At 50.3% G+C, this 270,822-nt stretch overlaps 14 protein-coding genes, 3 long non-coding RNA genes, 19 other non-coding genes and 1 pseudogene across 63 annotated transcripts; 20 read left to right on the plus strand and 17 right to left on the minus strand.

Moving 5' to 3' along the window:
* Positions 1 to 1,062: 1,062 nt before the first annotated feature.
* Positions 1,063 to 24,361, minus strand: ARHGEF15 (Rho guanine nucleotide exchange factor 15). 6 transcript variants are annotated; one of them, XM_046675200.1, is made up of 18 exons: positions 24,232 to 24,361; positions 15,100 to 15,218; positions 13,814 to 13,941; positions 9,635 to 10,305; positions 9,015 to 9,347; positions 8,715 to 8,769; positions 7,785 to 7,843; positions 7,472 to 7,683; positions 7,197 to 7,357; positions 6,869 to 7,021; positions 6,596 to 6,725; positions 4,890 to 4,964; positions 4,694 to 4,786; positions 4,451 to 4,611; positions 4,202 to 4,354; positions 3,963 to 4,045; positions 3,492 to 3,596; positions 1,063 to 2,725 (listed from the first exon to the last, which is right to left on the minus strand). In XM_046675200.1, the coding sequence occupies exons 4-18, from the start codon at positions 10,254 to 10,256 to the stop codon at positions 2,574 to 2,576; spliced, it is 2,547 nt and encodes an 848-aa protein (XP_046531156.1). In that variant the 5' UTR covers positions 10,257 to 10,305; positions 13,814 to 13,941; positions 15,100 to 15,218; positions 24,232 to 24,361; the 3' UTR covers positions 1,063 to 2,573. The 6 variants fall into 6 exon arrangements, 5 of the variants coding, with proteins under 5 accessions (XP_046531156.1, XP_046531157.1, XP_046531158.1 ...); XM_046675201.1 differs by having other exon boundaries at positions 24,218 to 24,335; XR_006890578.1 differs by lacking the exons at positions 13,814 to 13,941; positions 15,100 to 15,218; positions 24,232 to 24,361 and adding an exon at positions 12,293 to 12,441 and having other exon boundaries at positions 1,063 to 1,247; positions 1,349 to 2,725.
* On the plus strand, positions 23,672 to 28,756 carry SLC25A35 (solute carrier family 25 member 35). Its single transcript, XM_046675205.1, has 6 exons — positions 23,672 to 23,863; positions 24,526 to 25,715; positions 26,590 to 26,655; positions 27,368 to 27,520; positions 27,864 to 27,998; positions 28,158 to 28,756. Exons 2-6 carry the CDS (start codon positions 25,341 to 25,343, stop codon positions 28,329 to 28,331), a joined length of 903 nt encoding a protein of 300 aa, XP_046531161.1. The 5' UTR covers positions 23,672 to 23,863; positions 24,526 to 25,340; the 3' UTR covers positions 28,332 to 28,756.
* RANGRF (RAN guanine nucleotide release factor) lies at positions 28,722 to 30,666 on the minus strand. Its single transcript, XM_046675206.1, has 5 exons — positions 29,955 to 30,666; positions 29,749 to 29,865; positions 29,391 to 29,547; positions 29,215 to 29,300; positions 28,722 to 28,991 (listed from the first exon to the last, which is right to left on the minus strand). Exons 1-5 carry the CDS (start codon positions 30,029 to 30,031, stop codon positions 28,868 to 28,870), a joined length of 561 nt encoding a protein of 186 aa, XP_046531162.1. The 5' UTR covers positions 30,032 to 30,666; the 3' UTR covers positions 28,722 to 28,867.
* Positions 30,667 to 54,769: 24,103 nt separating this feature from the next.
* On the minus strand, positions 54,770 to 70,985 carry PFAS (phosphoribosylformylglycinamidine synthase). Of its 2 annotated transcripts, none has more exons than XM_046677526.1 (28): positions 70,881 to 70,985; positions 68,442 to 68,622; positions 68,221 to 68,356; positions 67,660 to 67,765; positions 67,095 to 67,284; positions 66,878 to 66,983; positions 66,114 to 66,254; positions 65,883 to 66,007; positions 65,574 to 65,702; positions 64,913 to 65,044; positions 64,654 to 64,782; positions 60,895 to 60,968; positions 60,626 to 60,782; positions 60,248 to 60,309; positions 59,940 to 60,101; positions 59,564 to 59,686; positions 59,292 to 59,423; positions 58,796 to 59,026; positions 58,441 to 58,621; positions 58,275 to 58,358; positions 57,908 to 58,063; positions 57,572 to 57,691; positions 57,089 to 57,234; positions 56,776 to 56,983; positions 56,545 to 56,636; positions 56,351 to 56,465; positions 55,425 to 55,748; positions 54,770 to 55,329 (listed from the first exon to the last, which is right to left on the minus strand). In XM_046677526.1, the coding sequence occupies exons 2-28, from the start codon at positions 68,581 to 68,583 to the stop codon at positions 55,019 to 55,021; spliced, it is 4,014 nt and encodes a 1,337-aa protein (XP_046533482.1). In that variant the 5' UTR covers positions 68,584 to 68,622; positions 70,881 to 70,985; the 3' UTR covers positions 54,770 to 55,018. The 2 variants fall into 2 exon arrangements, with proteins under 2 accessions (XP_046533482.1, XP_046533480.1); XM_046677524.1 differs by lacking the exon at positions 70,881 to 70,985 and adding an exon at positions 70,353 to 70,861.
* A 4,155-nt stretch (positions 70,986 to 75,140) lies between these two features.
* CTC1 (CST telomere replication complex component 1) lies at positions 75,141 to 95,715 on the plus strand. 5 transcript variants are annotated; one of them, XM_046675771.1, is made up of 23 exons: positions 75,141 to 75,251; positions 78,378 to 78,541; positions 82,721 to 82,958; positions 83,109 to 83,320; positions 83,742 to 83,898; positions 87,449 to 87,754; positions 87,855 to 87,983; positions 88,565 to 88,797; positions 88,921 to 89,098; positions 89,197 to 89,397; positions 89,910 to 90,036; positions 90,654 to 90,768; positions 90,907 to 91,234; positions 91,323 to 91,412; positions 91,665 to 91,858; positions 92,920 to 93,008; positions 93,112 to 93,286; positions 93,592 to 93,669; positions 94,118 to 94,262; positions 94,370 to 94,416; positions 94,655 to 94,820; positions 94,926 to 95,052; positions 95,200 to 95,715. In XM_046675771.1, exons 1-23 carry the CDS (start codon positions 75,219 to 75,221, stop codon positions 95,337 to 95,339), a joined length of 3,672 nt encoding a protein of 1,223 aa, XP_046531727.1. In that variant the 5' UTR covers positions 75,141 to 75,218; the 3' UTR covers positions 95,340 to 95,715. The 5 variants fall into 5 exon arrangements, 3 of the variants coding, with proteins under 3 accessions (XP_046531727.1, XP_046531728.1, XP_046531726.1); XM_046675770.1 differs by having other exon boundaries at positions 75,142 to 75,251; positions 94,352 to 94,416; XR_006890635.1 differs by lacking the exons at positions 94,370 to 94,416; positions 95,200 to 95,715.
* A 696-nt stretch (positions 95,716 to 96,411) lies between these two features.
* Positions 96,412 to 96,485, plus strand: TRNAI-AAU (transfer RNA isoleucine (anticodon AAU)). Its single transcript has one exon. It is a non-coding gene; the product is annotated as a tRNA-Ile (tRNA).
* Positions 96,486 to 96,928: 443 nt separating this feature from the next.
* On the plus strand, positions 96,929 to 97,010 carry TRNAS-AGA (transfer RNA serine (anticodon AGA)). The gene has a single exon. It is a non-coding gene; the product is annotated as a tRNA-Ser (tRNA).
* Positions 97,011 to 97,330: 320 nt separating this feature from the next.
* TRNAT-AGU (transfer RNA threonine (anticodon AGU)) lies at positions 97,331 to 97,404 on the plus strand. The gene has a single exon. It is a non-coding gene; the product is annotated as a tRNA-Thr (tRNA).
* Positions 97,405 to 97,785: 381 nt separating this feature from the next.
* On the minus strand, positions 97,786 to 100,464 carry LOC124247361 (uncharacterized). Of its 2 annotated transcripts, XR_006890686.1 has the most exons (3): positions 99,841 to 100,464; positions 99,382 to 99,455; positions 97,786 to 98,109 (listed from the first exon to the last, which is right to left on the minus strand). It is a non-coding gene; the product is annotated as an uncharacterized LOC124247361 (long non-coding RNA). The 2 variants fall into 2 exon arrangements; XR_006890685.1 differs by lacking the exon at positions 99,382 to 99,455.
* Positions 100,465 to 100,690: 226 nt separating this feature from the next.
* Positions 100,691 to 100,762, plus strand: TRNAP-CGG (transfer RNA proline (anticodon CGG)). Its single transcript has one exon. It is a non-coding gene; the product is annotated as a tRNA-Pro (tRNA).
* Positions 100,763 to 101,375: 613 nt separating this feature from the next.
* On the plus strand, positions 101,376 to 101,447 carry TRNAD-GUC (transfer RNA aspartic acid (anticodon GUC)). Its single transcript has one exon. It is a non-coding gene; the product is annotated as a tRNA-Asp (tRNA).
* A 643-nt stretch (positions 101,448 to 102,090) lies between these two features.
* TRNAG-UCC (transfer RNA glycine (anticodon UCC)) lies at positions 102,091 to 102,162 on the minus strand. The gene has a single exon. It is a non-coding gene; the product is annotated as a tRNA-Gly (tRNA).
* Positions 102,163 to 102,791: 629 nt separating this feature from the next.
* TRNAW-CCA (transfer RNA tryptophan (anticodon CCA)) lies at positions 102,792 to 102,863 on the plus strand. Its single transcript has one exon. It is a non-coding gene; the product is annotated as a tRNA-Trp (tRNA).
* Positions 102,864 to 116,820: 13,957 nt separating this feature from the next.
* On the plus strand, positions 116,821 to 122,177 carry AURKB (aurora kinase B). Of its 2 annotated transcripts, XM_046674453.1 has the most exons (9): positions 116,821 to 116,877; positions 117,200 to 117,272; positions 118,687 to 118,789; positions 118,897 to 118,951; positions 119,177 to 119,368; positions 119,654 to 119,792; positions 119,910 to 120,058; positions 120,637 to 120,811; positions 120,982 to 122,177. In XM_046674453.1, the coding sequence occupies exons 2-9, from the start codon at positions 117,225 to 117,227 to the stop codon at positions 121,153 to 121,155; spliced, it is 1,035 nt and encodes a 344-aa protein (XP_046530409.1). In that variant the 5' UTR covers positions 116,821 to 116,877; positions 117,200 to 117,224; the 3' UTR covers positions 121,156 to 122,177. The 2 variants fall into 2 exon arrangements, with proteins under 2 accessions (XP_046530409.1, XP_046530410.1); XM_046674454.1 differs by lacking the exon at positions 116,821 to 116,877 and having other exon boundaries at positions 117,209 to 117,272; positions 118,625 to 118,789.
* A 108-nt stretch (positions 122,178 to 122,285) lies between these two features.
* On the minus strand, positions 122,286 to 126,617 carry LOC124246377 (uncharacterized). The gene is made up of 3 exons (XR_006890480.1): positions 126,525 to 126,617; positions 125,559 to 125,618; positions 122,286 to 124,038 (listed from the first exon to the last, which is right to left on the minus strand). It is a non-coding gene; the product is annotated as an uncharacterized LOC124246377 (long non-coding RNA).
* Positions 126,618 to 132,160: 5,543 nt separating this feature from the next.
* BORCS6 (BLOC-1 related complex subunit 6) lies at positions 132,161 to 134,006 on the plus strand. The gene has a single exon (XM_046676093.1). It carries the CDS (start codon positions 132,224 to 132,226, stop codon positions 133,286 to 133,288), a length of 1,065 nt encoding a protein of 354 aa, XP_046532049.1. The 5' UTR covers positions 132,161 to 132,223; the 3' UTR covers positions 133,289 to 134,006.
* A 680-nt stretch (positions 134,007 to 134,686) lies between these two features.
* TRNAI-AAU (transfer RNA isoleucine (anticodon AAU)) lies at positions 134,687 to 134,760 on the minus strand. The gene has a single exon. It is a non-coding gene; the product is annotated as a tRNA-Ile (tRNA).
* Positions 134,761 to 135,158: 398 nt separating this feature from the next.
* Positions 135,159 to 135,232, minus strand: TRNAT-AGU (transfer RNA threonine (anticodon AGU)). The gene has a single exon. It is a non-coding gene; the product is annotated as a tRNA-Thr (tRNA).
* A 238-nt stretch (positions 135,233 to 135,470) lies between these two features.
* TRNAS-GCU (transfer RNA serine (anticodon GCU)) lies at positions 135,471 to 135,552 on the minus strand. Its single transcript has one exon. It is a non-coding gene; the product is annotated as a tRNA-Ser (tRNA).
* Positions 135,553 to 135,981: 429 nt separating this feature from the next.
* Positions 135,982 to 136,053, minus strand: TRNAW-CCA (transfer RNA tryptophan (anticodon CCA)). The gene has a single exon. It is a non-coding gene; the product is annotated as a tRNA-Trp (tRNA).
* A 5,934-nt stretch (positions 136,054 to 141,987) lies between these two features.
* Positions 141,988 to 154,449, plus strand: TMEM107 (transmembrane protein 107). Of its 3 annotated transcripts, XR_006890746.1 has the most exons (8): positions 141,988 to 142,368; positions 142,539 to 142,606; positions 142,710 to 142,810; positions 143,563 to 143,659; positions 143,885 to 144,083; positions 144,180 to 144,246; positions 151,252 to 151,361; positions 154,368 to 154,449. XR_006890746.1 is itself a non-coding variant. In XM_046676745.1 (5 exons), the coding sequence occupies exons 1-5, from the start codon at positions 142,282 to 142,284 to the stop codon at positions 143,952 to 143,954; spliced, it is 423 nt and encodes a 140-aa protein (XP_046532701.1). In that variant the 5' UTR covers positions 141,988 to 142,281; the 3' UTR covers positions 143,955 to 145,103. The 3 variants fall into 3 exon arrangements, 1 of the variants encoding a protein (XP_046532701.1); XR_006890745.1 differs by lacking the exons at positions 151,252 to 151,361; positions 154,368 to 154,449 and having other exon boundaries at positions 144,180 to 145,103; XM_046676745.1 differs by lacking the exons at positions 151,252 to 151,361; positions 154,368 to 154,449 and having other exon boundaries at positions 143,885 to 145,103.
* On the plus strand, positions 144,560 to 144,695 carry LOC124248050 (U8 small nucleolar RNA). The gene has a single exon (XR_006890931.1). It is a non-coding gene; the product is annotated as a U8 small nucleolar RNA (small nucleolar RNA).
* Positions 154,450 to 156,500: 2,051 nt separating the features above from the next.
* VAMP2 (vesicle associated membrane protein 2) lies at positions 156,501 to 160,536 on the plus strand. The gene is made up of 5 exons (XM_046676746.1): positions 156,501 to 156,856; positions 157,363 to 157,483; positions 157,929 to 158,087; positions 158,182 to 158,233; positions 158,843 to 160,536. Coding segments are annotated over exons 1-5 (351 nt in total). The 5' UTR covers positions 156,501 to 156,854; the 3' UTR covers positions 158,860 to 160,536.
* A 1,673-nt stretch (positions 160,537 to 162,209) lies between these two features.
* PER1 (period circadian regulator 1) lies at positions 162,210 to 177,387 on the plus strand. Of its 8 annotated transcripts, none has more exons than XM_046676739.1 (24): positions 162,275 to 162,400; positions 167,770 to 168,186; positions 168,304 to 168,402; positions 168,492 to 168,646; positions 168,742 to 168,863; positions 168,956 to 169,157; positions 169,311 to 169,362; positions 169,499 to 169,641; positions 170,038 to 170,116; positions 170,194 to 170,300; positions 170,474 to 170,627; positions 170,716 to 170,824; positions 170,913 to 171,044; positions 171,280 to 171,385; positions 171,489 to 171,660; positions 171,749 to 171,879; positions 172,112 to 172,288; positions 172,903 to 173,142; positions 173,633 to 173,800; positions 174,042 to 174,652; positions 175,112 to 175,298; positions 175,510 to 175,699; positions 176,029 to 176,179; positions 176,569 to 177,387. In XM_046676739.1, the coding sequence occupies exons 2-24, from the start codon at positions 167,912 to 167,914 to the stop codon at positions 176,833 to 176,835; spliced, it is 4,029 nt and encodes a 1,342-aa protein (XP_046532695.1). In that variant the 5' UTR covers positions 162,275 to 162,400; positions 167,770 to 167,911; the 3' UTR covers positions 176,836 to 177,387. The 8 variants fall into 8 exon arrangements, with proteins under 8 accessions (XP_046532696.1, XP_046532695.1, XP_046532698.1 ...); XM_046676737.1 differs by lacking the exon at positions 162,275 to 162,400 and adding an exon at positions 165,770 to 166,255; XM_046676740.1 differs by lacking the exon at positions 167,770 to 168,186 and having other exon boundaries at positions 162,210 to 162,400.
* A 684-nt stretch (positions 177,388 to 178,071) lies between these two features.
* On the plus strand, positions 178,072 to 178,145 carry TRNAT-AGU (transfer RNA threonine (anticodon AGU)). Its single transcript has one exon. It is a non-coding gene; the product is annotated as a tRNA-Thr (tRNA).
* A 467-nt stretch (positions 178,146 to 178,612) lies between these two features.
* Positions 178,613 to 178,694, plus strand: TRNAS-CGA (transfer RNA serine (anticodon CGA)). Its single transcript has one exon. It is a non-coding gene; the product is annotated as a tRNA-Ser (tRNA).
* Positions 178,695 to 186,845: 8,151 nt separating this feature from the next.
* Positions 186,846 to 191,876, plus strand: HES7 (hes family bHLH transcription factor 7). Of its 2 annotated transcripts, XM_046677021.1 has the most exons (5): positions 186,846 to 187,269; positions 187,638 to 187,704; positions 189,680 to 189,775; positions 190,345 to 190,432; positions 190,755 to 191,876. In XM_046677021.1, exons 1-5 carry the CDS (start codon positions 187,208 to 187,210, stop codon positions 191,204 to 191,206), a joined length of 765 nt encoding a protein of 254 aa, XP_046532977.1. In that variant the 5' UTR covers positions 186,846 to 187,207; the 3' UTR covers positions 191,207 to 191,876. The 2 variants fall into 2 exon arrangements, with proteins under 2 accessions (XP_046532977.1, XP_046532978.1); XM_046677022.1 differs by lacking the exons at positions 186,846 to 187,269; positions 187,638 to 187,704 and adding an exon at positions 188,725 to 188,767.
* On the minus strand, positions 186,982 to 187,052 carry TRNAG-GCC (transfer RNA glycine (anticodon GCC)). Its single transcript has one exon. It is a non-coding gene; the product is annotated as a tRNA-Gly (tRNA).
* On the minus strand, positions 191,762 to 191,848 carry TRNAR-UCU (transfer RNA arginine (anticodon UCU)). Its single transcript is given in 2 exon segments — positions 191,762 to 191,797; positions 191,812 to 191,848. It is a non-coding gene; the product is annotated as a tRNA-Arg (tRNA).
* Positions 191,877 to 192,354: 478 nt separating the features above from the next.
* TRNAL-UAG (transfer RNA leucine (anticodon UAG)) lies at positions 192,355 to 192,436 on the plus strand. The gene has a single exon. It is a non-coding gene; the product is annotated as a tRNA-Leu (tRNA).
* A 458-nt stretch (positions 192,437 to 192,894) lies between these two features.
* On the minus strand, positions 192,895 to 192,966 carry TRNAQ-CUG (transfer RNA glutamine (anticodon CUG)). Its single transcript has one exon. It is a non-coding gene; the product is annotated as a tRNA-Gln (tRNA).
* A 597-nt stretch (positions 192,967 to 193,563) lies between these two features.
* Positions 193,564 to 193,636, minus strand: TRNAK-UUU (transfer RNA lysine (anticodon UUU)). The gene has a single exon. It is a non-coding gene; the product is annotated as a tRNA-Lys (tRNA).
* A 153-nt stretch (positions 193,637 to 193,789) lies between these two features.
* On the plus strand, positions 193,790 to 213,985 carry ALOXE3 (arachidonate lipoxygenase 3). Of its 3 annotated transcripts, XM_046676857.1 has the most exons (16): positions 193,790 to 194,305; positions 194,783 to 194,982; positions 195,612 to 195,816; positions 196,857 to 196,938; positions 197,744 to 197,863; positions 198,180 to 198,305; positions 199,276 to 199,379; positions 199,938 to 200,110; positions 201,315 to 201,458; positions 201,547 to 201,750; positions 201,843 to 201,929; positions 202,479 to 202,648; positions 203,222 to 203,343; positions 208,174 to 208,274; positions 208,811 to 208,981; positions 213,328 to 213,985. In XM_046676857.1, exons 2-16 carry the CDS (start codon positions 194,836 to 194,838, stop codon positions 213,505 to 213,507), a joined length of 2,136 nt encoding a protein of 711 aa, XP_046532813.1. In that variant the 5' UTR covers positions 193,790 to 194,305; positions 194,783 to 194,835; the 3' UTR covers positions 213,508 to 213,985. The 3 variants fall into 3 exon arrangements, with proteins under 3 accessions (XP_046532813.1, XP_046532814.1, XP_046532815.1); XM_046676858.1 differs by lacking the exon at positions 193,790 to 194,305 and having other exon boundaries at positions 194,382 to 194,982; positions 198,183 to 198,305; XM_046676859.1 differs by lacking the exons at positions 193,790 to 194,305; positions 194,783 to 194,982; positions 195,612 to 195,816 and adding an exon at positions 196,100 to 196,427.
* An 8,366-nt stretch (positions 213,986 to 222,351) lies between these two features.
* On the plus strand, positions 222,352 to 235,056 carry ALOX12B (arachidonate 12-lipoxygenase, 12R type). The gene is made up of 15 exons (XM_046676939.1): positions 222,352 to 222,777; positions 223,922 to 224,126; positions 227,356 to 227,437; positions 227,548 to 227,634; positions 227,749 to 227,871; positions 228,223 to 228,326; positions 228,666 to 228,838; positions 229,070 to 229,213; positions 230,404 to 230,607; positions 230,857 to 230,943; positions 231,247 to 231,416; positions 231,688 to 231,809; positions 233,685 to 233,785; positions 233,965 to 234,135; positions 234,325 to 235,056. The coding sequence occupies exons 1-15, from the start codon at positions 222,631 to 222,633 to the stop codon at positions 234,502 to 234,504; spliced, it is 2,100 nt and encodes a 699-aa protein (XP_046532895.1). The 5' UTR covers positions 222,352 to 222,630; the 3' UTR covers positions 234,505 to 235,056.
* LOC124247552 (uncharacterized) lies at positions 229,754 to 233,259 on the minus strand. Its single transcript, XR_006890757.1, has 2 exons — positions 232,744 to 233,259; positions 229,754 to 229,936 (listed from the first exon to the last, which is right to left on the minus strand). It is a non-coding gene; the product is annotated as an uncharacterized LOC124247552 (long non-coding RNA).
* On the minus strand, positions 234,589 to 242,637 carry LOC124247196 (polyunsaturated fatty acid lipoxygenase ALOX15B-like; annotated as a pseudogene).
* A 4,813-nt stretch (positions 242,638 to 247,450) lies between these two features.
* Positions 247,451 to 267,067, minus strand: LOC124246827 (polyunsaturated fatty acid lipoxygenase ALOX15B-like). Of its 4 annotated transcripts, XM_046675462.1 has the most exons (15): positions 258,770 to 258,962; positions 258,458 to 258,680; positions 258,078 to 258,159; positions 252,927 to 253,049; positions 252,534 to 252,637; positions 251,567 to 251,752; positions 251,055 to 251,227; positions 250,683 to 250,829; positions 250,376 to 250,579; positions 249,257 to 249,343; positions 248,936 to 249,105; positions 248,631 to 248,752; positions 248,433 to 248,533; positions 248,184 to 248,354; positions 247,451 to 247,795 (listed from the first exon to the last, which is right to left on the minus strand). In XM_046675462.1, the coding sequence occupies exons 1-15, from the start codon at positions 258,851 to 258,853 to the stop codon at positions 247,616 to 247,618; spliced, it is 2,157 nt and encodes a 718-aa protein (XP_046531418.1). In that variant the 5' UTR covers positions 258,854 to 258,962; the 3' UTR covers positions 247,451 to 247,615. The 4 variants fall into 4 exon arrangements, with proteins under 4 accessions (XP_046531418.1, XP_046531421.1, XP_046531419.1 ...); XM_046675465.1 differs by lacking the exons at positions 258,458 to 258,680; positions 258,770 to 258,962 and adding an exon at positions 266,904 to 267,067; XM_046675463.1 differs by lacking the exon at positions 258,458 to 258,680 and having other exon boundaries at positions 258,770 to 258,989.
* Between the last annotated feature and the right edge of the window lie 3,755 nt (positions 267,068 to 270,822).

Consider the following 270,822-nt stretch of genomic DNA (forward strand, 5'->3'; position numbering starts at 1 on the left):
TGGAACATGTGGTTGTATTTTATGTGCATTTATGTCCCCAAAACAACTCTTATCTGGTGTCCATCTCCCCATTATCCTGTTATTAACCTCTGAATTGGAGCATGGGGACTTTCTCAGCAGCAGGACTCAGGGAGGGGTGAGGAGCTGGGAGGGAATGTATATGGGGCACATGTGTAGCTCTGTGTCTGCCTCTGGATGTCTGTCTGTCTCTCTGAGTATCTGGGGGGGGGGGGCGCGGAGCAGAGTGCGGAGGGGCTCCCCCCACCAGGAACCTTGAGGGAGCTCATGCCCCAGCTCCCTCCCACGACCACTACCTTCCCTTCCTGGACTTCAGCCCTCTTGTTGCCACCCTTGGAATGCTCTTTGCCGAGATCTTCCCAGGGCTGCTTCCTTAGTCATTTGGGTCTCAGCTCAAATGTCACCTCCTCCAGGGTCTTGCCCAAAGCCACACACACACACACACACACACACACACACACACACACACAATATTCTGTATAACAGCCCTTGCTGTATTTTCTTCACAGCACTCACTGCTACCTAATTTTATCTTACTTATTAATTTGTTCACTTGGTAATTGTGCTTCCCCTGCCCCTGCAGAATGTAGGCACCTCGAGGGCAAGGCCCTTGGCTTTTGCATCTCTGCATCCCCAGATCCTAGAACAGTGCCTGGCACATAGAAGGCACTCAATAAATAGGTGTCGAATTGAATTGAACACAGAGATGCTTGGCTCCTCAGTAAAGGACCTGTATTGTTGAGCACCTGCCTTTTCTGTCCTCGCTGCACCTTCATCCCCTATTGGGGCCCCAGCCATACCTGGTCCTCCCTCTTCTTCTTCCCCAACCTGCAGGAGCCCTCTGCCCCAGCATCTGCAAACCCACCACCACCGCCACTGCCTTAGCTCCCTTGGGAGCTGAGTGGGCCAACACACTCAGGCCTTGCACCTGGTCTCCAAGCCCCAGCTCCCAGCAGAACTGACACCTGCTCTCAGAGAATCCCTTTCCCACCAGCCCCACCCCCCTTATAAAGCCACATTTGGAAACACACACTCCCCTGAAGAGCCTCAATACAGCTCCACCAACATTTATTGAGGGTTTCTCATATGCCGGGCACCGTGCTAGGAGAATCTCCGAAGTCATGGACATGCCAAACGCCAGGCCTTTCTCCCTCTGAGTCTCCCAGAGTCCCTGCACCTCCTGTGGTCAGCGTAGCAGTTTCTGTCCTGGGCAAGTTGCCATGCATGACCTGGAGGGAAGGTTTGATGGCCTAGCTCAGGGAAGGCTCTGTGCCAGGCCTGGGCCCCCACTCGCCAGCAAGTGTCTGCTCCGCTCTGTCTCATCCCTCACCTCCTTCTGGCATCGTGTGGGGGCAGTTTCTCATCTGGAAGCAGATGCTCTGGATGAAGTTGGGCAGCAACACTGGCTCTCTGTTCTCTGCCCACTGCTTGGCCCAGTGTTTCTCTGAGAGGACCAGGATGAAGGCAAGAAAGCCTGGGAGGCTCACCAGCTGGCCAGTGATCCACAGCTTCCATTTCTTCACCCAAAGCTGGGACTCAGAGTCAGTCCAAAGCCTGAGGCTGAGTCTGGACAACTGGTTATAGTTCAGGTTGGAGGATGTGTAGGCAGGAATTATGGAGGCCAAGTTTTGGGGCAAGGAGAAAGGTCTGTGGGCTTCAAGGGGCCTCGGGCCCCAGCTGCTGGCCATCTTCAGTCCCTTGGGCTCCTCTGCCAGCTGCTTGGTTGCTCCATAACATAACCCTCTGACTGTCATGGAGCCCTGGCCTCCAAGAGACCCAGAACCCGGGGCTCTCCTCCCCAGCTCTGGCCTCTGGCTGCCAAGCCACACCCAGCACATTCTCTTCTGGAGCTCAGACCTAGTGTCTTGGAGAGAATAATAGGAAAAATGGAGGATGAGGGAAGAAATGGAGCATTCAGTCATCTGGGAGAGGGCCAAGACCACACCCCACATTCAGCAGAATCACCTTCTCTGATGCATACGCACACACACGGGTTCTCTGAGAAACACACTCTGGATTCCAGAAGAGAAGTGGCTTGAGGGGGCACAGGAGGCACCCTGGGAATGGAATCTAATACTTCCCAGACTCAAAGGACAGGACAGGTCATTGCGATAAAACCAAGCAGTGTCACTACTGGTCTCTTGGGCCTGGATCACTAACTTCTTTGGCTGGATGGGTCCCTGCTCATCACTGTTGGCTATTTTAATCCTAGGAGTTTGTCTCCAGCTCGGCCCTTTTTAAATGCATTGACCTAGCTTCATCTTCCTTGTCTGTGACCATCGCAGGGATACTCATTGGCCAAGGGCATAGCCAGCTCGGCACCCATTGTCCACTCTGTCTCCACTGGCAATACCCTCAAGCCATCCTCATTCTCCATCATTGCCTGGGCTCTGCCAGCCCTGTTTTCATTGGCTGCTCTGTCCTGAAGCTCAGTCCCTGTTGGTTGCCACTAGAGGTAGCGTTTTCACTGACAGCGAATCCAGTGGATGGATGGGCTTTGTCCTCTCCATGCCATGCTGCAGCTATCCCAACCTGTGCCCCCTCCCTAGGCTGCATTAGGGTGGGGGGGCACTGGGGGTGGCTGAAGAGGGCCCAACAGCCTCAAGGAGCCTCTGGTGTTGGCGAAGGTGCTTCCTCCTTTCGTGTTCCCCTGTGACTTCACACACCAACTGGGCAGGGAAGGCCCCAGGAAGCCCCTTCAGCCAGCCTGGGGAAAGAGAGACAGGGGCCCAAGTCGGGCCAGGGCAGGGGACGGGTCAGGAGGGAAAGGTGGCACCATGAGGTCTAATGCCTGAGGGTCATGGTGAGTGTAGGAATTAGTGTATGGAAGCCTGGAGCAATGGTAGAAAGGCCACTGGAGGTGGAGGTGACAGCAGCATCAAAAAGGGTCACTGTCACTCCTCTGTCAAGCCCTGCAGTAGCTGCTCATCTCACTCAGAGCCTGAGTCCTTATAGGGACCTGCAAGGACGCGTATGAACTGGTCTCCAGTATCTCTATGACCTCATCTGCTTCTCTCCCCTTTCCTCACTCCCTCTAACCACACTGACTTCCTTACTGTTCCTGAAAAACACCGGCCACAGGACCTTTGCACTGACTCTTGCCTCTGACTAGAACAGTCTTCTCCCAGATAACATGTGCCTAGATTCCTCACCTCCATCAAGTCATTGCTCGCATGGTGCCTCTTCAATGAGGCCCACCTCAACTCCCTATTTAAACTTGTAACCCTACCCAACCCTGGGACTCCTGACCTCCTGGACTCTGCTCCACTTTTGTTTTTCCATAGCACTTATCACCTTCAGACACACTATAAAATTTACTTGTTTATTCTTTATTGTTTCTCCCCCACTAGACTGCATGCTCCAGCAGGGCAGGAATCTCTGCCTGTTCGATTCACAGTGCCTAGAACAGCAAGTGGCACCTCGTAGGTGCGTAATAAATATTTATTGAATGAATAAATAAATGAGTCTCTCACCTTCAGGGCTCTTGTGCAGGTGCTTGGGGGGAGCCCTGGACTCCAGACTCCGTCCCTCGGTCTTGGACGGTGCAGAAGGCTCTGAACAGAGTTCCTGGGAACAGTCTGGTTGGGGTGGGTGACATTACAGCAGGATCAAGACTCTTTTTTGTGTGTGTGAGGAAGATTGGCCCTGAGCTAACATCCGTTGGCAATCTTACTCTTTTGGCTTGAGGAAGATTGTCGCTGAGCTAACATCTATGCCCATCTTCCTCTATTTTATGTGGGATGCCACCACAGCATGACTTGATGAGCGGTGCTAGGCCTGCACCCGGGATCCAAACCCACGGATCCCGGGCCACTGAAGCGGAGTGCGTGAACCTAACCACTATGACACCAGCCCAGCCCAGGATCAAGACTCTTTTTAGCTTCTCCCCCATATTCCCCTTAAGACTCACTTCCCTTCCCTCCTCCTCTCTAGAAGATACTCACCACAGTCCTCATAGATGGTGTCTGAGGAGCAGGGAAGAGGGCCTGGGGTAGGGAAGGCTCCCAGCCAGCGCTGCATGTCTGATCTGGTGGGGATAGAGGGAGGGGTCACAGTTGGTCCAGCAGATCCTCCTGGGCGTTAGGCAGGGACTTCGGAGGAGAGAGACTGGGGAGGAGGGTGCTGGGCTCTGAAAGGTCAGGTGGGGGTCTCAAGGATGTTTTCTGAAGGAGACACAACTCACAGGGATGAAGCTTGGAGTAGCCGGTGGGTGGGGCGGCCCTGGTGGTTGCTGAGAAGGGAGAGGCGGAATGTAGGGGGCCCAGATGGGTCTGGAACCTGCTGGGCCTGGACCAGGGAGCGATGGGCATAGTCCAGAACCTGTAACCGCTGCCCACTGCCCAGGAAAGAGGGAGTTGAGGGGGAGAGCAGAGGTCCAGCTGGACTCCTCCTCCCCACCTCTGCCTGGGCTCCCTCCTTTCCTGGGACCCACCTCTTGGGCTGAGTGATGAGCAGCAGGTCACTAAAGAGCAGCAGGCAGAGGGGGGTAAAGCGGGGGCGTGAGGTGAAGAGCACGCCCCCCCTCCGGCACCCTAACTCCGTCAGCTCCCCCTGCAGCTCCAGGCGCCGCGACCAGGAGACCAGGGGCAGGGCCTGCGAGGAAGCAGGGAGGAGGTCTGGCTTCTTCCCAGCACTGTGGGGAAAGGGAAGGTGGGGAGTCTGGGCAGGGACTAACCTTGACTTTGTGGAAGCGCAGCCTCTGCGTCAGCCGGATCAGCTCCTCAGTCTGCTTCATGCGCCCCACCTCCGCGCTGCAGCGCTCAATGATCTGGGTAAGGGCAGCCGAGTCACCCACCCCTGCTCCCTTCCACCCCTTCCATCTCTCCCTACTGCCTCGTCACCTCCCTGGCCCTAGCATCCCCGCTGCTCACCTTGCTGACAGCACCCAGCGCCTTCTGGGCATTCTCCTGGCGGCTGGACCCCTCCTCTGTCTGCCGTAGGATATTCTGGGGACAAGGAGGAAGGGTCACTGGGCTCCTGCTCCACAGCCCTGGGATTCGGAGGGGCTACAACTCAGAGCACCCTGCCTGTCTTGGCAAAATGCTCAGTTTGGAGTTTACAGAGCTGGGGGACCAGCCCCAATAAGGCTGAGAGACTTCACCACTCACCATCTGCATAACCCTGAGCAAGTCACATTACTTCTCTGAGTCTCAGTTTCCCCATCTGCAAATTGGGGGTAATTCTCACCTAGCATACCAATAACATTGTTGTGAGGATTCGAGGTAATCGTGTACTTAGCATAGTCCTTGGGACATAGTAAATGCTACAAAGAGGGTAGCTATTATTTTAATAATTATTAACCATAACTATCAGTACAAACAATATAGCACAGTGGTGAACAGGGCTTGGATTTAAACTTTGTCTCCATCAATTATTACCTGTATGACCTAGGGCAAGTTATTTAACCTCTCTGTGCCTCAGTTCCTTCATCTATAAAGTGGGTTTGGGGCCAGCCCAGTGGTGCAGTGGTTAAATGCGCACATTCCGCCTCAGCAGCCCAGGGTTCGCCAGTTCGGATCCTGGGTGCGGACACAGCACTGCTTGGCAACACCATGGCTGTGGCGGTGTCCCACATATAAAGTGGAGGAAGATGGGCACGGATGTTAGCTCAGGGCCAGTCTTCCTCAGCAAAAAGAGGAGGATTGGCGGCAGATGTTAGCTCAGGGCTAATCTTCCTCAAAAAAAAAAAATAAAATAAAATGATTATTGTGTTTTTTTTTTAAGTGGGGTCAGTAATAGTTCCTAGCTACAGCTGTTGGCAAGTTTAACTGGGTGTTTCGCGCGGAGAGCCACGTCTAGAACAGAGCACTCGGTAGCTGTGTAGCCGTTATGATTATGATTATTATGTTATGTGGTCTACGCTCGGGATATATAAAGCTGAATAAGGAATAAAGACGTTGATAATCTAGTTAGGGACTCTTCGCATGAGATCCCCACACCGGGTGACCTGGTTTAGGGAGAAGTTTCTACCCTGCAATAGCAGAGTGTTTCTCAGCCTTTTTTTCTTTCTTTTTTTTTTCAGCATCATCCTGCTAAGGAGCCTTTTCAGGCATTTTTTCCCCCACTGCCCTCCCCACCATGAAACTTTAATACACAGATATACTGTACATCTATTTATGTACCATGGCCCTTCAGAGTACTACAACCATTGGAATATTTAAGATTTCTTTTTACCCCTCCAAAGAATGAATTTTTGCCTCGGTGGGGGTGGTATCACCCCCATTGGGAAGGCATGCAGGGAAAGATACAGCTGAGGAGAAAAGACCACTCACCACACACCCCTGAGACCCAGACAGATGAGGGACTTGCCCAAGGTCACTCGGGTGAGTGGCAGAGCTAAGTCTAAAACTCATCTTTCTAGCCAGAGGCTCTTTTCCTGTGCCCAGTCTGCTCCCTGAGACATTTGGGTAGCTCCAGGTCGTGCTTAGTGGGCCCTGGATGGAGAGGCCCAGACGAGGAGTCCTGATTTAGGGGATTCCTGTGTCCATGATGGGGTGGGAAGTGGTGGTAGCGGCAGGAGGCCCCGGGAGCGTTCTGCAGCGGGGTGGCAGGGCAGGGAAGGCGCGAGCGCCGGTACCTGCAGCAGCATGCGGAGCCGCGTGATGCGCTGAAAGGGCAGCAGCAGGAAGGACGGCAGCGGGAGGCGCTCGCACTTTGGGAGGCTCTGCAGCCGCCGCAGCTCAGCGGAGAAGCGCACATTCGTGTCCCTGCAGAGGCAGGCCCAGGCGGCTGGCGTGTGCCTCGTCTGCCTCGAGGCCCTGATCCCTCCGGCTGCCCTGGCCTGGACCCCACGCCTGCCCTCGGCTTCCTCCCACAAGGGTGACGTGGCCCCCGCCTCGGGCGCACTCACATGAGGCGGCTGTAGGTCTCCTCCTGGTACTGCTGGTTGCGCACGTAATCCACATACACCGAGAAAGGCCCCACCGCGTGGGAATGCACCACGTCACACAGGTCGCTGATGTGGGGGGAAGAGCGCACACGGGACAGTAACGTCCCTAGAAACCTGGAGGAGTGGGGGCACAAGCAATGGAGGGGGCAGAGAGCCAGGTCTCCCGGTTCTCAAGGGAAGGTCGGGGCACCCACTGGGCCTATGGAAGGGAGGCCCTGGGACAGGGAGAAAGCTAAGGAGTACCCGCAGCCCGGGGCCTGGCTTGCTGAGAGGACGGGACCCCACTGACCGCTCACTGACTCCCTGGACTCGCTGCACGTTGGAGAAGAGGGTATGATGATCTCGGGGGGTGAGTGTGTCCCGCAGGGCCTGGCTCAGCACAAAGGTGTCCGTCAGGAGCCGCAGGGAGCGCAGGTAGGAGGCCTCAGATGTCACCACCTCAAACAGGCTCTGAGGAGGAAGGACAGGGCAATGGCCAAAAGCCCAGCTCCCAGCCAGCCTAGGGCGCAGGTCACACTCCTGCCCTACACCAGCTCCGCCCGGCCAGACCCCAGGGGTGCCCACCTCCTGCATGCGCCTCTCCTGGGGGCTGAGGGTGTCCAGGAGGCCGCTGGCTCGCACAGCTGGAAGTTCCTGCCACAGTGTGTTGCGAGGGCCAGGGGGTCGTGGGAAGGTGGGAGCTTCTCCAGGATTAGTTGGAGAGGAACCCCCATCCTCACCGACCCCCCACAGCTCCTCTGACAGCACGGCTGCTCGATAGGTCTGGTACAGGGGCTCTGGAGAGTAGACACAGCACATCAGGAAAGTCCAGTGCCCCAGCACCCTTCCCCACTGCTCGACGGTCACGGCAGTGAGCCCCCCGTCCAGAGGCCCTCACCATCCTGCAGGGGCAGCTCCCAGTTCTGCCCCTTCAGCTCGTCCAGCCCCTCCTCGTCCCTGTGGAGAGAGAAAGGGATGGAGTCCTCCAGAGTCCCCGCTGTTGCACACCTCCGGGGGGTGCTATTCACGTGAGAGCATGAAGGAGTGCACAACCCACATGCAGGTTGTATGCAGGGACCCTGACGGCTCCCCAGACCAAACCCCAGATTTTTTTAATGTGCCTGTTATATCGGAGGCCCTGAACTAAGTGGGCTCCATCTGTTGCTATCATCTCAACCACTATGTACCAGAGACTTCCAAGTCTCTTTCTTCAGCCCTCTCATGTAGCAACCATTGTCTGGAATGTCCTATTTGTGCTTCAGTGAAACTCAGTATGATCAAACCCAAACTCTTACACCTCCCCACTACCTGTTCTGGTCATCAGCGCCACCACACACCCATTCACCCAAGATAAAAACCTGGGAGAATGAACACTGGTAAATGTTTGTTGGATAAATGAATGGACTCGGATTAACTCTGGTAGCAGTGGGGAATCTAAAGTGATTAACAGGCCCAGATAACACAGAAGAGATGTTCATGGTTGTCAAATGGATTTGCAGACAATAATTGCAATAGAGGCTCAAAGTCGGGGAACTGCAATGGAGCACTTACGATGGCCCCAGCTCTTTACCATCATCTTACCCCAACAACTCTAAGAAGTAGTTGGTATGCTTACCCCCATTTCACAGATGAGGATGCTGAGACCCGGAAGGGTTAAGTGACTTGTATAAGGTCACATAGCTAATAAAGGACAGAGCTGGGATTAGAAACCAGGACTTCTTATCTCCAGAGCCCCAGCCCTTCACTCCACCTTTGTGGAGGTGGGATTTAGCTGGACCTGAAGGTTAGTCCGCCCTCAGGTAGGAGTCAGGGTCGGGGTGTTAGGTACCTGCCCTCCATGGTTGCTGGAGGAGCATTCTGAGGAGCTTCATCCTGACTGTCTCCTGGAGAGAGAACCCAGAGTGAAGAGGACAAACCTCCAGGATCCCCAGCCCAGGGCTCCTGACTCTGACCCCAGCAGAGACTATTAATATAAAAACTACAACTCCCATCAGCCCCAGAGCAGTTGCTGATGGAGGAACAAAAAGCCCAGGGCCTGTTGGGGGTTGTAGTTTGTTGGTTTTTAGAACACTCCACCTCCACCCCTTCCCTTCCTAGCCCAGAGATCCCACTCCCCTAGGCCTTATACCTGTTTGGATTCCATCTTCACAGAGTGCATCAAGATCTGGCTGTGGGGCATCTCCAGAGATAGTGGCGTCCTGCCTGACCCGAGTTGGTTTGGGGGGTTTGAGGGGTGGCAGGAGTTTGTGCTCAGCAGTGGAGCGGTAGGATGTGAGGACGACTGGCGGGTGACTGATACTTGGAGGGTTAGGGCGGGAGCGGGAGGTCCGCAGTGGGGAGGCCCGGCAGGGAGCCCTGGGACCATCCTCCTTGCTCCCCACAGGGACCCATCGGAGCTCCAGGCCAGGCCGGGCTACATGGCACACACAGGGGCAGCAGGGAGGGCAGACCAGAGCAGCATCTGTAGGAGACAGGGGTGTCCTAAAGAGAAGGCCCTTGGGGCCTGGTCCCACCCTCCCCACGCCTCCATCCTCCCCTTAACCTGCCCAGCAGTGGGAGCATAGTCCAGCCCCAGGCATCTGTCTCCTCAAGCCTGACTCTCCTCAAACCCCCAGGAATATGGAAACCAGGTTTTCCAAACATGAAATTCACTTTTGCAAAGGTATCCCCTGAGTACCCAGGCTTACAGCACTGAAAACAAAAAAGATGAGCTGGATTGAGCCCACCCTTGACCTACAACATGCTTACCTGGAGCACCATTCTCGTGGGACCCACTCTTGGTGAGGGTGCCCTGGGGAGTCTCTCTCTCCCCGTTCACCTCCACTCCCCCTTGGGGACCTGGCTCCAGGGTGTCCGCAGCCTGGACCTTACTTTCAGTCCCCCATTCAAACCTGCCAGCCAGTCTCCGCACAGTGCCTGGGGCCGAGGCAGAGCCTTCCTGGGCCGGGACCTGGGCCGGGACCTGGGCCGTGGGGAGCAGGGGCAAAGGTGTGTTGGGTGACCCAGAGGGTTTGGGTGGAGGAACTGGAGAGCGGGGAGCAGGTTCTGGGGAGACAGAGCGCCGGGATGCTGGACTAGGGGTGCTGGAAGGCGAGTCTGGGGAAGTCTGGGAGTCAAGGCTGGCTTTAGAGGCTGAGGGCGGCAGAAGGGCAGGGGGCTTGAGGGATGAGGCTGGGGGCTCCCAGAAGATGGGGGTGCACATTGGGGATGGTGCATCATTGGAGGTGAGGGGAGGATCTTGTGGAGAGGAGCCATTGTGGGGAAGCCCTGGGGACTGGGCAGCCCGGGGGCGAGAGGGGGGCCGGGGGCGGATGATCCGAGGGGGCTTCTGGGTAGGGGGTGTTGCTGCAGGAAGAGACTGGGCTGACATCCTCCTCTGAGCTCTTCAAAGGAGTGGGGTACTCTGCTGGAGTCATCCCCTGAGGAGGAGAGAGGGAGAAAGAGAGACCCTTAGTGCCCCCGGGGGGGTAGACTGAGGCCAGCAGAAATCATTTGCAAGCAAATGAGCCATGCCGCTGGAGTCGGGAGGGAAGGCTGGCTCACATCCTCTCCTTCCTTCTCATTTCCACTCTCTTCTCTCTTCTCCACCTCTCACCCTTCCTTTTCCTTCTCCATCCATTCTCTGAGGCCCCTGGACAGCCCCCCCGCCCCAGGCAGCCTTTCTTGGCCCTCCCAGACTCCATTTCCATTTCTTTTTCAGTCTTTTGGCTTCTGCTGCCACAGTCAGGCCAGAAGAGACAGTGAAGCTGGGGTGGGGGCACCTAGGTGGAGACTCCGGTTGCGGGGTGGAGGGCAAGAGAACTGGATCAGTAAGGGGAATTGGGCTTGCTGGCATTGCCACGACGTGTCTGCCTGACGAATTGTGTTGTGTGTCTGTAATGTGTGTTGTGGAGGTTTGTGTGTGTGGTTTAAGTGTGTGTGGACATGGTGTGTGTGTGCTGTTCCTGGTGCTATGTGAATGGGGTGTTATGTGTGTTCCGAGAGTATACTTGTTGTGTGCTTACTGGGCAGGTGTGCAGCAAGTGAGTGGCGTATACAGTGTGTGGTGTGTGGTGGAGAGGGTTGCAAGGCTTCATGTGTGCCATGTACTGTCTGTGTGGGGCCTTTGTGCAGTGGTGTGCATCTGTGCACGTGCATTCATGCCTGAGCGATGAGGGATGCATCACTATTTCCCCGCTCCAGTGGGCCCTCCGCCCCCCATTTCCCAGTTCCTCTCTCCGGACTCTCCCTTTCCGGATTATTTTTAGTCTCCTCTTCCTGCCACGAAGATTCCTGGAGCCACTGACCCCAAGAGACCAGGCGGCCCTGGGCATGGTCTCTCCCGCCCCATCCTCTTTTCCCTGCCTGCTCTCTGTCCCTCCATCTGGTCACAGACAGAGGCCTCAGTGGAAGCCGGAGTCCTGCCAGGGTTCCTGGCGGGCGGTTGGGAGACCAGACTGAAGGTGAGGACCAGTGCGGCCAGGACGCTGGGGCCTGGCCTTCACTTCCTCCCTCAGGGAAGGAGGCTGTGATCCTGAAGAGGCTGCAGGGGTCAGGGCTGGGAGATGGGGGCACCCCCAGACTCCCTTCAGGAGTCAGCAAGAGAGTCAGACCCCTCCAGGCCTCAGATTGGGTTCTTGAGAAATGATGCGAGGTGGGGGCTGGGGGCTATAGACTGAGTCTTGCAGCTCAATGGCCTCTGTGTTCTGGCAGGAAGCCCCTTATCTAGGTGACCCAGGCAGTGGCCTCACCAGCTGCCCAGCTCCTCCCCAGTCATGCCCCCCCGAGGGATCCCACCCCCTCTCAGGTGCCTGAATTTACTTCCTTTCCCACCCCCCACTCAGGCCTCTCACAGGGACCCAGGTACTCGGCCCAAGCACTCACCCTTGAGTCCTCTCCACTCTCAGTCACCTCCCAGGGCTGAGTGAGTAGGGGCAGGAAACAGGAATTGGATTCTCCTCCCAACCGGACACCCCCCCCCCCACCAAACCACACCACACTCCACATGCGCACACTGAGGCTCTGGAAGATGTGAGGGACCCGGTACCCCGGGTCCTGGAGGTTAACAGGGTCTAGGGAAAGGCTAAACTCAGGCGTGGAGAGTGGGCTGCTCTGTATGCGTACGTTCCTTCTGCATTGCTGTGTGGATGGGGGTGGACAGGGGTGGGGTGAGGATGGGGTGGCATTGGCACAGGGCTGGGCTAGTGGCATGGCATGGACATCTAGACTCCTCTGTATCAGCTAAGGGATGGTGTAGGTGTCCCTCCAGGGCATATCTGACCATCTCTCCCACACCTCGCAAGACAGCCTGTCCCTTTAGCTTCCAAGCTGTCCCCCTGGGTGTGAGCCAGCCTGTTCTTTCACACCAAGGGACCCCCACCCCAGGTTTCTCCTCCCTAACTCTGCAGTAGCTCCCCGTAAATTTACCTTTATCTTTTTGGAAGCAGTTTCTATTTTCAGCCTGTCCTGCCTGCCCCTTGGAGCAAGGAGTATGGGGCCAGGTCTCCGAGTGTCTGTTCCTGTGTTTCTGGGGCGGGAACTGAGGGCCCAGATTGAGATCTCCGCAGAGGAAGCCAGTTCCTCAGCCCCACCCGGCCATTGTGTCAGGCTTGTGTGTGTGTGTGTGTGTGTGTGTGTGTGTGTGTGTGTGGAGAGGAGGAGCGAGGGCCGGGATGGGGGTTGGGAGATGGGGAGGTGGGGAGAGAGATCTGAGACCTGTCTCCTCCAAGTGGGTATGATGCTTGCTCGACCCCTTTCCGCTCACCCTTCTCCATTCCTGTCTCTCTCGGTCCCAGCCCCCTGCCTCTCCCTGTCCCACTCAGAGGCTTTGATGTTGATTGGCTGGGAGTCAGTACCCCTGGGTGGGGTGGGGGTAGGGGTCCCCCTCACCTTTAATTTGCTCTATGGTTGAGAAGCTGAATTCCCAGGGCTGAGGGAGTGTGTCGTAAAAACAACTGAGGGGGTGGAATGAGCCACACCCCAGCCTGGGAAGCAAGATAGTGGGAGGAAGATGCAAGGGCAGTTATGAACTCTGGGGGCCTTTACCCACGCGCAGGTGCCTGCCTTGGCCAGACCTGCACACACACACACACACACAAAAACACACACACACACCCACACACACGCGCACACCCTCCAAACAAGACACTGGGAAGAAAAGTCAGAAAGCTGGGACGAAAATATGTTTTAACCCCCTTTTCCTCAGAATAAAAGCCAAAGTCCTTACAATGACCAACAAGACCCTATATTTTCTGTCCTCCCTAACCTCTCCTCTCAGGCACATTCCTGCCTCAGGGCCTTTGCACTGGCTGTGCCTTCTGCCTGGAAACCTCCTTCTCAAGACATCTGCATGGACGATTCCTTCACCTCTTTGAAGTCATTGCTCAAAAATCACCTTCTCAATGAGGCCTCCACCACCACTCTTTCAAATTGCAACCGACAACCTCACACCACATTCCCAACCTCCCTTTTTTCCCATAGCAATCATTCCTTATAACATCCCATATAGTTTACCATTAAATTGACATATTATGCTTATACTTCATTATCTTTTCACATTAGAAAGTAAGCTTCCTGGAGGCAGGCTCTTCATCTGTTTTTTTCAGTAATGTGTCCTAAAGTGCTGGAACAGAGTCAGGCACATAATAAGAGATTAATATTTGATGAATTGAACCAAGCTGAATTGAAATCCTACACACGCACACACGTTTAGCATTATTATTAACGTTTGAAAACATAACGCAAAAGTGCTGGTTTTAGGCTGCAGACGTGAATGGCACTTGGTACCACAGGAACCACCCCAGGTCTGAGTGGGATGTGGGCAAAAGAAGAGGAACTAGGTGGGTTGGGCCGCCCCCGGGCCTTTACCTGCCCTCCCTGGCCCATCTGACCTTCTTTCCTTTTCCCCTCTCTATCCCCGCCAGACAGACCCACCTGGAGGCTTCTCACCTGTCAGTCTGTTGGGGAGACACTTCCCTCCTCCCAAAGGCAGGACAGCATGTTTTGGGGAACTGAAGGTCCCGGAGCTACACTGAGAATTTTCTGACACTCCTGACAAAGCGGTTCCATTGGGCCCACTGCTCAAAGCAACCACAAAGATGAGAACCATGACTTTTCAGATCTACACAAATCACCCTCTGCTTATTTATGTCCCATCTCATTCCAAAAAGAAACTGAGCTCTGAAAATCATGTCACGTGATATATATCAGGTCATTTTTGCACAAACACATTTTATTTATTGTACAAATGTTTTTGCAAAGGTTCTGATGGCTTTTAATGTAATGATTCATCCTCCCAGCAACCCCACAGAGCAAAAGGTTTCTATTTTTCTGTATTCCAAAGGTGCCGTCACAGTTTCAAGTCCATATTCCGCCTTTTTCTCGTAGCGTTGCTTTATAACCGTATTTCATGTTGCTACATGGTCTTTGTAACTATACCTTTTCCTGGAATATAATATTGCATCAGCTGGATTTTGCCATCTTGATACCAGCAGTAAAAGTCTTCTAGGAAATTCTTCATCCCCTACCCGACTCCATATGGTTCCAGTGGGACAGCCAACCACAAGAGCCTCCTCCTGGCCACCTGACCAGGTTTGGTCAACCACGGTATCCCATTCCTCTGGCCACAGAGACTGGCCCGGGAATGAGAAGTCACCCAAATCAGAGCAGCCTCCTTCAGAGCTGCTTCCCCCTTCCTCCAAGGCCACATAGCAGGAATAAAGAGTGGAGCAATCTGTGTCTTGGCCTCCCTTCCCCCACAGTGGAGGAAACTAGTCAATAGTGGGAGAAAATGAGCCCCATACCTGTGGGAAGTGGAGCCAAGAGATGGAGGGGGCCTGACAACATCATTTGAGCCCCTTGGACTGCCAGTTTCCTGAGCTACTGAACTCCCGATTGTGCATAAGCTAGTTTGAGCTGGGTGTCTGTCACTTACTGCCGAAAGAGTCTTGACCATTACGAGTCATTCCCTAGTGCAGGACATTTGGGGAGCTTCCAGCTTTTGCCATTATAATTAATGCTGCCATGAACATCTTTGTGCAAAATGAAACAAAACATTTTCGATGTGAAATATGATTAATGAAGTTAACTCTACAAGCTTCGATGTGGTTGGCTTTGGTTTTGCTTGAAGATTCTTTTCTGGAAGGGTGGAGGGGTCCTCAGGTCTTTCTCTCTCATCTCTTTACCTCCACATCAGGCGGCCTTGACCCTCCTTTAGTCTTCCTTACGTCACTCACCTGGAAATGGTTCATGGAGAAGAGGCGCTTAGACTGTTCCCTGAAAATCAGGTTGAGTTTGGCCAGGCCAAGAGGCAAGACTTGGGTGACCATTTGGGGAGACCAGGGAAGCACAGCCACTGAAAAGGAAGGAGAACTGTGAAGGGGAAGATTAGCTGAAATGGAAAGAGGGGCGTGAGGCTGGAGGAACAACTAGAGGCCACACTGTGGGCAACCCGACGGGGCAGAAGAGCAACAGTTGTTTTTTGTTTTTGTTTTTTTGTGAGGAAGATTGTCACTGAGCTAACGTCTGTGCCAATCTTTCTCTATTTTATGTGGGATGCCGCCAGAGTATGGCTTGACAAGCAGTGCTAGGTCCGCACCTGGGATCCAAACCTGCAAACGCCGGGCCACCAAAGTGGAGCACACGAACTTAACTGCTACGCCACTGGGCCAGCCCCAGAACAGCAATAGTTTTAACCAGTTCCACAGCTATTCCCTCCTCTTCTGGTACCAGCACCTAGTTTTCTTTTGGGGACCTGCCCCTCATCATTCTAGAGCCATATGGCCCATTCTGGGAAATGCATGGCCTGGAAGCAGCCAGTCAACACATCCTCTCTTCCCTACCTACCAAGACTGGTTCACAGGTGAGCATGTGACACAAGCAGGGCCAAAGCATAATCCATACAGGACTTCTGCTCAAATTACTAGAAAAGAAACTCTGTACTGTCTCTGGTAGATCATTTTCAAAGATGATGGCAAAAGTCCCTGCCATCCCAAATGCCCTGTTGCAATGTGACTTTGCCACTCTTCCCATTAAGAAGAAGAATTTCCCCTCCAATTCACCCTGGGCTGGCCTTGCTTTGCTCCAGAGAATGTGGAGGAAGTTATACTGCCTATTTGGAGCCTAGGCTTTAAGAGAACTGTCAGCTTCCGCTTTGTTCTCTTACAAGCCAGCCACCATGTACAGAAGTGTGGGTTAGACTGCAGAATGGTGAGAAGCCATGAGGAGAGAACAGCCACTTGGAGAACCAGGACGGCCCAGCCATCAGCCAGGACCAGGGTCTTAAAACATGTGAACAGGGCCATCTTGGATCCTCCAGCCCCAGTCAAGCACCCACCTGACACCACATGGAGCATCCCCACTGAGCCCTGCCCAATCCACAGACTTGTGAGCCATGAAATGGTTTGTGGTTTTTTTTTTGAGGAAGATTAGCCCTGAGCTAACATCTGCTGCCAATCTTCCTCTTTTTGCTGAGGAAGACTGGCCCTGAGCTAACATCCATGCCCATCTTCCTCTACTTTATATGTGGGACACCTACCACAGCATGGCTTGCCAAGTGGTGCCATCTCCGCAGCTGGGATCTGAACAGGTGAACCCCGGGCCTCTGAAGCAGAATGTGCACACTTAACTGCTGCGCCACCGGGCCAGCCCCGCTGTGTAGATTTTATGACCCCTGCTTGTGCATGTACCTCCCAGCTATAAGACAATATCTTCGTTCTTTTGAGTCCTTAGGAATGTGATGGCCCCTGAACAGAGAGTCTATGCTGATAGCCATCATCAATGAAAACTGAAAGATCTGCTCTGCTGACTCTCAGTCTGTAACACCAGAGGGTCAACGTTCCTAACCCCTCCCCTATAGCCCACTGGCCTAGATAACTGCTTCAAGATTCTGTGCCCTCCTGAAGATGGTTCTTTTGGGCATTAGTCAGCCATCTTCCCTCTTGCTAGCAAGCTGTAATAAAATGCCCTTTCTCTGCCACCATCTTGCCTCTTGATGATTGGCTTTTGTCTTGAGGTGAGCAGATTGTGCCCTTGGTGTGGTAACAAGGTGGCCTGAGAATAAAACCAACAGAGGGGAGAGGCAGAGAGACAGGTTTGAGTCCCTGATCCTGCTGGCCTGAAGTCATGTCTGCTTTTGCACTTTTATGTGAATCAATAAATTCCCTTTTTGTAAGCTAGCTTGAGTAGGGTTTCTGTCACTTACAACCAAAAAATCCCTTACAAGGGCCAGCCCCGTGGCCAACTGGTTAAGTTTGTGCGTGCCACTTCGGTGGCCCAGGGTTTGCCAGTTCGGATCATCAAGCCATGCTGTGGCGGTGTCCCACAAAGAAGAATAAGAATGACTTACAACTAGGAGGTACAACTATGTACTGGGGCTTTGGGGAGAAAAAAGAAAGAAAGAAGAAGATTGGCAACAGATATTAGCTCAGGGCCAATCTTTCTCACCAAAGAGGAAAAAATCCCTCACAAGTGGAGAGGAGCTCAAAATGAAAGAAGTGATGAGTTCAACTGGTCTCTGCTAGGGCCAGGACCTTGAAATCCAATAGAATCCTTCATGGACTACAGAACACCTGGGCCCTCTTTTCTGTCTAGAAAGCCGTCATGGGTAAGTAGCCTGCCTGTGATGTGGAATAAATCAGAAAGGGGGCAGTGAGGGAAAGCTGGTCTGCTCTGTGAATCAATAGGTTCTGATCTGGGTGAGGATAGATTCTGCCCAACTGCCACCAGGTGGAGTCTGAGTGCTTCAGGTATGAGGCCTGAGAGCCAAAATGTACCCATCGGCATCTGGGCCGCCCCAAGCAGAGGTGCAGAGGCACAGCCCTGCGCTGCATCCTCCTCCCTCCCCTCTCTGTGGTTCTACCCCTCCTCTCAGACACCTCGGGCCCATCTTTGTGCTCCCCCTCCACTCCTCTCAAATATGTCTCAGGACATTCATACTCAGGAGAAAATGACAGCTTACAGCAATCAAGACAGCACGGGGCCTGGCCCTGTGGCATAGTGGGTAAGTTCAGTGCACTCTGCGTCGGTGGCCTGTGTTTGCAGGCCGGATTCCAGGCGCAGACCTACACCACTTGTCAGTCATTCTGTGGCGATGAATCACATACAAAATAGAGGAGTGTCTAACAGAGGAGACGTTAGCTCATTGCTAATCTTCCTCAAGCAACAAAAAGGATGATTGGGACAGATGTTAGTTCAGGGTGAATCTTCCTTAGCCAAAAAAAAAAAAAAAAGACAGCTTGGTATTGGTGAAAGAATAAACACAGATCAATGGAAGAGAATACAGAGCACAGAAATAGACCTACACAAATATAGTCAACTGATTTTTGACAAAGGAGCAAAGGCAATTCAATGGAGAAAGGATAGTCTTTTCAACAAAAGTTGCTGGAACAATTGGACATCCATATGTAAAAAAAATGAATCTAGACACAGACCTTACATCATTCATATTCAAAAAAGATCATAGGCCTAAATGTAAAACATAAAACTATAAAATTTATAGAAGAAAATATAGGAGATAATCCAGGTGACCTTGAGTTTGGCAAAAAGTTTTTAGAAACAATACCAAAAGCACAATTCATGAAAGAAAAAAAACGTGATATTAAACTTTATTATAATTAAAAACTTCTGCTCTGTAAAAGACACTGATAAGAGCATGAAAAGACAAGTCATAGGGGCCAGCCCGGTGGCACAGTGGTGAAGTACACACGTTCAGCTTTGGCGGCCTGGGGTTCGCCGGTTTGGATCCCGGGTGCAGACATGGCACCGCTTGGCAAGCCATGCTGTGGTAGGCATCCCACGTATAAAGTAGAGGAAAATGGGCACGGCTGTTAGCTCAGGGCCAGTCTTCCTCAGAAAAAAAGAGGAGGATTGGCAGCAGTTAGTTCAGGGTTAATCTTCCTCAAAAAAAAAAAAAAGATAAATCATAGACTGGGAGTAAATATTTGCAAAACATGTATCTGATAATGGACTGTTATCCAAAGTAGACAAATAATTCAAACTCAACAATAAGAAAGCAAACAACTCAGTTAAAAAATGGGGAAAAGATCTGAATAGACACTCCACTAAAGAAGATATACAAGGGAATAAATTTCTAGCTATAAGATGATTAAGTTCTGGGGATCTAATGTACAGAATAGCAACTATAATTAACAATATAGTATTATATACTTGAAAGTTGTTAAGAGAGTAGATCTTAAAAGTTATCACCACACACACACAAAAGGTAATTATGTGAGGGGATGGAGGTGTTAACTATTGCGGTAATCATTTCACAATATGTACATGTGTCAAATCATTGAGTTGCACAGCTTAAACTCACATATGTTATATGTCAATAACATCTCAATAAAGCTGAAAGGGAAAATACATAGATGGCAAAAGCATATGAAAATATATTTAATATCATTTGTCATTAGGGAATTGTAAATTAAAACAACAGGAGAGGGGCCAGCCCAGTGGCATAGTGGTTAAGTTCAAGCGCTCTACTTCGGCGGCCCGGAGTTCTCAGGTTCGAATCCCAGCCACAGACCTACACACCGCTCATCAAGCCATGCTGTGGCGTGTTCCACATACAAAATAGAGGGAGATTGGCACAGCTGTTAGCTCAGGGCCAATCTTCCTCACCAAAAACAAACAAACAGGAGATAGCACCACACACCTATTAGAATGGCAAAAATTAAAAAAACTGACACTCCCAAATGCTGATAAGGGTGTGGAACAGTGACTCTCATCCACCGCTGGTGGGAATGCTAAATGGTACAGCCACTTTGGAGGACAGTTTAGCAGTTTCTTTCAAAGCTACACATGGTCTTCCCATTCAATCCAGCAATCCTAGTCCTAGGTATTAACTGATTTGAAAACTAATGTGTGCATAAAAACCTGCACAAAAATATTTACAGCAGTTTTCTTCATCATTGCCAAAAACTGGAAGCAACCAAGATGGCCTTCAATACATGAATGGATAAACAAACTGTGGTACATCCATAAAATGGTACACTATTCAGTGATAAAAAGAAATGAGCTATCTGGGCCCAGCCTGGTGGCGAAGCAGTTAAGTTCACAAGTTTCACGGTTCGCGGTTTGGATCCCGGACACAGACCTGTGCACCACTCATCAAGCCATGCTGTGGCAGGCGTCCCACATATAAAGTAGAGGAAGATGGGCACAGATGTTTGCTCAAGGCTAATCTTCCTCATAAAAAAAAAAAAAGAATGAGCTATCAAGTCACAAAAAGACATGGATGAACCTTAAATGCCTATTGCTAAGTCAAAGAAGCCAGTCTGATAAGGCTACATACCTTATGATCCCAATATATGATATTCACTATATGATATTCTGGAAAAGGTAAAAATATCTAGCAGGAAGATCAGCAGTTGCCAGGGAGGGTTGAATAGGTGAAATACAGGGGATGTTTTTAGGGTGGTGAGACTATTCTGTATAAAACTATAATGTATTTGTCAAAACTCTTAGAACTTTAGAGCACAAAGAGTAAACTTTAATGTAAGCAAGTTTTAAAAAACCATTTGGGAGGTGAGGGTATCCCAAGAAGGAATGGAGAATGCAACTAAATCTAACTGCATTACAAATGTATGAAATAACTTGACTAAAGGAGGGGGTGGGGGGCAAGGAAGGTGCTGACCTAAGAAGCTTTGGAAATGAGTGGAGTCTCTAAGACCAAAGCCAAAAGGAACTGCACAGAAGCACTGTACTCTAGTCGATAAGGTGGTTTCCTGTGGGGTTACGGGTTAGCAATTCTGATGCTCCTACACACGTATACTGGAATTGAACAATTATGCAAATGACTGGCAGACAGTAGGAGCCAGGTTTCTCACTGTTGGAGTGAGAGTTTAAGATAAGCAAAGAGAGGGGGCTAGAATGATCCACATACTAATGGATTAGCGTTGGAGACATCACTATGAATTCATGTCTAATTAAGATAGAAAAAGATGGTTATATATAGAAATATCTATAGATATGTGTACATAAATGGGCTCGTATGCATACATATATTTACTTGCTCTCCCAGCTGAGAGGGTCTAGAAGCAATGATACTCCAGTGGCAACAAGGCATGCCTAGTGCCCAGATTTTGGTTTCTAATACCATTCTTTTTTCTTTTTCTTTTTTGAGGAAGACTAGCCTTGAGCTTACTGCGGCCAATCCTCCTCTTTTTGCTGAGGAAGACTGGTCCTGAGCTAACATCCATGCGCATCTTCCTCTGCTTTACATGTGGGACGCCTACCACAACATGGCTTAGCCAAGCGGTGCCATGTCCGCACCTGGGATCCTAACCGGCGAACCCCGGGCCGCCGAAGCGGGACATGCGCACGTAACCGCTGCGCCACCGGACCGGCCCCTCTAATACCATTCTTCAAGAAAAGGAACTAGGGTTCCTTGGAGAAATGGCTGATTCTGGGACTAGGGCAGGAAGTATACAAAATGAGCCTGAGCATCTTGTATTGCCAGAAAGTAAGGCAATACTTTAAAATTGTTTTCAATTAAAAAAAAAAAATTGCGGGCCGCCCAGTGGTGCAGAGGTTAAGTTCGTACATCCTGCTTTGGCGGCCATGGGTTCGCTGGTTGGGGTCCCGGGTGCAGACATGGCACTGCTTGGCACGCCATGCTGTGGCAGGCGTCCCACATATAAAGTAGAAGAAGATGGGCACGGATGTTAGCTCAGGGCCAGTCTTCCTCAGCAAAAAGAGGAGGATTGGCGGCAGATGTTAGCTCAGGGCTAATCTTCCTCAAAAAAAAAAAAAATTGATGGGAATATGTCAAAGAAACACATGAACCAAGTAAAAGAGCTCCCAAGGGCCAAAGCTAGAACAATTTGAACAACAAAATAAAGTATATTGGATTATAATCCAAAGTATAAAATAAATATCCATGAGTCCATACTGATAAAAATAAATGGTTGAATAAATAAATGGGGGAGACAAATCTCCCAGGCAGAAACCTAAATAATTTCTGTAGATCTTCTCCATCAAGGAGGTGGAGCCTAACTACTCCTTAAATGTAGGCTGTGCATAGTGATTTCCTTCCAAAGAGTACAGCATGGAAAGGAGGAAAACAGAGTAACTTTACAATGGAGAAAGCTGACAAATACTACCTCAGCCAGGAGATCAAGGCCAACACCAACAGTGAGAAGTCATTCTGATAGTATGTATCCAGCAGCACTCTTGAAATGACGTGATGAATGGCAGCTATCTCTGTGGTCTTCCTCCCCAAAACCCACAACCTCAGTCCAATCATGAGAAAAAAAATTCCAATAGAGGAACATTCTACAAAATATCTAACTCGTACTCCTCAAAACTGTCAAGGTCATCAAAAACAAGGAAAGTCTGAGAAACTGTCCCAGCTAAGAGGAGCCTAAGGAGATATGATAATGAAATGTGGGAATGCGGGATCCTGGAACAGAAAAAGAGCTTTAAGCAAAAATGAAGAAAGTCTGAATAAAGATGGACTTTAGTTAATAATAATGTATCAATATCAGCTCATTAATGGTAACACTATATCATATTAATATAAAATGTTAATGGAAACAGGATGTGGAGTACATGAGAACTCTCATAATATCTTTACAATTTTTCTGTAAATCTAAAACTGTTCTAAAAATTAAGCTTATTATTATTTTTGTGTGTGTGAGGAAGATTGGCCCTGACCTCACATCTGTTGCCAATCTTCCTCTTTTTGCTTCAGGATCTGAAACTGCGAATCCGAGGCCACTGAAGCTGACAGCGCAAATTTAAGCCACTATGCCACCAGGCCAGCCCCAAAACTAAGTTTATTTTTTAAAAACATTTTAAAAGTTGTTTATCTCTAGAGCATCTGGATATTAAAGATAAAAGCCAGTGGTTCTAAAACTTTAGCACACATCAGAATAACCTAGAGTTTGTTAAAACAGATTGTGGGCCCCACCTCCTGAGTTTCCGGTGCAGGAGGTCTAGGGTAGGGCCAGAGAATTTGCATTTCTAGTAAATCCCTAGGGGTTGCTGCTTTTGTTCCACGGACCACACTTTGAGAACCGCTGGTGTAAACTCAAAGATTAGAACAATGATGAACTCTCATCTCATCCAGTAGGTGGAGGCATTTGGGGAACATTCTTTGGAAATTTTCCCAGGGGGACCCTTTCAGAGCCCCTTCTGAGAAGCCCCATTATCTGCTCTAGTTTATCCGCCCTCCCACCCCCACCCCGCCCCAGCCTCATCCTAAGGTTCAATGGCTTAGCAGTACACTGGTTAAATAGAAATGACTCAGACCCAGCCCCTGGGGCATCCAAGAACTCCTAGCATGGTGAAGGAGTCAGAGAGTAAAGATGGCTAACAGGAATGAGGAACATGGGCAATTGCTTGAGGTGCAAAGCAGAATGGAAGTGGCTGAATGTGGAATATTTGAAAAAGCTTCCAGGGTCAGAAGAGATGAAGCTCAAGGTGAAGAACGATTTGGAAATCACCAAAAGAAGGGGACAAGGACATTCCCGGCCATGGGAACAAGATACACAAGAGCATAGGGGTCTGACAGCTCTCGAGTTTTCTGGAAACCTGATAATTGAGCACCTCGTCCAACACTTTCACTCGCGTATGCGCGATAATTACCATTCCCTTTCTTCTTTTAAAGATTGGCACCTGAGCTAACATCTGTTGCCAGTCTTCCTTTTTTTCTTCTTTCCAAAGCCCCCCAGTATATAGCTGTATATTCTAGTTGTAGGTCCGTCTGGCTCTGCTATGTGGGATGCCGCCTACGCAAGCTCTGACGAGCTGTGCTAGGTCTGTGCCCAGGATCGGAACCCGCAGAACTGGTGGAACTGGCGAAACCCTGGGCCGCCAAAGTTAACCACAAATTTAACCATAAGGCCACGGAGCAGGCCCCTACCATCCCCATTTTACAGAGGAGCCTCTGAGACGTTAAGTAACTTGCCCAAGGCTGTCCAGCTGGTAAGCAGGAAGACCCATCTGGAGCTCAAAAAGCACCGAGTCTAAGTCTGGTGGCTGCCTCACACACAGGTGAGCCCTCTGCCTCCTCCCGCCCCAGATGACATCCTCTGTCTTCCTGCCTTCTTTCTCTAAGCCTTCTGCCTCAAGCCCTTCCCAGCTGGCTTCCCCAGTCTCTTTTCTCAGAAGTTCTTCCGTAATTAACCATTACCAGACTCATGAGCAAGGGAAGGAATCCAGAATCGCAGAATCTCTCCCCAACTTGCTGGCCCTGTGTAACCTAAGCCCAGGGATCAAAATCCCTGCCTTGGCTTGTCGGACCTTCTCCTCTGGGTTGCCGTGGGGATGAAAAGAGCTTAGGGATGTGACTACGCTCCCTCGCCATCCTTCAGGCCCCCCTCCCTCCACGCCCGCAGCCAGCCATACCCCGGCACTAGAACCTGCAAAAGCTTTACTCAGCCTCAAGAGCTCGCTCCCATCCAGCAGGTGTGTCCCATTTGCCCCTCGCGGGCGGAGCCGCAGCTTCTGAGCTCTCCCGGGCCTGAACTGAGCAGGGCGTGGGTCTACAGTTTGGCAACCCCACCCAGCAATGACCCGGGATAGAGGGCAAAGGAGGGGAGCCCTCGACCCCGAAGAGGAGCAGTCCCAAGCACCCCAGCGGGGGAACTGCTGCCTCCGCGCTCCGCCTCTGCGCCCGTCCAGTAACCCAGGCTCTAACCTCTCCTCCCCGCCAGTGATAAACCCTCGGCTCCCCGGGCACCTCTCCCAGAGCTCCGAGCGCAAGGCACCGGCCCGGACGCCGGGAGGCGGAGAGTTAATTCCAACCGCCTCTCAGCGGATTCCGAAGACCTGGTCGTCGAGAGCACCTCCCATTGGCCGTGGAGCCGGCTTAGCGCTGATTGGCCGAGGCTCTCGGCTACGGCTCTCCAAGGCTCCCCATTGGCCGCCGCGCTCCAGTGACTAGAGCGTGCCGGCCCGGCCTCCGCGGCTGCCCGGGCGAAGCTGCGGCGAGCTGCGACAGCAGCCTGAAGACGCGTGTCCCTGGAGGGAGTCCCGACTTCCTTCCCAAATCCAGATCTCGTTGCTGTCCCGGGGACGCCACTGGATCTTCGCCTGGATCCTTTTCTCCTTAACCTGATTGTTTTCTTTTTCCTTCCTCCCGGTCTCGCGTCTCCCAACTCGGCGTTTCCCTCCCCTACTCCCGCCAACCCGTAGCCCGCCATCCTCAGCATCCCACCTGCCGTCCTCCTGGCTTCTACCTCTCCTAGACCTCAAATCCCTTGACCAACAGGGTCCTGTCATAACCTTCTCGCCAGACTCTCCTAAACTTCTCTTTCTTTTCTCTTTGCTAGCTTGTGTCTTCCAAATTCCAGCTAACCCTTGACCCCTTTAAGTTTGACCCTTACACTCTTGTCTCCAGACCTCTAAATTCCTACCTCCTGCAGTTGGACTGCTGAAACTGAGGTCTTCGCCTGATTTCTTACCTCATTTCTGAAGCTCATTTTGACTTTCTTACTCCTGGGCCAGTTCCTGCTACTGCTACCCCACCATGGACTTCTTGATGAGCGGCCTGGCAGCCTGCGGGGCCTGCTTGTTCACCAACCCCCTGGAGGTGGTGAAGACCAGGATGCAGTTGCAGGGAGAACTGCAGGCCCCCGGCAGCTACCAGCGGCACTACCGAAACGTCTTCCATGCCTTCATCACCATCGGCAAGGTGGACGGCCTGGCTGCCCTGCAGAAGGGCCTGGCCCCTGCCCTCTTATACCAGTTCCTGATGAATGGCATCCGGCTGGGCACCTACGGGCTGATTGAGGCTGGGGGCTACCTGCGCACGGCTGAAGGTGGCCTCAGCCCTGCCCGCAGCGCAGCAGCTGGGGCCCTGGCTGGGGTCATGGGAGCCTACTTGGGGAGCCCCATCTACATGGTGAGAAGAAGGGTCTTTCCTGGGGCCTTCAGGGCAGACCCTTGGTGTAGGGTGGGGGCCTGGGCCTTCACAACCTGACGCTGAGGTTGGAAGTGGATTCGTGTAGAGAAGGATGAGGAATTTGAGTAATATATATCAGCAAGTGTAGGGATCGGGGGAAGGTCCTGGTCATCACAGAAGTACAGTCTTACAGCCTGCCCCTTTGAGTTACCTGATACAGGTGAAGGGTCGGTAGCCTGAGGCCCAGAGAGGGTAAGTCTCACGATTGCTTATTCCTAGGACTAGGCCCTGCATAGTGTTCCTCCTGGAAAGACACTGGGAGGCAGTGAGTTCTATGGAAGGAGAGGCAGTCTGGTCTCACTCCCAGGGTATGAGATTCAAGGACAGTGGCCTCTCCAAAGTCAACTGGACCCATGCCTCCACGAGGCTTGGGGGCCAGAGAGCAAGTCTTGCAGATGACCCCTCACAACTTGCCCCAGAGTCTGATGGGGAGCCTGGTTGTGGTGGCAGATGGAGATCTGGTCTGGGAGTGGAAGCTGGCATGAGAGGCTGGACACCCAGGTCTTGCCTAACATGAACAGTCTTAGGAAATGTTGCCATTCTCCAACTTCCCCATCCCCCACCCCTACCCCCAGGGGAAGGAGGATGCGGGGGTGGGGGCGGGTGTCTTGCACTGCTAGGAGATCCATCCCCTGGGACTGGAGCCAAGGGACACAGAGTCTCAAGAGCAATTTGTTAAGTGGGAACAACAGTAATTATCAGATTAAAAGGGTATTTGGAACACCTCAGAGGAAGTGAGAGGGGGTCAGGCATTTGGGTCTCAAGTGGGAGGATGGCCACTGGGCCATAGGCTATGATACTCTCTCATTTCCAGGTGAAGACTCACCTACAGGCACAGGCAGCCTCAGAAATCGCCGTAGGACACCAGTATAAGCATCAGGTGAGGGTTTTCCAGCTCCGCTGTAGTCCCTGCCCATTCTCTCCCATTTACCTTCAGCTTTTTTCCTTTTATTTTTTTTTTTGAGGAAGATTAGCCCTGAGCTAACATCTGCTGCCAATCCTCTTTTTGCTGAGGAAGACTGGCCCTGAGCTAACATCCATGTCCATCTTCCTCTACTCTATATGTGGGACGCCTACCACAGCATGGCGTTCCAAGCGGTGCTATGTCTGCACCCAGGATCTGAACCGGTGAACCCCAGGCCGCAGAAGCAGAACGTGCACACTTAGCTGCTGTGCCACCGGGCCGGCCCCTACCTCCAGCTTTCTGCCCACACCCAACAGCTCCAACCTAGCTACAGCTCTGCCCAGCCCACCAATTAAGTCCCACTCTGCCGCTGGAGTCCACAGGGATCCTCTTTCCCACATGTTCCCCAGTTCCTCTAGTCTTCTGCACCTGTTTCTCCTGCCCCATTCTCCTGACCTCCTAATGTCCTCGCTTCCATACTCACTGCCCCTATTCTGGGGTCGCGAAGGAGGGAACAACAGGGTGGTAGACAAGTGAGGGGCCACATTCTGGCTCTAAGCCCACATGGAACCAGTTGTCTAGACATCAGGTACCAGTTAAGGACCCATCCTTGGCAGTGTTATGAGGTGGCAGCTCTGATGCTGAGGTGACTGAATCTTGCCCCTATCTATGGTCTTCCCCCTACCAGGGCATGTTTCAAGCACTGACCGAGATCGGCCAGAAACATGGTCTGGTGGGGTTGTGGCGTGGGGCCCTGGGAAGTGTGCCCCGAGTTACCGTCGGTTCCTCCACCCAGCTGTGCACCTTCTCATCCACCAAGGACCTCATGACCAAGTGGGAGGTACTGCCCAGGAAAGGGGTGGGGTCACCCTGGGAAGATGGGCAGGGGGAGGGCAAGCTGAGGTGAGCCCTAGAGGGGACAGTGCCAACATTCAATGTGAGGGAGCCACAAGAGGGCTTGGGGTCACTGACTCTTTATACCCTTCCCATTGAAGGTGTCCTTGAGTCCTCAGGGCATCCTGCCCTTCCTCCTTTACAATGTTATCACACTGGGTTATAACTGATGGAGTAGTAGCTCCCAGAGTTACCAGCTATCTCTCCTGTATCCCCAGCACAGGACCTGTCCTTTCCTAGGGGTTGAATGATTGGCTGATTGACAAAGCTCTTCCTCCCTCCCCTCTTAGATATTTCCTCCCCAGAGCTGGAAGGTGGCTCTGGCGGCCGCCATGGTGAGTGGCATTGCAGTGGTCCTGGCCATGACACCCTTTGATGTGGCCAGCACAAGGCTCTACAACCAGCCCACAGACGCTCAGGGCAAGGTAAGGGAGTACTCTGGGGTGCCGGCAGGCAGGGAAAGCCGAGGCGGGCCGCAGACTGTGAGTGCAGGAGGGACGGACTAAAAGGCAGCCTGCAGAGGTGAGACCCCTGATGGGCTCTAACAAACCTGTGTTCTCCCTTTCTCTCCAACCTGCTCTCAGGGCCTCATGTACCGGGGGATTCTGGACGCGCTGCTGCAGACGGCTCGGACAGAGGGCATTTTTGGCATGTACAAGGGTATAGGTGCCTCCTATTTCCGTCTTGGCCCCCACACCATCCTCTCCCTCTTCTTCTGGGACCAGCTGCGCACCCTCTACTACACACACACCAAATAACAGTCATCCTTCCACATTCCACCAAATTGGCACTCCTGGGACACTTCTGCCTTCATTACTATGTCCTGGTGACTTCTGACCAGAAGACCTTTCATCCATCCGAGGGGACAGCCAAACCCACTCCCCATCTGTCTTCTCAGGGTGAATCACTCAAGGGATAGTTTCCCTCCCTTCCTTGGGTGTTGCTTTAAACGTTCCCTACCTAGCCCTCTGTACACGTCACACCCCTCTCTCAGGGCTGAACCAGTCACTCCAAAGTGTATTTCTTCTCTTTCCCCACTGCCAGCCTTGGGGCCCTTCTGAACCCATGCACAACTTTGAACTCTCTCCTCTGAGACCAAAGGGAATTGGGGTGACCCAGGTGTCATGTTAGATTCAAAGGCACAAAGATTATATTGGTTATAAAGCAAGTTTATTTCTGCAGAGAGGAGGTGTCTTATGTTTATGCACAGGGAAAGAATTAGGAGAATATATCCAACTCCTTGCAGAATGGGGTCCCTAGGTCTTCAGCAGCATCATGCAACATTTCAGCATCGTTACTGGGGACCAAAGATGTTGGGATCGTGAAGGGTCAGACTGGTCACCAGCTGTTCAAAGTCACCCAGGCTCCAGGGCGGAGGTGACAGATTTTCAGGGCCAAGAGATGACCTATTATCAGGGCTGGGGGGGTGCGGGAACAGACGGAAAGAGAACGTCATCAAGGCCTTGGATTTAGAGGTTCCCACTTCCTGTTCCCTGGAGGACCTAGGTATCTGTGACCCCAAACCTCTGGCCCAGTCCTGCTTCCTTGGAGGACCCCACCAGCCCGTCTTTCTGCAGTGCCCTTCCCAGCCAATTCTCCTGGGGACCCAAGTCATGAGCCATGCGCCCTTTCTGTCCTTACGGGGGCTGATTGAAGGTGAGCAGGAGATCGGTTTGGTACTGGGGCAGCCGCAGCAAGGCCTGGTGCAGTGTCACGACCTCTGCTACCTAAAGAGATCAGAATCAGGATGCTTACCTGGTCCCCTAGGGCCATCCCCTTCACCCTTCCAGGACACCTCACACTCACTCGGCCCTCACCTGCTGGTGTTCTTTAGCTACCTGCTGCTTGCCAGAGAGGACCCAGGCTTCTTGACAGCAGCCCCTCAGGGCCAGATTCTCCAAAAGGAGAGGCTGCACAGCCTCCACTTGCACAGCCCTAGCCTCCTGCACCCCGCCAACATCCTCAAAGTGGTACCTGGAATGAGGAGAGCAGGGTCAGGGAGGGGCATCTCTCACCGCCCCTCACAAGCATCTCTAAATCCTAAACTTCTCTCACTTCCGGCGATAAGGCGTTGCCCTTGGAGTTCTCACTGCAGGGATTAACCCTTCTGTCACAGGCCCCGCCCCCTTCGGCTCCGGCCCTCCCATTGGCCAGCCGCGGGCCCGCCTTCCTCACCGCGCAGCCGCTTCGCCGCGCACTTGGGCCTGCAGCTCCAGGAGTTCCACGATCAGGCTCTGGTCCGTAAGGCGATGGCAGAAAACTTCTTGATTGTCCGGGACCGGTCGGAGGTCGCTGGAGAGAGGCGAAGCAGTCCCTGGTTGGCCCTGCCTTCTTCCCGCAACCCACCCGGTCGGCCTCCTCCTGCGCCCGGGCCTTCTCACCTTACGTCAATGGCCCCGGGAGGGAGAGTGGCAGAGAAGGCGCCCCCGAACAGTGGATAGTCTCGTGTGGGCTCCATGGATCTGAGGCTGGGGTATGGGCATTAGAGAGATTTAAAAGAAACCGACATGGGGCCACGTGGCGTCACCTCACTGCGTTTCGCAGCGGCCACTGCCGCCTGCGGTTTTTCCTATCTCCTTGACCCTTTAAGATTTGGCCCCGCCCTGTGACCGCGCTGGCCAATCGGCGCCCGCGCCTTAGGGGCGGCACCCAGCGATGCTGCTCCGGGCCAGCAAGCTCTTAGAAGGGCGCCGGGGCGGGACCGCGGGCTTGGCTAGGAGGTAAAAACTCAGGCTGGGATTTGTGACGACCGCGTGGTCGCTAGCCCGCGTCCGCCAGGCTCTTCCTTTTAAAGGGGTCGCACTTTCTAAGAATGTCGCCTGAGACCTTCTTCAGGGGCAGTTGCTTGTCTAAGGGACCGACATCTGGGTGGGGTCTCCTGAGGCAAGGGAGAATAGTTTCAGGGTCACCCAGCTCTGTCCCCAGGGCTTCTTGATCGCGAATGAGCTGCCAATCAGACCGCTAATTCTCTGATCGGATGCTGGGGAATTAGGGGAACAATGGGGCCAGGTGTGGGGCCAGGTTAGGATTCAGGCCTCACGCCTTCGTGAAATCGAGACCCAACCTGGGGATTATACATCTAATCCCCCTCAAATCTTCGCCTTGGGAGCGCGGCCAGGGGGTGGGGAGGGGGGCCTTTCCCACACACAACACACACCTGGAAGAAAGCACAGATTAAACCCTCTGTTATTTTCTTTTATAGTTTTTTAGAGTGTTTTTAAGGTTGCGACTGAAGTATATCCTCTCATCTAATTTCTCCATTTATCTTTGATCCTCAGCACCTGGCAGAATGTTTAGAGCATAATAGACCCATTATGTATCGTTGAGTGATTGAATAGACTCAATAGTGTGAATTCTGGAACACAGGGAACCAGTCATGCCCTCAGGGGTTCTAGATGTCGTCTACTTCCCAGCCAAGAACTGAGCTGAGGAGGATCCTCATCCTGAGGCCATCCCGCCCATGGGATCCCAAGTGCTGACCATACCTGTGGACCCTAATAATTTCATGACACTGAGTCCAAGGAGAACATATTGTTTTGGTCTCTTACCTTGGCAGGCCCTGGAGATATAAAAGCTATTCGGATACAGCCCCTGCTTCGCTGAGAGTATACAAGGAACAGTGGGGTACACTTTGAGTCTTAAAGGTTGACTCAGAGAATTCACGAGGGCATCCTAGGGATATTCTAGCCAGGGAAATATCAGGAGCAAAGACTTGGAGATGAGAGAGCATGTTTTGGGGAATTCAAGTATATCAATTTGGCAAGGGTGCAGAGGGGAATGGGTGGCAGGGAGCTATGAACAATGAGACTGGAGAAGTATCCATGTGCAGGGTCTTTATAGAGCATGCTGAGGAGCTTGGACTCCTCACTTCCCTCTCAGCCTCATTTCCTCATCTCTAGAACGTTGTTACAATTACAGGTGTGGATGTAGTTGAATCTGAATCTGTTTCTGGCCAGAGAGTGGACTAAGTTTGATCCATGAGGAATTCTAGAGAGGAGGGGAGTGTTACGGGTCCCAGTGGGAGAGGAGCCTGGACGTGGGGAACCAAGGGAACTCATGCTGGCTCTCTCACATAGGGAGGGATAGACCTCTCTGGCTCTCCCTCTCCATTTCTGCTGACCTATGATCTGTCCCCCGTCCCCGCCAGGGGCAATACTGGCTCTGTCTGCTTTGTGAGCAGTCAAGCAGATAGGGAACCCTTGGAAAGGGACCTGCAAGGACATAGAAGTTAACAGAAGCCTGATACTGGGCACAAGGGGTAGGAACTTATTCATGGGCCAGTAGGAGGTCAGACTGGATTAGGAGACTGAGGAGCACCCCCGCTCCTCCCCCGCATTGTGAAACTTGCTCATTTTGGGTCTCTGGCATGTCAGGAGTCAAGCTCTGCTATGAGCCTTGAGCAGCTGGGGACTCCTGGCCCTCCACAGTTCTGGAGCTCTTGGGGCACGGTTTAGGTGGGCTCTTCCAGCTGGTAGGAAGCAGACCTCCAATGAAGTAATAAAGGTGCAGGGCTAAACCTCTGGGAGAATGGGGTGGAAGGCTACCCTCACTTGGCAAATTCCCATTCTTGACTCCATTTCCCTCTCTCTTGCCCTTCACCTCTTTGTGTCTGTCACTTCTCACCTTCCCAACAGCTGACTCGCCATGTGTTCAAATTCAAACTCCCTGAGAGACAGGATCTAATTGGGTCTCTTAGTTGCCTTTCAATCTGAAAGTATCTACTTGGCAAGCTCTCCTGCCTGGCCACTTCCCAGGCCACCAGCCAGACACGAATGAGATCCCTTGTCCAGCTGCCTGTGGCGAAGATGATGGGTATCATCTCAATAGGCCGAGATGGCCTGCAGCCACTTTTCTCAAGAGGGTGTGAGGGTATGTCCAGCTCTCAGCTCACTGGTTGAAGTAGGGTTGCTACTGATTGGTTCTGTACCCCTGGAACGTTCCCTTATCTGATGCCCTGCATGGAGAGGATATAGTTTTTTGCTTTGGGGATAGGTGTCCCAGAGCCCCTACCTCCAACTTTTGAGGGCACCAAGAGGTGGAAGTGATGGACTCGGAGCAGAGAGAGAACTCAACACCCAAAGTCAAGCATCCCTTTGGGAAGAGTTACGACAACATATATTTCTATTAAGCAGAGGTTTTTAACCTTTTTTTCTGCCATGCATCCCCTTGGCAGTTTGGTGAAGCCCATGGACTCCTACTCAGAATACTATTTTCAAATTCATAAAATAAAATATATAGGAATACAAAGGAAATGAAAATATTTAAATACAATTATCAAAATTTAACACCCAGATTTTTGATGTAGTCAAAATGTGCTTCTTTGTTATCACATTAACAAGATTTAGCAGTGGGTCTAAGGAGTATAATGTCAAACTAGCGATGTACATAAACCATAGTTTAAGAGATCTGCAACAACTCTAACATGAATGAGAATATCCGTGATTGCTATTGTGACAAAGTCACAGATACTGCTAATGCTACTGTGGGTGGTTATCTATAATCACAATTAAAGGAAATGTTAAATTTAAGTTAAGAGGTGGTTAAAAATAATCATAATTTTTTTCCATCGAGGTTGATTGACCAGAGCTTAGGACACCCAGCTATGAAGTGTTCTGTGCCCTAGCCATGCACTAGGCTCTGGGAGAGGATCCAAAAATGGGTGAAACACAGTGCTGCTTTTGGAGCCTCAGGCCTGAGCAAGGAGAGCTAGGGTGTTCGGTTCACATCCTGTAATGTGATAGACACTAGTGCCCCTGCTTTATAACTGAGGAAACTGCCTCAGAGAGATGCCCAGGGTCCTGTGGCAGTGAATGTTAGCCACAGTAGATTTCCAAACAAAGGCCTGATATGAAGACTGAGGAAGACCAGCGTGTCCTTGTATTTGGGATGATTCCATAGCTGTCAGCTGAACTTTCTGGCCCCACATCTCACCATTCTCCCCTCACACTTTGAACTTCCCTCAGCCGCTTCATTGAGTCAAGCTCTTTCATACCTCTGGCCTTTGCACGTTATGCCCTCTGCCTAGAAATTTCTTTTTCCCCTCTTCCCTGGCCAGTTCATCAGCAGGGTTCATTGCTCCTCCAGTGGGCTCCTGTGGCTCCTGGCCCTACATTCCCCACTGCAGGTACCTCACTGGATTGTAATGCTCCACAACACTCCACTGTATTGTAAGGCTCTAGACCCTGGTAGACAAAGCACCAGGAGGGCAGGGACCATATCTATCTTTCCCCTTTGCTTCCCACTGAATTGCACAGGGCCTGGCCCATATTTACTGAATGGATGTTGCTTAAGAGACAGGAGGTTATTTACCAATTAGGGCCACTTAAGAGAAGTACAATAAAGAACTTGACTGGCCTTTCTCCCTGGTTTGTGGGAGGGAAACTCTAAATCCTTGGAATTTCCCAAGTGATAGGAGTTCTTTGTTATTTATGGTGGGTGCTGATAGCTTAAGATAAGGAGCGCCTCTGGATGGGAGTAAGCCATAACAGAAAGACCAACCATATGATTAGAGGATTGGAGCTTTGAGCCACTTGATATGTACCCAATAAAGCCCCATAAAAATTCTGGACACTGAGGCTCAGGGAAGTTTGTTGCTTGCTGTACACACTGAGGTGCCAGGAGGGTGATGCACCCTGACTCCCGGGGGAAAGAGCATGGAAGCTCTGCTTCTAGGACCCTTCCAGACTTTGCCTATTATATCCTTACAATGGAGCAATAATTCTAAGTATAGCACTACCGTGAGTTCTGTGAGTTGTTCTAGTGAATTATTGAACCTATGGGGATTGCAGGAACCCCTGGATATGTAGCCAGTTGGCCAGAAATGGCAGGTGGCCTGGGGACCCATGAGATTTGTGGCTGGCATCTGAAATGAGGGCAGCCTCATGGAAAACTGAGTCCTTGACTTGTGGGATCGGATGCTAACTCTGGGTGGTCAGCACCAGAATTGTATTGTGGTACATCCAGTTGGTGTTAGACCAGTTAGGGATGAAACAGAATAAGAAGTCATTGAAGGGGCTGGCCCTGTGGCCTAAAGGTTGAGTTTGGTGTGCTCTGCTTTGGCAGCCTGGGTTCGATTCCTGGGCAAGGACCTACACCACTCCTCAGCAGCCATGTTGAGGCAGTAACCCATGTACAAAATAGAGGATGTTAGCTTGGGGTGAATCTTCCTCAGCAAAAAAAAAAAACTGGTAATATCCCAAGTATGGGGTGATGAGAGTCTGTGCTAAGCTAGTAGAGGTAGAAGAGGAAGAGATGAAGCCAGATAAGCAGTAAGTGAGGGAAGCAATAATGTGGGTGATCCACAAAGTGTAGAGGAAGGATGAAGAGCAGATTCAAAGATGGAGGCCTGGCCAAGAAGAGTGGAGACAGTGATGACAGAAATAGGGAGATGAAGGGTTTGGTTGTAGGTGGGGCAAAGAGGAGAGGGTCTCTGTCCTTGCCCTGTCCCCCGCTTCCCACTCCCAACAGAGGAGTCCAGTGTCTCCGCTTCTGTGATTCATCCATTTCCAGTGTGGGTTCTCAACAGCCAGTGGAGCAGGGGTGACTGCACCGGATGTCAGTGCTCGGTAACATTTCTTTTTTTTTTTTCCTGTCTGCTTTTTTCTCCCCAAATCCCCCCAGTACATAGTTGTATATTTTAGCTGTGGGTCCTTCTAGTAGTGGCATGTGGGATGCCACCTCAACATGGCCTAGTGAGGGGTGCCATGTCCATGCCCAGGATCCGAACCCTGGACCGCCGAAGCGCAGTGCGCAGACTTCACCACACGGCCACGGGGAAGGCCCCAACATATCTTCATAAGGACTTTGTGTCTGGAGCTAGAAAACAGCACATGTCCCCCACATGAGTTACATATTCTCCTGAACTTCCCTCGGGACAAGTTACATATTCTCCTGACTAGGTTCTGGCAACTCTTAATTTTGACTTCTCAACAGACACAAGCCCTCCCGCATCTCACAGTAGTTTCTCAGCATGCATTCCAGAAGTGGGAAGAGGAGGCAATTTGGATGCTGTCAAATGGGAGAGGTGGTATGTGATAGCAGACATCCCCTTGACTGCCTGTCCTGAGTTGGAGGGCGGGCAGGGAGTGTCCCATCACAGCTCTTCAGAATCCAGTGCATCCTCATGGGGAGGGGAGGCACATCACATCCTTGAGGGTGAGCAGCAGTCTCCTCAGGCTGCACCCAGGTCAGGACCGCTGTGTCTTTAACCCAGGGGGATGCCCTGTTTCTTCCCTTGGAACCTCCTAGAAGATGGTGTTACCGAACCTGAAGTGAGTTCGCTCACCTGTTGCACAGCAAGCCAATCTCTGACACTGGGTGTGGTGGAAGAAAGTAGGAATTTTATTTTTTGCACAGCGCTGAGCAAGGAGAGAGGGCAGCTAACGCTCAAATCCCAAACTCCCCAAAAAGCTAAAAGGAAGGGTTTTTATTTGGGGCTTTAGGTAGGGGAGGGGGAGCATATGGCCTTGCTGGTCGGAGCTTTCCCACCAGCCTGTCTTTGGCCTTGAGACACTTGCAGAGAGGAGGGAGCTCATGACCTTGCTGGTCAGAAGCTTTCCCACCAGTCTGTATCTTTTTTTGGGGAGGAGATAGTCCAGGTGCTTGTCCTTGACGGTGTCTGTCTCCATGGAGCATAGTGGATTCTAGAGCCAGGAAGCCAGAGAGTAAGCAGGGAATGAGTGTTTTGGTTTTAACCCCATATATGCTGGGTTTAATGTGGGGAAACTGATATCAGGGTCGGTATCAACTTCCCCCCTATTTTATGTCCATCCCTCAATCTTGAGGGATTTGGGGCGGTGACCGATCTAGCTACTTCCTGCTGAAATGGGGTGTAGGTCGTTTTATCTCTTTGAACCAGTCTTTTAATAAGGCAGTGATGCTGGTGGGCTCCTGAAGTTAGGCCTGTATCATGTAAGTAAGTACCCAGGTATTTAATAAGAAGTTTTTCTAGAGAAACAAAAAGAGAAAAACAAAGTTAATGGTTGGAGCAAATTATAAACCAGTTTCTGAGCCCAGGGGGCAGCCAATCAAGATTCCTGGAAGTCAGGGTCAAAGCATCTTTTGCAGTTTGAAATGTCTCTGATGGTGTCTTTGGGCACTCAGGTAGCTTTTTGAGTGGCTTACACAGCAGTAGACATGAATCTCTCTTAAGTTTATATTGGGTCTTCCAGCTTCAGTTTGTAAGGCTTTAGGAAAAAGGGCAGATTTAGTTTTCAGTGACTCCAAATGAAAATAATGGGAAAAAAGCCTAAAAATGTTAGTTTGGAAGTTTTTAGCCAGATATTTCAGGAGACAAAGAATTTAAGATCCAGTCCAGTTAACAGAAGTAAAACAAAAATTTCAAAGACAATTGAAAAACCTAAAATCTGCTATCTATAAACGTGTATTACAGTTTCTATTGAAACATAATCTTCCTCCCTAAAATCACGCTCAATTTCACTAGACATAGCCAAATTAAGACTAACTGGTTTGCAAAATAAGTCTAATTTTAATAAATTTGGCATAATTATTTACATAAGTACAGCAAGAATAGTAATTGACCATATAGACTCTTAAATTTGCTTTGCTAGAACCTTACAAGGAATCTCAGGTTGAACTTTAAAGGCCTCTCAAGGAAAGCCAAGCAAAGGACCTGTTATCACATTCTGCCTGCAGTACCTGCAGATTTGGGTGAATCCCTCTCTTTGTGAGGTTTCCCAAAATATTGAGGTTCCTTGTACCTGCCAGAGGGAGCGACATTCTTTGCTCAACCTTACCAGGTTACAGAACCCACAAGCACAGTACCAGGCCAATATTTCCAAGTGGCTTTATTCCAGAATGTCAACCTTCATTCCTCAAAAGCTGTCGTGTTATATCCAAGCCTGTATATTTTTTTTAAATATGATATTCCAGTCAAAGTCTTGGTAATATAACCAGTGTTTCCAATTGTGTCCTGTTAGAAGAAGACCAGATTCTTATTGCACTTATGCAAACAACTATATTGCCATAAGAATAAGAATACTTACTTATCAGAAGTTTTTGTGTTTTGGGAGGCTCAGATAGGGAGGAAAAGACAAATGTTTCAGTTTTGTTTATAAATTGCTGTAAGTCATAGTTCTTTAAGAGAATAGAGAAAAAGGTTTTCTTAACTCTGAAAAAAAGCAAAACATTAAAAACAGTAATATCTCAATTAAAAAGGCCTAAAAGTTATAATCATCCCTATCAGTTTATTCTGTCCTGTGTAATTGGTTCTTGATCTTAATCTTCTGTCAGCAGTTTGTGAGGTCATCAGTTTCTCTGTTGGAGTTCTGTAATTTTTACCTCGTTTAGTTTTACAATCTGAATGTTTATTAGAAACCCGTATTCTAGAATGTCAGAGTCCTTTCCATGAATTTCTCTGAAGATGAAACATATTTGCAAAAACATCAAAGTAAAATAGCCACTGTTCATAAATAACAAAACATTCAAAAATGATAACTGACAAAGGCATTTGACCATGTCTGTGATATATAACATTTTGAGATAATAACCAGGATTATAGCTGACAATCAGAACAGATCAGATAATTTTTAAAATATTTATATCAGTAACATTTATATATCATTTAAGAAAGTTTATCGTTATTTACTTGACAATGCTTCTCATGTAATTTAACATACAAAATAAGCCTTATTAGTTTAGCATTTTTTTCTTATAGGAAGAAAGCAAATCTCTCCGAGAAGTCCCAGGGACCCTCTGAAAATCCCCAGAGAAACTCTCCCTCCTCTTCCAGGTCAAAAGAAAGCTTTTATTCCAGACTTGAATATTTGTGTGTAGGGGGAAGCTTGTCAAAAATATTAAAAGCTTTAAAACATTTGTTCAGATAGGAAACAAAGCTCCCTGCAAAACCATGCTCAGGTATCTATTCGAAGTGATAACAGAAACAGTCAAGGGGAAACAGAGTTAAAATAGTCAAAAACAGCCTTTTTAGTACCTTTTTATAAAGAGCAGATTAAAAATTTAGGAAAATTATCCTTTTAAGAAAGAGGAAACCAAGTTTTAATTTTGTACCAGTTTACTTTTGACATATAGGTTTATTTACTTAATTGGATTTACTTTAATCCTGGACAACTTGACCATACATAAAACTCTTTAGGGCTTTACTTTTACAAACCTTTGGTTACTTTTTTACATTCAGAATTTGTCCCAGCACTTTAGGACAAATTTATCTTTCTCAACTCAAGAAACAAAAATATTTCCATTCTTTATATCTTTTTACTGAAAACATATATTTTATTTGCCTTGTATACAGACCCTTTAGAAATATATGTTTCCTCATAGAAAATTTCTCAGCATATATAAAACGTTTATTAATAAACCTAAGCACTTTTCAGTCTCTTTGATATAAGAAACCAAAGGCAGACAAATACATGCTTAGTAGGCAACCTTTAATATTTTGTCTTATGTGGAAATTACCTAGATACCCAATAAACTGTTATTATTTAACTTAACTTAGTAAAGTTATAAAATTTGTTTCCAAAAAGATTTTGGAAGCTGTTTTTAAGTATGCAGACTATAAAACGTAATTATTGTACCTAAAACTTTTACCCAGTTTTAACAATTACTCTTAAAAACTTCATGTGACATTATAGCAGTGAAGTATTATCCTCAGTTGTTTTAAGTACATATATCACAATATAATTATTATACATATAATTATATATATATTTATTTAGTTTATCTGTTCTTAACAATTATATTTAGATCATCTACAAAAGCCTCATGAGACATTAAACAAAATTAGCTATTATACTGAGTTATGAGTTTTGCTGATAAATTTTGTAAGAGAGATGACATGAGCTCATTTGACCAGTAAACCCAGGCTATATGTCTGCATCATAGCCAATGCTCATAACTTTGAGAACATGTTCATTTTAAATGAAACCAGCAAACTTAAACAGGCTTTCATTCATCAAAGATCATTTGATATCATGTTAAATAACTTTGTCTCTTAGAAGTTTTTGCGTATTCATTAAAGACTGCATTCCATTCTGAGAGATTTTGAATCCTCTTCTGAAACAGGTTTTCATAACGGTCATTACAATTCCAAATTATCTCAAAAGTTTGCTTATTTTTACTTGTTCAATTTTAGGTGAGGAATTTTGGCAGAGTTGAAGCGAAGCTCAGTTTGCTGGGAAGCTCAGCAAGAGAGTAGACAAAAGCAGCAGATTTGGGTTCGGCTGCTGGCATGTTTAATTATTTAATTATTTTCTCTTAAATTTAGAGGCAGTAAAGTATTTCTAATTTTATTTAGAAGCCTCAAAAGATTAAAACAGGCTCCCCATTGTTGTAGCTGGCTTTTCCAATTGCATACATCAGTTTGGGTGAACTGTAATTGGCCTGTTTAAGTATATCAATTTTTACAAAACTTTATCTTAGTTTTACTAACCCTTATACTTTTAATTATAACTTACATTAGAATTCTATTAACAAGTTTTGGTATTACAATATTGTTCAGCAGAGGCATTCCCAGTTAGACACAACATTTATTCCCAAAGAAAACATCCAGGCAAAGTTAACATAACCTCTTCATATAATATTAGCTTAAACACTTTGATTTTTATGGTCTTATTAATCTTAGTAGCCTAAATGTTGCCCCAAACAATTGTTGGTCAGGTTTCTCACTCTGATTTTTGCCTGCTGACCTTTTAAATTTTTCAAACTGGGGTAAATAGGACAGATTTGTCTGATGTCCTCTAATGTTGGGGAGCCAATAGGGGGGTCCCTTTAGCCCATCCAACCTTAGGCAGTGTTTTATTAAAAGCTTTGTTTTAACTTTATTCATGTCTGTTCCATTTATCCCATTGGGATGAGTCCTGTGACACTTCCCTTTCTGATTTCTCTTTGTTGACTTAACATTTTCATTAGCATCTGTAAGACTACGAGAAGCTGAGACCCCAAGTTTGATTAAGTTCTTAAGACTAGTCATTCTAGTTTCCTCTTAATTTGGTCTTTTCATAGGTACCAATAAAACAGTTGTTGATCATAAGAGCTCTCTAAAAAGGTTCCCAACTTGAGGATCCATCGTTTGGCCATTTTTTTCTCTCCGGAGTCTAAAGAATATTGTGGCCACGTGGTGTTACAAAAGAAAATCATCCCTCTTTAGACATTGTATTATAGCTATAGGTTGACCATCAGCCAAAGTTTTTCCCAAGGGGCTCTTAGGTGGAATAGATGCAGCACCTCCCATGTTAACACTTTTAAAAGGACAGACAAACAGACAACAACAACAAATACCAAACAAGCACGCATTCCCAAAAACCCTCGGCCACAAATGGAAGCCAAAACAAAGACCAAAACCAAAAACCAAAGTGCTTCCAGTCCCAGCTTAGTCCGTGTCCTACACTCGGGGGGCGCCCAACAAATGAAGATCCGCCATGCAGATCTTCCCAAATGAGCAAGGACAAGGGACCTCGGTTGTGCACACCCGGGGGACTTACCAAAATTTGGCCGGGTCGTCGCAGCGACGTCAAAACAAATGGAGCCCAGAGGGCTGCCAAGGTACCCATTATTTCTGGCTGGTCCTGTTGGAAAAGGTTAACACAAGGACAAAGACAAAAACTACCAGCTACTTACAAGAAACGTTTTCTAAGTCCTAGACCTAGTTTCTTCCACCACCAAAGCGAAAGTGCTGTGGGCCAACAACGTCTGGCTAGCAGCCAGTCACTTGGGGCTGTCCCTGAGACAAGGGGCTCAGGCAGCTGCAGGACAGCTCCCAAGAGAGGCCTTTAGCCAGAGGCCGGTGTGCCACAGGCGAGACGTCCACCTGGGACGTTGTCCCATCTGGGTCGCCAAATTGTTACCGAACCTGAAGTGAGTTCGCTCACCCGTTGCACAGCAAGCCAATCTCTGACACTGGGTGTGGTGGAAGAAAGTAGGAATTTTATTTTTTGCACAGCGCTGAGCAAGGAGAGAGGGCAGCTAACGCTCAAATCCCAAACTCCCCAAAAAGCTAAAAGGAAGGGTTTTTATTTGGGGCTTTAGGTAGGGGAGGGGGAGCATATGGCCTTGCTGGTCAGAAGCTTTCCCACCAGCCTGTATCTCTTTGTGGGGAGGAGATAGTCCAGGTGCTTGTCCTTGACGGTGTCTGTCTCCATGGAGCACAGTGGATTCTGGAGCCAGGAAGCCAGAGAGTAAGCAGGGAATGAGTGTTTTGGTTTTAACCCCATATATGCTGGGTTTAATGTGGGGAAACTGATATCAGGGTCGGTATCAATGGCATTGGGAGTCCACGAGGCCCCAGGCTCCAAAATGTCACAGAATTTAGCTCTTTTCATCTGCTTTATTTAGCTAAGGCCATTTCCTTGTAACCTTCCACAGGTGAGATGTTTGGGAGTGAAGAGAGCTGTCCGGAATATGTTGGGAAAGGATCTAGGAGAGAGGAGTTAGCCTCGAGTTCAAGACAGGATCAGGAGTGCTAGGTAGGACTCAGTGACGAAGAAGGAGAAGAGGTGGCTCCCTAATCCCTTCTGTTGCCCTGGATACCTTCCCGGGGTCATCCCAGGATGGTCCAGTGACTCAGGCTGTTACTGAAACCAAAGTGGTTTCCCTCCTGGCGAGTTAAATCAGACTCTCCACCAGAAGTAGTTGTCTCACAAAGTAAGGTATGTTTGCAGCAATAGAAGACATCTCCAGAGTCATGGCGTCCCCAAACAAGGGAAGCAGCGACCTTTTATTTTGGATGGGGAATGAGGGGGCTGGCCCGGTGGTGCAGTGGTTAAGTTCACACGTTCTGCTTCTCTGTGGCCCAGGGTTCGCCGGTTCGGATCCCAGGTGGGGACATGGCACCGCTTGGCAAGAGCCATGCTGTGGCAGGCCTCCCACATATAAAGTAGAGGAAGATGGGCATAGATGTTAGCTCAGGGCCAGCCTTCCTCAGGAAAAAGAGGAAGATTGGCAGTAGTTAGTTCAGGGCTAATCTTCCTCAAAAAAAAAAAAGTCCTCTTCCTTTCCAAATGGCTCTCTGAGCATGAATTACAGAGAAAGCATACTTAGAGTCTGTGTCTATTGTTATTCCCCCCCCCCCCCCACCGCCCCCAATTGCAAAGCTCAGGTTAACGTAATTATTTCTGCTTTTTGGACCAAGCTGCCTGGTTTCAGCCCCTTGGCTTCTATGATCGCATGCAGGGACACTACTGCATAACTTGCTCTTCCTTGTCCGTTACTCATGAAGCTGCTCCCATCTGCAAACCATTCTTCCTCTGCCTTAGGCAATGGTTTGCTCTGGAGATCTCTACGCCTAGAGTAAACCTGGTCAGTCACTTCTAGGCCCATTGGAATCAGAGAGCAGGGTAGCTGGGTTAGGGTATGACAGGGTTTTAAAGAAATCTGAGGGGAATCTAGCAACATAGTTTGATACTGTAGTATTCATTCTGGTATAGCCATAGATGTCCTTTAGTCTCTAGTAGGCTAGAGACTTGATGGCGGAGTCCATACCCTCATAAGTGGGCCCACAGTGAACTTTTCTGCTTTCTAGATTAAGAGGCAGATGGCAGCTACAGCTCTCAAACCTGGGGCCCATTGTTTCGCTGGGGTGTCTAGCTGCTTTGAGAAATAGGCTACCATTCCTTTTCGGGGTCCCAACATTTAGGTTAGCACTCCTATAGCTAATCCCTGTCTTTCATGAACATATAGATCAAATATTTTGCTCAGGTCTGGTAATGCCAGTACAGGCACTTCCGTTAGCAAATTTTTAAGCTTATTGAAAGCTTGGTCATGTAGCTTATCTCATTCAAAGGGGCCCATTTCTGGCCCCTGCAGTTTATCAGAGAGGCTTAGCACTTAATCCAAAGTTAGGTATCCAAATGCAGCAAGACCCAGCCGTCCCCAAGAATCCTCGTAGCTACCTAAGAGTTTTTGATGAAGCAAATTGACATCTTACCATTTTCCTCTCTAGGGAAGGCTGCATTGCTCCCTTGAAATAATGAAACCCAAATACTTTACAGTCTCTTTAGATATTTGTGCCTTCCCTTTAGACACTTTATATCCCTTACTGGCTAAGAAGTTTTTAACTCGTTTCTGCCGCTATCTACCTGGGGATTGAATCAGATTCCACAGGTTAAGGGTTCAGTCCTACAGGATTACACGTCGCCACTCATTTTAGATGTCAACTGCAAGTCCAGGTTGTCACCTGTATTTCTGACCAACCAGCCACACTCCAGAGGTTCCTACAACCCGCTTCTTGGGTTGGATTAATTTAATAGAGTGGCTCACAGAACTCAGGAAAACATTTTATCTAACAGCCAGATGGGTGTTCCCCTGTTCTAGAATCCTACTGATTATAGGAAAGCCTGTTGATTCCTCTTCATGGGTTCTGGCTTCAAGGGATATTGTGGTACCCAGGGCCAGTGATCTATCTGCTTCAATTTTACCTTTCCTGGCCTGACACCGGCTGCTCGCCCCACCTGTCCTTGTGCCCATAATTCTGCATTAGCTCAGCTTCAAACACTGGGGGGATCTCTTCCTTCTCAGGTGCTGGTGTGTCCTGTAATAGGGCCATGAGCTCACCTCTCTGACTTTTGGGGACTTGGATCTCTATTTTATCTTGTTCCCGGCTTATTGAGGCCCCTAACTTAGATACTATGTGCCTCCCCAGAAGGGGAACAGGGCATTCTGGTACATACAGAAAAGAATGCTTCATTGTTTTTTATCTTATTTCACAGCTCAAGGGCTCCAGAAATCTTTTGGTCTCTCCTTTTCCTGATACTCCTTTTGTGTCACACTTTACTTTAGAAAGATTTCCCTTTGTGGGCATTCAACATGGAGAATGTGGCTCCAGTGTTGAGCAAGAATTCAACATGCTCTCCTCCGATTTCCAAGGTCACTCAGGGCTCCTAGAGCCAAACGGGGAGCCCCACAGCCTCGTCACATCTCATCTGGTGTCCAGGGAAGTTGCCACGGCTCAGTCTTGTTCAATCCGTTCCTACTCTGGGGATGGTTCAGACAACCGTGCCGCCAATGCCCTTCCTGCATGCAGTATGCACACTGATTAGCCCCCAAATTTGTTGGTGGCTTTCTGGTCCCTCAGTAGGGGCCAGGGTCACTTACCCATGGTGTCTTCCTTCTCTTCCTCAGGTTACCTTGAGCAGACTGGATGGCCACAGCTAACAGGGCAGCTTTCCTTTTCATCTTCTTCCTGTTACTGCCCAAGAGGGGGTTGTCTGCTTACTGCAAGACATGCCAACAGTCAGGAGGCAAGGTGGGAGTGATGAGGATTTTTAGGCTGGTTAATTTTAAAACTACAGATGAGAGGCAGGCTCCGAGGACTGGAATTTTGCTTGCCCTTTTGAGAGACATTTGCGTTTGTGAAGGAAGGGGGGATGACCTTGTAGGGACCTGAAATTGGCCACCCCAGGATGTGTCTCTTTGGCATCGGGACTGTTTGGGGCTGATGGCTTTTGATAAACTGGGACAGGGAAGGAGGCTCTGGGGAATGGAACTTGCCCTTGTTGGGACACATTTACATTTGTAAGGTAAATCTCTGTCTGTAAAAGGTGCCTCCCTCTCTGTAGAAAGGAAGGAAGGAGAAGAGAGATGACTTTATCCCTAGAAACTCTTAATGGGGAAGGCAAGAACTTAAGTTGGTTGCTGTCTGGCAATCTCATGTAACTGATTTAGGGTGGTGGCTTCTGACCTTTACTTAATCCGATTTGATTCTTGTCTAAAAGTCCTGGGATCACCCAACGACCAGACCCCACCTGCACTGATACCATTTTAACTTTTTTTCATGTTCTTTCCTTTGTCTTCGTAAAGAGATGACTCACATACCTATGCCTTAAATTTAGCCCTAACCCTCAACTCAGGGCAGAGCAGGAGCTCTGACTGCCCATGGGTCCTCTCCCCACGCACCGGCTCTGCCTGCCCGTGGGTCCTGTCCCCATGCCAGCGGGGGCAGCAGCAGCGGCCCTGCCTGCCCATGGGCCCTGTCCCCATGCCAGCGGGGGCAGTGGAAGCAGAAGCTCTGACTGCCCATGGGTCCTGTCCCCATTGCTATTCTATTCTCTGAATAAAAGAGCACTACTGCCAGATCTTGAGAGTCCAAGAAATCTTTCTTTCGACTCCTCGGCTCACCGACCCCGCATCAGTAGGAGAGAAAGGGTTTCTTTATTACAGCTTGCTAGCAAGACGGAGGATAGCCAACTCATGTCCGTCAGAACCATCTCCCAGAACAAAACCTACAGGCCAGTTATATACAGGGCTGGTCTCCAGGTCTGGGAGGTGGCTGGTCTCTGGCAGGGGCCTCCATCTGATCTCCAGGTGGGGCAGACACATGGTCTTAGTTCCTGATAGTCCTTTGTTTTACTGGATGGGCATCAGAGAATGGAGTAACGCCCCACACCCTGATCTTTCGGTTGTCATTGATGATGGCTATCAGCATAGGCTCTCTGCCCAGAGGGTGGCGGTGGGAGGGAGTCGCCACATTCCTAAGGAACTCAAAAGAACAAAGTTATCATCTTAAAGCAGCTGGGAGGGGCATAAAATATACAGAGCATGTCTGGGCTAGTTAATCACAGGTCATTTAAAGTTACAATATGGTTTCTTTTCTACAATGTGGCCTCCCTTATGTCAACCTTGTGTTGAACCAGTATCATTCCTTTTCAACCTCAGCTTCATCTCGATTATTGAACACCCTAAATGCAGCCTCTACTAGTTGTGCACGATTAGTATCAGGACCTATAGCCAACTTTTGGAGTTTCATACAGATGTCTGGAGCACTTTGAGATAGAAATAGGTATTAAGAACTACTGTACTTGGGGCCGGCCGGGTGGTGCAGCGGTTAAGTTCACACGTTCCGCTTTGGCGGCCCAGAGTTCCTCAGTTCAGATCCCGGGTGTGGACATGGCATTACTTAGCAAGCCACGCTGTGGCAGGCATCCCACAGATAAAGTAGAGGAAGATGGGCACGGATGTTAGCTCAGGGCCAGTTAGCTCAGAGCCAGTCTTCCTCAGCAAAAAGGGGATTGGCAGCAGATGTTAGCTCAGGGCTAATCGTCCTCAAAAAAAAAAAAAAAAAAAGAACTACTGTACTGCCCTGGGCCTTGGGGTCCCGATTTGTATATCCCCTGAGGCAGTCCCCACAGCCTCTGGAAAAAGCGGAGGGGTTTTCCTCAGGGCCTTGTTGGACCTCTCTTAATTTAGACTAGTTAATAGGTGGCTGGCTTACTGTTTTCATGCTTTCAAAAGTAGACCCCAAAATATCCTATCTTTTTTTGAACATCAGGATCATTGGGATTCCACCCAGGGTCAGTCCCTGGCACAGCCTGTTCACTAGGCCTGTGAATGTCTGATCCTGGGTCATATTCATTATCTGCTTGTTCTCTAGCTTTTAACAGAACAGCTGACTTTTCCTCAGCCATGAGGAGTGTAGTTAACAGGCATTGAATATCTGCCCAGGTTGAATTATGAGTGCAGAAGATTCCCTTTGTCCGGTTTATGAACTCCTCTGGGTCAGCCCTCAATCCTTTAGTGCCTGCCTTCCAATTATACAAATGAGAGGTGGGAAAGGGGATGTGCACATTAATAAGTCTCTTCTCACCGTCGAGCACCCGTCTTAGGGGATACATCCCTGGTTTGTAGCTAATCTAATTGTTCCTAACCTAGTTGCACTACCTGGAGGAGAAGGGTGACGGGTCCTTGCTTGTTGGAGACTCCAAATCCTGGTAGAGGGATTGCTCAGGGGGGACAGTAAGAGCTGTGGCCCTGTTACGGCCTCTGGCTTAAGCGGGGGTCAGGTAGGGGAACAAGGTAGAGGTCTCTCAGGGCTCCCCAGCTGGTCTAACATTGGGGCCGAAGCTGCAGTCCGTGGGCAAGGTGGACTCTGAGGTGGGCCTTCTTAGTCCCATGTGTCCTGATTTGGAGGAGCAGGTCCTCCTCGTCAGAAAGATAAGTCTTAGATTCAACCTTTAACCCTTCACTTAGACGTAGTGCCATGAAGCGCTGGAGGTAAGGGATTTCTTCCCATTTCTTAGTTCTTTTGCAAAATAGATCTAATTGTAGTATGGTGTTAACATTTGGGGTCCCATTTTCAGGGCATCTTTCCCCATCTTTCAGTGAATATTGCAGTCAGGCTGTTATATGAAAAGATCATCTGCTCTTGGGTCAATGGGGAATTCCCGAAGGGAATACCTCTCTGTACCAGTTCTGGAGGATGCAGCCCAATGGGCTTTCCTCTGGGATGGAGATTGCTCACACTGTATTCTAGCATCTTTTCTTATGGTCTGTTTCCAACCTCCCAGGAGCAACCTGTAACAATTAGTGGTGATGCAGATACCACAAGGTTGTGCCCAGAGAAGGTTTAGCACCCTAATAGCCTAAAAGTAGACCCAGGCTGAGTAGCTAAATCCTGAAAGGGAAAATAAAACTGGTAGACACTGAGTTTCACCTCGGGACCACTGATAAGGAGGGCAAGGGAAAAAAGGAGACCTATGAGCCCAGAAAAGCCAAACTGTGGAAAAACAAGATTGATATTGAGTGTCCTTGACAAAAACGTTAATGTCAAGTGTCCTTGACAAAAACAAACAAATGAAAAACTCAGCAACTCCAGGGGGGGCTTGACCCCATCTAAGTGGACCCCTCCGCTGATCACAGACACAACACAAAGACAGACTCACTGACTTCAGGGAGGGCCTCAAACCCCCACCTCATCACTCCAGTGGAGAGTCAATCTCCAGATGGGACTCAAATGCCTGACTAGTCAACAGGGATTGCTCCTATTTGCCAGAACCAAGCATCACCCCCTCTGGAGTGGCCGGGTTGTACAATCCTTCCAACTAGAGGGGACTCTCTGTCCCCTGAGCCAAGCTACCTTCAGATGGGGACTCGAACCCCAAAGCCAGGCCCCAACAAGCAGACTTTGTGAGACAACTTAAAGAAATAACTCTTATAGCTGTGCCGTGGAGTTGGCACCACTCATCTCCACTGAGAGATCCTCCTAGCAAAGCGCTCAGTGTGGCCACTGGGTCTCCCGATGGGGCAGTGATGTCAAGCTGGTGGCAGAAGCACCACAAAGGGGTAAGCCCCACATCGGATGCCAATTCTGTTAGCAAAACCAAAGCTGGTTCTGATGAGGATTATTTTGGGCTGGCTACTTTTGAAAACTGCAGATGGGAACGAGGCTCTGAGGAGTAGAATTTACTTACTCTTTGTTAAGAGACATTTACCTTGTAAAGGAAATCTCCATCTGTAAAGGTGTCTCCCTCTCTGTACCAGGAAGAAGGGGGGATGACTTTATGTCTAGAAACTCTTAATCAATGCCAAAGGCAAGGACTTAAATCTGCATCTTGTTTACTGTACTTGTGTGGTAATCTCCCATGATCCACTCCCCCTCCACCCCCAACATCCTCCTTTGTCTTTAGCTAAAAAATAATATTTAAGGTGGTAGCTTCAGCCATTTACTTAATCTGGTTTGATTCTTATCTAAAAGTTGTAGGACCACTCAATAACCAGACCGCACCTGCACTGATACCATTTTAACAACTTTCTTTTACATATTCTTTCCTTTGTCTAGTAAAGAGATAACTCCCATACCTATGCCTTAAATTTAGCCCTACCCTCAACCCATGTTTGCAGCAGCAGCTCTGACTGCCCATGGGTCCTGTCCCCATGCTATTCCACACTATTCTCTAAATAAAAGAACACTACTACCAGCCCTTGAGAATCCAAGAAATCTTTCTTTCGACTCTTCAGCTCGCCGACCCCACATCAGGTTCCCTCCTGGTGAGTTAAATCAGACTCTCCGCAAGAAGTAAGTTGTCTCACAAAGTAAGGTATTTTGCAGCAAACGGGAGACCATGAGGAATCATTTCCAGAGTCATGATGTCCCCGAACAAAGAGAAGCAGGGACCTTTTATTTCAGACGGGGAATGAATATTCAAAAGGGAAGGGTGGGTATTTGCTCAGTTGGAAAACATGCTTTGGCATACGCCAGAGGTTATGGTAATAAGGCCTAAGCTCCTCCTGGAGAGATCTTAGTATTAGAAATAAGGCAAAGGGCACAGGCGTAGCTCTTGTGGTGAGGCTTGGTTGGGTTCAGGGTAGTTGGTGATGGCATCTCCTTAACATAACAAAAGGCAAAAAAAAACAATTTGGAAAAACAATTAAATGCTTCCAAACCCACGCTTGAGTTCTTGGTGGCAACTAATCAGTGACAGGGCAGTGGGAAGCCACTCAGCTGGTTAGATTGTAAGGTTAGTGGTGCCATCTCAGCCTCCTCCATTTCTGTCAACCCCTTAAATGTTGGGTTACTAGGCCCTGCACACTCCTCCTTGTTCATACGTCTACCAGTGCCCCCCAAACCTTCATCTCCATATCTCCATCCCAGATCTCTCTCTTTTTTTTTTTTTTAAGATTTTATTTTTTTCCCTTTTCTCCCCGAAGCCCCCCGGTACATAGTTGTATATTCTTTGTTGTGGGTCCTTCTAGTTGTGGCATGTGGGACGCCACCTCAGCATGGCTTGTTGAGTGGTGCCATGTCTGCACCCAGAATTTGAACCAACAAAACACTGGGCCGCCTGCAGCGGAGGGCACAAAGTTAACCCCTAGGCCACGGGGCCAGCCCCCAAGATTTCTTCTGACTGCCTCCTGGAGGCCTCCATTTGCCTGTCTGACCAACACCTCAAACTCAACATGTCCTAAGCAAAGCATATTGTCTTCCTCCAAACATACACCATCTGCCATGTCCCTGCCACAGGTCATGAAATTATCACCCATCCGGTGGTCCAAGCAAGATGTCTGGGCATTAGATCCTCTCTCTCTTTCCTTCTCCCCTCACATCCAGTTCCTGGTGATTCTACCTCCTAAAGTCTCTCAAATCCTTCCATTCTCTCCATCTCCACTGCCACCACCCTCATCCTGGCCAGCATTACTTCTGCCTGGAGACTGCAAAGCTTTCTTATTGGAGTCCCCACATGCTCTCCTGTCTTCCTCTTCTGTAGCTGAAGCGATCTCTCAAAAAATGCAAATCTGTTCGTGTCTATCCCGTATACAAAATTCTTGAAATGGTTTCCCATTGCTCTTAGTATAAAGTCCAGATTCCTTCACACACTCTATTAGGCCTTTAACTGTGCCTGTCCTGTTTTCCATTTCCATCATGTTCCAGAATCACTCACCTTTGTTCAGTTCCTTAACTCCTGTGTTCCTCGCCTCTGAGGCTTTGCAAATATTGTTCTACTTTCCTAGAGTGCCCTTCCTCTCCTTTTTTTAACAAGCTGCTATTCATCCCTCAGGTCTCAGCTAATCCCAGATATCCTTCTCTGATCCCAAAAGTCTGGGCTGCATCCCCTGCTATGGGCCCCCATGGTACTCTGAGCTTCCCCTGAAAGATACTTCGGGTGACAGATTGGAGGGGTTCTCTGTTTCATGTGGTTTGTCCTATTCTCTAGCCACAGGCTTCTCCTCTAGCCTGACCAGGCAGATGAAGCCGCAGGGACCCACTCCTCCTCAGGGGAAAATAGCCCATAGTTGAAGGCGCTCCTGGTAGGCTGCTCACAGAGGAGGGTCTGTCTTGAAGCCTGAGGCAGGACTCCTAGACCTGGGCCCCATTGCAGCAGTCCACAGGGCTCCATCATCTGGCTGTTTGCTGCTCAGGTTTCCAATGACAAGACTGAAGATTTCTTTGATTTCCACTCCAGGGTCTTGAATATAGTGAATGCTGGGGAAATATAGCTTGCTGGACCCTGGGACTCTGAAGGCTCAGTGGCCGTGGAGACACCCTCCCCGAAAAGGCTCACTACTGATGCCCACCTCCTTTCTTTCCAGTCTATCCTCCTTGTCCACGCCCTGGTTTGCGGAGGGTGTCCCAGGCGCTGTTTGGAAGGATGCCCAGAGGTGGGCTGGCCTGATGGAGAGGCTGGGAGCCTCTCTGGAGAATGTGGCCTTCTCTAGGTGGTTCCATCTGAAACCCCTTGCACACACTCCTCCCTCTCTGTGCTCAGTCCCTCCCAGTAGCACACCATTTGCTGAGGAGACTATAATGCATGCTCAATTCAGTGCTTTGTCTTTTTCTGTGAAATTGAAGGGCCATATTGGCTGCAAGGCAGGTGTTAAATTAAGGAGACAAGACTTACTGGGTCTCCCTGTCTCTCCACCCCCATCTCTACAAAACACACAGTGTCCTTCATTTAGTGTGATGACTAGAACTTGTAACTTTGAATGACTGGTGAAATGAAATAAAAAAGGGAAGTGCTTGAGAAGACCTTCAAAGTCACCCATAAACGCAACCTACTCTTCTAGTAAGGAAAGAAATGTGTCTCCAACTTTACTAAGTTAAAAGTTACTAATTTTAACATCCACATTTCTTCATTCGTTCAACACGTATTTATTGGCCACCTAGTAGGTGCCGGGCTCTGTGCTAGGGGAGGGTACAGTGAAGAGCAAACATGGGGCTTACACTCCCACGAAGTTTCCACTCGACTCAGGAGACAGATCTCTGATCAAAGAAACACATAGTTCAGTGTAAGATTGCAATGGTGAAAAATAAATTACAGCAGTGACTTGGGCTGAGAAGGGAGGTGGGTGATGCTACTGTAAGAGCATCCAGTATTTAACAAAGGATCTGACCAGAAACTGTTGACTGATTATACCCAGAGAAAGGACAGGACTTTTTTTTTTTTTTAAAGTGTAATGGCATATATATTTTAAAGATTTTATTCTTCCTTTTTCTCCCCAAAGCCCCCCAGTACATGGTTGTGTATTTTTAGTTGTGGGTCCTTCTAGTTTAGTGGCATGTGGGATGCCGCCTCAGCATGGCTTGATGAGCAGTGCCATGTCCGCGCCCAGGATCTGAACCAGAGAAACCCTGGACCGCCGAAGCAGAGTGCACGAACTTAACCACTCAGCCACGGTGCCGGCCCCAAGGGCAGGACTTGATTGTTATGTTTGGACGTTGTTGTAAATGGCTTCTGTGTTTAGACTTCAAGTGTAGAGAGCTGAGGTCATCATACCCCTTTAGTTCATGGCACATTATTATGATTGCTCTACTTGAGTGCTCACTTTTATTACCTTTGACCTCTATTTCTCATTCCCATTCCCTATTTCCCCCACAAGTGGGTAATGATAACGAGACAATCTGCCCTGTGGTCTGGCTTTCTCAGAAAAAGCTAATGGGTTGTTTGTTTTTTTGAGGAAGGTTAGCCCTGAGCTAACATCTGCTGCCAATCCTCCTTTTTTTCCCCCCACTGAGGAAGACTGGCCCTGAGCTACCATCCACGCCCATCTTCCTCTACTTTTATATGTGGGACGCCTACCACAGCATGGTGTGCCAAGCGGTGCCATGTCCACATCCGGGATCCGAACAGGCAAACCCCAGGCCACTGAGAAGCGGAACATGCACACTTAAGCAATGCGCCACAGGGCGGCCCCTGGGTTGAGATTTTTGTCAAATGAGAATGATCAAAAGATACTAGGTCAAGTTAAAGGGCATTGGAAAGGCTATTACTGGAAGCTGAATAAGTGGGGAAGAAGAAAGAAAAGAAGAGATGGATTGGAGAAAAGTAATTATTGATCTGGAGGTCCTATGACTTTGAGATCTCAGAGAACTGAAGATGAAAAAGCAAAATGGAAGGAAAGGAGGTTATGGTCAGAGGTAGGGTGCTTGAATAAGTGAGTTTGGAGGTGGAGCAGATCTGGGTGATAACAAAACCCAAGGTGTGGGGCCGGCCTGGTGGTGTAGAGATTGTGTGCTCTGCTTTGGGTGCCTGGGGTTTGCCTGTTCAGATCCCAGGTGTAGAACTACGCACTGCTCATCAAGCCATGCTGTGGTAGGTGTCCCACATATAAAGTAGAGGAAGATGGGCACAGCTGTTAGCTCAGGGCCAATCCTCCTCAGCAAAAAGAGAAGGATTGGCAGCAGATGTTAGCTCAGAGCTAATCTTCCTCAAAAAAAAAAAAAAAAAGAGAAATCACCCAAGATGAGGTAGTTGGCCAAGGTGAAAGGGATGAGGTCATTGGAGAAAAAAGTTCAGGGTGTCAAGTGGTCATGGACATGGATTCAGAACAATGGAAGGGATCGAGGTGGAGAACAAGACTAAGAACCAGGGACCAATGCCCTTGAAGAAGGAGGAAGAGTTAGGAAGAGTTGAATAGGATAAGGATTGGCTACAAATGATAGAAAACATCAAGATTAATAGGACTTAAATAAGACAAAAGTTTGTCTCCCACACTTAGAACATCCAATGATATCCTATCCGGCTCATAGGTACTCCTCAGTGTCAAGGGACCCAGCCTCCTTCTTTATCTTGTTACTCTGCTTTGTGTGGTGCCAATTCCCAAAGCTACTTCATGGTCCAATATGGTGCTGGAGTTCCAGCCATCACTTTATTCCAGACAGCAGGAAGCAAGAATGGGTGAAGAGAAGCATGCACCCTTCATTTTACATTAGTAGATTTTATTTTTTATTTTTATTTATTTATTGAGGAAGATTAGCCCTGAGCTAACATCTGCTGCCAATCCTCCTCTTTTTGCTGAGGAAGACTGGCCCTGAGCTAACATCCTTGCCTATCTTCCTCTACCTTATATGTGGGACGCCTACCACAGCATGGCTTGTCAAGCAGTGCCATGTCCGCACCAGGGATCGGAACCAGTGAACCCCAGGCCGCCAAGAAGTGCAACAGGCACACTTAACCACTGCGCCACCGGGCCGGCCCCCAAGCATTGCATTTTAAAAGAGAAATCTGGAAAGCTTCTGCTGTTTTCCACATGAGAATGCTGAAGTCCTGACTTGCACACTTTTCTATTCCCCATTCCCTAAAACCTAATGATGAGGAAGGGGGCAGAAAATATGCCTCTAAGCCCAAATGAGTGACCCGAGGCACAATGTGGTGGCCGCTGGGTGAGGTGAAGCGGGGCAATGCAAGCCCCTCCTCCCCCCGCATCCTAATTTTCCACTGCAGCCTGTTCTCCGAAACACAGGCTGCTTCCTGGGCTCATGAAGGACAAAACATGTTGCAGCAGCAGAACAGAAAACAGATCCAATAGCATAAGATTAACAATAAAAAAGTGGGCAGATTGTTAAGCGAAATAACTCAGACAAAGACAAATAGCGTATGATTTCACTCATATGTGGAAGATAAACAAACACATAGATAAGGAGAATAGGTTGGTTACCAGAGGGGAAGGGGGTGGGGGGAGGGCAAAAGGGATAAAGGTGCAGATACGTATGGTGACAGATAAAAACTAGACTTGGTGGTGAAAACGATGTAGTTTATACAGAAACTGAAATATAATAATGTACACTTGACCTTTATACAATGTTATAAATCAATATGACCTCAATAAAAAAAATAAAAAATAAGCGGGCAGATTAATAAAATTAGCTGAGGTTTTTTGGTTCTTGTCTGTCCAAGACACATTTGGAAGTAACATGAGGCGAGGGAGAGGGCAGCAGACACACTGGGGACAAAGCATGAGGCCCAGGTGAGCCTCCCTGGCCTGCTCAGCAGCCTCCTTCCCGGGTCCACTCTCGGGCATTGATGAAGAGCTGGAGCCAGGGGGAGGTGGTCAGAGTGTCAAATGGTGGGGGTCGCCATGCCCATTGCCAAGGTCTCACAGACCGCTCAGGGTGAGGCATGAGAGCCAGGTGGCGGCCATCAAGGGAGCAGAGGCCAGCCACGCCCCCTGGGGACCCATTGGGATTCAGAGGGTACTGTTCTGTGGGGTTCCCGTCATCGTCTGCCCAGTGCAGTGGAGCCAAGCCCTTGGCCTCAATCTGGGCTTGCAGTTCCGGAGAAGAAAATGCCATGTAACCTGGGAGGGAAGAAGGGGAATGAGAGCAAAGTTCCTTCATGCCCTCCACCCACCCCCGCCCTCAGACCCTTCCCGCTGCCTCTCCAGATCCTGACCTTCTCCATGGGCGCTCCACACAGGCAGCACGGCTCCCTCCATCCCTCGCAGCATCAGGGCCGGCCCAGGCCCCACGCGCACACTGGCCCAGCGAGACTCATAACGCCCAGACAGGTTGTGGCGCAGCAGGAGGCCGGGCTGGGCTGGCCAGGAGTCATGGCCCATCTCCCCTGCCTCCTCATTGGGATTGCCTCCCACCCAGCCCAGCAGAGCCAGCAGCTGACAGCCGTTACACACGCCCAGGCTAAAGGTGTCTGGCCGCTTCCGGAAGCGCCTCAGCTCAGCCCCGGCCTGTGGATGAAAGGTCACCGCAGCCGCCCACCCTAGGAGGGAACAGGGAAGTTGGGGTGAGACCTGGAATGAAGGAGTTGGCTGCTCTGCCATCCCCGCAGGCACTGTTACACTCCCCCAGGACTGCACTGCCCTGCAGAGCTTGGGAAAATTCGAAGAAAGAAATGGGTTTATCTGCTTAAATCAGATGTTATCAACACCTGGGCCAGGAAATGGCCCCATAATAAGTTTTTTGCTTGGCCAGCAGCACATTTTCAAAATTTTTATTTAGTTGCCTAAGATTTAAACATATGATTTCATATAAAAATCTGGATTTTTGGCTTCTCTTGAAAACCAGAAAGACCTGGCCATGCTAAGCCAGCTTTGCAACAGGACAATCTGCTGGAGTTGAGTAGCAGCTACCCCTTTAGAAAGGGCATGTCCCCTCCAGGTTGGCAGAGTGCCACGCAGTCACCTGCCTCATTTAAGTTACCTGCAGGAGGCCTTCTGTTGGCATCTGGCCCAGAATGAAAGCACTCCCTCTCCCCCGGCCTTGTGGAGGTGAGACGCCAATTCTCAGTCAAGGAAGAAGGGAGCTAAGGCACCTCTTCAGGAATGTGTGAGGGTGGCAGTGGGCAGAAGCCTGCACACCCACCTTTGGCAGAGCCCAGGACATCTGCGAAGCTGAAGCCACCCACGAAGGCTATGCCGCGGAATGTGTCCAGCCCGATTGCCCCAGAACAGAGGTCCTGCATGGTCACATCCCACACCTGGCAGGGTGGGGAGGGGAAGTGTCAGAGGACAAATAGCCCAAGGCCCAGCCCCAGCTCTGCCAGCCACCCTGCTCACCTCAAACCCAGCCAAGTGGAAGGCATCAGCCATCTCCCGGTCTCCGTTACTGCCCTCCTCTCGCATGATGGCGACTCGGGGGGTGGGACCTCCTGCGGGGAGAAGAAGGAGTGTCTCTGCGCCAGAGGGCTACTGCTCCATCCCAACCCCCTAGACACCTTTTCCAGGGCAGGCCAGGGCATCCCGGCCCAAAGTGCCCAGGAAGCCAAGCTTCTGTGCACATTCCCTCACCAGGCTCGCGGGGCACGGAAGCTTTGGGAAAGGTGGGGGGCAGGCAGTAGCTGGGCCCTGTCCGCTCCCTCAGCCCCTGTTCTTCCTCAGCCACACAGCTCGGCTCTGCCTGCAGCCGGTCCAGCTGGAAACTCGTCTCTTCCCAGAGGGCTCGCAGCTGCCCAACAGGCTCCTCCAGAACCACAGCCCCATTCACTGACACCCGGACCTAGAGAGAGGCGCAAATCTATCAGGGCCAAGAGTAAGGACACCCAAGCTGGGCCCCCTCCAAGGCTGGCAGAGGTGAAGCTCAGCCTGTTCTTCACTTCCTCACCATGGCGTGGGGCCCGGCATCGCCCGTGTGGCCCAGCTCCAGGCAGTGGAGGCCTGCATCCTGGTAACGCTTCAGCACTTGAGCCACGTCTGGCTCCTGCACCTCCAGCACCAGGCCTGGCTCCTCGGCAAACAGCACAGGCAGCGCTAGGAGAGCAATGTGGGCATCAGGGTGACTAGAATACTGCCAGGGACTCAGAGGTTGGAGTCAGGAGAGTATGGCCGAGGGTTGAGGGAGTGGAGGCAGGGATCACGGGTTGGGGGAGGCCTGGGAGAGTGGGACCAAGGATGTGGCATCAGGGTATGTGAAGGTTTCAGAGGGGTGCAGTCAGGAACAGTGGGTGTCATCTTGCTCAGCAGTCAGAGCAGACAGCAAGGGTCTCAGGGGAAAAGGGGCTGGGGACACTCCGTTCTTTAACAGGGCGTGGGGCCTGCAGGGTGGGGCAGGCAGCCCAGGCCCAAGTCTAGACCCTGGGCTCCTCACCGTTGACCCCAGGGGCAGGCACATCTGCCTCTATTCCACAATTCCCAGCAAAGGCCATCTCTAGCAGGCAGGTGATGAGACCCCCGTCGCTGACATCATGGCCGGAGCAGAGGAGGCGGTCTGGAGGAAGGAGAAAAAAGCTCAACAACCTCGGGGCCCAAACCTGGTGGCCCCGCCCCTCTTCTGGAGAGTCAGTAGTGTGTGTGAGAATATGGGCACATTCAGAGAACTGAGAGAAGGGCAGCCAGTCCCTCCTGGCCCACCCTCACATGCTCAGCTGGAGAATGCCTGCCACATGTCAGCCACAAGCGCCGTCTGCCCCAGGGCCTCACTCACCTTTCAGCAGCCCCTGGGTGATGCTGAAGGCACGCACCAAGTTCTCCGGAAGGTCCAGATCGGGAGGCTGCTCACCAATCTGGGAGAAGCACTGGGCCAGAGCTGTACCCCCCAGCCGGTGGTGCCCAGGACTCAGGAGGACATAGAGCAGATGGCCTGGGGAGACAGGGAAGGGGTGAGGGGAGATGAATGCTCAGGAGCACTGAAGTTCCCAGCATGTGGCGAGATACCCAGACCACAAGTCCCAGAAAGTACCACAGCCCCAGTGCCCAGATGAGGGGGCCAGCACCCACAAAGCAGACCCCAAACAAAGGACCTGGCTCTGCATACACAATGCAGTGGGGGGTTTTGGAGGAGAAACTCATACCTCTCCCTCCAGGACACTTGAGGTCTGGGGTCACAGTGGCTGTAATGTCTGGACAGACAGCATAGGCTGAGATGACCAGAGATCCTGAGGAGCAAGGTGTAAGAGAGTAGGGCACCAGCCCAGCCCTGCAGGTCCTGCCCCTCTCCCCATGGCCCCCAGACCTCACCAGGAGCCCGCACGGTCTCAGAGCCAACCCGGGCAGCCATGCTGAGAGAGTCCTTGCCACCATCAACTGCCACACCCAGGGCCGCCATCACTGCCACCATGGCCTCACAGGCGTCAGCCAGAGCTGCACCCTCTCCTGGGAGCTTGGCTGCCCACATCCAGTTCCCACTGCACTTCACATCCTGGGAGGTGGTGGAGACTCAGCATTAGAGAAAGAAGAGAGATGTGCAGAGTCCAGGGTACAGGCAGAGGGGCTGGGGGTCACAAGCATGAAGGGCAGGAGGGGTAAGTAAATGGTGGATGTGGACATGTCCCAAAGGCCTGGGGCTCCAGGGCAGAAGCTGCAGGGGACTCACCCGGAGGTCAGTGACCAGAGCGAACACCAGGTTGGTGAGGGCTTCGGCCACGGCCAGCCGGGCAGCGACCTTGGGGTCCAATAGGCTCTTAACTGGCTGCTCTCCCAGGGCTGTGGCGGCCCCTATGAGCTCCTGGTGACTCAGTGCCACGACCGCCACGTCTGCCAGAGGGGTATGCAGGGGCCCAACACACTGCTGCTGCGCCACCAGGCCACCCACAGAGCGGTCCACCTGCAGAACCAGGTGGGGTTGGTAAGAAGCCAAGGGACAGGGACACCAGGGCAGTAGGAGGCCTGGCTCACCAGGAACATAAAAACAAGACTCAGAGAGTGGGCAGCAGGGACCAGGCCATCAAGGTGGTTGTTCTGCCCCTGCCACTTCTCCCTTGGGCCTGGTGAACCCCCACAACAGTCCCCAAGAGCGGGAGGCCAGGGGTAGGTGAGCAGAGGGAAGGGGGCAGAGGGCTGAGGGGGCAGAGCAGGGGTGCAGGGAGGACCTTGTTGGTGAGGTAGCGCTTGCTGGCCACGGCAGGCAGCCTCAGGACCCGCTCCAGAGCCTGGCGCACGCTCAGCCCCGGGGGCAAGGCCAGAGGCTGCAGCACCGGGAGATTCCTCTGGAGGAAGAACTCCTGCAACACAGATGGTGATGAGGATGTGAGGCCAAGGGAGGGCTGGGGACTCAGGGGACTGAGCACACCCAGGGTAGAGGGTGTCTGAAGAGCTGGGCCAGAGAAGGGAGGAACCAGCCTTCCCTCCCACCCCCACATACCTTCCGAGGCATCTTGCCCAGCACCCAATCCAGCTCCAGGTCCACAGGGGTTGGTGGGGTTGGAGGGGCATCCCCCTGGCCATCTCCTTCCACAGGACACTGCCGATCATCCACCAGCACTATCTACAGACCACAGGGACACCGCCCAGAGGGAATGAGACTGTGAATACCAATAGGAAACACTTCTAGAAAGCAGGGCAGAAATGTTCTTTCCACCTGTTTGGCTTTCCCTAGTGAGTCCTAGTGAGGCCACACATGTGTGCCGCCATCTCCCATCCTCCTCTCATCTCTTTCCCTTGACAGCTCTCCCTCCAGCCTGTACACAAGGAGCTCAGGCCCATCCAGTGTCTGCTGCCGACTCCCCGGGCCAACTCACTCTCCTGTCTCCAGTGATGGTGCCCACAAAGCAAGCTGGGCAGCGTTCCCGGGTGCTGACACGACTGAGGAAGTCCCGGTGGGGGGGCCTCAGCAAAAGTGCATTCGACTCCTGGTACTCAGCCCCCCAGATTTCCAGGGCGTTCAGGGTCGGATCCCCGAGCTGCACATCCACGGGGAAGGAGGAAGGAGAAGGGTCAGTGGGTGCTCCAAGTTTCATGTTCTTGCTGGGAGTGGGGGAAGATGGGTGGGGCCAGCTATGTCTGGCAGGGGTTGGGAGATAGCCAGACTTCAGGGGATGAGACCTACCTGGAAGCGGCTGGTGTAAATGACGGCTCCCGCGGGGTCACTCAGCTCCTTCAGGACGTTGCCTGGTGAGAGGGTTGCCGGGAGAGGTGGTGATCTGACCATGATCAGCACCAGGCAAACAAAGGGCAATCCTCAGCCTCCAAAGGAGCCCCTGATTCTGTGTCTCCCTGCTTGAATCGCTGCTGCACCCTCACCAACAACCACCCCATGGGAGCAGGCTCCTATCACCCCAAGCCTGAGCCTGTCCAGAATGTACAGGGGGTGGAGTCTGGGACCCAGAGCTGGGTGGGCGGCTGTGGACCCTTGATACCTCTCCCTAAACCAAACCTGGCAGGAGACCAGGTAGGTCCAGTTCCTTGTCCCAACCCCTTCTCTCACCATTGCCACCAGCACCCTGGTCATGGAGGCTGCAGAAGGGGTTTCCCATGGGGGCCTCCACACAAGCCCGGATCACACGGTTCATCTTCTGTTCCATCTCTGGGTCTCCCCGCTGCACAGCCCCAAAGTCCAGGTCACTGGCGTTGTCTCCCTGCACCTGGAGGAACACATGGCATAGCTCAGCTCAGGGAGATTGGGAGCTCATACCTGACCCACGCACGGGGCCTGGCAGTATCATGGCGTCTGCATGTGCAGATGTCTCCACTTACCTGCACAGACGAAGCAGCTCCACCTCCAACTCCAATCCTGTAGACAGGACCCCCAACCTTTACAACATCCATGCCTGCCAGGAAGGAGGGCAGAATCAGAACACAGGGAAAGCCACTGAAGAAGTGTGAGACGAAGGGAAGCTGATATTAGGGGAGAGCAAGCGAAATTACAAATACATATATTCTTTGATTGAGTAAATACACTTCGAGGAATTTATTCTCCAGATTTATCTGCACAGGTACAAAATGACCTATGTACAAAATTACTGAAGCATTATTTATATTACCAAAAATAGGAAATAACCTAAATGCTAACAACAGAGAACTGATGAAATAAATTATGGTACAGCCATATAATGAAACACTACACCACCACAAAAGAGAATTACATATGAATAGGGGTGCATTCTGAGAAACGTGTTGTTAGGCAACTTCGTCACTGTGCAAACATCAGCGTGTACTCACACAAACATAGATGGTATAGCACACTACACACCTAGGCTGTATGGTACTAATCTTATGGGACCACTGTCCTATATGTGGTCCATTGTTATGCAGCACATAACTAACATGATTTCATCAATACGAAATGATCTCCAAGATAGATTACTAAGTGAACAAAGTAAGGTAGAGAAGTATGCATACCGTTTACAATAGCATCAAAAAGAAATAAAAGGGAATAAATTTAACAATATAAGTGCAAGAAAACTACACAGAAAACCACAAGACATCTTAGAAGACCTAAACAAATGGAAAGAGATCCCATGTTCATAGATTGAAAGACTTAACACTGTTATGACGGCAGCACTCCCCAAAGCGATCTGCAGAGTCAATGCAATCCCTGTCAAAATCTCAGATGTGGGGCTGGCCCCATGGCCGAGTGGTTAAGCTCGCACGCTCCGCTTCAGCGGCCCAGGGTTTCCCCGGTCCGGGCCCTGGGCGCGGACACGGCACCGCTCATGGGACCACGCTGAGGAAGCATCCCACATGCCACACCTGGAAGGACCCACAACTGAAAATACACAGCTATGTATCGGGGGGCTTTGGGGAGAAAAAGGAAAAATAAAAAAGTCTTTGGAAAAAAAAATCTCAGATGTCTTTTTTGCAGAAAGTGATCAGCTGATCCTAAAATTTGTATGCAAACGTGAGAGACCTAGAACAGCCAAAAGAATCTTGAAAAAGAACAAAACTGGAGGACTCATACTTTCTGCTTTTATTTTATTTTTTTATTTTGGAGGAAGATAGCCCTGAGCTAACTACTGTCAATCCTCCTCTTTTTGCTGAGGAAGACTGGCCCTGAGCTAACATCCATGCCCATTTTCCGCTACTTTATACGTGGGACGCCTACCACCGCATGGCTTTTGCCAAGTGGTGCCATGTGTGCACCCGGGATCCGAACCAGCGAACCCCGGGCCGCTGAGAAGCGGAACCTGCGAACTTAACCGCTGCACTACCGGGCTGGCCCCTCTGTTTTTAAAACTTAATTCAAATGCACAATAATCACGACAGTGTGGTAGTAGCATAAGGACAGTATGGTATATAGATCAATGGAACAGAACTGTGAGTTCATAAATGGACCCATACATTTATGGCCAATTGATTTCTTTTTTTTTTTTTTTAAAGATTTTATTTTTCCTTTTTTTCCCAAAGACCCAAGTACATAGTTGTGTATTTTAAGTTGTGGGTCCTTCTAGTGGTGGCATGTGGGATGCCGCCTCAGCATGGCTTGATGAGCAGTGCCATGTCCGTGCCCAGGATTGGAACTGGCAAAACCCTGAGCCGCTGAAGTGGAGCACGCAAATTTAACCACTCGGCCATGGGGCTGGCCCCTGGACAAGTGATTTTTGACAGGAGTTCCAAGACAATTCAATAGGACAAGAATAGTCTTTTCAAAAGGTCGTGTTAGGACAACTGGATAGCCACATGTGTACGAATGAAGTTGGACCCCTACTTCACCAAAAAAAAAAAAATTAATAAAAAATGTATCAGAGACCTAAATGTAAGAGCTAAAAGCTACAAAAGTATTACAAGAAAACATACGAGTAAACCTTTGTCACCTTGGCTTAGGCAATGATTTCTTAGTCATGACACCAAAACCACAAGCAACAAAAGAAAAAAATAGATAAACTGGACTTTACCAAAATTAAAAATGTTTGAGCTTCAGAGAACACCACGAAGAAAGTAAAAAGACAATCTAAAGAATGGGAGAAAATATTTGCAAACCATGTATCTATCTGATAAGGGTCTAGTATCCAGAATATATAAAGAACTCTTGCAACTCCACAAAAAAAGACAAATAACCCAATTTAAAAAGGGGCAAAGGATCCAAACAGACATTTCTCCAAGTAAGATATACAAATGGCCAACAACCATAGGAAAAGATGCTCAACATCATTAGTCATCAGGGAAATGCAAATCAAAACCACAATGAGATCCTACTTCATAACCACTACAATGGCTATAAGCAAAGAGACAGATAATAACGAGTGTTGACGAGGAGGTGAAGAGACTGGAACCCTCATTCACTGCTGGGGGGAATGTAAAATGGCACAGATGCTTTGGCAAACAGTCTGGCAGCTTTTCAAAAAGTTGAGCATAGTTACCATGTGACCCAACAATTCCACTCCTAGTTACATACCCAAGAGAAATGAGAACATAGGTACATAGAAAAACTCGTACACAAATGTTTATAGCAGCGTTATCCATAATAGCCAAAAAGTAGAAACAACTCAAATGTTTATCGATTGATGTATAAGTAAAATGTGATATGTCTATATAATAGAATATTACTCCACCATAAACAGGAATGAAGTACTAATACATACTACAAAAGGGATGAACCTTGAAGACGTTATGGTAAGTGAAAGAAGCCAGCCCCAAAAAGCTACATATTGCGTGATTCTATTTATATGAAATGTCCAGAACAGGCAAATCCATAGTAGATTAGTGATTGCCAGAGGAGGGGGATGGTGACGGACTGCTGATGGGGATGGGGTTTCCCTCTGGGGTGATGAAAATGTTCTGGAATTAGTGGTGATCAACGCCCAACTTTTAATGTAGTATTAAAAACCACTGACTTATACATTTACATTTTAAAAGGGTGAACGTTATGGCATATGAATTACATCTCGATAAAGTGGTTATTAAAAAAAAGAAGTGTATACGTATGTTATTTATTTTTCAAAAGGGACCAATATACATAAGGGGCTGTTGATACATGCAGGAAATACCTCTGGTAGAGTACAAAAGTAACCGATTAACAACGGTTATCTCTAAGGAGGGAAACCGAGTGGCGGGAAGTAGAGGAAGGAGTGTTCGCTGTATAACCTTTCTTGCCTTTTAAATTCTGAATCATGTGACTGGGTCACCTATTCAGTAAGTGGAACCTGGCCTTTATCTTGATTCCACCATGGCACCTAGTATAGTGCCCAGCTCCGGGGGCTCAGTAAATGTTTGCCCAACTGAACTGAGCTGGCAGATAAAAGCCGCTGGCAGACGGCAGGTGCTGAAGAAACAGTGGCTGCTTTGATTTAGCAGGGTGGGCCCCTGCCACGCGGAAGTAAACCAGGGAGGACACGACAACAGCACAGACTGAGACCGCCCCACCTGTCCTGCCCTGGAAACCTGTACTGGAGAGAAGAGACATGAGCTCAGAGATTAAAAACTAACCACTCAAGTGTCCTTTAAATTCCCCTCCTGCAAGTGCCACGTGCTAGGGAGAAAGCCGGCTGCATCTGGAGAAAGGCGGCAGGCTCTTACCTGGCTCTGGGGGCTCCTTGCTCACGTGCTCAGCTTCCATGGACCCAATGCCCCCACTAAACATGATGGGCTTGATCCACTCACGCCGCTGGCCGTCTGGGAGCTGGAGGCCCAAGGAGCGGGCGAAGCCTGAAGCACGAATAGCACAAGGAGAGGGGATAGGGTCCAGTCACTCAGTGCCCGCAGCGCTCACTCAGTCACACACCCCACCCCACCTCAGGACTAGGTGTCCATTATCCCCTACTCCCCCCAGCCTCACCGGCCAGCACTGGTTCCCCAAACTTGTTGCCGTAGTCAGAAGCTCCATTACTGGCCTCAATGGCAACCTCCAGAGGCTGGGCAAAGTTCCCAGGATACTGGAAGCTCGGATCCTCCCAGGGCAGAGTGTAACCTGGGCAGGGAAGGAGAAAGTTGGATGCACTGTAAAGATGAAAGACAGAGGAGCCAGAGTCCTTCAGGAAGAGTCTAAGCACCAAGGACCACCTGTGTAGGTGGAATATTTCATTTTGGGAAGTTCTGTTTTAGGAAAGCATAAAGCCTGCAATAAAGTATTGGTCTTGCTCCCCAGCTCCCACACCAGCCTCCCCTCTGACTCTTGGGATCACTTCTTAAGGTTTTCTAAGAAACTAGATTTTGGTGGCAGGTGATGGTCATAAGACTGACCCAATATCCTGTTTTCTTGCTGAGACGATGCTAGTTTATAAAGAAAATTGCGGTGTGCAAAGCCAGTGTGGTGACCTGGCTCTCCCCTGGCCTACAGTCCTCATGACCATGGTCAGTGAAAGGTCAGCTACTCTAGAGCCCTCCCTCTCAAGAAAAGGTAACCAGGATGGCCCTTTGACCTAAGAGATCAAAGTGTTCGGTGCGTGCCAAGACAAGGAATCTGGAAGGAGAGATGGTAGAGAAGAAAGAGATGGGACCTGGGATGTGCAGGTTTCCAAAGCAATAGCCAGCAGTGCCAGCTACCACGTGGGCCCCGCGGCCTGTGCACTGGACATCTCGGATACGGCCCCCTGTGCCTGTGGTTGCACCGCTGAAGGGGGCTACTCCTGTGAAGAAAGCGGGGAGAGATACAGGTATTGAAGAGACAAATCTCAGCTCTGACTAGCTCATTGAAAATAAGGCCAACTGGCCTACCTGATTGTTCTTCCCAGGCCCAACCCGGGGGCCTGGGACCTTCGCCCTACCCTACTCTGATCTCACCTATCCCTCCCGGGGACCCAGCTCACCTGTGGGGAAGTTGTGTGTCTCTGCTGTGAAGACCACGTGTCTCAGCCCCTGCTGTTGCTGGAAGCGGCTTGGCTGTGTGGGGTCCTCAGGCCGTAGGAATTGGACCTCCTCCCCCTGGATTGCACTGTAGACACATCCTTTCGGGACCTTGCTTCCTTTCTGGGATCTGTGCTTACCCCATCAGGGCCTCAGGCCTCCCCTCCCCTGAGCCTGAGGTGACCCCAGCCTACCTGCTATTGTCACAGAACTTGAGGATGTTGTTGGGGTTTGAAGAGGCTTGGGTGCTCATGATGGACTCAAACAGTGAGTGTGCCAGTTCCTGCCCATCCACGTGGAGTCGGCCCTTGAAGAACCAGTGTCGGCTATGCTCGCTGCAGGGGGTGACACGGGGAGGGGAAGGCAGGGCAGAAACATGGGGTCATTTCTCAGCCCTTGCCATGTCTTTTTTTTTTTTTTGGAGGAAGATTAGTCCTGAGCTAACATCTGCTGCCAATCCTCCTCTTTTTTGCTGAGGAAGACTGGCCCTAAGCTAACATCCATGTCCGTCTTCCTCTACTTTATATGTGGGATGCCTGCCACAGCATGGCTTGCCAAGCGGTGCCATGTCCGCACCCGGGATCCAAACTGGCAAACCCTGGGCTGCCGAAGCAGAACATGCAAACTTAACCGCTGCACCACTGGGCCCAGTCCCAGCTCTTGCCATGTCTTACCAGCATTAACAGCAGAGTTACAGCCAACTCATATTTAGATAATATGTCCAGATATATTCCATAAAGTCATAATCTTCAAACACTGTGTCACTGTGAATGTCCAGATTCAAAGTAAAGATAAAACCAAGATTTGAATGTAGGCTACCAGCCATCTGGGGATCCCAGGCGCTCAACAGACTCAGGGAGGCTCTTAAGCCAAGAGAGAGCCATGAAGGCTAGTTCCTATGGCCTTCCCTTCCAACCTCCATGGGCTCAGACATCAGAACGTCTCCATTCCTCCCCACCTGTTGGACTGAGCCAAGTCGAAGGCCTCTACGATGCTGGGGTTCCGCTGTAGCTCCTGGAAGCGCTTGGTATAGAAATCTAGGTCCCAGGAGTCTAGAGCCAGACCTAGGAGACAAACCCAGAAAGAGCTGACAGTGGGACTCATGTCACCATATCCCAGGTCTCAGCACCCCTCCTAGCCTAGCCTGGGCCTTCCTCACAGGGACCCCTGCTTACCTAGTTCCTGGTTGGCTTTCTCCAGGGCAGGCCGGCCCTCGGTCAGTATGTTGATAGGGCCGTTGAGTGGTACTGGGATGCTCCCAAGGGAGAAGCTCTGGATAGGATGGGGGAAGTGCTGCTCCATCATCCGGTCATGCAGGGTAGCCACAGCAATGGCCTCCATCTCAGCTGAAGGGGGGTGGGCAAACTAAGGGCAGAGACACAGAGGGCAAGGGATGGGGAGTTGAAGAACAGACAAAATGATGTACCCTCGGTCCTCCAACTCACGCGGCGCCAGCCCACTGCTAGCCTATATAGCACCTTTGTTTAGATTAAGAAAAGATGTCCCTTCCAGGTATGAGTCCATGTCAGGACGCACAGATTAGTAATGGGAGAACAGGCTGGATTTCTGTCCCATTCACTCCTTGACCAGGTGGTCCCAGGAAGTGAACAACCTGCAAACAGGGCAGGCCTAAAGCCAGGAGCTCTTCCCCATTTCCCCCATTATTACCCTGTTTAGGACCTAATCTCTTATCTCTGGCCCACTTCCTCCTGATCTCCCGCTGATTGCCCACCACCTCACCGAGAGCAGGTAGCGCCGGGTAGTCTCCACACGATCCACAGCCCCCAGCCCAGCGGCCCAGCACACTGACACGATGTTGGTAGATGTTGGGGTGGAGAAGTTCAGCCTGAGGAGTGGGCCACATGGTTAAGACCTGAGAGCCCCAGCTGAGAAGGTGGATCCTGCCCACGACTGTCCAGCTAACCTCTCACCTCTAGCCACCTCACCATTGGCCTCCAGCCTCAGATCTGGGCATGAAGAAACCTGCTTTCAAGGGTCGTTCAAATCAAATAATACCTGTCCTTCTAGCATCAAAATGCTTTGATTTCACCTTCTCAGAATACAATCTGTCTTACTTCCAGAACATACCTGGGAGCTAGTTCAGTCTTCAAAGACATCTTCCCACATAGGGAAGGGGTGTACATAGCTTTCTAGGCAGGGAGTAGGATGAAGGAAAAGCAAATCCCCCAAGGATCACAAGAGGAGGAAGAAGAGAAATGAGAGTGGAGGGGGTGAGGGGTGTGTGTGGAAGGGATGATATGCCTCGGAACATGGAAAGAGTTGCCCCAGGCTGACACTTGCCTGGGCCCAACCTCCAGAAGCAGGTCACTGGAGCCAGGAAGGAGCCAGGACTCCTGAGCAACATCATCCAATAACAAGGGGCAGCCAAATAACCACATCAGCTTCTTCATCTCCTCAGCGCTTGGGAGGGACTCCGCTGCAGGGAGACAGGATAAGGACACCTTGATCCACTGCCCCTGGCCCTGGGGTACCTCCCACAAGAATCCAATACCTGGCCCAACCTGTCCAGTTCACGTTGTAGCACAGCTCAGTTGTGATGCTCTGCAGCTCTGGCAGTTTCCCCTGCAGCTTCCTTCGAGTGTGTCCAGAGGCTGCCCCCTCATGGCCAGAGGGACGGACATAGAAGTGAAGGACTGAGGACATCTCTGCAAGTGTCCCTTGCTGGAGAGATGAGCCGGGTTCCTAAAAAATTATATTAAGTATAGCCTATCTGTTGAACAGACTTCAAGTTTCAAGGACAGATGAGGCTTTGAAGGCATTAGGGATGGGGTGGGGCAAAGTCATAGGGGTGTTCAGAGAGACAAGGTAACCCGAAAAATGTAACCTTGGGGGGGTGGTGTTAACTAATCCTGTAAAATGTGGGATCGGGATGTACAGGTGCATCTTTGACATGTTTTCCTTGAGCGCCTGCACTTTGCTGGGCCCCAGATAAGGTCTTAGGAACACAGCTGTGAACAAGATAGAAAGCATTTCTGCCCTCAGAGAGCTTACATTTTATTGAGGGAGACAGGTAAGTACCCAGACATTTCCAGTCAAGTGTGGTTAAGGCCAAGGGACTGTGGGTATCAACCTAGCACTACAGGAGTCTGGAAAGACTTCGTGGGAGAACCGGCATCTAAGCATAAACCTGCGGCATGAGCTGGACAGGGCCTGGCTGGTAAAGTCAAATGAGAATACTCTCCTGATACTCCTCTATCTATCTTCTGGTTGCTCCTTCTCAGTCACCTGTGCTGGTTCCTACTCTTCCACTCCACCTCTAAATGTTGGGTGCCCAGGGCTCTGTCCTTTGTTCTCTTCTCTCTACATGCTCTTCCTAAGGGACTTCATTCAGACCTGTGGCTTTAAATACCATCCAATAGACTGAATCAACGAAGTTGCCAGCATTCAACCATTTTGACCAAAAATGGTAATTTCATATTATTCGAGTTACTATCTGCCAGCAGACTCCATAACTTTATTCAATCCTGATTCTCCTTGAACCTTCAAACTAGTACATTCAAATGCTTACATAACATCTCCACATGGATGTCTCATAGACACAGATGATAGCCTGGTTTGGTCAAAACGAAAACTTTGATTTATTGTTTCTCCAGACCTGCTGTTCTCTCAGTCTTCCCCATCTCAGTAAATACCACCATCATCCAACCAGTTGCTCAAGCCAAAAACACAGGAGTCAACCTTAATTCTTTCCCTGAGCCTCTCTATACCCAATCTATCAGCAAATCTATTTCCAAACACATCCCAAGTCTGTCCACATTCTTTCACCTCTGCTACCATCACTCTAGTTCAAGTCACACCATCACTAACTTGGACTAATGCATTGGCCTCCTGACTAAGTAGCCCTGATTCCACCTCTGCCCCAACCACAATCCACTTGTCACAGGCCAGCATAAATGAAATCATGGGTTCTCATCACACATGGTATAACCTTCCAACTCAGTACCCAGACTTACCTGGTCTGGCCACTGACTACCAGTCCAACTCTATCTCATGCCACTCCCCTCACCCACGATGTACCACCACAATGGCTTTTTTTAATTCCTCTGACTTGCCAAGCTCAATTCTGGAGGGCGCTTCTCTGACCCCGATATTTGCGTGGCTAGCTCTTTGTTGTTATTTACATTTTAGGTGAAACTCACCTTCTGGGAAAGGACTTCCTTGACCTATGGCTCTGAAGTAGCCCTATCACATGGCCCTATTTTAATTTTCTATAAGGTATAGTACTTATCACTATCTGAAATTTTATTTTTACCTCTACCTTCCCCACTAGAACAAAATTTCCACGTTGGCATGGACTATAGCTGTTTTATCTCCATTGGATTACCAAGGCTTAGAACAATAGCTGGGGCTTAAAAAGGAAAAAATCTAAAACTTCTTGACTGACTGAATAAACTCTTGACTCTATCACTCACCAGCCTCTGTCACCCTTTCAGGCCAGGCCTCATTTCCATAAATGCTGCTCCTGCCAGATCAGTCTTGATTCCTCCCTTTCTCAGCCTTCCCACTCCGTGCTGATCACCCTTTCCAAAGTTAGACCCTCACAGGTGTCCTCCATACCATAATTCCTTCACAGGAATTATCACATTTGGTTTTCGTCTATCATTCCCAGTGAAACAGAAGCTCCAAGAGCGCGGGGACACGGTTGTCTACATCAGGACTGTATCGCCAATGACTAGCATGACATAAACTAGGAGATCGAGAGATATTCTGGGTGGTTAAATGAATGAACTGGGAAAGAGGGGCAGAGTTTACGTGGGGTCACCCCGCCGGGCGTCTGTGGAACTCGCGCGAGATAGCACGAATGGACGCAGACACGAGGGCCCCAAGTGGTCGCAGTTCGGCCTGGTAAGGATACAAAAGCGGCCAGGATCAGGCTTGGGGTGGGTGGCGAAGGGGTGCGGCAAGCAGTAGGATCCCGGCGGCGCGGCAGCGATACGCACGTGGAATCGTTGTCCAGGCCTCTGAGGTCCTCGAATCGTGGCGCGCTGCCCACGTCATCCGCGTGCGCCGCGGGCAGAGGCGTAACCTGAGGCCGCTGCGCCCTCCCACTCCCGCTGGGGGCGGGGCCGCCCTGGCCGCCGCCCTGGCCGCCGCCCCGGCCGCCGCCCTAGACCTTGGAGACTTAGAGGTTTGTACCCCAGGTGGTTTAGTCTCACAAATATGTCTTGGGTTAACGTTTGTGAAAATACGGTCAGTTCCGTGTCCCCGCCTCTCGTATGCCGGCGCAAGCTGTGACGTAGACAGATACTTTGAATGCAGGAAACGGAATGAGAAGCATTTTCCATGTCCAGGACTCAGTTTCCCTAACCTTACTGCCTTGGCTTGCTTGCTTTCTCTTTTTCCTTTTCTGAATGAACCAATTTATTTAATTCTCAGCAGAGTGGGAGGGATATTTCTTTTTTTTTTTAAGATTTTATTTTTCCTTTTTCTCCCCAAAGCCCCCTGGTACATAGTTGTATATTTTTAGTTGTGAGTCCTTCTAGTTGTGGCATGTGGGATGCCACCTCAGCCTGGCTCCACGAGCCGTGCCATGTCGTCGCCCAGGATTGGAACTGGTGAAACCCTGGGCCCCCCAAGCAGAGTTAGCGAACTTAACTGCTCCGCCTCGGGCTGGCCCCCATATTTCTTAATTTCCATATTCTTGCTAGTTACACTAACAATAATAATAGGAAATATTTATTGCGCACCTATTAAGGCATTTTACATAGTCTCGTTTGATCTTCGCAAGAAACGTGTTTTACAGATGCAGAAGCTGAGGATCATTACAATGACTTGTTCCTTTGTTTTGTAACTCAAACAGCCCTTTCTCCCTGTGTATGTATTTTTTGTACATTTTTTTAAACCTTCATAATACATTAATACATGATTGTCTTAATCAGGATCCTATCAGAAAAACAGATGGCACACCCAAAAAGGCTTAATCAGTAAGAATTTAATAGAGTGTATTTACAGAGATGTGGGCAGGATTAAGGGAACCAACAAAATACAGTGGGGCACCCAGAGCCCAGCAACAGCAGAAGGTGGTTACTGACTGTAGGCTTGAAGGGGCAAAAGAGAGGGAATGGTGTTATCAGCTGGCAGAGAGGTGGAGCCATAAAAGAAGGGCTTCCAACAGGACAAAGGAACCCACAAGTACAGTGTTGAGGGGGAAAGGGAATAAATACTGGGTTCTCTCTTCTCCTGTCCTTGTGTCACCGTGCAAACTGTCTCTGTCTCCCATTAGCCAAACCTAGCCTGAAGCCTGAGTGCAAGAAAGCCAGAGTGGCATGCCAGGGCAAACACAATACCAAGCCCAGTGGTCTTTGTAGTGAGTCAAGCAACACAGAAATGTTCAGAGGAAAAGGTGAAAGTCTTTATCCTCATTGCTTCTCCCATTACATTCTCCTCCCCAGGGCCAAGACTAGGTTAAGGCAAGTGAGGCACCTGGGGGTGCCTCAAAATCTTAAATTTAAGCTTTTGCCCCTTGGATGCCTCACCCGAATTCCAGCCCTGCCCCAGACATAAGTTATTACCTGTTTGGTGTATAAGGTTCCAGGCTGTTGAAATAAATACTCTCTGACTCCCTTCTGACAGATGCCACATGTTGATCCTTGACATGCAAGCAGTCCTTGGCTTCTTTCCCTCCAGGCACACCCTGGCTTCATCCAATACCTGCCTTCCAGCTCCTTCTGGGAAACTTAGTTTGCTCAGCTCTCTATCTATCTGGTCCTGTCTCCTTCTCATTTTAGCACTTCCAGTGTACCGTAAGGTTTTAGCTTTCACCTCCATATAGAGACTTCCAGATTCATCCCTTTAGTCCTGATCCCTCTCCTGACTTTGGTCCCATATCTCCAGCTGCCCCCAGGACAAAATCACCAGGTCTGAGACAGCTCCCAATCCTCCATACTTCCCTCCCTCTGTGACAGATCATACTCTTCTGCATGCGTCCCTAACATCTTCCTCCCACCACCACTTTCCTTTAAAACTCTTATTTAATCAAGACTGATCTACTTCAGAGGCCTCCAGTTCTCTTGTGCCCCTCTCATTTGTTCCTGTATGCTGCCGCCAGATTAAGCTCCTAACCTGACATTTAAATAACACCAAGGGTGATGATGGTGATGGATCCAGAACAACTTTCTCTGATCACTGTAGCCTAAACTCAACACTTCCTCCTATGAACTATCAAAAGTAAATCCCAGGATATAGGGCACATCTTCATGGATTTGATAAATAGAGAGAGTCTTGCAGAGTTGAGAAAATACCAAGAGCAAAACGAATGATTAGGTTTGGGACTTTGAGTAGGCTTTGACAGGTATTCTAACAAAGGGGCCAGTGTGGCTGAAGTGGAGTGAGACAGAGGTTTCAGCTTCTTCTGGGCGATTCATTATTGTTGTTTTGCTAGAAAGGAAAGGAACACATCTCTGATGTAATAATGGGAAATAACTGCAAAGAAAGATTCACTTTATAAAGAACTTGGCACTGCAGTGCATAACTAGTTCATGCAATAAGGAATAGAGAACTTGTATAAACATAAAGGTGAATTAAAGGATACATAATTTGTAGAATTAAAGTCTTTATTTTCCTGTTAAATGATTAGAGCATTCTTATTGTCTACAATGTTTATACTTACTATATTATTGTCGACAAACATAATCCATAACCAATCTATAAATGAGAATTGGGGTGAGTTTACTATGAGCCAGATCTGAGGACTAGTTTATCCCAGGTCCTTCCTTCCCCGAGGAAGGAAGGACACCAAAGAAGTGGGGGTGTACAGAGTGGTTCTATATCATCAAAGAGCATGTATCACATATGATTGAAATGTGCTTTTTAAAACAAGTCACTAGATTGCTTTGTTAGCACTTCGATTGATGGACAGAGCAGGTAGTAGGTCTGCTGTCTCAGTGGACACAGCAGGTAGTCTGTCAGTTGTCTGGAGCTGGGTGGTCACGGGATGAGTGCAGCAATCAATTCCTAGCCTACGGAGGGATGATTATCCTTAAGGAAATGCCAAAGTGGGGGAAGTTGCATCTTTATCTTAAGGCCATTTGTTCTTGTCTTTGGGATATATCAAATGCTTAAAGCAGATATACAATGCATGCTAAGTGGCCACGGCAGGCCCTTTTGGAAAAAAAAACTGATAGGCTGAATCAGTTTTACACCAAATGGCTTCCTCATATACTCCAATATCCTGTTGCTTGCCATGTGTTTGTCATTATAATCAATGTTTATTCTATCTTGCTTCAAAAACAATTTGAAGCTGCTATAAGTGTACAATGGCTTTAAATGCCCCTCTTTCACTTTACTTTTTTAATCTCTTCTCCTTCTCTCCAGCCTCACTGACTTCGTTGCATTTCTTTCCACCACAGGGCCTTTGTGCTTGTTGTTTCTCTACCCATTCTTTTTCTTTGATCTCCATCATTTGAGTCCTTCATCTCTTTCAATTTTTTACTATAAAGTCACCTTTTCAGTAAGGTCTTCTCTGTATAAAAGGGACACACTACCCTCTGCATTCCCTATTTCTCTTTCCATAGCACCTTTTCCTAACGTTCTTCACATTTTACCTTTTTTTTTTTTTTTTTTACTGTCAGTTTCCTCCTCCTAGAAGGTAAACTCTATGAGAGCAGGGATTTGTATCTGGTTTGTTTGCTGCCACATCCCCAGAGCCAGAACAGTGTATAGCCTGGCACATAGCTGCATGAACTCTGTTCTCTTCTCATCTTACTAAGCTGTGGAATGATTGGCTGGTTGACTGAATTAGGGAGAGCAGAGGCTTCACTAGTTGACCCACAAATATTTATCAAGTTCTTATTTAGCAAGAAGCACAGTTCTAGATACCGGAATGCAAAGATAAATAGAATAAAAATAGGGTATGGCTTCCGGGTACTCAGAGTCAAGTCGGGGAAACAGTTCAACAATTACAGCAATGAGTTAAGGCCATAACACAAGTATGAATGATGTACTCCGGGTGCACTAAGGAGGAAACACTACTCTCTGCTTAGCAAGATCAGAGAGATCGAAAGATGCTTAGGGAGTTAACAACCAGGCTGGCTGGGATGAGCTCCTGAGCTCCCTCACTCTGTCGCACGCAAGTCAGACAGGATGTCACTGCGGAAGAGAGACAGCGGCTCCGGAAAGAGGGGCAGAGGCCGCAGTGGAGCACAGAGGTGCTAAGCATGCCGGGTGGGAGGAGCCGGAGACGCGCCCACCGATGACGTCAGCGAGCGTCCCTCCGGTGAGCCCTCCCTCGCGGTTCGCGCGGTTCCCGCGGCTCGCTGGAGCGGAACCTGGGGCGCACCATGGCGGCGAGTAGTGCGCAGGCTCCTAGCTGTGTGAGTGCTGTTCTCCCTCCCACGTCCGTTTTTTTCTTGTCTGTCGCGGATTTTTCTCTCTTCTCCTGTTGCCTGCACCTTGCCTCTTTGCCTCCCTGACTTCGCTGGCCGCGCCTGGGCGAGGGGGGTCTGTGAGGCTGTTCGTCCTACCGGTCTCACTGGTTCTGCGAATATATTTATTCCTTCATTTCTGCGGCGCCTGCTGTGAGCCGTAAACACGTCTCCGTCCCCTCTCTAGGCTTCAGGCCCAGCGGGAAGCCAGGAGCAGACTAATGGCGAACTGTAGGGCTGTGGGGTCCTGGGGGAGACCCCTGACGCAGCTATTGGGGAAAGGGGTAACTGATAATCGGGAACAGCTTCTGAGACCCGAAGTGCGTGTAGGAGTTAGCAAGGCAAAAAACGCGCTGAAAAAGGTTCAAGGCGTAGGCGAGAACATGTTCGAAGGCGAGATAGAGCAGGTGTCTTTGAAAAACTCCGTCAGTTCACTTGGGTGGGGGTGGAGGGGTCAGAGCTGACGGTCTTGTAAGTCTTAACTTAGCAGCGACTTTAACCTGAGACTAATTGGGAGTTATTGAAGAGTTTGCAGCAGAAGAGTGATTGGATGAGATTTGAGTTTTCGTTTTCTGAGGTAGCAGTGTAGAGAGTGGACTAGAGAGTACCAGTTAGAAGGCTGTGGCTGAAATGTAGTGAGAGATGATGCCCTACCATGGCAGCAGTGTTCAGGTTCCAGAGGTGAAGACAGAGTAAAAAAAGTATGAAGGAGATACAATCTAAAGAACTTGGGTTCTTCTGCAGGGAAAGGAAGGAGTTAAAGTTAAAGAGGACATCCACATTTCTGGGTAGAACTATTTGTTTGAGAATGCTATTTGCTAAGTTAGTGAACTTGGAAGAGGGGTGGGTTTTGTGAAAAGTTCAGTGCTGGATGGGCGTAGTGCCTGTTGGTTGGCCAGGTGGAGAAACTGGTAGAATGATGGATATAACTAGAGGTCAGGAGAGAGATCTCAGGTAAAGTAGAGCTTTAGGAACAATCAGCATCTGCTGATAGCTATTAAAGCTGTCCAGTGGATGAGGTTATCGAGAGGAAAGTGTATAGTGTTCTCAAACTTCAGCCTACATCCGTATTAATTTGGGGAGCTTATTTAAATTACAGACTCTGGCCCTGCCCCAGAATTCTGATTCAGTAGATGAGCTCACCTAAAAATCACCTGCATTTTTTTTTTTTTGCTTGAGGAAGATTGTCCCTGAGCTAACTTCTGTGCCCGTATTCCTCTATTTTGTATGTAGGAGGCCGCCACAACATGGGTTGATGAGCACTGTGTAGATCTGTACCTGGCATCTGAACCCTGGAACCTCGGGCCGGTGAAGTGGAGTGTGTGAACTTAACCACTATGCTGCTGGGCCAACCCCTCACCTGCATTTTTAATAAAACTTTGGTGATTTTGAAGTAGTGGTTCCACTGTAAGAAACCGCAGTATTCAATGTGCCAAGCAATGGACAGGCTGTCAGAGGAATAGGAGCTAAAGAAAGGAGACTGAGAGAGGAAGACAAAAAGCGTGGAAGTCTGGGCTTTGATTATGTTGGTGGGCAGTTCTGAATGATGACCTGGTCCAGTTTTGACAACTCTGACCATGAATGAGTTTGTTTGGCTGAGGTGGGGCGAAGGTGGAGGTCAGTGGTAGGGCTTTCTACCAGGACACTGAAGTCATCTGGACCTGAAGACTGGTTTATCAGCCTGTTTTCAAGCTGCTGAAGATTAACTGAATGTGGAGGATTGAGTAGTAGGCTAATAGAGGAGCAGTGGAGGAACAGGGATAGAGCTGTAATGGTTTAGAATTATCACTGGGGATCAGAAGGATAAAGGTCCTACCCCTAAGTATTGTCGAACTCTGTTGGAATTTTAAAATAAAGCTGCCTTACACCGGAAGTAGGCCAAGCTGCTCTCTTTCCTAGAGTTATCTACATAGAGAGGCAACTCTGTCCAGAATCTGTGGCAAGTATATAGAGATGGTTCCTGTCCTCCTTAGGCAGCCCACATCTTAGCTGAAAAAACGGAACGGGAAACAAATCCAATTAGATTGTATCATATATGTATTTAGCTTATGGGAACTGAAATGTATACACTTGAGTTAAAAAAAAGGGAATGATTAAAAATTATATTGTGCCTATATCCTTTATATGTACTGTCCATTATTAAGCACATTTACATTTTCACGTGCATGTTACTATACAGTACTATGTCTTATTCTTAAAAGTAATTTAAAGGATTTTTTTCAAGGGTGATTTTGACTAATCTTGTTCTTCAACTTGCTGGCTTTGGACCCATACCCCATATAAATGGGAAGTCACTATATGTGGTAATCATTACTCTTAATAGAGATATGTGCAGGGAGCTGTGGGAGCTCCAGGGAAGGAGCAGCATTCTACCTGGGATAGTCAAAGCAGGATAGTCAGAGGCGGGTTCACAGAGGAATACAGTCATGCGTTTCAGTCAGTGATGGACCGCGTATACAACAATGGTCCCATGAGATTAGTACCATAGAGCCTAGGTATGTAGTAGGCTATACTGTCCAAGTTTGTGTATGTACACTCTATGATGTTTGCCCAGTGACGAAAATGCCTAACAATGCATTTTTCAGAACTATCCTGTCATTAGCAATGTGTGACTATGTATTCCAGGTGAGTGCTTAAGGATTGGTACAGGTTAGAGAAAGGCAAGACCAAAGCTGGATGACCAGTTGTCTAAGTTGATTGTGTGGCTGGACTAAGACTTCTAAAGTTTCTGAAAGGTTGTTTTTTTTGTGTGAAGAAGATTGGTGCTGAGCTAACATCTGTGCCAGTCTTCCTCTACTTTGTGTATGGGATGCCACCACAGCATGGCTTGATGAGCGATGTGTAGGTTCATGCTTGGGATCCGAACCTGCAAACCCTGGGCCACCAAAGCAGAGCACGTGAACTTAACCCCTATGCCACCGGGCCAGCCCCAAAAGTTTCTTTAAGTTCTAAACTCCTTCACTTTTCATCTCCACATACATACCCTCTTGATTTTTTTTTTTGTCTATCCTTCCCCAAATTTCCCTGGTGGGCAGGATGATCAGGAAGATGTTTAACTAGATTCACTTTCCTCAGGAGCAAGCCTGGCTTGAGGCTGCGCAGGCCTTCATCCAAGAGACCCTGTGTCCACCTGGCAAGGGGCCTGATGTCCAGTTGACTCACTTGGTAATTGACTGTGTGAAGACTATCTGGTTGTCCCAGGGAAGGAGCCAGGGTTTTACGCTGCCCCTCAGCTACAGGTAAGGAGACGGAGAGTTCAGGGGGGAGGTAAACTTGGGGTTGAAGAGGAAGAACCTATAGTTAATAAAAGGGGAAATGAGAAGAGGAAGGGGAAACTTGCTGAGGGGAGGAAAAGGTGTTCTAAACACGACCCCTTCTGCCAAACTTCCCATTCTCCATCAAGCTGCCTACCTTTTCCTGTAATTCTCCTAAATTGGCCTAAGTCAAATTTAGAAGCAAAGAGAGGAAGAGGAGAAGATAGAAAGAAAAGAAAATACAGAGGCTGATATTTCATTTTGTCGATTAGGAAACTAGGATACAGAGGCCTATGCTTTTACCAAGTGCAGATAGTTATGCTTAAGAAGATGTGAGGGGCCGGCCCTGTGGCCGAGGGGTTAGTGCGCACGTTCTGCTTCAGCGGACCGGGGTTTCGCCGGTTTGGATGCCGGGTGTGGACGTGGCACCACTCGTCAGGCCCTGCTGGGGTGTCGTCCCACATAGCACAACCAGAGGCACTCACAGCTGGAATATACGACTATGTACTGGGGGGCTTTGGGGAGAAGAAATAAAGAAAAAAAAAAAAAGAAGATTGGCAACAGTTGTTAGCTCATAAAAACATAAATTTAAGATCTTCTGAAGGTGGTTTGTTTTTGTTTTTGTTTTATCTACACCATCATTTCCCAAATTGTCCTAGGCAATGTTAATAAAGTACAAGGAAAGGGTTCCATGGCCAAATAAGTTTGAGAGAGATTGGATATGATAACCTTCTTTAGCAGAGTCATGAGGTTCATTAACCCATTAAAGGCTCTGAAAAGTCCTACAAAAAGAAACCTATTACCTCCTCATAGAAGTAACCACTGTGTTGAATGAGGAGCATTATTCCTATGAATATCTTCAAATTTTTACTGCACATGCACCTACCCCTAAGCAATATACAGTAGAGTTTTGCATACCTTTAGACTATATAAATCATACCATAACTGCTCTGTGTTATTATGTGAGTATGCATATCATTGTTTACTTAGCCTTTGAAAAATAAAAAAGGTAGAAATCTGTTTAGCTTTGTATAATTTGTCATTTCCCAAACTTACTTCAGCACAGGATACTTTTTCCCTGGCACTCCCTTAGTCTGCTTATGGCAGTTTGGGAAACACTTCACTCAGCCTGGCAATCTGTTTCAGTCAGTAACAACAACAGATCTTTAGTGAAAAGACAGCTTAATTGTACTCTGTGTTATCCAAAACATCATTTTCAAAATTCTGTGTAGTTTTTTTCACTCATGGACTTTGTTCTAAACCAATGGTAACTAAAGATGTTGGTCATCCGGAATGTGAATCAGTACACTGCCTCCTTCGTTGAGAAAGTCTTGCCTGTGAAGGACAGTCAGCTGAACTCAATAGTGTGTTTGTTAACATAGTGTTTCGCTAGCTACTTGCTGCTCGACTTTTAAAAACCTTAATGTTTTGCCATATTTGCTTCAGTTCTTCTTTACGGGAAGCAAAACATTACAGATTTAGTGAAGTCTCCTGAGTGCTCTACCCTGATCCAGTTCCTCCCTCCCCTTCTCCAGAAGTAACCACTGTCCCGAAGGGAAGTGTAGGCTCGTCGGGTCTCAGCCTCACTAGCCGTTTCACATTGCTCTCCAATGGAGTTGCACCGATTGACACGCATACAGCACACATCTGTATCCTGAACCTTTTCCATATCTGCTTTTACCTTGGTAAAAATTTTTTTTTTTGCCTATTTGGTAGGCATTAAATGATATTTTATTTTAATTCCAAAGTAATTTCTGAGGACAATCTTACCTGGAGGCTTTTTCCTTTTCCTCTTATGTAACTCTTCTCATTTTACACCATTAGACTCTGTTTTGCCTTTCTTTTTTTTTGTTAGTTTGTTTGAGGAAGATTAGCCCTGAGCTAACTGCTGCCAATCCCCCTCTTTTTGCTGAGGAAGGCTGGCCCTGAGCTAACATCCATGCCCATCTTCCTCTACTTTACATGTGGGATGCCTACCACAGCATGGCTTTTGCCACGTGGTGCCATGTCCACACCCGGGATCCGAACCGGTGAACCCCAGGCTGCCAAGAATTGGAATATGTGAACTTAACTGCTGTACCACCGGGCCAGCCCCTGTTTTGCCTTTCTTTTCCTACAATTCTTGTCCATGGCCATAACTCTAGTGGTTAAATAGATTGTTCATTTAAACTTAGAATGAAATCTCATTTGTAAATTGTCCTGCTAACGTGGGAAAAGCCCTAGGAGAGGAGAGTTACCTGTGGAATAGTGGTAGTCAAAGGAGTAGTGACTTCCTTGAACCTCTACTGCAGTGGGGTTAGCATCTCCCACGAATGAGCTGAGAGTGTGCCTAGTGGCCTCAGTGATCACAATCTAATTAAAGAAAGGAAGATCCAAATCTCTCAAAATTCTGGTATTACTAGAATAATTGAAAAGTTGTAAGTCAGCAATTTTTAGAAAACTTGGAACCTTTTTAAAGTTTCTTGTGGGGCTAGCCTGGTGGCACAGCAGTTAAGTCTGCACGTTTTGCTTCGGCAACCCAGGATTTGCCAGTTTGGATCCCTGGTGCAGACCTGTGCATCACTTGTCAAGCCATTCTGTGGCAGGCGTCCCACATAGAAAGTAGAGGAAGATGGGCACGATGTTAACTCAGGGCCAGTCTTCCTCAGCAAAAAGAGGAGGATTGGTGGCAGATGTTAGCTCAGGGCTAATCTTCCTCAAAAAAATAAAAAAAAATAAAAATAAAAAAGTAAAATTTGTTTTTGTTCTTCAAGATAAATATAACATAGATGGCATAATATGTAGAAGTGAAATAAAGCATGATGGATGAGGATAAAATACAGATTATTTAATAGAAATAGTTTATTCATCCATTTTCCCATTCTTCTTCATTGAGTGCCTACCGTGTGCCAGGCACTGTGGTAAGTAAGCCTTGAAAGGTGGAGAGCAATGACAAATGCAAAGGGTTTGAGGTTATCACCTTCAGTTTCCTGCCCCAGACCCTGAAGGATCTGGGAGAGGGGACCCCTACCCTAACTGTTTTCTGTTCTTAGGGTGCCTAGGGTCAAGGAACAGATCTCTCTGGTTGCTTTTTCCTGGGCCTTTAGAGAAATAGAAAAACACAGAGAAAGAACGTGGACTTTTGAATGAGGCACACCTGGCTTTGCCACCCATGCCACTGTGTATCTGAACCTCTCTAAGTTTCCTCATTGGTGGTGTTTACGGGGTTTTTGGGTGAAGATTCAATGCCAGATTGAGTGTGAACAGACCCAATATAGTATGTGCATGGCAGCGGCTCAACACATGTTTGTTTCTGTCTTTGCCTTTTATCTGCTCCGAAGTCGCTGGGAAAGGATGAAGCAGATGTGGAAGGGGAGTGGGCCACCTAGAACAGCATTCCCGGTCTGTAGTTCTCACAGGTGGATTATGTTCATGAGTACAACAAGGACGATAAATTGTGATGTTTTGTTACCTTATTCTGTTTCTTTTCCACTGAAAAAATCATGGGAATGCAAGTGAGCAGAATAATGGTGTTATGAAAATGTGAATGTACCACAACTTTGATCATTTAACTATTATTTGTACCGCTTTATCTGTGATACACCTCACAGTTGACAGTGACTCAGCAGTGTTGCAACACTTTGCTTAAGAATAACTGATCTCAGATATCTCTGGAGATTTGGGAACTCTTGATATCAGCTCCCAACTCAGCCTCAGCTTCCCAGCCAGTCTCTAGTTCTGTGATATTCCAGATGAGGAAGGAAACGTGGCTGGGGCAGATGCCTAAGTGGCCCCATTGGAGTTCTCTGTGGAGCTAAGAGCTGACATGCTGTTAGGGAGGCTGAGTGTTATCTGTAAAATGTTCTCCCCACACGCTCATCTCCTCAGGCCGCTCCTGCATTCCTACTTCTTTTCTCTGGGTCCTCCCTGTGACACTATCTTATTCAAGATATCATTCAGCACAGACTTTCTTCTTACCTTCCCTGGGTACTACCCAGACTCTGTCCTCATTTTCTTAGGCTCTTACCCCAGCTTTTTCCCCTTCAATCAGTCAATCAAACTCCTCTCTTAGTCCATGTTCCCCATTGACCTTTCCTTGGGATCTTGGGGGATTTGTCAGGGTTGAGGGTAATGTCCTAGGCTTGGATGCAGCTTTGTAGGACCTCTGCTCCCTTCACTCTGCAGCTTTGCCTCAGTACAGGACCTCAGGACCCGCCAACGTCTCCCGTGCTGCAGCCACCTGTCCTGGAGCAGTACTGCATACCAGGCTTGGGCCCAAGAGGCTGGACCAAGTGGGGTCCCCCTGCCCCGGGAACGGCTGATACTTGTAGGGACACTAACAGACCTACCAGGGGATTTGGAACAAGAGTGCAGGAATGGAAACCTCTATGTGAGAGATAACACTGGTATTCTGGGCTGTGAGGTGAGTAGGAAGAGGGAGGTCAGATGCCTCAGCTCCTAACAAGAATGGTGTCTAGAGAGCAAGGCACTCAAGCCTCTGAGGGAACAAAGGTGGAGGGGTGGATTGGATGCTAGAGTCCTGGTTTTAACCCTTGCCTTTGGTCTTTTCTAGCTCATAGATCTGGACCTTTCTTGGTTGGGCCATCTCTTTCTGTTCCCCAGTTGGAGTTACCTCCCTCCTGCCAGGTGGAGTTCCTCAGGGGAAGGGCATTTGGAGCTCTGGGGTGTCCCCGTGCCAGTGTTTCCCTTGACCATCAGTCCTGGTCCTCTCACCCCTATCCCTGTTCTCTACCCAGAAACTGCTTCCTGCCTGCTCAGGCACAGGTAATTCTTCCCTCGGGGGGAGGAGGGAGCACTTTGAAACTGGTAGGATGATGGCAGGTCAGTGAAAGGAGGGAAAGAAAGCTATCAAGAGTAATATAGATGGAATGTTCCAACTCAAGGCAACGATAGGGCCTCTCAGAATGTTAAGAGCAGGAGTCTTCAAGGGAAATGTGCCTTATCTGAGGGCAAGAAGAGTTGAAAGGGGGTGTTTAGAATAATGGCTTTGGGCTACGGAAATTTTACATCACAGCTAGATTATTCTTTATAGTGTGAGGAAAGGCATTTGTAGGGAAAAATGACTTCTGAGTATCTCTTTACTTAGTGGATGGATGCTGCCTAATTCATGAATTGCTTAATATAGCTAGTTAGATCTTCAAATTAAAAAAAAGTCTTCTTCCTCTCCTCTTTCTACCTTTTTTAGAAGCAAGCTCGGAGTTGGACCAAAAAACCTGGCTGGGAAGCTCATTCGATTGAGTGCTCTGGTGAAAAGTCAAAAGAAAGCTTACTTCATCCTGACTCTTGGAGGATCATCCCCAGCTGGTGGCCAAGCTGGCAGCCATGTGTCTGTCATCGTACAGGTGAGGATTAGGGTCAATTCGGGGGTGTGGAGGTGTGGAATGGGTGTTAGAACTCTTTTTTTTTTTCTTTTAAGATTTTCTTTTTCCTTTTTCTCCCCAAAGCCCCGGGTACATAGTTGTGTATTTTTAGTTGTGTATTCTTCTAGTTGTGGCATGTGGGACGCCGCCTCAGCATGGCCTGATGAGCGGTGCCATGTCCACGCCCAGGATCCGAACCAGCGAAACCCAGGGCCGCCAAAACGGAGGGGGTGAACTCAACCACTCGGCTCCGGGGCTGGCCCCAGTGTTAGAACTCTTAATAGGAAAGATCACATTGGAACCATATAGGAAAGGACAGCTGGGGAGAGTTGTTTTCTGGAACAGTGCTGCTGAGGGGAGATTCCAGGTAACGTCTTTCCTACGTACAGGAGGTGGGGAATAGACTTTTCTGCTGTACAGTTACTTGAGTAGACAACTTTTTTGTGCCACATTTTGAAAAACTGCCCGAATCACTTGTTTTACCCTTCCATTAGAAGGATGACCAAGAAAACTATCTTAACACCATTGAAACATTGAATACATACACTTTTTAAAAAACTTGGTACTTACTGTTGATTCTTTTTACATCAACTGGTATGATTTTAAAAATCATTAGTTTTTACACTGGTTGTTATGTGACTTACACAGTTATCTGAATAATGTTTCAAAAGCATTCAAAACAATTAAAGGATGGAAAGGTTCTCTAACTGCATATCAGAAAAGGAAACTAGGGCCCGCCCGGTGACGCAGCGGTTAAGTTCGCACGTTCCGCTTCTTGGTGGCCCGGGGTTTGCTGGTTTGGATCCCGGGTGTGGACATGGCACCGCTTGGCACACCATGCTGTGGTAGGTGTCCCACATATTTAACAAAAAAAAAGAGAGAGAGAAAGATGGGCATGGATGTTAGCTCAGGGCCAGCCTTCCTCGGCAAAAAGAGGAGGATTGGCAGCAGTTAGCTCAGGGGTAATCTTCCTCAAAAAAAAAGAAAAGGAAACTATGAAATTTATTGGCACTCTAAGAATTCTTTCCTGTGTCTTTGTGAAACATGAGCTTGAATAACAGTGATTAGAGTGTAAAGGAATTAAAAATGCTTAGAAGCTGCCCAAATTTCTGATCCGGGTTTTTCTTCCTGGGTTAAAGAGGAGCTTGTGTATTTTCTTTCCATTAGAATGTTTTAAGTCTCCTAGAGACCAATTAAAAATTCTCTACAGAGTGGGGTTGGCTCACTCTTGTATTATATGTCAAGGGAGAGATCTCTGAAATGCACTTGAATTTCTGCAGGGTCACTAAAGTAGGGTAAGCCCTTTGGGTAGTTTATAATCTTATTGTAGGTTCTATATGGTACTTATTTATAAAACATAGAATAATAGAAAACAGTTTGTAACTGCTGTAGCAGGTCAGCTAGAGTTTATTATGTGGAGGGGAGCCTTACAAGGGAGTTTCTTAGGTCTGGGTCTTGAAGGATGGATGGAATTTGAATCACTAGAAGAGAAGGGAGGATATTCAGGACTGGAGAATCACCTCTACCAAGATTTGACCTTTACTGAGCATGTGCTGTATGCTAGGCACTTGGGTCAGTTCAGAGGCACAAAATTGAATAAGAGAATTGTCCTCTGGAAGCTCTCAGCCAGAGAAGTCAGTCAGCTATTACTGTTAAGGATCATAAGTACTGTGGTAGATACATGCACATGCACGAGGCACTGTGTGGGTGCAGAGGTGGGCTTTGGAATAAGCCTGGGAGGTCAGGGGAGGAGTGGTCTTGGTATGTTTATAGGCTGCTGAAGAGGCATTGGAGACATACTGTTGCTTGAGATGACTCCAGTGAATCTCTTCTATGATAGAGGAATGAGATCATCTCTTCAAAATGAAGGATTGGGCTCTGAAAAGAGGAGGAAAGGTTCCGGGTAATTGCTGTGCTAGATAGTTGGAGATAAGAGATTGCTAAGCAGTGACAGGGGCCGAGCTGGAGAGGGTCAGCATCAGTCTTTGGTACTGGGGTGGCCTGGGTCTGTCTGCTTCAGGTAGGGTTTTTGTCTTACAAAAGGGGTTGAGGAAACAGAGCTGTGGTGATACAGTATTGGTAGACTGAAGGGTGAAGTTGGGTAAAAAGGACAGGATTCAGGGGATTGGCATTCAGATCCCAGCATTTGGGATCTGAGGAAGGGAAGGACCTCAATGTCTGAAGGAAGAAGGGGCTGTGATATTGGGAGGTCCTAGTGAGAGGTTAGAGGAAGTCTGATGAGCATGAGGGGGTGGTCAGGGGAGAGCGGAAACACCAGTATTCATTCATATACTTGTTTGTTCAGTGAAACTATTATTAACTACTTTTTTTGCACAAGTAGTAAGCTAAAGTGGGGTCTCAGTAATCCCTTCTGATGAGTGGTCACGTGCAGCGTCTCATTGCTGATACTCAGCTGGTTTTAGACTAGAAATGGAAGTCTGCGAAGTTGAGCACGGAGGACTGTGCAGTTCAATTATGTTCAGTCACAGTGTGTTTTGAAGCTCCTGAGAATGGCAGCAGTGCTCTGTTATGCCTGTGGGAGGAACATGCCCTAGAAGATTGTTATATTTATGAACAACACGGGAAACTTTTTTCCTTGTGCTTAAATTTCTTTGACAGCCACCCTTCTCCAGTCCGTATGATACCCTGTTGTCAGATGTTTATTTTTATTTCCCCCCTTGGATATTTCTCATTTTCCTATAAAATAAAGTCATCAGCATGTCATTTCTGGGTTTTTTCCCCTCATCTTAGCTCTCCTGTCTTGTCTTCTGCAACTCCCAATAACATTCCTTCTCCATCCTGGCCAGTGTTTTCACTGCTATGCTCATTCTGAGTTCTGAACAAGTCTATGTTGTTGCCACCTACTTGAATCATCCTTCCCTCTCCTCTCCACGTCACCAAACCAGAGCTGTCCTTCAAGACCCTGTTCAAGTTTCACTTCTTTCACTAGGCCTTCCTGATCATTCCAACCCATCCTGACCTTCTCTTTCTTTCTCTGAAGCCTTATCGAATGTGTATTGTTTTTGCCACTTGATCATACATGGCTCCATATTATTACTTGGGTTTGTGTCTGTGTTCCCCAGTGGTTTGAAATATGTTGGATAAGAGAGAACAGTCTATTATATTTCCCTTAACATCTATCCCAATATTGGATACATGGATATATGGATACATATAGCTAGTACATATAGATTAAATAAATGAAAGTTGTTTGTATAGTATGGGGTGGGGTAGGAGGAAAAAAAGGCATAATTTTCTGAATGGGATATTTATGTATTTTGGAGGAAGTTTTAGGGATGGATTGTATCTTGTGGGAGGGATTAGGAAATATTTGGCAGCTCCTATGAGAGGGGAGAGATCCTGAAATTTTGATGACTTAAGATTTAATTGGCAAACAGGGAAGAGGAAGAGGCAAAGAAAGGCTTATGAGGAGCAGGTCTTTGAAATCGAATGATGGAAAGGGACTCTGGCAGAGGGGCAGCATCGTGGGAAGTGTCTCATGTACCATGTTGCCTGCCTCTGCACAAGCCAGGTCCCTGCCCAGCTGGTGTGGCACCGAGCCCTTTGGCCTAGTAGGGCCTATGTACTGACAGAGCTGCGAGTATCCAAGATCCGTGGTCATCGTTACTATGTTTGGACGACCAGTCCCTCCTCCCATCTCTTGCCACTGAAACCAGAGTGTGTGCGAGAGCTGGAACTGGAGCTGGAGCTGGATGGACCCCTCTTAGAGGCTGACCGCTCCAAGAGTGACCCCAAGCCACTCCCCAGGCCCAGCAACTCCCAAGACAAGAAGGATCAAAAAGGTCTTGTCCGGGACTCCAGACTCTTATCATACACGGTGAGCATAAGGGAGAGATCCTAGAACTCGAGGGGCAGCAAGTGGGGCTCTCCAAAGAGGAAGGAAATAGGGATCAACTGGACCTTTGGCTTCTTTGCAGGGAACGGTCACTGGCGTGCTGAATCAGTCTGCTGGCCTCTATGAGCTGGATGGGCAGCTGGGGCTCTGCTTCGCCTACCAGCAATTCCATGGCCTTAGGCAGGTGGTGCGACCAGGAGTCAGTCTGGAGGTATGTGAGGGTTCAAGACTGGTGACAAAAAGAGGCCCTCTCAGCAGCTTCTCTTACCTTTATGGGCTGGTCTTTTTTTGCAGCAGGGTAGAAATGTCTTCAGCAAAAATCTAAAAATAATAAGTGTGTGTGTGAGACTAGGGGGTGCTTTTGTTAAGAATGATATGGACGAGAGCTCAGATGAGAAGGGAGTAGAGTCTGGGGCACAGGGAAGAGGGGTTGGAGCCAGAGCATCTCCTTCACAGGAGGGCCTTCTAACTGGAGGAGGAGATGCTGGAGCTGAAGGGCAGGTGTAGGGCCAGGATGATCTCAGACAGCCTAGTGAGTAGCCAAAGCCTCACCAGCCAGGAGCCCCCTGGCTCACAGAAGACTGAGTGGAGCTTCTGGGAGATGAAGGCTTACTGAAGGGGGAGTGGGTTGTGATGGAAAGTGAAACGTGGAGGCTGGAAGGAAATAACCTGTAAAGGAGAAATTGTATTTCTCCTGGAACCCAGGCAGTGGAGAACTGCAGTTAACTCTACCTGGGCTCATTGAGTTGAGGGCTTCACCTCTGCTTTTTCACTTTTTCTGCTTTCCCCCAGCTCCAGGATGTTCACCTCCTCCAGTCTGTGGGAGGAGGGACAAGAAGGCCAGTGCTAGCCCCCTGCCTCCGTGGTGCTGTTCTCCTTCGGGGCTTTTCTCGTCAGAAGCCTGAGACTCAGTCTTCCCACCAAGCCCAGGGGGCCTCCCTGTATGAGCAGCTGGTATGGGAACATCAGTTAGGACTTCCAGTCTACCTGTGGGCTACCAAGGCCCTGGAGGACTTGGCCCGCAAGTGAGGAAGATGAGGGTCTGGGCTGGGGAGGCGGTGGGAGTAAGACATTTCCTCTGTAAGAGAAGCAGGGTTGTGGAAGAGTCAGGGTCTTTGGGGGAGTGACTCAGCTTCTTTCTGGCCCAGGCTGTGTCCCCATGTGCTCAGACACCACCAGTTCCTGCAGCGTTCCTCTCCTGGGAACCCCAGCCTAGGGCTACAACTCTTGACTCCTACCTTGGATGTTCTGGCTCCATCTTGCTGCCCCAGTCGGAATTCACACAATGAGATCCTTGAAGAGCCACATCACTGTCCACTCCAGCAGGTTTGAGGGTGGGGGGAAAGATGGGTGGCAGAGCTAATGCACTGGGGGACACCTGGAGCGCATGGGATGCACAATCTAATTTCTCTTCTCTCTGACAGTATGCTCGACTGCAGACTCCCTGCTGCTTCCCTACTCTGACCACCCTGAAAGAGGAAGGGCAGCACAGGGCCTGGGCCTCCTTTGACCCTAAGACCCTTCTACCCCTCCCAGAGGCTTCTCACTTGCCCAGTTGCCAGCTTAATCAGCGCCTGGCCTGGTCCTGGCTCTGTCTGCTGCCCTCTGCCTTCCACCCAGCCCCGGTAAGTGGGGCTCCAGCAGGGACCAGGGGACTTCCTCTTTGTGCCATCCTTGCTACCACTACCATAGTCATTTCTTGTCATCTTGACTGCACTAGCCTTTTAACTAGATTGTTCCATCTCTTCTTGGCTCCCTCTAATTCATTGTCCCTGCAGCAACTAAAAAGAGGTGGGATAAAGTATAACTTGGATTACAAAATTCTCTTGCGTTAAATCCTTGTTTCTCCCAATGCATATAAAATAAAACCCTAACTCTGTATTACGTCCTCTGAGGTCCTGCATGATCTCCTGCCTCTGACCTTGGTTTGTACACTTTCTCTCCTGCTCCTAAATTTGTGAATGCATGTTTTTTTTTCTCCCACATTTGTCTTCCCCACTTGAATATAAGTTTTTTGAGGTCAGAGACCGTGTCTTTTTTTATTCACTTTGTAGTCTAACATTTAACACAGTGCCTGACACATGGTAGACACTCAGTGTTTGTTTAGTAAATACCAGTCGGCTTCATCTCCTTGCAGGTTTTACTTGGGGTTCTGGTGGCTTCATCTCGTAAAGGTTGTCTGCAACTTCGAGACCAAAGTGGTTCCCTCCCCTGCCTCCTTCTGGCCAAGCACTCACAACCCCTCGCTGACCCCCAGCTCATAGGTTTGGAGTTCAGATGTGGAGGGAAGATGGTGGTGGGGTAGAGGTTTCAGAACAGGGGGCTTGGGAGGAAGCTTCTGCTGGGATTTGCTAGAGATGCTGAAGTGGCATGTGTTGATCAACAAGTTTTGGGAGTTTAGGAGACCAGTGTTGGCAGGTAGAGAAAAGGAGCAAGGGATTCCCTAGCCAGAACTGCAATTCCCAACATTCATTTCTCCCTCCATAGCTCCTGACAGGATGACAACTCACATTTCCTACATTCTTCCTTTGGAAGAATAATGGTCTTATTTGGGGTTATTGAGATTTTTAGACAAGGAAACCCTGGAGAGGATCTAAGCTCTAAGAGGTTCTTAGATCTAAGAACAGGTGTTTAAGAGATTTGTGACAAAGTAGAATTGAAGCCTTCCAGCATAGGAGGCCAGGGGTGGGACATGCAGACGGAACGATTTCTCCCTTGGAGGTAGCATCCCTCTAAGGTGGGGGTCAGGTCTGGACCTTCACACTGTGTTAGCGGAACAGCTCAGGCCTGGGTTGGGCAGTGAGACCTGCAGTGTGGTCTGCTTCACTGCATGTCCCACAGTTCTCTCCTCTTGCCAAAACAGAAAACTTTCTTCCTCTAGGCTGCCTGGTGCGGGTAGAGAGGTTCCAGTTGGTTGTAGAGAGGAATGTCAGAAGCACCTTCCCTTCCTGGAAGGAACTGAGCATGGCAGGCTTCATCCAGAAGCAGCAGGCCAGGTTAGCTCTGTGGGGTAGTGGCTGTGCTTGCAGTCTCTGAGGGGAGGGGAAGGGCCTGATGCAGGTGCTGGAATGCTGGGGCCCACAACACCCAATGCCTGCACCACTAAGAAACCTATTCCTTTTCTCTCCTCTCAGAGTCTATGTCCAGTTCTTTCTGGCCGATGCCCTGATCCTGCCTGTACCCAGACCCTTCCTTCACTCAGCCACCTCCTCAACACCTCCTAAGACAGTGCCTACCCTCCCAGGGGGTCCCCACGTGGAACAGAGCCGGCTATTCTTGTTGTCCCACAAGGAGGCACTGATGAAGAGGAACTTTTTTGTCCCCCCGGGTGCCAGTCTGGAAGTGCCCAAGCCCACCCTCAGTTTCCATGTATCAGGGAACTGGCTTGGGGGCACCCAGAGGAAGGAGGGGACTGGATGGGGCTCATTTGAGCCCAAGGGAAATGAGAACAAAGATCAGAAGGTAAACTGGAACTGCAGACCTAGGATCTGACCTCCTGTGCCCCTGGCTCCTGTCTGAATGCCCAGGACCCTGCTCTCCCTCCTCACAGGTTCTCCTCATCTTCCTTGGCTCCTCAGTTCGCTGGTTTGAGTTCTTGCACCCAGGGCAAGTGTACCGACTCGTGGCTTCTGGCCCTCCCGTGAGTGGCCCACTTCATACCCTTCCCCAAAAGACGTTTTTTGGCACGGGGTCTGGAGAGGAAGTTCCAGGGTCTGGTCATTTTCAGGTCTCCTAGAAGGGTGGATCTAGATCAAATAGAAGGCCTGTCTGTGTCTAGACTACTTCCTTCACCAGGCTTCAGAGATAAAACAAAATTGGGTCATAGTATTTTACGAACCTCCCTCTGGATCTGGACACGCTTAGAGACAGTTGTCTTCCCATTTTCTGGCAGACGCCAATGTTGTTTGAGGAGGGAGGTTCATCCTGCATATCGCAGCGTCCTCTGGAGTTGGCAGGCTATGCCTCCTGCCTCACTGTTCAGGATGAGTGGACCGTGGAACTTGCAAGCTCCCAGGACATCCCAGGTGTGCTGGACATCAACAAGGCGCTGCCTGAATCCTCGCTGACCGACCTACTCAGTGCCAAGTAAATGACCACCAGCTTCTCCAGCCAATTTGGCTGCTCTCTTTTCCTCTGCCATGCTTGGGGTGGGTGAATAATTTGTTCTCTGTTACAGCATGTGTTTCTTTAACATGATTTAGCACCTAGAGGAACAATGTCAGTGTAAGATGGAAGTTGCATTTCGTCCCCAGTTTTCTCCCAGCATGTTACTGTTTTGAAATGATCATGGGCAGCATTTCTCACAATTCAGGAAAAGCCTTAGCAATAAAAGGAAATATAAGGAACATAAAAGGGCTGGCCCTGTGGCTGAGTGGTTAAATTCTCGCGCTTGCTTTGGTGGCCCAGGGTTTTGCCAGTTCGGATCATGGGCGCGGACATGGCACTGCTCGTCAGGCCATGCTGAGGTGGTGTCCCACATGCCACAACTAGGAAGACCCACAACTAAAATATACAACTATGTACTGGGGGAATTTGGGGAGAAAAAGCAAAAAAAAAAAAAAAAAGAAAATATATAAGGACAAAAGTTGAAAATCTATAGAGAAGGGCCTTCAGTGCAAGAAGTGGCTGGCTTATAGCTTCAGGAACAACTATACTTTCCTCATGTAAGCTTTTTGGGGTGGCTGAAGAAGCCGTAGAGGTATTCCCCCCTGTAAAAGAAAAACAGACCAGACAAAAACCCTACTGCATTGTATGTGTAATTTTTATGAAACTGGTCTCTATTAGAAGTGAATGTTTTGAGGAGCTATGATTTGAAGGAGGGGGCGTGGGCCCCATCATATAAATCCGCAAATGATGGACTGACTGAGATTCTAGGTGTAAATGTAAGTGGAGTGTAAATGCTGGTGTACTTGGCAAAGCCTCTGGTTACAGAGGGGTATACGTTTTGACTGGTCTGCCACAACCCTGTTTTTCCCATAAGCCCTGTTACTTTTAGCATGTGATTTGACACAGTGCAAAGTTTTCCAGGACCTTGTAAATGATATTCTAGCAGATACTTTAGCTCTTTTTTCTATCTTTGGATCTGACTCTCTCCATTCTCTGCTTTCTTATGCCTCCCTTCTCACTGTATTTCTCTGACCCTCCAGCTTCACCGATTCCTTGGTGTCTTTCTCAGCTGAGATTTTGTCACGCACACCGTGTGAGCCACTTTCGGCCCTTCTCTGGACGAAGCCTGGTAATGACACCTCTTTTGGGGGAAGGTATAGAATGGAGTGGTGGGACCTTGTGGTCCTGACAGATACTCAGATACTACTGACCCCTCCCCTTTCCTTCTGTAGGGAGCACTGGGGCAGTGAGAGGGTGTGTGAAGCTAACCGTGGCTCTGGAGACTGCTGGCTATGAATTCCCCCCTCACTTGGACATATATATCGAAGACCCACACTTGCCTCCCCCACTAGGACTTCTTCCGGGAGCCCGAGTCTATTTTAACCAGCTAGAGAAACGGGTTTCCAGGTAAAGATCTATGTAGCTGGCCTTGCCTCCTCTCCCTGCTGATGCAGGTCTCTTAAATGCTCACCCCTACCTAACTACACTGCAACGACACCTCTTTGATGCTACGGTCTATATGTTACTCTGGCATTTATGCCCTCTACTCTCATGAGATGTTCCACACCAGTCCTCCCCTTATTCTTCCCTCTGCTTTGATAGAGCCAGCATCAGCACGCGTCCCTCAAGGCAAGTGGCCAGGCCTGTGATACGGTCCCAGCTCCGGCCTCAAAGTGACTTCTTTCTCATCATCACTCTTCCTCCACTTGCAGATCCCACAATGTTTATTGTTGTTTCCGGTCATCTACTTATGTGCAGGTCCTGAGTTTTCCCCCGGATACCACAATCAGGTCAGTGCCCCAGGCCCTGATCCCCAAACTTCACGGCCCTGCATCTGCATCCCACACTTGTTCTGCCTCTGGAGTTTTTCCCATAACTACAGTCTTCTCCAATCCTAGCAAAATGTGTTGTCAGAAGGATTTCTTCTACTCCGAATAAAAAACGTCCAATGCCTATCATTTTACCTGAAAGATTTAGTGTTCTAGGGTCTTAAAGGCTTTTCAGTCTAAAATATAAATACCTTTCTTGGCTTGAACGACATCTTGGTTGTTCAAGCCTGAGAAATAATTGATGATGATCAGAGATCAAGAATCAAAATGGGGGCTGTGGGTCTTCCAGGAGAGCACAGCAGGCACTACTGTCCCCATCCCTGTGCCTGCTGAGTCCTTCCAGACACACACCCTGCTTTCAGAGTCCCTTTGGCTATTTGTTGACTACCACCCCCTTCTTTCTCTTTAGTGCTCCCCTGCCCCACATCTACCTGGCTGAACTTCTTCAGGGTGGCCAGGCCCCATTCCGGGCCTCTGCTTCTTGCCATATCGTTTCTGTCTTCAGCCTTCAGCTCTTCTGGGTGTGTGCTCATTGTACCAGCCTCTGCCCCCAGGTATGGGAGGGGACAGGCTGAGCTGGGTACAGGGTGCCAGAGGGGTGTGATGGGACTGAGGATTTTCCCAAGCACTTTCTTCATCCCAGGGACGGTGTACTCGTCAGGGCCCCACTTGCTCCGCTCAGACATCTATAAGCCAGGCCAGTATCAGGTGAGAGCACAAGGCAGGTGCCCATCGCACCATTTACTTCCTTATTACATGACTTTGCTATCCCTGTGTTAGCATAATTCCTGGCTGTGGGAATTGCTAAATAAATATTTTTGAATGAATAAATGAAAGTGAGCTAAAGACTGGAAAAGATGGGGAGGGAGGCATATTGGATCCAGGTGACTGGCCACCTGGGTTTGCTGTGAGAGTTTGTTTCCTCTCCCCTCATCCCCCCACCCAGCTTCCTGGTGGAGGATGGGACTGCCGAAGCTGTGGTTGCCTGTAGGAATCATCAAGTGGCAGCAGCACTAGGGCTGTGTCCTAGTGAGTGGACCTCTCTCCTAGAGTTTGTCCAAGGACCAGGGAGAGTGGCTTTGCAATTTACAGGGCCTGGAGCCCACCTTGAGGTGAGATGTGGCTAGGAGGTGGGGGCTCAGATACCCAGATTCCTGGGGGGTTGGTAGAGGATTGAGGAGTTTGAGTTCTGATTAATCCTGAGTTTCCCTTTCAAGTCCTCAGCCAAGATTGATGAGCCCTTGACCCTCTTCCTCCGGACACTTTGTACCAGCCCCTCTGTCCTCCGCCCTATTGTGCTTTCTTTTGAGCTTGAGAGGAAACCCTCCAAGATCATCCCATTAGGTGAGAATAGAGGGGTAGGACTGTAGATCGATGGGACCCAGGAACATGAGGGATTGATAGGGGATTTTTGGAGTTGGAAAGGGGAATGGCGGATGGGACTAAAAACCACACGCATAGGACATGTGTTTTCCTCTCTTCCCATCTCAGAACCTCCTCAGCTACAGCGATTCCAGTGTGGGGAGCTCCCTTTCCTGACTCGTGTGAATCCCAGGATCCGACTGTCATGCCTCTCTATCCAGGAGCCTGAGCACCCCAGCTCCGTGGAGGCCTTTGTTTCCTCTTGCTAACCTGAAGTACAACAAGGACCTGAAAGGTCTCCCTGCCCTGCTGGAAACCTTGAAGCCTGGGCTCCAGCTCTTCCCCCTTGTCGTAGCCCTAACCGTATCTGTGATTGAACCAGGACGCCAGATCCCTGGATTCACAAACTACTACCCTATTATAATTTCTCCATATTCTGGTGCCTTGGGGAAATTGTGGAAACAGGCAAATCATGGTGCCATTGATATTCCCTCTCTGGTTGGGGTCAAGGCACCTGTACTCACAGGTGGTCCTGAGAATCTAGATTCTGCCTTTGTGGCAGGGGCCAGAGGAACAAAAGACTTGCCCCTTGTGGGGGTGCTTGTGCTAGGCCCCTTGGTCTGTAATAAAGCTCTGGTGATGTTTCTCACTTGTACTTATCTCTAGGGTCCCAGGCCCCCTGATCTCCTGGCACCCTGCCCGCGGTTTACCACCAGTGCCAAAACTGGTTTGGAGAACAGCTTCTGGTTCAGCAGAGGAAATGACACTAAAGTCAGGCCCTAAAGGGGGTTGGTCAGCTGGGGAGTGGCAGGCAGGGTAGACAACATCTTGATGATGGTCTCAGTCAGCAAGGTTGGGCCCAAAAGAAGTCAGTCCTAGAGTTGTTGGGAAGTACAGGATGGGTATGGGGGCAGGGAAGCACCAAGCATTAGGAGGGGCATGTGAGGAACCTGTACTATGGGAGCCCAGTCAGGGGGTCAGTGCTGTGGGTTTCCCATGGGCCAGGCCTAAGGCAGATCCTTGATCAACACCATGAGACCAGCAGGATTCCTAATTCAGAACCCACAGAATTAGGGGTTGCGGCAGCAATTATTTGGGGCGCTCAGGCATTTGGCTGGTGTTCTCCCATTTCTTTCCTGGGACCTGCTAGCTAGATGGAGAGAGAAAGCCTAGCCACACCTCTCGAAGCTGTTCAGAGGACATTCCTTCCTGTCCGTTAGGAACCATTTTCAGTTTATATTTGAGAGGTTTTGGGTGTCCTGGTTTGTTCTGAGAGAGAGGGTCTTGCCTATACTTTAGTGATACATATGTAAAGATTCGGAATAACCCACCTACCAACTTGGCCGGTTAGCTCAGTTGGTTAGAGCGTGGTGCTAATAACGCCAAGGTCGCGGGTTCGAGCCCCGTACGGGCCAGAGGTATTTTTTTCTTTTTCTTTTCCTTCCTTTCCCCCTCCACACCCACTATTACTCGGAAGGTTCTCTCCGGCGCCAGTTACCTTCTGATCGCACACCGGACCCACTTCTCAACACCTGAATCGCTAGCGCATTCCAATACGTGGAAGGGAGCTCCCTGGGCTAGGGCGGAGGGAATGTTCTTTGGTGACTGCTGCGTCTTCTCCTTTTTGGGAGCGTGTTGCTGGAGGCGGAAAGTGGAAGAATGGGGAAGATCCGGGATGAGGATCCCAGATAAGGCGGAGCGGGCGTGGGCCGGGGCCGCGACCGATTCCTATTCTGTCCTCTGGTGTTCGCACCGGCGGATCTCCTAGCCCTGGAACGGCAAAATCCCCAAATGGATGAAGTGTTTTCCGAGCAAGGAATCTAAGAAAGGCTCAAGTTGAGAAGTCTCCAGCAGCGGTGTAGTCGTGGCCGAGTGGTTAAGGCGATGGACTAGAAATCCATTGGGGTCTCCCCGCGCAGGTTCGAATCCTGCCGACTACGTGTGCTTTTTCTTCTCCGACGTGCGAAATATGTCCATTTCTGCCCGAGGTCAGACAGAAGATCGATCCTGTCCACAAGCCTGAAATTCCCCCCTCTCAGGAATCTTAAATTCTGGGGAGTTCCCCACCATACACTTCTGGCTGCAGTTGAGGTTTTTGATTTATTTCCTTCAACTTCTGGGGGAATCTCATGGATGGATGTCTGACGCCAAACGTGGCTGATGTGTCAAAATTAATTTTCTAGAACTTTGATGAAGATGTGGCCAGGCTCCGAGTGGTATATTCCTGAAGTGCAGCCGCAGAAGAGCACTTGCAAGTTGCGGCGCCGTGGCTTAGTTGGTTAAAGCGCCTGTCTAGTAAACAGGAGATCCTGGGTTCGAATCCCAGCGGTGCCTTTATTCAACACTGAAGAATTTGCTCCTCACGTTTTGCCGCTGCATCTGTACCCTCCGATGGATTTATCAATTGTTTTTATACTAGAGAACGCAAGGGTTCCAGATTTCCTGCTGAGCTGAGCTGCCTGTCCCAGGAGACCGCCGCTCTAAAAGCTCGCCCTGCAACCAGGGCGGAAATCCGGCGCAGGCCTACACCTTCCTCTCCCCAGCTTATGCCACACCCCTCTGGTGCTTGTGGGCCAGCCCTGGGGGCCACTCCGCCGCCCTCGCATCTTCCCCTACCCAGGACATCCCCTAGAACCTAAGTCGATTTGTTTTGTTTGATTCTTCACTGTATTTCTTTTGGTTTAGGGCCTCAAAATTATGTAAGTACATATAATATACTATATTTTTAATATTTTTTATTAAAAAATTTGAGGAATGGGGGGTGTCTTCTATGTGCAGTTCCTGTACCAGGCCCCTTATGTATAGTTATCTTCATTTGTCTCCACAAACTGGCAGTCAGGGTTAGGAGTTATCAGGAGATATGGTTGTCCTGGCGCCATCTGGTATCCTGCTAGAGAGTAGGGAAGCACTGGGACCGTGTCGATAGGGTGGGAGTAGAAGAGAGCACATTCTCAGTGGGGTCTCCAGAGAGCCTGGTGTGGAAGGCCAGGGCACATTTCCAGAGCACTGAAGCCAGGCTGGTGAGAGTAGAAGTAAATGCTGTGGAGAAGGAGGCAAGAGGTAGGGTCAGCGGGCCGTTGGAGGGCCTAAACCTCCTTGGAAGATAGGCGGAAAGGTCTAGACTCTATCCTTTGGCAGGGAAACCACTGTAAGAAGTCTGAGCAAAAGTGTTGGTTTGAAGGAATTGGTCTCTTGAGGTGACAAGTCAAATAAGTGATGCACCACCACTGGGACCAGGTTTCTGCCAAGCGCTCGGCTGCACGCTGTGCATAACCAAATGAATAAGGCACAGCACCTTTTCTCAAAGAGCTCATAGGAAGGAAGATGAGATCACAACACAATGCCCTGATGGCAGGGCTAGGGTGCTGGGTGAACACGGAGAAGAGAAATGGCATCTCATCCCGCCTGAGAGTGGAGAGTGGTCAGAGGAGGCTTTCTGGAGGAGGTGAGCCAAAGACCATGGGGAAATTCGCCATATGTTCTATTAAACAACTACGACGTAACAACCATTGTTCTAGGCCCTGGGAGTACAGCAGGGAACAATAAGCACAACAAAAATATTTTTAAAATTAAATTATATAATATGCTAGATAAATGCTACATAGAAGAATAACACAAGAGATTAGAGAGTATGTGTGACAGGGCTTGGTTATAAGAAATGTCAAAAACTTGCACCACAGCGGTTGTAGGAGAGATGGAGAGGAGGGGATGAATTCAAGACATGTTTAGTATGAAAAAAAAAAAATAGGTCTCAGCAACTTACAGCATGTGGAGTCTAAAGGGGAAGAAGAAACTCAGGAAGATGCCAGGATTCTGTTTTAGGGAAGGGCTGAGGGGGAGGGGGGTTGCTACCACTGTAAACAAATTCACCAAAAGTGTCTTTTCACTCTTTCCCACTCAATCTCTTTCAAACAACTGTGACTGCCCAGAGGTATACCTTAGAATTCAATCTTTCCATGTAAAGCTTTAACTCCTGTTAAAATACTTGTACCAAAGTTTAAACCATGATCAGTTGTCTACATCTTAGTTCTTGTATTCTAAAAGTGGGGTCCATGAATGGGGCTTCAGAGTACCTGTGAATTCTCTGATATTGTCAGGATTTTTCTAGGGAAAGGAACTATAGCCTTCATCATGTTCTATAAGGGATGTAGGCCTCCACCTCTGTGCAGATTAAGTGCCTGAGACGAGGTAAGAGAGAAGTGCCTAGAGACCTGGGAGAAAGCTGGGGCCCAAGAGAAGGGAGAGAGGAAATGGAAAAAGATAGGGGGAGGGTGATGCCAGAAGATCAGCCCTGAGTGCTTCTTCACTCACCTGAAAGGCTTGGGAGCTAAGAGGAAAGGATGGGCTGTTCTCTGCTGCCCTCCCCCACTGTCCGGCCAGGACACCTGGGAAAGATAAAGTGAAGGGCCAAACCCTTCACTGAAGTACCCTTCACCAAAGTATCTGTGAGGTGGGCGTTAGTAAGGGGCTGGCCCCACAAAGCACACAGCCAGGGTGCAGAACAAGATGGTTCAGCCCATAGATGCTGCCAAGGGGTCGAGGGCCGAGGCAGATCAGAACCCTCCGAAGACCACCCAGAGCAGGTACTGAGCCTGCAACTTGACCCCACCAGGTCCTGCCAGGACCCTTGGCAGCCCGCAACGTGAGAGCATGGCCAAGTGTTAAAAGCAGAGGCTCACAGAGCAGCCCAGGAGACTCTGCAAGTTCCCAGGGCCGGGTCTACTGGCCTTGGACTTTACTCGTGCAGGCGCTTGCCTCAGAGCCCCTTACCTTTTGGGGGTCTTAGGCGGCAGGTAAGAGGGTCTCCTTCCCGGACATCCTAGGAGGTAACTGGAGAGCAGAAGCTAGACGAGAGGGTAGGGGTAACCTGTTCTTAAAGGCAGGAAGTCCTGGGACCAGCGCTGGCAGGTGTTTTAGGCGTCAGGGACGGCCCTGGTCGCATTGCCTGGCGCGTCGCAGCACTCAGGCAGGTTGGAAAGACGGTCCCCCTACCCCACCCCTCCAGCCACTCCTCTCAGTGATGCCTCCTCCGTGAGTCTTCTTGGCCTCAGGAATTGCTCCCTTGCCTGGGAACTACCACGCGGTCTAGAGAGACCGTGGGCTATCGAAGAGTCTGGCCCGGGGTTGGCCCTGCCCGTCACTCCAGGAGGATGGACAGATGCAGGGACAGAAAGAGGGACTGGAGTTCACCTAGAGGTTTCTTATTAACTGTCCCCAACCAGCTAATTCCACCGCTTGTCTTCAAAGCTCTCTGCGCCGGGAGGCTGAGTCCGAGGACGGCGGGCGGAGGCGGGAAGAGTCGAGACCCCAGGTTATGGAACGGCGCGGAGACAGTGGCCACAGGGAGCGGGAACTCGGGTGCTGAAAGCAGTCCTGGAGGGCTGCGCGGGGGCGAGGCCGAGACCACTCCCTCCTACTTCCCCGACGTTATTTCCTGGGAGGAGTCGGAGCTGGCGGCCAGCGAGCAGAGAGATTCCCGGATCCCTCCTCCAGAGTATGCAGCACGGGGGCGAGTGGTCCCTGAGCGCGCGCCAGGACCGTTTGGCCTTGAATCAAGGCGCTAGGGCTGCGGAAAGTCTAGTACGACCTCTAAGGGCGTCCGCGATGGCCGTCGCATGTCGGCTCGTTGGTCTAGGGGTATGATTCTCGCTTCGGGTGCGAGAGGTCCCGGGTTCAAATCCCGGACGAGCCCTACTTTGGTTTTTGCGGAGACGAGAGCGTGCCCTAAGGTGCTTGTTATTGGAACGGCGCTGCGGAGGCTCGACTGGGAAGTGATAAGAGCGAACCGAGCGCTTCAAGGAGGAGGGCAGTAAGGTCTCTTGTTTTGAGTGGATACCCCGGTGGCAGGAAGAGGCTCACAGTGCACGGTCCTTCCTAGTGTGCCAGGAAGAACGCAGGCACCTCCAGACTTGGCCAAGACATTCACTTTCTGCTCCCCTCCTTCCTGCTGGGTGCTTCTCCTGTGCCACCAGAGCCTGGTTTCGGTTTGATTGATGCCTGTCAACCTATAGTAGTGGATGACAGGTCGTGAAATGAAGTGAGACCTCTTCAGGGTGGTGTTTGTGAGACCCCAGGGACTTTCAGGACTCAGGTCTTTGCAGCCTTGCAGCCCGTCTGTCTCTCGGTCACTCCCGCTCGTTACTACCCTTCTGGGGACTCACGCTCAGGTAGGGTCTAGAACGCGCATGGTTTTCGGGACAGCATTTCGTAGCGCTCGGAAGGACAGAATCCTCAGGAACCTTGCCGGTAGCGCGCTGAGTGAAGGTATCAGATCTAGCGTTTGGGGAGGTGCTTCGCTAGCTCAGTCCTCGTTAGTATAGTGGTGAGTATCCCCGCCTGTCACGCGGGAGACCGGGGTTCGATTCCCCGACGGGGAGTAGCACAGTGTTTGTTTTTCTTCGATGTTTCTGATTGAAATCCGTTAACTCTTGCTTCACAAAGTACCATTCCTGAGCCCTGGGATGGAGATAAAAAGAACACGGGAAGGAAAAGGAAGAGAGGAGAGGGATTTGCCCTGACTCTCAAGCTCACATCCTAACTTTCAAGTTTATGTTTTACTTCAAGTAACTTGAATTTTAAATGTGTGCTTAACCTATTATTCTCTCCATTCAGTAGGTTGATTAGCCATTACTCTCATCGTTCAATATGCTTACTAGAAGTGTTCGTTGACAATAACTTGAAAAACACAGATGGGCAAACAGCACAAAACCAACGGCCCGAGTAATCCCGCCTTCAGACTTTACCTCCGGCGCGGCGCTCGCTTTCGCCCGCAGCCGCGCGGAGACCCGGGCCCGCGCCCCGCTCCGCACAGGGCGCCAAGCCTGGGTTTTGTTTCCCTTGGCCTCCTCTCTTCTGCGTCTGTGGATTGGCGCGGCCATCCCAGGCGGAGGGTCCAGCGCGCTGTTTTCGATGAGAGGGGTGTGAGGAGTAAACCCGGCCGGGGTCGCGGGGAGCTGGCGCCTCACACAACCCTGGACTAGGCCCAGGGAAAGGGGGAAAAATTTTTTTTAAAAGCACGGTTGCGTTGGCCGGGAATCGAACCCGGGTCAACTGCTTGGAAGGCAGCTATGCTCACCACTATACCACCAACGCCGGCTAACAATACCCCTTCCTGGGATTCTTTAGGACTTAGATACGTCGGCAGAGTCGTGGCCTGGGAGATGTAACTTGGGGTCTGAACCAGAGCCCAGCAAGGGGTAAACGCGAGGAAGGCCGAGACACAACGGCTGCGGTCTGCGGGGCACGCACGTGTGAGCGGCGCTCGGCTCCCATCACCGCCGGTGCGCTCCAGTCACCCCACGAGAGACTGTGTGATTCTACCCAGTCGACAGAGGGGGAAACCAAGGTCCAGAGAAGTTAAGTGAAGGGGTTTTCTGGCAGAGCTGGGATTCAACCGTAAGATTTTCTAGGGGCCCAGATCTGCATCGACATAATGGCTCTATCATCCCCCAAAATAAATCCCGAACACATAAAATCGCTTCTCTGTTGCGTGACCTCAGTGTGTCCCAAGATTAAAGAATCGGGCCTTAAACCAAGTGCGCCCAAGCCCAATTTGTCCAGAGGAGGATGTTTAATTCCCTTGTGCGCGCGCATCTAGTCTGCTAGCCGCTCTGAGAAACACGTGGACAAAAATCTTCGGGGCAAGGTCTGAGAATCAAACTCCGCCCCTATTGCTGAAGATGTGTCTGTTCACGAGACCCGTCAAGCGGCGGCCTCCAGAAGGCCTCGTGGCGCAACGGTAGCGCGTCTGACTCCAGATCAGAAGGTTGCGTGTTCAAATCACGTCGGGGTCAAAAGGTCATTTGTTTTCCGTATCTGGATAGACTGACTCGCTGTAAGATATTTCAATAAAGAAAAAAGCACCTGCTTTTACTATATGAGGAAAAATGTGAACCTGAGTGTTTCTGTGTTTTTTTTCCTAAAGTTACATGAATTTTCCCCTAAAACAAAAATTTTAGAACTTTTCACCTTACTGTTTCCGTAAAATCAATTAAAATACTAATACCTTTCATCTCATGGATGTTTTAGGTATGCTAACACAGAAATTGTTTCTAAACAGCCCCCAATTCTTGTTCCTAAAATGTATGTGGAGCAATAAGTGTTCCGTATTGGAAAGAATGTAGCAATAATGAATAATTTTAAAGTAATAATAGTAATTTATAGTCTGTATCCTAAACCACTGTTTTAATTTTTGGCAATTTAACTTCCAATTGTGAGTGGTGTCCATAACTTTGTACTTCATTGTTTTCACTTATTGTAATAGAAATATGATTCTATAGTCCTTAGAATTATTTTAATGATTATTCAAGTTCGAGGATAATTTTGTAAATTATTAAACAGTTCTTCTAAAGGTAGACATTTTGGTTGTCTAGTTATCTGCACTTTCTTTCTTATTATTTAAAATGTTACCATGAGCATCTTTGTGCATCCTTTTTTCTATGCCTCTCTTGAATTAGGTCTATGACATAAATTCGGGAAACTCCAGGTCTGCAGTTAAAGGTTCTTTTTAGCTGTACCGCTAACTGTACTGCTGTCCAAAAGGCTTTTTCAAGCAAAAGTGATCTTTCTTTTTTTCTTTCGTTTCCTTTCCTCTTCTCTTTTGTCAATCAATTTCTGCTTTCATTATTCTTGTATTCAGAATTTCGGTCCAAAAATTTTTTTTAATGCTTTTAATCATCGCTGATGTTCTATCCATGTCAACCTGAAGGAGAACACAAGGGCATTAAATACAAATATTCTCCGACTTCTTTGCCCGGAGACCAGAAGTGACTCAGCCCGGTGTCACTAGAAGCCCGGAGCCACGTGATTTTTCCTGCTTCCATTACATTGGAAAAAACAAAGAAATCCAGGCCAGCCACCACATAGGCCGTCTTTCCAGGTGGAAGATTTCTTCCTTGATATCTCTTTCCTTAACTAACAGTGCCTTGGTTAGTGTAACAGGTTTGGACTGCTGGCGGGAAATTCAGGCCATCTCCCCGCCGGGCACCCTGCAGACGCCCGTCAAGGCTGGAATCTGTGCCTCGCCCTCCGTGGCCGCTGCCTCGCCTTCTGCCAGCACGGTCACTGCGTCACGTGTGCCAAGACCGAGGCAGACAATCCGCCAGCCTTTGCTGCAGAAGCGGTATGTGCTGGAATTCAGAACTGCCGATGATTTAACAAGGCGTCTGGCGACCTACCGCGGAAGGCTGAGGCTGGCTGTCTGCAGTCCTGCACGCCCTCGCTGCCCCCCCAAACCAGAGCACGTTTAAGGTGATACAAAATAGTAATTTTCTAAATCTATCTTTCCTTCTGCATTTATTAGTTGACATTAGTTCACAGAGAAGATCCTTCTCCCATCCTCTGAGGCCGGGTGATTTATTACTCGTAATAACAGCTAACACGGAAGGCTTACTGTGCACGAGGCACTGTGCTGAGTGCTTCGGCGATCTCACTTCGTTTAATCCCACTTCGTTTAATCCTGACTGCAGCGCTGCAGGGCAACGTAACCATGACCATTTTAGAGCTGACACTCAGAAGGATTGAGCATTTTGCCAAGCAACACATTGCAGGTGGCAGGCCCAGAAGTAAACCTGTAACTCCCAAGCTCATGGTCTTTCTGCTACATCCTGCGGGATGGTGTTTCCTAAAAGCTCACCTAGTGAGGAACTAGGTAAAGTCAGTGGCCCTCTGGAGGGAAGGATACCTGTAAAGTATGGTTTCAGGTCCAGAAGAGCCCTGGGTGTACTAGGGGTTGAATATTGCTAGTCTACAGACCAAATCCAGCCCACACACTTGTTTGGTGACTTACTTGACAACACTTACAACTCAGTAAATCTAGATTTATAGCTGCTCTTTAAAAATTGAAAGTTTGTCCATACTCAGGCTGTACTTCCACAAAGTGAAAATCAACTAGAGCTGAGTGTTGCCTTGCCCATTCAGGCGTGTACTCGCCCTTTGCCACACTCCCCTCTGCTCCCTGTCATTTTCCCGATGCTAAGCTGACCTCCAGTTATTTTACTCATACTTCACCACTTTATTCATACACCACCCTAGCATGCGTTCCAGAAACCTGGTGTTCAAAAAACTCTGGATTTTTGGTAGAGACAGCACAGTATGTTCCCACCCTGGCCCCTTTTGCTTCAAATACATACCACTAATAGACAAAATATTAAAAACCGTGAACTGAAAGGCCTAACCAGTCCTAGAATCAATTCAAAGCTTTGATGGGAGCTGATGGTACATGTCCACAGGGCTCAGGGCCTGCAGGTGGGCAGCAGCAGCAGGGGGTTAAGGTCCTATAGGGAAATAGGGACTGATTAGGGACAGGGAGCTGGAGCCAGAGCCGCAATGGGATCCCTATATCAGAAAAGGAGGTTGTAAGACCCGGCAGCTCCCTGCCTGGGGCTACAGGCCCAAAAAGGCAGGCAGCCTCAGATGTAGCCTCAAGACCAGAAAGAGGACCAACTTGCCCCCTCCTCAGTGACGTCATTTGAGATACCCTCAATATCACAGTGGGGCAGGAGCCCAAAAATACCATAACAGGACTTGATCATTAACTGGGAGCAAGAAGGTGGGTAGCAGCCATGTCCAAATTGTAGGTCAGGGAGAGGCAAACACGAAGAAGGAGAGAGAACACAAATAAAACAAAAAGATCTCCCACCCAAGATGGAGTTACAAACCAAGATCCCAAAACACACGAAGACGTTTCATGATTAGCACACAATAAATGAAACAGAGACAATGATTGGAACGTGGATTCACTCTAGATGAAAATAAGTTTATGGAGCAGTCTGACAAAGAATTTACAGTAAGTATGATTAAGATACATAAAAAGATAAATGAAGGAATACTTTCACTTAAAAATTAAATCATGAAAGAAAAATAGACAGAAATTAAATAAAATCACATGGATATGTAAATGACTAGTTATAAATCTTACACATGAGTGACAGATGTAATAAAATAAGCCTATTTTATTCTAAACTGGGCACAATCTGAGAAAGATTTAGCTATTTCAAAAATAGAACTCAAGAATTACCCAAAACACAGAACAGAGAGACAAGAGATTTAAAAAACATGAGAAAGAAAACATTGACAGTATGCTCTTTGACATCGCTCTTAGCAGCATATTTTCAAGTCCCATGTCTGACCAGGCAAGGGAAACAAAAGAAAACATGAACAAATGGGACAACATCAAACTAAAAAGCTTCTGCACAGCAAAGGAAATCATCAACAAAACAAAAAGACAACCTAACCATTCGGAGAAGATATTTGCAAACCATATGTCAGACAAGGGGTTAATATCCAAAATATACAAAAAACTCATACATCTCAACAACAAAAAAACCAACAACCCAATTAAAAAATGGGCAAAAGATCTGAACAGAGATTTCTCCAAAGAAGATATATGGATGGCCAACAGGCATATGAAAAGATGCTCAACATCATTAGCTATCAGGGAAATGCAAATCAAAACTACAATGAGATATCACCTCACTCCGGTCAGAATGGCTATAATTAACAAGACAGGAAACAACAAATGTTGGAGAGGATGTGGAGAGAAGAGAACCCTTATGCACTGCTGGTGGGAGTGCAAACTGGTGCAGCCACTATGGAAAGCAGTACGGAGTATCCTCAGAAAATTAAGGATAGATCTACCATATGATCCAGCTATCCCACTGCTGGGTATTTATCCAAAGAACTTGAAAACGCAAAGGCGTAAAGATACCTGCACCCCTATGTTCATTGCAGCATTATACACAATAGCCAAGACTTGGAAGCAACCTAGGTGCCCATCGAGGGACAAATGGATAAAGAAGATGCAGTATATTACACAATGGAATACTATTCAGCCATAAGAAATGATGAAATCTGGCCATTTGTAACAACATGCATGGTCCTTGAGGGTATTATGCTGAGTGAAATAAGTCAGAGGGAGAGAGTCAAATATCATATGATCTCACTCATAAGTAGAAGATAAAAACAACGACAAACAAACACATAGCAACAGAGATTGGATTGGTGGTTACCATGGGGGAAGGGGAGGGAGCAAAAGGGGTGATTAAGCTCACATGTTAGAGGATGGACTATAATTAGTTTTTGGGTGGGGAACATGATGTAATCTACACAGAATTCGAAATATATTACGATGTACATTTTGAAAGCTTATCATCTGAAAGTTATATCTGGAAGTTATAATCCAATGTTACTACAATTAATTAAAAAATTAAAAATTGAAAAATTAAAAACTTGAAAAGTCAACTAAAAGATGTGGAGGATAGAACTAGAAGCTATGATATACCCCTAAGAGGAGTTTCAGAAAAAAAGACAATGGAGGAAAATGATGGAGAAACAGTACACATAGACTTAATTCTTAAAATTTTACACTGGAGCTTCACCTGTGTGTCTTTTATTTCATTAAAAAAATCAGGAGCAAATATGGCAAATTACATTAAGATTTGAATAATTGAGTAGTAGTTACACAAGTGCTTTTAAACAGTATTCTTGATATTTGAGCTATCTCATAATTTTTTGAGGCAAAATACACTTAACATAAAATTTACCATTTCAACCATTTTAAAGTGTACAATTCAGAGGTTTTTAGTATTTTCACACAGTTGTGCATCAATCACCACTATTTAATTCCAGAACATTTTCATCACTCCGTAAAGAAACCCTGCACTCACTGGCAGTCCCTCCCCACGCTCCCTCATCCTTGGAAATCAGTACATAATCTTTCTCTATGGATTTGCTTATCCTGGATATTTCATATAAATGGAATCGTACAATATGTGACCTTTTGTGTTTGGCTTCTTTTACTTGGCACAATGTTTTCAAGGTTCATCCACGTTGGCTGTAGCATGATCAGTACTTCATTTCTTTTTATAGCTGAATAATATTCCATTGTATGGATTTACCTCATTTTGTTTATTTATTCATCAGTTGATGGACACTGCCCATCTCTGTCTATTCCCCCTTCCCTATACAATGGAATCCATATGGCAACAAAAATGAATGAGGTATATTTGACTGTGTTAATGTGGGAAAATGTCCAAGCTAAATTGATAGATTAAAAATGGGATAACCATGCATGCATTATTCCATTTACACAATTTTTTATTGAGGTATAATCTACATATAACATTATATTAGTTTCAAGGTACAACATAATGATTCAATATTTGTATATATTGCTGCACAATTTTTAAAGGACAGACATTGACTAATATGTCCATAGGAAAGTTCTGGAAGGGTATAAGAGAAAATGTTAGCAGGAGTTACCTCTGGTTAACTGCTCTGGTTGGAACTGGGGACTTTCAATTTCCTCTTTACAGTCACTCTGAATTTTTTGTTTGTTTGTTTGTCTGCATGAATCATTTTGATAACAAAATACACACACACACACACACACACACACACACACACACGGAAGGATTCTGAAGTGACACGTAAGAACCTAATGAGAGTAGTTGTTTCTGGGGTTGGGAGCAGAGGACAAGGCAATTAGAGTTGGTAGAGAGACTTTTAACTAACCTGTGTAAATTTTATCATGTTCATGTATATTTAAGAATCAGTACATCAACAATAAGGATAAGTCTCACAAACAATGTGGAATGGGAGAAGTCAGACAGAAGAATATATACTGTATTATTACATTTGTATAAAGGTCAAAGCAGGCAAACTAGTATATGGGTTAGAAGTCCGGATAGCAGTTACTCTCGGGAAAGGTAGTGACTGGAAAAGGAGGGTGAGGGGCCTCGTGAAGTCCTGGAAGCGTTCTGTTTCTTGATCTGGGTGCTGGTTACACAGGGGTGTTTGGTTACAAAAATTCATCCAGCTATACCTTTTCTGTTTGTAGACTTCAATAAAAAGTTGGGGTTTTTTTACCCCAGGACCAGATGGCTTTCCTGGGGAATTCTACCAAACTTTCAGAGAGGATTTAATACCTATCCTTTTCAAGCTATTCTAAAAAATTAGGGAAGATGGAACACTTCCTAACACATTCTATGAGGCCAACATCACGCTGATACCAAAACCTGACAAGGACACCACGAAAAAAGAGAACTACAAGCCAATATCACTGATGAACATAGACGCAAAAATTCTAAACAAAATTTTGGCAACCAGAATTCAGCAATTCATCAAAAGAATCATACATCATGATCAGGTGGGATTCATACCAGGGACACAGGGATGGTTCAACATCCGCAAATCAATCAACGTGATACACCACATCAACAAACTGAGGAATAAAAACCACATGATCATCTCAATAGATGCAGAGAAGGCATTTGACAAGATCCAACAGCCATTTATGATAAAAACTCTGAACAAAATGGGCATAGAAGGAAACTACCTCAACATAATAAAGGCCATATACGACAAACCCATAGCCAACATCATACTCAATGGGCAAAAACTGAACCCCATCCCCCTGAAAACAGGATCGAGACAAGGATGCCCTCTATCACCACTCTTATTTAACATAGTACTGGAGGTCCTGGCCAGAGCAATCAGGCAAGAAAAAGGAATAAAAGGAATCCAAATAGGGAGGGAAGAAGTGAAACTCTCGCTGTTTGCAGACGACATGATCTTATATATAGAAAACCCCAAAGAATCCATTGGAAAACTGTTAGAAGTAATCAACAACTACAGCAAAGTTGCAGGGTATAAAATCAATTTGCATAAATCAGTAGCATTTCTATACTCCAGTAATGAACCAACAGAAGAAGAACTCAAGAACACAATACCATTCACAATCGCAACAAAAAGAATAAAATACCTTGGGGTAAATTTAACTAAGGAAGTGAAGGACCTATATAATGAAAATTACAAGGCCTTTCTGAGAGAATTGGATGACGATATAAGGAGATGGAAAGACATTCCATGTACGTGGATTGGAAGAATAAACATAGTTAAAATGTCCGTTCTACCTAAAGCAATCTACAGATTCAACGCCATCCCAATCAGAATCCCAATGACATTCTTTACAGAATTAGAACAAGGAATCCTAAAATTCATATGGGGCAACGAAAGACCCCGAATTTCTAAAGCAATCCTGAGAAAAAAGAACAAAACGGGAGGCATCACAATCCCTGACTTCAAAACATACTACAAAGCTACAGTAATCAAAACAGCATGATACTGGTACAAAAACAGGTGCACAGATCAATGGAACAGAATTGAAAGCCCAGAAATAAAACCACACATCTATGGACAGCTTATCTTCGACAAAGGAGCTGAGGGCATACAATGGAGAAAAGAAAGTCTTTTCAACAAATGGTGCTGGGAAAACTGCAAAGCCACATGTAAAAGAATGAAAATTGACCATTCTTTTTCACCATTCACCAAAATAAACTCAAAATGGATCAAGGACCTAAAGGTGAGACCTGAAACCATAAGGCTTCTGGAAGAAAACGTAGGCAGTACACTCTTTGACATCAGTGTTAAAAATATCTTTGCGGACACCATGGCTTCTCAGAGAAGGGAAACAATAGAAAGAATAAACAAATGGGACGTCATCAGATTAAAGAGCTTCTTCAAGGCAAATGAAAACAGGATTGAAACAAAAAAACAACCCACTAACTGGGAAAAAATATTTGCAAGTCATATATCTGACAAAGGCTTAATATCCATAATATATAAAGAACTCTCGCAACTCAACAACAAAACATCAAACAACCCAATCAAAAAATGGGCTGGAGACATGAACAGACATTTCTCCAAAGAAGATATACTGATGGCCAATAGGCACATGAAAAGATGCTCATCATTGCTGATCATCAGGGAAATGCAAATCAAAACTACACTAAGATATCACCTTACACTCGTTAGAATGACAAAAATATCTAAAACTAATAGCAACAAATGTTGGAGAGGTTGCAGAGAAAAAGGAACCCTCATACACTGCTGGTGGGAATGCAAACTGGTGCAGCCACTATGGAAAACAGTATGGAGATTCCTCAAAAAATTAAAAATAGAACTACCATATGATCCAGCCATCCCACTACTGGGTATTTATCCAAAGAGCTTGAAGTCAGCAATCCCAAAAGTCCTATGCACCCCAATGTTTATTGCAGCACTGTTTACAATAGTCAAGACCTGGCAGCAACCTAAGTGTCCAGCAACAGACGAATGGATAAAGAAGATGTGGTACATATATACAATGGAATACTACTCAGCTGCAAAACAGAACAAAATCATTCCATTTGCAATAACATGGATGGACCTTGAGAGAATTATGTTAAGTGAAATAAGCCAGCGAGAGAAGGATAATCTGTGTATGACTCCACTCATATGAGGAATTTAAAATTATGGACTAAGAACAGTTTAGTGGATACCAGGGGAAAGGTGGGGTGGGGGGTAGGCACAAAGGGTGAAGTGGTGCACCTACAACACGAATGACAAACATTAATGTACAACTGAAATTTCACAAGATTGTAACCTATCAATAACTCAATAAAAAAAAAAAGCTGGGGGGCTGGCCCCGTGGCCGAGTGGTTAAGTTCGCGCGCTCCGCTGCAGGCGGCCCAGTGTTTCGTCGTTCGAATCCTGGGCGCGGACATGGCACTGCTCGTCAGACCACGCTGAGGCAGCGTCCCACATGCCACAACTAGAGGAACCCACAACGAAGAATACACAACTATGTACCGGGGGGCTTTGGGGAGAAAAAGGAAAAAATAAAATCTTTAAAAAAAAAAAAAAGTTGGGTTTTTTTTTTAAAGATTGGCACCACAGCTAACAACTGCTGCCGATCTTTTTTTATTTTTTCTGCTTTTTTCTCCCCAAATACCCCCAGTACATAGTTGTATATTTTAGTTGTGGATCCTTCTAGTTGTGGCATGTGGGACGCCACCTCAGAGTGGCCTGACGAGCGGTGCCATGTCCGCACCCAGGATCCAAACCAGCGAAACCCTGGGCCACTGAAGCAGAGCGCATGAACTTAACTACTTGGCCACAGGGCCGGCCCCCAATAAAAAGTTTAAAAAATGCATCAAAGGTGTAGTGTACAGGTTTGTTGTCTGGTCACCTGGGGAGGGGCACTGTCCTTGCTGATCCAATCTGTGAGGACACATAAAGGGACCTGGACAGGGCCTCAGGCCTCAGTCATTGTGGCAGGAACGCATTTGGTCCAGGCCTGTGGTTTGTACCAATGAGCAGCACTTGGGCCCTGTTTGCCAAGAACAAAGGTCAGCAATGATGTTTGACCTGGGGATGCTCGGGGAAGTCTGGAGGGAGGGCAGCCTTGTCTTGCTGCACCTACTTAATTCAGCAGCATTGCCTCAGGTTTACCTTAAGGAGAACAACTTAGTGGGAAGATGTGGGGGGTATTGGCCAGGCTTCCCTAACAAGCCCCTTCCAGACCCTTCTGAGTCTACTCCTCACTCCTGGAAGGGGCATATTGGCTGACGATGAGAATGCTTGTCTTGAAATTTCTTCTTCGGAGATTAAAGAGGCTGACGTCTGTGCCTCACAAACATTATAGTATCCTAGCCATCCTGCCTGACCTTTGGAACAAGAACCATTCTGACCTTTCCCAGTCGCGGCAGGAGAACAGTGACAGTCGCCCCTCACTGACACCTCTCGTTAGTTGGCCAAGTAGCCAGAATCCACATCTATCATGAAGTGGGAAGCAAAACGCAAAGCAAGAGGAAAGAAAAGAATTACATTCAGAGGAAATTGCTAATTCCCATCATTATAAACTCGGGGCATATCTGCAAGAGAGTGGGTTTTGAGCGTGCCTGACCAAGGAGAGCAATGCATAATTTTGGGCGGGGCTGCATTTATGGCTACCGATATAGATTGGTGGTATTCAAAGTGTGGTCCACAGACTCGTGCCATTTCATGAACTGTTTCTTACAAGTCTGGGATGAGTACAGAATTTGAGAGTAAGCATTTAAAAGCTCTTACAGCATTTGTCAGAGTATATGACAAATATACTTTTATATATGTTGATTATAACAAAAAATGCGGGATTGTAATTTTTATATTTTTTAGTTTTCGTTTTTCATGGAATTCATTTTTATTTATTTAATAATAGTATTGATCTGTGATAGGTTGAAAATAATCAAGACTGGCCCTTGGGCTGGCCCCCTGGTGGAGTGGTTAAGCTTGTGGGCTCTACTTCAGAGGCCCAGGGTTTGCTGGTTCGGATCCTAGGTGGGGACCTACACACCACTCATCAAGCCATACTGAGGTGGCATCCCATATAGAAGATCTAGAATGACTTGCAACTAGGATATACAACTATGTGCTGGGGCTTTGGGGAGGAAAGAAAAAAGAGGAAGATTGGCAACAGATGTTAGCTCAGGACCAATCTTGCTCACACACACACACACACACACACACACACACACAGACTGGTGCTTCCCCACAGATTGTTTGAGAAGCACTGGGTAAACAACAGAGGTTTTGTTCACTGACCTGAACAGACAGCTGATAGTTGCCTAGCTGATAGAACAGATAGTTTTTGTTTTGCTTTGCTGTTCATGAATAATACAAATCCAGATTTTACACTGGCCCATCAAATATTCCTGGAAGGCCAAATATCTTCTAACATAACGTGCAAGCGAGAATTTAAAGACTCCAGAGGCCAGAGATACTGTATTGGCTCTATCAGGCATATCCCACCCATGCACTATATCCCCTTAAAGGTTCCAGAAAAGTCTCCTTTCACTAGATCTTGAGGAATAAAGTGTACTGCAAGTGATAGAATTTTTATAAAGCTCTTCATTGGCTGGTCCCTCTATGCCAACGATGTGGATAAAGGTGCCACAATTGAAACGGGCTGCCTGACCTTGGGAAGTGGGGTTAAGCTCACCCTAAGGGAAGACAGTGTACCTCCAGAAGCAAAATAATTTTCACAAAAGGAAGCAGGATGGCCATGATCATCAAATCTCTGAGGATCCCTCATCATGCACAGATCTCTGACTTTTTAAACTAACATGGGCTCCGCAGAATGAAATTGTAAGCCATTGTGGCACACACCTATTTCTACCGCCACACTCCCTTGCAGCTTAACTGTAGCGGCTGGAAGAGATATTCACTTTACCAGCCTCCTTTGCAGTAGTCATGTGACACAGTTCTGGCCAATGAGAAATCTATTGGGTGCTTGCAGAAAGGCTTCTACTTTTCCTTATAAAAGAGACAGAGACAGTTGGCAGCCATCTTGCAGTCATAAGGGAAATGCCAAGAGAATCACAGAGAGCCCAATCCAGATCTCTAACACTGGTCACTAATGAACTACCTACTTTCTGATTTCTTGTTACAGAAGAGAAAATAGGTTCCTATTGTTTATGCCATTCTTAACTGACTTTTCTGTTACTTGCAGCCGAAAGCATTATGAACTGATCTAGAAACCCATAAGGACTTATTTGATCTATATTTGGTTGAATCATACGAAGTTGGTATCTTTTGTAGGTCAAAATAATTGACTATCAGCAGTTTTGCATCATTCAACCTAAATAACTAAGAACACTCTAGGTCTGTAGGTGTGTGTCAGTTAGCATGGTGAAAATTAATAAAGGGAAACCTCATTTAAATTAGAGTCTGGGGGCTGGCGCAGTGGCCTAGTGGTTAAGTTTGGTGGGCTCCACCTTGGCAGCCTGGGTGGGTTCTGGGAGTGGACCTACACACTCCTCCATGGCCATGCTGTGGCAGCGACCCACATACAACATAGAGGAAGACTGGCATGGATGTTAGCTCAAGGCAAATCTTCCTCAAGCAAAAAGAGGAAGATTGGGGCCAGCCTCGTGGCTGAGTGGTTAATTTCGCGTGCTCCGCTTTGGCGGCCCAGGGTTTTGCCAGTTCCAATCCTGGGCACGGACATGGCACCGCTCATCAGGCCATGCTGAGGCAGCATCCCACATGCCACAACTGGAAGGACCCACAACTAAGAATATACAACTATGTACTGGGGAGCTTTGGGGAGAAAAAGGAGAAAAATAAAATCTTAAAAAAAAAGAAGAAGAAGAAGATTGGCAACAGATGTTAGCTCAGGGTGGATCTTCCTCAGCAAAAAAAAATAAATTAAATTAAATTAAATAGTCTGGAGGCCAGAATATAGTCTTGGGAGCTCTCGCAGTACCATTCAAGGTCAATTACAAGTACAGGAAAGATTGTCAATTGCAGACCCCAACAGAAAGAAGTCTTCCACAGGAAGAATCATCAATCACAAACCCCAGCAGGAAGAAATGAACATTTCACCTGAAACAGAAATTGACTACCCCAGCAACTCAGCCAATGAGAGAAACTACTCAGAACTGTTGCTTTTCTCTAAGGGACTTTCATTTAAAACAACCCCTCCCAATTTCCTCCTTTTTCCCTATAAAATAGTGTTCCTCTTCTCTGATTGTTGCACTTGCCTATGGTTTTTGCTATAGCTTGCTTGTCCCAACTTGCAATGCTTTGCTGTTCCCAAATAAACCCATTTTGCTGGTAAAATAACTGGCTGTGTTATTTTTTAGTTTAATAGTATGCTTTGGACAGCAAATAACAGAACTCTTAATGCGTTAGGGAAGGAAAACTCTTGGCTCATTTAAGGAAAGTGCTGAAATAGGCATCCAGAGGCCCACAGTGTCATCAAGGTCTCCGGTTCTTCCCAGGCCTCTCTTCTGCCCTCTGCAGGGTCAGCTTCATTCTCAGCTGCTCCCTTCAGGACCGCCAGCAGCACTGAGGGCTGCGTGCTTCATTGTCCACTTCCAGCAGGAGAAAAGGAGTTTCTGCCCAGCATTCTGGACATGAATCCTAAAATTCCCACTAACTGGCGCACTTGAGTTACATGTGTATCCCCAAACCAGTGACCATCATTCTGGAATAAAAGGTCCTGACTGCTGTAAATCAAACAAGATCCACTCCTGGGCCTGGGATGGGGTCAGCTCCCTCTCAGACCCGCAAAACTCTAGGTGCTTTCAGGAAGTGGGAATCACTTGGAGAAGGGACGCTGACTACATAACCACAATGTCCAGTACAATAGGTCTCCATCAAGATAGGGATTTGGGGCCAGCAGCAACAGAAACCAACAACACAGAATGGGGAGACAGGTGGTTCCCCAAAGCAAAGTTAGGATGTTATTATTCAAAGGAATAGGAAGGGTACTGGACGCGCAATACTTGCAAATATCCACTAGTTATTTCATAGAAGGTCCCAAAATGGATTCATTTAACCCAATAGTAAAATTTGGGGTCAGAAAGAGCAGAGAAGAAGGGAGCATGGCAGGAAGGAGAAATGTGACAGTCAGTCCAAACAATGTGGCCTTGGTCCGCTGGTGGAAAACTCCTACTAGAGATGTGAGTGAAAGACTTTATAGAACAAAATAGTAATGACACAAGAATAAGCACACATGCAAACAAACAGTGTAACAGAATAGAGAGTCCGGAAATAGATCCAACTATCTACGATGATTTATTATATCAAAGGTAGCATTTAAATTCCGCTGGGAATGGTAGTTTGTTTAACAAATGGTGCTGGCATAACTGGCTGTCCATCTGAAAGAAAACAAGTTATATCCTAGTCCATATACATAAGGATAAATTCCAGGTATGTTAAAATTTTAAATTTTTAATAAAAAAAAAAGATATGAGAATCACGGGATAAGGTGAACTCTCCTAATCCGGAACCCAAGCGTGCCCCGGCTGGCATTCCGCCTCTTCGATTGGGCCCTTCGAGGGCTAGGTCATTGGACATCCAGCCAATGAGGATTGGGCATGTGCGGCCCGCTCAGCCAATGGGACCAGGGCGGGAGATTTGAAAAGAACTCGGCTGGGGCGCGGCTGGGCAGGGCCATTCGTTTTCCAGCGGCCAGCAGGGTGGCTGCGCCACCGGCTCCAGGTGAGCTGCCCTCCTTTCGCGGGCCTTGCTCCGAGAGAACAAGTCATCGGGCAGGTCGGGGGTCCGTTGGGCGAGCCCGCGCGCACTCCGCCAGCTGCCGGGCGCTCAAGGGTGGAGAGAGGGTCCTGGAAAGGGGTGGGGCCGGTGGCAAGGCGGGGGCAGCGAGGCAAGCACCCGGGTGCGCCCTGATGTGGCCAGCTTGTAGATTTGCTCCCTTTCACCAGCCCCAGGCAAGCGCTTCCGGCTAGATCGATCCGACCCCTCCCGCTCTCGCTCCCTCATTTTTCTGCTTCTTATGGCTCTGTTTCCTTTCTCTGCCCAGCTTTCCTCCCCCTTTCCCTCTAAGGATGACCCAGAAGGAGAACGCCTACCCCTGGCCCTACGGTCGGCAGACGGTAAGGGCATTCCCACTTACCCTCCACCCCCACACGCTTGGCGACTTCCTGCTTGGAGATTCGAGGTCCTGCAGAGGGCGATCCTCTAAGCATTTTCGTCCCGTTTATGCTCCACTATATGGGCCCCAAGAGTTTGCTGGCAGAACCCACTCTGGTCATATCCAGCCACATCCTGTCGGGTGCTGTGAGGAGCTCTGCAGGGCTGAGCCTACTTGTCACATACAAATGATATCTGGGACTGAGCAGGCAGGGTCTGGCCTTCAGGCCATGATTCCCAACCTTTGCCCTGAAAAATATACACTAAGCAGTAAATAGAAATAGACTCATGAAGGATTGAGATAAAGTTTATAAGTTTAAAAGTTCCAGGACCAGTCTAAATAATTTGGAATTTATTTTAATGACTGGTATGAGGTAAGGATCTAAATGGGTTTATTTTCCAGTTGTCTCAACACCTTTCACTGAAGAGTCTACCCTCTGATTTGAAATGTCACCTTTTATGTATATTAAATTCTCACATATATGTGGGTCTGTTTCTGGACTCTGTTTTGTTCAACTTGCTTATTTGTAAATTCTGTACTAATATCACAGTTTGGGAACAGGTTGGAAGGGGCACTGAGGCTTTCTTCCTCTCCTGGCTAAAGAAGAAGGAAGGGGCCCTGCACAGGCTTTGCTCCCCGTTGGTGGGGCTTGGATATCCTGGAGGGTCCATCTGTCCCCCTGTCCCCCAGCTCCCTCCCTTGTGGAGCACTGAGTGGGGCTGTCCAGAATGGAGGCTGAATGAAAAACCATTGTCACTTCTACATTGGTCACTCTCAAAAGAAAGTTATGTATATTACTCAGAAGTTGAAGGTGAGAAGTGGTCCAGGGCCATCACAATAGCCCTCAGTGTCTGTCCCTAAAGCCTGATGTTGCAAAGGGGTAGATACTGGTATTTGCTGCAACATTCAAGGCCTCAAGGACCTTATGTTAGCCTTAATAGGCTGAGCTTTTGAGGGGCTATGAGAATGCCTCTGTGCTAAAATTCATTGAATTGTGGGTGTTCATTACTGCAGCCCTCTACTGCCCCCTGGGGTCGGGGGCTGGGTGAATGAGTGGTGTTACAGACAGGACTTGAGAGGTTGGACAGTTTCTTGCCTGAGAATGTGATGTGGGCCAGGGCCAAAGAGGTGAAATGTTAGGTGTTGGGTTAAGTCCTTTGCTCCACTTGGGTTGTCTATTTAGCACCCATTTTGATATGGGCTCCGAGCAGAGTCTTGGAGCTGAGTAGCAAAACTGTGGTCTCAGTGTTCCTCTTTGAATCGGGGATGGGTGGGTGGGTGACTCTATAGTAAGTACTGAAATGCTGCTTGCAGCACATTCCAACCCGGTCACTGAGACAAAGGCACCCTCAGAACTCCCTCCTGCTCCTTCTCAGGCTCAATCTGGCCTGAACACCCTGCCCCAGAGAGTCCTCCGGAAGGAGCCTGCCACCCCATCTGCACTTGTCCTCATGAGCCGCTCCAATGCTCAGCCCACAGGTAACTGGGATGGGGGAAAGGACAACCTGAGAGGACTAGAGTCTACGAGGAGGGTGCATGGATGAAAATGTCAAAGGAGGGCCTCAACTTACCTGTTCTTTCCTTAGTTGCCCTTGGCCAGAAGGTGATGGAGAACAGCAGTGTGACACCCAACTTGTTAATGTAAGTGCCCAAGCCTTGGGGTGACAAGAGAGGAGGGAGACAGTGAACACTTAGGAGACGGGGGAGGTAGAAGCTAAGGGCCGGAGGAGTGGGGGCGGGGGTAAGAGAGCCTGATCCATCCTCAACTGCCCCAAAGTGAAATGGGGCTGACATGCAGGGGGAAAGCAACCTCAGATGACTGACAAACCAGTGCTCAGCTGCCTTCCCCCACGACTCTCTAATCAGGCGGTCCTTCACAATTGATGACTTTGAGATTGGGCGTCCTCTGGGCAAAGGCAAGTTTGGAAACGTGTACTTGGCTCGGGAGAAGAAGAGCCATTTCATCGTGGCGCTCAAGGTCCTCTTCAAGTCTCAGATAGAGAAGGAGGGCGTGGAGCACCAGCTGCGCAGGGAGATCGAAATCCAGGCCCATCTGCAGTACGGGTCAACGCCCTCTGAGCCCCAGCCCCTCTGCTCCCTCCCCCCACCCCAGCAATTCTTTCAGCCCCACCACATCTAGGCTTTTCTCTATAGTTGTGGCCACTTAGCCACATTGAGCTCTCAATCCAGAAAGCTGCCTCCAGTTCCCACTGGCCACTGCCAGCCGTGGTGTTGCCGGCCTGGTCCAAGTCGGTCCCCAGTTTACCCCATTTGGGACCTGTCATCTTTCCCATTTCCTTATGCCAGGATGCAGCCCGAGTCCTCCTGTCTCTCTTCTCCCAGGCATCCCAACATCTTGCGTCTCTACAACTATTTCTATGACCGGCGAAGGATCTACTTGATTCTGGAGTATGCCCCCCGGGGGGAGCTCTACAAGGAGCTGCAGAAGAGCCGCACTTTTGATGAGCAGCGGACAGCCACGGTCGGGGCGGGTGGGCACCTGGAGCGCCGGTGGGGGGGGGGGGGCCTGAGGCTAGGGGTACGCTGCTCGCAGCTGGCGATGCGTCCTCATCTGACTGCCTGTCATTGGCTCTCCCAGATCATGGAGGAGCTGGCAGATGCCCTGATGTACTGCCACGGGAAGAAGGTGATTCACAGAGACATAAAGCCAGAGAATCTGCTCTTGGGGCTCCAGGGAGAGCTGAAGATTGCCGACTTTGGCTGGTCGGTGCACGCGCCCTCCCTGAGGTACGGTGGGACAGGAGGGCAGTCCTGGATGTGAGGCTGGGACACTCAAAATAAAACTGCTCCAGATGTTTTTACCCAGAGACATTTGGGTTTGTCCTCATGTAAACACAGACACAGTAATATCTTTGCAAAAATAGGAAACGCAATTTTGTTGCCCAGATTTCTTACTCTATATTTGGGAGCCCCTTGCCATATCACTGAGAATACTCCCACATCATCTTTAGTGGCTTCATAGTGCTGCATAGTAGAGATGTGACCTGATTTATTTAAGCAGGACACGCTTGGTGGACATTCGAGATGTCCCCAGTTTTTCCTTTCCTTCTAAGGCAAACATTGCCCTCGTGTCTGATTGTTTGAAGAGCCATCCCTCAGTGCGGAAACACTGAGGCAGTGTGTAAGCCATCCTCTGGGGCTTTCGTTTATATCTTCACCCCATCCCTATCCCAAAGGCCCTGTCAGAGCCTGGCTGGAACACTCCCCTGGGGCATCCTGGGGTCCCTTGGCTCCCTGTCAGGCAGCAGGGAAAGGAGAGGCTGTCTGTCTCTGGGACCCCTGCCCACTCACCCCACCCCACCCAGGAGGAAGACGATGTGTGGCACCCTGGACTACCTGCCCCCTGAGATGATTGAGGGCCGCACGCACAATGAGAAGGTGGATCTGTGGTGCATCGGAGTACTCTGCTATGAGCTGCTGGTGGGAAACCCGCCCTTTGAGAGTGCTTCACACAACGAGACGTATCGGCGCATCGTCAAGGTGGGAGGGCCGGCCTGGCTGCCTGGCTGGGGCTTGGTGCTGGCTGCAGAGGCCAGGGGCTGGGAGTTGCAGGGCCCTCTGTAACTCTCCAAATTGAATGGGCAGTCAGGGAGAAAACAACCAGGCCGAATCTGAAGGAACCCTTCCTTCGCCTTTCTCTACTTCTGCAGGTAGACCTGAAGATCCCCCATTCTGTGCCCGCGGGAGCCCAGGACCTCATCTCCAAGCTGCTCAGGCATAACCCCTCAGAACGGCTGCCCCTGGCCCAGGTCTCAGCCCACCCTTGGGTCCGGGCCCATTCTCGGAGGGTGCTGCCTCCCTCTGCCCTTCAGTCTGTCCCCTGAATTGTCCCGGTTGTGTCTGTGTTTGTGTGTCTGTATATGTGTAGTTGGAAGGAGGGGTCTCTGGCCTGTTCCCTTATCTGTCTTCTACCTCCTTTTTATTTAATAAAAGCTGAAGCCTTTTATACTGATGAGTGTAGACGTTTACAGGTGGAGACTTTGCTGTGGCGGCGGATGTCTCCCATGGGGAGGAGGCTAGGGAGTTGCCCATGCTGGGTGCCGGGATGAATGTTGCGTCACTGCCCCAGGAGTGCCCACCTTCAGCTTGGATGCCCACCCCGTCAGCTCCCAGCCGCCTGCTCCCCCGCGTCTTGTCTTTCCCCTGCTCTGACTTCCAGGGTCTGGGGGAGCTGGGACCGTGCTCCACTCTGCTCCGCCTGAACACCAGGGCGTCTAGCCCACCTTCTCTTACTTCCCGCTCAATTGTCTGACCTCTAGTCTTTCTCCTGGTTCAGTCCTGTCAACCCAGGAGCAACTGAACATTGCTGTACCCTAAAAGTTGTCCTTTTTTCGCTTGTTTGACAGCTCTGGTCAGGATCTAATACAAGAGTAAATAGGAGCAGTACTGATGGTGTCTTGTTCCTGACCTAAGGTTTCAGTGCTAAGTAGGATGCTTGCTATAGGTTTACCCCCATTTTACAGATAAGGAAACTGAGACACAACGGGGTTACATAATCTGCCATGAGTCACACCGCTAATAAATGAGGGAGCCCAATTTTAAACTCAAAGTCCATAGTCTTTAATACCATGCTAGAGTGGTATAATGATGCCTTTCCACAGCACACACATTTATTTTATATATCACAGAATTGGAACAGGAACTACAGTTTTTACTGTTACTATGTATAGTCTTTAAAAAAAGTCCTTTATCAGGTTAAAGAAAGCCTGTTCTCTTCCCAGTTGGCAAAGGGCCGGTTTTTTCATACCATGAATAGGTGCTGACCTTCATCAGATGCTTTTCTGTATCTGTCATTTGCTCTTCTGATCAATGTGGTGAAGTACATCAATAAATTTTCTTATTTTTATTTTATCTCAGTTATTCACGCTGTATTTGATTCCTAGAGCAGCTATAACAAATTACTACAAATTTGGTGGTTTCAAACAACAGAAACTTACTTTATGACAGTTCTGGAAGTTCAGAATCAAGGTGTCTGCAGTGCCATACTCCCTTCAAAGGCTCTAGGACAAAATCCTTTCTTGTCTCTTCCAGCTTCCGGTGGCTCCAGGCATTTCTTGGCTTGTCTGCATAACTCCAATTTCTGCTTCCATCTTCACATGGCCTTCTCTTCTCTCTCTGTCTCTCTCTGTCTTATAAGAACACTAGTCATTTGATTTAGGGCCCACCCAGATAATCCAGGATGATCTTATCTCAAGATCCTTAATTACATTCGTAAAGACCTTTTTCCAAAAAACCTCACATTCATAAATTCCAGAGGTTAGGACATAGACATATCTTTTGGGGCTAGCATGCAGTCCACAATACGTACCCAGAGATTAAAACAACTGAACAATGTTATATGGCTTTTTTTTAAAAGCTAACTGTTCCTTTCTCTCTTGCCAGAGATATCCAGTTCCAAATCTTTTTGCTGTTTTGTTTTGCTTTTAGTATTTACCATCTATTTCTAAATCACATGCTTCTGTTGCTACTTCATAAATCTTCCATTTTAGGCATTACCTATTATTTTCCTATTTCTATTTCCTATTGCTATAAAATTTAAGGATGTCCCTCTTTCACCCCACTGCCACCATACAGATGTACATTTTTATGTCCTAGCATCCTTCTGATGTAGTTATGTCATAATTCTGGTTAGGTTTATTCGACAATAGTTGTTAAGAGCCTTTGACATTCCAGGCACTGCTCTAGAGGCTGGAGGACAGCAGTGAATGAAAGAGCAAAAATTCTCTGCTCATGGACCGTGCGAATCTGGAGGATCAGTGCCCAGTGTTTATATTGTGACCATGAAACGGTCATACGCTGACTCATGTAGCATTCCATTATTTTCTTTTCTTTACAACTTTTAATTATCTCTGAAGTCAATAGTCGTGCCATTTGCTCAGTCTCCAACCTACAGATCACTAATCCACCCCCAAATTCTCCCCAAGTCTGAGCACTTAACAGCTGTCAACATCCATCAAAGTGTCACTTCATTGCATCACACGGGCCTGAGATGGAGTATATTTTATTATTATTCAGGTCTCAGTGTTCTCTAATTACCATTATGATTTCTTCTCTGACCCAGGAGTATTTCGAAGGTGCTTTAAAAATTCCGAATGCAGGGGCTGTGCCCTAGAAGCACTCTGCCCACATTTCCCCACTCACCGCCAAACCTCTTAGGCACATGCTTCTGACTCCTAATCCTCATGCCCCAGGCTCCACTTCCCCAGGGCTTGAGTTTGAGCCCTGTGTTGTCTCTTAAAAAAATGTTTTAATTTACACAAATTAAATGAGTTAATGCACTTATAAATAATATGAATAAGGTGAAATTCCACTTTTCCAATTATACTAATATCAGATACGAATATCAGTTTGGTAACATATCTTTCTAGTCCTCTTTCTTTGTATTTACGTTCATATCTGTATACTTCTAGAAAACAGCATTGTCTTTAGCATGTGGACATTTCTTTAACGTAAGCTGTATTGCACTGTATGTGTTGTTCTCTCACTTCCTTTTTGCACGACGCCTGAGAAGGCTCTCGATGACAATTTGGAGAGATACGCTTTGTTTTTTAAAACTGCTGCACTATAATCCTTACTATGGATATTCCTAGGTTCTTTCAAAGCCATTCTGTTGATGGACATGTAGACTATTTCCGGTGCCTTGTACTGGGGCCATGTCTTTGGCGTGCCTCCTTGTGCTCCTGTGTGAGGGCTTCTCTGGGGAGGATCTAGAGAGGGACATGGCAATGCTGGGTCATAGGGTACGCCCAGGAAACCTTTGATAGGATGCCCAATTGCTCTCACAGTGGTGGGACAGCTCCCGCTCCCACCAGCGGTAAAGGAGGGCACCCATTTTCCTGCAGCCGTAATGCCGACTAACACCCTCATTAAGTCGCCCCACGTGTTGGCTTTGCCACTCCCCAAGCCACCAAATCTCCCCACATGCCTCCACCCTCACGACCTCCCTTTGCAGTTGTTGGAGAAATAGCAGAATCAGACAGGGCTCTTTTATAATCCGACCACCCACTCTCCCAAGCTACTCTCTTCACGGGTCAGCTGCCTCCCCACTCCCACCCTCCAATGGAAGAAGTGCCCTGGTCCCTAGGAGGCAGCCCCTCCAGGTGTGCTCTGGCCCCCCCTCCTCTTTCCATTCAACAACTTCACTCCAGCAATTGTCCCTTTTCAATTCTCTTTTTGAACATTAATATGTTCCTTTTTTGCTGGATAATTCTCATCACTATACGAACAACCAGTAGCTTGACCCCACCTCTTGTGACTCCCAATTTGCTCTCATAGCAAAATTTTTTTTGAGCACATTGTCTACACTCACCATCTGCACTGACTTCCTCATCTCTGTGCCATGACATTTGTCAGTGACCTGTGCTTGACCCCTTAGAGACTTTTTTAAGAGGCATCCTGGTCTGTGTCCCTCCCCCAACCCCGCCCTTCAGCAGCTGAAACTGCTCCAGCCAAATCCAATGGGCCCTTCTCTGACCCCACCTCGAAGCCACATTCAACAGGGGTGACCTTTCTCGTCTAGAAATATCCCCCTCCCCTCCTTCCACCTCCAGAACCGCACTAGCTTCTTTTCCTCCTGGCCTAGCTAAGCCCCTCGAGCTGGGCCCTCCTCTGAGCCCTGATGGGGGACCTGGAGGGACTCTCTGCTGGGTGCTCTTTTCTTCCCCATCTACACTCTAATCACACTCCATCCCATGGCTTTAAACATGACTCCCACATCAATATCTCTCACCTCAACCTCCCCATCAAGTCTAAGACTCATATATCCTTGGCATCTCCACTTACTGTATCAAATAGTCTTCTCAAAGTTAACACGCTAAAACAGTACTCTCAATTCACCACCCCGCCACCACAAAAAAACCCCATATTTCCCCCACTCAGTTCATGGTGCCATCATTCACCCAGTTGCCGAAGCCAAAAATCTAGGAATCACCCCTGGTTTCTCTCTTTTCTTCTCCACCAGCCCCGCCTTCCTGCCGTCAGTCAAATCCACTGAGTCCCAGCCCCGCCTTCCTTCCACGCAGACTCCATTGCTCTCAAGCTAGTTCAAGGCCCCATCCCTTCTGGCTTGGATGATGGCTAGAAGCGTCCACACTGTCCTCCCCGCATCCATTTTGGGCCCTACAGCCCATTCCCCACACAGCGGAAGTTAGAGCTCCTCATTCCCAGGGTCAAAACCCTCCTTCGCTTTTTCAGTGCAGTTACTTAGAAGAAAATCCAAACGCCTTACCACGGTAGGGGTCCTCCATCGGTTTTCAACTCTGGCTACCCATCAGAATCAGCTGGAGGGCTTTAAAAGAAAATAGAACTCAGACCTCACTCTAAGAAATTCAGACTTGACTGGTCTGGGTTGAGACCCGGGGCATTCGTATGTTTTAAAACTCCCCAGGAGACTCTGAGTAAAAAATCCCCACCCAAGGAGATCCTGTTCCTTTCTACCTCTCCAAGCTCATCTCTAACTTCTCGTCCTTTTCCATCACTAAAGCACTGGCCTCCTTGCTGTCCTTTGAACATGCCAAATTTGTTTCCACCTCAGGGCCTTTGCACCTGCTTTTCTAGCTAGAATGCCACTCCCCAGCCTATTGTGAGTAATGGGAAGAATAGTGATCTGTGCCATGACCTTTCTCATTGACTTGTGCCTGACCCCTCAGAGACCTTTTTAAGAGGCATCATCTCACTCATGAAAATTCTGAGTATCCACAGGCCAGCCTGGTAGCATAGCGGTTGAATTCATGCTCTTTGCTTCAGGGTCCGGGGTTCACTGGTTCAGATGCCTGGTGCGGACCTAGCACTGCTCCTTGGACCATGCCGAGACAGTGTCCCACATAGCACAACTGGAATGACCTATAACTCGAATATACAGCTAGGTACTGGGGGCTTTGGGGAGAAGAAGAAGAAAAAAGAAGATTGGCAACAGCTCTGGTGCCCATTTTTAACAAAAGAAAATTCCAAGCATCCAGAGGAAGAGCCACCCCCCTAATATAATGTAAAAATGTGATATAATTCTACTTGCCACCCCACATCCCACTCAACAAACATCCTGCTCAACAAACCCCACAAAGAACATGAGGGCCGGTGCTCTGGGGCGTGCAGAGAAAACTGTCCTAGTTGACATTCTTCTGAGTAAAGATATCAAAGTGATGAGTCCAACTGACTGGGACATTTGCTTACTTTGAGCACTTGATGATCACCTTACCTTCCCACTGAATGGATGATGACAGAAATAGGAGAAATGAAAAGCCGCTTCTCTTCTTCCCTGGGTATCTGTTCACGTCCTCCTGAAATGGTAGCAGACACTTCTCTCTGGAAAGACAGTCTGCATTTCCGTGAAGTGGAAGACAGCCTGCATTTCCGCGCAGGGGTGTAGGCACCGACCAGAGTGGGTGGAGTGATCTGTCCCACCCCACATCGTGGCACTGGCGGGTAGGGGGCTCTGTGGAGGAGCGAGCTTTCACTTCCTGTCAGCTTGCCTTGGTTCTAGTTCCTTTTCCACGGCTTATTAGCCATGTGACGTTGACTAAGTTGTTTAATTTTTTTGAGCTGTTAAGATGGAAATAATCTTTCCTTTCCCACAACATGGTCTCTTCTCTAGTGCAGTAATGTACCTGGATCTAAGTAGCATTTAAAAATATAGTCCTGAGCCAGCCCTGCTAGCCAAGCGGTTAAAGCTCACTCCACTTTGGCAGCCGGGGTTCAGTTCCTGAGCGCGGAACTACACCGTACTTGTCTGTCACTAGCCATGCTGTGGCTCACAGAGAAGAACTAGAAGGACTTACAACGAGGATATACAACCATGCACTGGGGCTTTAGGGAGGAACCAGGAAGAAAAAGAGGAGAAAATTGGCAACAGATGTTAGCTTCGGGCGAACCTTCCCTTGCAATATATATATATATATATATATATATAGTCTTAATCTAGAAAGGATTTCAAGTAGTTTACAAGATATGTAAAGCAGAAAATGACATAAAAGTGGGACTACATTCCCCAAAGAACATACATAGATATCAAATAAACACAGGAAAAGATGTTCAACATCATTAAATTAAAGCCATAATGAGATATTGCCACTTATTAGAATGCCTACAAAAAGCAAGACAGACAGGACAGACCTAAAGGGTTCGACTGTAGGTTTTCCAAAGGAATGGAAAATGGAATTCCTAAGAAGAAAAACTCCCACACATGGGCTGCACTTCAAGCAAAGAGCTTTCGAAATTTAGAATAGGTTAAAAGGAGAGATGGTGAGGCAGCCTTTTGGAGAAAGCCACATTCTCCCAGTGCCCCTGTATCTACTGAGCTTTGCAGTGTTACAAACCCTCTCTGGTCTTGTTGGTGGCATGATTCTTTTTTAATAGAAGTCTTCTATTTTGGGTACCTCATTGATTATGTGAATGAATGAGTCTAACAACTGGAACAGTTGTACTAGTTTTACAGACTGTCTCCTAATGGTGTGGCTTGAAACAAAACTGGGTGATTTGACTGAGTGACCTAGTGACCTCTAATACCACAGTGAAACTAGTTCAAATCTTCCTGAGATAACTGGATGTGTGGCAGCCATTTTGTGCCCATGAGGAGAGATGGGGTGAAGACAACTCTGCAGACTGAGGGCGACAGAGCATAAAGATGGAAAGAGCCTGGGTACTTGATGATTTTGCTGAGCTGCTGAATTAACCAACCCTGAAGTCCTTGGCCATTTTTCTAATATATGTGTCTTTTGCTAATTTACTTGTAAGGTCAAGGGATATTAACAGTTTGTCATATACTTTGCCAGTGTTTTTTTCCTTTCTGCAATTTGTCTTTTAGCACAGGGCAGTTTTTCTACGTTGAAGTTTTCAAGTTCTACATTGTCCAGTCTATCATCTCTTTCCTTTATGATGTCTGACTTCTGGCCTTACTTTAAACAACCTTCATCACCCCATGCTCATAAAAAAACATGCACCTCTGTTTTCTTGCAGTACTTTTCTGCTTTTTCATTTAAAATTGTGGCCAAAATGGAATTTTTTTTGGTGTAAGGAATGAAATAATGTTTTTGTTTTAGTCCAAATAGCCGGTCTCTTATTCCATTTATATAAATTGATTCAAGATGCCATCATTTTCTTCATATATGAAATTCCAATTTACAGGAATTGCATAGTGTGCAACAAAAAAATGTGTATTCATGGGGCAGCAGAGAAAACACGGGCTTTTAACAAGACACTTGTCCCTAATTGCAGTAAAACATCCCTCTCTAGCTCCCTGCCCTGTGTAATACAGGCATCTTTTTCCAAAAAATGTTTTTATAAAATATTGACAAAAGGATTCCAAAGCCGCATGAACGGAGTGTGCATATGTCTGAAAGAGTCACATGTGACCACCAGAAGTGACTGACAGTTGCTGACAATGACAGGCAAGCAGGAGAATTGAGCCCTTCCTGTGTGTGTGTGTGTGTGGGGGGGTGCTCCCACTTCCCAACAGCCTAAAGTGGGGGAGACCTGCAGTGCAAGAGGTGGTAAACTTTATCTGTAAAAGTCCAGGAAGTAAATAATTAAGGCTTTGCCAGCCATATGGCCTCTGTTGAAACTACTTAACTCTGCTGCTATAGCCGAAAAGCAACCACAGACAGTATACAAATGACTGAATGTGGCTGTATTCCAATAAAACTTTATGGACATTGAAATTTAGAGTTCATGTAATTACATGAATTTTCATATTCTTTAGATTATTTTTCTTTTTAAGATTTTATTTTTCCTTTTTCTCCCCAAAGCGCCCCCAGTACAGAGTTGTATATTTTTAGTTGTGGGTCCTTCTAGTTGTGGCATGTGGGGACGCTGCCTCAGCATGGCTTCATGAGCAGTGCCATGTCCACGCCCAGGATCCGAACCAGCAAAATCCTGGGCTACCCAAGAGGAGTGTCGGAACTTAACCACTTGGCCATGGGGCCGGCCCCTTTAGATTATTTTTCAACCATTTAAAAATGTAAAAACCATTCTTAGGTCACAGGCCATATAAAAACGGGTGGAGAGCTGGATTCGGCCTGTAGCCCATACTTTGCTGACCCCTAATGTCGTGGACACTGTGGTCCCTCCCCCACAGGCCCTCCTCCCTGCCCCATTATGTTCCAGGAGGAGCATAACGTTTTAACCTAATCAGTTAATTCTTATCACCTTGCCAGGGTGATTGCTTCCGGATGCTCTGTCCGAAGTCAGTCAGACATGTATTACCTTGGCCAAAGTGATTAAATTGGGCATGTGAATCAGGTTAGGCCAATGAGATGTAAACAGAAATTGACGGGAGCTTTTGGGAAAGATGCATCTTTGTTTTTCTGCGAGGTAAAATGGAAGCTATTCCTTTCTCCCCTTCTGGAAGGTGTGGGAATATATCAGCCAGGGTTCCTAACTGTGTGCAACAGAAAACAATTTGGGCTCCCTTACACAGAAAAAGGACCTTATAATAAGTATCCTGGGTAAGTCACAGCATCTCTAGGAGTGCCAGGAATCTCTAGGAGGACCAGGCTTGGAGTCCACACTGCCAGGAAAAACTCCACTGCAGAAGTGGTCCCGTACATCATGGTGGAGCCTGAGCCACGTGCCGGGGAAGCTGGGAAAGGGACTGCTTGGCATTCCAGCTTTTGTAGTGGAAGATGGGCTCTGCCTGATGAGGCGGGACAGGTCTCAAACGTTGGGATTCAGACCCTGAGAGGCCAAAAAGGATGACGAATGATCCCGGGACTGAATGTTTTTGTCTCTTGCAAAATTCCTATGTTGAAGCCTTACCTGCCAGTGTGATGGTATTTGGAACTGAGGCCTTTTGCGATAATTAGGTTTAGATGAAGTTATGAGGGCGGGGTCTTCATGATGGGATTAGTGTCCTCACAAGAAGAGGCCAGAGAGCTAGCTCTCTCTCTCCACCATGTGAAGACACATCAAGAAGATGGCTATCTGCAAGCTGGGAAGAGGGGCCTCACCAGGAACTGAGCCAGCTGGCACCTTGGACTTCCCATCCTCCAGAAATGGGAGAAATAAATGTCTGTTGTTTAAGGCACCCAATTTGGGGCCAACCTGGTGGCATAGTGGTTAAGTTCACACGCTCTGTTTTGGCAGCCTGGGGTTTGCCAGTTCAGATCCCGGGTGTGGACATGGCACCGCTTGGCACACCATGCTGCGGCAGGCATCCCACATATAAAGTAGAGGAAGATGGGCACGGATGTTAGCTCCGGGCCAGTCTTCCTCAGCAAAAAAGAGGAAGATTGGTGGCAGATGTTAGCTCAGGGCGAATGTTCCTCAAAAAAAAAAAGCCCAGTTTATGGTATTTTGTAATAGCAGCCTGAGCCGACCAATATAACCCCCAAAGAATGATACATGACATAGCCGTGTTGCCCCCATGAGGAAGCCTCCTTGAGATAAAGCTGCCCCCACAGACAGCAATCAGGTCTTTCAAGACAGCATTAGGGCACTGAACACAGGCTTCTCTGATGTGCACTCTGTCTTGAGACCATTATTGCATGACAATAAATTCCCCTAGGTTTTTTTTGTTGTTGGTTTAACTTGTGTTTTCTGTCACTTGCTGAATAAAGAGCAACTGCCTACTGAGGGGTAAAAGGAAGACAACGGGGGTGTCAGTCCTAGAGAGAGATGGAAAAGCTGAGTAGACCATTGGCCTCATGGTGTATTAGTCAGGACTCTGGGTACAAGTGACAGAAACACATCTTGAATGAGTTCAAGCCAAAAAGAGGAAATTAACGGCTTGGGGTTATTTACTTCATAAATATTTATTGAGCACCTTCTGTATGTTAGGCACTGTTCTAAGCACTGGGGATACAGATGAGAACAAAACAGATAAAAAGCCTTACCCTTATGGAGGTTACATGAGCAAGGAGCAAAATATATGCTATGGAGAAAAGGCAGGGAGGGAAGATCTGGAATTGCTGGGGAAAGCGGCTGCAATTTTAAACAGGTTGTAAGGGGGGCTTCACTGAAAAGGTAATATTTGAATAAGGACCTGAAGGAGAGAAAGGAAGGAGAAAGCCCAACCTGAACATTTTTCTTGGTAGACTCAGCTTCAAAAAAAAAGGGCAAGAGCAAGTGTAAGTCCCTGAGGCGGGAGCATGTCTGTCTTGTCAGAGGAACAATGAGGAGGCCAGTGGGGCTCCCTCAAGACCAGTGAGGGGAATAGAAGGAAGAGACGAGATCAGAACAGTACTAGGGCTCTGATCTTCATGAAGGGCCATTCATTTATTGGATATTTTACCTAGTGGCAAAATCACACATCATCCTCCAAGGGAAGAAACTCTCAAACCTGAGCGGGCAGGAGACAGAGAACAGATGGCAAAAGCATTGGAAGGCCCTTAAGCCGGCTTCGCTGTCCACTGTGAGTCCCTCTGGGCAGCTCATGCGCTAGGTCTGTTAGTCAGGACGCTGGAACCAACCATTCATGCTGAGAATCCTGGTTTCGTCCTTCCTGACCACTAGATGCGGTTGAATCGCAACGGTCCAAGCAGGATATACTATTTCCATCCCAAGAACCTCTCTTAGGAACCGCAAGTCTGGTCCCCACTGGGTGTGTCTGCTGAGCAACAATTGTGGGCGGAAACAGTCTGAGCCCCGCCCCAGAGGACGCCGGTATTTCAGGACCTTCATCTTTAAGCTCTACCCCCTCAACTTTTTGAAAGGGCGGGGCGACGAGGGCAGCTGTCACTGTCTTCTCTCCACCCCGCTGGCTCTCACGTGTGGCCGGCTGTTCAATAACAGCTCTTCTTCCGGGACTTCCTGGTCGCTGCGACCAATCAGAGTGTTCTCCCCGTCCTTACCATTGTCAGCCGCTGCCAATCGGCGCGTCTCTACCAACGCCCCTTAAAGGAGCCGCCGACGCCTCTGGAGCCGGGACCGACCAATTCCTCGGTTCCTGCCTCCAACTGCAGTATGGAGTCGCCCCGGGGGCGGCCTGGGCCCGAGGCGGACCTTCTGGCTGCGGGGGAACAGCAAGCCGCAATTTTAGGTGGCGGGCCGAGCCGAACGCCCTCTGAGCCGCCCTCAGGCCTCCGGTTATCCGAGGAGGAAGAGGCCGAGAACGTTGGGGGCACGAGCCCCCACCCCAGGGCGTCCCCGAAGACTTCGAGCTGCAGCGTCGTCCACCCGCCGGAGCGGGAGGCTCGGGAGGACGGGCCTGGCCGCGGAGGCACGCCGTCTGGGGCGGGGAGCTGCCGGGGGGTGCCGGCTCCCGAGCACGACCCGCATGGGTCCTCCCGGCGCAAGGACCCTGAGCCGCCGGAGGACAAGCCTGCATCCGAGAGGGCGTGCCGTCGAGGGAGCCCGGGAGGTGGCGGGATGGATGCTGAGCAGGAGGAGGAAGACGACGAGGAGGTGGCGGCAGCCGGCAGGGTTGGCCGCTCGTTCTCCAGCCGCCTTCAGGACAGCCGCAGCCTGGACGGGCTGAGCGGGGCGTGCGGCGGCGTTGGGTCCGCAGCGGGTGCCGAGTCTGGTGCGGGCGGCGGGCGTCGCGCCACTATCTCCAGCCCCCTGGAGCTCGAAGGCACAGTGAGCCGCCACGGCGACCTCACTCACTTCGTCGCCAACAACCTGCAACTCAAGATCCGTCTGAGCGGTGCTCCTCAACCCCCGCCTCCTGCCCCTGCGCGGCCCTGTTCAATGCCCGCACCCACTCCGGCCATCCCCCCCATCGACCCCGACGTGCTGCGGGACCTGGAGCGTCTGAGTCGGGAGCTGGGCGGCAGAGTGGACCGTCTGCTTCGCGGGCTGGGTGGCGCCGTGCAGGAGCTGACAGCGCTGAGCGTGGGCTGCATCCAGACCTACCGCGACGCAGTGGACTCCCTAGGCGAAGCCGTGGACATGAGCATCAAGGGCATGTACACCCTGCTGGCACGCTGCGAGGAGCTGGAACGGGCTCTGCAGCCGGTTCAGGGGCTGGCGCGCCAAGTCCGGGATATTCGACGCACGCTGGAGGTGTTTGAGGCCCTGTGCAAGTGACCAGGAGAGCAGGAGAGGCCAGGCCAGGCCAGGCTATGCCAGGGCCCAGCAGGATCCTAAGGACTCTTCAAGGAGCCCTGGTGGGAACTGCCTGCTGAGCCTAGGCCTATATATTGGAGGCTCTTCCAGATGCATTTAGCAAGCCTGAAACCGTTTGCTGGGCCTTATGTGGTTGTATATGGGGAAGTTCTAAAGGCTCTCCTGGTGGGAGGGGATGATGCTCTGCTTCTATTCAGTTGGCCATCTGTAGCTACCTTGTTCTCCCCAACTCTCTTCCCTAGCTAGAGTACCATCCCTGGGAACCCAGGGCTTTAGGTCTCAGGGTGGGAGACATGACTGCCACATGTGATCAAGAAAGTAAAACAAAGGAGGCCCCAGCCCCCACTGTGGCCACCCTAACTCCAGTGGCTATATCTCAGGTGCCAGGGACTGTGGGAGCTTGAGTGGTCCTTGGCGACACACCATGCAGACAAGGATGCACACCTGCAGATGGATAACCTCCTGCTTCTGCCTGCTGACCCCCTACCTTCCCACTTCCCCAGCCAGAACCGCAGTGGAGCTAGAAGGAATGCATTGCATGGTAGAGGGGGTGAGTTGGGAGGGGTCTCACTGCTCTCAGGGTTCAGGCAGAATTGTTGCTGGTTTTGAAGCCCACTTTTGTGGCGTGTTCTAATCAGTTTTGGCTTTCCGAATGTTTGTGGAATTAAAGTGCTGCTGCTGCTAAGGCTGAGGCTGCATCTGTGTGGGATTACAGGGATTGGTGAGCCAAAGGAATGGCAATGAGGGTCGGTCTTTTTCGTGGAGCTCCCTTGGGGCTGGTGCTGGGAGTGGGGTGGAGGTCCCAGGCTACATGGGGAGGAATATGGTTCCTGCTCTTAGGCAGCAGATCTGAGAGGAAATGCAAGACACAGATATGGGCTCAGAAATCTGGTAAAAGCAGAAATGGAAGCAAGGTGCTCCAGATGAGAAAGGTAACGGGTCATCTTCTCAGATCGGGAAGTAGACAGTTAGGGGCTGGGCAAATTGGACATCTTGGCTCTGGAGGAAGACCGGAAACACTTGTTAGCTCCCTGGCCCCATTTCTCACACTCTCCTGATCAGTGCCATATGTATGGTTTGAGACACTCTTTGTTCCAACCCCTGGCAGCCTTCTGTTTACAGGTCACATAGTAAGTTCCGGCAGCCCATGTTATAGTCGGAAGATTTAGAATGAGAGATCACAAAAAGAGCTCCAGATTCGTTAAGGCTTCCTCCTCCCACTCAAGACACTACCACTTTGGAATGAGTTTCAACGCGTTTCTCTTTTGGGTGTGAAACACTCGAGGACTGGGAATGTTGTCCTGGAAGTCTTCTCGAGTTAACAAAAAATTCCCAGTATGAAGTGCGAAAACAAGCGGCTGGCCCGTACGGGGATCGAACCCGCGACCTTGGCGTTATTAGCACCACGCTCTAACCAACTGAGCTAACCGGCCTCCTCGCCCCATTCTCCAAATATGAGCCTATGTAGAATTCACATTACTGCTCAGCGCTGCTGAGGAAAACTTAAAAATCGGTAGAATTGCTTTGGAAGGCATGAAAACAGAATACAAAAAATGGATCGCTGAGCATTTCGAGAATAGCCCAGCTGCAATACTGACAAGCACAGAAGGTGCGACCCTGGTGCTTGGCGGATGTAGAGCAGAAGACTGACAGCGCGCACGCTGCGTCCACGCACACAACCAGAAGTGGAAAACGCCACCTGATAGCTCCCGGAGAATTCCCGGAGAGGATGGATGAACCTGTGGGAAATTCTATAAGCCGAACGCCCAGGGACTCAGCGACTTTCCCCCCGCCCCTCGAAGGGTCTGCAAAAGCTATAACAGACTCTCGAAGGCACCGCTGGGATTCGAACCCAGGATCTCCTGTTTACTAGACAGGCGCTTTAACCAACTAAGCCACGGCGCCCACCGCAGACACCCTTGCACCTGTTTCCCTGGGCAGGTCAGCTCCAACGCAGGTGAGTGAATGCCTAGGTGCCCCAAATATCCAACCTTTGCCCAGACTGGAAAACGAAAACCGTGGCCAGGGGCGAGAGACAGTGAAGCGGTGACACGGAAATTGAATCTAGGCAGACGGAAAGCAACAAGAAAAATCCTTGGTTTGGGATCACAAAAATTAACTCTAGACCGCGTCAACCGCAGGCCGACGAGGATGGGATTCGAACCCACGCGTGCAGAGCACAATGGATTAGCAGTCCATCGCCTTAACCACTCGGCCACCTCGTCTACGAGAGTGCAGCTTAGCATCTTCTCTCTGGGGTCTGAGCTCTTACTTCTCAGTGGACCTACCCATGTCGTGAGGGAGTGCGGTCTGCGGGATCCTGCCCAGCGTGGCAAAAACGAATCGCCGGGTATTGACCGAGCGAGAGACCCTCTCGCTTGCCCCAGCGCCCGACCCTCCTCCCTCTGGGCCGAGCGATCTCGAGCGTGCGCCAGTCCTCAGGAGCTCGGCGATCGACCCGGACCTACGGAACCCGCAAAAAACACCGCGAGAGCGTTGGGCCCCCCCGACGGGGCGGCACGGGACTTCGCGCCAGGAGCCCTCCCCTTCCTGCCTCTACGAGGTCTTCTTCTCGGACCCGGGAGCTGGGGCTCGAACATAGTTGAAAATGAGGGGAATAAATATAAAAGTGACGGAAGCAATAGGGCTGGGACTGACCCCGACGTGATTTGAACACGCAACCTTCTGATCTGGAGTCAGACGCGCTACCGTTGCGCCACGAGGTCGGCCGGCCATGGGGGTGGACAGGTTCCCTCATGACCACTTGTCGGCCAGGCGGTAAGGGTCCCGGCTCTCGGGACAGAGAGCCGAGGGCCTTCCTGAACTCCTAAAATCCTGCGGCGTGGTGCGTGCGCTCTCTCGCCGGCCTCGTGGGACAAGCAGGGCCCGCCGCACCCCTCAGGGCAGCGGCTTTGTGGGCTCCGGGTTCAGCCGTCCCTCCCCCTCCCGCCCCCCGGCGTCCTGCCCACCACCACCGGCCCTGAGCTGGTTACCTGGGGGACCCAGGGCTCCCTGCGGGGACAGACTTGCGCCGAAACTGATGGAACGACGGACAGCAGGCCGAATGTGAGGGAGTCGTGCCAGAGCCCAGGACACCTGAAGGGGTTAGAGATTAGCTGCTCCAGTGGTGCGTCTCCGTGCTGGCGGCACGTTGCAGTCGTCTGCAGAACCTTCCAGATAGCCACGCACGAGCCCCAGTGTCGGAGATTCTGATTTAGAAGCCCAGGGTAGAGTCCTGGCGTCCCTAATTTCTCACTTTTTTACAATTTTGAGGAATAAATTACATACAATGAAATGCACGAATAAGTATATATTTTGATGAGTTTTGACAAATGCAACCCACAACCCTTTCAAGATATAGGACATTTCCTTCACTCCGGAAAGTTCTTTCCTTTCCCTTCCCAATCGATCCCCGCCCCTCCCTTTGCAGAGACAACTACTGTTCTGATTTTGATTACCATAAACATCAGTATTTTTTAAAGCTCTCCAGCTGAGATAGAGCTGGGGACTTCTAAAGAGGGATACCAGAAGCTGGCAGAGACCCCCGTTTGCTTCTTGCAGGATGAGAGGCGTTCAACAGGCCAATAGGGCAAAAGAAGTCATGGTGTAGCTCACTCCTTCCCTTCCAAGCCAAATGTCAGCACATTCTGCACAGTGGCTCTCCGGAAAGTTATCAAGAACCACAGATACGTCAAAGCCCACAGATGTTTCTCAGGCCTGGCCTTAATTGACTCAGGGCAACATATTCTTTAAGAGCCTTCTTTCTCTCTTGGTTGTCATGACACTCATCTGCTGCCCTTCCCCCAGCTCTCCACCCAAATCCCCCCGGTCTATTTTTCTGTCCCTTTCCCTCACAGTTCTGCCTTCTCTGTTCACCCTACGCACCTTCCCTGGAGTCAGCCATCACCTGTGTGCTCAGAGCTCCTGAATCCCTCTCCCACCTCTGGGTTCACACCCCAGTGCCTACTGGACACATCCACTGTCAATAAGTGATCAGAGATTATAACGAGGACCAGTGAGATATAAGAGACTGTGGTGGTGAAGAGCTCAGATTCTCAAGTCAGGCTGGATTTGAAACCTGGTGTCATCAGTTACAAGTTGTGTGATCTCAGGCAGGTAATATACTCTGTGCCTCAGTTTCCTTGTCTGTGTCTAAATACCACTTTACAAAAGTTAATTTACGTTGTGTAAATTTCACATAGAAAAGAAAAGAAACAACTCAGGGGTCAACTTGAAGATGTTCCCACCAGCCCAAACTGAGACTGTTTGAGCATCAAAAAAGAATAACTGCGATGGACTGAAACACACAAAAGATGTTGAAGTCTACAAGTTCACGGTGACACTAAAAACAACTAATTAGTCACTTTTGGAGGAAGCAAGGGAATCAACTCATTCTGAAAGCTGGTGGATAATGGGGGGAAAAAATCACACATTTATCCAGCCTTTCCTGTATGACCTGTATCTCATGGTAAACAGGTTGATGAGGACACATCCTTATTTATAGAAGAATCCCAAGTGATAAATGCAGAAGGAATTATAGAATTAGGACATCCTATTGTGCAACCTCTCATGAAATAATGGAGCTGGGTAGTGATGATCAATTAAAGCAGGAGGTGAAAAATTGGTGGGGAACTTATATAATGGTTGCCTCAGTCTGACTACACCTGAATCTACTGCTCAGATTTAACACCAGAAAAATAGAGACAAGCAGGCATTATGTACCTCCTGATTTGATGGAGTAAGAAGTGCCAGGCACCACCCATGATGTATTTTTACCAGAAAATTGAATGCGAGGCTGATCAACCACTATATCTAACAACCAGTTTACAGGAAATACTGGGCACAGGGCAACATGTTAAATGACATGACCAGTATACAGCCCACAAATGTGCCACTGTCTTCAACAGATAAATTGCAAGAAAACAAGGAATGGGGAGGGATAAACAGTGAAAAAAATAATATGTATGAGATTGGGCAATTTGAACTCTTTGGTGATGTCTGAGATTTGCTTCAAAATAACCTAATGGGGCTGAGAGGGAGAGTATATCGGAAACAAGGTTGGCCTTGTGTTGGTAATTGTTGAAGTGGAATGGTAGGCTTCAAAGGGGTTCATTATACTATTTTCTTGATTTTTATGTATGTTTCAATTTTTCCATGATCAAAAATTTTTTTCTAAGTTAGGACATATGGGTTCCAGCCCTGAAGCCAGTGGCCCACTAGGGGACACGTGGTCACCAGCAGTACCTCCTGTGGCCACAGGGTGGCTCCAAAGCTCACTTTTGTGAGACCTCTGCAGAGCTGCTGGCTGCTGTGAACCAAGGTCAGGGAAAATGAGAGAACAGACCTAAATGCCTGCTCACTGTTTATGAACTCACAATGTGAAATGTGACCATCCAGTTCTCACTATCTAGTAGGCCTCTTACGCAGGAAGCCTATTATAAGCAGAATGCCCCAAACTTCCAGCTTCTGGAGTCCAGAATCTAACAGTTATCCTCGACCCTTCCCTTTTTCTCACCCACCCACAGCCCCATGTCCAGACCTTCTTATCCTCTAACTATCTCTTTTTTAAAAAAATAATAAATTTATACCCCCCTTCACCCATTTCTAACTATCTCTTGATTCCTTCCACTTTGCTCCTCCTTCTTGAGTCCATCCTGGCCCGATCTCATCCTGTCCTTCCTGGATAACTCTATGGCTTCTTTACTGGCCTTCTGCTTAAAATCTTAAAATCCATTCTCCATGTTGCAACCACACTCATCTTCTACAATACAATTCTGACCATGTCCCTGCCCATGGGTGCAAGATCCAATATGATCTGACCCTTGTCTACCCATCCCGCTCACCCTGATCTCTTCTTCTCCATCCATTACCAGGCTTCGGACACACTAGCTTCCTTTTTATTCAACAAACACATTGGGCTTGTTCCACCTAAGGACCTTTGCGCTTGCTGCTCCAATGCCTGGAATGCTCTGTCCCCAGATCTTCACATGACTGACTCCTTCTCTTCGTTCTGCTTGTTCCAGAGACCTCGGGAAGTCTTGCAAAAGCAAGGCCACGGGCTTTCCTCTATGCAAGCCCACGGGCTTTACTCTGACAGTGCTTCCTTCATCTGTGAACAGTTCAACTTGATAAACTGTCTGAAGACCTGGGCCTTCTATTCCCAGCAGAAAAGACATGTAAGTTATAGGCAAAGGGAAGAAAAGTATGAGGACTCTTCAGTCCTTGCATCTTGTCTATGTGCTCAGAATGTTTCCATGCTTGCTACTCTGTAATTTCCATGTTAGAGAGCACGGGAAGCCCACCTTTCGTCGTACTTTAGGTGTCATCACTGTCACTCATCACTGTCACATCATTAATAGTGATGAGGGTCACCTCAAGGGAGAGAAGCAGTTGGGTCCACTGTACTTCATGGGTTTGCCTGTCCCTCCTGAGATGGGGGAGGTTTGAAAGTATTTTCAGAACTTTGAAACAGTCCAGTTAAAGAGAGAACCTCCCAGGGCCAGCCTGGTGGCATTGTGGTTGAGTTTGCGCACTCTGCGTCGGTGACCCAGGATTCACAGACTTCAGTCACACACCGCTCATCAAGCTGTGCTGTGGCGGTGTCCCCATGGTGACATCCCACATACAAAAAGTGGAGGAAGGTTGGCACAGATGTTAGCTCAGTGACAATCTTCCTCAGGCAACAAGAGGAAGATTGGCAACAGATGTTAGCTCAGGGCCAATCTTCCTCGCCAAAAAAAGAGAGAGAGAGAGAGAGAGAACCTCCACTACACACCTGAGAGCTGAGAAACCTGTGTGGGTAATATTTGATTATAATCAAATATTTTTTCAGTAGAGAATAAAGAGACTTTGCTGAACCTCACTCTTTATAAAAATAATTCCTCTGAGAAGTGTAAATGATTGCAGTTTTTACTTTATGAGTTTTGGTGATCACATTGTCTCTATTATGAAGAAGCTGTGCTGCCCTCTAAAGAGGTGGTTTTATATGAAAATGTTATTACATAGTTTTAATATACAGGAGTTCAACATTTAGCGACTCTCAATCCTAGAAATCATTCCTTCTTCTTTAAGAAGCAATTTAATGTCTCGATGATAATATTGTATATGACCTGGAAGAAAAACTTAAAAAGGCTTATCTTTTAAAACTTTTTATTTTAAAATAATTTTATTTACAGAAAACTTGCAAAAATAATGCAAACAATTTCTGTGTGCCTTCACTGAGACTACGTTTGCTCTGTCAGTGTCTCTCTACCTCTACAGACACATATATATTTTTTCTAAACCATTTGAGAGTAAATTGCAGATGTAACGCCCCTTTGCCCCTAAATCCTTCAGTGTGTATTTTCTAACAAGGACATTCTCGTGCATAAAGGCAGTAGGGTTCTCAAAAATCAGGAAGGTAACACTCATACAATGCTGTTATCTAAGCTAGAGACCTTGTTCAAATTTTGCCAGTTGTTCTACTAATATCCTTTATAATAAAAGAAATAGGTTTTTTTCCTAATCCAAGATTCATTAGGATCATACATTAAATCTCTCATGTCAACTTTGTCACATCCTAGTCTCACTTAATCTGGAAGTTCTTCAGTCTTTGTCTTTCATGACCTTGAGGGAAACATCTTTTGACTCTCTCTTTGAATTCTGAATTTTTTCAGTCACTGGTTTATAAAAAGGAAATCCATATATTACATTGGGGGCCTGGAAGAGAGAAATGCGTTTCCTCTCAATTTTGACCACATTGCCTAAAACAAAGTTTAAGAGCAAATGACTCATTTTCAAATAGCCTTTTCTTGATCATATTATTCTAGTGTTTCCCTTTTAAAATTTTATTTATGGCACCTATCACCATGCGGACTTATTTGTTTGCATGTTTGTTGTCGATCTCCCCGGCTACAATATAAACTCTGGGAAGGTAGAGACTTTTGTCAAGAACGAGAGCCCAGCACAGTACCTGGCATTTACCAGTTGGTCAACGAATATCTGTTGAGTGAATGAATGAATGAATGAGAAATGTCCCTTGGGGTGGTGGTTTAGACCGACCTAAAAGCACTGGGATGGAGAGTAGGGAGAAGGATGATCTTCTGGTAAGTGGGCAGGGAGGGCCCCCGAGGATGGGAGTTGACTGTGAGCAATAAACGTGGGCGAGAACTTTCCGTTCTGCAGGGACGCCCTGTGAGGCCCAAAGGTCAGTTGTCTGGGGAGTAGGGTGGGCGGAATCAGATCAAGGAAGGTTCAGGTCTGAGGTCCTTGGACAACCAGAGGCTCCGTGACAATAAGTGACAGCCGGAGAATCTGGGGACATCCATCTCTCCACGCTTAGTTCCCTTTGTCCCACTGCCCTGGGCAGTGGGAAGATAAAGGGATGCAGTGAGAAAAGGAGCGAGTGTCCATGCCTTGGGCATGGAGATGCCCTAATCCCAGCGCGGCGGTGACAGCGTCTCTGGTGAGCAACTCTTACGCGGAGGGTCATTTTGGGCAACGTAGCGGGGGCCTGGGGCCCGGCCGCACCGGGCGTGGGCATCCGGGGAGGAAGGGGTGTAGCGGGCTAGGGCAGGGCGGGTTTCCTTTCGCTCGCCCTGCGGGGGCAGATTCGGCGGTGCGGGGCGGCGCCACACCGCACACTCCCAGGTGCACACGGCTCGGCTGCGCGCTGGGAGCTGGCCGGCGGTCCGCACCAGGCCGGGACCACTCGCAGGGCACCCGGGACCGGCAGCCTCCCGAAGACCGGCTGCGGCTCCCGAATTTACTGCTCTCGCGAGATTTTCGGAGATCCGGCCGCGAAGCCCGCCTACGCGGTTGCCAAGGCAACTGGGCGGTGCCAGCGCGAGCGGGAAGGAGGCGTCTGTCGAGTTTCTGTGTGCTGGCCTCGGAGACTTCAGGAGTGGCCATCCCTGAACTTCCAGCCCCTGAGACCACGGCCTCCGCTGCAGGCAGTGCCTCTGCCGCTGGAGGCCATGGGCCGGATCTCAGGACTCGTGCCTTCTCGCTTCCTGACGCTCCTGGCGCATCTGGTGGTCGTCATCACCTTATTCTGGTCCCGGGTAAGACCCAGGACCTCCCGCCCCCATTCCTGCCTCGGAGTGGCCCCAGCCCAACCCCGCTCCTTTCCCAGGGCCTCCCCTGGTCGGGTCCTCCCATCCCTCGCTGACCCCAGGCCTGCCCCGCAGCCCGCCCTTTTTTCACTTCTCTTCCTCTCTGCCCTGCTCCCCAGGACAGCAACATCCAGGCCTGCCTGCCTCTCACGTTCACCCCCGAGGAATATGAGAAGCAGGACATTCAGTGAGCACTTGCGGCGGGGTGGTCAGAATTAAGCAGTGGTGGGAGTGCAGGGGTCTTAGAAGAAGTCCAGAAGGCCTGAACTAACCCTCTTTCTTCTCTGCAGGCTGGTGGCCGCGCTCTCTGTCACCCTGGGCCTCTTTGCAGTGGAGCTGGCCGGTTTCTTCTCAGGAGTTTCCATGTTCAACAGCACCCAGAGCCTCATCTGTATCTTTTCTGGCTGCGCACCTTTCCCACACTGTCCATTTCCATCACAACTCCCTTTAGCTGCCTAACTGGGCCTTTCTGGCACAATGGTGTCTGCCTTAGCGGACAAACAGTCTCTCCAGTTGAGAGATCTCTTTAGGCAATGCGGAAGATTTAATACAATCTGCGATCATTTGCCCTGCTATGCAGCAGGCACTGGAGATCCAAAAGGGGAGGTAAAGCACAGTTTTATTTACACCTTGAGGAAGCGGCAGACACACGGACATCTGTAATTCAGTGTGATAAGCACTGTGCTGTAGGAGTGTGTAAAGGTATAAAGCCTTGTGGGAACTCAGAAGAAATAGAGGAAGTGAGAAAGATGGATCAGGGAAGGCTCTTGACATTGAATTGTGGACCAGGAGGACCAGAGTGCTGGAGGGTAATCCTGCAGAGTGTGTCAAGTCACTGCGAGCATTTCTGTGTGGCCTGCGGGAGAGAAGGAGCCTACTCCTACCTCACCTGAAGGGTGCAGGCTAGCCTATAGATATGGGGTGGGGGTAGCTTGGGTCCCAGCTGTGCAGGCTCACCCCTGGCCTCTACTCACATGGCTGTCCTAAAGCCTCAGGAGGCGGGCCTGCCAGCTCTGGCCTTTGCAGTGTGGGGAAGGAGCAAGAGGTGAACCTGAGGGCGGATGCCAGCTTCACCACCGGCCTTTTCTGGCCCATCACTTTCTACCATTCCATAAGCCTCCTTGACTCTGGTGCATTCTCAAGCCATTGGAGCTCACTGTAGTGCATCTGTGGCCCTCTCCTTTTTCATATTCGAGCGTTGGGAGTGCACTACATACTGGTACATTTTTGTCTTCTGCAGGTAGGTAGCGCCCAATGTTTGGAGATGGGCGTGGGAGGTTTACTCTAAATCGCAAAGTTTCCCCCACCCAGCCCTTTGCTCCGTGTGTGAAACTCAGATCCACTCAACATTCCTGTAGTCTTTTGAAATCCCGCCCCACCTACACTTTGGGGGTGGGGTCTCTGGTTTGGGGATTTGGGGATTTTTATTGGAAGGGGCCCTGAACCCACCACCTACCTTTGGCAGTGCCCTCCCAGCTGTCACCGAAATGGCATTATTCATCAGCGTTTTGGGGCTGAAAAAGAAACCTTTCTGACCACCTTTATGACGGGAACGTACAGATGAAGGCTGGAGGAGCGAGGGACCATTCACCGTTCCTGGAAGAAGGCTTCCGCGCTGCGACTGAAACTATTTGGTGGAAGATGTCAGCGTTAGTAGTGTTAGGGTAATTTTCTCTCGCGTCTAGGATTATCAACGTTTTATTTAGCCCTTTGTAATAAAATATATTTTAGAGTAAGATCAAGACTTGTAAAAATTTCAGGGGAGGATCGGGGTGGCCAAACTACTGGAGAAACGGAAGGTTGTTTTCCAGCTTTGCAAACTGTAAGGTAAGTATCGCTTTTATTTTGGTTATTACGGTAGCTGTCTGGCGAAGGGAGTGGGCGGAGATATGTAAATAAGCGGCTCCTACGGCTAGGACTCCAAGCTCGTGAGTGAGTGGAGCATTCTGGGAGGAATTAATTTATCCCTTTTGGTAGCCAAATGGAAACAAATATATTTTAGCTGATCTGCAAATAAATGTCGCAACATAAGTGGAGGAACCTAAATAACCATTTGCTCAGGCTAACGCGTTATATACTCGCCCTAGCTGTTAGTGGAATCTTTTTCACTGAGTACGGGATGCATTGACAATGCTAGATATCGTCAGGTAGGATAATCCTTACCTGTTTCCCCTTTAGGGGAGCAGATTGGAAAATGATGATTGGAGTGCGCATGATTCGTGATTAGCGTCTCTGCGTAATCAGGACTTGCAACACCCTGATTGCTCCTGTCTGATTCTTCCTGACGATCGTACTTCTTTATGCTGTTTTTCTGTTGAGAGTCAGAGTTGTAGTTTTTCGCTAGCAACCACATGCTGGTTAGTGGTGACCGCGCGGGTTATGTTGATAGTGTGGTTGTCATTTCGAACTTTTGTGTTAGTGATAGCTACCTGGGTTTGAAGTCTTCTGATACTTAATGATGAAGCAGGGTTGGATATCTTAATAGAGATGGGTTCTTTCTAGTAAGTCAGATTTGCCAGTAGGTTTTGTTTCTGAGAGTGTCGTCGCTAAGCGTCTAGTCTTGTGTGTGGTTTTAAACTCTGTAGTTGTAATGTCTATTGGTTTTCTGTTTTCAAAGCTTAAATGAGCAGAGCATGTTTGTGTGTGTCTGATTTCCTATAAAATGATCATTCATGCCGGTTGTACTTGCTGTCACAAATGGTTTATTGTCAAACCTTCCATCCCACCACGGCAGAAAGGGCCACTTTCTTGGCAGGACTCACCTGGTGATTAGAGCTGTACCCAGAAGCCTGGCAAAGCTCCCCTGTTGTTCAGTCAGTAGCTTGATGAGGACATCCCACTTCTGCCTGCTAGCACTGACAAGAATATGTTCAAAAGAAAGTTCTTAAAATATACTCAATTAGGCATTGTACAAACAAATTACAAGAGTCTAAAGTTCTACCTTGTCACGGAATGAATATGCTCAGGGTCGTGTTTCCTGGGAAGGTTCAGTGTATGTTGAGAAGATTCTCTGTACTTTCACTCGTAGATGGTGGAGCACAGGCCATTCCAAATAAGCAGAAGGCATCAGAGAAGGTGCTTTTTGGTGATGCCCCTCAGGTGATGCCTCACACACATGCAACCTTTCCCTAGCAGACTGTCCATTCCGGCAGCCCTTCATCCTGAGCATTCATTCAATGAATACTTACTGAGCACTTACCATGTGCGAAACATTGTAGTAGGTACTGAGAGAATAAATGTGACTATGACCCATACTCAACCTTGGCCATCACAGATAGTATGGTTCGTGGAGACAGACAAGAAACAAGTTCCTATATCCCAGAATAATTTAATAGCAAATTGTGATAAATGCTACAAAGGATGCTATGGGGTAGAGATTAATTTTCCCAACATGGCAGGAGTTTCGCCCTTACAGGAGCAGTTTGAGTGAGGTCCTGGAGTGTGGCTGAAGCAGAGAGTAGGGGAGCAGACTGTTGGGAAGGCAAGGAAGATGGACTTTGCTGGCCATGGTTAGAGGCTTGGTCAGAAAAGTCCCATCCCACTGTAGCCTGGTTCTCACTCCCACCTAGTGGTGTGCTCCACCGATTTGTGAAAGCTGACTGTTTTTCAGAAACATTGTGGACCGGGTTTTTGTTTTTTTTTTTAAAGATTGACACCTGAGTTAACACCTGTTGCTAATCTTTTTTTTTTTATTCTTTTCTTCTTCTTCTCCCTAAAGCCCCCCAGTACATAGTTGTATATTCTAGTTGTGAGTACCTCTGGTTGTGCTTTGTGGGACGCTGCCTCAGTGTGGCCTGACAAGTGGTGCCATGTCCGCACCCGGGATCCGAACCGGTGAACCCCTGGTGCACTTAACTGCTGCACCACTGGGCTGGCCCTGGACCAGGTTTTAAACACAGCTCTTATCAGAAATTAAATTGTGCAAACTTACAATTATATAAATTATATTTAAAAACAGAGGTAATAAATACCCCAAACTCATTACTTCCTGATTATTTTACTGCATTTTACTATTATATATGCTCTTGAGGTTATTGAAATTTATTGTATCTGTATGGTGGAAATACTATATAATGATGTACTACTGTGTATCTCTTCCCAACTCATTTAGTGACATCAAGTAGGTAGTTTGAAATTGGCCTTGGTCGGAGTATTTACAACAAAGAAATTGGCAAACACTACATATCAGGCTTTGTTGATTGTCTAGATTTAAGAAGGTAATGGAGAAAATGTTAATAATGCAAATTAAACTTAAAAGTGTCATATCTGGGGCCAGCCCCAGTGGCTTAGTGGTTAAGTTTGGCACAGGCTGCTTTGGTGGCCCAGCCCAGTTCCCTGGCACAGACCTATACCACTCGTCTGTCAGTGGCCATGCTTTGGTGGTGGCTCACATACAAAAAGAGGAAGATTGGCAGTGGATGTTAACTCAGGGTGAATCTCCCTCAGCTAAAAAAAAAGGAAAAAATAGGGGCCAGCCCCGTGGCCGAGTGGTTAAGTGCACCCACTCTGCTGCAGGTGGCCCAGTGTTTCAGTGGTTTGAATCCTGGGCGTGGACATGCCACTGCTCATCGAGCCACACTGAGGCGGCGTCCCACATGCCACAACTAGAAGGACCCACAACGAAGAATATACAACTATGTACCAGGGGGCTTAGGGGAGAAAAAGGAAAAAAATAAAATCTTTAAAAAAAAAAAAGAAAAAGAAAAAAATAGTGTCATGTCTGTAAGTGTTACATTGTGCATAGCAGAAAAAAAATTGAGGAAATATTCCCCCAGGAATTGAAAACTATTATCAGATTCAGCAAAGGAGTCACTCAAATCAGTGAGGAACCAGTAAAGTTTCAACATATCTTCATTGTTTCATTTTTGTATTACTCGAAAATGTAAATAAAAATATCAACCAACATTCATGTTGGAACTACACTTGTAGTTAGATTACAACTCCGCTTATGAAATCATGAATCCAAGAGTGGAATTTATAACAAGGAATATTGTATATTTTATGATTATTTGTAAATTCTGTTACACATCCTTTATATTAGTAAAATTTATAACAAACTTATGTAAGTACATAAATGGAGATGTTTTTGGAGAGTTGGTTGTTCACCATTCACCAGCACACGCCTGCCCTTACCATCTCAAGAAACTGCTCATCACCAATGACTTCCTTGTTGCTAAATCCAGAGGTCACTTCTCAGACTTTAGCTTGACCTCTTTTCAGCATATAATGTGTTGACCACTCCAATCTTTTAAAATTTTTTCACTTTGGCTTCTGAAAAATGGTTCCCCTGACTTACCTTCCACTGTTGTGGCTGCTCCTTCAGACTCATCCAGTGAATAGTGACTGAGAACCTACAGTGTGTCAGTTGCTGGGGACATACTACCGGGTCATCTCTTCCACTTGCCCCTTAAATATCGGTGATCACTACTCTTTGGGTGACTCCATCCACCTCTTGTCTTCAAACACCAACTAGATGCTGCTGGTTTCCAAGTCGTGGCTCTCTTATGTGAGCCCTCGTCCAGGGCAAAGACTCTGGAAGCAAGCTGTGGAACCAGTCTGCTGGCTTCAAAGTGCACCCTCTCCCCTTCTTGGCCATTTGATCAGCAACAGGTCACTTAACCTTTCTGTGCTTCAGTTCCCTCACCCACAATCCAGAAGTTGCTGCTACAAGCACTTCGATGATCCGTCTCTTAGTCAACACCGGTGGCTTTGCCAATTAGTATCAGAAATAGATTTTCATTTTATTGTGAAACTAATGGCTTGCTAATCAGCATAAGCCAGACACTAAAAAGAGAAATACTGCTTGATTCCACTTAGACGAGGTAGCTAGAGCAGTCAAATTCAGAGACAGGAAGCGGAATGGTGGTCTAGGGGGATGCTGGAGGAGGGAGGGATGGGGAGCTATGTGATGGGGACAGAGTTTCAGTTTTGCAAGATGAAAGAGTTCTGGAGGTTGGTTGCATAACAATATGAATGTACTTACTACTGAACTGTACATTTAAAAATGGTTAAGAGGGTAAATTTTATGTTATGTATTTTTTACCACAGTTTTAAAAATAAATAGATAATTAAAAATAAATAAAAACATGAGTATGGGAAAAAGGGATTAGTCGATAGACGTTATTAGAACAACTGAGTAGCCATCTGGAGAAACACATGGATCAATACCCTACACCAATATTACCAATAGGTCAAAGATTACAGTGTAAAAAATAAAACCATAAAGGTACTCATAGAAACTGCCATTTTTAACCTTGTTATTTTGAAGAATTTTAGACCTTCAGAAAAGCTGCAAAAATAGTACAAAGTTCCTGCATATCCTTTACCCAGCTTCTCCATATGTTAACATCTTGCGTAGCCACAGTATAACTATCGACACCAAGAAATTAGCATTGATACAATACTATTAACTAATCTACAGATCTTATTTGAATTTTGCCAGTTTTCCCACTAATGCCCTTTTTCTGATTCAGGATCCAATCCAGGATTTCACATTGCATTTATTTGTCATGTCTCCTTAGACTTTTCTGATCTGAGACAGTTCCTCAGTCTTTTTTCCCCTTTTCATGATCTTGACACATTTCAAGGGTCCCAGTGAGTTATTTTGCAGAATGTCCCCCAGTTTGGATTTGTCCAATGTTTTCTCATTCTAGATTGAGGTTATGCATTTTTGGCAAGAATACCACAGAAGTAAATAATTTGGAGTGGGGAAGACATTTCTTTCTTTCTTTCTTTCTTTTTTTTTTGAGGAAGATTAGCCCTGAGCTAACGACTGCCAATTCTCCTCTTTTTTGCTGAGGAAGACTGGCCCTGAGCTAACATCTGTGCCCATCTTCCTCTACTTTATATGTGGGACGCCTACCACAGCATGGTGTGCCAAGCGGTGCCATGTCCACACCTGGGATCCGAACCAGCAAACCCTGGGCCGCAGAGAAGCGGAACGTGTACACTTAACTGCTGCGCCACCAGGCCGGCCCCTGGGAAGACATTTCTAAGTATGAGAACAAAACACAGAAGTCATAAAAGAAAAGACACATTTAAATATATATATTAAAAATGTTAAGAGTACATATGCATGGTAAAAATCATAAGCAAACGTTAAAAGATAGATGACAATCTCCGGAAAATGTTTATAGTTTCTATGGCAGAGAAAGGGCTAATTTTGATACATAAAAATCTACAAATCTATAAGAAAAATACCAACAACACAATAACAAATGTACAAAAAATTTATACAGACATTTCACAGAATAGGAAATATTAAGAACTCTCAAGTATCTGAAAAGATGCCTAACCTCATTCACCATAAGAGAAATGCAGTCCATGTTTAACTTATATTTGTAATGACCAAAAAGTGTCCCAGAGAGTTGGAGAGGGTTTGGCTTTAAGTAAACAAGCCTTACTTGTTTGTTGGTGGGAATAAAAATTGGTAACATTCACAGAGAGCAATTTGGCAATATCCATCAAAATCAATAAAAACCACAAACACCCATATCCTTTGACCTCAAATTTTCACTTCTGGGAATTAGCCCTACATGTCTGCACATAGGTGAAAAGGGAACGTGTAGATTATTCTTTGCAGCTTTGCTTGTGTTGGCAAAAGATTGGAAACAACCTACATGTCAAGAGGGGATTGGTTAAATTATACTGCAGAGGGGCCGGCCCTGTGGCTGAGTGGGTTAAGTTCGTGTACTCTGCTTCAGCGGCCCAGGATTTCACCAGTTCAGATCCTGGGCATGGGCCTAGCACCGTTCATCAGGCCACGCTGAGGTGGCATCTCACATGCCACAACTAGAAGGACCCACAACTGAAAATATACAACTATGTACCAGGGGGCTTTGGGGAGAAGAAGGAAGAATAAAATCTTAAACAAAATTAAAAAACAAATTATGTTACAGAGTAATACTATTCAACCAGGAAAAAAGTAAATTTTTTTTCTTTTTTCAAGGTATGTATTTCTTCTTTTTTGGTAAGGAAGATTGGCCCAGAGCTAACATCTGTTGCCAATTTTCCTCCTTTTTTTTTCTGTTTTTTTTTTTTCCCCAAAGCCCCAGTACGTAGTTGTATATCCTAGTTGTAAGTCCTTCTAGCTCTTCTATGTGGGATGCTGCCACAGCATGGCTTGATGAGTGGTGTGTAGGTCTGTGCCCAGAATCTGAATCAGTGAACCACAGGCTGCCAAAGCAGAGAGTGTGAACTTAACCACTACGCCACTGGGCTGGCCCCCAAAAGTAAATTTTCTACACTGTTACGGAACAATCTCCAAGATACAAGGGACAAAAGCAAGGCGCAGCACAGTTCATATAGTTCACTTCTATTTGTGTAAAAAAGTGGAAAGTTAGGTGCACAGAACATCTCTGGAAAGAGGCACAGGGAACTGGGAGGTCTGGTTGTTGAGGGGCAGAAGCTGGGTGGCTGGGAGACAGGGTGAGAGAGAGACTTTCTCCATATGCCCTTTTGAACTTTCGAAACTTTGAACTCCATACATTAAAAAAAAAATACAAGACTATAACATTTTAAAAGAATGTGCGCCTGCAGGTGCTCATGTTCCCGTCTGGAAATAAAGCTAAATCAGAGGCCAGCAGAGCTAGAAACAGAGAAGATCCCTGATGACATCATGTGAGCACCTGCATCCGGCTGGTTTGTTGTGTTCCAGCTCTGTGAGGCCTCCGATTCTCCTTTTTGGTTTAAATGCGTTTGAGCTGTGTTGGCAAGTTCTCAATCATGACGTCCATCAAAGATCACGATGCGGTTTTTTTCCCCAGCTGTAGTGAGGATTAATTGACAAACGCGCTGTGTTTTAATGACCTCTTTGCTTGTGTATTATTGCAGCTCCTGGTGCCAGCACAGTGCCTGGCATTGTAGAATGAAAGAGGCCTCATTTACCAAGTGATGAAAATGAGGCCCAAGGAGCAAGCCATTCGCTTCAGGACATCCTGCAGGTAGGGAGAGCTGGGGCTGGAACCCAAGTCTCCTGGCTGTCAGGCCAAGACAGTTGACTCAATTCAACAAGTGTTTAGTGAGGACCTTCTTCCTGCCAGACTCTGGGCTTGGCATGTGATATGGAGGGAAATAAGGAAGATGTGGCTTCTTGCCAACCACACTATCTGGAGAAGGACTTTTTCCTCCCCGCTGCTTGTTCACCCCAGTCAATCAGTGATTCTCTAATAAATAGAGGGTTGCAGAGTGAGGATTTGGGACCAGGAGGCCTCCCAGGCTCCCAATCCCAGAAGACTCTGATCTGCCTATGTCTTGTCCTACCCACACAGGGCTCTGGCATGTGGCTCCCCCACCACCCTGCTTCCCAGGGGCCCTGAGGCCTGGGCCTGTCCTGCTGCAGTGACAGGAGCTGGCTCCCTCACGAAAGTGGCAGCAAGTGATCAGGGTATCACCAGGCCAAACAGGGCTGTCCTCACAGGAACAGTGGGCACACGGTCCTGCCCAAACCCATCCCCCCACACGATGCCTAGGAATTCAGCATTAGAAGCCATTTGTCTGCTGCGCTGGGCTCTCTTTTAAAACGCTCCTCACTGAGACCGTAGTTCACCCTCATTCATTATTCATTTGCCTGCCTTGTTTCTGGCACTGTGCTTGGTATTTGTGCAAGGAGAATTACACAGGTTAAAAAGATACCACTTTATGTATGTATATTGTGTTTTATACAAAAAAACTTTAAAAAGAGATATTTTATATGTGAAAAGAAAAGCAAAGTTGATTAGCCAATAAAAGAAGACCCCATCAGGGCATTTCTCTGAGCCAGGGTTTCCCCAAATGTAAAATCAAGACAATACCTACCTTGGAGGATGGTCATGAGGTTTGACTGATCACGGGAGGTGTTTACAACATTCCTGAGAGCCCTGTCCTGATAGCATAAAAACTGGAAACAACCTAAAGGCTGGTGCTTGAGGGACAAGTTACATAAACCATGGTAAGACTTCTGGTTAAACATGGAAGATTGGCCGCGAGCATTTGTCTTCTCTTCCTTCCAAAACTTAACTAAGTAACAGGAGAGGAGTCAAAGAGGCGTAGATCCACAAGGACTGAGAGACCCAAGAGAAGACAGCAGCGGACAAAAGATTTCAACAAGGCTTTGATTCCAACGCGGCTGGACAGCCGAAGGGTGGCCGAAGGGTGGTGACAGGACAGGCAGGGCAGAGGGAGTCAGGACCTGATGCCTGGAGATCCTGCAGGTCCCCAGACCCCGGGTCAGAGCCTGGCTGAACACAGGGATGCCTGAGAGTCTGTTCAAAGTGTTGAGCCCCTGGGGCTTCCTCACCTCTCGCACCTGAGCCCCACACGCCGCCCCTCTGCGCGCTCCTTTCAGGGAGGCTTTGGTCTTGGGGACACCTGGCCCAACAGAGGTGAGGCTTGAGCTAGAAACAGGAGCCGCGCCCTGCTCCAGATCCCCACACCCGCACTGAGGGCATGGTAGGGAGAATGGAAGAGATTCTTCTCTCAAAAAACGAAATGGCCCCGGAGAAAGCCTGCCACCTACCAGCATTTGGGAGTCCCATGAAAAGGCTTTCGCTGACCCACAGCAAAGCAGGCAGACAGTGAGTGCCTCCCCACCCCAGCTTCCAATCATCCTCTTGGTGTGCCTCTATTAAATATGAACAGAGAGCCAAGGCCCTGCAGACATTTAAGGAAAGTCTCCAAAATGAAAGAGAGAGGCTCCTCCCATTTATATATAAAAGCCAATCAGAGAAATTGGATGAGACAAAAATACTAGGGAGCACAAGAAAAAACAAACAAACCTACAATTGGAAAGTAAAAAAGAAGGGGGGCAACTCAATGCCTATAGTCTGTTAGCATTTCTATTTAAAAAAAAAAAGAAGTATCTATGTTTGTCTCTGCACCAACCATCCTGGAGGATTTACAAGACTGGAGCCAGCAGCTGTGTCGGGTGGGGGTCCGGCAGCTCAGAACAAGGGCTGACTGTACATTCTTTTGTACCCTTTGAATTTTGAAATTTGATTGTGTTACCTATAACCTACTTTAAAACCTAATATTGAATTTTTTAAATCTAATTATCACCGTTAGAGAGATGAGAGAAGATATTGCATAAATAGATAAATATAACAAAAAACTTTTTTTCCCCCCAAAAGGAGGATACACAAAACCTTCTAGAAAGTAAAACAAAAAGACAAATGAGTTGGGGGTGGCCAAGGGAACCTCAGCTTCATGTCTAATGTCTTAATATTTTGCGAGGAGAATGGAGTCACATTATTTGTGTAATTAAAAAACTGAGAGCAGGGGCTGGCCCTGTGGCCGCATGGTTAAGTTAGCGCTGCACTCTGGCGGCCCGGGGTTTCGCCAGTTCGAATCCTGGGCACAGACACGGTACAGCTCATCAAGCCATGCTGGGGCAGCATCCCAATGTCCTGGGGGGCTTTGGGGAGAAGAAGAAGAAGGAAAAAAAAGAAGATTGGTAACAGATGTTAGCTCAAGTGCCAATCTTTAAAAAAAAAAAACCTGACAGCATGTGGCAATCTGTGTAAAGTGTCAGACACACAGTAGGTCCCTGGTAGTTTCCCTTCCCTCCAGGAGCCCAGGGCTTGGCAGGCAGGCCCCTCCCTGATTCAGGACTGGAGGGCTCAGCCCCAGGTCACAGGGTTTGAGCAGCTGACTGTGATGGTTGGGGCTAGCCCCTCTGTCCCCATTCCAGGCAGCATCCCCAAGGGCATGCTTCTTCTGCTCCTAATTAAAGGCTTTTGATTTACAAGCCTCGTTGAGGGACACACAAGGTCTCTGAAACTAATTACTAGTTCCGTCAGGTTTGACTCATATGGATGGAGCAAGTTCATGAGTCAGTTCGGGAATGACCCAGCCCCCTTCCATCCCAACTTCTAAGTCAGTTGTTAGAAGAGGAAAAAACAATAAAAGAAAACCTTTATTAAAGGATTTCTCTGTGTTGCCTACATCAGAGTCACCAGAGATGCTTGTTACAGGTGAACTTGGATGCCCTCCCACATCCTTTCAATGAGCCTTGGGAGTGGGGCCCAGAGACTTGGCTGCCAACCCCCCAAGCAGGTAAATGTAGAAGCCACGATCTCAGTTATGTAAACACGCTACTTTGTCTTTAGTTAACTTACCTCTGTTTGGGTCTCCATTTTACTTGCTTGCAGAAAACATTCATTTCCAGGTGAACTCAGTGATCCCATCCCACCCGTTCTCCTGCCTCCACACTGGTCTAAATTGGGGGAGTTCCTTAGCACCACAGCACAGGTAGGGGGGCACAGTGAGAGCCCTCTCTCTGAGATAAATCCTCCTGGGTCCCCGCCTCCACAGATCACACCTGCCGTCATTTCTACCTTGCTCCTGCTGCCGCCAGGATCCAATAGCAATAGCATTGTGCCAGCCTTCCAAGCCACACCCCATGGCCTTGGCTCCCTACATATATTCTGGGTCTGTCTCTCACACGTCCCCCAGACTTGGCCATCAGGGAAAATGAGGATCACTCCTAACCAGCGTTGAACATCTTGTCTGGTCCTTCACTAGCTTCTCCTCTGCTAGTGCAGGGTGTTGGGGCAGAGGTGGGGGGCGGGGGAAGGGCTCTGCCTGTTTGTACCTCCTTCCAACCTTCCCTGTCTTAGACCCAGACACTGTGGCTTTTGAACTTAAAAGGCTGGAATTTGGCATCTTTGTTCTTTAGCTAGAAAGTAGCATAGTCTCAGGGCCATAAAGCAAGAGCTAGCACCCCACAGCACAACCTGAGGCCCTCATGGACCAGGCTCTTTTCGTCCTTTTCACATAGATTGAGCCACCTGACATTCTGTGTCAGTGCACAAGGACCAAGGACGTGGCTGCTCTTAGGGGGAGGAGGGAGCTAAGAGCATCTTATCTCTGCTGAGTCCCCACACCCAACACATAGTCCCTGCTCACTCACTTCCCTCAGACAGCTGGGAAACCAACACCTCTGGTGACAGAGCCAGTCCCCAGGCTTCTGCTGGGAGGGAGTGGGGCACTGCATGGGGGAGGTTATCACACCCAGAGGCCCTGGGAAGCCTGGGTGGGGGAGGGAAGAAGCTGGTTCCTGTTTGTCTCAGACCAAGGCCACGGGCCTCCCCTCCTCCCCTTCCAGGAAAGGAGTGAGCACCCTGACTCGGCCTCCCCTAGGCGCCTTCTTCTTCACTTTTGAGGCTTGCTTTGAGCCACCCCTCCGGACAGGCAGCTCACCTGGTCCCCTCTTCTCTTCCCCTCGGTGCCAGTTCTGCTGGGAATGAGTGAGGTGGGTGTGTGCAGCTGCCGGGTTGTTTAGAGGACCTAAAGAGAGACCAGTCAGGGACGGAAGGGGCCGTGGAGAATCTCCTCCTACCAGGTTCCAGATCAAGCCATTTAACAAACGTATATATTTAGTGCCTACGATGTAATATATTTTGGGTCCAGAGACAAGACAGGAACTGTCTAATTCACACCTATGAGGCTAATCTTTGTGTAAAGTAGTACCATGTAATCTGGGTACTGCAGGTGCCCCCTTGCCTACTGGCCTCCTTCCCCCTAAAACAAACAAATAAACAAACAAAAAACCTGTCCTGTGGGCCCGGGCCTCTGGGATCAAACGCGGAGCCCTCCTCCGCGCCCTTCTGCGGCTGGGGTAGCTGGCTCAACTCGGTCAGAGCTAGGTTTTGGCCGGTCTGCGGCCACCACGTGAGGCAGTCCCACGGGGCAGCGTCGTGCCCTCCTCCCTGGGGTCCTAAACTTGCCCCTACCTCAGTGGGGCCTGGCCTGCCAAGTACCCCTGGTCTGAACTCGTTGTGAGGAGGGGCAGCTTTCACACGCTGCAGTGACTTGGGTGAGGCGGGGCGGGGAGGCTGCTTCATCTTCATAGCCTCCTCCCCAGCGGCCAGAGGCCCCAGACAGCCCTTGAGACATCCACCTGCGGGGTGATGGGTTGGGGACCTACTCCCACCGCTCCACTCCACCTCAGCAGCAGGGTCCCAACCATCCATATTGCCCCGGGGACCTGATTTCCCGCTCCCATTCCATGTGCTGAAGGCCGTCACCAGGGCTTGGGACCTGGGTGCTGGCCGAGACCTTGGGCGGTGTGGGGTGGGGACTGGTTTGCGGTTTCACGGCGGACGGAGGCCGTGGTGTGGGGGCGGGGCGCCGTGAGGGCTGCGGCCAGGCAGGGCGGGCTGGCGGTGGGTGTGGGGAAGCCGCGGCAGTCAGGCTTGGGGCTCGCGGGGCCAGGATACGTGCAGGGACACCGCGGCTCCAGGCCCGCCTCGCCTCGCCCCGCCCCGCCCCCGCGGCCCGGCTCCCGAAGAGTCGCCCGCCGCGCCCCGCCCCCGCCCGCAGTGCCCGGATGTGGGTGACGTGCGGCCGCCATCTTCCCGTCCCGGGCAGCCAGCGCCAGTCGGAGCCAGCGCGAGCCGCCGCCGCCGCCGCCGCTGCCATCACTGCAGCTGCCAAGTCCTCCGCCCGCTGCCCACGCCATGTGAGTCGGCCGCCCGCGCTCACACCGGGCTTGCCTGCGTCGGCCGCCACCCTTGTGTGCGGGCCCGGGGAGTGCCCGGGGTTCGGCCCGCGCCCCCCGCGGGCCCCGCGCCCAGGCCGGCGCCCGTGACTGCGCGCGGGCAGCCGGAGCCCCGCGTCCCGAGCGGGCCGTGCGGGCGGTGGTCGCGGGAGGGAGCGGACCCGGCGCCCGCCCGCCCCTGTCATCGCTGCCGCCAGTCATTTCGGGTCGATCTCGAAACGTGTCTATGAGGTCGCTCTCATTTGACAGGCGGGGAAACTGAGGCCCGGAGGGGGGAGGAGGCCTCACTCAAGGTCATGCAGCTTATCGGCGGCGGGGCCCCACGAAGTCCAGGGCGCCCATCGGGTGGCCTTCTTCCAGGGAGGGAGAAAGTGGGGGACGGATGGATGGACAGGCAGATGGGCGGAGCCCTCGCTACCGGGTTGGAGGCTCCAGGCCCTGGGTCTTAATGGGTTCCTGCCCCTCAGGTCGGCTACCGCTGCCACCGCCCCCCCCGCCGCCCCAACTGGGGAGGGAGGCCCCCCTGCACCCCCTCCAAACCTCACCAGTAACAGGAGACTGCAGCAGACCCAGGCTCAGGTGGATGAGGTGAGTGTGGGGGGTGTCGAAGGCAGTGGGAAGGACCTTGAGAACCGGCAAACAGGGATGTGGGGCCCATCTGGGTTGAGGGTGATGGCAGTTCACGTTCATGAGTTTTGGGACAAAGACATACCATGCCCCATTCCTGTCAACCACTTGGAAGGGCCCTGGGGTGCTAGTCAGCCTTGCCAGCCTGGGGGTGTTTCAGCCTGGGCAGGTGTGCTCTGGTAATGGGCGGGCTGCTGGAGGCTTGATAAATAGAGGGTGCTGCTATGACATCTGAGATGTCTGGCTACCAGCATGCCCCTGATGTGTGTCCCTTGCATGTCCCCAGGTGTGCTAGGCATGTTCTGTGTGTGTCCTTGGCATGTTAGCCTGGCAGCATCGGGGTGCATGTTCCGTATGTGGGCGCATGGTCAAGAAGTGCCCTCGTTGAGGTGGGCCCCTCCCCCAGGTGGTAGACATCATGAGAGTGAACGTGGACAAGGTCCTGGAGAGGGACCAGAAGCTGTCGGAGCTGGACGATCGTGCAGACGCACTTCAGGCAGGGGCCTCCCAGTTTGAAACAAGTGCAGCCAAGCTCAAGCGCAAATACTGGTGGAAAAACCTCAAGGTAAGTGTGGAGGCAGGCGGGAGGGCAGATTGGAGGACTCGTGAGTGAATGGGGTATCACGGTCTGTCTCACTTACCCTCCCTCTCTCCCCCAGATGATGATCATCTTGGGAGTGATTTGCGCCATCATCCTCATCATCATCATCGGTGAGTGGGGCGGGAGTGGCTAGGGTCCTTTCTCTGGAGAGGTTTCCCCCTGCAAATTCTGGGTTTTGAAGGTCATTAACCTAGTTTTTACTGTTCGGCAAAAAGCATATATAGCTGCCATGGCAGTTCTGATTGACCTAGAGCCCAAAACCTTGATGTTTAGCCTGCACTTTGCCTGGTTCTGGGCAATTTCTGTTAAGATTTTTGGAAACAAGAAAGCTGGTAGATCCTTACTGTTCCGTTGAGGACCCTTTGGGTCTAAGAGCGCAGTCTGGGAACCCTGAAATTGGGGGATGGGCGAGCAGGAAAGGCCCAGGGGCTTGAGACATGGCTGGGAAGCCAACCACCTTGAGAGCTTGTGGTCTTGGAGGCCCAGAGGATTAGGGGTTGGTGGCCCCAAGGCCATACCATGGAGTTGAACAGACCTTGGAACCCACCTGTCCAGCCCCCTTGCATTACAGATGGAAAACCTGAGGCTGAGAGGGGAAGGGATGTCAGCCACCTGGGAAGTGGGGAGGATGGGAGCAGGGCCAGGCCTGACACACTGCTTTCTCTCTCTCTCTCTCTTCTCCCCTCTCCGTCTTCTTCCTTCTCTTTCCCTCTCTACAGTTTACTTCAGCTCTTAAACCCCTGAGGAGCCTGCCCTGCCCAGAGAAGGGCCTCTCCCCTCCATCCCCAGCCGCTCCTCCACCTCTCAGCCATATCTTCCAGCCCCCCCTCCCCTGGAACCGTGTGTGTGTGTCCGTGTGTGTTGCCCCCCTGTAAATAGCCAGCTGTTATTTATACATATATAATATTATATATATTTGGTCTGTTTGTAGTTTTATTACTAGAAGATTTTTCCGGTTGTCCTTAACACCCCTTCCTGAGGTTCCCATCACTCCCCTTCTCCTTCCCTCCTTCCCTTTCCCTCTCTCCCTAACCAGGCCCAAGTCCCTTCATTTGCATCTGCTATGCAATAGTCCCTCTTCCTCTTCTCCTTCCCTTGGATTTAGCTGATCCTTCCTTCCACCCTGGCCTTCCCCGTACCCCCACTCCCCTACAAAATAAAACAAAAAGCAACTGTCCAGGCCTCCTCAGGTGCATCTTCTTTGCATCGGTGGGAGGCTCTGAGACTAGCCCCACTTGGTCCTAAGAATCCCAGGGTCTTCTGGGAGCTCCCAGCATGTTAATTAGCAGTCATTTGCATACTGACATCCCTTTTGGTTTCCTTTTTTGTTCCATCACTCTTCTCTGTATTCTTTCAACCGGTGTTTCTTTTTTACTGAGGAGTTAGTCCCCATTGGTCCTTGTATCACACTTTCATTTGCATGACATCACTTACAGGTGGTGGGGAGCCTGGGCTTTCAGGGAGCCAGGCTGTTCTGGCCCCCAGAATCGCCCCCTCCTAGCCCCTCTAGTCTGGTTTGCCTCCCCTACCCCCATTTTCCAAACCTTTTGTCCCCTCCTCTCCCTCCCCCCAGCTGGTGTGTAAGTGTCTTGGAGTTCAGTGTGTTATGATGGACCAATAATTCTGCCACTTGGAGTCTCTCCCCACATTCCTGCTCCCCAGTTTTCATGTGGGGCACCCAACTGACATTCCCATGGGATCTCCTTCCCTCCCATCTGCCTGATCTGCCTCCTCCCCCTCCCACCAGGAGAGTTGGGGGTTGGCCACAATGTGATTTCTTTTGGGAGAGGTGGCTACCAGTGTGTGGGGGTCATCACTGCCTTGGGGAAGAGTAGGACAGGGCAGAGAATCCCCCCAGTTCCTGCCTGAAATCTCCTCGGGCCCCGCCCCTGCTGGGGGTTGGACTGAAAACCCTCCTCCCCAATTTGGGGGGTGTTGCCCCCATCACTGCCCAGCTCCTCTGACTGCCCCCCTGAATTCAGGGTGGGGTACTAGTCACTGCCAATGTGTACATGGACTTGCTGGAAGATGGGGATTCTCGCCCCTCTCTAAGGTGGTCGAACCCAAAGATAGAGCTGCCACCTCCTTTAGTGAAGTGATAGAGGAATGGTCTAATGTCTTTTTAAATGGCACAATTTTAGGGGTCTAAGAGTGCAGTCCCTTAACCTGCCACTGGAGGGGACCCCCCAAACTCTTCCCCCCACACTTAAAGTTTCTGTGTAGAGGGGGAGCAGGGAGATGTAAGCTGTGGTATGAAAGGGTAGGGAGAGATGCTGGGGGTGGGGGTGCTGTGTTCTAGACCCCCCCATATTATCCCAGTGTCCCCTGCCCCCCCTTCCCTCACCCCATGCCCCCAATTCTGTGGCGCATCCAGATTGTGAAAATGTACAATAAATGTGTAATGAGTAATCAGGCGGTGTCTGTTCCAAGATCTTTTTTTAATCAGTGGGAAGGGTATTGGATCTGCAGGTACAATAGGAAGGTTGAGAAGATGAATTGGGAAGGGACTGAGCTTTACCTGAGGGCCTGACCTTGAGCAGGGCAAAGTGTTATTCCCCAAGTGGCCACGGGGGGGCACCAGGAGTCGATAACAGGAAGTGTTGAAGATCCGGGTCCGGGCCTGGTGAGCCCTGCGGTCTGGGTTTCCCAACTCCCCTCCCCCTCCACCTTCTCTAGCTTGCGGGCATGCTTCTGCTGTTTGTTGGATTCCTTTCTACCCTTTGATTTAACTCCCAGATTTTCTGCAGTCTCTCCCATGGTCATTTACTCCTAGGCCTGAAGTAGGTGGCTAACTTTTGCAAAGCATCGCTTCCCCCTTGGTGCCTAGCACACTGCCAGCATCCAGAACGGATTAATAAGTACTTATTGAACGAATCTGCTCAAGAAGACCCAGCTGAGTGTGGTGTGGAGCTGGCCATAGATGGCCTGCTACCCTTGCCTGTGCTGTCCAACTGGTGACTAGATCCCACACTCAACTCCCTTAGCCTCATGATGCCCCTGATGTGGCACCTTAGCATTCCTGTCCCCAGGTGCTACAACAGTGAGTGCAGTGTGCTAGGTGAGCTGTGGAAGGCCAATGTCTGGCTGCAACATGAAGATTCAGCAGTGTAAGAGACCTAGATAGTTAGATAGTGTTTCCCAAACTTGTCGGCTCCTAAGAACTACTAGGGATGCTTTTAAAAATAGATTTTCTAAGGGGCCCAGGTGATTCTTCTAATTAGGTACATATTATAATGTCCACCATTCGTTGAGGGCTTACTATATTCTAGACATTGCTCATGGCTTTTTCGCGCTTCATCTGCTAAGTCCTTTACAGGTTTAGGGTTCCGTAGGCCCTAGAACTCGCCTTCTTTATAGTATCAGGGACCTGGGATCAAATCTTGACCCCGTTGCTGATTAGCATGTTAATCCGGACAGATCATGTTACCTGTCTGGGTCTCAGTCTCTTTTGTGAGGAGGTAGGTAGTAAGTGAGCCAGCCTCTGGGTTTGTAAGAAGCGCCTGGCCTGGTCCACAGAAAACAATCAAGAGGCAGCTATCATTGTCGCCATCATCATCACTCGGCGCTGACATTTAAGACTGCTTCGCCCTAACGTTTGAATCTTGCAGCTTCGCGAAACCTCAGAGACCCAGGGCCGGAGTCCTAGCGCGGGGGCCGCTCTTGTCACGCTCAAGACTTCTCGCCCAGGTCTTGCCACAAAGCGCCCCCACCAACGCCGCCGCAGCTCATGTCTGCGCCTGCGTGTAGGTCACACTCATGCGCCTGCGCACACTCTGCAGTCTTGGGTAACAGTGTCGTCAAGGAAAATCCCCAGCTTCTAGGTAAACAAGTTGCCGCGTGAGACCGCCGGCACGTGTATTCTACAGCTCCGAGACCTCTCAGCCTATGAGAAAGCTTGGAGGGCTGGACTGGCTCTTGCGTCACCGATCTAGGCAGCTCGGGGAATGTTGCCACAGCCAATAGGAACTTCGGAAGTGGATGGGGCGTGGGTTCCTGTCAGACTTCCAATCAGCGCGCAGGGGCGGTCTGTCTCGCACGTGGAGCTGTCACTGCCGGTTGGTAAACTGACCAATGAGAAGATAACGGCAGGCGGTGACGCCAATGGTGGTGGCGCGGGGGCCGGGCGGCCGCACGCGGCGCGGGGCATGGGTCGGCGCCCTTAGGCCAATAAGCTTGAGGGGCGTGGCAACTTGGCCGGTGGGCGGGCCTGGAGAAGCGAGTCAGAGTCGCTGTGGTCCTGGTTGGGAAGAAATTGGACTCTGCGTACACGCCGAACGGTGAGTGCCCGGGGGTAGGGGGAGACGAGCAGCGGTCGGTATAGATTTTTCAGGGTTGATGTGTTCTGTTAGGAGGGGTGTTAATGGGGGGCGGGAAGGGAATCATGCGAAGGCACGATCACCGCGATGGGAGTTCTGATGGTTGTGGGGAATAGGGATTGCGAACTCAGCTCTAGAGGGACGTGGCAGGGGTCAGTGACATCAGATCCCTCACCGCCCTGGGGCACCTGGACCCCTGACTGCCTGGGAGGAGGGGCTCGGAAGCCCTCAGCCACCCTCTGTTCCCAGGGAGATACGGGGACGGGACCCCTGAGAGTTACTGGGGGACGTTCCAGTGCATGGCTACTGTTTGCGTAGGTGCCTTAAGCACTTGGAAGAGGCAGGGGTTCTGAGGCTGGAGGGAGGCCCTGGCAGGGCAGGTGGGAGGGTATCAAAGGGTTGACATGGTGACTTGAGAAACAGTAGTGAGATGATTTGTGTGACCCTGAGCCAGTCACATCATGGCTCTGGATGTCTTTCTCATGTGTAAAAGGGAGAGGTTGGGCCTCGGAGCCGTCCTTGGGAGTAAAGGTGGGGCAGAAACTGTTAAGTCCTGAGAGGGAGGATGGGGTTGTGCAGATTGGCTGTGCACATGCCTTCCTGAGACCCTAGAGGTGAGGATGCACCAACGGGGTGCTCTGGTATCTGTCTGTACAACCAGGCCTGTGGTAAAGTGAATTGGGGGTAAGGTGGAGGAGTGAGGAGGTGGCGTTCCTAGGAAATCACTGGGGTTGGTGGCTGCTAGGGTGATGTCAAGGATTTTGTGAGCATGTGAAAACTGGGCTATGATGATTGGAAGTATGTGGGGGATGCAAACTGAATGTCTGGGATCCGGCCCAAAGGAGAGGAGGGGTTGACTGGAGTCTGTGTTCCAAGCACCAAACTTAGAATCAGCTGGATATTTGATAGGCCCAGGTTCCCCAATGCTGGGTAACACCTCACAATTTCCTGAAGGGTAAGAAGCCAGAATGATAAGCCATTATCAGAGCTCAGATTCAAACCCGGGGCTTCATTTGTTAAGAGCCTGAGAACTTATTATGAGGCAATTTAGGCAAGTTTAGTAACTTCTGAGCCTTCATTCGTTCTTGTGGAATGGGGATAATAATACCCATCTCACAGGGCTGTTCTGGGGATTAAATAAGATAATATATGTAAAGCGCTTAGCACAATGCCTGGGTCATGTTTTTAAATTTTTTTAGCTAAAAAATAATGGCTTTAGGATGACAAAACAACAGTGACAGGGTGAGAGATTTATGTGAATGCTGTGGTTGGGAACTATTCTCACATTCTCAAGGTTTTCTGCAAGTTTTGGTGACTCTCTCTCCATTTCCCTCTTCCTGCTACTTCTTGTCTTCATGCACCAGCCCCAAATCCTCATTCCACCCTTTTATCCCTCTCCCAGGCTCCAGGACCCAGGCTGGGCCACTTGCTCTGTCCCAGTTCGATTTCCTCATCCTAGACCCATTCTCCTCCCTGCACCTCCTCCGTGTCTCTGCTGCCATAATAACAAGAGATTCAGGCTCTGGAGGGGGCCTCTGAGAGAGCAAAGGTGTGTTTTCTCTCACAGAACCTGGGCCTCCAACTTCCGCACCCTGGTTCTTTGGGAATGAGCCAGCAGATGTGTACAGTTTGGGAGAGGAGGAAAGCCAGTGCCAGGAGCTGTAGAAACAAGCCGAGAGGAGGGTAGATGCGAGTCTTGAGAAGAGAGCCAGGCGTGGGGGCTGGGGCAGGGGACCCCTTCCTCCTAATCCTCTCTCCAGGAATCCCTGGCTTTGGGACAGACGGCTGCTGTTGGGTTGGAGGAGGCGCCCAGGCTGGGTGCATGTCCTGGGCCACCAGCCAAGAGAACATGATGTTCCCAAGTGCGCTGGCCGCCGCCCTCTCGGGCTGGCCGCCTCCCAAACCGCTGCCTCTCCAGCCTCCCTGCTCCACATTCCCCAGCTGCTTCGCCCCGCCCCCTTCCTCCGCTTTGACGTCACTGCTATCTCCCGCCCCCGCTCCTCCATTGACGGCAGCAGGGCCTGGTTACTGTGGGGACCATGAGACAGGACAACCAGGGCCTTGAGAACAAGTGGGGGCTGCTGGAGCGCTGGACTCTTTTGTCCAAGCAAAAGATAAATAAGGAGGTGGAGGTGGGAGAGCAAGGACTGCCTGTGTCAGGGGAGATCACACCTAAATCCCTGACGAGAGCTGGGGAGGAAAAAAAGGATGTTTCTGGAGAAGAGGTGTCTGAAAATGAGGCAAGGGAGTGGGCCACGGTATATGAGTTGCGGGGACATTTTCAAGGAGAGGAGATTGAGAATCTAGGCTCCTGAATGCTTTGTTTCTTGTTTTCTTGCTTTGGTTTTTCTGGGCTATATAATAAAATTCCTGTGTCCCAGCTTCTCCACAGAACCCTCCTCCTGGCCCCTCCCCCCCCCCCCCCCCCCCCCCCCCCCCCCCAACACGGTTGTTAAGGAAAGCTTAGGCCACGTGACAGTGAGTGCACTCCCAGCTGACTTTGTCGGCAGCAGCTTGGGGGCCTCTTCACTTGCCACCCACGTTTCCAGGAAGCCCTGAGAGGAACTACTTATTACAGCCTTGGACGCAGCTGGAGCTCTCCCCGGCCCAGCCTGGCACTTTATTCCCCCAAATTAGGACTCGGTGTTCTGCTCCCTACCTCTTTTAAAAAATTATAATTTCCAGCCCCTTCTCCATTGCTGAAGCCCCTCCCCTCCCCTATTTATCCTTGTTAACAACAAAATTACGGAGTTTATTGATCACCTACCATGTGTCAGGTTCTCTCCTGGGGCCTGAGGAATACAGTGAAGGAGACAGATGTGGTTCTTGGCTTTCTCTTTTCTTAGTGGTAGGTATCTGAAGCCCTTGCCACCTCACCTTTCTCTGTCTAGGGTTCTGGTTGGTCTCTTCTCTCAGCCTCTCCCTTTGTTCCCCTGTAGCCCTGGCTTCCTGGCCCCTACTTTTGGGACAGCCCTAACTGTGGGTGGCTGCATCCTCAGGAGAGAAGAAGCACTAGTCACCACGTAGGCTGCCCGGAGACCTTTTCTCTCATTGGCCACAGAAGCACCTGCCATTGTTTCCCTTCATGGCCCCTCTTGGCTCTGGCTGCCCCTTCTATTGTTTGCATCCTCCCCTGCCAACTCCACGGCCCCATCACACGTGGACCCTCAATTGCCCTCCTCCTGGCAGTCCACAAGATTTGAAGTGTCAGAGGAAGGGGTTGGGTAAAACAGCTTTATTATGATGACAAGGCCGGGGAGGAGCACCCAGGAAAGGCCAAGCCAGGTTTCTGTCTGTCCCCCACCTCAGGGACGAGCCATCTCATCCAGCTTGGCTCACCTCCCAGGGTCTGCATTCCCTTTCCCTACCCCTGGCAAGGCCGAGGTGTCCTGTTCCGCAAGGCTGGTCAGTTCAGGAAGTAGACATCTTGAGCACCTCCAGTGGCCCAGGCATTTTCTCCAAAGAGAGGCAGCTTACCTCCTCTTCCCTTCCTCCCATTATTCACTGTGCAAGGCGTCCTGCACCCATTGGCTGGGAGGTGGTGTCTGGGGCCCTCCAGCCCAGCGCCAGCACCCAGATCCACGTGCGCCCGTGTGTGTGACACAGCCCTGACCTCAGTGGGGGCCAGTAGCCAATCAGGCGCCGGAACGAGAGCCTCAGCCAATCGGGGGCGGGGCCTGCGGCTCCGCCGGCTGGAGGCCAATGAAGGGCAGTGCCTGGCATTATGCAACCCGCCTCCTGGCCCCGCGGAGCTTCCACTCGGTTGCTGGCTGCAACGGCGGCGGGCAGGCGGCCGGAGGGCGCTCGCGCGGCCAGGTAGGCATCTCCGAGGCCACCCGGGTGGTAGCTCTCCGGTCCCGAGCCGGACCGCCGCCACTTCCAGCCTGATGGGCCGCTTTCGGCCCAGGCGCTCAGGCGGCATACCAATAAAATCCGCCTTCCTTGCCGCTGTCCATCCCCTCTCTGCCCCTGGGGACCTAGGTGTTTCTCGCAAACCTGCACCAGGTGTCCGCACTCCTGACCCGCTTACCTTACCTCCAGCTTTGCCCTCCGCTCCTAGCTATCGCGGCCCCACACTCGACCCTCAGCAGGCATGCCCCCTGTCGCCTTTCTTATCACTTGGGGGTCCCATGTTTTTCCCCAGCACCAGGACCTCTTCAGGCTTTCCGCGCTCCCCACGCTCCCCCTCCAGTCCCTGGCCCCGCGCCGGCCGTGATGTCAGCCCGGTTCGGGCTGGAACATCCCGTTCCCGGCGCTAGTTCCTGCTGTTGGCCACAGCCTTCCCTTTTCTCCTGGCGCTCAGAAAATGCTCGCGGTGTTGGGGGTGTGGCTGGATGGGGAGTAGGGGAAGAACAGTCGGCTGGCTGTTGTGCGTCCCTTGCTCAGAGCTGCGTCTGTCTGCTTCGGATGGGGGTTGCGTAGGGGGTTGTCTAAAAAGTAGAGGACTGAGGCGAGAGGATTCCTGGGTCCCTGACGATGGCAGGTGCTGGTTTTAGCCCTGGGGATCTGGAGAGGGTGCAGGGGCCGGAGAAGGAAAGGCTGTGTCGTCTTAACCAGAATGACTGGGATCCAGGCGAACGCCAGGGTGGGGGCCTTTGCTCGGAGGGCGGTGGCAGTTGTGTTTTGCCCTGGGAAGCAAGGCCAGCCCCTGGAACCCCGATGGGCCGCCCATCTTCATACGGCCATCGGGCCCTCCGGGGTCTGGGGACATATTAGAGGTGGGCGACCTCTGGCCGCGCCCGCCAGCGTGGGAGTGGGTCGTTCCCCGACTTCCGCCGGGAAATGGGGGAGGGGTCGCCCCTCCCGCCCTCCTGTGGTCCCTCCAGCAACCGCTGAGCTCAGCTGCTGACGTCGGTTTCCCTGGCGACCGCGGCGGCGGCGGAAGCGCGTGTTGGGACCGCGCACGTCCGTGCGCATGTGCGGCGGGGGTGGCGCCGCCCCCGGTTAAAATTAGCCTGAAGGCCTAAATATAGAAGGAAAAAGGCTCATCCCCTGCTGAGAGGCCTGGGAGTCCCAGGCAGAGTAGGGGCTCGATGGGAATTCGAGGATGGGAAATGTCCAGGCTTTGGCCCACAGCCGTAGTTCTACTCGACTGCTCAGGTTCCACTTACCCGGGCCACCATGTAGGGGATGTGGGGCAAGGCCCACGAGAGGCTCATTCCCACCTGGAGCACCCCAGGGGGACAGGACAAGTTACCTAGGCTCCTATTGGAAGCCTGGGTCCCAGGAGCGTGGGGGCAGGCAGGGGAGGGTCTGAGCGAAGCCGACAGGCACTGTGAAGTTAACCATCCAGCTTTCTCCAAGCCCTCCATCCTGATCTCCCTCTCTAGGTACTGGCTGTGATCAAACTTCTCAATCTTCAGAGGCTTGGGTCTCCCACCTCACTCCTCTAGCCAGGCCTCCTGGCCCCCTTGTGCATCCATTGTGGCCTCTCCACCTTCCCTGTTCTCCTGCCCTCCCCATGGCCCAGACATGAGTAGCTCCCTAGAAGGGGCTGATGGGGGAGGGGACCCCAGGCCAGGGGAATCTTTTTGTCCTGGAGAGGCCCCATCCCCTGGCCCTCCACACCACCGGCCTTGCCCTGGCCCAAGCCTGGCTGATGACACGGATGCCAACAGCAATGGCTCCAGTGGCAATGAGTCCAACGGGCCCGAGTCCAGGGGTGCATCTCAGCGGAGCTCACATAGCTCCTCCTCCGGCAATGGCAAGGACTCAGCCCTGCTGGAGACCACTGAGAGCAGCAAGAGGTGTGTATGGATGTGTGTTGCAGGGTCTGGGAGTGGTCTTGTGAGCAGGCTGAGCTAGGACACAGGCCCATGCTGCTGGCCACTTTCCTCATCTTGGGCCTGTTGCTTCTCCCCTAGCACAAATTCTCAGAGCCCATCCCCACCCAGCAGTTCCATTGCCTACAGCCTCCTGAGTGCCAGCTCGGAGCAGGACAACCCATCTACCAGTGGCTGCAGGTTCATGGGGTGAGGGCTAGGGGAGAGGGCTGGAGGCTTGGGCCACGCTCTGGGGCTAATCCTATACCCCTTCCCTGTGGGCTTTGCAGCAGTGAACAGTCAGCTCGAGCAAGAACCCAGAAGGAACTCATGATGGCGCTGCGGGAGCTCAAGCTTCGGCTGCCACCAGAGTGCCGGGGCAAGGGCCGCTCTGGGACCCTTGCCACACTACAGTACGCGCTGGCTTGTGTCAAGCAGGTTCAGGGTGAGTGGTGCTTCCTGGGAAGGCATTGGCCAGGTCCAGGGCTAGTATGGTGGGGCAGTCTCCTTGCTAAATGCCCCACTGCCCTCGCTCTGCAGCCAACCAGGAATACTACCAGCAGTGGAGCCTGGAGGAGGGTGAGGCTTGTGCCATGGACATGTCCACCTACAGCCTGGAGGAGCTGGAGCACATTACGTCCGAGTACACGCTTCGCAACCAGGTCAGCCGCAGCTCAGCTTCTCCATTCTGATGCACCCCCCTCCCCACTCCCATAGCTCCTGAATCTGCTCTTGTTCTCACTTTCCTGCCTAGGATACCTTCTCCGTGGCTGTCTCTTTCCTGACAGGCCGCATCGTCTACATTTCGGAGCAGGCAGGTATCCTGCTGCACTGCAAGCGGGATGTGTTCCGGGGTGCCCGCTTCTCAGAGCTCTTGGCTCCCCAGGATGTGGGCGTCTTCTATGGTTCCACTGCCCCATCTCGCCTGCCCACCTGGGGCACTGGGGCCTCGGCAGGTGAGGTCCCCAAGAGCTTGGGGGGAGGGATGAGCAGTCCTAGAAAGCTCCTGCTGTGAGAAGCGAGGGTACCCAAGCTTTTTCTTGCTGGGTTCTTCTCAGCCCAGGAAGTGGGTAGGGGGCTGTGCTCACTACCCTCCTGGTCTTCCCCAGGTTCAGGCCTCAAGGATTTCACCCAGGAAAAGTCTGTCTTCTGCCGTATCAGGTAGGTGGGGGAAGTGGGAGCAGACCTCTCCCACCTTCCACACAACCGCCATCTTTGCTGTGTGGGCTGTGACCTCGAGGTGTGGGGTGGGTGACCCTCCACTGATGGTCCCTAATGCCCCTCTCTTCCTTGCTAGAGGAGGTCCTGACTGGGATCTAGGGCCTCGGTACCAGCCATTCCGCCTAACTCCATATGTGACCAAGATCCGGATCTCAGATGCGGCCCCCGTGCAGCCGTGCTGCCTGCTCATTGCAGAGCGCATCCACTCCGGTTACGAAGGTGGGCAGGCCAGGGGCCTGGCCTGGTGGGGGGTTGGAGGAAGGGCCCCCTCTCTAGGCTGTGGGTCAGGCAGGACATGAGTCTGGGGGGCATGACTCATCTCCTCAGAATTTTGGGACAGAGAAGGTATTATAAGGATGAGGGTTTGAGCCTGCCTTTCAAGGTAAAGGTGGAGAAGAGCCCTGTGCTAGGAGAGGGCGAAGAAGAGTGCCTTGGTTTTCAGTTTCATTACCAGTATGGGGTGCAAGAATGGTTCTGACCATCTTTGTAGGCCAGAGGGCCCAGGGCAGAGCAGTGGGGAGGACTGCCAGCCAGCCCAGGCCCCAGGCAGCATGGAGGGCTGAGGAGCTGGAACATTCTGGATGAAACCCAATAGCCACACTTTCTATGCCTCAGCTCCCCGGATCCCCCCTGACAAGAGGATCTTCACCACACGGCACACGCCCAGTTGCCTCTTCCAGGATGTGGATGAAAGGTGAGGCCAGGACCTGGAGGAAAAGGGGGTGGCCGAGACTGATGCCATGACCACTCTGATGCCTTTTCCCATTTCAGGGCTGCCCCACTGCTCGGCTACCTCCCTCAGGACCTCCTGGGGGCCCCAGTGCTCCTGTTCCTGCATCCTGAGGACCGACCCCTCATGCTGGCCATCCACAAGAAGAGTAAGTCCTCTCATCCTCCTCTCCCTTCCCAGCTGCCTGCAGGGCTTCTTAATGGCTTCTCTTGTGGTTGTCTCTCTTGGTGCCTTGGTCTCCTGGCTCTCCAGTGGGGTGGCGCTCCGCCTTACTTAGCTCTTCCTACTGCTGACTCTCACCTCATTTCCCACTCCCTTCAGTCCTGCAGCTGGCTGGCCAGCCCTTTGACCACTCTCCTATCCGCTTCTGCGCCCGTAATGGAGAGTATGTCACCATGGACACCAGCTGGGCTGGCTTCGTGCATCCCTGGAGCCGCAAGGTGGCCTTTGTGTTGGGCCGCCACAAAGTACGCACGTAAGTGGGTCATGCCCTGGAGTTGGCGTTAGGGGGTGGGACAGTGTGGGAAGGGGCAGGGCTCATCTCATCCTTCGCTACCCCTCAGGGCACCCCTGAATGAGGATGTGTTCACTCCCCCGGCCCCCAGCCCAGCTCTGTCCTTGGACTCTGATATCCAGGAGCTCTCTGAGCAGATCCACCGGCTGCTCTTACAGGTGAGAGTTGAAGGGAGGGGACTTGGGAGAAGAGGAAGGGGTGGGAAGCAGGCCTGTAGACGCTTAACCTGTCCCTCTCCTGCCTCAGCCTGTGCACAGCCCCAGCCCCTCGGGGCTTTGTGGAGTCGGCCCTGTGACCTCCCCTGGCCCTCTCCTCAGCCCTGGCTTCTCCAGTGATAGCAACGGGGGTGATGCTGAGGGGCCTGGGCCTCCTGTCCCGGTGAGTGACCCTCTCCCACTTCACCCCTCTAGTCTCCCATTTACCTGTCCTTCTCGGAGTCAGCATTGCCAGCCCGACAGGAGCTCAGCCTGGGCCCCTCTCCTTTTCCTTTTGTCCTGCTCTCATCGTGGCCTCCATGCCTCCCCACTGGTACCTTCTTGTTGCACTGGGCCCTGGGCGCCTGATACTGGCGAGGCGCCCCCAATGCTCTCCACTGCTCTGCTCTGTCCCACAGGTGACCTTCCAGCAGATCTGTAAGGATGTTCATCTGGTGAAGCATCAGGGGCAGCAGCTTTTTATTGAGTCCCGGGCCCGGCCTCCACCCCGGCCCCGCCTCCCTGGTAAGTGGGTAAAGCTGTGGGTGAGGGGTGAGACCTCGGAGTCCTCTGATCTTCACCCCCAGCCCAGAGGAGCTTTTCTCTCCTTTTTCTCTTCTCGGCCCAGCTACAGGCACATTCAAGGCTAAGACCCTTCCAAACCAGTCCCCAGACCCAGACCTGGAGGCAGCTCCTGCTCCAATCCAGGCCCCACTAGCCTTGATCCCTGAGGAGGCTGAGAGGAAAGAAGCCTCCACTTGTTCCTACCAGCAGATAAACTGCCTGGACAGCATCCTCAGGTAAGGCCAGCCTGGCGCCTTGTCCCACCTGGGCCCGGGCCTGGCCCAACTCCTGGCCCTGCTGTCATGTCCTCTGGTGCATCACCAGGTACCTGGAGAGCTGCAACATCCCCAGCACCACCAAGCGTAAATGTGCCTCCTCCTCTTCTTGCACCACCTCTTCAGCCTCTGACGATGATAAGCAGAGGACAGGTCCACTCTCTGTGGGGGCCAAGAAAGGTAAAGACCCAGGCCATGCCCTGCTCCTGCCCCATCCTGGCCCACTGACCCTGTGTCTCTACACGTCTGCCTTTGGGGCCCCCACCTCGCTCTGCCCTGTCCCCTTCCCAGCCTCCAGATCTCCAGGCTCCTCCTTACCGTCAGTCCCCTCCCTGCCCCACCCCCCCGGGATTTCCTCTCCTGACCTCTGGGTGGGGGCAGGGGTGGTAACTGGTGCCCTCTCTCCGCACAGATCCATCAGCAGTGCTGTCTGGGGAGGGGGCCACCCTGCAAAAGGAGCCGGTGGTGGGAGGCACCCTGAGCCCACTTGCCCTGGCCAATAAGGCGGAGAGCGTAGTATCCGTCACAAGTCAGTGTAGCTTCAGCTCCACAATCGTCCATGTGGGAGACAAGAAGCCCCCGGAGTCGGGTATGGGCATGGAGCAAGGGGGCAGTGCCTGGGACTCCACTTGGTCCCCCAGCCTCTTGGTCCTCCCGGATGCCTGCCTTTTCCCTCCTCCTCTGGCCTTCCTCCTATCTTGGGGCTGCCACTTCTTGCTCTCCACCCCCGCCAGCCTTTGCTGCTTTGCCTTTCCCCATGCTGCTTCCTGTATTTTCACTGTTAGTTCACACACAAAGTCTGGCTTGGGGAGTTCAACCCCGGGGTGCTGAGCACAGAGGGTCTGAAGGCAAGGAATGTTGAAACCCCTCTAAGGGTCTTTGGGCATCGACCTGGAAAATGTGTGAAGGAAGGAAAACGGGTGGGCTTCCCTTCCATCCAGAGTCATGGAGGTGTCATCCTAGGGAGTGCCACTGGAGGAGCTGAGTATCCTTTCTCATCCTGGGAGAGCTTTGTATGGAGAAGACAGCCCAGGGCCTGTCCTTGGGGGCGAGGAGGTGGCAAGGAGATGCATATGGGGTCCAGGCTTGATTGTGAGGCAGAGGCTGGGGGTTGGCTAAGCTGTTGGATTGGGAGGGTGTGGTGTGGATATGTTAACCCCTGAGGTGATTCTGATTACCTTTCCTCCCTCTCCCCTTCTTCAGACATCATCATGATGGAGGACCTGCCTGGCCTGGCTCCAGGCCCAGCTCCCAGCCCAGCCCCCAGCCCTACGGTAGCCCCTGACCCAGCCCCAGATGCTTACCGCCCGGTGGGCCTGACCAAGGCCGTGCTGTCCCTGCACACGCAGAAGGAGGAGCAAGCCTTCCTCAGCCGCTTCCGTGACCTCGGCAAGCTGCGTGGACTTGGCAGCTCCTTGGCCCCATCGGCCCCTGGCGAGCGAGGTAGTCACCTGGGACCTCCCTGAGTCTGCCCTCTACCCTGTCTAGGACCAGACTGTTGGGGGGAGGGTGGGTTCTTGAGGGAAATGTTCCTGCTCCAGGGACCCAGATTGGTGCTGCCTCCACCACCCGGGCCCTCCCTAGGGACAGGCCCATCGCTAGCCTCTCCCCACTAAGCTGGGGTTCCAGGCTATAGCCAGAGGAGGGCAGCCTGGGGGGCTGGCACTGAGACAAGGAGGCCGAGGTGCTCTGCTTCAGGTAAGCTACTTCAGGCGCAGCTTGGGGGTAAGGGCAGGAAGTATGCCCACTTAGGACTCAGCTGTCACTGATCAAGAGATCTGTGTAGACACTCTGGGCAAAGATAACTCCGGGTGGGGTCTGGGCTTCAAGGGCAGATGGCAGCCCTCCAGGTGCCTGAGGGAGGCCCCCGGCAGGCGCACGCAAGACTCAGGACGGGGCTTTCCTGCCCACCTTTTTGCTCCATCGGAGCTAGGCAGAGTGCAGCCTCGACTGGCAGGAGGAGCTCCCAGGCTGTCAGTGCCTGCAGGAATTTTGGCGGATGAACCAGAGGCGCCTGCCCATTCGTCCATGGACCCACCCTGCCTCCTTCCATCTGCCAGCGTGCCTCCATCTTCTCTGCGCCCCCAGCTCGACCCCTCATGTAACCTTTCCTTTCCCCAGCTCCTTTCTCAATAAATGCCCCTGTCCCTGCCTTCTGTGATTCTTCCCTGAAGGTTCCCCCAACTCCCCAGGGTCCCCTCTGTTCTGTGTGGGTCTGGAAGCCAAACTCTCTCTAGAGCCTTCACCTGCCCTCTTCCTGGTCAGAGCCGCATGGCAATGGGGGTGGCAGGGGTGCTAACCCCCAGGCTGAGGCCCTTGCTAACCCTAGTCTCTTCCCACAGGCTGCCACCATGGCCCCACACCCCCCGGCCGCCGACACCACTGCCGATCCAAAGCCAAGCGCTCACGCCACCACCAGACCCCCCGGGCTGAAGCCCCCTGCTATGTATCCCACCCCTCACCTGTGCCACCCTCTGCCCCCTGGCCCCCACCACCAGCCACTACTCCCTTCCCAGCTGTGGTCCAGCCCTACCCCCTCCCAGTATTCTCCCCACAAGGAAGCCCCCAGCCTCTTCCTCCTGCCCCCACATCAGTGCCTCCTGCAGCTTTCCCTGCCCCCCTGGTGACCCCAATGGTGGCCTTGGTGCTCCCTAACTATCTGTTCCCTACCCCATCCAGCTGTCCCTATGGGGTACCCCAGACCCCCGTCGAGGGGCCTCCTACCCCTGCCTCCTACTCCCCTTCTCTGTCCCTCCCTGCACTGGCCCCCAGCCCTCCCCACCGCCCAGACTCTCCACTATTCAACTCGAGATGCAGCTCCCCACTCCAGCTAAATTTGCTGCAGCTTGAGGAGCCCCTGCGTGTTGAGGGGGGTGCTGTTGCAGGGGGTCCTGGGAGCAGTGCTGGGCCCCCGCCTCCCAGTGAGGAGGCCGCTGAACCAGAGGCCAGACTGGTGAGCACTGACCCCCCCTGCAACTTCTTACCAGCCCCTGTGCAGCCGCTCTTCCCCCCTGCTGCTCCTTCGCCTTGCGCTTCTTCCTGCCCTCCGCTTGCCTGGCGTCTCAGTCTCCAGAAGGTGGTATTGTCGGGTGGGAGAACCCAGGTGAATTTCTGAAGGAGGCAGGAATCGGCTGCCTCATCTGTGAAGTGGGGACAGTCCTGTCTGTCTGACAGGTGGTGAGGACATCCCAGTAACTTCTGAGAGCGCATCTGCCACTTGGAAAGGGTCCAGCGTCACATCCCTACTCTTCGTCAGCTCTCTTCTCTCTCATCCTGGCCCCACAGTCACGGAGTGGGAACAGAGACCACTTGGGTTGGGTGTGCCCCCCCCACCAGTGGAAGCAGTTGAAGGGAGACCTAGGTGTTGATCCCTTAATCCCTCCCCGTCCCCTTCCTCCTCCCCATCCTCCAGGTGGAGGTAACTGAGTCCTCCAATCAGGACGCGCTTTCTGGCTCCAGTGACCTGCTAGAGTTGCTGCTGCAAGAGGACTCTCGCTCTGGCACAGGCTCTGCTGCCTCAGGCTCGTTGGGCTCTGGCTTGGGCTCTGGGTCTGGTTCAGGCTCCCATGAGGGGGGCAGCACCTCAGCCAGCATCACACGTGAGTGCCTACCCTCCAACACTTCCCAGGGTAGGACAGTGACTAGGGAGTTGGGAGGCCAGGCCCCACCTTGGCTGAACAGCCTGGGCCCATGCCCGGCTTCTAAGGCCAGTGGACTGGACATGTGGCCTTGCGGGAGGCCTTGTGAGGCCCTGGGGGTGGGAGTGCCGGCTGGGCTGACTCCGTTGGCTGGCCCCCACCCTCTTCACAGGCAGTAGTCAGAGCAGCCACACAAGCAAGTACTTCGGCAGCATCGACTCTTCCGAGGCTGAGGCTGGGGCTGCCCAGGCCAGGGCTGAGCCTGGGGACCAGGTCATTAAGTATGTGCTCCAGGATCCCATCTGGCTGCTGATGGCCAATGCTGACCAGCATGTCATGATGACTTACCAGGTGCCCTCCAGGTGAGGTGTTTGAGGCCTTCTCTGCCTCCCTTTCAGAGGGTTGGGGAGGCTGGCCCACCGTTACTCCCCAGCTAACTTTGTGGGTTTTTTTTTCTGAGGCTGGCTCTGCCCTGGAACTTCCTGTCCTAATTGCTGCCTGTTGGAGTCCCATCATTAGTTCCTCCCATACCGAGGGCAGCTTTTCTGGTCTTGGAAGCCCTCTCAGAGCACTGGTTCAGGGGAGGAGCATGAGACAGTGGGTGGGAAGTTGTGGTACAGGAATAATGTGCACCTTGTGGGGCCTGGCCCCGGCTCCCAGCCTCTGCCTTTTGAACCCCTTCCCTGGGCAGGGACATGGCCTCTGTGTTGAAGCAGGACCGGGAGCGGCTCCGGGCCATGCAGAAGCAGCAGCCTCGGTTCTCGGAGGACCAGCGGAGGGAACTGGGTGCTGTGCACTCCTGGGTCCGGAAGGGCCAGCTGCCTCGGGCCCTGGATGTGATGGTGAGAAGGAGAAGTCAGGGCCAGGAAGGAGAGGAAAGAATTGAGCTCAAGTTGAAGGGATAGAGACTAAGGGCTGACCCCCTCGTCTTTGGATCATTAATTTTGAAGAATGTTAATTCCACTAAGTTTGCTGCTGGGTTATAACCCACATGTAGTATTAAACCACATGAATCTTTGTAAACCTTTTCTGGGCCTATCCTATGCTAATATACATTGTGAATGTCCCACAGTTGGGTCTGGATTTAGGGTACAATGCATTTCCCCATCTTGTTGGCCCAGAGTGGACTAGTATTTCTTGGGAGTACATCTTGGGCTAGGGGACAAGGGGAGCTGGGGTGGCAGGTCAGCAGTGAGAACCCTGCTTGACTCATCCCCTTTCTCCCTCCAAGGCCTGTGTGGACTGCGGTAGTAGCACCCAAGACCCTGGCCACCCTGATGACTCACTCTTCTCGGAACTGGATGGACTAGGGCTGGAGCCCATGGAGGAGGGTGGTGGCGGTGGTGGCGATGGAGGCGAGGGCGAGGGTGGAGAGGGGGCCCGAGCCCAAGCTGGGGCCAGGGTCTCAAGCTCTCAGGACCTGGCCATGGAGGAGGAGGAACAAGGTGGGAACTCATCCAGTCTAGCCTTACCTGCCACAGAAAATGGCACCAGCTAGACTACATTTTGGGGCCACATCTGGGAGTGCATGAGAAGCTTCCTTCTCCCATGTCCCAACTCTCAGAACTCAGATGTGGCTGGACCAACCAATAGGAAACTGCCCCAGCTTCTACCGCTGTAGGGGGCTGGACCCCCATCACCAGCCCAGGATCCAGGGGCTGCCTCTGGCTTTTTAGGGAACAGAGGGTGGAACTCTTCAGCCCAGCCCAGAGAAGCCTCACCTCCCACCCCTGGTGAGGAGTCCTTCCTTCCCCTGGACAAAGTTGCTGACAAGCTGCTGAAGTGGTCTCTCCAAATCCCAGCTGAGCCCAGGCCCTGGTCCCCGAGGGTTGGGGCTGCAATTATTTATTGGAGGGGACAGCCCTCTCTCCCACCTCTTCTCCAGATGGGAGGAGGAGGTCTTGAGGCCCAAGCAGGACCCAGCGGTCCAAACCCCTAGCTGCTCCAGGGTAGGGGAGGTTGGTGGACCATGGAGTCCCTGGTGCTGCCCCTCAGGTGGGACCCAGGTGTTCTCAGCTGTACCCTCTACCAATGGCATTTGTGTTTTTGATATTGTGTCTGTTATTATTTTTTAATACAAAGAGAAAAAAAAAACCCAGAACTTTGTGGAATGAAGTTTGGGGGTGGTGAGGGGAGCTCTTTGTGGGAAGGTGTGGCCGAGCTTCCAGGAAGGTTGTAGTGAGAGTGGGCAATTGCCTCCCCTGGCAACTCCAGTCCCCATTCTCCCCCACACCCTTTCCAGCTGAAGGGCCTTGCTGAGCCCGCTAAATCTCCCCCGAACCCAAACTCTACTCTTTCTTCTAACATCACCTCAGCTGGATTTGTCCTGGGAAGGAGAGATGAGAGGCAACTTGTGGTTAAGGGCAAGCTCCAACGTGGGCCACGGGCGCCGGAGGGAGGGGGGAAGCCCACTTAACGCCAGTGGTGCTCTGAAGCAATGGAGGGTGTTTAGCTTCTTTGTCACCACGCAGGAGAGGGCCCTTCAGCAGATCAGTGTAGGAGGCTAAGGGATGGGGAGTCATGCACCCGTTCATGGTCGAGTTGGCCTCCGAAGGAGTGGGGGAATGGAGGGGCAGAGCGTTAACCCTTGGACTCAAATCCTGGGAAGGGAAGGGGGAACATTGGAGGGGATGAGACACCGAGGACCAGCTGCAGCCATCGTTTTGTAGGTGTTTCTCGCTCACTGGAGCACACTAACAGCTGATCTATATCTAGACGCGGTGCGGCTTCCGCCGGCGCCGTGGCTTAGCTGGTTAAAGCGCCTGTCTAGTAAACAGGAGATCCTGGGTTCGAATCCCAGCGGTGCCTGGGCCCTTTGAGAGTGGTATATTATTGCTGCCAGAAGAAGGCCTTTCTGCACCCCCAAAGGGCCTTTCTGCCGCACCTTTCCAGAGGCGATTCTTCTTACCAAGCCAAATCCCTCTTTGGGCATGTGTTCCCATGCACTTTAAGTATGCAGCCGGAGGCTGACTCCCATTTCGCTTTCGTGAACCAGAGTGAACCGGGCATCCCTTTGGCCGCCTTCAAGGTTACCGGGCGCTGGACTAGGATTTGGGTTCATTTTGTTGGGGTCGTACGGTAGCTCGGGGAAGGGAGGCAGACTAGGAAAGTTGCCGCTCCCGCAAAGCCGCTGCTGGCTGACGCAGGGAAGCCGGGGCGAGCACCGCCCAGCCGAGGCGCATGCGCACAGACATCTCAAGGCAGCAGGGCGGGGCCGGCGCGAGGCGGGCCTGTTGATAGGCAGCTATAGTTACGCAGGCCCGAGACCGCACGCGGCTGTGATGGCCGAGTGGTTAAGGCGTTGGACTCGAAATCCAATGGGGTCTCCCCGCGCAGGTTCGAATCCTGCTCACAGCGGCCCTGCTTTTGGTACTGGGTACTACCCCCTGCGGAGGAGAAAGCAATTCGTTTTTCTAGTGCTTTCTTTCCTTGGAAAAGATCTCGCCGTTTATTCTGAGATTCTCAGGGACTCAGCCACCTGGGACCAGTCCGCGAGCGCCCTCTTGCGGGCCTCAGACTTCTGCCTCCTCCGAAGGTTGGCTCCTGCAAAAGCCTTTTAACGGCCGATTTGAACACCTAAGTCCACCAAACTCAGTTGGTTCCTCAGTGCTATCAACAATCATGTTACTTTTCCCTAATCCATTCACCATGCAGCTCTCCTATACGACTATTTCATTCAGCCTTTCACCTCGAACTACGAATCTCTTCATCCTCCCTCAGCTTTACTTCCTATTTCACTCAGAAAATAAGGCATTCCGAAGAGGTTCCCCCATCGATACACGCAATCGCACCTTCGTACCTACCTGTGTCCACATACTCTTCCTTCCCCCATTACTTTAGATGAACCCTTTCGTCTAAGGTCAGCCCCTACACTTAGTAGACCTCCCATTCCCTCTGGCCCACAAGGGCTCAAGGACATTTGCTCTCTTTCCTATACCATCAGATTTTTCCTAACTGGATTATTCCCATCAGCCTACAAACATACTGAAATGTATTCCAGTTTAGAACAAGCAAGACAACAAAAGCTATCCTGATCCCACACACCTCCTCTGGCTACCACTCCATTTCTCTGTTCTCTTCCTCAGGAAAACAAGTTTTCTTATATCCACTGTCTCCAATTCCATCTTTCCATTCTCCTCTGAACCCTCTTGAATCAGGAGCTCACTCCTCATTCATCAAAGCTGCTCTTGTTAAGGTTATCAAATGACCATCACCTTGCTAAATCACATTGATCTCTGCTTAGCAGCAGTTGACACAGAGGCTTACTCTCTCCTCTTAGAAACACTGTCTTCACTTGCCTTCTAGGACACCACACTCTTCTGATGTGCCCTCGACATCATTAGCAGTTCATTTACAGACTCCTTTGCTGGTTCATTATCTTGTGGATTTCAAATGTAGGAATGTTTCCAGAGCTCAATTTTCCAACCTGCTCTCTATCTGTACTCACTCCGTTAGTGATCTCCAGTCTCAGGGCTTTAAATATCAATAATACATCAATACATCCAAAATTTCCATCTGTAGTACCAGAGTTCTTCCCTGAATTACAGATGTATATATCCTTTTGCCTACTTGTCATTTCCACTTGGATATCTAATAGGCAATCACATACTTAAAATGTCCAGACCTAACTCCTGCTCATCTCCCCAAAACCTGCTTCCCTGTAGTCTTTCCAGCTCAGTAAATGGAAATTCCGTTTCTTCAGTTGGTCAGACTAAAAACCTTAGGGTCACCCCTGATTCTTCTCTGTCTCTCACCCGCTGCACACCAGTCAGCAATTTCTTACTTAAAATATGTAAAAAATTTTACTTCTTGTCTCTGCTTCACCACTACGCCCTGGTCCAAACCACCCTCATCTTTCACCCAGATTATTGCAATAGCCCTTAAATTATTTCCTTGCTTCTGCTCTCATTCCTTGTTCCCTTACAATCTACTCTCAACACATTGGGCAAAGTAATCCTTTTAAAAAATAAATCAGATCTTGTCATTTCTCTCTGCAAAATCTTCCAATGGGATATCAACATGAATTCATGGTTTTTAATGTGTATGGATAGAGAAATAAATGTATGCACACACACAATGTATAAACATACATGTATTTCCTGGCTCTGTCCACTGAGACAGCCTAGAGAAAAATGACACATGAATAGTGATAAGCACACCAAGTGCCCAGATCTTGGTTACTGAATACCATTCTCTACTAAAATGAACCAGGGCTCCATGGAAAAAAGGCTGATTCTAGGCTGTGGTGATCATCTTGGACCATTTTGTTGCACCAGAAAGTAAAGAAGTGCTCAAAGAATATTGGGTATATATAAAAAAGACACAGCAGCTAGAGGCTGCAGCCAAAGGGGCACCTATTGGATCAATCTAGGACAATTTGAGCATTGAAATAATGATTGTGATAGATTATAATTCATTGAACCAAGTAAGAATCCAAAGTTGTACCAGTATAAATAAATGGGAGAAGGGAAAGCTCTTTTTACAGTAAACTGCCAACTATAAATATAGGACTGCCGGAGTTAGAAATTATCAATGGATACTAAATTAGTGAGTGACCTTTGATGAGAGTCTCCAAGTGGTTAAGTTCGCAGGCTCCCCTTCAGAGGCCCAGGGTTTCACTGGTTCGAATCCTGGGCGCCGACATGGCACCACTCATCAAGCCACGCTGAGGCGGTGTCCCACATGCCACAACTAGAAGGACCCACAACTAAAAATACACAACTATGTACCGGGGGGCTTTGGGAGAAAAAGGAAAAATAAAACCTTTAAAAAAAAAAAAGAGTCTCAAAGTATCTTCCCACAGATTCCATATTAATTACTACAAAGGGGAAACAACTTTACAGTGGAGAAACCTGGCGAACACCATCTTAACCACATGATCAAAGTCACGTGTCTCAGTATTGAGACAAACGGACCTGTGTCTTGTGATGTGATGCACTGAAAAGGACACAACAATTCTGTGGTGATGTTCTTGCCAGAAATGCATAACCTGAATAACTTGAATCTAACCCTTGAGAAACATCTGGCAAACCAAACTGAAGGACATTCTACAAAATAAAGTTCCTGAACTCTTCAAAACTCTTCAAAATCTTCTGTGAAGATCAAGAACAACCAAGATTCTTCTAGACTGAACGAGGCTGAAGAGACATAACAACTAAATGCAAGATGTGACCCTGGATTGGGGAAAAAGAGCTATAAAGGACATCATGGAAACGCTTGAGGAAATTTGAATATGGACAGGAGATTAAATAATAGTATTATATCAATTTTAATACCCTGATATTGATCATTGTACTGTTATGTAGTACTATGTCATGAATGTCCTTGTTCTTAGGAAATATACACTAAGTAACCAGAGGCAAAGAGCCTGATGTTTCCAATTTATCCCCAAATGGTTCAGAAAACAAATATTTTATAGTATATTTGGAGAGAAATGGTAAAACAAATGGGGCAAATGTAAACAATTAATGGACCTGGGAGAAGAGTATAGGGGAGTTCTTTGTCCTATTCTTGCAACTTTTCTGAAAGTTTGAAATGCTATAGGGGCTGGCCCGTGGCCTAGTGGTTAAGTTCCCACGCTCTGCTTCAGCGGCCCAGGGTTTCGCCAGTTCGGATCCTGGGAAATATAGAACTATAAACCGGGGGCATTCGGGGAGAAAAAGCAGAAAAAAAAAAAAGAAAGAAAAGAAGCATATTGATAACAGCTGTTAGCTCAGGTGCCAATCTTTAAAAATATATATATATATATATATAAAAATTAAGAGTGCCAAAAACAAAGCAAAAAAACCTAGTGGGAAACAAGCTCTCCAATGGCTTCTCAGCTCACTCAGAGATGAGTGAGTCCTTACAATGGTCTAGATGGTCCTGGAAGATCAGCCTTCCGCTTTACGGCTCTCATCTCCCCTCCTACAACTCCTGCGCTTGCTACCTCCACTCCAGCCGGGCCCAGGAGGGCCCCTTGCTGCTCTGTGCTCCCTTGACAAGCCAGGCAGGTTGCCCCTCAAGGGCAATGAGCCCTTAGGAGGAAGGACCTGGCCTCTGACTTCCGAAAACATTGGCCAAGAAAACCCTATGAACAGCTGTGGAGCATTGTCTGATATAGCGCAGGAAGGTGAGAGGATGGCGCAGAACATGGCAGGGTTCCGCTCCCCTGTCCACAGAGGAGCTAGGAGCCAGATTCCACTCCACGGCACTAAAAACGAGTCCTTCCCTGATATTACCATCTAAAATTAGTTCCCACTCTCCACTCTCCTGTTTCATTTTGCTCCATGGCACTTATCGCCATCCGACAAATGATAAGTTTTCCATAATGTTCATTTGATTGTTTCCCCCACAAGAAGTGTAAGACACACAAGGCCCGGGATTATGGTCGGCTTGGTTTTGGACTGCAAAGAGGTCCTCTATGCTGATTCTTCCCTCAACCCAGGGGCCTGGTCCTCCTCCTTCCCAACCCCCAACCCCCCAGGACCCCACCCTCCAGGAACTCCCCCTACTCAGGACCCAGGGGGTCCCAGGAAGCTAGCCTTCTCTTTGAAGAACAAAGAGGGAGGAGCTGAGCCTTGGAACCCAAGCCTGGAGAGACGTCACAGCGGGGGAGGGGAAGCTCAGACACTCGACCAGCTGTGCTGTCTCAGTTCCTTCCCCCGCCCCCCGCCTCCCTGGGGGCCCAGCGCGTGTGGGACACGAGTTCCCCTCCCCCAAGCCCTGAGGCAGCCCAGTGTTGAGAGAGCCGTCTGGAAAAGCCTGGAGGCCCAGACACCTATACACACACCATGTATGCAGACACAACCACAAACGGACATGCACACAGGCCCACGCTGACACAGAAGCATGCGATCCACTCAGAGGCCCCGATACCCTCAGAAACGCTAGGGGTGGGGCGGCGTTGGGGGGGGGGGTCGCGGCCCTCACAGCTGCATCTGCGCAGGAGCAATGGCTGGAGGAAATCACCCAGCCAGCCCAACGGGTCTCAGGTTTTGGGGGCAGAGCTTTTTAAGAAAATACAATATTATCTACAAAGAGTAATATTTGGAGTGAAACAAGAGAGAGATCACAACAACTTACAAATTGAAAAAGCTGAGAAATACCACAAATGTCACAAAGTCCAGAAAAATAACTTATTTGTATTAAATAACTGCCTGAGCACCTCTATAACACTTTCCACAGACTAGCTTCTGGCGTCTGTATATTTCATATCTTGTTTCTCCTCTACCATCCACGTACTTGTAGCGACAAGAGCCACTGGACACGTTCAGATCACATGTGCCCTCTGGCTTTGCACCTTCACAGCGCGGAAGCCCAATGAGTGGCAGCAGGTGACAGAAGTATTCCTGGAAGTCATCCCTACATCAGGACCGCTAGGCTAGCTTAACTATAGGTGGAAGTGACTGGAAACTGCATTAACATATCTCACAAAATCATAAATATTATGTCTCCCCAACTCACCCCATAACCAGATCCCCAAAATGCCCACAGCCATTCCCACACCAGGAGGAAAAGGTGACAGAGGGGAAGCTGGAGTGGAAAGACACAGTGGTCTTTACCATTCGCAGTTAAAATGTCTTATTTTTGCAAATATTACAGAAGTATATGGCCGTGTGAACACGTTGCTGGGGCCCTCCCCAGGGCCTGTGTAAGTGAGGGGTCCTGAAGCGTAAACTTCATTAGCTTCATGCTGAATTGGCCTCTGAACTTGAAAGTTTTGATCCCGCACTCAAATGGACCCTCAACCTGCCTAGAAATCCTATTCTCCTGGCCTAGAAAGTTTGTTTTCCTACTCTCCAAAATGAACATTTCTTACCGTCTTTCTCCTCAAACGACCTGTAGCTCCACCAATGAGCTTGATTCATTCTTCTTTGAGAAAATGGAAGCAACCAGAGAGAACTTGCCTCATCCTTCCCACATCCCAGCTGACCCACACCCTCTGTCTCCCCCGTCTCCCTGTGGGCCAGGAGTCTTCCTTCCCCCCTGAGGCTGATTTCTCCCCCAGGCACTGGAGTCTAACACCCCCCACCCCAGCCCCTCCCCTCCCCCCAGGTCTGGGTTATTCAGCATCAACCATGCCCCAGCAACCCTCATCTTTTTCTCCTGCTCCCGGCCGCCACACATTTTTCTCCTCCCCGTTCACAGCAAAACTTGACAGAGTTGTGTCTACAGCCACTTTCTGCTTGCCTTCACATCCCATTCTTACCTCGACCCACCCAGGTGGGGCTGCACAGAATTACTCTCCCCCCAGGTCACCTGGAGCTTCCAGGATGCCAAACTGGGTGGTTGCTTTGCTCTTTCCTCCTTCCTTACCATCCCAGGAGCTTAGCTAGAGGTGACCACTCCCTCCTTCTTCATGAACAACCTTTTGTTGTTTTCCAGGACACCCCACTCCCCGGCTTTTTGCGGCTGCCTCTCTGATAACTCGGTATTCCTTTGACAATTCTTCCTCCTCAACTTGACCTCTAAGTGTTGGGGTGCCCCAGGGCTCCTTGTTCAGCTCCTTCTCTTCTCTCTTATAGCATTAAAAACCATCTATCTCCCAACGACTGCCCAGTATTTACCTTCCAGCCTGACCCCAAACTTGTACATCCCTGGCTGACCTGCAGCCTCTTCTTGGATGTCTAAGGGGCTCTCAACCAACCTGACTAATTTTCTTGATTTCTTTCCCCAAACCTTTTCCCATCCTCCCCAGTGTTTCCTATCTCAATAAAAGGCACCACCATCTACCCAGTTACTTAAGCCGAAAACCTAGAAGTTCACTTTCCGTCTCCACTGCAGCCACCTCCGTACAAGCCGCCATCATGTCTGGCCTAGGAGACTGCTGCAGCACCTCAAACGGCCTCCCTGCTTGACTCTCCACACAGCAGCCAAAGTGATCTTTTCAAACGGAAGTCGTGAATATAACTCTCCTGCTTAAAACCCTCCATTGGCTTCCACTGTGCTTAGACTCAAATCCAAACTCCTTCTGGAGCCTCTAAGGCCCAGGTGATGGGCTGTGCCTACCTCTGGGTTCTTCTTTCTGTCACACTCCAAATTCTCTGTCCCAGGGACACCCCCCATCTTTCTCCAGCTCCCATGATCAAAGCCTGTTCCTGCCTCAGGGCCTTTGCACTTGCTGTTCCTTTCGCCTGGACTCATGGCTGCCTATACTAGGCTCAGATATCACCTCCTCATAAAGGCTGTCTCTGACCACTCAGAGTAAAGTAGGTAAAGTAAGTAGCACAGCATCCTCAAGTCATTGCTGGGTCCAGTTGTCCCCGCCCCCCACTATATGAACTTGTGTTATTGTCTGCTTTCTTAGTCATTTTCTGCCCCCTCCTCCCACTATAATGTAGGCTTCAGGAGAGCCTAGCCCCAATGTACCCCCAATGCCTAACAATACTTGGCACACAGGAGGCACGCCGTAAATATCAGCTGAGTGAATAAACATAGTGGCTGTGTGCACAGACATACAGATGCCCAGCTATCGTACAGTTTCCTTCTGGGAGCCACTGTCACGGCTTGGAGTTGAGAAGAGAGCATTTCCAGTCACTGACACAATCCAGAGACAAGAAAGACCCAGACTCTGGCCCAGATGAAACAGGCCGAAAGAGAAACCAGAAACAGAGGCAGAGACAGAGACCCAGAGCGAGTTCCAGAGAGAGTGACCGAGATGGACCGAGACCCAGATTCAGCGAACCAGAGACCCGGGCCCGCAGAAGCCCGGCAGCAGCCGCAGACAGCGCCAGGAGGCGGGGCGCGGAGGGAGGCCGAGCGCGCCGGGAGAGCGCGGAGAAGCAGCGCCGCGAGCCCGGAGCGCGGCCGCCCCCGCCCCGCCCCGCCCCAGCTCACAAGTGGCCGCCGCAGCTGGGGTGCGCCCTGCGGCCCGCCGGCCCGACGCGTGCGGGATCAAAGCGGCCGGGAAGGGGCGGGCAGGGAGGTGGCAGGAACCCGGAGGTGTGAGCGAGCTTCCCAAGGGATGGCAGGAGCGTGGGAGCGCAGAGTGCCAGGAGGCGACAGAGACCTGGAGAGACGACGAAGAGATCCCGGGGACCCGGAGACACCCAGAGACCGAGATGTAGACGCAGAAAGAGACGGAGCCAGAGATGCAGAGAGACAACTAAAGACCCGGAGAGACCGGAGCAGAAGTTGCTAAGGACCTGGAAGGAACGTGAAAGATGCAGAGATCGAGATGTCGAGAGGAATGCAGAGACACAGAAAGACGGGGAGACAGAAAAGGCGGAGGCCCATGGACTTAGAAAAAGAAAGCGGGCTTCGGAGGGAACAGAAAATAAGAGAGGGAGCTAGGAAGAGAAATGGAAAGAGGAGCAAGGGACTTAGAGCGTGTGGGGCGGGAAGATCTCGCCCCTCCCCCACAGAGGGTTGAGAGGACCCCCCGGGGCAGGGATCCAAGCGCGGTCTCCTTTCTCAGGGTCACGCCTGCGGAGGTGCGGGGCCAGGGGCGGAGGGAGGGGTGTGGGAGGCAGCAGGACCCCCAGGCGGGGAGGATGGAAGTGTGAGGACCTTCGGAATCAGTCTCGATCTAGAGCCTCAAAGTCTGCTATAGAGTAAAAAAGTTGTGTTAATAATTGGTGGAAACGTCAAACAGAGATACTTCTCAGGCGCATCATCAGACTTCTCTCTTTTCTGGGGAAAAGGAAGAAAAAGGAGCGACCACTGCATTGGCCGGGAATCGAACCCGGGCCTCCCGCGTGGCAGGCGAGAATTCTACCACTGAACCACCAATGCAAGCGGCGAACGCCCTTTGATAGCCCTCTGCTAACTTAGAGGTGGAGGCGGTCGTGGTCTGGCTGACGGTGACCCCGAGTAGTTGACGTGGGTGGAGCGCCGGTTTATCCTTCCTCCTGCTCGGATCGGGCCACCCGGCCATAAAGTCGCCCCATATGGCCAGGGGCGGCCCCACACCTGGGTGCGAACAGCCCGGGGCCCCGAGCCCCGCGTGCAGGTGAGAAAAACTCAGCCCGAGTCTAGGTTCCCAAGGAGGGGGGCGGCGGGGGCTTCTGGGGCCACACATCTGCGCTCCCATTTGGCCCAGGTAGGGGGAGGTGGGATGTGCGGGGGGCCCTGATCCCAAATGGGAGCGCCCTCCCCAAGGTCTGTGTTCCTCCGGGCTCGGGCCTTGGCAAGGCGGGCTCCGTGAAAAACACCAAGGTGTGGAGGGGCAAGGGCGGGGAATAGGGGGTGGCTCGGAGGAGCCCCATCCGTCTCTAACTCCATAGCTATCTTCCGACTCAGGTCTGCAACACTGTCTTTCCGTATCTTTTTCCCTGGCACTCTTGCTGTCCCATTAAATCTCTGATTTTATCTTCTCAGGCACTTTGTCCGGAAGTCTCCGAGTCTACACGCATCGCTCTCCAGAGGGTCATGCTCTTGGTTTGAGGTGGGTTTTGATCCCTTTTTTGTATCCCTTTAAGAAAACTGCCTGCTTCCTGCTCCCCTACAGTCACGAGGGGTCCCCAGTAGCAAGCAACGCCAGCACACTTGTGTCAGGTGTCCTGGCAGCCAAATGCCTGAATCTCCTATAATTAATTTTGAATCAAATACTTCCAAGTAAAAAGATCTCTCCACTTCCTACTCGTGCTTCAAAGCTTTGCTTCCTCTTCCTTGAGGCTCCCCCGGCTCCAGTCCAGTCATCCCTCAGGATGACCCTTTCCGGAGCACCCACTTCATTTTGCTTCTATAATAGCTGCTTGATAACACATTGTCTTCTTCACTAGATCCTGCAGGGATAACGTGGGCCTCTAGCGCATATCTCAGTATGAACGGTCCAAGCCTAGACCAGTGCCCAGTGCACACAATGAGCGGGCAGATGGGGGCCGAATTGAATATGACTGACTTGGAGCTCCTCTTACCTCCAGACAGAGCCCCAGTTGAATTAGACCGATCCACCCAGCACACTCAGGTCGCTCCCTATCCCAAGTAGGAGGTGAATTCTGGGGGAAGATGTCTAAGATCCAGTCTAGGGGCCGAGGGGTGCTAACTTTTATTTCAGGGTTAGTGGGGGTACAGTGAACTTCCAAAAAAGCTGCCATTCTGGGGGAACTCTGAAGTTCACTCCTGAGATGTGTCCCCAAATCACTCAGACTTCCTCTCTCCCTAATAACCTCCTCCCGTCAGCTGGGTCTCGACTCATTATACAACTTTATGGTCCTTAAACCAGCCGGTGCTGCATGGGTCCCTCAATTCCCACGCTCCCAGGCCAGTGCCATTCCTTCTCCCGCCCCCCACCCCTTGCACTCCTCCCCTTTCCGGGAGCCTCGTGCCCCAGGCCGCTCCGGGAGGGATCCGGGTGCCGAAGGAGGCGGGGCCGGGTCCTACCCCCCTACCCCCACCCCGGAGCCTGCAGGATATAAGGCGCAAGGCGAGCAGGGACTCGGTCTACACCACGGTCCCGAGGAGCGATGGTCACCCGGGATCGAGCCGAGAATAGGGACGGGCCCAAGGTGAGAGGCGGGAGGGGTGGGAGCAGAGGTCCCTGGTCCAGTCAGGGGACAGCGTCCCTGAGACCGTGAGTCAGGGAAGAGGACGGAGACCAGGGCTGGAAGGTGGAGAGGTGCCCGGGGGACCCAAGGAGCCAGGAGCTGGGGAGGAAGCTGCAAAGTATGAAGAAGGGGACAGGGTCCGAGCAGGACCTGCGTGGGTGGCAGTAGCAGAGGTCTGGGGTTTGGCAGTTGGCACCTTGCTGCCTGGAGGGCATGGGAGGGGGCCGGCGCTTGAGTGAAATAAGTCAGAGGAGCACAGAGCTAAGATAAGAGGGTGAAAACAAAAAGCCGAGAGGCTAGGCACTTGCTCCACGAGGGCTGTGAGCCGGGGCTGGCCCGATGCAGCCTATAGAGAAAAGCCCGGTGGATACTGATTCCAGAGGCCCGAGACCGGGTGGAAGATTTTAGAACCAGTAAAGGGTGACCGCATAGACGGGTTAGAGGGAGAAGAGGCGCGGTCGCGCTGGGTATCTCCCTTTCTGCACTCAGGGCCGCCAACTCTGAGCCCGGCACCGTGCGGCCCACGTGTCTGGGCGCAAAGAGGGTCCCCAAAGTTCTCCACTGAGACAGAGAAAGACTGCACGAGACGGAGACATAGAGAGAAAAGAGGAGGAGGAGAAGGAGACACTGAGAGGGGAGGAGGGAGGAGAATGCAGAAGACCCGGGAGAGAGAGGAGGCGAGCTACAGAAATTGATCCTAGGGGCGTTGGGGAGAGGGGCGTGGAGAGGGTTCGAATGGGCCGGGCCCTAGGCTCTCCGGGGTCTTGGGGAAGGATGGAGGCGGGACTATCCCAGCGGCGGGATCCGGACGCCAGCGCGGCCGCGCTGAGTCTCGGTCGGGTCGGCCCGCTCTCCCTTTCCTGCTGATCGCAGATGCTAAAGCCGCTAGTGGAGAAGCGGCGCCGGGACCGCATCAACCGCAGCCTGGAAGAGCTGAGGCTGCTGCTGCTGGAGCGGACCCGGGACCAGGTCAGTCCTGCTGCCATCCCCGGACCCCCAAGCATCCTGTCCTCACTTCCTACTGGGGTGGGGACATATGCTGCATTGGCGACCCTGGCCCCAAGGCATCCTGACCCGAGTCCCGCCCTTGGAATCCCATCCCAGACCCCCCCTCGCTCTCAGAACGCAATCTTCAACGCCACCCCTTGGGTCTGTAAGTTTCACACCCAGCTCTGTAAATTTCACTCCCGGGGTGGGGCAGTCTCATCCTTCAGGTCTGTAAATTCTCTCTCCCGCTACACCCCCCAGAACAGCCAGCAGGGTGGTTAATTTCACTCCCTGGGTTTGCTGTTTCAAATCCCCTCCTCACACGGTGGGTTGGTTTCATCCCCTCGGGTTGGACAGTTTCGTCTCAGGGTGGGCCAGGACCATTCTCGATCATCTCCACTCCGCATTCGGTCGCTCGCTCTGTGGGCAGTGCACAAACGCGAACCGGGGGCACCCCCAGCTCCCGCACCCCACCTCCCTTCTTCCCCCTGCCACTTTCCCCCTCTCTCCCCACCCCTTTCTGTCTCTGCGCCCTCCCCTCCCATCTGTAGAACCTCCGGAACCCGAAGCTGGAGAAAGCAGAGATACTGGAATTCGCCGTGGGCTACTTGAGGGAGCGAAGCCGGGTGGAGCCCCCGGGTACAGCGCGGGGGTGGGGCAGCGGAGGGAGGGAGGGGGGATTCACTGAGGTCCGGGCCGGGGCAGACGGGGTGGGCCCTGCGGTGGACGGTGGGCTTGGGGGTTGGCAGGCTCTTCTCCGAGGCGAGGTTAATAACACCCGCGCGTGTCTGTCTCTGTCTCCCTCATTTTCTCCCTCTGTCGGTCCATCTGGTTTCCTGTCTCTGTCTGTGCGCCTGTCCGGCTTCGGTATCTCCGCGCCCCGCCCCTTCCCACACCCCTGCTGGGCCCCTGCCCTGCCCGCCCGTCCTCCCGCCGGCTGCACCCGCCGCCGCGCCTCCAGGGGTTCCCCGGTCCCCAGCCCAGGACGCCGAGGCGCTCGCCAGCTGCTACTTGTCCGGCTTCCGCGAGTGCCTGCTTCGCCTGGCGGCCTTCGCGCACGACGCCAGCCCGGCCGCCCGCGCCCAGCTCTTCTCCGCGCTGCATGGCTACCTGCGCCCCAAGCCGCCCCGGCCGGAACCGGTAGATCCGAGGCCCCAAGCGCCGCGCCCACCGCTGGACCCCGCCGCCCCGGCGCCTGGCCCCGCGCTGCACCAGCGCCCCCCAGTGCACCAGGGCTCCCCTAGCCCGCGCTGCGCTTGGTCCCCGTCCCCCTGCTCCCCCCGCGCCAGGGATTTCGGCGCGCCGGAGCCCCTCACCGGACTGCTGCCGCCGCCGCCGCCGCCTCACAGACAAGACGGGGCGCCCAAGGCCCCGCCGCCCCCGCCGCCCGCTGTCTGGAGACCTTGGCCCTGAGCTTTGGGGGGTGGGGGCGGGGGCTGGGGGTGGGGTAGAGACTCCAGCCCGAGGGCAGCAGAGGGACCCGGGCGTCCGGAGGAGGAGGTGTTGGGGAGGGCGGCGGGGCGCGCGGGGGCAGCGCGCGGGTGAGATGTGGTCTATATTAGAGTATCTATATAAATATATATTTCCCTGGTTCCTGTCCCTTTTCCCTGCCCCCTTTGCGTCTAGGATTGTACCCTCTCTGCCCCCAGCCCAGCCCCAGTCCCTTCCCGAGTCCCTAGTGCATGGAATAAAGTGGTTATTAAATCCCCATGTGTCCCCGAGCCAGGGGCCTGCCTTTATCTCGGCGTCCATGCCCATTTGCCCTGCCCTCTGTCTCCCGCCTCAGTCCTGCTCTCCATGGCCCAAGGCCCGGGGCAGACAGGTAAGTAAAGAAGAGAGCAGAGAGGAGACTGAGGTTGGAACTGAAACCGGGTGGAAACACTGAGATAGGGTAAGGGAAGAGGGGATGGGAACCTTTAAGAAAAGGCAGAATACAGAGGAAAGGGAAAAAAAAAATTGAAATAAAATCGACTCTGGTGGGATTCGAACCCACAACCTTTGAATCGCTTTTTCGTCACTAGAAGTCCAATGCGCTATCCATTGCGCCACAGAGCCACCTGGCGGGCGCCAGCGTCTGACAGCTTACGGGTACTAGCGTGGGGAGGGGTGGGGGAAGGGTGGGGGTGAGAGGGAATTGGGCGTGGCGCGCCAGGAGCGCTTGGTTTGGACTTCCGAGGCCCGCCTGGGAGAGGTAGCGGCGCAAAGCCGGTGACCCAGGTGGGAGTGCGGGCGCGCAAGGGTGGAAGAAACAGGGAGAGAGAGCAACTGAATATGAGCGAGCCAGCGAGTACAGAGCTCTGCCTGCCCGCTTGGGGGATGCTTCCAGCCCAGGCGCACCCCACTCCCAGATGTGGCCCCACTCATCAAAATAAACTTGTTTTGTTGTAAATTTCTATGTGTATCTGTTTCCTCTGGTCTATTGGCTTTGCCGTCCGCTGCTCCGCGGTCCAGAGTCTCGATGGTTCCCAAAGAACACCTGCTAATCTAGTAACAAGCATGTCCAACTTATTTCTCTCCTCTAGTCTCTTAGGAGGACTGTGAGGATGACTCTTTTCCGCGCAGGTAGCGTGGCCGAGCGGTCTAAGGCGCTGGATTTAGGCTCCAGTCTCTTCGGAGGCGTGGGTTCGAATCCCACCGCTGCCAAGTAGAGTTTTTCTCCGCGTCTAAGCAAGCCGTGCTTCACAAAGCCCCTTCTGGAATATTCCTTAATTTTCTTAGGACTCCTGGTAGCAGTCTCACCACCGTCTTCCCTCTCTGCTATTCCAGACAGAGCCTAAGTCTGCATTCCAGCCCCAAAGCGAGACCTGATGGAAACTGCCAAAGTAACCTTCATTTATTGTTAACCGATCTTCACTTTAATATATTCTTACATAACATTCTTATCTCTCAAAATTAGTGCAACTTGCTGTTTATTTGACTTACTGTATATTCTCCTGACAGTGTGCTAGAAGCTCCAATTACCCAGTCTGAAAGACTCAAGGAACTGCAACTTGGTTTTTCTTTCCAGATCCTCTCGGATCATAAAAAAATCTCATATATGAAACTAATAGTAAATAACATACATAATGAAACGTTCATTATGAGTGGAAAAAGCAGACGGAAGGTTCCACCGAGATTTGAACTCGGATCGCTGGATTCAGAGTCCAGAGTGCTAACCATTACACCATGGAACCTGCTTGCCCCTGCCTGCTTCTTGGAGTGTAGATATTACAAATCTTGCTATTCTGTGTCTCTCTTCCCCCTGCCTTTCACAGAAGACAAAAGAAAAATAAAACAGTCAGATAGGGTGGATACTGCTATCGAGCACCTCAAATATGAATTGGGACGTTCTGTAAGTGTAAAATACACACCGTACTTAGAAGACTTAGTACAAAAAAAATAGTTAAAATTTCATTAATAATTTAAAAATATTGATTACCTGTTAAAATGATAAGATTTCGGATAAATGATAAGATTTCGGATATATTGGGTTAAATAAAATACGTTATTAAAATTAATTTCGCCTGTTTCTTTTTACTCTTTTTAGTATGACTCACCAGAAATTTTAAAGTCGCATACATGGCTCGTATTACGTACTGCTCTAAAACATGTCTGCTTTCCTTCCACTGTCATTCGTTCTACCTTCTGAAAACTAAAACCCTGACGCACTTTAAACCACTTCCCTTTAAAACCAAGTAACAGTATTTTCTTTAGTCTTTTTTTCTGTTTTGTCCGAAGGAATACAGATAACTAACCCCAAAATAAGTGACGTAGAGTAGAAAACGAACAGACGCCCGAACAGGGACTTGAACCCTGGACCCTCAGATTAAAAGTCTGATGCTCTACCGACTGAGCTATCCGGGCTCTCCTTACGGTACTCTTCTGCTGCTTATAAGAGTTTTTCACGAAAGACAAGGCTCGCACAACTGACTGGGAATTGTATGCGTGGCGTAGAGGACTCCGGCAAAGAACAGGAGGAAGCCGGTGAAGGCCAGCAGCTCCTGATTGTGCTTTCTCCTCTCTGTCGGGTAAGGCTGCCGTCCATGTTCGGACGCTGGAGCTGGAGCGCCGCGAAGGCTGAGACCTTGCGGTGCCGGAACTGGCCGCGCGGGGCCGCTGCCAGCTGCGGGCTTTCCTCGTGGAGAGGTTTCTCCCCAGCCCTGATGACCTGAAGCCCATGCACCCCGGCCCCTCCAATCCCGCCCACGGCCCCGAAGGCCGAGAGCGGGCCCGGAGCGGAAAGAATGCCACGTGGGGCCTTCAGACATTGTGCGCCCGGAGTCCACTTCGGTCCCCTGACTGGCCCTATTCCAAGGGAGAGACTGAGATCGGGCGTGCCGAAGATCGAGGACACAGAGGGCCGGCGTGGCGACGGTGGTACAGAGTGCGGGGGAAGATAGGAGAGTTGTTTCTGACCCCTATGCGGTGTGCAGGGATGCGTGTGCGACTCACCTGCGTGTGGCTGTAGTCACGTGTGATTTATGGCCGAGTGTGGCTCACTTGAGTATAGTGACTCACATAGATGATTCACAAGTAAGAACGCGAGTGCCCTGTGCCCAGTTCTGGCTGAGAGAGAGGAAAAAGGGTCTTGGGGGAAGTTGGGGAGGGGACAGACAAGGGCCCCAGGGCGTCAGTCAGCCCCTGACCAGGAGGAGGGCAGTGTCCCAATCATACAGACGTCATATACTCCTTGTCCCCACCTCAGCATCTGGTCCCTCCCGTGCCAATGGGATTTGGGCTCCTGATATCCATCTGGGTGAGCCCTGTCCTGTCAGCCAGAGGGACCGGCTGTGCCAGAGACAAGCAAACAACCATTAGGGCGCAAGACTGTGGGCGGGGAGAGGAAGCCCAAAGTGAGCAAGGACACAGGCTGGAGCTCCCAGAGAGAAAGAGCCCAAGAGCAACCCAGAGAGAGCTGGGCTTTTCTCCAGAGGCAGACACTGTCCCCCAGCCCTTCACTCAGCAGCCCAGTAGCCCAGCCCTGCCCGGCCTGCCACTTACCTCCTCCAGGCCAGCTGCTGCTGTAGCCAACGTTGCCGGGGCATCTCTCCTTCCCTCCCATCATGGCCGTGTACCGCGTCTGTGTGACCACTGGTCCCTACCTGATGGCCGGCACGCTGGACAACATCTCCATCACACTCGTGGGCACGTGTGGTGAGAGCCCCAAGCAGCTGCTGGATCATCTGGGCAGGGACTTCACCCCTGGATCGGTGAGTACGGAGGAGAGAGCAAGGAGTGACCTCTGAGGGGCAGGGCTGGCAGGGGACCCTGAAGAGGGGAGGAGTTTCCTCCAGAGCTCATCAAGTCCTGCAGAGCTCTGGATGCTGACCCTAACTTCTTCACCATCCCTATTCTGGTCCCTGTCTTTCCTGTGGATGATAAACCTTACCCAGGCAGGGCTGTGAAGAAAGAGCCCTGGGCAGGGGGTCAGGAGAATTCCACTGGCTTCCTCGCTTCTCTTCCAATAACTGAAGGTGGGCTTTGGGCAAGTTGCATACCCTCTCTGAGCCTGGGTTTCCTCTTCTCTGGAAGGGACCTGCCTGCCTCTGCCAGGCCCCAGGATTGTTTGCTGGTGGCCTACACAAGGGTGCGGGCTGCCAAGGATGCTAGTGAAACACAAAACCCACTCTGGTCACACACCGTGCCTGTGGTAGCTGTGGCTGCTTCTGCCAGGATGAAGGGGTGCCTTTTTCTAATTCATATGAAGGCATCGCATGGGTTAGCAGCAGCTCAGGTTTGTAAGCCAGAATAGGTGTAGGTGTAGACGCACATTGAAAGGCGCAAGGATGGCCCCGGCAGTTCCTTGCCTCTCACTTGCTTACTCTCTTGGTCCCCTCAGGTGCAGAAGTACAAGGTGCGCTGCTCAGCGGAGTTGGGTGAGCTCTTGCTGTTGCGTCTACACAAAGAACGCTATGCTTTCTTCCCCAAAGACTCCTGGTACTGCAGCTACATCTGTGTCACTGCCCATGATGGTACCCTTTCTCACTTCCCCTGCTATCAATGGATTGAGGGCTACTGCACCATAGAGCTGCGACCAGGAACAGGTGGGTCAGAGGCAGGGGCTGGTTTGTGCTGCAGAAAGCATCTGTTGGGATTAGGTGTAGGGAATAGAGTTAGGGTTGGGGTAACAGGAACTCAGGGCTCCCAAGTAGATGCTTTCTGGAGAAAGTAAGCCTCCAAAGCCCTGAAATGCAGGGGCCTTCTGAGCAATATTTACCTCTCTGCAGACGCACAGACATGCATGCTCACGCACACTCACATCGCTTATAGACGCAAACACACACAGACGGCGGTTTGCTTACCACTGACTCCCTCTGCACTTCCCAGAGTGAATTCTTCTGGAGGCCAGAGAGGAATTAACCTGCAAGCTGAGTAATTGCATTTGAACAGGTGGAGTAGCCCTGAATATTTAGACGATTTAGCTGGAGATGCCCTGGCCACTACTACTGGCTTTTCTGGTGTGGATGAAGTGCCTGTGAAATGCTATTCAGATTCCTTTTTGAATCTGGGGGGCCTTTCAAGGGTGCTGGGTTCGAGTTTCTTCGGCCTCTGGACCCCCGGATCTCCCGAGCTGTCTGGTCTGGAGAGGCAACACTAGGACTGGTCCACGTGTTGTGATGAGTCTGAGCGATGAGAGATGACGTTCTAGGCCAAGGTGAGGCAAGTGAACATTACCCCTCAGCCCACAGTGAGTTCTTCATAGACTTTACTCTGAACCCCCATCGACCATCACAGCACATGCACCCCTCACTTCACAAAATATATTTGTTCATCAGCCATTTGTCAAGTGCATGTTATGTGCACAGTACCAGACACCATGCTAGATGCTGAGAATACAAAAAAATGAATACAGTAGAGTTTATAGTCTTGGAAAGGAGACAAATTTGCAAATACTTAGGAAAATTGTTTTAATTTTGGGGTGAGGTTGTCCTGAATCCCTTCTACTGATGAATACAGGAAGAACATGGGACATGCATGTCACTGAGGGATCAGGTCCAAGGGCTAGGGAGTTCAGGCAAGGTTTGCTGGAGGAGATGTTGTTTGAAAAGAGACTTATATGATGAGTAATTTTCATTCCCCACAGCAAGAACTGTTTGTCAGGACTCCCTTCCTCTCCTTCTGGATCACAGGAAACGGGAAATCCAGGCCCGACAGGAATGCTACCGGTAAGGCCAGCCTAATCTGACTTCGTTCCCCATCTTTATTCTGACCTCAGCCTTAATCAGACTGTTACTAACTCTGACCTCAGTTCCAACTTTGGGAGCCCAAAGATCAGGGCCCTGATTTAAACGTCTAACGTCTGACGTCAGTCTAACATTGTCCCTGAGTCCATACCAGAACACCAGTACCAACAGTTGTCCCAATACCATCAATGAATCCACACTCAACCCCCAGCTGCCTTTGGTGTGACCCAAGTATCAGACATGACCCTATTGTTGACCAATCTCAGCCTATCCTCAGCCTCCCCCTAAACTGGCCATGATCTTTATTTTTTAAAGATTGGCACCTGAGCTAACATCTGTTGCCAATCTTCGTTTTTCTTTTCTTCTTCTTCTTCTCCCCAAAGCCCCCCAGTATATAGTTGTGTGTTCTAGTTGTGGCATGTGGGACGCTGCCTCAGCACGGCCTGACGAGCGGTGCCATGTCCATGCCCAGGATCCAAACCAGCGAAACCCTGGGCTGCTGAAGCAGAGCACGGGAATTAACCACTCGGCCATGGGGCCAGCCCCTCAGCCGTGATCTTGATCTCAACACAGACCAACTCTAAACCAGCCTAGACATTCATGTCATCCTCAAATGCCACTCTGATTTGAAGCTCAGTGCCTTCGGGGAGAAAATTCCAATTCTTTGTCACCTACCCAGAAAACGGGTGGTTTCTGCGAGTTTTAATTTAAAGCCATGTCTTAACAGTGAAGGCTTCTGTTTACCCTAAGTTTCACTTGCCATCTCTGACCTCTTTTTCCTTGGAAGCTGGAAAGTCTATGCTCCTGGCTTCCCTGGCATTGTGGATGTCAGCAGCTTTGAGGAGATGGAGTCAAACAAGAAATTTGCCTTGACCAAGACGGCACCTTGTGCAGACCAGGGTGACAGGTGAGGAAGGACCCAGGCTTGGGAAGAAGGTAGAGGAAGTGTGAAGTGAAGGGTCTGTTGTGAGGATGGGGCCCTGGAAGTCAGGGTCTATGACAAGTGCAGATTAATTCAAGTGTCAGAGCAGAATGGGCAGGGATGGCCCCAGCGGTCTGGCAGAGAGGAGGAGGTGGGTACAGGCAGGAGAGAGGGCAGGGGACAAGTCTGGTCTGAGGGGAGGCTTGGGGACACTGGTTGGGGAGAGAGGGAAGGAATTAAGGGGAGTGGACTGCAGGTCCCTCTGACTGGTTTCTTTCTTTCTGCTCCCCCTGCTCCCCAGCAGTGGGAATTGGTACCTGCCTGGCTTCCCTATGAAAATTGACATCCCATCCCTGCTGCACATGGAGCCCAATATTCGCTACTCGGCCACCAAGATAACCTCGCTGCTCTTCAACGCCATCCCTGCGTGAGGCCACTGCCCTCTGCACACCTGCTCACTCTCCTGTCTGCCTCTGCCCCTTTGATGCACAGCCACATCTCTGCTCTCTCTGACCCCCCCAGGCTCCCCCCTCTCTGCCTCGGTCTCTCTTCTCCCTACTCCTCAGTCTCTCCCTCTCTTCCCCTAATCTCCCCTCTCTGTCAGTCTCCCCTCTCTCTGCCCCTCAGGCTCCTCTCCCTCCTTAGGCAACTACTTTTTCTATCTCCCCATCGCCTCCTCTTTGCTCTTAAGTCATCCCTTCGCTTTCCATTCCTCAAACCAATACAATTAACTGAGTACCTGGTCTGTGCAAAGCATGGTCCCAGGCACTGTTGGTGGGACCACGGTGAGTAGGACAGAGGCCCGGCCCTTAAGCTTTAATGAGATGGTCAGACAGCTCAAGTTCAAATCCCAGAACCAATACTTTCTAGCTGTATGATCTTGATTTCCACTTAGCCTCTACATAGTTTCCTCATTTGTAAAATGACAATAGTATTCATACTTACCTCACAGGTTTGGAGGAGAACTTAATGACATAACACCCAGCACAAAATAATTTCTCAATAGATGTTACTGAGTAGTAGTACTAGGACATAGATTTGGCTGTGAGGAACTCACAGTATCACAAGGGAGAGGTGTTGTGTGATTAGTTACCAATCAGAGGGGTCATTAGCAGCTCATTCAACAGCTGAGGCTCTGCTTGTGATGTGGCTGGAGAGGGTACAGTCGACACAATGAGGATGACTTATCCGCACCATGTGGCCACGTGCACCACTTGTGTACGGTGTGGAGTTACCCCTACAAAACCTCGGTTGGCCACTAGACTTTTCTCCCATGCGGGTTGTTAGGCACCTCTGCTTTGAACATTGACCTTGTCAGGTTCCTCCAGCCCTCTAGGTGAGGAGCACAGTGCTCCTGGCAGCTCCCAGCCCCCACCCTCACTTCCCCTCCCACTCAGGTCCTTGGGTATGAAGCTTCGAGGGCTGCTGGACCGCAGGGGCTCCTGGAAGAAGCTGGATGACATCCGGAATATCTTCTGGTGCCACAAGACCTTCACTTCGGGTGTGCAGAGTTGGGCAGGAGAAGTCCATCCTCCACCCTACCCCAGCCTCAGACCCCTCTACCCCATTCTGGGAAAGGGCCTTTTTCCAGCCCTCTCAGGGAGAATGCTGGATTATAGTTGAGGGGTTCCTGGTTTCACTGGTGGCAATCTCACAGATTCCCCTCAGGAACCAGGGCATCTCTCCTTCCTCTGGGAGGGGACAAGAATAAGGGAGTGATGACAGAGAGACACCGCTTGCCTAGGAGAGGGTCAAGGGCCATTTCAGGAGTCCTAATCCTGATCATATGCACTTTCCTCTCTTCCTCTACCCCCACCACCAAGACTTCTGGGCTTTGGGGCCAGACCTGGGTTCAGATCCCTGTTCTGCCACTAACTGAGCAAGTCACTCCATCTTGTTGACTCTCAGTGTCCAGTGTTAAATTGCAGATATAATTATACCTACCTCACAGAGTTTCTGGGAGGAAAATCTAAACCACAGTATAACTAAAAGGCTGGGCAGGAGCAGGATCTAGGGAAGTAGTTTCCGAACCAACTGGCTCCCCTCTCTTGCCCCCTAGAGTACGTCACAGAGCACTGGCATGAAGACCACTTCTTTGGGTACCAGTACCTGAATGGTGTCAATCCTGTCATGCTCCATTGCCTCTCCAGCTTGCCCAGAAAGCTGCCTGTCACCAGTGACATGGTGGCTCCCTTGCTGGGATCAGCCACCTGCCTGCAGACAGAGCTAGAGGTGGGTGAGTTGCCGTTATGGACAAGGGAAGTGTGTGGAGGACAGGAGCGGGATGGCTGGGCCACATCCAGCCTGTTGGCCTTGCCCTCTGGGTAGCCCTGGCCCTGCACCTTTCAAGTCGAGCAGATATAGAAGAGAGCCAAATGGGGTTCAGGGTGGCTTGAGGCCTGAGATGGGGCCTGGTAAAGTGATATGAACGAGCAGGGCAGCTGCAGGACAGACATCTAGGAGAAGGGCCTCCAAGATCCCAGGGGGCTGAGGCTGGGAGAAGGCTGTTTTAAGACAGATACAGCAGGAACAATCATGGAGAACTAGGAGCTCTCAGGGTGTGGGAGAAGACGATGATCCAGTCTCTCTGGGGCACCCAAGTCCTCAGGCAGCCTCCAGAAGGCTGGCAAAGACGTTGGTGAATTCTCATTGTGTGTTGATTTTTCTGTTGTTCGATATGCTGAGGTCGACTGAGTTGACAGCGTAGAAAGGACCAGTTATGGGGGGAGGGGGAGAGGACGCTGGCTTGTCCAAGCTGGGAAGGCAGCTTGTTACCAAAACCAAAGGGCATTCCCGCCTGGCCAGTTAAATCAGACTCTCCACCAGAAGTAGTTGTCTCACGAAGTAAGGTATGTTTGCAGCAAATAGGAGACCATGAGGAATCATCTCCAGAGTCATGGCGTCCCAGAACAAAGAGAAGCAGGGACCTTTTATTTCAGATGGGGATGAATATTCAAAAGGAAGAGGTGGGTATTCGCTTGTGCAGGCTCAGTTGGAAAACATGCTTCCACATACACTGCAGGTTGCAGTAATAAGGCCTAAGCTCCTCCTGGAGAGGCTTAGCATTAAAAATAAAGCAAAGGTCATAGGCATAGCTTTTGTGGTGAGGCTTGGTCTAGTTCAGGGCCTTTGGTGATTGCATCTCCTTGACATAACAAAAGGAAAAAAAAACAATTTGGAAAAAACAGTTGAATGCTTCCAAACCCACGCCTGAGTTCCTGGGGCAACTAGTCAGTGACAAGGTGAGAGGCTGCACACCGAGACTCTGCTGGACCTCATTCCGGACATTCTTGGAAGGGTGGGGTACCAAGCATAGGCCATTAGTGCAGGCACCAAGCATTACTGAGGCTCAGGCTGGAGTGGGTGGACAGAGCACGGAGAGGGAAGCTGAGCGCGGGTGGGGATAGTATTCTAAACCTTTGTGCGCCTTCTTCAGAGGGGGAACATCTTCCTAGCCGACTACTGGATCCTAGCGGAGGTCCCCGTCCACTGCCTAAACGGCAGCCAGCAGTACGTGGCCGCCCCGCTCTGTCTGCTGTGGCTCAATCCCCAGGGGGCGCTGGTACCCTTGGCCATCCAGGTGAGCCTGGGGCGGGGGCTCGGGGGCGGGGCCTCAGGAGGCACACTAGCAGTCTTGAGCCTCACCCCCTTATTCTTCTTGGACGCAGCTCAGCCAGACCCCCGGGCCCAACAGCCCCATCTTTCTGCCCACTGACTCCGACTGGGACTGGATGGTGGCCAAGACTTGGGTACGCAACTCTGAGTTCCTGGTGCACGAGAACAACACGCACTTTTTGTGCACGCATTTGCTGTGCGAGGCCTTCGCCATCGCCACGCTGCGTCAGCTGCCGCTCTGCCATCCCATCTACAAGGTCTGTACGAACCCCCGGCGGGCCAGAGGGGGCGGAGCCAAGGCGGCCTTCTCCCCTGACCTTCGGCTCCTGTGACCTCATCCCGCTTGCAGCTCCTGCTTCCCCACACTCGCTACACGCTGCAAGTGAACACCATCGCAAGGGCCACGCTGCTCAACCCCGAGGGCCTTGTGGACAAGGTGCGGCTTCCCGGCTCCCTGCCCTCCCCGTCTCTGAGGCCCCGCCCCCGAGGACGCTTTGCCCCGCCCACAAGCCTTGTTCGGCCACCAATCCCATTCTACAGTCCCTGACAGCCCCTTCCCACAAGCCCCGCCCCTTTGCGTCAGTCTCCTACTTGAGCTGCAGCTAAACCTTGCCCCTTTGGGGTCAATCCCACCCACGGGCCTCACGCCCTCAGGCCCTGGTTCCAAAGGTTCCTGGAGGTGGGCAGGGCAACCCCAGGCTGAGCAAAGCCCCCCTGCTGACCCTGCCCCGGCTCTCGCCTCCCTGCCTGCCCGGCATTTAGTTCATTCTTCTGGTTACCGAACACTTCAAGGTTACCTACTGTGCACGTAGTAGGGCCGCAACCCGCGCGGCCCACATCGGGCCACTATGAGTGTTTGATCCGTGGTCTTAGACTGATTGATTAACTGAAAAATCCCCTCTGCTGAGTCACTAGCCCAATCTCGTCCCCAGGCACTGGGGTGGGGGTTGGGCCCACCCGGGAGCCAGCTGTGCTGTGTCCTTAGGTCACGTCCATCGGGCGGCAAGGCCTCCTCTACCTCATGAGCACCGGTCTGGCCCACTTCACCTACACCAATTTCTGCCTTCCGGACAGCCTGCGGGCCCGTGGCGTCCTGGCCATCCCCAACTACCATTACCGAGACGACGGCCTAAAGATCTGGGCCGCCATCGAGAGGTGTGGGCTTGGGACCCTGCAGCCAATCTGGCCCTACCAGCGCCTGCTGGCCCAGGGGCACTGTGGGCCCCTGTGCTCAAGAAGGCTGGGGTGCTTATTGCTGGGGGTTTCGGGGGTTCTCAGACCCCAGCATGGGGCACCCCAAGGGTGAGAGTTGCGGTTGGGGTCCCTATGAAATGGCAGATAGCTGTGGGCTGGAGAGGGCCTGCGCTGTGCATAAATGCAATGGAGGAAGGGAAGGATGGGGTGTCCAGAGGAGTCAGGGCAGGTGCAACAGCTAGTGTGGGCTGGGGCCCCCAGGCAGGCAGGTCTTCTTTCTCCTGGGTGCTAAGTGTGGCGGGATACAGGATGAGTCAGGCTCTCCTCAGTGCACTCTTCCCCTAGCCTCCTGGGCTGGAAGGAGGCCCAGAGCACCCCTGACTCAGGAGTGAGGGTGAGACTTGAATCCCTGTGGACTCTCAGTGGACTCTGGCCAGCTGGCTCTCCCCAGCCTGAGCAGCAATGGGCCTCGGTTTTCTGGCCAGGCCTGAGCCCGAGGTCACTGCTGTGGCATGGAGTATCTCTTTTCTGCAGCTTTGTCTCAGAAATCGTGAGCTACTATTATCCCAGTGATGCATCTGTGCAGCAGGATTCGGAGCTGCAGGCCTGGGTTGGCGAGATTTTTGCTCAGGCATTTCTGGGCCGAGAAAGCTCAGGTATCTTCTCTCCATCCCCCAACCACAGGCTCTCAATGACCCAGTGCTCCCCCTGATGCCACCATTAATCAGTTCCTACTTACTGACCAGCCTTTGAAGTACATTGTGTTATTAGCCCCACTGAACAGATAAGGAATAGGCATGGAGAAGCCTGCAGATAGTAAGCGGCAGAGGCAGGATCCAGGGCCAGCTCTCACCCTCTCCAAAGCCCTTGCTTTCGACCACTACGCTGTGCCCCTCTGGTCCTCCTTGACCTTTACACAAACCCGTCCATTCACTTCTGCTTGCTGAGCTCTATGGATGTGTTGCCTCATGCGGTAGGAGCCATCTTCAGCCTCAAACACAAAGGATTCTGGAAACTTCTCTCATACTCTCTCATGTTTGTCTTGCCAGGTGGCCCCTCCAGCCACCAACCTCTCTCACTTCCTTTGGCTTCATGGAGTGGGTTGGTCCTTCTGCTGCCTGATTCCTCCTTATTTACACCTGTCAGCAAACCCTAACTCTTCCCTCTCTTCTGACACTGCCTGAGAGGCCTCTCAGACCCACCAACACCATGGCCTCCTCTTAAGCCTCCTTTGCTTAACCTCAGTGCCAAGCAGATGCCCCAGACCACCCTCCCTTCTTTAAAGTCTTCCCTTAGCTCCAGGCAGGATATGTCCTTCTTTCTTTCTTTTCTTTTTTTTTTTTTTTTGAAGATTAGCCCTGAGCTACCTGCTGCCAGTCCTCCTCTCTTTTGCTGAGGAAGACTGGCCCTGAGCTAACATCCATGCCCATCTTCCTCTACTTTATATGTGGGACACCTACCACAGCATGGCGTGCCAAGTGGTGCCATCTCCACACCCGGGATCTCAACCGGCAAACCCTGGGCTGCTGAGAAGCGGAACGTGCGCACTTAACTGCTGTGCCACGGGGCCGGCCCAGGATATCTCCTTCTGAACCTCTCACTTCTTCCCAGGTCCCCATCCCAGCTGTTGGTTTGTCCTGGATCTCTGTTTCCTCTCTCTACCCCTCCCTAACACAATGACCCTTTCTCCGGTTTTTCCTCTGTAGCTGCTTCCAGACTTGGAAATCTCCCCATTCTCTATTCCCTGAAGGACTTTCGTTTTTGGCTGTCTCATTGTCACCCTTGGGACCTGCACATGAAAACTACAAGTCATCACTATAGAATGACTTCTGGCCTCACTCGGGTTATATACCCTATTGCTATTCTTCATGGCCTACTTCCCTGGTGCCACTGTAATATATGGTGTATACTCTGGGCACTGGACCATGTAGCAGAGGCCTCTGTGTCTGGGTGTAGTGGAAGAAAAGGAAAAGCTCAAAGTGGCACAAATGTCCATCCTCTGGTTCCCCCAGCCCTAGCCCGAGGTGGAAGACTCTCACTGCCTGGGACATCTCTCAGCAGGGATGTGGGTTTCAGCTGACTCAGCGCTTCTGGTGGTCACCCAGAGGAGTTCCCGCCTGGGGAGACCCAGGGAGGAGGGGTGGTCTCAGGTCACCTGCAAATAGAATGGACAGCTTTGCAGCCCTACCTGTAGTGGACTCCGAGCCTGTTTTTTTTTAAACAAAATTTTTTAAACATACAAGCATAGAGAGTATAATGTAATGAACACCTATTTACCTATCACCCAGATTCAACAACTGTTAACATCTTTGCCATATTTGATTAATCTGTTGCTTTTGTTTACTGTTGAAGTCTTTTAAAGCAAATTAGAATATTTCATATTTCAGTCCTAATCAATATGCAACTCAAAAAAATGTTTTTCTACACAACCGCATACTATCATCATGCTTAACAAAATTGACAATAATCTCCAATATCACCCTCTTATCTAGTCCATGTTCAAATTTCCTCCCTTCTCCCATTTTCCCTCGGTTGATCCTGTTGATTCCAGAGCCAATCGAGGACCACATGATACAGTTTTTGTTTCGACTCTAAAGTCTCTTTTAATTTGGGACAGCCCCCCCCCCCTTTAAATCACATGACATCTGACATGGACTTATTGAAAAGCCAGGACTAGCAGATCTGTAGAATGTCTCACCTTCTGAATTTATCTAATTGCTTGCTCATGATATCATTCATCTTGTTCCTCCACACACTGTGTTTTTTGTCAACTGGAAGTAATACCTAAAGGTTACGTGTTTTTGGCAAGAATATTTCTCAGGTGATGCTGTGTTCTCCTCATTGCATCACATGGGGAGACACATAATGTCAGGTTGTCTCACTGTTAATGATGCCAAGAGTAATTTCTGGGTTAAGGTGGTGACAGCCAGAGGTCTTTTGGATCTTTTAAAGGGTGACTCCTCCCCATGCTTTGCAAGCCTACTGTCAATCATGGGCAGTCCTGATCCTGAGCAGCTATTTTCTATTTGGGGTTATCCATTTCCTATTTAAGACCCAGCAGGGGATCTTGTTACTATTGGCTCAACTCTATCTTACTTTATTAAACTTGTCTCTGATTTAATACATCAGAAATTCTTCAGATTGACAAACATCTCTTTGAACCAGTGCAAACTTATTCCAGATTCATATGTTTTAAGGCAAAATGCACTCATTAACTCAGTCACTATGCCTTTTGCTTCCATATTTCAAGGGGAAAAAATACATAATATAAGCCACAGAAAAATTCCCATAGATGGTCTGACTTCTTGGCTTTTTAATTCTCAGCCCTCAAGGTTAGACTATCAACCATGAACAGAACATTCAGAAAATTCCCACACACTCTAGGCAGATACCCGGTCCCTCCTCCAAACCTCTCTGTCTGTTCTGGTGCATCAGCCTCTCTCCAGTCATCCTGACTCCAAACCTTGGAGCCACCTTTGACTCATGTTCTCTCCTGTCTTTCTCTCTCCCTAAATCCAGTCTGGTGGCTAACCCCATCATTTCCCACTGTCACCATCCACACTCTACTAGTCCCAGTCCTCACACGACTCCTGCATCGTGGTAGCTGTCTCTTCTTAACCAGTCCCACCTCTCCCAGCCTCTTCCTACTTGCCCTCCAAGCCTGTGGGGCCACTACCCCAGTAATCCTCTGAAATATTGCCCAGAAACGACCTGGCCTGGCACACTGCTATAGCCTCATCTCCAATTATGTCCCCTCCCTGTCCTCTCACCTTGCTTGGGCCCCATCCTTCCCACTCTGGCTTCTTAATCTCTCCTGCATTCACTTCATTCATCCAATAATTACCGGGCTCTTTAATATTAAGTATTGTTCCAGGTGCTGGCGTTCAGCAGGGAACATGACAGATAAAAGTCCTGGCCTTTCCAGAGCTTAAAGTTCTTGTGGGGAGAGACAGATAATAAATATGTCAGGTGGGTATGAATGCTAAGAAGAATGAAACCGTGTCAGAGGATATAGCATGTAGAGGTAGGGGGATCATTTCAGATAGGGGGTCAGGGAAGGCCTCTCTGAGGAGTTGATGTTTGAGTAGAGACCTGAAGGAAGTGAAAGAGCTAGTTCCGTGGATAACTGGGTAAAGTATACAGGGAGTGCAAAGGCCCTGAGGTGGGAGCATGTGGTGGGTTTGAGGACTTCAGGAGAGTAAGTGAGAGGGAGAAAACTAGGGAAGGAAATGAAGTCAGAGAAGGAGCGAGAGCCAGCTCAAGTAGGGCCACGGTAGGGTAAGTGAGGTGGAAGTCCTTAGAGGGTTTTAGCAAATGGTGACATAATTCAATTTATGGTTCTAAAGGATCACTCACTCGGGACTTTCAGGTGAAGAACAGGCTGTCAGGGGCAAGGGTGGAAGCCAGATTCATCCAGGAGCGAGATGATAGAGAGTGGGTGTTGATGGAGACTGGAGGTGGTGAGACAAGATTGGTTTCTCGAAGTATCTGCTGATATGTGCAGTATGAGGTAAAAAGAGGAGTGAGTGCACAGATTTTGGCCTGAGCAACTGGATAAAGAGTACCAAAATGGGCTCACTGTGGGAAGGACGGATTTGGGGAGTGTGTGTGCACAGGAAGTCAAGCTTAGGTTTTGCAAATGCTAAGTGTGAGAAGCCTTGTAGACACTCAGGTGGAGATGTCAGGTAGCAGCTGCAGATTTATACCCACTGCTGAGTCGAGAGTTCAGGGGCCATGCAGAGCCGGAGATGTGGATTTGGGAATCATCGACCAGTGGGAGGTGGTTAGAGCCATACAATTGGATGAGACCAGTGAGATCCAGAGACAAGAGGACCAACTGAAAGTGCCTTCCTCTGTCATCTTTTTTCCATTCAAAGCTCACCCACTCTTCAGCTCAGGGAGGCCCCTTCTATTCCTTTAGGAAAGTCTCCCATAACCACATTAGTCCCAGTGCCTGTTTCTGTGCTGCCTGCCCTCTCCTCAGAGAGCCAAGCCCTGGCCTGAGAGCTTTCTTCTGCTTCCATCACTGCGAGCTCATGATTAACACTCTCTGGTCATCTGTCTCTGCTGCTAAGCCCTGCAGTGGATGATCCCTACTGGGTGCTTGGACAAATCTTGGTGAATTAGGTAGCATTAAATCATTACGCACTGATGTGAGCCGCAGACAGAAGTGCCTTGGCGGTCAGGGAGAGGCAGCTTGGCTGTTGGCTTGCACCTGCCTCCTCTGCTCTGAGCTCTGCGGGCTGGGCATTTTCTCGTTTGATCCCAGCACCCAGCTCCTATCCTGACCCCCTTCAGAGACCAAAAACCCTGGTGTTGACCATCCCTAACCTCAGCCCAACCCTAATTTTACTCCAAAGACAGTGGTGGCCAAATATTTAGCCCTCACTTCCTCACTCTCCCCCTGCAGTAAGCCCCAGCCCTGAGCTGCCCCTAGGAATCCCGTCCCCCCCATCCACACCCTCTTCCCTTCCTCCCACACCCAGGCTTCCCACGCCAGCTGTGCACCCTGGGAGAGCTGGTGAAGTTCCTCACTGCAATCATCTTCAACTGCTCCGCCCAGCACGCTGCTGTCAACAGTGGGCAGGTGAGGCTGCAGAGGGCCGGTCTGGGGAGTAGTGGACTGTGCAAGGTGGCATGGCTCAGCAATGAACATGAGGCCAGAGTTTGGGTTGAGAGTATAGGTGGGTCAGGGTGGGGGTGGGTTTATGATCAGAGCTGGTGTTGGATGATGAACGGGTGGAGCTGGATCCAAGGTTGTAATGGTGACTCGAGTTGGTGTTGTGTAGGGAGTAGAATTTACGGGCTTCTGTCATGGTTAGGAGGTGGCTAGTAGAGTATCAGGTTGCTCTGTGTGGCATGCTGGCCCAAGGCCCTTTCCTAGGATTACCTCTCTACATCCTCCTTGGTGATTCACTCCACCCAGTCCTAGAACATTGGGTAGGGAGTGACAAGGGGTGAGCCAGGCTCCTGACCCACTTTTGGAACTTTCTGCCGTATACGCCTCGCTCTCTTCCCTTTCCACGATCTTGGGGGCGGTAGGGGCAGGATCAGGGATGATGATGAAGGAACTGGTCCTGCCCCTCTGACCAGCTGACTCAGCTGGGGTGGGGGTCTCCACAGCATGACTTTGGAGCCTGGATGCCCAATGCCCCATCATCCATGAGACAGCCCCCACCCCAGACCAAGGGGACGACCACCCTGAAGAGTTACCTAGACACCCTCCCAGAAGTGAACGTCACCTGTAAAAATCTTCTCCTCTTCTGGTTGGTCAGCCAAGAACCCAACGACAAGGTGTGTATATGGGGTGGGGGGCGGGCTATGGGGTGGGGGTTTGCAGGGCCTAGGCAGTGGGGGTGGTGGCTCCAGGGAGGCTTGGGGACTGACTGCTGGCATTTATGCCCACTGCTGAGCTGCCTTGGGGTCTCCAGTTTCTCCTGGAGGTGATAGTTGATCCCAGAAGACATACATTGAAGCAAATACCAGTTTAGTAGCTGGGGCACAACATCCATCCAGTTCACCAGTTTACCAATCTATCTACCAATCTGTTCATCCATCTACCCATCCATCTATCCATTTATTCATCAATCAACCACATCCATCAACCACTCATCCATTCATCCAAACATTCAACCTACGTTTTTTGGATACCTTCCATGTGTCAACATAGCACTGGGCACCAGGCATATAAAGACATATAAAGAGCAAGATGTTCCTGCCTTCAAGAATCAGACAGTCTAGTTGAGGAGACACACAGGTAAGTGAAAAAGGGCACCACAGTGTTGTAGAAATTATTTATTTACTAATTCCTCCATTCAACACATACTTCTTGAGCACTCGCAATGTGCCATACACTGGTGGGCAGATATGATCCCTGTCCTCGTGAGCTTACAGCCTAGTGACAGAGGTGAGGGTGGGGCCTTGTGGAAAATGACCGAGTCTGGGAAAACCCAGGAAGGCTTCTTGGAGCAAGTGACATCTAAGCTGAAACATGTGTGACAGGTAGGAGTTTGGCAGACAAAGGAGCAGCAGGATTAGTTTTTAAGCAGAGAGAAGGATGTGACCAAGTGAAATGAAGTAAAGTGAAGGCGAGAGTCTGTTGGTGTGATTGTAGGGTCACAAATGGTTCCATGCAGGCACAGTACTCCTTCAGAGGACAGTGGGGAGCCAGGGAGTCATTTCAGAGTTTTAAGCCTGGGGTGACATGGCTAAATTTGTGTTTTGGCAAGGCCGCTTCTGTGGCTGTGTGGATGGATAGGAGGGGTTTCTACAACCCTCTCCTCAGGTTCAATCATCTTCTAGAACAGCTCACAGAACTCAAGAAAACAGTTTACTTACTAGATTACTGGTTTATTATAAAAGGATACAACTCAGGAATAGCCAAAGGGAAGAGATGCACAGGGCAAGATATGAGGGAAAGGGGGCAGGGCTTCCATGCCCTCTCAGGGTGCACCACCCTCCCAGCACCTGCATGTGTTCAGCCTGAAAGCCCTCCAAACCCAGACTTTAGACATGTTCATGGAGGTTTCATTCCGTAGATATGATTGATTAAATCTTTGGCCCCTGGGGATTAATTCAACCTCCAGCCCTTCTCCCCTCCCCAGAGGTTGGGGGGTGGGACTGAAAATTCTAACCCTCTAATTACATGGTTGATTCCCCTGGCAACCAGCCCCCACCCTAAGGGGCTTTCCAGAAGTCACCTCATTAATATAAACTCAAGTGTGGTTGAAAGGGGCTTATTTTGAATAAGGAAAGGCACTTTTTAACATTCTTATCACATATAAGGGTTTTAGGAGCTCTATGTAGGAACAGGGAAGACCAAATATTTTTTCTTATTATAAATCACAGCATCACAGTGGAGAGGGATATGTAGGCAGAGAATGAGGGTGGAGGGTTCCCGCCTCATAAACCAGTGGGAAGTTTAACCTGGAAAATTCTAACAACGATAACAGCAGCTATCATCACTTCCTGAGGATCTGTCACGTCTCAGTCATTAAATCAGATACTCTATGTATACTATTTTAAAACACAAAATAAATAAGTAGCTATATTTAAAATGCTTAATACAGTGCCTGGCACATAAGTGTTCAATAAATGGTAGTTTCATTTTACAGGGGAGAAAACTAAGTTTCAGAGACACAAAACAATTTGCCCAAGGTCACAGAGCTAGTAACAGGCTTTGAACCCAGGCTGTCATATTTCTGTGTTCTGCTTTTGTGACAGCTACACTCTGCTGTAGTTTTAGAAATTAGGTGTCAATCTGGTAAATAAGACATAAAATTGATTCTTTGAAAAGCCTAATAAAGTAAAGAAACCAGAGATGATTCTAATCAAGAAAAAAAAGCATATAAATGTACAACATTAGGAATGGGAAAGACATACAGCCACAAATACAGAGAAGACTGAAAACAATTAGAAGAAAATACTACTTACAGTTTTACGCAAACAAATTTGGAAATCTTGATGAAATGAATGATTTTCTAGGAAAACATAAACAACCAAAACTTAACACCGGGAGAGATGAAAACCATACATGAATGGGTAAGGTTGTAAACGATCTGATCCTTTTCCCTGCAAAGGGAGATTCTACTAAACCTTGAGGGAACAAGTCATTCCTAAATTATTCAAACTACTTGAAAGTATAGGGAAAGTATAGAAGCTTCCCAAATCATTTTACTGGGAACTCTGATACCAGCACCTGGCAAAGGTAATGCTCCTAAGAAGGCAGGTGGGTCTCAGGTAGAAGGTTCCAGTATAAGATCCATACCTCCCACCTATGTGACCTTGGATATGCAATGAGACTGCTCTAAGCCTCAGTTTCTTAATCTGTAAAGTGGGAATGATGGGAGTACCTGTTTTACAGGATTGTTGTGCCATTGTTATAGTCCATGTAAGGGCTTGCAGTGTGTTGGCTGTGATTAAGAATATAAAATTATAAACTCATTCCGCTTTAAGACCACAGTCTTAAAAATATATCATCAGTTAATGAAGGCCAATAATAAATAGCACAACGATAATGCACGATGATGAAGTCTACTTTATTCTAGGAATGGAAGGTTGGTTCAACCTTATGAAATCTAATGGTATAATTCATTACATCAATAAAGAAACACACGATATAATCATCTCAAAATATGCTGAAAAGCATTTGGTAAGTGTGAACAGCTATTACTAATAAAAACTCAGTGTAAAATGAAACTCCCTTACGGAGTATTGATAAAAAGTATATTTCAGAGCCATCCCCCATGGCCTAGTGGTTGAAAGTTCAGTGCTCTCACCTCTTTGGCGGCCCAGGTTCTTTGCCTGGGCTGGAATCATGGGGCCCGTCTGTCAGTTGCCATGCTGTGGTGGCGGCTCATGTAGATGAACTGGAAGGACTTACGACTAGGATATACAACCCTGCACTGGGGCTTTGGGGAAGGAAAAAAAAAGTGTATTTCAGAAAACACTGTACTCATGGTGAAACAATAGAAGTCTCCTCATTAGAGTCAGGGACAAGAAAACAATGCCCACTGTTACTGCTATTATTTAACACTGTTCTGGAAGGCTCTGCCAGCACAATAAAACAAGACAAAGAATTTTTTAGGGGCCGGCCCGGTGGCACAGCAGTTAAGTGTGCTCATTCTGCTTCGGCAGCCCGGGGTTCGCTGGTTCGGATCCCGGCTGCGGACATGGCACCACTTGGCATGCCATGCTGTGGTAGGCATCCCACATGTAATGTAGAGGAAGATGGGCACAGATGTTAGCTCAGGGCCAGTCTTACTCAGCAAAAAGAGGAGGATTGGCAGCAGTTAGCTCAGGGCTAATCTTCCTCAAAGGAAAAAAAAAGAATTTTTTAAACATCAGTATTATTGCTAACAGTTATATTCTATGAAGGTTATATTGAACAGGAAGTGGATGCTGGTTAGGAGGCTGGCCCAGTGAACAGGGATGGTGAACTGGTTGTGTGGCGTGGTCAGGGAGAGAGGGGCAGTCCTGTACTGCACAGGTTGGCATTGTTCTTGGTGGTATTTCTCGATTGTGGCTGGCCATGCTTTATAGTGTGATACATATATCATTGTATAGTGTATGGTGATAGTGATTGTGTTGGCAAAAGTTTCATTATGTCCCTTGATTGGGAAGATGCCTCAGATCTGGTTGTCATCAGGGATTGAGTTTTGTGAAATTGTGAGGTAATAGGTGTATTTTTGGGCATATTTGCTGGGGTGTGTTTATGTTGATTTCACTTGTGTTATGAATGTGGTTGTGTTCTTTTAGTTCATAGAGCAAGGGACCAGGCACTGAAGGGACCTTTACAGATTCACTAATCAAATCCATTGACTTTCAGATGCGGAGACTGTCTTGAGTCAGAGTAACAGGCAGAAGGTTACCAGCAGAGGCAGCATTAACCTTGGGTTGGCTGGCTTCCAAGTCCCATTCTGACTCCCGCGCTCCATGAGCTGTGGGTGTTGGGGGCTACTCGGTGCAGATCGTGGAGAGGTGGTTTGGGGTTGTGGTTTGAAGGGTTTGTGTGTACAGTAGCTCTAAAGGGTCATGTCCTTAGAAGCCAACTTGACTGTATTTGTTGGCAAATGTAGTCTTTCATTATTCTCCATCCTGTCCTCAACATCATCCTGACCCCACACCTGATTTTCTCCCAGCGTCCCCTGGGCACCTATCCAGATGAGCACTTCACCGAGGAGGCCCCACGGCACAGCATCGCCGCCTTCCAGAGACGCCTGGCCGAGATCTCACGAGACATCCAGGAACGGAACCGGGGCCTGGCGCTGCCATACGCCTACCTAGACCCTCCCCTCATCGAGAACAGTGTCTCCATATAAACCCCTCCTCATACCACCCTGGAAGAAAGGCCTAAGCGTGAGGTGGGCCAACTTCTAAGGGTCCTCCAAGCCATTCTGCCCTCCTTGTTCTCCGTCAGCCTGAACCGTCTCCTCTGCAGATGAAGACCTTTTCCACCTGCCATGGTTCTACCATCATATGAACTGGGCCCTAAACTGTGAGGGACCAGTCCAGCAGGGTCCAGGGTGAGAAGCCACCGGCTAAAGTCAAATGCACAAGAGGCCCCTCTGAAAGGAAGGGACTCCATCACTGTTTGCCCTACTTTGGGCAGCCTCCTGCTTCTGTCTCCTGTGAAAATCTACCTTCTCCCCTTGGGACTTCTGGCTTGGGACTCTGAGGTATCCTCCTCAGTCCTCCCCCATCCCAAAACTCTTTCTCCTACCTTGCCTTTTTTTTTTTTAGATTGGCACCTGAGCTAACATCTGTTGCCAATCTTCTTTTATTTTTCCTTCTTCTCCCCAAAGCCCTCAGTACATGGTTGTATATTCTAGTTGTAGATCCTTCTGGTTGTGGCATGTGGGACGCCGCCTCAGCATGGCTCGATGAGCAGTGCCATGTCCGCACCCAGGATCCAAACTGGCAAAATGCTGGGTCCCCAAAGTGGAGCCCATGAACTTAACCACTCAGCCATGGGGCCAGCCCCCTATCTTGCCTTTTTTTTTTTTAAGATTTTATTTTTTCCTTTTTCTCCCCAAAGCCCCCGGTACATAGTTGTATATTCTTCATTGTGGGTCCTTCTAGTTGTGGTATGTGGGACGCTGCCTCAACGTGGTTTGATGAGCAGTGTCATGTCCGCGCCCAGGATTCGAACCAACGAAACACTGGGCCACCTGCAGCGGAGCGCGCGAACTTAACCACTCAGCCACGGGGCCAGCCCCCCTATCTTGCCTTTTTGTTTCCACTTTCCTCCAAGCCTAGGACTAACCAATCCAATGTCCTTCTCTGGAAGAGCCTGGAAACTGGGCAAGAAGGATGTGTGCCCATGATCTGCTATGTGGTCTACTTTGACTGCAACGTCTTTAAGGGGAGAGTTAGAATTAGAGCCCAGCTTACCTGGACCTCTAGCTGCCTTCTCAGGGCCAGGCTCCCTGGCTTGAGTGTGTATGTGGGGAGTCTCTTCCCAGCTCTTCTCCTATCCCCTCTATCATCCCTCCCTCTTTTTGTCCTTGAGCCCAGTGAGTTCAATAAAAACCAACATATTTGGCTCATATTTCATTTTGTTTTGATATATGTATGTGCGTATGTAGGCAGGTGGGGTACCCGGGGATTGCAGAAAGCAACAGCAGCAATGAGTCCTTGGATCACCTGTTCTGGAGACGGGAAGCCTCCCAGCCCGAGCCACCACCTAGCCAGGCCCTACATTCCTGCCTTTACTTCCCAGGGTGTCATCCATCAAAAAATGAAAGGATATCCAGACTCAGAGGGCTTATAGGAAAAAAATAGGTTTTTTGCAAAGCCTGAGAATCCAGCTTCTGGGTGTGGTAGTGTTGCCACTGAGATTCAGTTCCTCTTCTGGACACATGGAAGACTCAACCTCTGGTTCTGTGGTGGGTGAGTGGGGTCCCGGATGAGTTTTGGCCAACAAGCTATGAGTAGAAGTGATGCAGATCGTCTCCAGGCTGGAGCATTTAATTGTTGGCATGAACCCTCCAGTTTTCTCTCTGCCTCTGCTGTTCTAGAAACACATGTTGAGAGGGCACTTCCAACAGCTTCTGTCTCTGAGGGACTAGAGTAGAGCCCCCTGCTGACATGAGTTGCACCTAGAGCTGAGCAAGAAATAAACTTTTGTTGGGTTAAGGGCATTGAGATTTTGATATTGTTTGTTGTGGCAACATAATCTAGCCCATCCTGATTGAAACAGATGGTTATGGACTATAATTAGTTTTCAGGTGGTGAACATGATGTAATCTACACAGAATTCGAAATATGATGTACATCCAAAAATAAATTAATTATTTTTAAAAAAAGAGAAACAGATGGATATCTGGGGAGTCTGGTGTACTCCCTTCTAACCCTGTAGCCCCTAAAAATAGAGATTTGTGCTGTCCTCGAGTTCAGTCATCCACATCTTCCTTTGCAGCCACCCTACACCTTCCTAATTTCCTGCTTCCCTAGACCTCAGATCCAGCCCCCCCTTACATCCTCTGCCTCCTGAGTCAAATTCTCTGCCTGACCAAACTCTGGTCACAGCCTCTCTCTGGCCTGAGTTGATACAAGCTCAACACAGGTTGACACAAGGAAGCCATATTGTAGAAAAGAAGCCATACTGTAGCTTTGAATCACCTCTGATTAACTAACTCAGACATGCTCTGTAGATTTTATGGCCCCTCCCAGCCACTATAAATCGATAGCTTTGTTCTTTTGAGTTCCTTAGGAATGTGATGACCCCCAGGCAGAGTCGACACTGATAGCCATCATCAATGACAACTGAAAGATCAGAGTATGGGGCACTGCTCCGGTCTCTGATGCATATCCAGTGGAACAGAAGACTAGGGAACTAAGACCAGATGTCTGCCCCACCTGGAGATCAGATGGAGGCCCCACTGGGATTAGGTCTATTTTTCAGGGACTGTTAAAATTCAGGTTGTCTATACTTCTTTTTCTTCTGGTCAGATACTTGATTATAAAATGTGCCTTTAGATGTTGTTCCAAAACTGTTGAGCAAGGTACAAAATTCTAATAATGCAAAATGTCAACCTGAAGCTGGGAACAAGAATATTTCCAAATGAGTGCTAAACAGTTTCATTTCTCTAACTCGGATCTATGCCCCAATTCAGCAGGAAGTAGCTAGATCAGTCATCACCCGGAATCCCTCAAGAATAAGGAATGACCAAGGAACAGGAGGATTGAAACTGGCAGAGAGTTAGCCATTGACGATTAAGGAGCTAAGAACTAAAGGTTTTTTTCCTTTCTGCAATTACTGAATATAGCTTTTAGCTGTTTAACCCACCCATTGTTAACTGAGCTGCTTAGGCAATATGCTATCTGACTCCCACTAGGCTCCTATAGATAACATCTCCCTGGAGCCTGGGTCACCACAGTCATGGGAGTTTGAGCTGTTCTTCAGGTATTAGAACCCCTTTGTCCACTCCAGGCTGGTTGAGACCACCAATTCGTCAACTGGGCCCGTGTAGATGTCCAATAGGAGACCTTTTGACATCAAGAGGCTAAAAACTCCACCCTCAGATCATGCTAAGGCCACCATTTTGTGAACCTGGGTCCTATGAAGAGGCATGACGCCTGACTATGCTTGCAGAGATCATCAATTACCTCACCTCTCCTCACCTCCAATCACCTCTCTCCACATTTCAGACCACCTTGCCCCGTTTCCCATAAATATCCCTGAGTCCTTATTTTTGGGGAAGCAAATTTGAGGCTCATGCTCTCGCTTCCTCACATGGCTGCCTTGTGAGTAAACTCTCTCTCTGCTGCAATCTCGTCGTCTCAGTGTTTGGCTTTCTGGGTGGTGGGCAAGAACAAACCTGATGCGGTAACGATTTTCACTAAATTCTTAGATTGGAATCTGCAAGTGAGATATCCCCCCAACACACTTCTTCGTGCACAATGGCATGGGGATCCTCTTCTCCCAGGATCACAGGTGCAGGAAGTGAAAATCTGACCTTTAGCATAGCCAAAGACTGCTCCTCCCTCTTCTCCAGCCCCAAAGACACTGTGATTCTGTTACTGAACCAGGTTTGTTTTTGCCCGCTGCCCAGAAAGCCAAACACTGAGACGACAAAATCGCAGCAGAGAGGGTTTACTCACAAGGCAGCCATGTGGGGAAGCAAGAGCATGAGTCTCAAATCCACTTCCCCAAAAATAGGGACTCAGGGATATTTATGGGATAGGGGGCAACGTGGTCTGAAATGTGGAATGAGGTGATTGGAGGTGAGGAGAGGTGAGGTAATTGATGATCTGTGCAAGCATAGTCAGACTCCATGCCTCTTCATAGGACCCATGGTCACAAAAGACGGTGTTAGCATGATCTGAGGGTGGAGTTTTTAGCCTCTTGATATCAAAAGGTTGCCTATTGGACAACTGTGATGGCCCAGTTGGCGAGTTGGTGGTCTCAACCAGCCTGGAGTGGACAAAGAGGTTCTAATTCCTGAAGAACAGCTCACACACCCATTACCGTGGTGACCCAGGCTCCAGGGAGATGTTATCTATAGGAACCTAGTGGGAGTCAGCATATTGCCTAAGCAGCTCAGTTAACAATGGGTGGTTAAACAGTTGAAAGCTATATTCAGTAATTCCAGAAAGGAAAAAAACCTTTAGTTCCTAGCTACTTAATCATCAATGGCTAACTCTCTGCCGGTTTCAAAATCACCAGATTTTGTTCATTTTAGAACAAATTAAAGGACTAAGAAATACCCAGAGGCACCCCCTTGTGGCCAGGAGGACTGTGGCAGAGGCGGGATGTGCCAGCCCCTTAAACCTGGGCTTTGACTTAGAACAGCAGGACCAGGACAGCCTGGAGTGATGGCAGGGTGTCTCAGGCAGCCTGTCCTCCAAGAGGAGGAACACTCCTTGGCCTGCACCAAAGTTAGCATTAGAAGGCATGCCCATCTTACAGATGCCCGAGCCGGGGAGGGAGGGACCAGGGAGGATCACTGGAATCTGGTTTCCCAGAAAGCCAGCTTGGAGGGAGATTTATTGGGGAGACACACTGGCCACATGTAGGATTCTGCCGGGGCTCTAGGCACCTCTGGGGACAGGACAGAGGGGAGGGGCTCATGTAAAGCGTGAACCCTGTCAGCAGGGGCCTTCCTCCAGCCTACACCTTGGACCCCTCTACGCTTTTTGGTCAGTCTGGAAGGTGGTACGGTGGAAAGCAAACCACCCCTCTTCAGCTGGCCTTGAGCAAGCCATCAGCTTCAGTGGCCCAAATCTGTCAGATAAATGAGAGAAATGAGAAGACCTAGAAAGGCCCTTCCAGTGCTGACCTTCTAGAATGCTTGCCTCATGGCTCCTGTCTCCCTAGACACCATTTGAGACATGGTGGAAGCAGCTATGAAGCCCCCTGGCACCATCCCTACCTCCACTGACTTACAGGGAGAAGACCAAACACATAAATAAACACAGGAACAAACAAATCCTGTCAGATGCTTGCTAGTGCAGTTAGGAGATGAAACGAGGCAGTGTGTTAGCATGACTGGGGCTGAGGGGGAAACATTAGGTCTAGTGATCAGGGAGGGGTACTCTGAGGAGGTGACAGTTGAGTTGAGACCTGGATGACAAGAGAAAAACACTTGAAACAGCTTGTGGGGAAAGTGATACAGACCAGGGGCAGGGAAAGTGAAGGGACCCCGAAGGGCGTGTGTTCAAGGAACATAGGAGGCTGGAGTGGCTGGAATAAGGTGACCGAGAGGCGGACAGAAGCTGGGGCATGCACAGTCCTGTAGGCCACACTGAGTCCTTGGGTTTGATCCTCAGGACAACATCATTTTGAGCTCTGGCAAGTTTTAAACAGAGAGACCCAATTTGATTTCTCTCTCTCTGTCCTTGGGGGGTGGGGCCCAGGGGTTGCTCCTTGCCTTGCAGGGCTTGGGGCAGGGCAGGGTTGGGGAGGGGATGCCCCAGCAGTAGGACTCAGCTTCCTGTGTGGGTGGCCCATTTTGAACCAACCTAGCGAGCTTGCATCCTTCCCAGGGGCCTCCTCTGCTCTCTGGGTCCACCCCTGGTCCAGGAGAACCAGTTCTTCAGCCCAATGAGCACCTACCCAGAGCCATGCATCCCATTTTGGTCATAACTTGGGAGTGCCCCATCTACATGCTGATGCCTAATGCTATGCATGTCCCCAGCCACATTTGTATCCCCACCATCCCATCTCTGTCTCTGTTTCCCTCAGGAACCTAATTCCTACTCCAGTCCTGAGCCTTGATTGAACTCAGAGCCACTACTCCTGCTTTTTTGGGACAGAGGGATGACTAAGGAGAGATCTATTGATAGTGGGTTATGATTTGAGGAGGCAGCTTTTGGGGGATGGAGGTAGATCCCTACCATTTGTGGTGATACCCAAACTCTTGTACACCATCAGCTCTCTTCCCCAAGGACCCCTCCCACCCTACCCTCCAGGCCGCCTGTGTGCCTGTGCCTCCTCGCTACCCACTCACAGAGCAATCTTTCTACTGGATGAGAAAGTTAAGGCTGGGCCTTTCGCCCCCACTGCACTAGGACCCTGAATCCCATAGGGGCCTGGAGGTGTGGTTTCTGGAGCCCCTGAGCCTCAGTTCTCACTCCACCCAACCCTGCTCCTCACCAAGCCTTAGCAGCTCCCTGGGGGCACAGTCTCAAGGGAAGGGGAGTGGCTAGAAGGCAAGAGGCTGGGATAATTTACATGGAATTAATATCTTAAGAGGCAAATTTGCATCATCAGGTTCCTAGCATCCCCCAAAAGTCATCAGAGTGGCTGAGCAGAGCCCAGGAAGCGGGAGCTTGACCAAGTTGGCAGTTCCTGTCCTCAGCCAGGGATAGTACAGTGCCCAGACAGATGAGACAGCCCTGCTGCTCACCAGAGCATGGACATAACTTTCATCCCAGCCTTCTCCCCAATCCTGTCTCTGTCCCCTTAACCCATTCCCCTCCCCTACATCACTCCCTGCCCCCACCCTCACCCTAATCTAGCTTTCCTCTCTAAATTTTCAGCCTAATCTCAACCCTATTGTTGATTCAGTTCCCAACCCTGCCCTCATCCTTATCACTAACCCATCCAATATTAAGAATCACGTTTCAAGAGTCTCCCAGTAGCAGATACTGTTCCAGGAGGTAGGAAGAAAACCAAAGCAAATTATGGACAGTCTAATCTAGTGGGGAAGATAGACATCAATCAAAGACGTTAACTACAGAGTTGTGGGAGCCATCAATAGTTAAATTTGGCCTTCCTTGATGAAGCAATTATCAAGCTAAGATCAGAAGGAAGAGGAAACATTAATCAGGTCCAAGAGGTAGAGAGGGAACAGAGTGTGCAAAGGCCCTGTGTTTGGAAGGAGCTGACATCACTCCTTTCATGTCTTTATTCAAAAGTCCCCTTCTCAAAGAGCTATTCCTTAGCCACTCTCTTTCTAAAGTTTGCTCCCCTATATTTTATATTATCCTTCCCTGCTTTATTTTTTCCCTTCAGCACTTATCACTATTTAACACAGTATTTAATTTACATTGGTTATTAGGCAATATGGTCTGTTTTCCCAACTAGAATGTAGGTTCCTGAAGGTGAGCAGAGATTTGCTTTGGTTACATTGTATTCTTAGGGCCTGATACAGTGCCCTGCTGGGTCAGTGTCTGCTGCTGATGAATGAAAGGCACTTAGTCTCAGACAAAAGAAAGCCAACATGGCGTTGGGTGGGCCGGGAGGAATGAGACCTAGAGGAGGCCATGGGGGCCACATGAAGGTATGAGGTGGTTACTCCAAAGGCAAGGGGGAGCCGCTGCCAGGCTTGATCTGGGGTTGCAGGGGGTTGTGGGGTGTGATAGGAGCAGATCTGGATCTTAAAAAGGTAATTTCCCTCCTTAATTCCAACTGCATCCCTATCTCGAATTGCAATCTCCTCCCCATTCCTCACCCAGTCCCAAACCTGCGGGGACCTTCTCTCCATCTCAGAATCCCAGCCCCCTTCTGCCCCAACTTGGCTCCAGGAAAGTGTGTGACCTTCCCTGGATGGTGACAGGAGGGTGCCACCAGGGAGGAAACCTGGGCTGGTACTTCCTTTTGGCAAGAGCTGCTCCTGGGAGGCAGAAGGAAGGAGGGCAGGTCCGGAAAAATGGCATGGGAACAGGACTCTCTCCTCACTCTCCCTGGGCCCCAAACGCTATCTGCTGAGAGCAGAACTCCAGCCCTCTCTCTACATTAACCTTAGTCCCAACACCTCCTTCAGCTCAGCCCTATCCACGGCCTGAGCCCACCTCGTCCTCAGGGCTCTGGCTTCTGCGATGCATCAGAAACTCGCCCCCTGATCAAGATATAGAATGTTTCTAGGTCCCGACATGGCTCCCCTTGCAGGTGCTCAGTCTGCACCCCCATTCTGAGCACTCACTAGTCTGACTTTTTTAAGAATTGCTTAGTTTTGCGTGTTCTAGAACTTCGTGTCAATGGAATGATGGAACACATACTCTTTTATGTCTGACTTCTTTCACTCAATATAATCTTTGTGAGATTCATTCTTTTTTTTTAATTACTGGGTAGAATTCTATGTTATGATTATGCCACAAATTATATACCCATTCTTTAGCTTAATTCTTATGCCCTAAATTTCACTCCAACTGTCTTCTACCTTTGTCTCAACCCCAATCTCTCCGCCGCTGACCCTGGCCCCACAGGAAGCGGCAGACACCCCCGTTCCCATCCCTGATCATCTCGTCCTGGAGACTCTCTGTGCTCTAGGCTTCCTGAGCTCTAGCTTCAACACACACCACCCTTCCTATCGTGGGCTCTGGGCCCTGCGGCAGAAGGACAGGCCAGCCTTTCCACTGTGGCCACTACTTGCCCCATTTCCCAGAGAGGAATGGCCAGGCAGCAGGCCAGCTGGACAGCAAGTTTGCGCTGCGCCTCCCCTAACCCCCACCTACCAGGAGCCCCAGAACCAATGCAGGTAACCCACTGCCCACGGCCCCGCTTAGCAGGAGTGCCCAGCACTGCAGCCAATGGAGGCAAACAGAAGGAAGGAGTTTATTAGGCTGATAGAGATCTGGGGGCCCCGCCTGGCCCTTCCTCCACCTTCCCTGGGGCTGTGGCTCATGCTAGACTGGCTCTCCCACCCTGAAGTCTCCTTCATTCAAGCCCTCTTCCATCCGCCCTCTCTGGAGATAGGTCCAGCGCCCTGCTGCCCTGTCATCTGTCCCTCCCCGCCAGATCCCAGAAGGCTTGTAGCTCAGATGCCTGCTTACCTGTCAGGAGCACAGCCCCGCCCCAGCCTGCCGGGTTCCCAACCCGCCCATCAAGGGCAGCAGCTTCTCCAGGCTCTGGACTGCCAGTGGGCCTCACCTCTCCGCCTCGGGACGCTGTCCCTTTCCACTCCTCTCTGTGTCTGGCTTCCCTTGCTTGGCCCCTTGTGGCCCAGCCCCCACCGTCTGTGATTGAGTCCCACGCTCCCGCTTCCTGAAGAGCAGCCATGGCCACCTACAAAGTCAAGGTGGCCACTGGTACTGATCTCTTGTCAGGAACGACGGACTCCATCTCCCTGACCATCGTGGGGACCCAAGGAGAGAGCCATAAGCAGCTGCTGAACCACTTTGGGAGAGACTTTGCAACCGGAGCGGTGAGTGTGTGCGCATGTGTGAGTGTGTATATGTGTGAGTGTGTATATGTGTCTGAGTCTGGGAAACACGGAGAGGGATGCAGGTGTGCAGGGGAGGGAGCCAGGGAGCCAGAGCTTGGCCAGGAGAGGTTGGGGGGCTCTGGGGAGGTCCGAAAGCAGTGGGGCTCCAAGTGTGGTTCCGGATGCCCCTCAACTCAGACCTCGCTCCAACCTTCTCCCACTTCTCTGGCCTTGGGGCCATCCTTCTTTATCCCTGGTCTGTCACCTCTCATCCCTTTCTGGTCACTCCTCATCTGCCTTCCTCCCCTTTTCTCACCTCTTCTCTCTTCCTCCCCCTCATCCGTCTTGTTCTCTCTCATCACTCACCCCACATCCCTCTTCTCTCAACCCTCTCTCACTCCCTTTATCTCTCTTCTTTCTCCTCCCTTTTCCACTCCCTCTGCCTTCATCCCTTTCCTGTTTCCTTTCTCCCCCTCTCCCTCATCCCTCTGTCTCTCATCCTTACTCATTCTTCCTAAGTTAAGTTGCATCACAACTGGCTTAAATTCACAGTGGATTCTCTGTGACTTAAAATGGCCAGCCTGTCCAGTGGGGACCCACCTGCTCCATCACGGAAGGCACCCTTTCCTGGGCCCTCAACCCTCAGACCTGATTCTGAGTCTGGTCCAGCCACCCGCTGTTATGTGATTTAATAGGTCACTCTATGTGGCCATTTATGAATCACCACATCTTCATTGATAAGTGGGAGAAAAAGGGACTAGCTGGACCACTTCTGCCCACTCTAAGACTGTAGGAGGCTTGGGAGGCCCTGGACCCCATGGACCCCTTTGTACACCAGCCCCTGGGGGTCTGCATAGCTCCTGCAGCCTGAGGTGATTGGGGATGGGGTGGGAGGAGGGGACCCGAGGAGCTGGGAATGGAGAAGGGAGGGGCTGGGGTCCTGCCCAGCCCTGGGTAGATGGGCCCAGCAGGGGACAGTCAGGTGGGAGGGATGGGAGGAGAGCCCAATGATCAGGTCACCTCATTCCAGGGAGATGAGCATCTCTCAGTGTGAGCAGGGTTTAGGTGAAGGGCCCGACTAATGGGAGGCCTGAGGAGCCAGGGTCAAGTCCTGCCTGCTCAGCTGGCCTTGTGCCCTGCCCAGGTGGATGAGTATACTGTCCAGTGCCAGCAGGACCTCGGGGAGCTCATCATCATCCGTCTGCACAAGGAGCGCTACTCCTTCTTTCCCAAGAACTCCTGGTACTGCAACTACGTGCAGATCTCTGCGCCCAATGGCCACACCTACCACTTCCCTGCCTACCAGTGGATGGATGGCTACGAGACCCTGGCACTCCGGGAGGCTACAGGCAAGCCCTCACCAGCCCATCCCATGCCCTTAGGCCTCTTGCTCCTGCCTGGCCTGTCCAGCATCGCCACTCCAGGCTCCTAACAAGCCAGCCAGGTGCCAGCCCCACAGGGACTCCCAGGAACGCCTGCCACTCTCACACACTACTCTCAGTCATTGCTGCCATGCTGGACCCAGCTCCGGGCTGCATCCTGGAGGAACAGAGGCCCAGGGTTACCCTCAGGATCTCAGGATCCCCGCTTCTAGCTGAAGACCAGTGTGCTCTCCCTTACCTCTCCAGTCCTCCCCTTGACTACCACAGGGTGCCCAGCCACTCTGAAAGACCCCTCACTACTCTGAGTACAGGCCTCAGGACTCTGCTAGGATGCCCTACTTATGCCAAACAGCATGTCCTGATGCTCTAAAATGATTCCCTGTCCCCTCAGCAGGAGGCTATTACCACACAGGATGCCCGGTTACTTTAATAGGATGCCCTAGCATTCCAACTGCTGCCTCGTCCTTTCACTAAGAAGCCCTGTTAGCTTCACAGTTCTCCATGGGGCTGTAACAGGAGGGCTTGCACGAAGCCTGGTTTTCTTTTTTTTTTAAAGATTGGCACCTGAGCTAACATCTGTTGCCAATCTTCTTTTTTTTCCCTCTTTCTTTTTCCCTCCACAAATCCTGCCAGTATATAGCTGTATATTCTGGTTGTAGGTCCTTCTGGTTGTGCTATGTGGGATGCTGCCTCAGCATGGCCTGATGAGTGGTGCCATGTCCATGCCCGGGATCTGAATTGGTGAAACCCTGGGTGGCCGAAGTGGAGCATGCGAACTTAACCACTCCACCTCAGGGCCAGCCCTGATGGCCTGCTTTTCTTTTTTTCCTTTAAAATTTTTTTTAATTTTTAAAGATTGGCACCTGGGCTAACAACTGTTATCAATCTTCTTTTTTTTTTTTTCTGCTTTTTCTCCCCAAATACCCCAAGTACACAGTTGTATATTTTAGTTGTGGGTCCTTCTGGTTGTGGCATATGGGACGACACCACCTCAACGTGGCCTGACGAGCGGTGCCATGTCCACACCCAGGATCCAAACCAGCGAAACCCTGGGCCGCTGAAGCAAAACGTGTACAAACTTAACCACTCAGCCACAGGGCCGGCCCCTGGCCTGGTTTTCTAATTGAGGATTTTTTAGACTGACGGGAAGTTCTATTGCTCCAAAGGACTCCCTAAGACCCCAACAGGACATTTTCTCTAACAGGACTCACTTCTGCTCCAAAAGGCAACCCCCCCCCCCCCCCCCCCCCGCCGCCCTTAATCCAGTAAGGTTCCATTGCACTCCAGTAGGAGGCCCTGTTACTCATGCAGACTATGGGGTTTTTCCTTGGTGGCTGATCAAGGCTGCCCAGCTGTTTTCCCAGTCACGTGGTTGCTCCCATGGAAAAGGGACAGGACCTGAGTGCCTGAATTCCTTGCATCCACCCCTGCCAGAGTCCTTGTCTGGTGGGCTTGTGTCAGCTTCCTAATATGTGGCTGCTACACAGGGATTGCAGGCCTGTCCCCTTTTGACCTCCCTTGAGATGGATGGGAGGGGAGGGCAGAGCAGAGAGGATGCAGGGGCCTGGAGCCCCATCCTCCCGCTGCCTACTTCCCCTCTTCCCCCTCTTCTGCCTCTCATTTCCTCGTGGCGAGAGCCTTTCCCTGGGAGCAGGGGAATGGGGCCTGAGCAGGGGAAAGGGGAAGCAGGGGCAGAGGAAGACAGGCAGGGGAGAGGGTGGGGAGGCCAAGGGGAGGGTCTCATTGGGGATGTGGATCATCTTCTCACAGTGACAGGTCTGAGTGGCATGGAAGCAGGGGACAGGCAGGGTGATGCTGTGTGGCCATGCAGGAATGGGCTTGGGTGGGGCAGCTGCCACGCAACAACAGGTTAGGGAGACTTGAGTCACTTTCTGGGCCCTTGAAGGAGCAAGGCTCCCACCCTGGGGATGAAGCCAAGATGCGTCTCTGGGTTGCACAACTCCAGGGGACACTGTTCGCCCAGGATGCAATGTGAGCTAAGGCAGATGGAGGAGGAAGAGGGTGGCAAAGAGGGTCTCGAGGGAAAATGACGGGGCTGCAGTGATAGGCACATGCCAGCTGGGGACTACCAGCCAAGATGCTGGAGAAAGGCCTAGATCTGGACCTCAGCTCCACTATTTACCAGCTGGACATGTGGGTATAGTTCTGAATTTTTCTAAGCCTCAGTGTCCTCATCTGTAAAATGGGGCTAATGGAACCTACTTAGTGGGGTTGATGTGAGAATCCAGTGAGGTAACCTCTAAAATAAGTTTTAAAAAGGCTTAACAACCATTGGTGGCTGTTAGTGGGTGATGGGTGAGTGGTCAGAAGCAGGCTGCCTTGGTTCAAATGCCAGCTCACTGTCTTCTCTCTATGTAATATTGACTGTTTCCTCCTTGTAAAATGAGCACGATGATATTGTCCCATAGCCAGAACTGGTTGGGGCCAGAGGTATTCTGAAATTCAGATTTGATTTAGAAGATATATATATATACACACACACACACACATATATGAAATATATGTATAGATATATCTTTATATATCTATATATTTTCTATATATACACATACCATAATGCTATGTGATATACCCACTAGGGCACCCCCTAATCAAATATACTATTATTTCTGCAGCAAAAACTATGAATAGTTATACCAAATGAGTTAAATAGAGACTACCTAGAGCTTCAGGTAAATTTAGAGCAGATTTTGCTGACCAAGGAATTTGTGCCTGACTTGTGGAAAAAACAGACTGACCTGCTCTCTACAGCCTGTTGGATGTTGGAATTCGGAGACCAGGTTGTGGGCCTACAATAAGTCACTTGCCTCATACGGTTGTTCTTGTGCAGAGTAATTATTGATATAAGCCAAGGTTTAGAAAGTGCCTGGTACTTAGTAAGTGCCAAAGAACTGTCACTAACGCTCCAGTGGGTGTAGAAGAGGGACTTCCCTGCAGCCGCAGAGCCCAGATTGCGGGGTGGAGCCAGAGGGAGGAGGGAGGTCCCTGATCCTTTCCTCTGAGGTCTGGGGGGAGACCCACGCTCCCTCTCTCAGGGTAAGCCTTTCCCACCCTTGACCGTGGGCGCCCCAGAGCCAACCTGGGAGGCAGAAGCTGCATTCTGATCCCTGAAGTGGGCAAGGGCGGGCAGCGGCTGGGAGGCAGACTTTGAGCCTCTTCTTTGGTCTTCCTGCAGGAAAGACAAGAGCAGACGACAAGCTCCCCATCCTTCTGGAGCACCGACAGGAGGAGATCAGGGCCAAGCAGGACTTCTACCAGTGAGGGCAGGGCAACAGGGGCTGCGGGATGTCGGGGGCCAGTGACACCCCGTCTGGCCCTAGGATGGTACATGGGCATCAGGGATCATCGTCTTGGTTTTTCTTTGCAGCTGGAGGGTCTTCGTTCCCGGCCTGCCCAATTACCTGCATATCCCCAGTTACCGCCCTCCTGTACGGAGAAACCCCAACCGGCCTGAGTAAGGACTTGAGGCTGCCCTAGGGCCCCTTGCATGACTGACCCCTGGGCTCTGCCCCCTCCCCACCCGCTGGACCCCAGGTGCCCAGCCCCAGCCCTGCACTCCTTCCCACAGGTGGAATGGATATATCCCGGGATTCCCGATTCTCATCAACATTAAGGCCACCAAGTTCCTGAACTCAAATCTCCGCTACTCCTTCCTGAAGACCGCCTCCTTCTTCATGCGCCTGGGGCCCATGTGAGTGTGTGAGTGAGGGGGCGGTGAGGGCTCCTGTAGACTGTCCCTCACCCGCTGCTCCATGCCCGCCTCCACCACAGCCCCAGAGGTTGAAATGGCCAGGAAGGCAGAGGGAGCTGAAAAGACAGGCCAGAGAACCTGAGAGGTGACACTCAGAGACCTAGACAGAGAAAGACTTTGAGCTCCGGTCCTGGGAGACCCTTAGACCCAGAGTTCCAGAAATTCACGGACTTTGCGACTTAGAGACCCTGAGGCCCAGAGACCCACGTGAGGTGGGGCAGCTCTGCCACCGTCCCAGGGGGCGCTTGGCACCTCTCTGACGGCCTCCCCACTTCGAATCTCAACTCCTAGGGCACTGGGGTTGAAACTCCGCGGTCTGGTGGACTGCGAACGGTCGTGGAAGAGACTGAAGGACATTAAGAAAATTTTCCCTTCCAACAAGTCTGTCATCTCCGGTACGGGGTGGGGCATCCCGAATCGAACGCGGGAGAGCCAGGTGATCTCTGGCGGGAGGAACTCGAGGCGCGTGCAAGAGGCCAGGATTCGAATCACAGCCACGGGACGGGACGGGCGGGGTGAACCTCAGGCAGGAATCGCTAGCTGGGCGGGCGCGCCCTCTGGCGGCCTCTTGGGAAACGTCGCCCTGGGCCCCTCCGGCCACTAAAGGGGAGGCTGGGGGCTTCGAGTCTTCTCGGGTATCCGTTGTCTTCCTTCGCCCACGGCCACAGCTCCATGCCTCTCTGTCCCTGAGGGGCATCCGGCCGCGTCCTGATGTCCCTCCGCCGTCCCCCCAGAGTACGTGGCCGAGCACTGGGCAGAGGACAGCTTCTTTGGGTACCAGTACCTCAATGGTATCAACCCAGGCCTGCTCCGCCGCTGCACGCGGATCCCAGATAAGTTCCCCGTCACAGAAGACATGGTGGCCCCGTTCCTGGGCGAGGGAACGTGCCTGCAAGCCGAGCTGGAGGTGAGGCCCGCTCCGGTGGAGACCCCCACGGCCTCCCTGCCTCCCTCCCTCCGTGGCATCCCCATCTCTCCCCACTCCGGTCGCCCGCAGAGTCCCACCCCCGCCCTGATCCCCCAGTCGGGTCTTGGCCAACCCCTGCACCCGAGCGGTAGGGCACTCTGCATCCAAGGCGTGGGTGGTAGGTGCCCCATGTTGGTACCTACCTGCCCGCCCATCGCAGCTCCCCTCCAGAAGGGGAACATTTACCTGGCAGACTACCGCATCTTGGAGGGCATCCCCACCGTTGAGCTCAACGGCCAGAAGCAGCACCACTGCGCCCCCCTCTGCCTACTGCACTTTGGCCCGGAAGGGAACATGATGCCCATCGCCATCCAGGTGCCTGGGGTGTAGGCCTGGGGCCGCTGTGTGAGCGCATCACTAGTGCATTAGCCTCTGTGTGTGCATGCATGTGTATGTGCGCTTATGAGAGTGTGTGGGCCTGTGTGTGTACTTGTTATGCTCCTATCCATGTGAGTATATGGTCAGTGGGTCAGCCTCTGTGTTTGTGCATGCTTGTGAAACTTACAGACCTGGGTGTACATCTATTTGTGAGAATTTGTGCTTGTGTGAATGTGCACATCTGTATGTAAGCATGTGTGTCCATATAAGTGTGTGTCCCTGTGAGTGCATCTGAGAATACACCTATGTTTATGTATGTCCCTATCTGTGTCTGTGGCTAGTGGTGAGCCTGGTGTGTGGCCCTGTGTATAAGCCTTGGGCTGAGACCCTGTGCGCCTACATGTGCACAACTGTGTGCTGCCACTCTGTGATTGTATGCCCATGCATGAACTTGGGTCCCTGTGGGTGCACTCGTGTTTGGCCCCGTGTGTAGAGTGTGTGCTGTGTGTATAAACACATAGGTAACAGACAGGAATGTACTTGGTGTCTCAAGCTTGTTTCTTTGACTCCATTTACCCATCCACTTGATAAACCAGTGCTTATTGGGGGTCTGGCCTCTGCTGGAAATATCGAGCTGGTCAGTCTTAGCCGCTGCCTTGAGTCTGGTCTGGCAGGAAAGGGAACTGAGGTGCTTCCTTCTCAGAGGTCTCCACCAGGGTCCTGTCCAAATTAGAAAAAGGCACCCCCTGAGGGGGATCAGTCAAGCCCTGATGCTCCTGGCTCATTAGTGGAATACTGTAAGCTAGATTTCAGTGAGTCCCCTCCTGCTCAGGGGGCTGGGTACTCTTGTGCAGTGCACAACCTTCACAGTTGAATGTGGCGGCTGGGGGCTTGAGACAAGGAAGGCTTCTCAGAAGAGGCAGCTTGTGAGCTGGTTCTTGAAGAGTGAGTGGGAACTGCCAGGTAGAGAAAGGGGCAGGGGGAAAGTACTACAGCAGGAGGAAACAGCAAGAGCAAATGTGAAGAGGGAGGGAAGGCCCTGGTGTGCTCAGGCGACCAAAGGGACTGGAGTGTAGGGGGTGGCGTTTTAACCCCTCAGACTCCCCTCTGCTTTCCTCCTGAAGTGGGGGTCCTTATGTGTGTGAGTCTCTCCCCTTACCCAACCCTCCCTCCTTACTCACCCCCAGCTCAGCCAGACCCCAGGGCCCGACTGCCCCATTTTCCTGCCCAGTGACTCAGAGTGGGACTGGCTGCTGGCTAAGACGTGGGTGCGCTATGCCGAGTTCTACTGCCACGAGGCCATCTCCCACCTGCTGGAGACCCACCTCATCGCTGAGGCCTTCTGCCTGGCCATGCTGAGGCAGCTACCCATGTGTCACCCCCTCTACAAGGTATGGGCTTGGGCGAAGGGGCCTCTGGGAAGCATTACTACCCTTGCCTGGCCTCAGGAAGCCACCTGGCTCACTCAGCAGTCAGAAGGACTCCAGTTAGACTTGGGAGGCAGCTGGGACCCACAAGAGAGGGCTTGGGTTAGGGACTTCCTCAAGTGAAGGGGTCTGATGTTGCAGAAATGGGGGTGCTGAGGTTTTTTGGGGATAACTTCGATTTTCTCTCATTGTCCTCCTTGCCTTCCCCCACAGCTCCTTGTCCCCCACACCAGATACACCATCCAGATCAACAGCATCGGGCGGGCCCTCCTCCTCAATGAGGGGGGACTCTCTGCCAGGGTGAGACTTCTGTCCCCACCCCCAGCAAGATATCTGCTTTCCTTCTGGCGTTTGCAGTAAGGCTAAAAGCAGAATTTCCACTTGCCTTTAGATCAGGAGGGGGCATGGAGGGAGGGGGACCGGTTAAAGTGGGTGCTGTGTCTATGAGGGGGCAGGGGCTGGGTGTGCTGGCCCAGAATGTGCTAATTCCTGGGGTGGGGGCAAGCTGAGCTCTCACTAGGCTGTGGTGAGGTGGGTGTGAGCCTCAGAGGGGAGGACTTGCAGGGACCCCGCCAACGCCACGGTTTGCCTCCTCTGTGACAGGCCATGTCCCTGGGCCTGGAGGGCTTTGCTGAGGTGATGGTGCGGGCTCTGTCAGAGACCACCTATGACAGTCTCTACCTCCCCAACGACTTTGTGGAGCGTGGGGTTCAGAACCTGCCAGGATACTATTACCGTGATGACTCCTTGGCAGTGTGGGATGCGCTGGAGAGGTGAGGTTGGAGCAGCAGTGGGTGGCACTCAGGGTAGACACCCTGGGATGTTGGAGGGGGTGTGGGGAACTTTTAAGGACCTGGGCTTGGGTCTGGTACCATCTTCTGACCTTGCCAAGCCGTCCTCGTCACCTCTGCCCCCCAGGACTTGCCCACCCACAGGCCTGGGGCAGCTCTGGGGCAGCGAAGGCCAGGGCATCCTGGGAAGGTGGGAGAAGCACGGTTGGGGAGGGGACGGGGGGTCCAAACTGAGGCCCTGTCCCCTGGTCAGGTACGTGACAGAGATCATCACCTACTATTACCCATGTGACGCGGCTGTGGAGGGTGACCTGGAATTGCAGTCCTGGGTGCGGGAGATATTCAAGGAGTGCCTACTAGGGCGTGAAAGCTCAGGTATGGCCTGGGCACCTGGGCACCTGGCAGGGCCCAGGGGCTGTGGGGTGAGCCCCACTGGGTTGGGCCCGGAGCATGTCTTGTTGGAGACCGAAGGAGGCCAAATCACTGCCTAGGAGTTTGTCAGGGTTCTGCCCTGACCCCTGAAGCAGCGGCACCTTGGAGAGGTTGGGGAAGAAAGCATGGCTGGCCTTTGGTCTCTCTGCTGTGGGCCATCTCTGTAGAGACCTGGAGGGATCCCAGTCTCCCATACCTGACAACTTTTGTGAACTGAGAAATGAGGCATGAGCTCAAACAGGAAAGAGCAGAGCATGCTGGAGGCTGGTGAGCTGGTGGGGAGCCAGCAGGCTCCAGGAGGGCATGGGAGAGCATCCTGAGGTCATGCCACTTGGGCACCCTCTCAACAAATATTTAGCGAGCATCTATGATGTGACAAACACTGTGCCGGTTACTGGGGAGGCAAAAGGGAACAAGACAGGCGATGGCGCTGCCCTCAAGTTCACAGTCTGGTGGGGTGGTCTGATCAAGTAAATGGGCAGTTACACTAAAACAGGACTGGTGTAGTTTTAGGGGTGCAGAGGGGCTCAGGGGGGCACCTAACCCAGCTTGGAGAGGGCTGGTAGGTAGAGAGTGGGCTGGGTAGCAGCAAGCTAAGGTCTAGCTGAGATCTAACATCTTGGCTAACATCTAGCTAAGATCTGCAGGGTGGGGAGGTCAGCTGTGAGATGACAGAGGTGGGGTTGGAGAGTTCTGGGTGTGAACAGCATGTGGAAAAGCCTGAAAGCCAGAGCAAGCCGAGTGAGTTCTGGGAGCTGCTTACAGGTCCCTGCCACCGGTGCTGAGAGTGGGGGTTGGGCAGGCTCCCAATGGGGCTAAGGCTGAAGCCATGAGCAGGGCCTGGGTTGCACAGCCTGGTTAAGGAATTTGGAATTACCTGAGCACCAGAGGGAGCCATCGAGGAGTCTGCAAGGAGATGAGATTTGTAGGTTAGAACATTAGGCTGCAATGGCGGTTAGGAGACAGTTTGGGAGGCTGCTGTGTTGTCCAGGAGGGAGGTGACAGGGACCTGACTAGAGTGGGAGCTGTGGGGATGCAGAGAACTCCAGAGCTAGTTAGGAGATAGAAATGACAGGACTTGGTGACTGGTTTGGGTTTGGCAGTGGGGGTTAGGTGGGGGAAGGAGGGGCCAAGGGTGACTCTCAGGTTTAGGCTTTTGCAGCTGGGTGGATGGTGTGTGTCCTTCCTTGAGACAGGGGCCTGCAAGAAAGAGCTGTTTTGAGAGGAAGATGATGGGTCTGGTTTGAAAGTGTGGGGCTTTTGAAACCCGGGGTCACCATGGCAACCAGGGCTGGTCTCTCATGTGGGAACACAGGAAAGAGAAGCAAACATCTTGCTTAGGTGTGATACAGAGAGCCAGGCTACTGAGAAATCCATCTGGAGTGAGCACAGAGTCTACAAAGAAGTGTGTGTGTTGGGGGGGGGGGGGGGCCGGGGAGTGGAAGGGGGACTGTGCTGAGTCAGGGCAGGAAAGCCAGGATTCTTCTGAAGCCTTTTCCATCCTGAGGCCTGTGACCAGAGAGGCCCCCCTAAGAGAGCTGGAGGAGGGATCTGAGGGCCCCACCTCAGACTGGTGCCGGGAGCAGCCCTGGAGGATACTTGACCAAGACCAGTTGAGGCCCCCTCCCCAAGGCTTGTGGTCTGGATGGGGGGGATGGGGTTGTGGCCACAGGAGAGCCAAGCAGGCAGGATGAGGGCACCATCTGGCAGATTGGAGTGTTGGCAGGACAGGGTGAGCGGAGCTTGGTTGCGCCCTCTGCCGGCCAGCCAGGACCAGGGCAGGACTGACGCTGCATGGGCCTCCCTCCACGCCCCCAGGTTTTCCCACGTGCTTGCGAACGGTGCCCGAGCTGATCCGATATGTCACCATTGTCATCTACACCTGCTCTGCCAAGCACGCAGCTGTCAACACAGGGCAGGTACCTATGCTCACCAGCCCCTGCCCCAGTCCCAACCTCAAACCCAACCACAGCCATAATCCCTAGTCTAGCCCGGAGCTGTCTCAACCTGAGTCCCAGCTTCAATTCCAGCCTCAATTTAAACCCAAGAGTCCCGGGGTACTCTCTGACCCAGAATTCCTCCTCTACCTCACCTCCAGCTGGAGTTCACCGCCTGGATGCCTAACTTCCCGTCATCCATGCGGAACCCCCCGATGCGGGCCAAGGGGCTGACCACTCTGGAGACCTTCATGGACACGTTGCCGGATGTGAAGACCACGTGCATCACCCTACTGGTGCTCTGGACACTCAGCCGGGAACCTGACGACAAGGTGCCCTGGGGCCTCGGGTGCAGGTGGGGGTGGGGGAACTCTGAGCCTAGGAAGGGGGCTGAGAGGTGGGGGGCCAACGACAGTAGAGGGGGTGTCACGGGCGGGAGGCAGGGAAACAGAGACAGCTGAAGGGGAAGAGCGGAGCAGTGGGGCCCGCTCCGTCCCAGCTGCCCGGTTCCGTGCCCGCAGCGGCGCCTGGGCCACTTCCCTGACATCCACTTCGTGGAGGAAGTCCCACGGAGGAGCATGGAGACCCTCCGCCAGCGCCTGGCCCAGATCTCGCACAACATTCGCCAGCGCAACAAGTGCCTCCCCATCCCCTACTACTACCTGGACCCGATGCTGATTGAGAACAGCATTTCTATCTAGGACGGCCCTTCCCGCCTCGCCTCTGCCCGCCCTGCGCCCGCCTCTTTTCCAAAAACACCGCTTCAAACGCAAGCCCCGGCTCCGTCACCGCGCGCCCGTTCTCCGCTCTCGCAGGGTTCGGATAGGTGTAGGGCAGCGCCAGGTGCCCGTCTGCGCCCGGATGTCCCGCGAGATCTGGGCCCGATGGCTCTGGAAGGCGGCGACACTCTGCTGCGGGCAGTCCTCGGTGAAGCGTTCGTCCGGGTGGGTCCCCAGGCGCCTCTGGGGACGGCAGGAGAGAAAGCTGGGACCTCTGCCCCGCGAGATTCTGGTCCATCTTAAGTCCCCGAGACTATCGAGGAACCCAGTCCCCCAGAAGATCCACCACCCAAGGACTACCACCTGAGCTTCGCCCACCCAGACCACCCAAGACCCGCCCAATTTGAAACGCAGACCACCCACCGATCTAGGCAAAAGACACCCTAAGCCCACCTTGCTAGAAACTCAGACCACGCAAGCCATGCTCACTGTGAAACCCAGACCACTCTAAGCTCCACCTCCTGGGAGCCCGTACTCACGTAAACCACACCCACAACAGGGTACATCCCTCCAGACCCCTCCACCAAGGAGCCCAGCCTACTGAGTACACCCTCCAAGTAACCCATTGTCCCCAGGACCCCTTCCTCACCCACTCTTTCGGAACCTGAGACCCTCCCACCCCCCACCCCACCCTAGGCCTTGCTTACAGTGCCCTTGGTTCCATTGCTGACACCCCAGAAGAGCACAAGAGCATGGCACGTGGCGTTGACCTCAGGGAGTGAGGCCACCAGGTCTGCCTGGCTTCGGCCACGGCAGGGGGAGCCGCATGGAGGTGGGAATATTGGGCATCCAGGCACTGAATTCAAACTGACCCCCCCAAACTCAGTAAGCACAGTGCTGCCAGTGTTCCTGCTAGGTCCTCTCCTCCTGTGACCCCAACAGTGTCAACCGCGAGTAGATGCCAACAATGTCAGACACAAAGCTGGGGATCCAGGAGTACATGGTGATTAACAATTGGGAGCCTATGCTGCTCAGGGCTGTGAGTTAGAAGAGGCCACTGAAACCAGCTGCCCGAAGAGGAGAAAACTGATGCCAGAGAAGGAAAATGGCCAACCACACATTGTATGAATCCCCGAGCTGAGCTTCAAACCGGAAGGCCTCAGTCTCCACCAGGGGGTGCAAACCGATGGCCTGAGAGCCATTTTGTTTGCAGATGTGTTTTGATTGGCTGCCCAGGTTTTTTCTTTGTTTCTTTTTCAAGTTGAATCAATACCCAGTATTTAAATATTAGAAAATGTCTGGTTTCTCTTGAAAAATCTAAAGTCTGGCTATAGTCATAGCTGGGTCGCCATTGTCTCCATCAACAAATATGAGTTCTCCATTGGCCACGGTTCCTGCCACCCCCCCCCCCCCCCCCCCACCCCCGGCCCACCCTTCCGTAGCTTTCTGCTGCTTACTGGCCCTGCAGGTATTTGCTTTCCAGCCTCTTGAGCTAGATCAAGCCACAGGGAAGGATTAGACACCAGGCCCCTCTGTATGGGGACTGGCGGATTGGCTCTGTCTCCTCCACTGGTTCCCAAAGGGTCTGGGTCTGCCTTGCTCACTGTGCATCCACCCACAGCCATAGCAGGGCTCACGAAGGGTGTGCAGGTCCATTGCTAAGAAGGGTTTTGACGCGGGCAGCTCTAGCTATGGGTGTTCATGGGGGAGGAGTCCCTGAGGACTTCAAGGGGAGCGGGGCACGAGCTGGGCTTGAAGAGGGGGCAGTGTTTGGATAGGGAGAGAGGGGGAATCAGGGTGCCTGGCCTCCCTGAGCTCAGTGTGTGCTGAGAAGGAAGAATGGAAGGTGGGGGGAAGATTCCAGAGGGGCTGAGATGCCACAGTCAACACTGCATTGCATGTGGCAAAAAACAGAGCCATGTGAGGCTCATGAGCAGCACTGTCATAAATCCCAGTGCCTGGAGGGAGGTCGTTATGCAGGTTAGTGGTGGGAGATGGGGACCCACGAGGAGGCCGGACATCAAGAACCTCTGGCCGCTGGGACGGAGCCTAGAGGTGCATCCCATGGAGGTCTCCTGTGAGGGAGATTCAGAAGGAAAAATAGAGACATGGAGACTATCTATGGGGTGAATACTAATAATAGCTAATGCTCAGAGAGCATTTCCTATTCGCCTGAGGTTTGTTCTTAGGGCTTTACGTTTCATCTTAATAACCCATGAGGTAGGTGCTCTTATTATCCCTGTTTTCATATGAAGAAACAGACAGAGAGAGGTTAAGTGACTTGCCCAAGGTCACACAGCTGAGAAGGAAGAAGAGGAGGCAGGAAAGGACTAGGAGATAGCAGTGTGTTTGGGTAGAAGGTGGGAGGAAATGGTTGGATGAGCCAACAGAGATGTAGCCCAGGGTGAGGCTTGGAGCCCTCAGGCCCCAGGGGAGCTTCACCTGTGTGTAGCTGCCCAGATCTGGAGCTCATCTTCTTGGCAGTAATAGTGGGTGAGGTCCCGGACGTCACGGCCAGCTAGCTGGTGGGGCAGGCAGAGGGAGCAGTAGGTGACAGCCTCCAGCCCTTGTGGCGATCAGCTCCAGACAGCCCACCTGTCCCAGCGATGTTGACTGTAATGAGCAGAGAGCCCACTGTTGCCAGCAGAAAGGAGCTCAGGACCAAACCTCTGCCCCTACCTGGCTGACTACCAGGATCCCAGGCCTTCCAGGGCCCTGACCTGGTCAATGAGCTTTCCTGGTGAAAGAGTCCAGTGCGGGCCTGGATGTTGACGTGGAAGGTATAGCGGAAATGAGGCATGAGCAGCGGGGGAAAACCAGAGTCACAGGTTAGATGAGACAGCCCCAGGTCCCCCACACTCTGGGCACTTAAGGAGGGGTCCTCCCTACCTTAAAGATGGGGTGGCATGTGGGCAGCTGTCACAGCACAGAGGGAAAAAAGGTCTCCATTAGGGGGCTGGCCCCGTGTCCGAGTGGTTAAGTTTGCGTGCTCTGCTGCGGTGGCCCAGGATTTCGCTTGTTCGGATCCTGGGCGCGGACATGGCACCGCTTGTCAGGCCATGCTGAGGTGGCATCCCGCATGCCACAACTAGAAGGACCCACAACTAAAATATACAACTATGTACTGGGGGAATTTGGGGAGGAAAAGCAGACAGGAAAAAAAAAAAAGAAGATTGGCAACAGTTGTTAGCTCAGGTGCCAATCTTTAAAAAAGAAAAAAGGTCTCCATCGCAAAGTGGGTTCACAGCAGATCTCATGCACCAGGAACTGAGTGGTGCACCCAGGTCTTGGCCAGGAGCCAGTCCTCAGCCGCATCACTGGGTAGGAAGATGGGGCTGTCTGGGCCAGAAGTCTGAGCGAGCTGCAGTAGGGGGCACAGGGGAGGGTGGGTGTCACGCAGAAACTAGCCGCAGAAAGTGCGGTCCATTACCATGTCCACGGGGCCAAGTCACATGGTCAACTCCCTCACTAACTGTGTCCTCGGGGAAAGTTAATTAACCTCTCTGTGCCTCATGTTCCTTATCTGTAAAACGAGGTTGATGATAATAATCGCTTTCTCATTGGGTTGTTCTGAGGACTAAAGGAGTTGATGCCAGTGAAGTACTTAGAACAGCGCGGGGTGTGCAGTAAGTGCCATGTGAATGTTCCCTATTTTGATCACTTCTAGTACAACAGGAGAGGAAACAGAGTCCCTGAGAGGTGAAGTGACCCCAGGCCACCTTGTCACATGTGGTGGAGCTGGTTGAGGGCTCCTTGTCCCAGCTCAAAGTCATCCAGATCCCTAGTTGTGTGAGGCAGAGACTGGAAGGGTGGGAAGGGAGGGCGTGGAGACGCCTCCCAGAAGGGGTCATGTTTTTAACCGTTGGCGGCATGACTGAACTGTCAAAGGTGCATGATTCAGTAGAGCCGATTTGAAACCCATGTCAAGAGCAGTTTGTTTTCTGACACTGAGTATCACAGCCTTTCCATCAGGATAGAAATCAAAGAGGCCATGCAGGAAAACTAGAAGAAACCAAATTCGGGAGGGGCTGGGTAGGATTAGATGAGAATGATGAACAGCAGCATTGGGAGGGGCAACCTTTCAGTCATCCTGAGGGTACCATATGCTCCCTGCTCCCCAGCCTGCCCCGGGCCCTCCTTGCTGGCCTGGATGGCGAGGGGCAGCAGGGGCCTGCCCGGGTGCTGGCGCAGCAGAGTCGGGGGTGCAGCCATGTACTGGGGCCACCTTGTTAATGACACTCGGGCAGAGGCCTGAGAGGATGGCGTGGTCCACTAGGTGCAGAGAGCCCCTCTAGGGTAGGAGAGGAGGAGAGCTGAAGGAGGGGCCAGCCCTGTGCAGTTCTGGGAAGCTGGGGGGAGGGAGTGGGGGTTACTCTGCACCCGCAAGTATTTCACTTAAAGGAACCTCATTCACTGGAGCCAGTGGGGCATTCCAGCCCAGAACCACCTTCTGGTTCCTAAGAAACAGACCTCCACCCAAATACTGGAGGGGCTTCTGCTGTGGCCAGGCCCAAGTTTCAAAGGTAGACGGTGAGAGAATTGAGCCCTGCTGGACAGCACCTTGTGATGCAGAAGGCAGCTTCCTGGGGTTGAGGTATATTTCATGCCAATAGCCCAGAGAGAGGGGAGACGACAGCTCAGGGGAGCACTCAGCTGACCAGCTGTGGGGCATCCTCAGTAACCATGACAACTGACTCATCCCCCAGGTTTCTGAGCTGTGGGGTCCTGCCAAATGCACTGATCCCGGTAAAGTTCCAGGAGAGAGCATTCCCCACTCAGCCCTGCCCCCTCAGCCCTTGCCATTGCAGAACAAGGCCCCACCCCCTTTCAGGGACGAGCAGGAAGCACTGACCAGAGAAGAGGCTGAGCTAGCTGAGGAAGAAGGCTTGACAGGAATGGGAGGGGATCAAGGGAAGCCAGGGCTGGGTGGGAGAGGCAGGTTCTGGGGGACTGGGAGCCTGGGCTCCTGAAGGCACTGAGGGGAGGGAAGGGAGGCTGAAACCCTGGGCCCCTTGCCACCGGCTCAGCCTTCAGACTGGTCACAGGGCCCAGCATGGGGGCCGCCATGGCATCAGTGACAGGGAACTTCTTTGGGAAGCTGTGACAGCAGGGATCAGGATGGAGTTGACACCATTCAGGAACTGGGAGGCGAAGAAGGTGTCTTCCCACCAATATTGAAACACATACTCTGCAAAGGGTGGGTGTGGGGAGGGTCACCCTGGTCCCCAGAGACCCAAATCCCTTGCCTCTAGCACTGCCACCACTCTGAGGACCCAGATCTCCAACTTTCCACACAGACACTCTGATGTCCCCTTTCTTCTACCCTGCTGGTTGGATAACTTTACTTGTGAGTGGTTTCTCAGAAAACAAGGAATTGGAGATTTGGGTTCTACCTGAGAACTTACCAACTCCCTTAGCCCCACCCATTTTGGGGGGAAGCCTCAGGTACTCTGTGGTGTGCATAGGACTGCATCCAGGATTTGAGTAGAATTTGAGAAAATCAGAAGACTGAGGGACGCTGGATACCAGCAGAGCCTATCTTTCTAGCCCATCCTTCCTGGTCTCTGCTCTACTGGGGTCCTTCAGTTTCCTGTTAAAACCCATGTCCTATTCTTCTGAAACTTTGCCACAAGACACCCTGGATAGTTTGTTAAACCAGAACAATCATTCAAAGAGAGAGCTTGCACACCCTCGGAGTGTGGCGTTGGTGCTAGGATTTTTGAACCGTTCAGCATGTATAGTTCGAACCCCAGGTCAGAATGGACAGTTGGACCCACAGTGTGCCCACGGGGACAAGGATATTGGCGAGTGGAGACTCCTGAATTTTTTGACTTAGTTTGTTTTCAAGTCTCATGCGAAGTACAAGGCCCCGACTGAGGAGGTGGCAATTTTGAAAGGAAAAAGTCTTTCTACTTCAGATGTTTTTTCCTAGTTTGCTGAGGATATTCACGGGACAGGTGTTACCAGTTGTTCAGAGCCACTCAGTGTTGAGGACAGCTTGGAGATGCAGTTATGAAGTTAGGGAGGAGGATGACCGGCAGACAAACCCCAAGCCCTAACTTAATTTCACCAGCTTGAGAAGCTTGCCTTGCCATGAAGCCAAGAGAGGGCAGAAAAGGAGTGCTTGTGCCAGGAAGTGTTTCTACTTGCCTTGACAAACAAGTGAAGTTGTTAGAACTTACTTTCTGGCCATTCTTGCTGAAGTCCTGATGAATGAGAATGGCTCCCAGAACAGCGAGCCTTAGCGCATCCTGAGGGTGGTCATTTGGGGTGGAGTGTCCTCCCTAGGTCCCTCAGCTCCCACCAGAGGCCAACCCTGCCGGCAGCCCTGGGTGACAGAAGGTGTGCCTTCTCTTCTCAGGGTAGGAATGAGGTCCTGTGAAGGACAGGGGAGGGAAGTGGCGGCTGTGCAGGACAAGTTCTGTGCAGGACATTCCAGAATGTTCCAATTCCAGCTCCCTGGTTCTCTTTCCTACCAGCTGACCACCCCAGACTCTCTGGCCCTCCCTCACATCCCAGACCTGACACGCTGATTTAGGGAAGACGAAGGTGTGCTGGATCTCATCCAGGCTTCCCCAGGGCCATCGGCTATCTAGCAGTCCCTTCAGCTCCAGGGCGACGTTCCTGCAGGATGACGTTCAGAATGGCATGGGTGGGCTGGGAGGGAAAGGAGCTGCTGTGAGGAGCCGTTGGCTGGGGCAGGCAGGCTCACGGGAAGAGGAGGTGGAATTTCTGGCTGACTTCTTTGGTGACCAAGTAGCCCAGGTTGGGATCAAGCTCCTTGAGGTTTTCTGCATCCAGGCAGCAGGATATCCCCGGGGAAAAACTCATTCCACCTGGACAAGGGCATTGATGGAGATGAGAGTGAGGTGCTGTGGCTGGACCCCACCCTTTGGGACTGGAAAAGGTAATGGGCTGGGCCCCTGGGCCTGGTTGTGCATGGAGGGCTTTGAACTGGGAGCTCCTGGGGGGGGTGGGGGGCGGGGCTGTGCCAGAACTTGGGGCTCCTCACATGCATGCTGTTCTTGGTCAGACCCGAGACTCAGCTGACCTCAGCAAGCAGGAGCAAGGGAGCCCCTTTGTGCCAGAAAACTAAGAAGTGGGGGCTCTAGGGCCTACCACGCCCAAGTCCCCCTGAGCTGCTCACCGGTATTTCTGCTGCCTCTCCTTCTTCTCTGCCTGTCGCTGGGGACAGAGCAGAGGGAGGCTGTCCTGCTAGGTGACTTTGGCTGGCGGAGGGAAGGAGTGAGAGGAGGACCGGCCCCCAATCCTCAGCACCCCAGCCTCTCCTCAGACCCGGGGTGGGGCATCTCTAGACTGGAATTTGGGTCAGCCACTGGTCTCTTGGTCTGTTTTACCTCTTCTCCCAGAGGTAAAGGGATGGAGAAGTCCCTGCCCCCAAAAGTCCCCCCAGGCTTCTTGTCGGAACCACTCCTTCCTCCTCCTCATTGGTCCCTCCACCAGATCCCCCCAATCAATAAGATTCTTCCTCCCAACCATTCCTGCTCCTCTTTCCGGTGCCCCTCCTGCCGCCCCTGGATGTTCTCCCTCCTTCACCTTCCCCTCCTCCCACTCTCTGGCCACACCAGCGCACCTGTGCCCGCCCCTGACCCACGGCCGGACTATCCTCCCCCAGCCCCAGCCCATTCCCTCCCCGACCTGCCCCCTCCCGCAGCACCGGGCTCCCCGCCCCCTCCAGCCACTGGGAGCACGGGAAGCGGAGCGGGGCGCCTCGCGGCGGCGTGAGCTGGAACGAGCGGCAGAACCAGGCGTCCGGAGCCAAGGGCCCGAGCAGGAGGAGCAGCGCCGGGGGCGCCTTGTGCACGGGCAGCAGCAGCACCGGGCCCACGTCCTCGGGGGACTTCACCTCCCAGTCCTCCTCCCGGGGCGGGGAGCGGGAGAGGGAGAAGGCTCGTGGGGTGGAGTGGGGTAGAAGAGAGGGGCGCCCGGGCCCGCGCGGGCCCTCACCGCGCCCCGATTGAAGCCCTTCCCGAAGTTGTCCAGCAGCAGGGCCGGGCTCTCGCCTGCGGGTCCCACCAGGCTCACTGACACGTTGTCTCAGGTGCCCGAGCCCAGAAAGGAGCCGGTGGCCGCACGCACCTGGTATTCGCCCATGGCCTGCGGTCGATGAGGTCCGGAATGCCGCAGAAGGCGAGGCAGCGACGGGCTGGCTGGAGGACTGAGAGTCGTTGGGGCGGCGGGGCAGGCGGGTCTGGGGAGATCTGTGTGCGCCTGGCTCGGGCTCCCGTGGCCTGTCCCCTCAAGAGGCATCTGTCCCCGGGCGCGGGGCGATCCTGTGCGCCACCCAGCACCGCCCCCTCGGCCCAGGCCCTCGCCCTCAGCCCACAGTCTAACCTCGGCTCCTTTCGCTGTAGCCTTGCTTTACCCCCACCTCTCCAGACCAGGGTCGGCTTTTGGCTCCCGAGACGTTCCCTGTCTACTCTTCCAGGTGACTCCACCCCACTTCTGGTGCCCCGGGAGAGAAGTCTGGGCGCCTCCTCTGCATCTCCCCCAGGTCCACTCCCAGTCCGGGTAAACCGCTCTGAGTAGCGAACACTGAGTCACCGCGTGGCCTCACGCAGCCAGCCCGTCTCTGTCTCCATTTTTGTTCTCTTGCCTCCAGCCCCATCCTCAGCTCTTTCTCAGGTCGGTGGAGGTGGGAGTGGGGACGTGTTGTATTCTCCATCCTCCCTGGGTGGTGAGCAAAGGCATCCCGGAAGTCCAGCATGCGTGGCACAAGGGAGCAGGGGGCCACAAAGATGGGGAGGAAGCTGGAAGAGGCCCCAGCAATGAGGGAAGGGACCATGGCTCTAGGCTCTAGTGGGACATAGCTCCCCTCCCTCCAGCCTGTCAAAGTATTATTTTCAAAAATATTAAAAACATGATTCATACAAATTAGAATGAACACAAGTCAAAGATTTAATTCAGCTTAGCAAGGTGGTAGTACTGGTTCCAAGAACAGTTGAGGTGCTGAGGATTTATTTATGGGCAATTTTATAAAGGAATGTTAGGATAGGATTGCTGGGTTAATTACAAAAATAGCTAATGTCCTACAGGGCAATAAACTCTTAACTGTTGGGGTTATCTTTTATTACTGAACAGAAATCATTTGCATCTCTACCAGACACAAGTTACATGAGCTTCACATAGACTGAGGCCTTTATTAATAATAAATAGCAAAATCAAGCAATGGTACTTTCTTCCAGAAAAATTAAATGTCTTTGAAAGGGCAGGCAGTTGTCCTCTTTATCAGTTTTGGATACTTTTCCTTAACAAAGCTGTTCCCTGTGAGTATATCTATCAGGCAATCAAATAGATCTCTTTTTCCCAGGTTTCCTCACTCTCTCTCTCTCTCTCTCATTTGGAAGTCCTCGCTCCCTTACTCCTCGTCATGGCCCTCCTGTACAGTCCAGCTCCTTCTCAAACAACAGGTCGGTGTGCATCTTCCCAAACTTCTTCCCTGGCATTTGTGTTGATTACATACTTAGCTTATTTTTGTACCATAAAAGGCGTCATACCATGCTTATCATTGTGCGACTTGTTTTCCACCTCTACAACAATACATCCTGGATGTTTTTTCCGTGTCAGCATTTATGGATTGACTTTATTACCGGCTATATTATTTTTCATGGTAGGACTGTTTCCCAATTTAACATTTTCTTCCTGAAAGATATTTAAGTTTTTCTTTTTTTCTTTTTTCTTTCTTTTTTTTTTTGTGAGGAAGATTGGCCCTGAACTAACATCTGTTGCCCATCTTTCTCTTTTTGCTTGAGGAAGATTGTCGCTGAGCAATCTTCCTCTATTTTATGTGGGATGCCACCACAGCGTGGCTTGACAAGCGGTGCCAGGTCTGAGCCTGGGATCTGAACCTGCGAACCCCAGGCTGCCAAAGCCGAGTGCATGAACTTAACCACTATGCCACCGGGCCAGCCCCTGGACATTTAAGTTTTTTAAAGTTTTTTCCTATAAAAATAATATTGCGTAGACCATCATCATAAACATTTCTTTATGCAAATATGGGCGTTTTTAGTAGGATACCTTCTTATAAGTGGTCTGCTGGATTAAATTTTTTCTTTTAGATTTTAAAGTTTGATTGAGGCTTCCAGAGTTCTCCACCAAAGCTACACCATTACACTGTCATGCCAGAGACCGGTTGCTTTACACCCCTGACAACTCTCAATACACTTCCCTAACAACCAGTGAAGTTAACTATCTTTTCACATGTCTGTTAGATGTTTAGGTTTATTTTATGAACCGCCTTTTGTGAATTTCCTGTTATATTATTTGCTCTCTTTTTTGCTGGGTTATTAATTTGTAGACACTTTTTATATATTTCAGGTATTTTCTATTTGTTACAAATAGTTGCTCCCACTGGTTACTTGCCTTTAATTTTTATGTCTGGCACCCCTTGCCTCTGCGTTGTCTTCATTAACTCAGTTCCATGCTAATGTCTGAGTCTTGCATCTCTGTTTCTATCCCTTTTGCTGCTACCTAGCCACACCTTTATCCTTCTTTCCTGGTGAGTGATTCCACCCTGTCCTGGAACACTGGGCAGGAAGTGGCAGCACATAAGCTGGGCTTCTGCCCCACTTCTGGGACCTTCCACCCCACACTTTTTCCTCTTTTCTCCTTCCATGACTCCTTCATTCCATAACTGAAAGACTTGGGATGGTGGAGGCAGGAGTCCAGGGTAGTGAAGAGGGAACTTGTCCTCCCCCTCTGCCAGGAAGCCGAACTGGGGCGGGGGTCTGCAGAGCATGACTGTAGGGCCTGGATGCCCAACGCCTCATCCATGATGAAGTCCCCACCCTAGGCCGAGGGGACCACCACTCTGAAGAGTTAACTGGATATCCCCTAGAGGTGACTTACCTGTAACAACCTTCTCTTCTGATGGCTGGTCAGCCGAGAGCCCAAGGACTCGGCGTGTGTGTGTGTGCGTATGAGAGAGAGACACAGACGGACAGAGACAGATGGAGAGACAGAGAAAGAGAGAGAGACAGAGGGGCTCCCAGGACCTGGGCAGTGGAGGTGGTGGTGGCTTCTCCAAGGAGGGTTGGAGACTGACTGCTTAGATTCTTACTGCTGAGCTGCCTTGGGGTCTCTAGTTTCTCCTGGAGATGATAGTTGATCCCAGAAGACATACACTGAAGCAAGTACCAGTTTATTGACTGGGGCACAACGTCCCCTCAACTTGCTAGTTCATCCATCCATCCATCCAATCATTCTTCCTTTTGTCCATCATTAAACAAACATTGTTGAGTATTTCTTATGTGTCAGCACAGTGCTGGGCACCACGCATATAAAGTTGAATGAGACCCAGCTTCTGCCTTCAAGAAACTCATGGTCTAGTTGGGGAGACATACAGGTAAGTGAAAAAGGGCATAGAAGGGTTTTAGAAATCATTCGTTTATTAATTCCTTCATTCAACACCTACTTACTGAGCACCTGCAATATGCCAGACACTGTGGTGGGCAGTTATGAACCCTGTTCTCATGAGCTCTCGAGTCTAGTGATAGAGGGAAGGACAGGTCTCAGGTCTTCTGGAACATGCCTCCAAGGTAGCCTCAATGGCAAGAGAAGGATGGAGGAGGCACACCAGCTCTTAACTGCCTCATCTTGGAAATGACATACATCACTTCCTCTCACAATCTATTGGCCAGAATTGGTCACATGGTTTCAACCTAACTGAAAGGTAGACTGGGATATGTTGAGAAGTACCTGGGATATTTGGTGAGCACAAACTCTTTCTGCCACAGCAACCAATGGTTTCTGCCACTCCAAGTTAAGGCAAACAGACTCTCCCTCACGGAATTTGAATATTGAGGCAAATAATTCAAGGACAAAAAGTGGTAGGAGCTTTGTCATTCCCATGGCAGCGCCTGAGGAGGATGTCCATTGGTTCCTGTGCCCAAAGCCGCCCAGGTTTCCAGTCCTTCCCGAGAACTGTGTTTAACTCTTACTGGTTTTAACTCTTTCTCCGATCCCCCAAGGCACTCAGCTTCTTTTCCAGAAACTCTTTTATTGCTTGAGTTAGCAGGAATTGTTCCCTGTTGCTTGAAACCAAAGAAGTTCAACAGCTATATAGCTCTAAATCATTTTTGGTACACTGAACTTTAGTAAAGAATGAACAGTTCAAATGCTGCCTATGGGTCAACACATTTGGAAGCGCTGTTCTATTTATTTCAATGGTCATGTTTGTGCTGTTACTCGAATATATATTGCATTTTGTCCACATTGTTTTATAAAAATTAATGAAACCCAAAAACCAAACCTCCGATACCTGCAATATGAGACAGAGATGGAAATCATTAGGTGAATTCAAAGGGACACATTTTTGGCCTTAATGGATGCTCACTGAGTTGGAATAAGAAAAAAGAAAAACAGAATTAATAGGTATGAAATGTTGCAGTTCCATCATTGAAGATTAATCTAGATGGCAATGTATGACTAATGATAGAATATTTTCTAAGTCTTTGGAAATGGAAGCTGCTTTATAATATGCAAGCCTTTTATCTAACTTTGGGGCAAGTTTTTAAGAAAGCATACATGAGCATTGCCTGCATGCCCCAAGCAGGGTGTCATCCTCCTTCTGCCCTGCTTCCAGTGGCCATTTCTCAATGGGCTGTTCATTTTAAAGCTGGGACAAGAGGTCAGGATCAACTTCTTGGGCAGTTTTTGAACCAGCCATTTCTTGTGCTGCTGAGCAACCTATAGGAGGGCTGCCCTTGGGTCAGGTGACCATTAGGTCCAATCAGCTGTGGTCACTGGGATCAGGGGCAGGATTATGCAACCCTACTCGCTCCACCATAACGCAAGTTAAAGATACAACTGGGGACAAAGTCACAGAACCCTTCAAGGGGGCTGTGGGGTATGCAGGCGCTTTGAGGCTTAGAATCTTCAAAAAGCATGGTGGCGCTGTCCCATGAAATTCTGTTCTCTGTATTTATTTCTGTTTTGTTGTGGGGGGTGAGTTACATGGCATCTGGTTGTCTTAGGAGAGGCATGTGGGGGCTTGTTTTTCTGGGGAGTCCCTTTCTCTGGGACTAGAGCAATGTGGTCAAAGAGTTGTCACGTGAGGCCCTGATCTCCAGATTTAGATGGAGATGCTGCTCTCGATGAGGGGAGGGTCCAGGTAGGTGTAGGGCAGCACCAGGCCCTGGTTCCGCACCCTGATGTCTTGGGAGATCTGGGCCAGGTGGCTCTGGAAGGCAGCGATGCTCTGCCGTGAGGCCTCCTCGGTGAAGTGCTCTTCTGGGTAGGTGCCCAGGGGCCGCTGCGGACCAACCACAAGGTTGAATGAAGGGGCTGCTGAGAAGCTGTCACCTGCCTTAGCCGGCTCTGGCCCCAGCCCTCCACCCTGAGGACCTGAACCAGCCTCTGTCTGAGCCTCATCCATGTCCCCTTCCCCCAACAGTTTCAAAAGGGGCGCCAGCTGGAGCGCGATCATGGGTTGTCTTTGCGGCTAAGGGTGACTGTGGATCATCTCATTTGGCCATTTGACCCTGCTTGTGAGATGTCCAAGGCTCATGTGTCCCCCTGGGAAGGTTCAGTGGGGTGAAGAGACCAGGCTTCTTGATGGCAGAGTAGGGTCTGGGCCAGGGAGGGGAAACAACACTCGTCCCTTACTCTAGAGCTGGCCTCACTCCCAGCCCCACACTTACTTGGTCTCCAGGCTCCTTGCTCAGCAGCCAGAGGGCTATGATGACATCACATGAAGCATTGACCGGTGGGAGGGTGGCTATGAACCCCTCCAGGCTTGCCTGGCCTTTGGAGGTGGGTGGTGGCAGCTGCATGCTGGGCGGCAGGTTGGGCATCCAGGCACAGTAGTCAAACTGAAGGCCAAGAGGGCAGAGTGAGGCCTAGAAGCCCAGCCCCTCCATCCCACCACCCCCAGTGCTGACCCTTCTCACCTGCCCACTACCAACGGCAGAGTGCTTGGCTGAGCAGTTGAATATCACCATGGTGACATACTGCACCAGGGCTTCCCGGGTCTCCAATGAGGAAGGAAGACCTGCAGGGAGAGTTGCACTGAGGCTGGGGCCACAAGGGTCCTGAGGACCGTGCTGCAGAGGCCTGAGGGTGGGGCTCAAGGGCTGAGGTCCCTGTACCTGAGCTCTCCCGGCCTAGGAAGCCCTTGGAGAAGATCTCCCACACCCAGGCCTGGAGTTCACTGTCATCGCGAACGGACACATCGCTCGGGTAGTAGATGCCAATTATTTCGGAGACAAAGCTGCAAGGTGCACCACGTTTGGGTTCAGTCCTAGCCTTCAATTCGATGTGCTCTGAGGAGCGCCCCTGCCCAGTCTTGTTAATGTTCAGTTTTCCTTGTCAAGAGCCTCTTTGGGCCCTCCCTCTCCTTCCCAGCCTTCCTGCTTCCCTCAAGCCCCCAGCTCTCTGGGGATGGCCCCCTTACTGCTCCACTGCACCCCAGATCTGCATCCCATCATCCCGGTAGTAGTAGCCAGGGATGTCTTCAACTCCTCGGGCACGGATATCCTCAGGCAGACATAGGACGGAATAGTTCAGCTGTTCCATGCTCCTCTGTATCAACTCGGAGAAGCCTCTGAGGCCAAGGCCTGTGGATTGGGAGATGGGACTTCTGGGTACCAAAGCCCTTGCCCCAGAAGCAGGAGGTAGTTCTGGTAGGGGAGACAGGGCCACTCCCAACCCAGGACCCCAGATTCTTCAAACTGAAGGAATGTGCCACCCCTACCCTCCCAAAGGCAGTGCTTACCCTGTCCACCACCCGCTTAGGGGTGATAAGCAGCTCGCGGGCCAGCGTGTTGATATGCAGGGTGTACCGTGTGTGCGGGACCAGCAGTGAGAAGGCAGGGTCCAGTGAAGCCTCAGTGTTTCTGGCCCCAGACCTCCCCCTACCGAGGCACCCAGTCTTGTAAATCACTTGTGGAAAGAGATGACAGGGACAAGAGGGACAGCCCAGGACAGGGATGAGGGCTCCAGGTGCAGTGACGGGACTGGCCTCCACCAGCATCTTGTTCTGTGATCTCAGGTATTATGCATTCCTCTCTCTGGGCATCAGATCATTGGGCAAGTGAGGGGGCTGAGCTGGATGAGCACTATGAGCCCCTCAGCTCTGGCATCCAGTGATTTCCCAACCCCTGGGAAGGCAAAGAACCATGAAAACCAGGGCCTGGCAATGTAAAATCATCCCCCAGAGCCCACCTCTGAGGGTCAGGCCCAGGAGGCTGCCGGTGGTCAGAAAGAATCAGCTTGGATTAAAGAGGACAGAGGGGGGCCTGCATCTAGGACCCAGGAGACTGTCGAAGCAAGAACTGAGCAGCCACCCACCCTGTGTGTGGGAAATCCTGCCTTTCACAGAGGAGATGCGTCAGGTCCCTGGGCGAAATGAAGCTGGGCCATCTGAAGGCTTTGCAGAGCCCACTTTAGAGACATGGGTCTCCTTCCCAGGGCTCCCCCACCCCTGCTGCTATCTGCAGAAAACCTGTTGGTCCCTCAAAGCCATGTTCACACTTTGACATCCACCAGCCCCAGGTCTCTCCTTTCCTAGGAGTTGGGCTTCTGTAATGGCTGTTGGCTGTTGGTCTGATCTCCCCTAAGAAGGGAACCTCTCTGGGGCACAGCCTGGTCTTACATGTGGTACCTTCCTCGCTGCAGTCCCTATTCACCTCACCCCAGCTCAGGGCCTGCTGGAAAGCAGGCTCTCAGGGGAGCTGTGCAGGGAGATGTGGCTGAAGCTGGACTGTGGCTCTGCACCCCAGCCTGAAAGGATAGGGCCATGTGGGGACAGGCTGCCTTGAAGAGCCACCCCAAGGGGTAGGCCAAGTTTCAGGGACCTGAAGGCTTGGGGCACAGTCTGAGCCGCCTTGCTGACCTTGAAGAGTGGGTGGCAGCGGGGCAGCTGGCGCAGTGTAGCCAGAACGAAGACCTCAGACAGTAGGTGTGTTTGCAACAGGTGCGTGAGGGCCTCATGGACAGAGAAGTCAGCATTGCGTACCCAGGTCTTGGCCAGCAGCCAGTCCCACTTGTCATCACTGGGCAGGAAGATGGGGCTGTTGGGCCCGGGGGTCTGGCTGAGCTGTAGGAGAGGCCATTGGGGAGAGAGGAGGCCATGAGGGGTCTGTCGACCAATCAGTCGGACCCCTCCCCACCCCTGCCCCGCCCCCTGGCCAGCTACTGACCTGGATGGCGAGGGGCAGCAGGGGCCCATGTCCTGGGCACTGGTATAGCAGGGTCATTGGGGCTGCAGAGAACTGAGGTCTCCCATTAATGACATTGGTACGGACACCAGAGAGGATGCCATGATCCACTAGGAACAGGGAGCCCCTCTGCAGGAGAGAGAAGGGGAGCTGGGGCTGCCACCTGGCTTTCTAAAGGATGGAGGGGGTGGAGCAGGGAGAAGACTTAGGGCTGGGAAAGGAGTGAGTGCGGTGGAGGGTGTTTTGCAGGCAGCACACAGTAGGTCCTTAATGAATGTGAGTGCTGCCCCTCTCCAGTGGGGTGGGCCTGAAGGCACTGTGATGGTACAGAGCCTGGACCTCAGCATCCCTCACCTCCAGCTCAGCCTGAAGACTGGTCCCAGGGCCCAGCACTGGAGCCACCATGGCACCAGTGACAGGGAAATTCTCTGGGAGGCGGCGACAACGGTGGATCAGGACAGGGTTGAGGCCATTCAGGAACTGGGAGGCAAAGAAGGCGTCTTCCTGCCAGTGCTCAAAAACATACTCTGTAGGGGGAAAGGGGAGATGGGGACTGGGTCACCCCAGCCCCAGAGGTCTCCCCGAGCTTCATGGTGGAGTTACTCTTGGGTCATCCTAGGCTCCCTTCTCTTCTCACTCTGTATCTTTCTCAAGGTGACCTCCTCTCGTTCCTTGGCTTCAGTCACTGCCCATTCACCAAACAGCAAATCTTAGTCCCCAGTCCACCTGTTCCACTGTCTACCTGAAATCCCAACCCCAGGACTCACCAGCCTCAAATGCAGCATATCTGTGACTGAACGTGGGTTCCTCCTCCAGCCCGGCCCCTCCCATTGCCTGGCATCCTGGGAAATGGCACCTCCATCCACCTGGCTGCTGTGGGAGAGCCTGGGGACCTCGCTTCCTCTTCTCATCACATCCCACTGATTCTCCATACTGAGGACAGGTCCACCTGTCCACTCCATCTCTGCTGTCACTGCTTTGCTGAGGCCACCATCCTCTTCTGACCACGACCAGAGCCTCATAACTGGTCCTCCTGCTTCCACTCTTGTCCCCTAACAACCACCATCCACAGAGCACATATGGCCATGTTACTCCCTGGCTGACAGCCAGTTGAAGCTTCTTGCTGCACTTAGGAAAGGCTCAAGTTCCTGCCAGGGCCTACACAGGCCTGCACGACCCAAGTCCCCTCTACCTCCCCTGCTGTGTCTCTTATCTTCCTTCCGTGACTCGATATCCATTGGCCACAGCAGATGCTTTCTTTCCCCCAAAGGTCTCCGATCCTTCCATCTTCAGGGCCTTCACCGGCACTATCCCCCGAGCCTGAAATGCTCTCTGTCCCCACACCCTATTCTTGGCACTGTTAACACCTACTCAACTTTGAGGTCTCAGCATAAAAGTCACCTCCTTGGGAGAGATTTCCAGGACCCCACCCTCCCCCACCCCTGGACTAGGGCAGGTGCCCCTTTACACTCTCACTGGAGCTGATGCGCAGGTTTCACAAGTGAAACTTGTTACTTTGGTTTTGAGCCTAATGTCCACTCGCCTGCTCTACTGTGAGCCCTGCGGGGACAAGGACTGTGTCCACAGTCCTAACCCAGGGTCTGATGTGTAGTAAGCCAATAAACATCGGTTAGATTAAAAGGCATTTGAAAGTGAGGGATGCCCCCAGTTCACATCCTCCTTTGTATCTGTGGAGAACGTAAGGTCTGGCAAGGGACAGGGTCCTGCCCGGGGCCACACAGTGAATTGGTGCTTGGTTTTCTGAGACTCCTAGCAGCCATGAGTGCTGATGCCTCAGGAAAGAGGTCAGAAGCCCTGGCCCAAGCTCCTCACCAGTGGCTGGGGTCTTCTGGAAGTTTAACACCATTTCCATCTCACTCAGACTCCTCCAGGACCCCTTGCGGTCCAGCAGCCCCTTGATTTTCAGCTCTGCAAACCTGCCAGAGGATGTGAAAGGGGGGGAAGGGGGAAGAGGCCCTGGGAGACCCTCCCCTGTCAGCTAGCTTTATCCCTCCTGGGATCTTGAACCAACCTCCAGGTCCTGAAGCAGCCACTGTCCCTGAGGTAGCCACTGCCCTCTAAGAATTGGTGGTGAGCAGAGGCCATACCCTGGGTAGGCTGTCTGACCTATATCCCTCGTGGTGGGGGAGCTGAGTAGGGAAGAGCAGAAGGTAGGGGTCCTAGGGTATCTGAGGCTCAGGGGCAGGACAGGGTGGGTGTCCTCACGCAGACTGTGCTCGCAGGTATAAGTTGGTGCTCTTGACTACAGAGTATTTGGTGTTGAGGTCCAGGTCTTTCACGGTTTCCATGTCCAAGCAGTGAGGCCAGCCTGGCTGGTAAGTCTTCCAGCTGGAGGGAGGAGCAAGAAGGTGGTCAGCAAGAAGCCTCAGGGAGCCCCTTGACTAGGGCAGAGGTAGTGGCAGTTCCCTTGGAGGTCCTGGTCAGAGGCAGCCCCCCTTCTACAAGCAGGGGCCTTCATGGGCTCTGTCCTTCCTCTCCACCCACAAGGCTGCAAGGGAGCTGCCATGTTCCCGCAGCAAGACTTCTCCCCTGGTCACAGTTGACTGGTGCAAGGTTGGGCACCTGACCACAGCTGGGCCTTCCCAGGGAACTGGTGATTGGGGCTGAGTCAGAGAGGCCATCTCTCTCTGGATATCTGGATTATAACATGTAAACACAGAGACTGTTAGTGATGGCCGTGTTCCACCGTGTGGACTGGGAGCCAAAGAAAGCTGTTCTGCAGAGAGAGAGAGAGAAAAGTGAAGCAGGAGAGAGAAGCATCTAGGGGACCCCAGAGACAGGGAGAGTGTCACTTTGGCTTCTGGCCTGTGAGATCTGGCTACACTTCCAGCCCTTCCTTCTGTGAAACCCTCTGTGTCCTGTAGACACATTCCTTTTGTTCCTGTCTGCTAGCTGGAGTCTGTCTTTGTTCTTGCGACCACACAACTCCTGACTAACACAGCTGCGTCTCGCAGAGGGGAGGCTGTTGGGAAGCAGAGGGTGCAGGAGGCTTTAGTTGCCTTTGGCAGGCATCCCACTTGCTGGGGGAGCCCACCAATTTACTTTGCCCTGACCTAAGGCATCTCTGAGTCTCACTATCAAGCAGGCAATACAGCCTGAAGACCTTTGAGTGAATTGGTAAAATCAGGTCCCTCTGAAGCTGAAGACCCCCAGCCAGTCCTCCTCTCATTCATTCTTTGGTTCACTCAAATCGCCTTTGGGTCTGAACTTTCAACTTCAAACGACAAATTTGCAATTAAAGCACACTGCCACCAGGTGGTGGCCAAACCCTGTTTCTCAAACTTTAATGTACAAAAGATTCACCTAGGCCTAGGCATCTTGGTAAAATGCAGATTCTGATTTAGTAGGTCTAGGGTGGGTGGGCCCAAGAGCCTGCATTTCTAACAAGTGCCCAGGTGATGCTGACACTGTGGATCTGAGGCCTCACTTTAAGTATCGAGGGCCTCGACAGTTGCAACAGGGGTAACTGAGAGACATTATGAACAACAGTAACAGAATACATTTGCGCAGGCTTTGGCAGTTGTCTAGCTGCATTCTTAATGCAAATTTTCTCATTTGTTCTTCCTAATAACACATATCAGACTGGTATTCTTAGTATCTTTTGCAGAAGAAAATAGGATCAAAGAGGTTAAATGAGGGGCTGGCTCAATGGCATAGTGGTTAAGTTTGCGTGTCCTGCTTTGGCAGCCTGGGGTTCGCGGGTTCAGATCTCGGGTGCCAACCTACACACCACTCATCAAGCCATGCTGTGGTGGCGTCCCACATACAAAATAGTGGAAGATTGGCACAGATGTTAGCTCAGCAACAATCTTCCTCACCAAAAAAAAAGAAAAAAAGGGAAAAAAAGTCAAATGATTGCCTAAGATTTCACAGCTCCTTTCAGCAGATTGGCCCTGGGTCTCCTGACTCCTGTGTCTTTGTTTTGACAAGAAAGGAAGAAAGGCCACGCCATGGACACAGTAGACTTCCATATCTGTTCCTTCATCAGGGGCTATTGCTGGCAGATTTGGTGCAATGGTGTTCTTGGGGATATAATTCACAACAGGTGGAATCACCAGGAACCACACGAGCCTGCAGCTGCTGTGTCCCCAGAGAACTGGAGCAGCGGCCTGTAGCCCAAGCTTTAGACAGCAGCAAAGTTGGCCAGACCACGATCTTTTGAAAATCTGCATCTGAGTGCAGTTCCTGGCTTTCTGCTTCAGGAATCCCCACCAGCGGCCTCAGCTCCTCTGCAGTCTCCATCCACCGCCAGAGTGGCCTTTCACACCCAGCTCTCTGAGCCCAGAGCAGAGAAACAGCCCCCAGCTCACCCCTTGCCCTCCCTGGAGGATGAGTTTCTTGAGGTTTGAGGTGGTATATTTGCAGATCTGCCCACATTTCCGGGAGGACACAACAACTGATGTGTGAAAAAGGCCCAAGGCAAAGAAGACACCAGCAGGCACCAGTCATCTGAAAGCCTCGTTAAAACAATACTGCTCGCTCTCTCCCTTTGTGGTTTGATGACTTTCTTTAGGAATACTTATATTCCTTGCTGTTTATCTTTTGTGTATTTATTACAGGTTTTTGCTTTGTGGTTACCATGAGGCCTACATATAACAATTTATATCTATTTTAAAATTTTTTAAATGGCACTCATTAAAGACTGAAATAGTCAAAATTTGAGATACTGTTACATATTCAGTACTCTAAAAGTTCATGGACAACAATGAATTAAAAGGCACTTTAAAAAATCTAGGTTTTCACTACCACTTGAAAAAAACACTTAATGGTAGTAGTTTCTAAAAGCCGTCCCAGGTGATAAGGAACAGTTAGTGTTGGCACCAGAGGACCCTATCTGCATATGGTGGGTGAAAGAATCAGTCCACAGCACATATTTTGACCAGGGCTGCCTTGTACTCTTGCTCTCTACAAAAGAAGAAGAAAGGAGCAGAGAGGAACTACAAAAACAGCCCGTAAACAATTAACAAAATCCCAATAAGCACATACCTATCAATAATTTCTTTAAATGTAAATGAACCAAATTCTCCAATCAAAAGACATAGAGTTGCTGAATGTATTAAAAAAAAATCCATTTATATGCTGCTTACAGGAGACTCATTCTAGATATAAAGACACACACAGACTGAAAGTGAAGGGGTGGAAAAAGATATTCCATGCAAATGAAAACCAAAATAAATCTGGAGTAGCTATACTTATATCAGACAAAATAGACATTAAAACAAAGACTGTAATAAGAGACAAAGATGGGTATTATATAATGATAAAGGGGCCAATCCAATAAGAAAATATAATATTTATAAATATTTAAGCACCCAACACAGGAGCACCTAAATATCTAGAGAAAATATTAACAGACCTAAAGGCAGAAATAGACAGCAAAATAATAATAGTAGGGTATTTTAATACCCCACTTCCATCAATGGATAGGTCATATGGACAGAAAATCAGTAAGGAAACATCAGCCTTAAACAACATGTTAGACCAGACGGACTTTATAGATATTTAGAGAACATTCCATCCAAAAGCAACAGAATACACATTCTTCTCAAGTGCACATGGAACATTTTCAAGGATAGATCATTTGTTAAACCACAAAACAAGTTGTAATAAATTTACCAGGATTGAAATCACATCAAGCATCTTTTCCAAACACAATGGTATGAAACTAGAAATTAATTACATGAAGAAGACGGAAAACGCAGAAATATATGAAGATTAAACAACATGATAATGAACTACCAATGGATCAAAGAAGAAATCAGGGGCCGGCCCTGTAGCTGAGTGGTTAGGTTCACGTGCTCTGCTTCGGCAGCCCAGGGTTTTGCAGGTTTGGATCTTGGGCATGGACATGGCACCACTCGTCAGGCCACGCTGAGGTGGCATCTCACATGCCACAACTAGAAGGACCCACAACTAAAAAATTATATACACAACTGTGTACTGGGAGGATTTGGGGAGAAAAAGCAGAAAAAGAAAAAAAACAAAAGATCGGCCAGAGTTGTTAGCTCAGGTGACAATCTAAAATTAAAAAAAAAAGCTTCTGTACAGTAAAGGAAACCATCAACAAAATGAAAAGGTAAACCATTGAATGGGAGAAAATATCTGCAAATCATATATCTGATAAGGGGCTAATATCCAAAATATATAAAGAACTCATACAACTAGACGAAAAAGAAAACAACCCAATTTTTAAAAATGGGCAGAAGATCTAAACAGACATTTTTCTAAAGAAGATACACAAATGGACAACAGGTACATGAAAAGATGCTCAACATCATTAAATCATCAGGGAAATGAAATCAAAACCACAGTGAGATATCACCTCACACCTGTTAGAAAGTCTATTATCAAAAAGATAAAACATAACAAGTGTTGGCAAGCATTCTGAGAAAAGGCAACCCTCACGCACTGTTGGTAGGAACATAAAATTGGTGCAGCCATGATGGAAAATAGCATGGAGGTTCCTCAAAAAATTAAAACTAGATCTACCATATGATCCAGCGATTCCACTTCTGGGTATTATCTGAAAAAAATGGAAACTAACTTGAAAAAATATATGTACCACCATGTTCGTTGCAGCATTGTTCACAATAGCCAAGATATGGAAGCAACTTAAGTGTCCATCAGCGGATGAATGGATAGAGAAACTGTAGTATATATATACAAGGGAACATTATTCAGCCATAAAAAAGAACAAAATCTTGCCATTTGTGACAACATGGATGGACCCTCGAGGGCATTATGCTAAGTAAAATAAGTCAGGCAGAGAAAAATCCTATACACTCTCTCTCATATGTGGAATCTAAAACCACAACAGCAACAGCAACAAAACAAGCTCACGGATACAGAGAAAAGATTGGTGGTTGCTAGAGGCAGAGGTTGGGGGGTGAGAGAAACGGGTGAAGGGGGTCAACAGGTAAAAAGAAAAAAAAAAGACAATAACAAAGAAATTATGGTGACCAAAAAAAAAATCCTTAGCTTTCCCTCAGTTGTGCAAACACCCTACAGGGTGTGTAACCTAAGATCTGAGTCAAAGGACTCCCCAGTTAAACAGGGCCTCTCTACACATGCTAATCTGCACTATAGCTTTGGAGAGGGCAAACTAGGTCAGAAAAACACCCCACATTTGTAAAAAACAAAACAAAACAAAAACCAACATTGCTGCCCCCCACCTTCAATATTTGATACAGTAGGTCTGAGAATTTGCATTTCTAACAAGTTCCCAGGTGATAGTTTCAGGTCTTAGGTTCAGAGAGCACAAAGCAGAGACTTTAGTCAGCATCATCACCAGGGACACCAGGCCGACCTTGGTGGGCGACGGCCCCACCCACCCACATACAGTAGACCCCTCCTCACCGGTACATCTCCCGCCTGGCCTGCAGCTCCTCCCGGCGCTGTTGCTGGAGCTTGGGGTGGTGATCTGCCCAGGAGACCTTCGCTGTGGGAGGAGGGGAGTGAGTGAGGAAGGCAGAGAAACTCCCCCAACCTCTGGCCCCAGCCACTTTCCCCTCCACTCGAGCCACCACCTACCAGGTCCCCTCCCCCAGTAAGTACAGTTTCTCCCATACGCGGCTGCTACCTCCCCCTCGCCACAGCCTCACTAGCCCCTCATCTTCTGCCCCTTCTCTAGTGGCTACACTGGCTCACCTCTCCACTTCCCTTGCCCTTCACCCCCAATATCAGCCCCCCTCTCACTCCATGCCCTTTCCCCAGCCCCAGCCCATCCCCTCTCGCACCTGCCCCCTCCCGCAGCACCAGGCTCCCCGCCCCCTCCAGCCACTGGTAGGCCGGGAAGCGGAGCGGGGAGCCCCGCGGCGGCGTGAGCTGGAACGAGCGGCAGAACCAGGCGTCCGGAGCCAAGGGCCCGAGCAGGAGGGGCAGCGCCGGGGGCGCCTTGTGCACGCGCAGCAGCAGCACCGGGCCCACGTCCTGGGGGGACTTCACCTCGAAGTCCTCCTCCTGGGGAGGGGGACGGTAGGTTTACTATCTGAGAGGACCGTTCCTCCTCCTCCCTCCTCTGCCCCTACCCCTGCGCCCCATACACTCACAGCGCCCACAGTGAACTCTTTGCCGAGATGGTCCAGAGGCAGTCGGGGAGTCTCTCCCTGGGTCCCCACGATGGTAATAGACATTTTGTCTCAAGTGCCAGCCCCGAAGGCCTCCCCAGTGGACACCCTCACCCTGTACTTGGCCATGGTGCCACCCAGAGTCTGTCTCTCTGCTGCTGGCCCTACTGAAGAACGGGTGGCTCATCCTGAGAGATATACCCTGTGCCCCACCCGGCTCTAGTTAGGAGGGTGTGGTTATTACCTGAACTCCCATGGGGCCCCATTGTTGCCCCAAAAAGCATGCCCAGGCACAACCAACTGACTGAAGTTGGCTTTTAAGATGAAACCCACTGTCATCCTCAAGGTAAACTATGGCCCAGGGCAATGTGGATCCAGACTAGAAGGGAGTTAGGACTGAACTACTCAAGAGACTGGGGAGGTTGAGTTAATTAGGGCTCTTGTTTGTAAGTAACAGATACCCACAAGAGACAACTTGAGCAAAAAGGAGGACTTGTTATAAGAACACAAGGCCAGGAATACAACTGGGCCTCAGGGACAGAGTAGTGGCCAGGACGGGAGCATTGTAGGAACTCAGGAAATCCTCTCTCTCTGCCTCTCTTCTCTGCACGTCTGTTTTATCTCCTTTCTCTCTGTCTCTGTGTCTCTGTCTGTCTGTCTCTCTCCCTCCACCAGTTCTGTTTCCCGGTCCACATGGTAGATGGCTGCCGCACAGTTCGTTCTTTGTCTACGAGAGTAGACAGGTTTTGGAGTGTCTAGGTTCAAATTCCAAAGGGTTCTCGTTGACCCAGCCTGGACCAGGGACCCAACTCTGGTCCAGTTATTTCTGTCCAGGAGGAAAAGTCACACAAAATGCCAGGTTGCCTGTGTCCACTGCAGCCATGTTGGTGACATTAATGAGCTATGGGGGTAGTGTGGATTTTCCACAAGTGTGCGGGGAGATCACTTCTGGTATCGACTGAGGGAATATCCCTACACTTTATGTCAGTGTCGCAATCCAATGTACACATCAGGATAGATGCGGAGAGGGCTGATGGCCACTCTGAGTTTATTATAACCGGCGTTTCAATATATACATAGCTTACAGCTGTTAAACATACACAGGTGTTCTGGATGAAATAATTAGCGAATACCAAGAATTCTTAGTGATTTCTCAAGGAGCCCTCCCTCGGCGTCTGTTTTGATATTATCATGTTGTTGCTGTGCTCGTATATTTTTATCTCGGAGCAGGCAAGGTCTCTTAGGCAATGGCCCCTCCTGCTCCTGATATTGATATCGTTTCTCCATCTGTGCCCCCTGCCCCCCCCCCCAAGCAAGCTTTTTCCAGTGATTAACCCTTCCTGTGTCAGAGGCAGCTACATTTCCCCGCTTTTTGTTTTTTAAAGCAAGGAAGGCGTCATGTTGTGCTGAGGCCAAAAGGCCCATCATAACCAATACTTGCTCTTGTTGACTTTGTTTTTTTTTCAGGGAGCACAGCAGACGTAAAACATAAACTATTAACATGGATAATATCAAAATCACACCAGCATTAACAAATATGCGTAAATAGAGGTCCGAGAACCAATTGGAGGGCTCTAGTCAGTGTAACCCATTTTCAATGTCTTGAAATATTTGTTGAGAGAACACCTTATGTACTTCTTGTAACTGCCTCTCTAACCGAGCTTGTAGCCCAGTGATGTCATTGGCCAGGGAGGTATTAAATGCCCCCTGTAAATGTTTTTTTTCATTCTTGCCAAGGTGTCAGCGAGCTATTATACGGTAGGAGGGTAACGCATTGCATGGTAAATTGCCAATCACATTTTAGTTTCATACGCATATTTAATGCACTTTACTGCTCTCCCAGCCACTCTACTGCTGCCTCTAATGCCTGCAATCGTGACATTTACCAAGACGGACTCCACCTTATGGGCTGTTTGAAAACTGTTAACCAAGGCAGTAGTAGCTGTAGCGGCTGATGCAATGATAATCACTGCGGATACAATGAACGTGATTAGTGTAGCCAAAAACCGCTTAGGGCGTAATTTTCTCATGGACTCAAGGAGGATATGTAGAGCATGCTCTTCGGAGCATGTCCGATTTAGAGAAACAGGTAACTAAATATGTGCTCTTCTTTTTAACACCATTACATATATCACATTCAATGAGGTTACATTATAATGTGTTAAACAATCAGAATACCAATATGGGGGAGAAATATTAACCACATACATACCAGAAGATTCTTGGATAGCAGGGACACTGTTTCCCCATAATAACACATAAGGATGGGTGGTACAAATCATTACGGTATCAGAAACATTTTTGACCAATGTTAGTAAATAATTGCCAGTTTCATTCCCATACTTGCCATGGGACAATTGTGATATAAAAGGCAACCCGATCCTCCATATTTCTTTGTGAGGGGGCTGCACACTGTCTCATTGTAAGATAGTTGTAAAAGGGGTCCAGATAGGCTCTGTTCGCTTCATGTTATAGGTTTCTGACTTGATCTGTTGAAGGCCCAAGTATGATTGTCACTCAAAAGATGTCCATGAGGTCCCTAATCCAGCACGTTGGCCCCAAAGATGTTGCCCCGCCTTGGATATGCTGTATGGCAAGGGGACCACTGTACTGAGTAATGTTTGTAACACCAATCAGTTTTTGGATGGCAAATTGGGATGGAAGGAACTTGTGTGACATGACTTTTGTCTTCATAAGATGTTGATATAGCAGTAATGTATGTCAGATTGGCTGCCTGTCGTCCTTTCTTAGGTTGGTAATACAAATACATTTGTTCCTGAAAGGTGACACATGTTGTGCTTTTGTTTTAATAAACCATACAAAAAGGTGAATTGTTAGCATACATCACCAGAGGTCCTTCTTCCTTTTGGTGCAGGCCTGTATGTTGTTGTCAGGGTACCCCGGTTCCTCCTGTCCAATCAGAATCGTTAGAGGACAAAGGGGGATTGGCATGCCACCAAGTAACCGGAGTAAAGAGAGGAGGATTAGGAATAAAGGCCCAACATGTGAGATTCTCATGTTCTGAAATCACCTCAACATGCATTAGAGAAGAAAAGAGGAAAAAGAAAAAAACTGATTTACTTATCCGTTTGTCCATTTTCTGGTAATTCCAGAGCAGGCCGTGCGCGTTTTGATGGAATGCACTCAATGCCTTTATCTGTCAAAACACAAAGAGCTCCTCTCTTCCCACATTTAACCATAAAAGGGCCCTCCCAGATATCCGTATAAGGACGTTTTAATCCACACTTTGCCAAGATATTGTGTCAAAACAGATGTGTGTAATGCTGGCCTTTGTTGGGCCATATGGTTCTGAGTTTGACCCATATATCTTTCTGCAGCTGATGTGCCATCCTCTGCTAGATTGAAAAAATTTAAAGTAAATAAGGCGTGATTGAGAATACCTTGCAGATCATTCTTATAATACTCATTTCCCCCTTTCATTTTTTGTAAAGCATCCTTTAGCGTTCTATGACATCGCTCAATAATAGCTTGTCCCGTAGAATTATAGGGGATGCCAGTTTTATGGATAATATTCCAATTTGCACAAAATTGGCGGAAAATTTGCACTGAGAACTCAGGACCATTATCAGTTTTAATGCATGTAGGAGACCTCACGAAAGCAAATATAGCAAGCCAACGACGAATGACTTGTTTAGTGCTATTTTTTGTATGTGCCGATGCGAAAAGAAATCGAGAGTGAGTGTCAACAGAAGCGATAATATACTTGAAACGTCCAAAAGGTGAAAATATTGTTGTGTTCGTTTGCCAAAGATCATTGCTGTATAGTCCATGAGGGTTAACCCCATCAGCAGCGAAGGGAGAGGTGGCTAGGGAAGATTGTTGACAGCCTGGGCAACCAGCAACTATTTGTGCAGCCTGTCGTTTTGTTAAGTGAAAGTGCAAGCACAGGGCTGGAGCATTGCAATGATGTAAGGCGTGAAACGAACGTGCTGCTGTAAACGCAGGACAGTCAAGTCAAACATTGGCTACAACAGAATCAACAATAGCATTTCCTTGAGATAAAGGACCAGGAAGAGGAGTGTGAGAGTGTATGTGTGCAATAAAGCAGGAGTGAGTACGCTGGGACAATAATTGCTTGATTTTCAGAAAATGAGTGAAAATATCTTGTGTGGTTTGATGAAAGTTTAAAACAGAGGGCAAAAGCGGGACAGCATTAGCTACATAAGCAGAATCCATAAGAATATTCAAAGGAACAGAAGGAAAGGTGCACAGCTGCCAATTCTGCAATTTGAGTAGTTGAATGTCCGTGAGAGACTTTGGTCTGCCAGTCACTATTAGCAAACCAAGCTATACTGGCTTTTCTGGTTTTTCCGGAGCTGTCAGTGAACAAGTTAAGGCATCAGGAATAGGTTGCGAAGAGAGAACCGAGGAGATGATCAAACTGAGAAGATGTACAAGGTAAAAAAATGGTCTGAGGGTCAGCGCCTCGCAATTGTAAACACCGTAAACGTCCCCTTTGAATAACCTCTGCTATTCCATCAAAATATGTATAGAGTACCTTAGCTGGTGTGTGGGGCAAGTATATCCACTCCAAGCATTTTATAACCTTGCCCGCTTTTTGAAAGATGATAACAGTAGGACTCTTAGGTGTGTTTATCACATAAAGGCATAAGGGAATTTTCTGGATCAAAGCAATTTAAAAATTGGGAGGTTAGAGCCTTGTTTACTAGGCTTAGTTCTCGTTTTGCCTCAGGGATAAGAGTGCGTGTAGCAGAGAGGGAAGAGTCACCATGTATCAAGGAAAACAAGTGACTCAGAGAATGTGTCGGGATGCCAAGAAAAGGATGTATCCAATTGATATTTCCTGAAAGCTGTTGCAATGTAACTAATGTTAAAGTATTGGGTATGGAAATAGAGGGAATGCATGGCTTTGCCAGGTGTCTATCAATCATCAATCCTAGAAATTTCCAGGGGGAGGTAAACTGTACCCTATCTTGAGCCTTAAGCAGGCCTTTGCCTTTTAGAAATTCAATTAATTGTTGGTATGCTGTTAATGAAAAATTTTTAGTTGGTGCTGCTAATAAAATATCATCCATATAATGGTAAAGTTGTATAGTAGGGTATTTGCCTCGAAAAGTTAATAACACATCTCCTACTAATTGTTGGCATATGGTAGGACTGTTTTTCATGCCCTGAGGCAAGACCTTCCACTGATATCTCTGGGGGACCTCTTGATTGTTATATACTGGGACAGTGAATGCGAGCTTTTCCCTATCAGCGGAGCACAAAGGTAGAGAAAAGAAACAGTCTCTAATGTCAGTAACAACAATTTGCCAATTCTCAGGTATTAAAGAAGGGTTTGGCACTCCCTTCTGTAAAGCCCCCATAGGTTGCATGACAGCATTAATTGCCCTTAAGTCCTGAAGTAATCTCCATTTTTCAGATTTCTTCTTTATCACAAATACTGGGGTGTTTGAGGGTACGATATGGCCTAATTTTAGTTGCTCCTGTGCTAGCATCTTTAAAGCCTATAATTTTTCTTTTGGAAGGGGTCACTGATCTATCCATACAGGCGTGATAGTTTTCCATTGAATAGGTATGGGAGGAATGTTAATAACATCAGCGGCCCCTGGGAAAAAGGCTTAACGAACGTTTAGAGATAGTTTCCATTGAGAAAGCAAATCTCACCCCTGTCGACGAAAATAATCCATAACCAATCTACAAATGAAAATTTGGGTGAGTTTATTCTGAGCTTAAATCTGAGGATTATAACCCGGGAGAGTCTTTCCACAAAGGAACAGAGCACTCCAAAGAAGTGGGGGTATACAGGGTGGTTATATACCCTCAAAGAGTATGTTTCACATATGATTGAAAGGTCCCTTTTACAATAGTCAGGAGGCTGCTCTATCCGTACAGCCATTGATGGAAACGGCAGATAGGTCTGCTGTCTCAGTGAACCCCGCAGGCTGGCAGGTCTGTTGCCTCGAGCTGGGTAGTCACGGATGAGCGCTACAATCAGTTCCCAGACTAAAGAAAGATGCTTAATCTTTAAGGAGATGCCAACTTTGGGAGGGGGAGGGAAGTTGCACCTTTATCTCAAAATGTCTAAGCAGATATACAATGCATGCTCAATGGCCACAGTCAGGCCCTTTTGGAAAAAAAAAGTCAGGCCGAATTAGGTTTATACCAAATGGCTTCCTCATATACTCCAATATATCCTATTGCTTGCCATTTTTATTTGTCACCCCCATAGGGAGTATGGAGTTGGAAGAACGTAGGGTGTAATTAAGGCAATTCTGTTTTCAGGTCTTCTGACTTTGAGTACGTGATCACTCCCCTCGGGTGTCATAAGCCCCCCTACACCTTGTACAGATGCAGAGGTTTGCTTTTTAGGCCAATGGGGAGGCCAAGTGGGCGAGGCTATGAAGCACCGTCGCCAGTGTGGCCGAAGCCACTGGCCCCCCTCTTGGCAGTGGAGCTCCCCAAACTTCGTTTTTCGGGGCACTGGGGAGTGTGCCCCATTTCGAGTTTCCTGACGCGAAATTATGGTTGGTTAGATTACCATCTACATTAATTTTAGAGCAATGTTGATTCGCCCAATGGAATCCCCTTCAGCACCAAGGACATGGTTTAGAAGGCGGCTTTTTAATATCGGCTGGCCCTCCTTTACCAGGGATATCTTTTGGACCGGACTTGCACTGTTTTGCACGGTGTCCAGGTCTTCCGCACTTAAAACAGGCATTATCAAAAAGCACCTTTGGGCAGCTGCGAAAACGCTGCTGCCATTACTTTGGCCACATGACTATGAGTTCCTACTTCCTGACACGCTGGCAGCATATCCCCTAAAGTGTGAGTTCGCCCTTTAAGGTGAGACATAGCAGACTGGCAATCAGCATTAGCATTTTCAAAAGCTATTTTCAACAGGATAATTTGAGCTGCTTCAGGATGAGCTATTTGTCTCTCAATTGCCTGCTGGAGACGGTCAATAAATTCTATGTATGGCTCGTTTGGCCCTTGTTGGACATTCACAAAGGAATTGGGGGCTTTGTCTGCCCCTGAAGGGGGAGTTGCCTTCCAGGCTGCTAATGCCACCTCTGAACATTGTCTATGCAACATTCCATTTGCCTCAGCCTGTGCTTGAGGCGTCGCATATTGGCCGACCCCCTGTAGCATGTCGGCACTGATTGGGAGAGGGGGGTTTAAAGATAGATTATCCATAGATCGGGATACAGATATCTCCTTATACTCAGACCTGAAAAGAGTATATTCAGCATGCAACAAATGAGTCTTTGCGAGGAAAAGCCAATCACAGGGTAGCATATGGTAACTGGCTCCTAGTGCCCTATCATCCCAACAGTGAAAGGTGACTGCACTCAATTCTCTCTAATGCTCTTTTTCAGCTCCTTAAACACCCCGAAAAGAAGGGATTCATGTTCTCTTCACCCATGATTGACCATCACGGGGAAGGCACAGGAAAAAACATCAGGATCTCCATGATTTAATCCTTCCCGAAGGCAATTATGAACAACACTATACTGCCTGGAATCAACATACGCGGCTGGTGGAGTACAAGGAGGAGCAGTAGGCAAGACAGGAGGGTTCTTGAAGGCGAAACGCCTCTCTAAAAGAGGGGGGAATGGTAAATCATCATCATCTGAGGACGTTTGTTCAAAATTTGTCTGAGACTTACTAATGGCCTTTTTAAAAGAGTCTCTTGGTGGCGAGCAAGGTGGAGGAGGCAGTGGTGGCGCCTCCTCAGCTTTGCCTGAAGGGCACTCCTGTGAACGAGGCCGAGTTTTCCTCATCCCATAGATCCCACAAAGGGAACAGCGCAGTACGTACTGTTCCCAAAGTCATTAAGATATGTACGTCCTTTAAAGATTTTAAAAGGCCATGCTCAAAGTGAGACTTTAGTGCCTTGCCAGCCCTTTCCCACAACTCAGTGTCCAAGATGCCATCCTCAGGGAACCAGGGGCAATGTGTAGATATTGCAATATCCTCTGTAACTCGGCGGGAGAAACCGAAACTGAAATCGCGTTCAGCAGCCGCTGAAGTGTCTTAAAGTATAATTTCTGCTGAGTCACCAATTGTTGGCCCATCATTCTCACAGCGGACCGCCGAAAGGCGATTGAAATTCCCCCATATCGTTACTCACCAATAATGCCGCCGATCTTGGATCATGTCGGGGTCACCATATGTCGGTGTCGCAATCCAATGTACACATCAGGATAGATGCGGAGAGGGCTGATGGCCACTCTGAGTTTATTATAACCGGCGTTTCAATATATACATAGCTTACAGCTGTTAAACATACACAGGTGTTCTGGATGAAATAATTAGCGAATACCAAGAATTCTTAGTGATTTCTCAAGGAGCCCTCCCTCGGCGTCTGTTTTGATATTATCATGTTGTTGCTGTGCTCGTATATTTTTATCTCGGAGCAGGCAAGGTCTCTTAGGCAATGGCCCCTCCTGCTCCCGATATCGATATATCGTTTCTCCATCTGTGCCCCCGGGTGGCCGATGCCTGTCTTAGGTAGCCTCCCCCTGGAGGTCTTACCCGTCATTGGCTAACCGGCCTTTTCACCTCCGGGTCACAGTTTGTTGGCAAGCTTTTTCCAGTGATTATTAACCCTTCCTGTGTCAGAGGTGGCTATACTTTAAACAGTAGATACTTATTTGGGTAATTAGAACTGCAATTCTGGAGACACAGATTTAGGCAGAAACCCAAAATGTGTTCTGAGGAAGACAGAGGAGGCAAGGGTTTATAATGGCAAAAAGAGAGAAATCACACAGGTTGTTGTGCAAAATTTGTGATTGGTGCTGGCCCGATCCATTGGGTGATTCTTCTGCTTTGTGTGGCACAGACAAAGATACTTGGTGGTATTCAGGACAGATAGGCTGGAATCCTAGGATTAAGAAGTCTTTATTCACATGTCTGGCAACTTGAAGTGGATGGCTGGAAGGCTGGAGGCAGCTGAGACAGTCAACAGATGCCCTTGCACACGGCCTCTACAGCATGGTGGTCTCAGGGTAGTCAGACTTCCTAACATGGCAGTTCAGGGTCCCAGAAGCTTCAACAGAGCTTCTTTTTTTTTTTTAAAGATTTTATTTATTTCCTTTTTCTCCCCAAATCCCCGCTGTACATAGTTGTATATTCTTAGTTGTGGGTCCTTCTAGTTGTGGTATGTGGGATGCTGCCTCAGCATGGTCTGATGAGCAGTGCCATGTCCACGCCCAGCACCATGCCCAGGATTCGAACCAGCAAAACCCTGGATCGCTGAGGCAGAGAGCACGAACTTAACCACTCAGCCACGGGGCCAGCCCAACAGAGCTTCTTATGATAATCTAGCCTCAAAAGCCCCAAGCTGTCACTTCTGAAACGTTCACTGGTTGAGCAAGTCACTAAGGCCTGGGTAGATCAAGGGGAGGAGAACTAGACCCCACCTTTCAGTAGGAGGAGTAGCAAATAATGTCACTTTTACCTACCAAGGTCCTCACGAACAGTCTGTCAAATATCAAGACATAATGACAGAATGTTGGAAAACTGTAGTTAAATGGAGGAATCTGTCTGAGTTTATTTGGCCTGCCTGCAGGAGAGTGGCTACATCAGGCAGGTTCTTTTGGGTGAGAGTAAAGAGATCTATGCAGGCTATTTCAGATAGCAGAGTTTAGCAGAAGGATATCTGCACGTGGGGACACAGGCAGAACAGGAGCTCAGGAGGGGTTTCAGGACCTTGGTCCCTCAGAATTCTGGCCAGTTCTGGGAGTCTTGACATCCTGTCAAGTTATAATCAAGGCATAGTTGTCTCTGTGACTTGTTCATTAGTTACTCCACTCCTCATTCCTCTCCCCTCTGGATATCTTTTCCTGCCTATATCTTCCCCTTACCATGATCCCTTATTGCCCTGACTCCACCCTCTAGCTCTTCTCAACTTTTTTGCTTCCATCTCTGGCTGTTGAACTGTGCCATTCACTCAGCATTTCTCTGTTCAGATTTCCAAGAGAGAGCATCCAATTGACCCAACTCATCTTTTTGCACCAGGGCACATCATTGGTCATGCATCCACCAAAGGCTTGGCTGGGCTTGAGTCAGGTACCAACCCCTGATCCAGTCAGCTGGGGTTGGATGAGGACAGGGCTATGCCCCACAGAATGTGGCTGCTTAAGGGCTGCTCCCCAACAAGGGCTGTGGACGAAGTGTTTTCACTTGGGCATGACCTGGGGGTGGGCTTGGCAGCCACCCTGATTGACATGCCTAGTACAGAGATGCTGACAGAGAACCTGGAGAAAATATTTCCTTCCCTCTTCTTCCACGCATTGACTCCTCACTATCATTTGAGGAGGCTGACTATAGTGAAAGTCCTGATGGTAGTTTCTTTCTTTTTTGTAATTCAGGTGCCTGACTTAAGCTTTGATTGCCAAGGCATCCACCCCTATTAGGCATCCACTTCAAGGATGGCTATCTTGAATAGACACGTTGTCAGCCACATCACGAGATAAAGAGCCAAGCTGCCTCCCCTCACTGAGGCTCCTTGTTTTGGAGATCTTGGTTGATTTCAACAACTGACCCTTTGGGCCACTTGTTTTTTCTCTTCCCTTCACTTTAAATTCCCGCTCTTATGTTTTAAATTTGCCAGTAAAGAGTAAGCCCATGAAACCCTAGGCCCCACTGTTGACCCCAATAATAGGAGAACCCCAGCCCCACATGCATTCTCTCTCTCTTTCTCTCTCTCCCTGCGACCTCACTATTTGGCACCAGTGTGCTGTGTAATTTCCAGGTCCTGTTAGTGATAAATCTTTGGGTTTTTTTTTCAGTTTCCTGATGGGTATTGCTGAAGGGCATCTTGCAATCGTAATAAGAACTACAAGGGCCAGTCTAACCACAACATTGGTCATTGATAGGCTAAGTCTGGCACAAAACACTGACCCCCATTGATACTGGCCCTGATAACAGTTCCCCTACGTTAGACCCAGCATATATAGGGTTAAAATCAAAAGCACTCATCCCCTTTCCCTGCTTATGCCTCAGCTTCCTGGCACCAGAATCCGCCATCCACCACGGAGGCAGACGACCAAGAATATCCACCTGCAGATTCCCTTATCTCACCACCCCCCTCTCTGCAAGCAGCCTCACAAGGCCAAACACAGGCTGGTGGGAAAATGCCAACCAGCAAGGCCACAGATCCCCCTCCCTACAAGCAGCTGCATTCCTTGCCACCTCGAAAATACCTTGCCCCCCATCTTTCAGGGAGATGAGACAAATTTGAGGACTCACTCTGGTCTCCTGGCTGACGTCACCTGAAATAAAAGCTCTTTCCTTGCCATAAGCCTGGTGTTTCAGTTTTTATTTGGCCCCTCTTGTGTGGCGAGTAAAGAACCTGTGTTTGTGGCTGGTCACTGCTGGTGTGTAGGAGGGGCAATGAGGTTGAGAGTGAGGGAGGGTGAAAGAGAACCTGGTGAGGACAGCCTCATGGACACAGCCCATCAGCCCCTCTAAGACCACCTCGTTGTCCTCCTGGTGTCCGAGGCACTTCACCACTTTCTCCCCGACACCCTAAATCCTCCAGCTAGCCTGTCTTGTGCCAGACATCCTGGCTGAGCTCCATTCCTCTTCCTGGCCCCTATGTCTGGGCTCCTGAGCCACAGGAGAGCAAATAACAACTGTGCATTGTGGGGCCTCTGAAAATGTAAGGACCTCCTTTCCCCAGGGTGAACGGCCAGTTCCTCTCAGCTGTCTGGTGATTCTTTTATACATTTTCCAAACAGACAAATCCAGGTCATCCAGAATCCCAGTGAGCTTTGGCTAGTGTTGGGGGTCTGCCCTGGTGGGGAGGAAGTGGCCCTTGCCCCAGCGAAGGCTGAACTGGTCCCAGCAATGCCTGGAGGTCCCAGGCCTCTGGCCTACTTCTGCCTTTCCTGAGCATCTGTCCCCCTCCCCCATCCCTGTATGTCTCCTTTGCCTTCTTAGTCCCCTCTGGTGCTGCATGCTGGGTCCTGAAGGTCTGAGAATGCTGAACACCAGAGAGTGACTCTTTCCTCAGGGTCTCCACAACCAGGGATTCTGGGCCTGGG

The sequence above is a fragment of the Equus quagga genome, chromosome 11 (genome assembly GCF_021613505.1).
Source record: "Equus quagga isolate Etosha38 chromosome 11, UCLA_HA_Equagga_1.0, whole genome shotgun sequence".
Lineage (NCBI taxonomy): Eukaryota > Metazoa > Chordata > Mammalia > Perissodactyla > Equidae > Equus > Equus quagga.

What these genes read in the sequence shown, in the direction of transcription:
- TMEM107 (XM_046676745.1), top strand. Translation starts at nt 142,282, where the DNA reads ATGGGCCGGATCTCAGGACTCGTGCCTTCTCGCTTCCTGACGCTCCTG. An exon ending in TATGAGAAGCAGGACATTCA is followed by an intron (nt 142,607 to 142,709) that starts GTGAGCACTTGC and finishes TCTTCTCTGCAG; the next exon opens with GCTGGTGGCCGCGCTCTCTG. An exon ending in TACATTTTTGTCTTCTGCAG is followed by an intron (nt 143,660 to 143,884) that starts GTAGGTAGCGCC and finishes TACCTTTGGCAG; the next exon opens with TGCCCTCCCAGCTGTCACCG.
- HES7 (XM_046677021.1), top strand. Translation starts at nt 187,208, where the DNA reads ATGGCCAGGGGCGGCCCCACACCTGGGTGCGAACAGCCCGGGGCCCCG. An exon ending in GCCCCGAGCCCCGCGTGCAG is followed by an intron (nt 187,270 to 187,637) that starts GTGAGAAAAACT and finishes TTATCTTCTCAG; the next exon opens with GCACTTTGTCCGGAAGTCTC. An exon ending in GGTCATGCTCTTGGTTTGAG is followed by an intron (nt 187,705 to 189,679) that starts GTGGGTTTTGAT and finishes TGCTGATCGCAG; the next exon opens with ATGCTAAAGCCGCTAGTGGA.
- SLC25A35 (XM_046675205.1), top strand. Translation starts at nt 25,341, where the DNA reads ATGGACTTCTTGATGAGCGGCCTGGCAGCCTGCGGGGCCTGCTTGTTC. An exon ending in TGGGGAGCCCCATCTACATG is followed by an intron (nt 25,716 to 26,589) that starts GTGAGAAGAAGG and finishes TCTCATTTCCAG; the next exon opens with GTGAAGACTCACCTACAGGC. An exon ending in CCACAGACGCTCAGGGCAAG is followed by an intron (nt 27,999 to 28,157) that starts GTAAGGGAGTAC and finishes ACCTGCTCTCAG; the next exon opens with GGCCTCATGTACCGGGGGAT.
- ARHGEF15 (XM_046675200.1), bottom strand. Translation starts at nt 10,256, where the DNA reads ATGTCAGCCCAGTCTCTTCCTGCAGCAACACCCCCTACCCAGAAGCCC. An exon ending in TGAAGATGGAATCCAAACAG is followed by an intron (nt 8,770 to 9,014) that starts GTATAAGGCCTA and finishes TTCTCTCTCCAG; the next exon opens with GAGACAGTCAGGATGAAGCT. An exon ending in GAGACCTACAGCCGCCTCAT is followed by an intron (nt 6,726 to 6,868) that starts GTGAGTGCGCCC and finishes CTGCCTCTGCAG; the next exon opens with GGACACGAATGTGCGCTTCT.
- LOC124246827 (XM_046675462.1), bottom strand. Translation starts at nt 258,853, where the DNA reads ATGTCTATTACCATCGTGGGGACCCAGGGAGAGACTCCCCGACTGCCT. An exon ending in CCAGAAGACCCCAGCCACTG is followed by an intron (nt 251,753 to 252,533) that starts GTGAGGAGCTTG and finishes GGTGGTTGTTAG; the next exon opens with GGGACAAGAGTGGAAGCAGG. An exon ending in CTGCCGTTGGTAGTGGGCAG is followed by an intron (nt 248,355 to 248,432) that starts GTGAGAAGGGTC and finishes CTTGGCCTTCAG; the next exon opens with TTTGACTACTGTGCCTGGAT.
- AURKB (XM_046674453.1), top strand. Translation starts at nt 117,225, where the DNA reads ATGACCCAGAAGGAGAACGCCTACCCCTGGCCCTACGGTCGGCAGACG. An exon ending in CTCCAATGCTCAGCCCACAG is followed by an intron (nt 118,790 to 118,896) that starts GTAACTGGGATG and finishes TTCTTTCCTTAG; the next exon opens with TTGCCCTTGGCCAGAAGGTG. An exon ending in GAAATCCAGGCCCATCTGCA is followed by an intron (nt 119,369 to 119,653) that starts GTACGGGTCAAC and finishes CTCTTCTCCCAG; the next exon opens with GCATCCCAACATCTTGCGTC.
- CTC1 (XM_046675770.1), top strand. Translation starts at nt 75,219, where the DNA reads ATGGCGGCGAGTAGTGCGCAGGCTCCTAGCTGT. An exon ending in ACGCTGCCCCTCAGCTACAG is followed by an intron (nt 78,542 to 82,720) that starts GTAAGGAGACGG and finishes TTCACTCTGCAG; the next exon opens with CTTTGCCTCAGTACAGGACC. An exon ending in GGCCTGGAGCCCACCTTGAG is followed by an intron (nt 94,821 to 94,925) that starts GTGAGATGTGGC and finishes TTCCCTTTCAAG; the next exon opens with TCCTCAGCCAAGATTGATGA.
- ALOX12B (XM_046676939.1), top strand. Translation starts at nt 222,631, where the DNA reads ATGGCCACCTACAAAGTCAAGGTGGCCACTGGTACTGATCTCTTGTCA. An exon ending in GTGTGGGATGCGCTGGAGAG is followed by an intron (nt 231,417 to 231,687) that starts GTGAGGTTGGAG and finishes TCCCCTGGTCAG; the next exon opens with GTACGTGACAGAGATCATCA. An exon ending in CAGCTGTCAACACAGGGCAG is followed by an intron (nt 233,786 to 233,964) that starts GTACCTATGCTC and finishes CCTCACCTCCAG; the next exon opens with CTGGAGTTCACCGCCTGGAT.
- RANGRF (XM_046675206.1), bottom strand. Translation starts at nt 30,031, where the DNA reads ATGGAGCCCACACGAGACTATCCACTGTTCGGGGGCGCCTTCTCTGCC. An exon ending in CCCGGGGCCATTGACGTAAG is followed by an intron (nt 29,866 to 29,954) that starts GTGAGAAGGCCC and finishes GCCTCTCTCCAG; the next exon opens with CGACCTCCGACCGGTCCCGG. An exon ending in TAGCTAAAGAACACCAGCAG is followed by an intron (nt 29,301 to 29,390) that starts GTGAGGGCCGAG and finishes TGATCTCTTTAG; the next exon opens with GTAGCAGAGGTCGTGACACT.
- BORCS6 (XM_046676093.1), top strand. Translation starts at nt 132,224, where the DNA reads ATGGAGTCGCCCCGGGGGCGGCCTGGGCCCGAGGCGGACCTTCTGGCT.
- PER1 (XM_046676739.1), top strand. Translation starts at nt 167,912, where the DNA reads ATGAGTAGCTCCCTAGAAGGGGCTGATGGGGGAGGGGACCCCAGGCCA. An exon ending in CCATCTACCAGTGGCTGCAG is followed by an intron (nt 168,403 to 168,491) that starts GTTCATGGGGTG and finishes TGGGCTTTGCAG; the next exon opens with CAGTGAACAGTCAGCTCGAG. An exon ending in ACCCCGGCCCCGCCTCCCTG is followed by an intron (nt 171,386 to 171,488) that starts GTAAGTGGGTAA and finishes TTCTCGGCCCAG; the next exon opens with CTACAGGCACATTCAAGGCT.
- PFAS (XM_046677526.1), bottom strand. Translation starts at nt 68,583, where the DNA reads ATGTCCTCAGTCCTTCACTTCTATGTCCGTCCCTCTGGCCATGAGGGG. An exon ending in TGGGGAACCAGTGCTGGCCG is followed by an intron (nt 64,783 to 64,912) that starts GTGAGGCTGGGG and finishes TTCGTGCTTCAG; the next exon opens with GCTTCGCCCGCTCCTTGGGC. An exon ending in ATGCCGGGCCCCACGCCATG is followed by an intron (nt 56,984 to 57,088) that starts GTGAGGAAGTGA and finishes GCCTCTCTCTAG; the next exon opens with GTCCGGGTGTCAGTGAATGG.
- ALOXE3 (XM_046676857.1), top strand. Translation starts at nt 194,836, where the DNA reads ATGGCCGTGTACCGCGTCTGTGTGACCACTGGTCCCTACCTGATGGCC. An exon ending in CCGAGGGCCTTGTGGACAAG is followed by an intron (nt 201,930 to 202,478) that starts GTGCGGCTTCCC and finishes CTGTGTCCTTAG; the next exon opens with GTCACGTCCATCGGGCGGCA. An exon ending in CTGCTGTCAACAGTGGGCAG is followed by an intron (nt 208,275 to 208,810) that starts GTGAGGCTGCAG and finishes GGGTCTCCACAG; the next exon opens with CATGACTTTGGAGCCTGGAT.
- VAMP2 (XM_046676746.1), top strand. An exon ending in CCCAGGCTCAGGTGGATGAG is followed by an intron (nt 157,484 to 157,928) that starts GTGAGTGTGGGG and finishes CCCCTCCCCCAG; the next exon opens with GTGGTAGACATCATGAGAGT. An exon ending in ACTGGTGGAAAAACCTCAAG is followed by an intron (nt 158,088 to 158,181) that starts GTAAGTGTGGAG and finishes TCTCTCCCCCAG; the next exon opens with ATGATGATCATCTTGGGAGT.